The sequence below is a fragment of the Pungitius pungitius genome, chromosome 1, assembly GCF_949316345.1.
Source record: "Pungitius pungitius chromosome 1, fPunPun2.1, whole genome shotgun sequence".
Taxonomy (NCBI): domain Eukaryota; kingdom Metazoa; phylum Chordata; class Actinopteri; order Perciformes; family Gasterosteidae; genus Pungitius; species Pungitius pungitius.
The window spans coordinates 16,410,060-16,697,473 of NC_084900.1; the positions used below are offsets into that span (position 1 = coordinate 16,410,060).

At 48.2% G+C, this 287,414-nt stretch overlaps 7 protein-coding genes across 10 annotated transcripts; 4 read left to right on the forward strand and 3 right to left on the reverse strand.

The window, feature by feature from the left end:
- The first annotated feature begins 56,120 nt into the window (after positions 1-56,120).
- LOC119221964 (cadherin-4-like) lies at positions 56,121-215,733 on the forward strand. Its single transcript, XM_037478235.2, is given in 18 exon segments — positions 56,121-56,592; positions 57,661-57,772; positions 118,081-118,104; positions 172,272-172,501; positions 177,917-178,090; positions 178,092-178,109; positions 191,714-191,869; positions 194,502-194,646; positions 196,619-196,791; positions 198,752-198,889; positions 201,723-201,908; positions 204,268-204,524; positions 207,757-207,899; positions 211,490-211,729; positions 212,178-212,414; positions 213,320-213,459; positions 213,555-213,719; positions 214,940-215,733. Coding segments are annotated over 18 exon segments (2,799 nt in total). The 5' UTR covers positions 56,121-56,535; the 3' UTR covers positions 215,144-215,733.
- Positions 215,734-229,616: 13,883 nt separating this feature from the next.
- Positions 229,617-237,182, reverse strand: LOC119221967 (transcription initiation factor TFIID subunit 4-like). Its single transcript, XM_037478239.2, has 16 exons — positions 236,684-237,182; positions 235,950-236,504; positions 235,362-235,516; positions 234,792-234,911; positions 234,182-234,307; positions 233,937-234,059; positions 233,750-233,839; positions 233,406-233,624; positions 233,182-233,317; positions 232,748-232,859; positions 231,664-231,833; positions 231,432-231,562; positions 231,222-231,347; positions 231,076-231,132; positions 230,876-230,995; positions 229,617-230,785 (listed from the first exon to the last, which is right to left on the reverse strand). The coding sequence occupies exons 1-16, from the start codon at positions 236,949-236,951 to the stop codon at positions 230,633-230,635; spliced, it is 2,661 nt and encodes an 886-aa protein (XP_037334136.2). The 5' UTR covers positions 236,952-237,182; the 3' UTR covers positions 229,617-230,632.
- Positions 237,183-237,324: 142 nt separating this feature from the next.
- On the forward strand, positions 237,325-239,449 carry lsm14b (LSM family member 14B). Its single transcript, XM_037478337.2, has 8 exons — positions 237,325-237,586; positions 237,686-237,849; positions 237,927-238,056; positions 238,140-238,331; positions 238,424-238,528; positions 238,612-238,767; positions 238,848-238,983; positions 239,097-239,449. Exons 1-8 carry the CDS (start codon positions 237,466-237,468, stop codon positions 239,257-239,259), a joined length of 1,167 nt encoding a protein of 388 aa, XP_037334234.2. The 5' UTR covers positions 237,325-237,465; the 3' UTR covers positions 239,260-239,449.
- A 1,078-nt stretch (positions 239,450-240,527) lies between these two features.
- LOC119222023 (calcium-responsive transactivator-like) lies at positions 240,528-245,191 on the forward strand. Of its 2 annotated transcripts, XM_037478347.2 has the most exons (10): positions 240,528-240,691; positions 241,249-241,325; positions 241,409-241,493; positions 241,747-241,879; positions 242,222-242,422; positions 243,017-243,160; positions 244,070-244,162; positions 244,249-244,365; positions 244,461-244,588; positions 244,907-245,191. In XM_037478347.2, exons 1-10 carry the CDS (start codon positions 240,623-240,625, stop codon positions 244,931-244,933), a joined length of 1,074 nt encoding a protein of 357 aa, XP_037334244.2. In that variant the 5' UTR covers positions 240,528-240,622; the 3' UTR covers positions 244,934-245,191. The 2 variants fall into 2 exon arrangements, with proteins under 2 accessions (XP_037334244.2, XP_037334245.2); XM_037478348.2 differs by lacking the exon at positions 242,222-242,422 and having other exon boundaries at positions 240,529-240,691.
- A 5,988-nt stretch (positions 245,192-251,179) lies between these two features.
- mtg2 (mitochondrial ribosome-associated GTPase 2) lies at positions 251,180-258,130 on the forward strand. The gene is made up of 6 exons (XM_037478330.2): positions 251,180-253,207; positions 255,936-256,083; positions 256,702-256,817; positions 256,919-257,137; positions 257,233-257,371; positions 257,456-258,130. The coding sequence occupies exons 1-6, from the start codon at positions 252,998-253,000 to the stop codon at positions 257,836-257,838; spliced, it is 1,215 nt and encodes a 404-aa protein (XP_037334227.1). The 5' UTR covers positions 251,180-252,997; the 3' UTR covers positions 257,839-258,130.
- An 805-nt stretch (positions 258,131-258,935) lies between these two features.
- On the reverse strand, positions 258,936-264,373 carry LOC119222063 (cadherin-like protein 26). 3 transcript variants are annotated; one of them, XM_062562697.1, is made up of 18 exons: positions 264,233-264,373; positions 263,926-264,054; positions 263,690-263,836; positions 263,445-263,589; positions 263,178-263,347; positions 262,920-263,051; positions 262,663-262,845; positions 262,238-262,548; positions 262,008-262,150; positions 261,696-261,920; positions 261,380-261,607; positions 261,175-261,293; positions 260,918-260,956; positions 260,723-260,788; positions 259,919-260,011; positions 259,574-259,633; positions 259,395-259,487; positions 258,936-259,165 (listed from the first exon to the last, which is right to left on the reverse strand). In XM_062562697.1, exons 1-18 carry the CDS (start codon positions 264,266-264,268, stop codon positions 258,944-258,946), a joined length of 2,541 nt encoding a protein of 846 aa, XP_062418681.1. In that variant the 5' UTR covers positions 264,269-264,373; the 3' UTR covers positions 258,936-258,943. The 3 variants fall into 3 exon arrangements, with proteins under 3 accessions (XP_062418681.1, XP_062418682.1, XP_062418683.1); XM_062562698.1 differs by lacking the exon at positions 260,918-260,956; XM_062562699.1 differs by lacking the exons at positions 259,574-259,633; positions 259,919-260,011; positions 260,918-260,956.
- A 2,632-nt stretch (positions 264,374-267,005) lies between these two features.
- On the reverse strand, positions 267,006-277,975 carry LOC134133493 (cadherin-like protein 26). Its single transcript, XM_062566371.1, has 17 exons — positions 277,940-277,975; positions 277,633-277,761; positions 277,397-277,543; positions 277,164-277,308; positions 276,896-277,065; positions 276,649-276,780; positions 276,392-276,574; positions 275,967-276,277; positions 275,737-275,879; positions 275,425-275,649; positions 275,109-275,336; positions 274,920-275,038; positions 274,638-274,679; positions 274,458-274,523; positions 270,082-270,138; positions 267,322-267,414; positions 267,006-267,231 (listed from the first exon to the last, which is right to left on the reverse strand). Exons 1-17 carry the CDS (start codon positions 277,973-277,975, stop codon positions 267,010-267,012), a joined length of 2,448 nt encoding a protein of 815 aa, XP_062422355.1. The 3' UTR covers positions 267,006-267,009.
- Between the last annotated feature and the right edge of the window lie 9,439 nt (positions 277,976-287,414).

The window sequence follows — 287,414 nt, forward strand, 5'->3', positions numbered from 1 at the left end:
TTATCTTGTACTGGATTAAACAATAATTTTGCATAAAGTAGTTTAAACTACCACAGCTTCAACAGTAAAATCCTTGTATTGGTTTTAAGGATGATATATTATCTTACATCAGTCACAGGGGGCAGATTTTCTGCACAATAAGCACTTTTACTTTTAATACTTTAAGTACATTTAGCACATTATCCCTCTGAACTTAAATAGGATTAAAAGTGCAGGACCTTCAAAGAATATACGTTTCTGTCTCGGGAAGGTTCTTTTTTTTTTGGTTGTGAGCATTATTGAAGCATAGAAAGGTTGAGAGGTCCAGTGTAGACATGGATTCACGAGGACGCGAAGAACATGCCGTTGTCCTTTTAGAACAACCTCTCAGCAAGCACAATAGGGGGGGGGGGGGAAGCCCGCTTAAACACAGCAGAAGTCCTTGAATGGAGATTAGAAGCTAATAGAATTGCCCCTTCATGTCCTCATTATTTAGCGTGTTGGTTGGGAGGGACGCTTTGCAGTCGCTGCACAGCTGGTTTATAGGTGCCAGCAGGCGAGCAGCTGTTGGACCTGCGACCAGGGCCGCACACCGCGTCGCGTCAGACTCCATTGCCTTTAATGTTCCTCCACAAAAACATAAATCCGGACCCCTCCCTCCCTCCCTCCCACCCCCCACTCCCCACTCCCGTAACAAGAAGATCGATACGGGTAAATAAAGACGGAAGACCCCCATTGATGTCATTGCAGCTCGGGCATAACCAAAGCTGCACCTGTTCGGCGCGTCCATCCCGCTGTGAGAAAATAAAGCATCGGGTTAAACGGAGCCGCGTAGAAACGTGCATGATGCACCATTATTCGCGTGTCTCGTGAAATCCCCGGTGATCGCTTCTTCTTACATTCTCTACATACATCCATGCTCTCATTGTCGACCGAGGGGAACGCACACAAATGTGCGTTTACGAACAGATCAAGCGAAGAAGAAGCGTCGGTAATCTCCGGATCGGGATGCGGATCTTTGCAGAATAACGGGTGCAGCTTTTTCATGCCAGAGGAATTTCCCCAAGTGAATTATTGCAGCTGCTAAGACAAAGGAATGCAACAGTGGGAGAAGGATTAGACGCTTCAGGTCCTTCGACCTAACTACGTTTTTCAGTACAAAACATCTAAATTAAAAAGATGCAAGGGTTGACTTAGGGTCAGGACACTAGGCCCAGTCCCATCCACCCACCTCCACCTCCGGTTCAGTTGTTAAGGGTTAATTGATTGATGGATTCTCACCGGCTCAGATTAGAGCTGAGAACCGGCACTTTAACATCACAGTAATGGTCCACATCGATCTGACTGCGCCCGCTTAGATTTTCCACGTCAGGTGAAATGCTCTAAACAGAACTGTTAATTCATTAATCAGCGTTAGCTCAGTGGGGCTTTTAAAAGTCGTGTGTGTTGATGACTGAACACCCGGATCACGCCGAGCAGCAGCAGAGGGGAGACAAGACAAGACGAGACGAGGCAGAGGGAACCAAACGGAAGCACCGTCGAGCTTCTGAAAAGCACTTTGTCTCGTTCCTCTCGCTTTTTCCATCCGCTGTATAATTCTTTTTCCAGAGGAACACGAGATTCAGCAAACAACCGCTGTGAGCAAACAAAGCAAACAAATAGCACAGTCAGTCCTCATTGGGACTCAGCGGTGATGGATGACGCTGCGCTCGCAAAACACGCCAACAAACAGCTTCCGTTGTTGTGGGTGCTGTTCTCGCAAATAAGAGGGAAACGAACTGACACTCGAAATGAGCCGCAAGACCATTGGCGTCCACATCACATGCGCTTCATCATCTGCAGAGAACACAGCAGTTAAATTCATCGTCTGAATAGTCGTCCCCTTTCGATCTGAAGGGGGGGGAAGTGTTTAAAGCGTAGACACCTGTAGCTTCTATAGGCGTCGGTCAGAAAGTGGATCCATAACTCTGGTCAGTTCATTTTTTTCAGAACTGTAGGGGCGAAATGTGTGATCCAAAATAGTCCAGGGAGACATCTAGGGAAGTAAATCTGTGTCATCGTTTTAATGTTGAAAAATATTCAGGTACATAATTTCAATGCATAAATATTCAGTGCTAGAAATTCAATCACCTTTTTATTTCAACCCCCGATGGCACAGATTTACTTCCATAGACATCTGAGAAAATGAATTGAGCAATCCGACAGCTCCAGTTTTAAACAAAAGTCTCACGCCTTCCCCCAATCGATGGAGGCCTCCAACGCGCTTCGGACCGGCAGCACGTGGCTCGCCCCGGATTAAACACCCTCTGAAGTGCCTCAATTACCATCGATGCTATCGGGAGGCTAAGTAGAGGGGGGGTCGCGAGGCGTCCACTAAGTGGGCCTTTGTCGTGCAGCTTCGGGGGTTAACGCGGAGCGCGAGCTAATCCACTGGGCCACTCGATAGCTTTAACAGCGCGTGAGATCTCTTTTGTTAGTAAACCCGGTGCTTCGGGGCGTATCTGAAATTGATCCCCGGTCCCCCCCCCCCTCCCCTTCCCCCCTCGCCATGGTGCTTATCGACAGATGGCGGCGTGAAGGGAAACACAGAGCGATGGAGGCTGCTGGGAGCAGGACCACCACCGAGGGACCAAAGTGGGCCGCGATATCGCTCTGTTGTGGCCACTTCCCTTAAATTAGGGTTTGGTTTAGCTCACTGAGCAAACAAAACAAGCTGATTGAAAATGTGACCCTTTGCAAAGGACATTTTGCCACCATTTCTTGACATTTCATACATTTTAAATGAAAGGGCTACTGCGGAAATGTTTTACTGATACTGAGACAGGGTTAAAAAAGGAAATCATGAGATACTCTCTGATTTATTTCTCTTTAAAACAGCGGGGTCTCAAAGTCAAAGCAGAGTGCCCAAATACCGCTTGCCGGGGAAAGAGTCATTTTTACGTTTTCTTTTTTGTTTTTGTTTTACCCTCTAATCCACTTTGTGACACTAAACTGCTTTTCATTTGAAGAATTAATGAGGTGCCCCTTTAAATGAGGAAAATAATAGAAGCATTAGTTGCATCATAACCGTTACTTGCAGCGCTTCTCTTTATTATTCGTGCTTCCGTGGTACTCGACAACAACGCCTCATTAACATTTTATTGCAATGATACACAGGAGCCCAAAAAAAAGCAAGAGAGTTACAAACACGCGCCCTGCGGGTTGTAGCGAATACTGAGACAGATGTTAGTCTGCCTGTTTCCTGGATTATCCATAGTCTCCGTGCTGCTGACATACGCAGGATCTGGCATTCACAGTGTCCAAAACGTCCATCAGAAGCCGCTCAGCGCTCCAACTTCCTGCTTTCACTGTAATTGCTTCATCGCGGCGGCTGCCAAGATGTTAAAAAAGAAAAACATCCCATTTTTTATTCTATTTCTATCATAAACCCAGATTTCACGCATTCCCTTCACCTCTCGCTCGCGTAAAAAGTAAGATGTATTGTTTTAGGAGGAGAAAAACAGGTGCAGCGAAGGCCTGTTTGTTTGCAGCAGCGCGGCAGCACAGATGCCGGAGCCGGCATCGAGCACTCGGTCGCTCCGTGGGCAGCGAGGGTGTGGAATTCAATATGCTTTACCTTGCTGCAGCTAAAGTGGAAAATAACAGACGAATAGTTTTAAGAGCGAAAATGAGAAATGCAAATGTTGTGTATTCACAAGACCCAGGTGCAGCCATATTTAATAATCAACTCCTAATAAACACTTTTGCTCAGCTTTTTTTCTACTCAAGGACTTGGTGCTCCAAAGTAGTCCGGACATCTGTACGGCATTTTTAGAGTACGTCAAACCCATCTTGTGGGATGGAGAAAAAACAACAACAACACTTGCAATTATTTACACCCAGAAACCAACCATTACACCTGTCACGGCGCCATTGGTCCACATGTTTGAGGGAACCCTTTAAGTGCTTCGCCCGACCGCCGCATTCAACCTGTTGACATGTTTATGCCACGTGGCTCTGCGCCACTTTGATGACACGCTTTCTTCCCAGATCACAGCTTTTTGTCATTATTTTTTCGCTCTCTATTTGATATTTTGCCAGTGACTACGGAGGCAAATCCAACAGATGTTTCCAAGGCCACTGGAGTGAAACCAGCAAACACTCATTTGATTGTTTTGTGATTTATATATATATATTTTTTGGCAGCGATCGGGAGTTTGCCTGCCCAAAGTGCACCATGAGAAAACTTTTTTCCTCCCTAAGTGGGGAGGGGGGGGGGGAATAAAGCCCCCGGTGCTTTGTCGCATGCTGCCTGGTAAACCCTCTGCAGGAAATAAAATAATAACAAGTCAGCCATCCGTGAGCTTGAGTGACTGACAGCTGATGCGTCAGACTTAGATATGCCTCCGAAAGCCATTTCTGTGTCAACTCCAATCGGGCGTGTTTCTGCCAAAGATCATTCAGCATTAAGAGTCTACCCCCCCCCCCCCCCCCTACCCCCCTCCCCTACTTCAGCATCTTCTGATCAGCTCTACCTCAGCCTGTGACACATGACGAGTGCACGTTCAGCCGCCATGCGTTGTTTATCTTTTATTTTCTGAAACGAGTCATTAGCCGCGCTCCGCCTCCCTCCACAGTCTTTCTTCCTCGGGGGGGGGGGGGGGAGCTCGAGCTCTACCTGCTTTATTTATTTAGAGTCCTTTAATGAGCTGACCTCAACGAGCCGCTGACAGCGCGCCGCGGCGTCTGGGGGGGGGGCCTCCTCGTCACTGTCTCCGGGACGACCTCCTCCCCGGTGACGAACGCACGCGTCTAAATGGGGATGTGAGAGCGTGCTGGGCTATGTTTAACCGGCGGGGCCCCAGCAGAGACGGCCTCGACTGGGAGGTCGCCGTCACGTTTTGCAGTAAACCCGCCTCGCCATTGTTCTTTCTTTTTTTTTTTTTTTCTTTCTTCGGCGGCTGTGGAAAGACTCGGGGTGCGAGATGAAAGCCGCGCTGTCGAGCTGTCGATTTCTCTGCTTTGACGCACACTTGGAAGTTGAGTAGGTGCCATTGGAGGAGGGGGGGAGGAGGTCTTGTGATGTTACAGACGATTGCTCTGCTGCAATTCCCCCGCGTCATCCGTCCCGCTGATCACGAAGACGACCACGAACCTGCCTCCGCTTCCGGCGAGGGACGCGGGACTCGACGCCGCGTCGGCCTTCTGAGCCGACCAGTCGCTCTCGTTCTGTCGGGCCTGCGGCGGACCCGGCAACAGCGTATACGGACACCGCTTCTGTCAGGGGTTACCTTGGCGCAGGAATAATGACGCCTCCCGCCAGGATTAGACTGAAGAAACCATTAATTCTGTAAACACAAAAACGCATTGAACTTTTCAAATCCCTCAACAAACTGCGATGGCGAACACTAATGAACAATTTATCTGAGTGAATTAATTTGTTTCTCATTAGTCAGCACCACGCTCATTGTTTGGGTTTAGCGCGTTTCGTGCGCAGGTCTCTTCTCCCCCAGAGTGCTTACGGAAACATTTTCTCTCTCTGCTTTTATCTGCATTTGTGTTTGTCGAAGGCGAGCGCTGCTCAGCTCGGGCTCCAGATGACCAACAACGGCTGAGCTCCAGCAATTCAAACGCCTGGTTGACCTCGTTAGCGACCAAAGTGTTTTTGGAATGTTTAAAGCAGAGATTTTGACAGAAAAAGATGCACACTCTCAACCTTGAAACGTAATGCACAAAGAAATGTGATTTGAACTGAAATTTGTGAAAGTGAAACAGTCAGCTGCGTGAAAAAAAGGAGAAGGACTGGCGGCCATTTTAGTTTACAAACTAAACCTAGTCACGGCGTAGTGACATTACAAACTATAGGGAAAGTAAAGCAAAGGTGAACAACTTCACTTCCACACATTGTGTAACCAGATTTGGTCTAGCCAACACGCTGCTGGATTTCTTACAAATTCTGCCAAACGCTGAATTAAATAAGAACATTTATATAAATAGAGTTAGAGCTGCTTATCTTAAGATACAGCCCGCTATTTCCAAGAGTAATAAAAACCTTCAAACTATTAAACACACTAACCAATACATGATATCTAGTCAGGATATGTACACAAACACATATATATAAATACTACATATGGATTAAATGTATTTATAAATGTAAATGCTCTTAAACAAAACCACTAGTTCTCGATTAGTTCTCGTTAGTTTTAAACTGTCCGTGCGACTTTATTTCGTCGTTCATTTTTCAAGCAGTCGCGAGAACTAATTAAAGCTGCAACAATATTTAACATTTTAAGCCTTTCCTGTTGAGTGTGTCCTCCTGTTTCTGCAGCTCCAACAATCAGGGTGACGGGGTCTCTCAGGTGTTTCTTTTTCTTTTTTCTTGTTTTTACACCACCATCTGGTCACATCAGCAGAAGCTCGATAATACTGGCACTGTTTCTCTTTTCATCTCATCCAGATATAAAGGCACAACATTTTGATTCAACAGATGTTGACTATTGAGACAAAAACTCCCAGTGAAAAACTATTTCATTCTTCCTCTGTCTGCTCTCCCTGTGGCCCTTTTCAACGAGGTAAAATGACAAAATCTCCCATTTACATAACAAACAAACTGCTAATGACGGCGTACATGAAAAATAATTTGCAATAAAACCCGGAGATGAACGTTGAACATCTTCAGCTCCATGGCAACCGTCCATCCGCTGATGAAAGCTTCATCGTAACGCGGCCCAGTGCCGACCAGGAGGTCGGAGCGGGTTCACCGAGTGAACCTGTTGTTCCGATAGATCTTTTCTTGTCGGTAGACAGTTATTTCAAGCACAACGTCGGGTGGTAGCCGTGGCAACTGGTCATGGGTTCGGGCTCCACCCGTTAAAAGCTTTGCAACCAGTCGCAACGTTCTGAATCCAGACTGAGGTCTGCACATCTGGTGAAGAGACTTTTTTTAACCTAAATAATGATACAAAAAGTATTTTTTTTTTACTAAAAGGATGAATTGTGATCTCTCGTTCTAGCATGCAGTATAATAAACAGCTGAAGGCTTTAATGTTGAGTCAGCTAATTCATGCGATACCGACACAGTCCATCTGTTCGGTTCCTCATCTTTATTTGTAATGGGAGTTTTTTAGGGAAAAAACTGTGTGGGCTATTCATTTTTTCTTGAGCAGCAATACAAAAAGTTACAAAACATTTCAACACATAAGATAAGATATTAGGTCTAATTGACTAACCCGTTCTTATGAGATAATGTTAACTGCAAAGGATGAGGGTGCGCCGCTACTCGCCAAACATTCAAACCAACGGCATTTCTGCAGCTCCAAAGGGACGTTTCTCCCTGCGTGTTATGATAAATTGCTGTTCTTACCTCCCTCACTTGGGAGGGTTTTACTGCAATTGTGACAGCAGGAGTTGTCATAATCTAATGGAGTAAAATCTATCCACACGATGACTCTTTGTGTTGCACATCCCACAAATATATTCCTTGACATCAACACGGTTTTACTGGAACTGGAACGTACGTATGACACAGTGAAAGCTGTGTGTTTCTGAAGTGGTGGAAAGCGGCGCTTTGTAAAATAAACACACAGGTATTTGTTGAGGTTATTATTCCACACGTTGTGCTCTAGCTGGCATTTATTACCCGTTTCCCCTCTTCTGTCTGCAATAAAAAAGAAAGTCATAAGCCGTACAGAGCCAGTGCTTAACGAATGCTTACTTTTGTGTGTGATTAACTACTTGTCCAAAAATGCACAGAGAAGATGAACCATTTGCTGAGCAGGCGCTGCTTTTATGTCTGCACTTATCACAAAGTTCCTATGTGGATTAGTTTTAATCCCTTGCCACTATGGCTACAATGGTTTCATTAAATAACCCGACGTATTGTAACAAAAATGGGTTTGTTATAAAATGGACCCGCTGAGGATATTCCAGCAGGATGCAATGAAGAATACCCAAAATGAGAGTTGAACACTCGGCGTGGCTTACCCTAATAACACACTCAATAGGCTTGTTATGGCACAATATTATTATAGGAGGAGGCAGGGCTTTTATTCTGTATGGTGTTATTAAAGATTAATTCAAATAAAACAAAATAAAGTAATCCCGAAATAGCAGGCGCGCATAAAGCTTTATGGAGCTTTTACAGCCTTGATGTACCCAGACATTTTCCAGTTAATGTTGTATAGAGCATTTGCCGAAGTCATGGTTAACATTCTTCAGAGGCTTTAGGGCTAATATCTGTCTGTCATTAAAGGTGCATTCTGTAAATACATGCAATGAAATGAGACACTACCGGCATTCATTGCACGGAGGTCAAAAGCCGAACGTTTTGACATTTTCAGCAGGACAAATGAAGGTAGATTGAAAATCAAAAGGTTGCTTTTAAATGGTCACGTGTCCTTGACTGGGAAGGTAGAATGTTTATGATGACAGGGAATTTGGTAATTAAGGATAGTGAGGGGGCATTTTCCTTTATTGTGGCCCCTCTATGTTGCACTTACAGAAATGTGCTGAGCTGGTGAGCACTTGCCACAGTGTGAAAGGGAATATTGCTATTGTCATAGCATTCTCGAGAATGTGAGAATGTACAGAAAATGTGGACCAAAACATCTCAAAAATTAAACCTACCAAAAGATATCATAATAATAGTAACAACTGCCAGTCAGGGGCGGCCCTTCCTATAGGCGACCTAGGCGACTGCCTAGGGCGCCAAATTTGTGGGGGGACGCCCTCGAGGTTTGCCCGTAAGCATACATCTTTCTCTCAACAACATCTCATCTTCAACCGTTTATCGGGGGTCGGGTCCAGCAGGGGACCCCAAGCTTCCCTTTCCCTTTTACATCTACCAGCTCTGACTGGGGGATCCCCAGGCGTTCCCAGGCCAGTGTAGAGATATAATCTCTCCACCTAGTCCTGGGTCTTCCTCGGGGCCTCTTCCCAGCTGGACGTGCCTGGAACACCTCCCAAGGGAGGCGTCCAGGGGGCATCCTTACCAGATGCCCAAACCACCTCAACTGGCTCCTTTCAACGCAAAGGAGCAGCGGCTCTACTCCGAGCTCCTCGCGAATGGCTGAGCTTCTCACCCTATCTCTAAGGTGGATGTCAGCCACTCTCATGAGGAAACCCATTTCGGCCCCTTGTACCCGTGACCTAGTTCTTTCGGTCATGACCCATCCTTCATGACCATAGGTGTTTCATCTTATTGCTGCACTACTACTCTTCCGTCATGCACCAACCGCCAAGTCAAATTCCATGTATGTCTAACATATGATGGCAGTAAACATTTCCTGATTCCCGAATGAAGATTGACCGGTAGATCGAGAGCTTTGCCTTTTGGCAGTTTCTCAACAACATTGATTAACAAAATATAAATAAAAAAAAATCCTGGTGAAATAAAACATATTGATGCTCTTCTAAACATTCAAATCACTAATTTTAAGGTATCACATGGGTTTCAGGGTCGCTGACAGTAAAGCTGCTTCTCATTAACAAGGGAAAGGACTGAGTGTAAAGAGAAAAGATTTGCTATAGGGGTGTCAAACATCCGGCCCTGCCGGGGGGTCCAGTGCGGTCCACCGGATGAGTGGGAAAATGAATATAATGATATCTCAAAGAACCAATATCCGGGTGTAGCCCATGTAAAAAAACATGTAAACATCCAGAGTTGATAAACAGTTTATTAAAAGTTAACGTTAAAATTAGATATTTCATTTGTGTGATAAATATAGTGCTCATTGGTAAGACTGTTAAAAGTGCATTGGTGGGTTTTTTGATGTTTTCTGGCTGTAGAGACGTATGTGGTCACATGACTGGGCGGATGCGGGCGTGCGCGAGACGAGAGAGTGGATTCGGGATACGGGATAAGTACCTGCATCGTGCTTCGTCTGTTGGACTGCGTCAGCTCAGCAGACACTTGAATTTTAGTGCACGTTTATGCTGACAGTTACAGTATTGAGCAAGTAACCGGAATAAAAGCTATTTAATCAAATATTCGGGACAATGACTGAAATATGTGAGTTAGGGACCAGTCTGACTACTCTTGTACAGTAAATGCAATATTTTTACTGTACATTTTTAGAGATTTCTCCAAAGTAAAAGCCCTATAATTGCAAGTTTAAAAGCACCATTTCTCAAAGTTTGGACTGCAATAAAAAGAGATTTTGCAATAGTTCCAGGCAAAGACCAACGTACTTGTGTTAAGGACCTCCTAGACTACTACCATGATGAATATCAAGCATTTCTACTGTACAGATTTTAAAATATCTTTCAAAGTAAAAGTCATATTTTTCCTCGTTCAAAAACACCATGTACAGGATCGTATTGTTGCTGTAATGTTGTGAGTCAGGGAGAGTTGGCTGTCAAGTGTCAAAATCGAGATTAATATCAGTCAAAGTGGACTTTATTACGAAGTTGCCAAAGTTAAAAGTCCTGGGTCGGAGAATCTTTTCCCAGAAAGAGAAGTAGTTCAGTAAGGGTTGATTTTCAGATGGTGAGTGGACATCCACTAAGATGTCAATCAGACAGGCAGAGATCCGCGCTGTTCAAGACTGTCAATACGCGGGGTGCGAGGGCAAGGAGGGAGGACTCAGATGCGGAGTATTTGTTGAAAAATAAAATCAAAATCGCTCCAAACAAAAAAGGGGAGGAAGGAGGAGAAAACAAAACAGACAAAAAACAGGGACCTGGACATGAAACCACAAACGACTTACTTGACATGGTACAAATGATTTTCAATGTCATTCAAACACTGAGAAATTACCCTTTTAAAATTGCAAAAATAGGACTTCTACTTTGGATAATTCTCTGAATTAGTACAGTAAAAATGTTTAATTTTAGCGTACAGGAGAAGTCAGACAGTTTCTCAACCGATGTACATTGGTCTTTATGTGGAACTATTGAGGAATCAATTTTTATTGCAGCTCAAATCTGGAGAAATTATCTTTTTAAACATGTACTTATGGGACTTTTACTTTGGAGATATCTCCAAATTTGTGGAGTAAAAATAATTTATATTCCGCATTCTGGTAGTGAGAGAGTTCCTTAACACCCACACATTGGTCTTTGTCTGGAACTATTCCTGAATTTTCTTTTATTGCTGTTCAAGTATTGAGAAATTATCTTTTTGAATTTGCAAAAATTGGACTTTTAGCTTGCAGAAATCTCCAAATCGGTAAAGTAAAAATGCTTGATATTCATCATGGTAGTAGTCTAGGAAGTCCTTAACACAGGTACATTGGTCTTGTCCTGGAACTTTTGCTAAATCTGTTTTGATTGCAGTCCAAACTTTGAGAAATGGTGCTTTTGAAGTTGCACAAATAAAGACTTTTACTTTAAAGAAATCTCCAAATCTGTACAGTAGAAATGCTTGATATTCATCATGGTAGTAGTCTAGGAAGTCCTTAACACAGGTACATTGGTCTTGTCCTGGAACTATTGCTAAATCTGTTTTTATTGCAGTCCAAATGTGGAGAAATGGTGTTATCTATTCAAAGAGTAGACGGGCTACACCAATACACCATATAAAAAACATGTAGAACTATCCAATAGATGAAATGGTTCTTAAATTACACCTTTACAAAATAGAAATTGGGGAGGGAAAAAAGTCTGTACGTGTAATAGGTTGGCCGCCCTCTCCTTGAACTTGAATCAGTTGAAAGGTAGGCCTACGTGTAATATTCATGAGACGCTTCTCTACAGAGTCTTGCCATATGGGTCAGTGTATACATGCATACATTAATGTGTGTGTGTGTGTGTGTGTGACCCAGTCTGTTCCATGGAAATAATTCTGCATTTATTTTGTTACTGTAAGTCACCGCACTTCCCCAAAATTCTGCCCTTTTGAAATATGTTAATCCACCGAGCGAAAGCATCGTTCAGTCAGCGATACGAAGGCAGTCATGAAGACGAACGCCCATTGTAGCCTAAAGGGTGAAACCGCAGATGTTAAAGCGTGTAAAAACAAAGCTTTCTCCCATTTTTGTTTCTGAAAAAATCGAATGATTCATCCCTGGATGTTATTTACTGAGAAGGAATCAAAGATGTCGCGTATATCTACAGTGTGTGTATACACAATCGCTCTCTATGTCACGTGAGTGACCTCCCCGGACACGGATATCTCCAAATTTGTGCAGTAAAAATAATTTATATTCCGCATTCTGGTAGTCAGAGAGGTCCTTAACACCCACACATTGGTCTTTGTCTGGAACTATTCCTGAATTTTCTTTTATTTCTGTTCAAGTATGGAGAAATTACACGCAGCCCCCCGCTCTGTGCAAACGACGCCATTTTGAAACGCTGTTTTTTAGGCCTGTGTGGTCTGGAGCTCCGCGAATTACAAATAAAAGAAGCTAATTTCATAACCCAGTGCGTTATGGTGTAAATGGAAGGGAGGCAAGGAGTGATTCAGCGCAATCACTATGAGTTGTTTATCAGCTGGATTGGCTCCCAGTAGGACTGATGGGATCCCACGGTGCAACCACTAACACGGCATGGACCGGGCGTTTGTAACCAGGCGTTTTTCATCTTTAAAATGACCTTCCCGGACTGTGATCTTTCATTTGGAGATCCATTGAGCACGATACAATAGAATTCCGGGAGCGATTGGACAGGTTCCTTTTTTTTAACGGGAGAGACTTCCCAAAGTGTTCAGTGCGGTCTTGTGTCCTGGTGCTGCTGCTCGTTCTTTTCGCTTTTATTTTGAGGAAAAATCCTTTTTGATTTCCATTTTCAGCTTTGCCACATTGCCGGCTTAGGTCACTATGCCCTTTTTTTATTTCGTGGTGCTTTTTGTAGTGAGAACAAGAGGAAAAAACTGCGAAACTCACTTACAAAAAAGGGACACTGAGTGAGATATTTCATACAAAACAATCCACAATATATTTGAACTCAAAGTTTGCAACTAAATACTTTTCATCAGCCCAGTTCTGCACTCGCCAAAAGTGTATTACAAACATGTCCGTCCCTTTTGATAAATGTTGGTGGACTTCCGTTCCACAGATATGAAACTGGATTAGCAGAGTTTGGGTGGTAAACCCTCCATTACGGCCTTTTGTTGTTGTGTTTCTGCCCCAGCGATCCCATTCCTTCAGAGCTCATCTGTATGCAGCCTGCTGGCGCCGTGCATGGCCAGCTCTGCACTCAGTGTATCTGTTGCGATGCGCCGCGTAGCGTGACTGTTGCCTGTGTATCATCTATCAAGGGATAGCATAACCTCGCCTAAAAAAAAGAAGAAAAAAATCACATTCCACTGAATCAGAATTCAATTCCAGATTCCTCCAAGAAGATATCCTAGTAATACATCTCCCCTGGACTCCACTGTCGTAGTGCCTCTTGGATCATTCCCTGCACTGTAATATCTCAATAACATCTTTGACAGAAACACAATGAAACATTCCGACACATTTTATTGGCTAAGCTGGGAGGGGGGGGGGAGAAAGAAACCTCGGGATGGTGTAAATTTAGATGCATGAAATCTCAAGGTGCTTATTTTGTCAACGCACGTCATGCTCACAACTATGGAATGCCGTTTTAGTCAAAATTAAATAAATGACCAAATACACGGTAATGCATAATGACACAGCATTTCATGATAAATAAATGAATAAATACACGGTAATGCATAATGACACGTACTCGGTAATGCATAATGACACGTACTCGGTAATGCATAATGACACGGTACTCGGTAATGCATAATGACACGTACTCGGTAATGCATAATGACACAGCATTTCATTTCACGTTCTTATATGCAAATCAGGGGGCGTGGCTATCTATCACATTCAGAACAGACGACAGAGCCGTGTGCCGTCGACACCGCTAGCGAACGCGGAAGCACCCCCCCCCCCTAGCATGCTAGCATTAGCGGATCAAATCGATCAACATGGGTTATCTGCAGATACTATTTTGACACATATTGAGGGTTTTTTGGAAATACTAGGGCTTGCGGTTCCCACTTCGGCAGCTCTAGACTGCGGTCAACTCAGGCGACACTCGGATATCCGTGGTCAACTCAGCCGACACTTGAATTTTAGTGCACGTTTATGCTGACATTTACGGTACAATTTCTCAAAGTTTGGTCCGGTTACTTGCTCAATACCGTAAATGTCAGCATAAACGTGCACTAAAATTCAAGTGTCGGCTGAGTTGACCACGGATATCCGAGTGTCGCCTGAGTTGACCGCAGTCTAGAGCTGCCGAAGTGGGAACCGCAAGCCCTAGTATTTCCAAAAAACCCTCAATATGTGTCAAAATAGTATCTGCAGATAACCCATGTTGATCGATTTGATCCGCTAATGCTAGCATGCTAGGGGGAGGGGGGTGCTTCCGCGTTCGCTAGCGGTGTCGACGGCACACGGCTCTGTCGTCTGTTCTGAATGTGATAGATAGCCACGCCCCCTGATTTGCATATAAGAACGTGAAATGAAATGCTGTGTCATTATGCATTACCGAGTACGTGTCATTATGCATTACCGAGTACGTGTCATTATGCATTACCGAGTACGTGTCATTATGCATTACCGTGTATTTATTCATTTATTTATCATGAAATGCTGTGTCATTATGCATTACCGTGTATTTGGTCATTTATTTAATTTTGACTAAAACGGCATTCCATACACAACAACAACAACAATGTATGTTTGTCTTATTCCGGTAGTATTTATACATCAAATAACCCTGCGCTGCGTTGGAAACGAGCTTCAAAAATGCAAGCGATGCAGATTCACACTTCTCCCCGCGTCTTCGCTCTTGAATGCCGAACCGAGGTAATGAGATCGGAGCTGAACGACAATGACGGAATCCCACAATGGATTACGCCGCCGCACACAATGCCGCGGCTTCGCCGTTTCCCCCTCGATTAGCGGTGCAAATTTAACACTTGTTAGGCGCTCTGTAAACAGCGCTGAGGGGAGATTATTCGCCAGGCGTGTAGGGTTCCATCAAGGCCGTCGGGGGCCCGTGTGACGCGCGTGCGCGCCCCCCTCCCCAGTCACCGCCGCCCGTTTATCTGCCGATCACGTGCTTTGTTCTACGGTGACATGCTGAATTACACAGCACACAAACCCCAATTACATGACAAATGCACACTATGAAATGTGCGTCGAGGCGGAAAAAGACGTGTTTACATCGTTTTCCCTGTCTGTGTGTGTGTCAGGCGCTAATGTGACTGGGACATTACGCCAGAACAGACAACTCTAGCTACAAATTAAATATACTAATACATTTATTTGACTTTTGAAGGGATCTCCATGCTGTTTTGAGGAGATGGCCAATGGCTGTTCAAGGCTGAGCTTTGAGACCAGGGTTATTTAAGTTACTGAAGCACTTTATGACATCATAAACCTTCAACTTTTACTAAAGAAGTGAATGAGAGGGTTGCTCACACATCAGTGCTGTCAGGGGACGTGTGCTTCTGGTGGTGTCTAGAGTGGTGCCGTCAGACCGAGAAAATACTTTCTCTTTGCCAAACCTTGATTGCTATCTTTCAATAACCTGTAGGATTAGTTTGACATTTTGGGAATTATGTTTATTGGTTTTCTTTCCCAGGGATAGATGAAAAGATAACATACTTATTTAAATATCTCATACCTGTCCAGTAGAAAATAGGTTGCAGTCGCTTAGCATGAATGGATCTCCTATGAACCTCACAGTACGTCATTTTTGATGCCAACACGGAATAAAGCAACAAGACATCGGCCATCAAAGAGCTTTAGAGGTGTTGATAAGCCGCCATGTGTCAACTTTGGAATGAGCCAGGCACGGTTAATGCTATGCTAGGCCAACTGTTTTACACCTTGTTATGTTGTACGGAAATGTCATTTAGCCGACGCTTTTATCCAAAGCAATGTACATTGCATTATATCCCATGCTTTACATTTTGCCTGGGGAGCAATTAGGGGTTTGGGTGTCTTGCTCAGGGACACTTGCGGCTCCCACCGCATCACACTACTCCATGCGCCACCATCGCCCAATATGCATTAGTATTTACTAAATTAGGTGGGTATTGATCTTCTCATCTAACTAGTGAACATGTCCCGAGCTGCTCCTTTAAGCATTTTACGCGTAACACGTGCCTTTCAAGCGTTCAATCTGACGGCTACACAGTCTGTACGAACAGTGTTTGGTTGGCCTTTCGATGGATTTGGTATCTGTGTCCCTGGCGAACACGCAGGGAGCTCATCTGGAATGCGACTTGTTGGTGGTTTACACGCAGACCCCCCGAGGCCGGAAAAACAATCGATCAAAACCGGCATCTTGCTTGAACTGACCTTCCCTCCGCCCACCACCTCGGGTGATGTCATCCCGCTGACTTATTCAGTGTGGTTGGGGGGGGTCAGCCATCCATCGAGTCCGGTGCTCTGTTTGTCTTCTTTGAGCGGTAGCGCGCGGCGGTCCGCTCATTGGACGACGCTGTGTCTTGTCCGCGCCTCCTCGGTTCGATCGATGCCGTCACAGCAGCAGATTCAAAGAGCCTCTCTTTTGCCCCCTCACCCACCGTGTATTGATCCGCCGCGTGTGATGTGCGGCTCTGCTGCTTGACGACCCGGTGACATTTTGATTCAAACGGAGCTATTTTCCATCCCATGGCGGCGCATTTTGTGTGGAGGGCTTCGGGTCAGACCCGGGCCGAGGGTTGAAGGTCGAGGACGGGAGTGGTGAATGGGACGCGCTGGTTTTTAACGCAGAGTGATGAATACAAGTATTGTCACACCTGACATTTAATGGATTGTGTAAACTCGTGGACTTCACTGAACCAATTACAAAAGGCCAAAGACCAAAAGCAACGCGTGTTGATCCGTCTTGGAGAAAAACAACAACTTGAGAGGTGATTGTGTCACGATTACCCGCCTAACATTAGGTAGCTTAGGTAGTTTCTAAATCAATAAAAAGAAATCTTTATAAACATTTTTTATTCAAATAATCACTGTTAATAAATAAATGGTAGAATTTAGAAAATTATATTTTCATGATTGGGTCATCTAAAAAAGTTGCATCTTTGTTTTTCCCACTGATCGGATGTGGAGACTCAGACTCGTTCCATGCGACTAATCAAATAATCAGCTGAAACTATGGCCTGTGGCATGCACAACTTTAACAGGAGTAATTATATTTTTCCCACCTGAGTATACACGGTGTTGCCCTCGGATGATGCAACTGACCAATCACGACCTCGCTAATTAGCGGTGTTGGAAGTCCGCATGCCGCAGTTCTCTCGCGGAACAGATGGACGACCCGCCTCGATGTATTTTGAGACGTTTCCCGGTGGCCCTGCGAGGCAGATAAAGAGTTCAGCGCTACTATTCCACCACTGTGATCTTTAATGGCAAAAAAGCCGCGGGCAGCTTTGGTGCGCGTCCTCATTCGTCTGCCTTTTGCTTACGTCCGCTGATATTTTTAGAACACAGTCATGAAGTTTATTTCTGCGGCTGAAAAAAAAAAACATTCTTAATATTCAAAGGCTTTCATATATTTTCACCATGAGAGAATTTGATTTAAAGTTTGATGTTGGTCTGAGGTCATGTTTCTGCGGCTGCATGTACGATTCAGCCCACACTGAAATATACAATAACATGTCACTCTCCTTATGCCTTCCCTTGCAGGGCCACTCATACCGAAAAGCACAGGAAGGACACAACTGCATCCAACAGTATAGTGATTGACTCCTTTTAGTTGATTCAACTTTAGTGACTAAAAAAAACACATTTCGCTGAATCCCTGTCTGCAGAAAACCATTTTCTTGTTGCTTCATGGCAGTTTCATAATTTACCTTTTGGAAGGTGGTTTATCACCAGAGTAACCTTTCCAAAGCGATGATGCTGCCTGGAGCCGCTCTGGAACCAGGATTAGAAATGGACCTCGTTGACGACGCATGACCTCGTCCCATGAATCGAACGCACCCCAAAAATAAAAGAGCGGTTTCAAGCAGGCGGGTTTTCCCGAGAGACGCGCTCCAGTCGCTTGTGGCTTTAAGAGCGGGGAGCGCCGCTCTCTATCGACTGCGTTAATTTGATTTGTAACGTCCAAAATCCATACCAGCACGAACAAATCCGCCTTCAGCCTGTGCCTCTAACTGGCCTACCATTAGGGTGATTATTTTTTATAAATGAGCTGTCTGCTCTCGGCCTTGGAGATACGTCAAGATAAAATCGATCAACGCCGATGCTGAACATTGTTATCAACGAGGCTTCTCTGTCCCGCTAAAAAAAGAAGAATCCATCATAAGGGGGGGGGGGGGAGGAGGACGTGTCATAGTTAAACTCAAAGCCAACGTGAAGTACTTTTTGGTGGGGCCCTGCTTGCATGCTCAAAGGATGGGCTCCCAGCGGAATATGTACGTACAAAGTGGAGGTAAATAAATAATGAAAGGGATGAATGGAGGGCTAAGCAGACAGCTGATGAGGCTGATCATAGGAAGGGGGTGAGACTGCTCCTCTCTGACGCTGTCAGCAAGGTGGGGGGGTTACTGGTGATTAAACTGCTTTCCTCCGTCAGCCGACACACACACACACACTGCTATCTCTGTAAACTGACTCACAAATAAACAGCTTAATACTGTGATGTGCGAAACAGATGATATTTTCTGTTCTTTTTCTTCTTTTTTTTTTACTCTACACAGACGAGCCCATTTGAGTGGTGTGTTGACAACGTGATAAACGTGAAGGCTTCTGCGAAGGATGTGATGCAGTTATAGGAGCCAGTACTTAGAGTATGTCAAATAAAAATGGGGCCGGGGTTAAAAGACATTGAGGACATTGGAGTCCATCCAGGCCAATGCTAACCTGCTGTGTATAAAGGACACTTTCTGTAGCGTTGTTATTTCAAGGTGTATCAAAAAAGGGGAAAAGGGGGGTCTGCCGTTATCTGGGAGAAAAAAGCTGTGAATGATTAGTTTCATTCAGGTCATCAAGGAGGACGTTTACAGTTACACATTTAGGACAAAATGCCTAGTTCTCTCTGCCACTGAGGTCGATAAAGGGTTACAACTTCATAACATGTAGGATTCTGGTGCTGTGCACCTAGTTCCTTTCTTTGCCATGTCCGGTTTGGATTTATTCAGATGACTTCTGTAAATACTTCATTCATTTCTAATTATGTCTTTAGGGCTTTTGTGTCTTTCTGGAAATCCATCTTGGGGGTAATTGTACGCAGCCCATAATAAGGGAATATGCAACACTCCCGGTGTAAGGAGAATGACGGAATACGAGGAAATTAAAGATTTATGTTGAGATAGACCATCTTTTATTTCTAAAGAAATAAAGGAAGTCAGAACACTGCCGTTTGTATAACGTCCGCACGAGGGGAAAATATTGAAAGACATTTTCTCCCATAAAATGAACCCTTCGCGAACAGTTTCACGGGGACGCAATAACGCCACTTTATTAAGGCCCTCGTGCGCGTGTGCTTTGTATGATGCATAATTCCTCTTGAGTGGGCCTTGAGTGTCAAACGGACCCGGCTCCCCCCTGCGATGGGGCCGAAGCCAAAGAGGAGAGGTCACTGCGCCGCGGACCCGCTCCAAGGAAATCTACTCACAGGCCTAACGAGCTTAAAGTATGTTCGCCATTCTCGCCAGTGGCTGCGATTAGCTGCAGGCGTGCATGCCGGTGGGGTGGGGGGGGGGGGGAGGAGAATCTGGCTCGCCGGAGGAGCCTTTTCAGTGCCGGCCTTCTTAAGGATGTAAACGTGATTTATCGCCTCTGAAGTTTTTTTTTTCCTTCAATCGTAGTTCATCAAATAAGAGAGTAAATAAGTCATGCTGTAGCTACAGATGGCATCATTTTATATTTTGTTTGTGCAGGGAGGACTACAAAGTAATACTGTAATTGTGTTTGAGGGAGCAGCTGAAATAGCATTGTGGGTTTGTGAAAGCTCCGCCTGTGTTTTTACAACATCCAATTACATGCTCCTTAATGTAGACGGATGAAGTTGAACTCCGTGTGGCGAAGATGGAGTGCGAGACAAGGGAAGGAAAGGACACCGGTAATGGAGTGGAAGCGGGGAAACGCAGGTAATGAAAGGAGAAGAGCTCTGAGGCCGATGTCTAGATAAAGGTTCAGAGAAAGAGACAACAGAGGACAGTTGGTGGAGACAGGTCGCGAGACGAGAAGGGGGGGGGGGGGGGGGGGGGGGGTAAACTAAGATAACGAGCTTTGATCTGGGCTTCACGGGCCCCTTCCTCCTCCTCCTCCTCTTCGTTCTCCTCTCGTTACACTTCAAGTTGTTTTTCTTGCCGGACTGTCTCGTTCTAATCAGGGCGGCCGTGTTTTTAGTTTAGTTCGCAGCCTGCTTCGCTATCTGTGCTTTTTCTGAGTGGACTTTCTGGGACACTTTGGGAGACGAGTTCCACCGAGCGCAGAGAGCGCTGTAGCCGGCTGCGTGTCACCGTCCACTTCTTTGTGGCCCTTCCCTTCCCTGAATGTTAACTGAGCAGAAATAAAGAAAACGCCCCCCCTCCCTCTTTTATAGCTCTTGGTTGAATGAAATGAGGGACAATCCTGAGATTGACAAAATGCCAATAAGGACCAGATTTATGGTCTGGTAAAGACTCTGCTGCAAAACTTTGTGCCTCCGCAACAAACTGCAACCAAAGCGACAGCTCTACGTGTTTTATGCAAAGCACAGAATGGAAAAGCATCCACTTACCTTTTGAGTTTTACCCACACAGTTCACCTCATGTCCAACAGAGGAGGGCTGCTATATATTAATAAACATGCACATATGGCGGAGCACCACCTTCAGGGAAATGTGTACGTTTTCACTCAAAGAATTTAGCTCACGCTCTAATGAAATATTCACCGATCGATTTTTTTTTTTTTTCCCTTGCGGCTGCACCAAGCTTGACATATGGTCATTGTTCCTCCCATCTCCTCCTGCTGTACTGCTCCGCTCAAGCTCTAAATCCTCTCCAATGGTCTTAGGAGACACCGGGGGCTCCGGTGCATCTTGTGGTTATTTGTCTGGGCCTCTGTTGGCCATTTCTCTTCAGCCGGAGTCCAAGTGCGAGCCGTGAGAGCTCCCTGGAGCCCCACCAGCGCCCGTTCGCCGAGGTTTACAGACTCCACACACACACGCCTCGCCGAAGTGACATCGCCATCGCCGGCCATTCGGGCGGTTTCATTTTCTCCGCCGCGGTGATTTGAAGGAACCCCGTTACATAACCCGAGCAGTAAAAGGTGATCCCATCATCTCCAGACAGCTGACCCGCCCCGTAAATCAAACGCAATCGCTCATTTTCCCGCCTGTTTATGGTGCAATATCCATTAAAGCAACATCCAGAACACGAGACATGAATCACGCTGTTTACAGTGCTTAGCCGACGACAGCGCGGTGATGTACGGTACACCAACCAATTGCCCCTTAGGGCACTCTTCAAGCACCCCTCACACCCCCCCCCCCTCCCCACGATACAATCTGCTGAGCAGTATAGCAACATTCACGAAGATGGCGTCCGTGCAGGAAGTTCTGTGTGTCGATTAACTGGCCGTGTTCCCTTTCGTCTGGACCGACGGGCCACATCTGCGGCAGGGACCGGGTGGCTCCGAGCGGCGGCAGACCAGGTGTGAATATTTCCACAGCTATATGTGGAACATCTGGACCGTGGGCTCGGGCCCGGTTGAATCAATAAGAGGAGCAGTGTACGCGCACTCGACTGGTTCAGGCTTTTTTTTTTTTTTTTTACCCCTTTTTTAAAGTGTATCCGGTACGTGGTCCCTGTGGCAGTAAGTCGGCCAAATGCAACTCCTTCGTAGCACACGTGATGATTGACGGGCTCCTCGTCATACTAACAAGTGGAAAAGGTGCAAAGAGATCTAATTTTTAATTATTTTTTTTAAACACAAATGAAGGAAGGTGAATACCTCCGTCTTGTGATGGAACAATGTGGACGGACTCTTAATGGAGCTATTTTAAGCTGCGAGGCGACATTTTTCCACAAGCATAAAAGATTATATTTATTTATGTCCGCCATGTTGGTTTTTCAATTAAGCAGTTACCCTGAGTGTGTCTTGTCAGAACGATCACAGATCTGCCAGAGACGGAAATACGGTCAGAGGAAAGTGGAACCGGAATATTTCCCGCAGTTAGTCATCATTTAATTTCACCAGCAGAAACTGACCACAAAATCCGTAAAACATTTTAGCTTTTTTATTCTCAATCCAAATAACAATAGAATGGTTAAGAAAATGTTACTACACTACTATTGCAAATTCCCCTGCAGTGTGATCAATAAAGGAGTAAGTTATCTTTAGATAGTAGAGGTGTAAATCACAAGTCTTATTGATTCTTTGGCTGACCATACAATATTTCGCCGAGATACAATTTAGATAAAACCGGAGCTGCTGTTGATGTAGTAACTTCCGTAAATGGGGTAAGAGACAGGTGGGTATCTAAGAGTAACTAGTTACTCGTTCAGACCCAACAGCAGGTGCTGTTTTTAGCCGTAAGCTGTTAGACTTATTGATTGTTTCTACATATTGATCTGAGATGCTCATGTTGGTAATGCCCGCTTTAAAACGTAATAAACAATCTCGGCTATCAGGATAGCGGCCTTCTCAAAGATAGCAGACGTGATTTGTGATGTGTCACTTCAGATTAATGTGCAGAGATGGTAAGAGCCAGACAAGGTTCTCTCACTTTCTCCATTACCAACACATGCAGGGTGTATTCAAGGTATGCATCACATTCAACAAAAGGCTATTTATGAATGCCGTATTCATTTTGGACCGTAGCAGCACCTCTTCCTATCTTATCAAACCCCATTTGCAGTGCCGGGGTCTCTATGGATCTGCCTCGGGTTGTTTGAATAGCCAACCCAGTCTACAAAAATAACGTGAAATGGCCACGTTGGTCCACAACAATAAACGTAGTCTTGTTACGTTTCCCGATGTTGTTTCTTTTGGCCCATTCATTTACATTGCTTTGCAACTAGGTCACGTGACTATCAAGTTTCCCGTTAGCGAAAAAAGAAAAACATGGCGGACTGTCGGCATATTATCTGTGAAAAACACAATATTTTAAGAAAGCATCAGCATTTATTATGACTTATAATTTTTCCAGCAAACGGGGAGATAAGAGCTGCATTGCCCGCCCTGTGTGTGAAGTGACCGTGAGGCTTCCACTAAAGTCTCTTTATTTGTTCTGCTTTACTCAAGCAAAGTAAAACCTTTACAGATATACTGTCCACACACTAGGCTAACATAACAGAGACTTCCAGGCTTCGTCCTTTATGTTTTATGGGGATAAAGCCCCTGTAAGTAGTTTTTTCCCAAGCGAAACTGAGTATCTTCTTTTTTTTGTGTGTCCCATACAAATATCAAAATATATATACTGATTTTCACATCCAAAACACACTCACATATGTTCCCTTGTATCATGACAACAAGACATTTCAAGATAAACCCTTTGCTTTCATAAATATGACAGTTTTAGTGCGTAAATGCCCAGCAGTGTACGGTCCAGGGGCCCCTATCGGGCCACTTGTTAGATGGTTCGATTAGTCTATCACTACTATATTTCGATCTGACGACTAATTTGCACATCATGCTCGTACCGGCATGGCTTCGCCCTTCCCAGGCATAGTTCACCATCTTCCGGGGTCCTATAGCCAATGGTGGGCCCGATCCCGAAAGGGCCGGGATCGCACCTCACCCAGCACGCCTCGGCCTTCACTTTTAACGCACTACAGAGTTTTGTTGCAACCTGTGACTCGCTCGTTAGACTCCTTCGACTGCGTTTCAAGATGGGTTGGATGGGTCACCGACTAAAATGTATGCCCATACATAATAAGTGAAAGAAGTCAAACAAGCAATGTAGGTATTAAGAAAGTAGTTCATTTTGAGGACATTAACCACAAAAATATTAAACAAAGAAATGAAATGACCAATTTTTATTTGATTAAAGTAATAATGCCACATTAAGTATAATTTAATTAATGTACCAAACTTTACAGTTTAGGTACACTACGCCTTGTTGAAGCAGAAATCCTGGTATCATTATGCGCATAATAAGCGTGTTTAATGTTGTGATGTCTGGTAAACACCTCATCCACTTCATTACAAATCAATGATGTTGTACGAAGGCTTTGTTCATCTTCACTCGTGGTTTTATTTACACTCTCAAGTCCTTTGAACCCCCCCTTCACACAACCGGCCGTATAGTGTTGATGATTAGTTATTTCCTACAATAAGCCGTGCTGGTGTGCAGTTCGCAGTGGTTTGTAGGCCCCTGATTCCGTGATGAGTGGGTCCTTATGCATAAAAGCGGTCATTGTGTTCCCCCCTCGTCGCCTCCAGCTGCTCCAGAGAAACACTAACACAAAATGCCTAAACTATGCCCGCCTCCCTTCTCAGACGCTCGTTCATTAACAGAGATATCAAGGCAAAAACAAGCATGACCCCCAAGGAATCGAGGTGGGAAGGGGGGGGGGGGGTAAGAGACGATGAGGCGTTTAGTGGCCGTGTCCTCCTCGTCCTCTTTTCCCCGGTGGTCCTAATTACCTGGTGTCTGATGTCTCTCTCATCTCCCTGTCTGCAGCGTTGCCCCTCGATGGGGGGGGGCGCGCGAGGAAAGCTTCTCGACCCCCTTCCTCCCCCTGCATGCCGGCACGGCAGGGCTCATTAAAAGTCCTCATCTTCTGTCCAGTTCCTCTAGCAACACCTGCCCACACGCCCCATCCTTGAAACCTGGGGGGGGGGGGGGGGGGAGGGTGTGATGTAAGACGTCGGTACCTCACTTCCTGCCGGGGTTGTTTAGCTGGCTGCAGGGACCTGTTGCCTCCCCAGTTAATTTATTCTTTGTTTTTTTTTCTGTGTTTTGGTGCCCTACGTTGACCTATCCTCTTGGAGCTGTTTTCACTATTCATGTTGCCGGTTTCGGGAAGGTGAGCGATACGAGCCAGACGCCGGCGACCTGCTGAACATCATTTCACGATAACAAAAGTAGACGGCTTTCCACGAGGCAAAGCCACTCTTGATGCAGCATATCTATTTTTCCAAAATGGATTTTTTTTTTTCTTCATGGAAACATGATACGTCCCTTCTAGAGCTCTCAGGACAGGATTTACCACCGTTTCCCTCTGCTCGTACCACTTTATTCGACAGCTCCCGGGCCGTGACCTGTGGGCATCCAATTAGCCTAATTGGGGGAATAATTCCCTATCTGTCAAACCCAGCCCTCCTTCACCTGTGGGGTCACGTTGATGTTCACCCTCACCTTGGAAATAACGACTCAAGACGCCGCCCCGGCGGAATGCAAATGCGGAAAAGTTCCACGCCGTCTTCCCACCTTTTAATGTGCAATTGCACTACAGAGAAGTTTGTCCCGGAGGGGGAAAAAAACCTCCCCTTCTGAACTGTTTGGATGACACAACATTGAATTTTTTTTTTTCCTTTTCTTTTTTCTTGTGTTGTAACACATGGGCAGCCAATAACGTGGGTGTGCTTGGCCATGAATAATAGATCTGTTGTTGGCACCGGGTGTGTGGATATGAACTGTGCATGCCGGGGCCAGATAAGGGCCAGATTTATACCTTTAGCTGCCAGGCGCAGACTCGGCTAGCCGGCTCCCAAATTAAATGGAAATTGCGTTCGAGGGAGCTAATAAAACCGGCGCGGCCCCCGTGGTACCGCATGGGGTCCGCTCGGCATGCGGTGCATGCGTGGTGGAGAGACATGCCAAAGGACGCCGCAGTTTAGCGACCCCATGCGACGTGCCGCATGTGGTCCGAGGCAGTGCAAACCTTTTGTTTTGTGAATGTGAGTAGTCCTCTGTCAGCTCTCAAACTTGTTTGACTCTGTCCTGATCGCACAGAGAGCTCTGCTGCCTCACTCTCTCTCTCTTCGCCATGCGTGACCGGCGGATTTGGAAGGAGCGGATGATGTCAGCGCTGGCCCTTCGCGGCCCTGAAGAGGAGTCGGATTGTGTTTTTAGTCCATGTGAGAGTTATTAGGTTGCTATTTCTCCCCCCCGGTGGCATCGTGAATGAAACCTCTTTACATCGACAGCTGGAAGACATTTAAAGGAAGCATGAGGTAGTAGTCTGTAGTTCAGGCATTACATCATGCACTGACATGCTATTGATTTACATTGGGGGAAGGCATGCTATTCACAGATAACCATGTGATGACATTTGAGCATTTTCTTAATGCAAACATATTCATGCTCTCTAAAGGCTCTCTTGATTATTACATTATTGATGGTAGCAAAGCTTCACAATTGATTTGTGATGGATCATTTCACGTATATGTTCACAATGACATCCAGGCATTGTAAGAAAACATCTGTATACAACATCTGTAAATGAATGCTTAGCAAACCTGAAATGTTTCTTGTTTATTAAATACAATTGACTCATCGTAGAAATGTTACAATATAGAGATAAAGGTGCGGTGGAATCGTCCCCTCTTAAGACCTTATGAGGCCTTTCTGGTGTCTCCAGGATTCTTCCCTCTGGAGGTCTCCCTGCTCCACATAAGTCCGGCCCGGCCCTCCTTCGTCCTGGACACAGATCTGAGGAGGCACCGGGGCCCCCGGAGGTCTCAGCTCTGACTTTTTTGTTGTTGTTGTTAATTAATTACCTCCCTGAAGTCTGAGCGGGCAGCCTGTGCCGAAATACCACCCAATGCTGTGTTCTCGTTCCCCCCCCCTCTCCCTCTGCTCTCGCTTTGGCCTCTTTTCCATGCCAGGAGCACGTCTGGCCCGGAGACGAGCCTCCAGAGGACCGGGCCTCACCCGTTATTGAGTGTCATGGATAATGTATGGCACTGTGTCTTATTTATGCACGTATTAACATAATAAATTCCTTTTTGTTCTTTGGGAACACAAAAGCGCTACAATGATAATTAGGCAAAGATGAATCATGGTCTTCCTTGAATGTTACAGAATAGAGGAGAAGTAATCTGTGTGTTCATTTCTGATTTATTGATGATATTAAGCCAAATCCCAGGGGATCTTTAATCTCTTTAAGAATGCAAGCGTGAAGTTGACTGGAGATGTGACTTCAGCTGATTTAACAGAAATGGATGAAAAGGAGGCTTTTTAATCATCACTGGAGGTCCTGCTTCTGAAGCCCTACTTGGATTCAATCAATTCCAGAAGTCAACCCCGGTGATATGCCAACACAAAATGGCACTAAACGACTCAAAGCACGGTTGTGTGTTCGTTCTAAAAAGCAACAGGTAGTTTCCATTGGTCATTGGTCAAAATGGATGGACGGCTTTGAATGGAAATGCGTCAAAGTAGATTAGACACAAATGAGCTGATTTTGAATGGTTTGATGTCCATTTATATTGTAACTACATCAAACTTAAACACCCATGTTAAGTTTAATAAAGGTGAATTAACAGCTTGTACATTTCAGTGAGCGTTTTTACACTTCATTTAAATGTATTGCACTGACTTGTACGGTATATGAGGCAGAAATCCTCTAAATCATACATGCTCAATGTACTAATTCCTGCGGTCATGCTCATTTGACTCAGTGGTTTGAATGCATTTAAACATTATTTGGGGCGGAAAACATCCCAAACTAAATGAAAAATTGCTCACAAGCCCGCCTGGTTAGTTACTTAAATAAATTACTTTGCGTGTGACAGTTTTAACTGTTTAAACTTCCCTCCCTCTTGGGAAATGATCTAAATCACAGTGTCAGTAAAAGCAAACGGTTCCAGTTGAATACTGCGGGGTGGATGTTGGACGAAGGGCTTCCAGGCCTTAATATTTGTGTGTAATGACGGTCCACAGTGGGCCATCACGCCGTGCGTTTTTGTTATTCATCAGAACATCCTGCTGCCCAGGTAGAAGAGATCTGCTGCATGGCTGGCCATAACGGGATGAAGAAACACTTACAGGCAGTAATGTGCATCAGTCCAATGAGCCATTCACGGGCCCGCTGCCATCTCATTAGTCTTCCGTTGACACCAGTAAGAAGCATGCTTAACGTCCCATTGTCTGACAGCCCAGGGTAACGTGGAGAAAAGCCTGTCCGTACTCTCCTGCTTTCCCCCTATTTCTGTTCACTTGGCATACTCCCGTGGGATGCAATCTTTTAGAAAGCTGCTTTTTAAGAGCTCATTTCTGGTGACTTTTTAAAGCCGGGTCTCTAATGTTTGGATTCCATTAACATGATAATGGACTTTTAAGTTCAGGTTGTGACTATGAACCTTTATCCGGCCTTGTGTGAGGTGCCGACGCTTATGATTGTATGGGAGAATTGACTCCATTGTATAGTAACGGGCTTGCATATGCTCGTTATTTAATTCTACCGACAATATACAAGCTAAGTATATAGTCGCATTGTCCTTGTAACACAATGATGTGTCCTAGGGTTACCTCCAGATGTTGAACACTGTGCTGTTTCAGCACTTTGAGATATGAAGTTATTTGTTTTGGAGTTATATATTAATATGGAATTATATATATATATATATATATATGTGTATTCTTATTCCCAGGTACTTTGCAATCAAGGATGACCCCTGCCCTCCACTGTGTGGAAAGGGTTAATGGACTGTGTACTTTGTTATTCCCTCGACCTGAATGCGGCTTCACAAACTGCTTCAGAAAAAGCCCGGAATGACTCTTGGTGACACGCAGTAACAAGCAGCTCACCGGACTCCTTCAGAATATGTTTTTAACGCACGTCAGTTCCCGTTTAGCACAGATGAGCCCGTGGCTACCTGCACCTCCGCTGACTGAACGGCAGTAATGAGGTCAACTTGAGGTCAAAACCTACCGACTGCCGCTCTCGCCCTCTCGCTCAGCCTTACAACCCCCCCCACAGCTACCCACTGTCTCCTCACCTGCAGCGGAGTGATGACGTTCAGTACAGCAGTGTTTCTCCGTTATTAGGGATGAAACAATATCGAATGTCTGTCGGTTTTGTGGCGTTTGCGAGTCTGTGCTTGTTGGTCGTTCGGTTGTTCGGTCAGTCGGTCAGGTAGGGGGGAGGCGTAGGGTCAGGTCACACATTTGAACAAACAAAAAGATTTGACGCTGTCATTTCATCGTACGTTTGGCAAAGGCTTTTCTGTCGATGAAGCGGCGCGAACTCACTCAGTTCAGTCGGGCCACCAGCGTTTTAATGACGGCACCCTGAGAGAGGAGGGCCTTCCATTTATTCATATTCGAGAAATCTGTTGGATATTAAATTGCCGTACCTTCGGTTCAAGGCGCAGGGGCCTGCTTGGGATTTAAAAGCGGGTTTGTGATTGGCTGCAGTGGATAATAATGTCACGAAGGTTCGCTGGTGCAGGCGGAACAGGAAGTAGGACCCAGGCGCAGGATTCGTACAGAATGTTTTCTTTATTAAACACAACGGGAACAGGAACAGAGGCGTGCTCCAACGACGACTGACAAAGATAATGACGCGACAAGGGACAACAGGCGCACGGGGCTTAAATACACTAGGGAGGTGCAGGTGATTGGACACAGGTGGAAGCAATCAGGCAATCACAGGACAGGAAGTGAAGTTACCCAGAGACACGAGAGACAAGAAAACTACAAATAATAAATAAAATAAATAAGACAGGAAGAGGACACAAACCGTGACAGAACCCCCCCCTCAAGGACCGAATTCCAGACGGTCCTAAAGGGGACCTCTTCCTGTCTTATTTATTTTATTTATTATTTGTAGTTTTCTTGTCTCCCGTGTCTCTGGGTGAGCTTCACGTCCTGTCCTGTGATTGCCTGATTGCTTCCACCTGTGTCCAATCACCTGCACCTCCCTTATGTATTTAAGCCCCGTGCGCCTGTTGTCCCTTGTCGCGTCATTGTGTTTGTCAGTCGTCGTTGGAGCACGCCTCTGTTCCTGTTCCCGTTGTGTTTAATAAAGAACACATTCTGTACGAATCCTGCGCCTGGGTCCTACTTCCTGTTCCGCCTGCACCAGCGAACCTTCGTGACAAATAAAGCCCCATGTGTGCGATTGACAACCCCCCCGACTATAAAGTGCGTAGGAGGGTCAACATAATGAATAAGGAGCCTTGACACGGCCGTCACTGTGGTCACACGTCTGCTCTTCCTTTGCTCCTCGCTGCAGCCATTGATCTGTTGGGTCATGTGCTGCAGCACCGCGGCGGCGAGGAAGGCGAGGGTGTGGGAGGGAAATGGATTTGGGTTCGTTTAAGCGTCCACCAAACGGAATATGACCGAGTTGTTGCTGGCTCTGCGCGCTTCAACCCAGAAACGATCGGCCATTAGATAATGATTTTGATGAAAGCTGTTCTGTGGGCGGAGGACAGCGGCACAAAAGGCAAACCATTTGAACCGGGCGTTCCATTTAGTCCGTGCTCAAAGGCTAACGTTTAACCGATAATGTCATCCTCACCTTCATTATTCTATTTGGAGATGTTTCCGTCCCACTTTCGTTTGAAAGAAGTCGACATACTTTGAATCCAAAGCTGAAATTATTAACCGGTCTCATCTGAGGTATGTTTTATTATTTTAGGTTCTGACCTAGAAGAGTCTCAAAGGCAGCCCACCAGCCGCTGAGTCATCTGGTGTGGGAGGGACGGAGGACAGATAGTGGGGAACATCAGAAGAGGCTCAGCAGCCCCCTCCCCCACGCAGCAACAAGTGCTCAGCACTATTCCAGGCGTGTTGGCATCCACCTTCAACGTTATCATGGAAGACCACATGTGTACGAACGCACACTCACCAAAGAAGCACAGAAAAGAGGGGGGGGGTTGGGAGTACTGGACTGTGTGTTCGGCGTTGAGCCGATCATCACAACAACGACAAAGCCGAATGTCGTGTGCAACAGCGTGCCAGAAAGACATTATGTCTTCATTAAATAACTTGCGATTGGTGGGCATTAATAAGGAGACACCGCTGGGCAATTAATATCCCGATGGAGTGGGTGGCTATCGAGAGGGGTATCAAGGTGCTGTTACTGGCTCAGCCTCCAGCTGGCTTCACCGTTTAAGGAAAATAAGCGGCTTGATTCAAATCACGTCGAAATTCATTTCCCAAGGAAACACAATTAATTATCAGTCGGCGTGTAATTAGTGACGCCGACGACATCCGAGTTGTTTTACTGCACCAGATCACCGAAGGCTAGAACCTTCAAAGAGGCTAACGTGCTCACTCGAGCCGGTGATTGAAAAACAAAAGCAAAGGAGAAACAGACGAAACCCTCCAGCAAATCAACACGTTGATTCATACGTACGATTCATCGCATACTATAGTGATCTCTTGCCTGAATGTTTGTCTCCTTTGATTCGTCGACGCCTCCCCCCCCCTCGCTGTGATGGAAAAGTGACAACGCCGGCCGTGCCTCACTGCGCCGGGGAAACATTAACGGGTCCCGTTTTGAATGGTTGACTGTCGCTCAAACGGAAAAAAAACAGATGAGAAGTCACCGCGCGGAGCGAACTTGAGATGATGGTTACCCTGGCAACGCTTAGTCTCGCTTTTAGCCGTTATTTACCACAATCGAAGCAAATCACAGGCACCGATTCACCTGCAGCTGAGGTTCTCTGAGTGTGTGGTGGATCTGTGGTCGAAAGCTTTGTTGTACTCTATTCTGATTTCAGGTGCAATTTTACAACTTGTATTGTGTTATGCAACATGCAGTCGAGTGCATAACTACTCTCCCAGCCAAAAGTTTACTTTTGAAGTGCCAGATGTGGGTCTTTTGCGATTAACGACAGCAGATGGCCGCAGAAAAAAAACAAAATTAAATCAAAAAGAAATTGAGCTATTCTCGGTACCAAAGTCTGTTGGGCGGTTTCCTCTTTTTTTGGTTTCCGATTTTGCTGCACAGATTGAAAAAGTAAAAAAGTAAGATCGCAGCACCTGATAATCCGTTGGATGAATCCCTGTCCATTGGCCTTGACATTTTTGTTTTTTTAGCCATGAGCTATATTTAAGAAGCTTAACGACGAGTGAAGCCCTCTGGGGCACATTTGTAGTTTGTGATTTGGGGCTTTACAAAATAAATCAATACATCATTTTAAGAAAGTCAATTTGATCCAACATTAAACTTTGTTATGTTCTATCTGCTCTAGTTGTTAGCATACAAATAACAAATTAAGTGATTAAAGGTGGATGTTTTATTTTCTTTTGATTAAAAACAAGCGCGGCATCAAGTTAAAATGTTTTTTTTTTTTACATTATTAGTTAAACACATCATGATAGCAATATCATTTACTATCTACTTCAGCTGCGCCGGGAAGAAAACAATCCAAGTGTGTTATGATCGAAAGTCGACAATGCTTTTGTGATATCGAGCCTTTTTATTAAGTTTTTTTTAAATCAAATGTCAATGAAATGTTGTTCCTATCGCATCAGTTATTTTACCATAGTTGTCGATGTGAAACATCTGACCATAAGAGTAAAGATAAAGGCCGACTCAGTGCACATTGTTTTCAATCCAACGCGCACACTCTCTAAAAGCAGAACGACTTGGGCGATCGGGGCCCTTTGATGGGAAGCTTCTTCATTAATAACGAGATGAGAGGCGGGTCAGGGCCCCCTGGAGTGGAGACGCCAAAGGGGGGGGGGTTGGATTAAAGCCGGCAGGTGGTTGATTCAACCTTCGGTGGAATCTCCTTTAACTTCCTGCCGGTAATGATGGTGAGAAGAACGAAGTCTTGGAGACGCACTGGCGGAGCTGCAATCATACTTAGGGGGGAGACGTGTGATCCTTTCGGGATTCTCAAAGTCACTTTGTACACAGTTTGTGAACGAACGTTGTGAGAGAAAGTCCTTTTAGTTTTAACAAGGAAATGAACCCCACTGAGGATTGGGAGGCGTGGAGCTCTTCGTCTTGTTCCACTATACTCAACCTGGGAAAAAAAGACACCCGAAAAAAGACCTGATTTTATTTATTCTTTTGAGTATAAATCAGACAAGGAGACGTCCATAATGTACTTTGTTGTAATGGATTGCATTACATGCGCACATCACTACTCCCTCGCGGATTTACGCGTTTTTATTAAGGGCCGGTGACTTTTTGCATATTCAGCCTTCCCCCCCCCCGATATTTTTAAAGAAGCAAGTGTGTCCTAAGTGCCGGCGCTAAATCCTCTTGTTTAATGGCCCGCCGTTGCTTTTCACTTCCCTTAATCTCAGGTGTAAATATTGACTTGAAATCAAAGCTGGCAGGAAGCTGTTGCGTCCCTGATTCATTTGGCTGTTAAAACGTTTTTATCCTCCAGGCCAGAGGAGCAATACAACAGTGTTTGGACGCCGTCCAGCTATGGCGGCGTAGATATGGACGTGGCGTACACCGCCCACTGCAGCTTTAAATCAGCTTTTTCTTTCTTTCTTTTATTTTTTTGTCCAAGCCAACCCTATTTAAGCAAATAATCCATGAGGATGTGGAACACGTCGGAGCATTCCGGCATATTTTCAGTGTGTGACGCCTTAAAAGGCCGCTGTGGAGATTCAACACCGAAAGGAGGCCGTGAGGTTTGAGGGACCAGCACTTGAAGGTCACTCTAATTTAAACCGAGGTGACAAACATGCGCAGGAAGGGCTAACGAGAAGCGCGCCCAAAGGTTTATTGGAGAAAGTTAAATGTCAGAAGGAAGCGTTGGATCTCTTTTGATGGCACACGTCAAGCCGGGGCTCTTTGAGTTATGAGCTGTTAAGAATATGCAGATGTGACAGGGCTCCTCAAGAGGCCGGGCCCAAGCGGATCCTCCGCTGGTCGCTTCGGCCGGATCCATAAATAAATGAACACGCCAGTGAATGAGTGAAGGGAATATCAGAGGAGACGCGCTCCCTGATCGCAGAGCAAACCCCCCCCATCCCAAAAAAAACAATGACCTCAAACCGTATTATTTCTCCAGGCGTCCGTCCTCCGCTTGATTGTCTCGCAGCAGACGTTCCTCGTTGAACAATGTCAACCGGTACAGAATCGACTTGACAGCGGTCTTGTCCGCTGGAGACTGCCAACGTCGTGGTGATGAGTAGCCAATCAGACAGCGGCCCCCTGGATCGCGCGCGCGTGCGTGCGTGACCTCGTTCCCAATGAACCCCGTCTCCGTGACGGCGTCAGTGCCGTTCAAGGGCCTTACGTCGTGGATGAGGCTTATTAAACACTTTACTTGTAAATTTGGGACTCAAATGCATGTTTAGTTTAGTTTCTTTCTGAAAGGTGCAACGGTGGATTTTTTTCTCGCTTGCAGTGCACGTTGTGTAGTGACACTGCCTCCAGTTGTCGCCTTAGCAACCGCCCTTCTGGCTCGCCCTCAGGTGACCGCAGTGAGCGCGGTTAGCCGCGATCCAGTCGCTCGGCGTTCGCCACGTGGAGAAAGGATGTCCTTTCTTAAGCAAAATGTGGGAGAGACATATCAAAGACAGGACTTGTGAGCAGGGAGAGGGGGGGAGGCCCACAGGCTAGCTTATCGCCGTGGTTACCGCTGATCACGCCGTCCATTTTGGATTTAGTGCTTTCAAAGTCGCCGTGGAGAAAGGCTCGCCTGCGGAGGGGACACAGATTTACACACAGGCCCACGCAAAGACTCCCATCCGTTCGGAGGGACCAATAAATATCGATCGGATGCCCGTCGGTCGCTGCCTGACCCGATTTGGGGCGGCCCGCAGCCTGGTGCACTCTGGGAAAATGTAATCAACCGGAACATTCAGGGTGCTGCCTTTTAAACAATCCGTTTCATGCTGTAGGTGAAACTACATCTTTTGTGAGCAGGAAGCCGCTAAATGATTTTCACTCCACGTTCCCCTCCGTTTGAATCACAGCTATTCAACCTCCCTCTCGCTCACCTTTTTTTTTTTTTCTTCTTCTTCTTTCTTTTTTTTATAAACTTTGCAACCAAATGCAACCGCCTACGAGTAAAGAAGAGGCTGCCGCGTCGACCGGGAGCACTTCACCACAATGTGTGTGATTTTGGAAGAGATGCCAACGTAATTCCTTTTGCTCCGGCATTAATAGTCTGCCACCTCACCTTTCATCTCACGAGCCAGATACCTCTGTTTGTGTGTGTGGAAGTCAAAAAGATACGAGTTCAGCTTCAAAGCGAGTTCGTTTCGTGGTGTTATGCGAGAAGTTTAAAATCCTGGCCTCGGCCCGTAATGAACTATGAGCTGGAGCTGTTCGCGGTCGGAGCTGACAGAACAAAAAAGGGGAATAATTGGAGCTCAAGTACGTTGTACGCTCAATTAAGCTATCCTCAGATCTCTGTATGACTGTCAGAAGGGTGCGTGTGAGCAGTCAGAGAGATCTGGTTAGAAAATGTGCAACACGCCATACTTTACCCCCCCCCCTCCTCCTCCCAGGCTCGCTGGGTAAGAACGGGTTGATAAGGCTGTCACAGCCAAACACTTCTGCGGGAATATTCCTACGTGTCACAAAGAAGAAGCGCAACCAAAAAATATCATTCCGAGTGGTTGTTGAAAAATCCCTTCCGGGCTTATTTTGTATGTCGGGCCGGATTTCTTATTCACCCTAAAATTGTGGCCGGGCCCCTCATTAGGAGGCCGCTCCTCGACCCGTGACTTGAAGACGTTTCTCAGACCCATGCTGTTCGCCCTCTTCCTTTTGAAGGCGGGATATTGATACGCCTCTCAGCGGGTCCGTGGCGAGAGCCTCTCTTTTTTTTTTAGCTCCGATTCGTTTTCATTAACGCACTGTACACAGCGGTCGAAGCCGCTCCCCCCCAAAAAGGCCAGCTTTCCCCGACGTCCGAAGCTGCTACTAAATGAGTATTTAATGGCACTCGTCTATTCTGCCTTTTTTTCCTTTCTTTCCTCCTACTCTTTTGCTGGTGGTCGCTCTTATTTTAATGGGTTTTTTTTATTTTGCTTCTGTTCGGCGGTACCTACCCCCCCCCCCCCCACACCTGCAGATAAACAAAGGCTTGTTTGATCTTTTTTAGTTTTCTTTTCTCCAATATCTATTTCTATCTAATGGCCAGTTGCTTTCCTTCAGGCTTGATCTATCTCGATCCATCTTTTCGTCGCCTCTCTGGCACACTGCAGGTTTTTTTGTTCTTTTTTGTTGATCTGGATGAGTCATGGACTTTTTGACCATACAGGAAGTATCTTCCTGGCCCAATCTCTCTCTCTCTCTCTCTCTCTCTCTCTCCTTCCTTTCGGGGCGCCGCGCGGCACAAATCCGTTTGAACAAGCCCCAGGACAAGAGTCGTTGGAGCCGCTCGGCGCCCGGTAATCTCATCCCGGTTCTCCCGGACGATGCCGACGGCCTCGGTTTCCGTTCGAATGATATCGAGCTCCCCGGGGGAAAAGGGAATCTTCCACACGCCCCCTCCCCCCCCCCAATAATTTTAAAAGCATAGTCGTGATTATTCATTATAAGGGGTTTCTACTTTTTTCTGGTAAAGCTACACATTCCTGTTGGCTGATTTAAAAAAAAATGACAATCAAAGAAATAGTATAAAATTAGTCGCACATGACATTGTTCAGGTTATCTAATATTTCAATTCTCCCTGAGGAACGACATCTGTGGTTGAAAAACATCTTTAATCTCAAATGACTCGCTAAGTGGTTTGATTTTACTACTTGAGTCATTTGCGTTTCACTTTTCACTTCACTTTGGCCTCTCTACCCACCACTGATATACTTCAAATAAATTATAAAATATACATCCCACACTTCTGACTCCGTTCTCCTCTTTGCCTGCTGTGTTTCTGGAGTCGCCCTGAAGTCGCACCGCGGGGGCTCTCCGCCGACGTCGCTCGGATAAAATTGTGATGCCTCCGTCCATGCGAATGACAGCGGGGGAGGACTGGGGGGGTTCAACAAAAGAGGGAAGAATGCGAGGAAACGAGCTGCGGTTCAGTCTCACGTCGAGCTTTTGATTAGCCGCCGTTTTCCCTGATTGGGAGCGCGGCCGTTAACGAGGCGGGATGCACACCTGGGGGGAGTCTCACCCGGCATGTTCACAGGGGACATGACAGAACTTCCTCTCCTCTGTTCTCCCCTTCCAGTCCTTCGGATGAAATGGACTTAACAGGTGCAGGCGGATGGATGGCTCATTACGGGAGCCGTCCTCCGGCTTTCATTGGTAATACTCCACGGCGGTATTAATCTGGCGAGCGGAGCTAACGATTAAGGCGATCCTTTTGACTTTGCCGGCTGGGATCAGCGTAGCCGGCGTTGAGATCAAGGATTAGGAGCCCTGACTTCATAGATCTACATTCCAAGTGGAGATGAGAATTGGAAAAAGCAGATGGAATCGTTGCTTTTTTTTTTCTCGCTTGGAATTGTCACTCCGGCAGCAGCCTCAGTGAGGCCCAGATGAAATGTGGATATTTGTCCGTATCTGCCGGATATTTGAAGAAGCAACAGTTGGCAATCGACGATATGTTTGGGGACGTTCAAAGATGGGCAGCTACAACAACAAAAAAAAACATGATCTGAATCTCTCACAGATACATTTGTGTCGATCTGACCTTTGATCCTTCCCCTACGATTGAAACCATGACAACGCCTTTAACGTACGACGTGCTGGTGACGGCAGGAGGAATCTCTCTTTTTGCATCCCTTTTACTCACGGCGAGTGGCAGATTCCTCCGCAGATGCGGTTCGATCGACGCGCTGCCGCGTCGCCGGAGATGTACGAGCGTTTTTGTTCTTCTTCTTCTTCCTGTGCAGGTGTGTCAATCAGAGAGACGCCGTGGTGTCAGTGAGACGTCGCGCTCACCTGCTTGGTATTCACGCGCCGCCTCCTCCGCGCGGGGCGCTTCATCCGGGCGCTCAACATCACTCAAAAGGTGAAAGCCGTCAGCAACCCGCCGCACCTGCGTCTGGTTGTCTGCGCCATCGCTAGCAAGGGAAAACATTCCCGGCTAACAGCACTTACTTTGAGTGATTCTCTTTTTTTTTTTTTTACCTTCCCGTGCCGTTTTTAAACGGCTTCCATTTTCACTTGGCGCCGACTGTTGGACCACATTTTCTTTAAGCTGAGCTGACTGCGCCACAGCTCCCCGGTGCGAAGACGTAAATGTGTAATCTTTTGTTCAATCACCTGGGAGAGATTAGGAGGAGAGAGAGAGAACGAAAAAAGAGGCAGCAGCAGAAAAGCCCAAACAAAGCGAGGTGCTGCATAAGCCCTCCCTCCACCAACTGACCTGTCAGAGCATTAACACCATTGTTATGTCTCAAACAATCAAACAATCCACGCTGCGGTGGCGCCCCCCCCGTTTGTCATCAATTCCACAAAGTGCAGTCAGTTCCCGTTGAGCCTCTCGGGGCCCCAGCGGGCAAAAGGGCTCGGATGCACACGAGCATTGTTTTGGGTACGGCTAAATCTGTCTGAATGATGAAAAAAGACTATGTTAATTGGGAATCGGCGGAAAAGCAGCCAGCGGTGCGTACATACAAGTACTCGTCCGAAAGCACAGCACGTTCTCCTCGACCAGCGACAATCCCCCCCCTCCTGGGGTGAGCGCTTCAATGAGGCTACCTGGGCTCGAAATAGGACAGGACTTTGTGACTCGATACATCGCCATGACAACACCCGCGAGAGGTGGAGCAGCGTCCTGTGGCCCAGAGGTCTTCCTGGGAACACAGAGTCACACCCGGAGGCCGCGGCAAAATCCCGCGGTAATGGATGTGTCTGATTACGTCAGTGGGGGCCATGCTGGTTATGGGCGGACGGGAACGGTTGATGTGTCTCATGGCCCTGGCCTGCTTCCCTCCTGATTTCCTCTCAGATGCTTCGGTTCTCGCACTGCAGCAACGCCCCAATATCTACGTCCAAGGGCCCCCCCCACCCACCAACAGCACAGGTAGCGCGTCGCCGTGAGCCGAGCCCGAGGAGGTGCTGCGGTTCCAAACGGGCCGCTGTAACCTCCTTGCAAGGGGGGGGGGGGCTGCGCGCTGACTCTCAACAGACGCCCGCGTGGCCTTCATGTGTTCGCGCGCTCGCTATCATCAACGAGACATCTGCCGTCACAGAGTCTCGGGCCGCGTTCGCAGTAATCGGCGCGCTTCCTTTTTCCGCCTCTCTCTGGGCAACCTCGATAAGGGGAGGGAAAGAAGAAGAAGAAGAAGAAAAAATGCAGTGTCATATTTATTCATGACCAGCTTTTCAATTCTACATTTTTCTCGGGTCCTCCGCCGAGGCTGTGAATGTGGGGCCCCACTTCGCCGCCACCTTTTTAAAGGACACGTTCACATTTGATGGCTTTCGGGTTGTTCTCTGCCGAGAAAACACAAGTTCATCGTCTTGGTTGGAGAATGCGGCAATGAGATAACCTGCCGGTTTTTAGTTGTTGTTTTTTTTTACCTGTGTAATTAAGAAGATTTGGATCCACTCTGGACATGCAATTATATTCGCATCATAGCGGGAGAAGACGGAGGGACCGAAGTGGAGATGGGAAATTGAAAAATGCCAAAAACCGGAGAGGATATTAACAGAAAATAGAAGGATGGAATGAAAGGGATGAGTGGGAATTATAAATAAAGCTAATAATAGGAGAGGGCCTGGGAGAATCAATAAAAGATGAAAAAAGCAGGACATTAGAAAGAGACAGAAATGGAAATATATTTAGTTCTAGCTTAATCCAATATTTTAGATACACATTTGTATTGCTTATGACAGCGATGACTCTCAGATACAAAGAGTACTGCGGCAGCACGTTAATATTCATAAAGCAATATGTATTCCTCTGTTTTTCTTATTTTTAATGCATTGAGACCCACACGAGCAGCCCAACAAAGTATATTATCCTCTCTTTGTTTTGTTTTTTATTTAGCGGTGATCCGTGTGGTTAAGCAACCCCAAAAATGACACTCACACTCGCCACCAGCTCTGACCCGGAGACACTCTCTCTCCCCCCCCCCCCACCACCACCACCCTAACTGCTGAACTCCCAGCCAGAGGTCTGAAGGCCCAGTTAATGGTTCGTCATTTGCTTGTTACTTTCCTTCCATTCCAGTTTGGTCTATTTGTTACGTCCTGGTTGGTGTGTGTGAGCGAGCGTGTGAGACAGCGCGTGTGTGTGTGTGAGAGAGCGTGTGAGAGCGGCTTGAATAATGAATGCAAAACCGCTGTACTGCACTCAGGATGATTAGTGCAACGCGCTGAAACACAACTACTTACTTCCCTGTGTGATTATACGGGGTAAACAGCCTGATCTGCATACGAAGTAAACATTTGTTTATTTAAAAGGAACAAACTGCGAATAATTTATGAAAACATCAAGAGAGCCGTTATTGTGAAAACGCGCGGCTAATGGGCCTAAAAGTAGAAGAACTGCTCGTGTGTGTGTGTGTGTGTGTGTGCGCCCACAGGCCTGATGCACATTGTGCAGCATCGCCTTGGTCAGAGCCACCTCTCCCTCGTATAGGAAGTGGACGTTGTCATGGCGACGTCACCCGCCGGTTTTGCGGGCTGCCGCTTCGGCGATTTTTGCGTCGTCGCCATCTTGGCTTCTTGCAGCCGGTGAGCGGACCTGTCAATCACAGGAGGCACGCTGCCGCAGCACACCGCTGGTTCTGTGGTCTGTAAGCCGCCGGGCCGTCGACCCGTTGTCCTGCCCCCCCCCCAATTTATTTGCATCCCTGTGATTGCGCTCTGACGGGGAAGCGGGAACAACGTGACACCATCAGTTACTACGCCTCCGTTTGATGAATCTTTTAGTGCTGAGACGGTAATCTTGTCTATGTGCTTTTCTTTTTTTTACCCCTCTAATGGTTTTCTCCTGTGAAGGCTTAGAGAGAGGAGGGGGGGGGGGCAGGTAGGTGGTGTTAATTGCGACACATGCAGCGTCTCTTTCCGCCTCCGCTCCAGCAATAAAGCCGTCGCTCGTCACACAAATTGTGGTTCACCTGGAGGCACGCGCACGCCACTCCGACCACGTATTTTTTTATTTGTGCCAGTTTGACAACAGAGGAAATGTAATTCAAATGATGCCGCAAGTGGCATCGCATTATCATCTGAACAATGAGTGCTGTTTGTTCTCATCGACGGGGGGAGAGGGGGCCGGGGGGGGGGGCAGCGGCGAGTCCAAGTGTTTCGCTCGGCTCCTTTTAGTCATTAGCGCGGATCAGACTTGAGCAGGAGAACACTTTTAATGAGGATTAAGATGAGAGAGAAAATTTGACATGAAAGGGAGTACAATCGAGCAAAAGTGGAAGAGAAAATGCATTTTTTTTTTTTCTCCCTTTTTTGGAGGAATTTATCTTCTGGAGTCTGAATTGAACGTGCAGCATTTTTTTTTCCTTCTCTGGCCCACAGTTTAATTTCCTGTAACGTAATAAACAGGCAATTTATTACAGCCGGCAGAGGAGGGCTCCTCGCTTTATGCTCATTTCCCATCAGCCAGCAGGGGGGGGGGGGGGCACCGCCATCGTCGGGATCCTCTTACCACATGTTTATTTTGTCTGCCAACCGTAATAATCCAATAGAAATGAGTAAGATCACATCCTTGCTTCGCAAAGTGTGCAGACTTGGCAAATATAAAAAAAGAGCAATTTCTCCATGCTATTGCACTCAGCAGGAAAGTAGGCTTGCGGGTTTACGCTGTGCCTGGGGGGGGCAGCATGGGAAATGAGCAGGGCACCATTGCACACACAACGCATGAGTAAATGAAAAGTGCAAGTGTGCTGTCTGGCTCTCCTTTTAAGTACGGCTCAGCTTCTGCAGGCGGCAAACATCCGGTTCTGAAACGTGAAGCTAATGTGCTTTGAGCCTGCGTTTCTTTTAGTGGCCTTTAGGGGGCGCTTCCTCCAGTTTAAGAAAAGACGTCTGGTTGTGTACAAGTCTGAGATCATTATTCTACTATACGTTGAGTTCATCTACTCATGTATGACTTTCATTTGGTAAATTGCAGTTTAAAAAAGGAAAAGGGTTCCAAACAGCAATCCACAAACTGCGCTAGCTTTTTACATACTTTTTACATTTCAATGGATAAATCTATTATGCAACCCGGGTCTTTTAAGTATGCCTATTAGAAATGATTCAGCCATATTCAGCTCCACATCAAGGCCTAAAAGCTTGAGACGTTCCGTCTGCGAGAAACTCATCACAGGACATTTATTGACAAGGGCTGCTTCTTTATCTGGATGTATTCTTCAGTGAAATTACTTTCATCTGTGTTGATTTGTTTCTGCTGAATGATCACGACGAACCTGTGTTGTGCTGGAGGAGAGGAAGCTTTTTTTTTCCTAGCAGATTTTATTTGCCGGAGAGAGAGAAAGAAGGCACAGGGTTTTATTTTCGATTGAGCGGTTAAGTTACCTGTCCTTTTGTAATGGAAAGAAACTCAATGAAATGTGTTACATTATGTGTCTGTCATCCCTCCTCACAAAGAGTCTGCAGTCTTTAAAACATGTTAGAGAGGACTACAAGCTAGGAGACAGATGTCGTATCTTATGGGTGCTTTATTACAAATGTTACGTAGTTGTCAGTAATCTGTTCAAAGGGCCTCACTTCCACAATTTTTTGCTGTTTTAATTATATACACCAACACACTCGATTGGTGCAGTTCAAATAGTCGAATGGGTCACGTATCGCATGCTTATCGGGGGGGCTGCGGGACGGACACATCCTGTCTCAGTCTTACAGGACACGCCATTGACTGAGATCTCCAGCCAGGTGTTTCTATGACAACAACTGCTGTACCGTTTGATCGAATGGATACAACAAAATACCACCGCGTCTAGACGGCAGCCATCCTCTCTCAATCCATGCAGATGTCATCTCCACTGCGTCTCTCTCTCTCTCTCTCTCTCTGGTGCAGCTTCGCCGCCGAAAACAGAAGAACTGGACAAACTGTTTTTTAGTTTTTTTTTTCGCCGAGGGCCAATTGGGAGCGGTGCGTGAGCAGTCAGTCAACGGCGGTATTAGCCGCGCGCGTCAGCTGACCGACGGGAGGTCCTTCGAGCGCGCAGCTGCAGCACGCGATTGGCTGCCGCGTGGTCTCCTGGCAGAGACACAAAAGTACTCGGCAGTTCATTCCTGGCGTCCCCGGACGGTGGCTTTGCATGTCCAATGCGTCGCCATGTGGCAGGTTAAGTAAGCGTAGTCACTGCTCTTGCTTGTTAAACACAAGGCCACGGCCCTGAAGCCCTTCACTCATTCACTTATATTTATTCTCTGTTGGCCCCTCGATGACTATCCCCTTTGTTGCATTTATATCTGCTGCACATTGTTAATCAAATCTCATAATTGACCACAATGAACACAGGACATGTTTACTCAAAGCACATTGTGGCCCGTAGTGATTAAGCACGCGCTGCGGCATCTTTCTGTACCTCACTCGCTGTCACGTGTCGGATGGATTTGCTTTGGGGGGAATTTTTTTAATTTCATAAAACAAGCAGATTCCACTTTGACCTTTAACCCCTAGCTGTCCAATGGCTTACCCTGTAGGCGTTGGGTCTGTTTATTAAAAAGACACATAGGAGTAATAAAGCAGAGTATATTGAATTGAGCCATCTCTCATATTAAATTCAACTCGTGCAGATTTAACCCAAATAGTAACGTTGCTCTAGTAATACTCTGACTTAATCCATCGGGTGATTTTCAGCTCCCCCTCACATGTTGACGCTGTGATTCATGCAGGAGAGCAGCTTTAATGTTTGCTGGAGTTTGTACCCTCATGACCGTCTGCAACATGGAAATGCCAACTGTTTCCGATTATATGTGGATTATGTTTCAAGTATCCTGAAGTACAGTTCGTGCCTCACGCCTGCGGTGTCTTATATGACCTTCCAGAGACTGGAGTTCGGAGTAATATGGTCCAAAATCACTAAAAGGGATCATCTTGAAAAGTCAAGTGAAAGTCGTGAACCTGATGTGCAAAGTTAAAAAGTAAAAGGTTGAAACGTGAATAATAGAACAGGGGGATTACAAAAGAAAAAGCTTGCATTATTCCAACCTTCCATGTGAGAGGAGCAGCTTCCAGTCGACGGAGAATGAAAATTTAATGATCCCGACCGAGATGCAGTAATTACAGCGGGAACGGACTGTCACGCCGGAGCACTTTGTGCAGAACTCCCTGGCATCTCATGATTAGAGCTCTGTGCCATCCGCGTGGCCCAGATGTGACGCCGCTGTTTATTTTGGGTCATGGGAGGAGGGTAGGAAGGGCGGGGGGGGGGCACTTTAGAAATGTTTAAGTCAAGCTCGGCCCGGGTTCTGCGACTACGGGTCACCACGAGTGGCCCGGGAGCAGGTGGTCGCTCGCGTTCACCAAGCTCTCCATGAAGAATGGCACACGGGGCGAGGAGGCCATTCTCGCGGCTTCAGACAAGGAGGGAAGCCTTGGCGAGACACTTGATGAATGAATGCTATTTTACTGTGTGCTCATGAGGACGGTGACACATGAGTGTGGGTTGGATTCGTTGGCCTTGCGAACCTCGTATACATTCACCTGTGGGCTGTGGTGCATCTCTAAAGCGCAACCTCAAAGGGGTGGATGCAAATCACTTGGATGTATTTTCTTTGAGGCCATATTTCTCGTCCTCCTGGAGAAGCCAGTATAGTTAGAGTAAATATGTATATATTATATACATATATTTATATGTACATTCATTTGTATAGATATATATGTATATATATATATATATATATGTGTATATATATATATATTTCTTCCAGGCTTCCGACATTGATGATGTGGATTCTACATAAACTGAAGAAAGTAGTAAAGTAATACATTTTAAATTTCCTAACCAACCGTTAAAGTATTCGGTCGGAGTGTCGATCACGACTTTTATGGAATGCAGACTTGATGTATGAGGCAGAAAAGACGAGCGAAGGCTGCAGCAGACTGTTTAATTGAATTCATTCTTTGGTTCCCACTCATCCATCTTGCCGCTGGCAAACATACATTAAGGTTGTTTTGTAGAAGTCTCACTTAAGTAAAGAAGTCCTTCAACTATAAACAATAGGATGAAATATCCAGTCTTTGTGAATTCAGGTGTTGCTTTACATGAAAAGCTTTACTTCTGGTCTCCTTCCCATCGTCCCCAGAAATGTGCACTAAAGTGAAGTATTTTGTGTCCCGCCCCAGCACCGCTAAGTGATTTACTCCAGATATTTATTTCTGCATTTGCTCCGGGGATTTATTACGCTCAGCCAAACGTACCGAGCATTTCGCAGCACTTTTTAGAGGTGACACTGAAACTGGCTGCGACTGGAGCTGCGTGAGGCTCGGTGCACTGCTTCCTCCTTTGGGCCCCAAACAACAACAACGACGACAACAAACACCGGGCGGCAGCGACCCTTTCAACATGCAGAGCTCTCAGAAAACATGAAATGGAGGCAGTGTGGTTGTCAAAGAGACGCAAGCTTCTAGTTCTCAGGCCGCTCCCCAAGACTTCACTGCGCTGCTTTCATGCGGCCGGTGCATAAAGATGTCATCGCGAAGCCAACGCCATGCAACGGGCGACTCGTGATCTATTCGTGAGGGGTAGCACGTTTATAAAGCGGTGAGCAAACACCGGTGGGCCGCGGTTGAAGCCACGCACGCTAATAGGTGCCACCGAGTCCCAGGTGGGGGCCCCGAGGAGCCGCAGGGGGCCAGCTGGGGGGTTACGGTCCACGCCGGCGCCGATGACCCGAGTTCAGCCACAGACGCGGGGGCCAGACGGGCTAATCGCACCACAAGCACAACAAAGAGACGTGTGATCGACCTCGACCCCTCTGGTGGCGACGAACACGGATGACTGATTCGTCGTCTCGTGTGTGTGCGCGCGTGCGCGCGTGCATGCGTGGTGAACTCAGAGCGTCACACAGCATGTATCGGAGGGAGTGATCTATCTGGATGTCCCTTGAAGCTTCGCCATTGGCCCTTCGGTGCTTGAAGCCAACGTTTCATATTTGTTTTGCCATGGAAGCGTGTGCTGATTGGTGCATTAATTATCCTAATTACTGACTATTCATAGCGTGTTCGGTGTAATGGGGACAAGCAGCAGGCTCCAAGGGGGCCCTTGTGTGTCTCTCAGTGGAAAAACAAACATGGAATTGGTTTAAAGTTTTCCTTTGTGATGACAATAGGTCAGCCAAGTTTACGAGATTTCTTCTCGCTATATCTTTAAAAAAACAACAAAATTCTCACGTTGGGATGCAAAAGTGTGAGATTGAACTGACAGGAAAAAGCAACCAGGTCCTGAGGCTAAACCTCTCTTCGGCAACCCCCAAAAAGTGCAGCATCACTGACAGTGCCCCTAAAACCGCACAGCCGTTTGCATTATTCATGCGCGTGGATCTGCAGTATGTGTAAATACACCCCTGCACACACACACACACACACACGTGTACGTGAGCGGAGGGGGGCTTATGCTGGGGATGTATCAAATCCAACCCAGGGCCGGGTGCAGAAGTTTCTTTAATTCTATGCGAGTGTGTTATCAGCCAAAGGTTTGAGAGGGGGAAGAGCAGAGTCTCACCTTCGAGGTGTTCTAATCCCCAGTTCTTCTCGAGTGAGAATAAGACCTCAGGAATCTGACAAGAAAATAAATAAACCCTCTTTACTTTTCTTCTTTTTTTTTTTTACGAAGAATGGATCTGTAGATGTTTCAGTGTAGTACTGACATATACTGTACACTGGTTGTCAGACAGATTTGGTATTCTTTAAATGTCACTATTCATGCAATTTTTATGCAAAGCCCCGGGGGGGGGGGGGGGGGGGGGGGAGGGGAGGAGAAAGAGAGAATCAAAACAGACGGGAGATTACAGTGAGCAATATTACGTAGGGAAATGCAAATGTGGAAACAAGAATGCAGATTCTGTGGTCTCATCTTCTTAGTTTACACTCTTCATCATCTGCTTCATTTTGTATTTGACAGACAGTTTAATCATTCTTGCCTGCTTCCTGCACAACATGAGCTGAACAGTGCAAAAAGATCATCGAGGAACGGTGTATATAACGGTTTGTAGAGCCTTAAACAGACTTATTGAGTATATAGCACTGTGAATATAACTTTATATAGAACATTTATGTTGTTTTTCCAACACTGAATGCTGATCCCGATAGGAGGACGTTAACTTACAGGTATATATTTGGTCGACCCTCTGTAGCAGCGATCCCACTTTGGTTCATTTACAAGAGGGATTTCACATGCTGGTTTCCCACTTGCTGCGAAGACGCATCTTTCCTCCTCACCAGCGTCTGCAGGGCCGAGATCCTCACTCTGACGCAGCCATTCATTACATCACATTACACTACATGCCTTTTATCCAAAGCGACTTACAATAAGTGCATTTCAAACCGTAGGGAGACAAACCCAGAGGAGCAAGAAACAAGAAAGTGCAATTTCATCAAATAAGCCGATTTACAACTTGTTATTGATAAGAGCCGTTTACATTGCATTACATTTACAGTTCGTCAGGTTCACTCTTATATGGGGCCCAAAATGCACGAGTGGCACTTCTTGTGTGCGATTTACAAGGCGGTGGCTTCAGTGGGTTGTGACCCTTCCGTGCGTCCGGCTGTGCTTCTCTGCTGAGCCTGGTCGTGCTTGATTGATGCCGGAAAACATCTGCTTCCCGGGCTGGCACGCCATGGCGGGATTATCATCCGGCGTGATCACTGTGCGGTGACATCATTTCAAACGTGCTTTGGATGACCAAATATCGCCGGCCCTTTGTAAAGATGAAAAGCGGCTTGCGTGCAGTCACTTGCGTGTTGCGTTGTCACGCCCCCCCCTCAGCGCTAACGCGTCTCACTGAGCTGGTCGGGGTGTTGTTTTGAAGGTGTATCGCGGTTCTACTCGGCCGATGACATGCAAAGGGCACCAGAGGAGGAGAGATGCATCGTAAGAAAGACGCCTCGGTTTTCATTGATCTATAAATAAATATCGACGTACCCAACGGTGACCTTTTCTAAAACACTAAAGCATCTTTTTTTTACCGGATTTTATCTTCATGCATCGGGATGTCTCATCAATCGCTAACCCGAAACACCTGTGCAATCCTTGCGAAGCGTGGATCGACATTAACTCCCACGTCAGTCTTTGATGGCTCAGCTGATAAACACAACCAGCAACTCCGGCAGGAGACACTGGGATGAAAGTCAGAGTTGGGGAGCTGGGGAAATTGAATTAGACGCACGCTGTGATGTTGCTGCCCGAGTCTCAGTCAGCCAGCAGCAACACGAGGATTACCGGGCATTTTCTCTCCGTGAGCCTCATCACTTTCGTGGCGTTTACGTGTGACGGAGAATTTTTTTTTTTTAAGTCACTACGAGGGATGTTTGCGTGGGGGCCTGCGTTGAACTACACACGTTACGGCCATTGAATGGCAATAAAACGTTTCCAGTCAGTGGCTTAAAGAATACAGGTTTATGTCCTGCAAAAAGTATAAATGCTTTTTGGGGGTTTTTTGTACACAAAGGAACGGTATGAAACCTTTCGAGGCAAATCCCACGATAAAGCTATCGTAGAAACACCTCTTTGACTTGACGCGACGAATCACTAATCTAAGGAAAAAAAAAATGTTTTTGAGGGGGAGTTTTGAATAGATTTAAAATCTCCACTCTCACGTGAATCGATTTTATTTCCCTCACATTAGCATGCACCAGGATGCAGGCCGCTATCTCAGTGTTTACCACTCGACACTATAAAGCAGACGCCAGCATTGCTCTCCATCGCCCCAATTCTACCCAAGGGTGAAATTGCCTTTTTCATAATATCAATTATACTTGGTTTTTTGAAAAGCGGCTCTATGGAAGCTGTGTTGACATTGGGCAAGTTATTTTTCTTTCAAAGTGGGCCTCGTCGATGCGCTGCTTGACGGAATGTCTTGAGACCTCGCTTTCCCCCCCCCGAAACGCCGGTAACAGCGCTTTTGTGTGTCCGTTTCATGTTCAGGTGGAGCTTATACATGAAGGATGTCACTGTGCAGAGGCCTCGCTGGGAGACACGTGATCTGAAAGCTACCAAACGACGTCAAGCTTTCTCCAAAGCAGGTACAAAACAAACCATTGATGCTTCTGGAGGATTTAACTTCCGTGAATGCCGAGGGGTTTGAGGCCAGAGCGTCGCTCCAGGACGCCACTGAACTGCACTAACAGCCGGTAGCCAATCAAAGGAGGGGCTTGAGTTTAAAAAAACAACGAGGCGCATTGCCGCATCTCGCCAATAGCAATTAGTCTGTTGTGCTTTATTGATTTTTAGAATATTAAAATACAGCTCCTTCAAAGAAGCAATGATTTAAACGTACGTATTCAAACACAAATATTTCCAACATTATTCCCATGACACAACTCTTTAAATGTCGATTTCAGGACATCTAGTCCGGTGCGAACGCCACAATCTTTCCTTCCTTTTATAGGTGATTAACGGGGGTCGAAACTCCTCTCGCACCAAGAGCTTGAAGCCTTTTGAGACATCATTCTGCATGCGTGCCACGGTGTGTACTGGCAAGTCGTCCGTGCCCCTCCGGCACCGAGCGGCGGCTGTTTGGAGCGGAGTAGTACTCGCACATCGCGGTGCCGCCATATGACCAAGTTTTTGATTTGGAAACCTCCGGAGACAGCGTTCCAACGAGAGGAAAGCTCCGCTGTAGGTCCGACAGCTGAATCCATGCGAGGGTGGTGGGGGGGGGAATTGAGGTCACGTCAAAGTACGTACTAATGTGGTGCAGAACGATCGCTGCCAAACATTACGGCACACAGCGATGTGCTGAAATCACAAAAGCAAATATCTCATCTCCTTCTGTCCTGAGTTGAGGGTGAGCCTGAGCATATTTTTCATTGTTTCTGTCCTCTGGTTCTGGTTAGGCCGGGCCTGTTCAGCACGGGGAAAGGTTCTCAGCTGTGGAGCCAGTTATCATGTTCCTGTTGGGCGCCCTCCCCGCAGTGTTCCCACGCAGACAGGATTTTAAGTGGCTCGGCATGAACCCCTGTAAGTCCGCCTCCTTTAAAGGGGAACGCGGACACGTTGGCTGGCAAATAGTTAAATAATTTAACGTGGCCTTAAACTAATCTATTTCAAGCACCCAGATGGTATTTATATTGAGCAAATGCTCAGATAATTGAATGGAATAATTTACTCACTACTGTTGCTCAGTGTCGGGAGAATCCCCCACGCTGCACCGACCCTGGAAAAGATATGAAGCGAAACACCGGGAAAGTGTTGCCAGAAAATATCCATGTGGCCGGAAAATCAGAGCAACTGCAGCACGGAAATCTGCAACGGGCCTGTAGCCGCAACTCGTTATTTGGATTTACTGGCTCCCCCCGATTGCATCCGTGGCATTTATTAACTTATTTGTGTTGTCGTGTGTGGGGTGCGGCGGAAGCGGGAACCTCACGGCTACCTGGGGGGGGGGGGGGGGGCGCTCCAACCCTCCGGTCTGTGCACGTTTAGAGAGAGAGAGAGAATGGGGGGGGTTGGGATAGAGAAGGAGAGAATACAAAGAGATAGAGGGGGGGGGGGGGCTGCTGACTTTTACAGCCGTGCCCCCCCATCTCTGATCAAAGCGTCCCATCAGCCTTAAGGGAATCCTGTCGCAGAGCCCCCCCCCCCGTATAGCTGCTCAAAATTCTCCCCGCCTCGGAAGCGTTTTATCACCTTGCCTCCTCGTAGGCCCAAACATTTTTTTTTTGTCCATTTACGGGCGCACACATCATGAAAGGGCTCTTCGCATGTTTAAACCCCCCCGGAACAATAGATATGTGCGGTCGGTGGACTGGGCCTGTTTTCTTAAATCCTAAAGGTTGGCGTGCGATTTTGGCAGCCGTGCAAATGCCGGCCCACGCGAGGTGCGGCAAATAAAGCGACGCCATCTACGTCGGTTTCCCTCGTAACGGCACTTCAGTGTGGCGCCCGTGGGATAGTAGCAGTGCGGGAGCTGACTATAATGGAGCTTGAATTTTCGATTTCACACGTACAGTACTTCACACGCAGGGACCGGAAGGCTCTCAACGCACCACAGGATTCGCAGGACTTATGAGTTGAAAGTCTTTTAATGGCACAAAAAAGGCACATGCCGCCAGACCACTTTATTACCTCGCCATGCGAGGTTCACAGGCTGAGGGTCCCACTGCTTCCCATTGTTCGGCTGACCCTCCTGCAGCTGGCTTTGTGATGTCTGAATATCGTGCGGCTCCACGCCGCCGCTATGCCGGTGGGGATTTTCAGCTGTTTTTTTTTTTTTTTTCACTCTGTCCCTCCATCAAATATGGGAAATCAAACAATAGTATTCTCCGTTGTCCAGGGCCATAACATCCCACTCCTCCTTCCACCCCAGATCCCAGCCTGTGTCATTGTTCCGGAGCTGTCAGCGAGTCTTTGAATCCGTCATCAACCTTTTGAGGGCCTCGCCTCTTGAGTCAACCGTGGTCAATACCCCAGGACACTGGGGCCAGGACGAGGAAACCCCATAGGTTGCATAATCCAAAAGGAATGGATCGGGTCACATCCTCGTCGCACATAAGGACCCAATATTTTTCAAAAAAGACAAAGTAGTCGTTCTGACAAGCTAGTCCAGCGCCTGAAAAAAGAGGATGTCTTTTGTCTTGAGTGACTTTTCAGACAAAGTGGAAAGTCCCTGCTAGCACATGAAGACAGAATCCTTTAATAGTTTAAAGGTTGGCTCCATGGGTTCACTGTTTTACCTTTTACATCGCTTCATAATGTGCAATAATGGACTCAGACAGACGCGAGTACTGAAATACAAACCCAAGCTAAGACTCAAAATCACTTCCACGAGACAGGTCACTGTACACATTAGTGTATAGGACATGCCATACGGAAGGCTAATGATAAAGGTGGAGGAATATACAGCTTCAAGTCGTGCTGCTTCCTTTTAACTACCAACAGACCCGGGCTGTCTGGGCCGCTTACTACTCCCTAGTCTTCATATCATTTGACTTTCAATACACTATTTTTAATGAATACGAGATGACTGAGTTAATGACCCTTTACACAGCCCAGTGGGCCCCCATAGGTGGGCAAGTTGTGCCTTTAAAATTGGCTAATGGCTAATCATAAATAGGATTTTTGCTCTGAAAATGTGTCCAAATCTTTTGACTGATACTGTATCCACAGTATACACGCTAATAAAGATTAATTCCAGCCATTCGAGATTATAGCCGGTAAATACATTAAGTAAAAATACTTCCCTGTCCCTTTAACTGCATACGAGGAACGCAGTTTGGTAGCTTCGAAAAATCCAAAGCTACTCAAAGCTGGAAAAGATTCCTGCAACTCACCAGTTTTTTTCCTCAGTTTAGTTTCTTTTTTTTTTCTTTTTAAACAAGACAATTTATTAGCTGTCCAACAACTAACAGTTTTCCACATTATCACTTCATAATAGTTGTTTGGCTGACGCTCCCTGAGCAGCCGAACAATGAACAGTGTTTCTATGAAACTCTGCCAAACTTGAAAAAATGCCCCTACTTAACATCCCAGGCCGTCTGAAAGGTGCAGCAGGAAAGGTACTGATGCAGTCCTTCTTTGACCTGTCCAAAGCAAATACTGTCGTATAACTACTACTTTCCTATACTGGTAATGAAATCGGTACACAAGAAAATCAACTCAAACATCCTTTTCTGCTGACCAGTAGTGATGTGATACAAGACATCGGCTGTTGGGCGTCAATGAAAAAAGGAGCAGTGGCAGTTGAATCCTTTCAGGATATTTTTACCTTTAGTTGACAGTCAAGAACACGGCTTACAAAACCAACGAATCCGACTGCAATGGGTCTACTTCTCCATTGGCAAAATGTTTAAATAAATGAGATGAATGAATGAATAATGATTGCTGCGTTCCATTCTCAGATTCTTTGAACCTGGTACTGTGTGTGCTGGGTCGCTGGCAGAGACTTGAATGGAACCGGCACATCGTTCTAAATGTCACCTCCGCTGCTCCGCCTGCTGCTGCGTTGAGGTTTTCTTTTATTCTGCCGCACACACGGGCAGCAGTAGTTTGAAATGGGTCCAAAGGGAGCTTGTATCAAACCGCAGACCCAAGGGGACAGCTAACTACCGAGTGCAAATCTCATCTTCTAAGCTTACCACACTTTGCTAGTGTTGCTAACAGTAGCTAGCTAGTTTGTTAACTGCTTTATCTGACAGAAATACCTGCACAAAGATTTCTAATATTATCATATTGATATCTATGAAGGCAAATCAGGTTCTAATCAAAACATACATGAGCAAAAGTCGATCTTGGGAGCGCAAAAATCTATCTGTGCACTCGACAATGTGTTTTGTGCGCGCTCGCTGTTTTCGACACTAAGGGGGCGGACCCAGTCACCATGGTATCTCTACATCTAATTGGTTACAAACTCCCATCTTTGGATTTGGATTTTGAGTCGACCTATGCTTTGTTGCGCTCATCCATGAACAGACAGGTACTAATACTTACAGATAGCTGGGCGTAGACCGGGTTCCGGTAGAGAATGTCCGCTCTAGGGTCCAACATCGGCTACACTCTTTTTCGTAGGCTCAGGGTCTTTGGTGTCACCCAGAAAGTGTTGCCCCTCTCCTACCACGGCAAACTTGAGGGGCGTCCTGCGTTTGGCCTGGTTTTGGTAACCTTGGGGTACGGCTGAACGAACACCGATTTGGATTTTGACAGTTTGCTGATGATGTCTACGCCCAGGTGTCTGTGAGAGTCAACCTGTGCTGGCGAGCGGTCTCCAATGGATTTGGGGTTTCTGTTTTCTTGACATGGAGGATGAGGAAGGGTTTGTCGCACCACTGCACACGTGCCGAAAGACAGTAAGAGCTGTGAAAAAGTACTGCATGATAACTGTTGCAAATGGGTGAATGCTGATCTGTTAACCTTGTAAAACGGGCCTGTGTATTTCCCGAGCTCAACTGACCTGTGGATATATTCGGAATGAGTGATCCAAGCCAGTGACCACAGTAGTAAGCTGATGGAGGTCAGCGTGGGTGGCCGGTGCTTCTACTCACTCCGACTTTCACAGCTGAGACCAAAATTCAATTCTCATCTCGAAGCTGTTTTCCCAGGTGCTGTGCCCCTTTTCTCAGTCACCATGTCGACATGTCCTTGCAGGGTAAACACAGGTGTAATAGATGATGTGAATTATGGTCCCATTCCATTTAGTGTGTCACAGCCGTTCCAGTGAGCCGGCATGGACAATCCCAGAGCTCACCTAAAGTTAGTGTTATTAATGACACCCGTGTTTACCCTGCAAGGACTCGTCAAAAGGGCTGCTGGGAAAAGCAATGTCCCCTGCTGCTTGACGAAAACATCTTTGGTCACCTAAGAATGTCTTATTCAGAATTCAATTCGCATTTGGTTCCAAAAAACAGAAATGGTGACTTAGAAACGGTTGATTTAAAGCTTATAAACAATGTTGCCCAAACCAATGGGTGACGTCAGCAGAACCTATTGAGCAATGCTTTTACCTCAATACCGATTTGTCTGAAACAGCAATATATGGGCGTGTTGTAGGGCACCATGTGTTTCAGCGGATTTGTTCTATATATATCACAGGGGGGGAAAGAACAAGCGGAAACCGCCGTGGTGAGCTGCTGGATGAGTAGATGCAAATGACAGGCTGTGGTGTGCTGTGTGAATGGGCACATCTCCAACACGTCATCAAGGTAAACAATGCCTTTTACCTGCTAGCCTGTGTAAACCGTTCCGACTGTGCCAACACAGCTTGAATGCTCGCCGTTGATTCCGTCTCAGCATAGCGCAAATATCCCAAAACCATGCCACTTTATTTTCCATTAGTCAGTCGTAGGCGCTAACCTACACGATAGTTGCCATGTAAAGTCATTGCACGGATGCATCATTTGAAGAAAAAAAAAATCTAATTATATTTGTGGGTGCTTGTGGTTGTAGTGGAAGTCTATGAGAAAATGAACGTACTTCTCTCTGTTAAATCCTGCTCTGGGCCACACACACACACTCAGCCACACAGGGACAGACACCTGCCAATCTCAGTATTTAACAGGACAGAAATCTGAACCCTGTCACAAAGCCCATCAGCAATAAAAAAAAAAGTGGAGTGGAGAGAAGTGTTGAAGCTCATCCTTGGGACCGAGGGATAAGAATGAGAGAGGTGGTAAAATGCCTTGAAGTCATACAGAGGAAATTGGCTGAGCAGCTGCCCACTAATGCAGAGTCATACTCTTTTTGATAGGATTAAAGCCCATTGGTTCACTAGGCTATATATATATATATATAGAAGAGAGAGGGAGTGGGAGATCAGTCAGCCAATCAGAGGCAGGGGAATATACGGGTCATTAGCTGCTAAAGGGTCTAACAGGCCCACCTCCATATTGTATCTTTTATTTTTTTAAGGGAAAGGTTTCATGCAGCCACGAGATGCTGGTTCAGGCCCACAAACTGCTAATGGTCGAAGGTCGTTTTGATGATATAATACTCAAACATGGCCCTGTCAACCTCTTATTAGTTCATTATTAGTCAGACAACAATTCTTTTGGCAAAACGAAGGGCTCCCTTTTGAAAAGCTTTCACATTGACCTTTGTTCAGTTTGTCTTTTGATGAAATTTCCCTTTCATACTCTCAGACAGTGTTAAATGTGTAAGGCTGAGTATTGGTATCAAGCCGATGTCATAATCAAAATACCAACACGATTAACTTGGTCCCCGCACAAAATAAATAAAAAAGACAGTTGCAGTTGGCCCTGACTTGGTTGATGAAATAGCACACATTAGAAGCTCCCGAGGGTCACCATCGAGTTCTGTATTCCTACGAGCGCTTCGGTTTCACACACACACGCACCTTCTGCCCCCAGAAGAAAGTAAACGAATCACAAAACGCCACTCATGCATGTTGTGTTGCTTATTGTTGTGTGTTCGACATGTCGGCTGGTACTCAATACACTCAAGAACCCATCAACGTGATGACGCGCTTTGCTTTCCTAGCAGTACTAGTAAGTAAGTGGTCTGGCAGCGATCAAGATGGAGCTCAGAGGAGGGATGGAGTGGGGATTATAGCATGTTTTTTTTGTGCCCCCCCCCCCCCAACCTCCACCTGCAGGTCATGTGGTAGGTCTCGTTCTTTAATCAGAATAATGGAAAGCAGGTTACGAAGGCACGTCTGCCCGGTTGGTTAACTGTCAAAATCCATCAATGCACATATCAGATGTTGAGGGAACTTCCGCGGCTGGTTGTTAATGACTTTGCCAAACATACGGGCTCATGGAGACTCCTGTCGGGGGGTTAAAAGAGCCTTTTTATTCGCAGAGGCGCCACGGGGAGAGGAGGGAGATAGGTGGGGGGCGGATTTAAAACACACACATATATATTTATATATACCAGGGGGACCTCGGAAAGACATCAGGCAGGCGCGCTCATTTGACTCCAAAATAGGCTCCAACGAATGTTGCTTTAAGCGTCCGCCCGCCTGTGCGTTTACGCGCGCGCTTGTGTGTGTGTGTGTGTGTGGTTAGTTTTCCCGCACCGGGTGAAAGGAGGGGTTGGAGAGTGACGCTGGCTGCGCCTCGGTGCTGAGCGGAGCCCTTACCTGCAGATGAGAGAGCCGCGCAGGGGGAGGAGAACTCGGGGACGAGCCGCCGCAGCAGCAGCAGCAACAGCAACAGCGACGGGAAGCAGAGGAGAGAGACACGAGTAACGAGGAGGGGAATTAACTCGCGCCATACACCGGAGCGTCAGTACGCATCTACCCGTTCTTTTTTGGGGGGGGGGGGGGTGTTCCTCGTGCAGCAGGCAGCTCGCTCGCCCGCCACGATGAGAAGCCACTTCGCCGCGGTCCTGACTGCGGCGCTTCTGCTGGACTCGTTCTGGGTGAGATATCTTCTACTGACTCGGATGCTTTTGAAAAGCAAGTTGTGAGAGTGGAAGGGGCGCACGTTGGAGCGCATGGACCGGTGGTCGCGGGGAGGGGGGTCCGGTGTCGGTCCGGCGTGTGCTCGGTGCCGCAGCGGCGCGCCAGGAGCTGCGCCCCGGTCCACCGCAAGCGCGCTGACTGGTTCGCTCGCGGGCTTTGGACGTTCTGAAAAGTCCGGTCCGCCGTGATCCGGTTCGTTTCCGGACCCTGCAGCGGGTTCGTCAGACACAAGTTCTGATCGCCACTTGAGGTGACACCTACTCAGTGTGTCCATCACACAAATGGGCTCGTGAGGGTTATTTTAGCTTAAGCTCCCTCTACAACAAGTTAACCTTTTGAAAGTTGCTTTTCCAACCTCTTCTCGTCGTTTGATCGGTAACATGAGATTGATTCCGCGCCGGTCCTCGTAACGGAGAAACCCCGTTAAAACCCGTGAAACGCGCCTCTCTGCGGCTCTGCTGACCACAGCCTTTATTCTCACCGATTTTTAGGAGAACCACGCTAAGGTTACCCCCCCCACACTCTCCCCGTTATGCATTCTCCCCATAGGGAGGGGAGCAGTAGAGTGCGTTGTGCCTCCGCTCATCCCAGACTCCAGCCCTGGCATCCACGGGTGTGTGGGTCCGTGCGCGTGTGTTTGTGTGCTTTGGTGCGCACTTGTTTAGACGGCCAGACCAAGTCCACCAGCAGTGAATATTACACATGTCTCACACACATCTCTGGCCCACACATTGTGTGTGTCACTTAACCCTTGTTACAACACTTAAAGAATCTCCTCACGTCATTGGCTGGTTTCTTTATGTGCAGAGATTTTTTGATATTGTCCAAGTGAGGGTATCTAATGAGCTATGTGCCTTCTCCCCCCCCCACGGAGAATGCAGTCGATGGACTTGTTGAATATATTCCCCGCTACCCTCTGCACAATTCATCGCTTTCCTCTTAGGCTCAGGGCCAGAAAGAAGTCGCCGAATCAATGGGATCCGTGTTTATCCATGTCTTGCTTTGTGTTCTCTTCCTCCTTTCAGAGGAATAATGGCGAGCGTCCTTCCGAAGGTCCTTGCCGACCCGGCTTCTCTCAAAGCTTCTACTCCCTGCTGATTTCAAGGGATGTACTGCAAGGCCGGGACACACGCAAAGGTAAGAGCTCCCCTCACCGCTCGCAGGGGGACGGGGGGAAGGTGGGGGGGGGGACTTTGGGTCCATGTGGACGGACCCGATCGGTCAGCTGTTGCCGTGCCGCGGTTGTTCAAACTATTTCGTTCTCCGAGATGCTGCAATGTGTTTTCTTATTGCGCGGCCTTGTTCAATATCCTCGTCCTTATCGCCACAATCTTCCTCCATTTGTCACCACGTGGTTCCCTGCTGAAGCGCGCAGCGAGCCGACCGCGTCTGCAGGGCCCCAGCGGTGCAGGAAACAGGAATCGACATCCTGTGTCTGATCTGGCACTGCTGCTGCCAATGTAGGCTAATTGCAATTCTCTATTGATCCCAATGTTTTTTTTCTTTTTTTTTTTTCTTCTTCTCCTCCCTCACAGCTCAGCTCAGCTGTATTGTTTTGCCGTGGGCGCACAATAGCTCTTTTGTGGGTCGACGGTGTCTCCGGGCAGCGGCTCGATGTAAATGTCTCACTCTCCTTAGCAGTGAGCGACCTGGTGGGGAAAAGGCTGTCTCTCTCCCTCTCACAAACAGACGTACACCAAAGTTCAGTGTGTTATTGTCCGTGTTGTCCTTTTTTTGCCGGAGTGATGCACGTTCTCGTGGGGGGGAGGCGTCGGCTTGATTGCGGCGTTTCATTAACTTGAGTGCTGGAAGCGCGTGCGGGGCCAGTTCCGGGACGGCGTCGCCGGCAGTGGTGCCTTCCGCCCAGCAGGGGGTGTTAACGCAATCACAAACAATCACATAACGAGCCATCGCTGCTGCTCAGGAGCCGCGTGCTGCTCCACGGAGCCTTTCTCATCTTGCTCCGGTCGGATGTGTGGTGGTCGTTTTGAGGTCCGGCGGGGAACGTTTTTGGGCTGTTAGGAGTTGGGTTTACCACCAACCAGAGGTGGTTCTGCCGTGACGTTCCTACGCAATTCGGGCCGTTCTCCGCCGTCACACACTCACGGCTGCAATGTCATCTTCGTGTGCATCCGAGTGCACAGCTGCAGTGGCCAGACACACAAATACACACACACACACGCGCTGTACGAGTGATTTACAGGGCTCAGGCGGTTGATTTATAGTTGGTAGGAGTGTCAGTGGAGGGAGGAAGGAAGCTACTCTGGAAAGGCTTTAATAATAACGTTGCTTAACCCAAAACCATCAAGCGAGGCCAGGAGTAATGACTCCCCCGCATGCACACACACACACATGCATGTGCCACTGGGGGGGATAAGGGGAAGGACAGGACCAGGACCTTGGCCATGAAGGGGACGATGTTTTTGGGGTCTATACTGTTTATTTCATCCGTGTTTAACAAAACAGCGTCTCAATTTTATTCCTGCCTGTCACTTTCAGCCCTCCCACGAGACAGTTCTCTGCTTTGTTTCCGCTTTTAAACGTCCTTTCGTTGGCAGAGATTGCTCATTCGGATCACTTCCTCAAAGATTCCGGGTGTTTGGGCGGGCTGCGCCGTGGTCCAACGACACGCTGCATCGGTCTGTCGGTCTGTTCGTCCGGAAAAACCAAGTCGCCTTAGTTAATGACTGCGCTGTAAGATACGCCTCGCATATCTTAACTGGTACGGAGGAATTCGGGTCTCTCAGATGGAGTTGATTGGTGTCCGATTTGCAGGCGAAAGGTCAAGGTCACGGCAAAACTTTGCAAAACGTGTTCTCGTCCATATCTCATAATGAGTATGCTAATTGTCAGAACTTCACTCGAATGGACGAATGTTCGTACAGATTAAATGATGACATCTTGGGCAGTTACCCGAGTTGTGGAGTCAGTTAACATAATTTGAAGATTCTGTATTTGAAGGAATTAAAAAACGCGCTGCGGATTGTTCTGCCTCTCGCTGGCCAACTTGCTCGCAACTGGCCGCTAAGTTAGCCCGTTAGCGCGGTAGCATGTTGTGGCTTCTACTGTTGCCACCTGAGACTCGACAGACTTCGCAATAAATCGTTTTCTGATCTAACGTAACTTACGTCGGATTTTCCGAAACCAAAAACCTGTTGGTGCATCTCTGGTCTTGTTCCTCCTGTGACGCTTTTTTCCCTGTTTTCATGTAGCAACAGAGTTACTTCTTGTTTGTAAGCTGTACCCAGCATGCAGTTCGGCAGGGTCATTTCTATAAATGTACAAATTCTTTATGTGTCACAATAGTGTCGTGGTGTTTTACCCTGTTAAAGGGTGTAAGAACAAATTCTGCCGCCATAGCAACGTCAGTTATGGCGTAACACAGGTATGAACGGTATATGAAAAATCCATACCGTACGAACATCTTGGACCGTTATACCCTGCAGCCCTATGGGGGGGGATTCATAGAGCCGTTTGTTAAACTCCCCATGTGCTTCTTTTGGAAGCGTTGGTACCTGAGCTGTTAATTCCACAGTGCAGCTTCTCACATCTTTCAATGAATGGCCATGGACGTTTGTATTTTGGTGACCACATCTCTCCTTAACCCTCCTGGCCGGCATCAGGATTGCTACTGTACTCATTGATGCATTTACTCTCTCTCTCTTTCATCCCTACACACACTCAGCCTCTTACGCACACTCAATCAATGTCTATGACTGTGCCGTTCAGTACAGACGGCAATGCGGCGGATGGCATTTCCCTCTCTGACCCAGATCTAGCCTCCCTCCCTTTGGGTGCCACCTTGTTTCTGTATTCACAGCACGCCCGTCGCCCACCAGGAGGATAAACCAGAAGGAATGGATGAGAGAGCTTTGCATTCTGAATAAAACAAATTGTTCAGAGCTGTATTTTTTCCTGCAGGATGATATTCTCCCCCCACCCTCCCCCCTAAAGAAATCTCTGTCAGCGGGGACCCGGGAGGCCGCCGGGTGATGAGTCTGACTCGGTTCGAGAAGCTTTTCTGTGAGGAGATTTCCCCAAATATCCACTAGCCGGGCTGTTGCTTCAGTTTGCATTGTATTGGAAACTTAATTTTACAACTTGACGCGCAGAATTTGAATTCGAATCAGTGTCAATTTCCGTTCCCTAGATTTTCACAGAGAGTGCAATATAGCAAATAACCTCACAGGACCCTTTGCGTTCGATGTGAAGAATTCACCAAGAATCAGAGCAAAATTACCTCAGTTTTGCCCAGAATCACACACACACACACACTTCAGTGGCTCAGTGTTGCGGTGATGTGGGGACCAGAGTCCACCACAAAGGACCGACTCATAGGAGCCGGGAATAAAAGACGCCAGTTCTTTTCACCAGCTCCTTCGACAAAAACACAATACATCCATTTTCTCTTTCCCTTCACGCTTAAACAGAATTAGGTAGTTTTGATTTGCTTTTTACCTTTTAGCCCAAATCTCACAATAGGCAGCTTGCGATATTATCTGAGAGGATGAAATCTAACTTTGTTTGTTTCTCCTCGTTTATAAGCACCGGGATCCTGGTGCCTTACTTTACCACATTCAAAGCGCTTCCTCCTTTCCGTGGGACTGAGTCATTGTCTCGTGGCTGCTTAAACATCATCTCCTGAATGAATGCAAAATAACAGCAACAACCCTTCTCCTCCCTCTGGAGAGCTGTTTGAGCTGTTGAATGTGTGACGGATACGCCCCTGTTTTGGGGGGTTTTATTTTTCTGCTGCAAAGAGACGGTTGACACGTATTTACTTTTAACTCGTAAACCTCGAGCCCCCCGATCTGCGCGTGGATTTCCCGGAGAGGGTCGTAATAGATGCTTCGGTCACACGGCCCGGGGCGTCTGGGGGGGTCCAGGCCAGAGTGGTTTCTGAGATGATCAGGGTAAGGGTGGATGTTCCTTTTTAATTAACGTTGTGAGGCCGTAGGGACCCCACGCTGTGGGAACATTTAATGTGTGCCCACCTCGAGTGCTCCGAGGCAGTGGGCCGGCGCACCGGCAACGTTTTTTTTTATTTTTCCAAGCCGGTCATTAGAAAGGCAAGCAGGAGAGGATGAGGCGAGAGAGGAAGCAGGTGGAGGGCATTACTTTTAATGAGATTTTTGACATCTCGTCCCTTTTTGTTTTAAGAGGGGAGACGGGGAGCGAGGGAGGGAAGGGGGGGGGCGAATAAATGTGAGAGACTTCCTGCAGATTGAGTTGTGTGTGAGAGAGAGAAAAAATTCTGCATACATCTGCTCGGTGCATTAAGAGACCTCTTGCCTTGGTGTGATGGGTCTTCTGGGGTCCTACAAGGACCAAGGTTACGGCCCTTCTGAAGACATTAAACCCGTTTAAATAGTTTGCCTCTTTAATGCACAGATGGTCTGCATGGGTTGATGGCAAGGGGACGCTGTTGGCTCTCTCTCTCTCTCACACACACACACACACACCTACACAATTGCCCATTTTGTGTGAGGGTTAAGACTTTTTGTTGTTCTCGTTGCTGATGTCAGATTAGGACTCCACAGTGGCTACTGTGAGGTGCCCCTGCTGTCTTTTGGTAAAATAGTTTGTCAACAGGAGCAGCGGGCGAAGGCGCTCCCAGGGCTGTCCTTTCGCCGGGACGTGGTGGACAGGGGGGATTACACCAGCTGGATAACGATAAGCCTGCCAGGATGTTTTTCTTCTCTGCTCGAGAGTCACACTGACCATGTCCTTCAGCGAGGCTACTGTCGGAGGGAGGGTGAAATCGAGGGTGTTTGTGGAGTGGGAGAGAGAGAGAGAGTGGAAGTGGAGGCCGAAGATAAGGCTCTGTGTCCCCAAGCAGCCGGCGCAGCATCATATGTGCTCTGGTTGCGGTGACACGTCCACGCGAGCAAACACAACGGAACATAGGAAGCCATTATAGCTCTCCCAAGCAAAAAGGGGGTTCCAGATTCTAGAAGCTGTCGGGCTGCTGCCCTGGTTGGATGCTTTGGAGTCCAAGTCAACACACTTTTTTAAAAATTACGGCCCACTTGATTGGGTTAGAAATTAAAGCCGGGGGGAAGCAACCCGATACGGCGAGGATTCATCCATCACAACCACGTCACTTTATCGACGCGCCCGAGGAGAGGCAGACACACGGAAGACACCATTCTCATCTCCAAGGTTAATTTTCACCCACTATTTTTCACGCACAGAGCAAAATAAAAAAGCCCGCAGGAGCCCTCAATTAAACATCCATCCTGCCCAGAGATTCCCCGCACCAGATCGTTATAGTTAATTAAAAGACTTCTGTCCCTTTCTCACACTTTTCTAATCACAAGACGTCTATGATCTCTCCCAGAATGTGGGCGGGACAAATCCGAGAGCATTACAGCCTCATATGCTATTCCTATAGCTTGAAGATCCCTCGGCCCTGTGTTAAGGGAGGATGAAACGTGGGAGCCCCTCAGAAGACGCGGCTGTCTGCTAATCGCTAATTGTGTCCTGAACTCCTCGTGAACGTTCCCCGTCAGGGTCTTGAGTTCAGCGCACAGTGGAGTCGTGGACGCCACGTTGGGGACGGAGGGAGAAGGGGGGGGGGGAGGTCAACAAACAAAGAGTGGAAGTGATGTTAATTAATCAGAAGACAATGAAGAATCCAACAGTGTCCGGGCCCTTCTTAATAAGCCAGGCTAAAAGCTAACAAGGCGCTAACAGAGGAGCTCTGATCTCTGCAAACAGCGTCTGATGATTCGTGTGGAGATCCTGGGGTTGCATAGATTTCCCCGCTGGGGGCTGGGGGTCTTTACGTCGGCTTATAGTTTTTGGGCAGAGTGAGACGGAAAGTCAAGTGATTGTTGGTCTTTGCTCCAGAACGTATTCTGCAGAGTGCAGGTAACCCAGAAGCTGAGAATCTGTCAGCTGTGTTTTCCAATGGCAGCTCATCTTGCACGAGCCCAAACCATCATCTTCAATTGAACCCCAAACTACAATTTTCAAATATTAAACAGAATCAAATCCTAAACCGGCGAAAGATTGATTGATTGATAATTGTCCCTTTAAGACTACATGTCATGTTCAAAGTCAGCATTTGATGCATAAGGCATTCTGGGACATTCCCAAAAGTCCAACCAAGGTGCCAAGCACCAACATGGCTGCCGGGTCGTTGTTTCTGCACTACTGCTGCTAAAGGGAAGTCTGACGGTGAGTTAAAATGCACATATTAGAATATTCAACGCACGGTCTTGGCAGCGGTTGTCATGGAGTTTTAATAAGTTGCCCATTCTCATTTTACTCCGGTTAACATGTGTATTGAGCGATGGGTGTGCCGATGACTCTCTGTGGTTAAAACCCAGCCCCACGGTGTGCTTGTTTCCACCGCTGTGCTACGCAACGTTTTAAAAATACTGCAGCGTGTCGGGAAAAAGTCCAAAAGGAGCGTAAGCGGTAATCTGCCGCTGTGCTCACCGCGCTGTGGCTCGCTTCTTATAAGCAGCTCAAGAATCGGAGGCGTGCAGAATATTCATCACTTCGGTATCAAGGCGTCATGCCATTCGAGGCGGTGGGGGCCACCGCTGTGGAGAACTTCCATCCTACTTTGGCTGATGCTCCGTACGGCTCTGAAGCTCAGTGCCCACGACTGTGGGGCCTCGAAACACTATTGGTCAAAACCGCATGATTAAATGGAGGCTCTGCCGGCCGCCTCGAGCCTTTCGGGAGCGACGCGCTTTAAAAGAAGAAGAGCTCACCGGGCAGAAGTCCTTTCTTCCCCCGCTCGCTGTCGGCCTATTGTCTTTTCCTTCAGAGGAAGGCGGGTAATGAAACGGCCCGGCTCTCCTCCTCTGGGCCTCCGAGAGAATGTAGGGAAGCAGATAAGTTGTCTCGCTCCCAATCTGAAGAATGATCAAAAACCAAGTGAATCCCTTTTGCCGCGAGGGAGCAAGCTCCTGTGAGGGAGGGGGGGAGACAGAGGATGAGGAGGAAGAGGAAAACGGCGTTAGGGTCCGCAGACGGGACTACTCTCTCTGCTCCGAGGCGGGACGTGGCCGGATCGACTGGCCCTCATTGTCCAGTAGGGATGGCGGATGCTTTGTTGGCCTCCTGCGGACTCTGGGAGGGGTCAGTCTCACGACATTAGACACGCGTAGGCTTTTATACTGTACACGCAACCCCCCCCCCACAACCACACACACACACACACACACACACAGACAGAAGCCCGCACTTGGATCGCTGACAGTCCCCCGAACCAGGAGGCAGGGCCGAGATACAGAGATTAAAGGATTACAAAGCAATGGTGTAATCCAGCTGTCAATCACACCTCATTAGCAAACATAGGTTTTAGAACCGGCGACAGGTAGTGAGGCATGAGGGTGGGGTGTCGGGGGCGGGGGGAGGTCGGGGGGAGTGAGTAAAGGAGGTAGGGTATAAGGAATGGTATAAGGGAGCCGGGGAGGAGTGTAGGCAGCAGCCCCGCTTTTCCGCTCAGGTTGCTCCGCGGAGAGTTTTTATTAAGCTTTCATCCGCCTCTCGTCTCTTTACCTCCCTCGGCCCCCTAGCCCCCCCGCCCCCCCCCCCATCACCAGCAGCAGCAGCCCTGACAGAAGCAGATGCGGGGAGCCCCCGCATGTCAGTCACGTCTCAAATGCACGGTTCTGCTTGTAATTCCCCGATTAATTAAGAACAGTGATTTGTTAATTTAATTATAGGTGTTGGGTCGGGGGAGAGGGGGGGGGGGTTTCATAGCCCCTCTCTCTCTCGCTTTCTTCTGCTGCTCGCTCCCTCTCATCCTCTTCTAATTTGCCCTGCAGCTTTGAGGAGGGGAAATGAAAGGTACGGCAGAGGAAGCCTTCAGATGGTTTATTAAGAATTGATTTGTCACGGTGGCGGAGGGACAGACCCGTGGGGAGATACGGGGCTGAAGTGCCTCCCAGGCAGAGACACCCCCATGGGCTGTGTGAGAGGGGGGGGGGGGCAAGAGTAGGGAGTCAGAGAGAGGTCATGTTGTAGTACTGGCCGGCTAATTTCTGGTGGTAAATGAAAAGACGGCGTGTCACCAATCAACGAGCAGGATATTGATACTGACGTTTAGGCCCCTCGGGATACCGATACGGATTCATCAATGAGCCTCGCATAAGCAGAATGCAGCTTATCTTCAGCCTCTGCCCTCGCACTCACCTGTGTTCCTCGTGTCAGGTGAGTTTTTCTTCATATTTCTGAACTGGGCTGATTGGCCACCGCTGCGTCTCACATCCTCATCGTCAACAGCAGCGTGGCCTTTCGCACTAATCCCCTTCTCTTAATTCCTGCACAAGGTCCCCCGGCGTTGTGTTTTAAGGAATCGCGTTCCCTGTTTGTTGGTTTTCGTCAGAACAGTCGGCCTCTCATCCGGGCGAACGGGAGGAAATGGAAATGGAAAAGAAGCAGAATAAAGACACTTGGCAGGAGCCGGATTAAAAAGATCCGGCCTTTCATTCGGCGCTTCGTGAAAAAACAACAACAACGGTGTGGTGGATGAAAAAGGACTCACGGGAGGGGAGGCGGGCGCCGCCTTCTCAGCCAGGTGACAGGCGACACGTTTGAGCCTGAATTAGCTGCCAGTCAGAGGCGCTTTATATAACTTCACACGTCCTTTTCCTGCGATTTACAAACACACGGCGATGCAACCGCGGTACGCGCCCTGCCGTCAGCCGCCATAAAGGCGCCGGTGTCATTTGCTTTCAAATGAAGGCCGGCGTCCATGAGTCGACGGGGACTACAAAGGTTTTTTTCAAAAGCTTCTCGCCGGTTTCCGTTTACTTTGATCACAAAGTACTTGTGCTGCAACGCAATAACGGGGATTTAAACAAGCACCTCTGCGGTTTTTGGTTCCGACCCGCCGACCGGCGGCACGGGGGCCTCGGGGCTCTCTGCCTCGACTGGAAGCCCCAAAAGGGCCCCGGGAGCTCGTCTCCTCGGAGGAGAAAATGGAGACAAACGACGTTGCGTTCGAGCGCAGAAGTCTGTTCCACTGCATCCAAGAAGGTGGTATTTTTCTGCTCCTCTCGTCCGTTTCCCATCCCCCGCCCATGGGAGGAAAAAACGCCACGTCGCAATCCAATCCGTCGGAGCCAGCGTTGTTTATATCTCGTGTGGAGTTTCGCCACGGCGCCGCCTTCCGTACGTCAGCACACAAGCGATTCGTCCTGCAGAAGCGGACTAATGAATGAGGCGTCCTGCTATAGGGATGATATTAGCCTGGGTAGCAATTCCTTTGATGTGATTAGCTCCATGCACTGGCGTGACAAATTGGTCTGTCCTTACCTCACAGCTGAAACACTAATCTATGCCAAAAAACAAAGAAACTCCTTCCGCCTATCAGAGCACACACATGTGTGTGTGTGTTTAGGGTAGATTGATGAAGAGGGATGGAAAAGAATTGAGTTAATAGTTGAAACAAGAGTCCACAGCCACACTAGTGGCTCTGTGGGGACGTCTGGCATGATAATGTTTGCTGTTCCACGCCTCTGCTCACAGGGGATGTGACGAATAAATAACGTAAACCCGCTGGCGGCGTTTCCCGCATTCGGGACAATGGTTCAAGGAGATGTTCCAGTTGATTTGCTCGGCCCAGCGTGCAGGGTAAATTATTGTATCGTTTTAAAGAGGAGTTTGCTGGTTCACGAAAGGGTTTGAGTGATTTTGAGGAAAAACGGGCTTTTATTGTGAGAGCTTGGTCTGCTCTTCCTGATATACAATTTATCCTTTAATTACCCGTTATAACTTCCTCTTTTTTGTATGTTAGCCCGATATTCAGTTTTGTATTCACGTCTGGAAAGAAGGCTTGAAGGTGATGATCTTGGGCAATGAACCCATGCACGTTTCACCCCGCCGGAGGCTTAAGGGAGACTTTCTAAATATTGAACTTTAATTTGGAGGTAATTGTGCTGTGGAACTTGGTCTGAAACTTTTTCAAATATTGGAAGTCCGTCAGCTCAGCCACTTAGGATGGTGTTTAATGAACTCAGCCGGCTGTGGACGGGTGACCCGAAGACAAAGAGGTTGTATATATTACACCTATCTGATGGGGCGTCTTCAAACAGAGCGGAAAGTATTCTCGTGTCGTCATCGGGGGGGGAAAGGCATTCGCTTATCTCTGACTCAGAGGGTCTCCTCTCTGACGACAGTAATCGAGCCCACGTCGGCGCCGTTGGAAAAGGGTTCTTTCTCCGCGCTACGGGTGACAGCAAAAATCAAGATTTTGATAATGATTGGGACGACAGAAAAATTTAAATAAATGGACGATAATGTATAGAATGAATTGCAATATTGACGCAAGAGTAGATGAATAAATGCTCCCACATGACATGAGGAACAAGGCGAGTCAGACTGCAGCCTCTCCGCCCGCCACGTCCCTTTCAGTCAGCCTCCCCCCCCCCCCCATCCTCCACCTCCTCCGTCCTCCTCTCCTCAGTCCTTTACTGTGGCAAGTGGAGACTCTTATCATTGATTTTCTCTTTTCTCCCCTCTGTTCCCTCACTGCAGCGCTTCCCAACTTATCTCTTCTCCGAGGGAGCGATGCCGCAGTGGGAGGGCACTCAAGGACAGATTATTTTGGGGATTCTCATTCCTCATACTCTTTCCCCCCCCCCACAAAAAAAACCAACTTCCCTTCCTTCCTTCCTCGGCCTATGTGTTCCAGCTCTGTGATGTTGTTTATCCGCCTCTACCACCTGCACGCCGCAGCCACTCGAGGGCCCGCTCCGGCTCCTTGGCCCCCGAGGCGCGACTCCTGCCTCGTTCCTCGGGTGACTCTGTGCATCACAATGTGAAACGTTGTAACGGTAGACACGTGTGTGTGCGCCTTCGTTTTGCTTCTGTTCCTGCGGCGGCGCGGCGGCGCCTCCTCCGCCTGAGCCGCGGTAATCACTGTGCTTCGGCGCCTCCGTAGGAGTCAATGAAGCTGAACTCATTGTCTCTCTACATAGAAGTCAACAATTGTGTGAATTCCCTGGCGACGCCGCCGCTCAACCACCTTCCTGCATTTTTTATCAGTCCCCGATGTGTCTCTGTTTGTCCCCTTTTTTTGTGTCTCTCTTTTTCCCTTTCGCCGCCTGTGTGTTCATGTGTGTGGTTACTGTTTCCTCGTCCCAGTTCCATCGGGGGTAATTGGGCTTGAGAGTGTTGTGATTTAATTCCCACGTATGTATTTAATCTGAGTCATGGAGTCTATTTGGGGTTGCTAACAGCATCGTAATCTAATTTCCAAACAAAAACAGCTGAAAGGCATCTCGGTGAAATTCTTATTTATTTATTTTTTTCCCCCCAAATGGATTCAAGACATTTAAAGGGATATTTCTTTGCAGACTTCCAGTGCATTTAGTTACTGTTTATGCCCCACGCCTCCCCGACTCCCCCCATGCGCAGGAACTGTGTCGCTGCGCCACTTAAATGGAAAGAAAATGTTATCAATAACGGCGCGGGAGCTAAAAAAACAACAACAAAAAAACACCGCGACCACACTGGCAACCTGGCGGTCGTCCTCAATCCCCAACTCCCTCTGACAATGTTTGACCTTCACGCTGCACCGCAGAGCACATTAGACGGTGGATTGGTTCACCCAGGCAACCTCAATGGGGGTGGGGGGGTAATGGGACGGTAAACCAAAAGCCAGGGAGGGTTAGCTGATTGCTGGGTGGGACGCGTCTGGAGCGTTTGGATTGAAGTAGACTGACATTTTTTTTTTTTAAAGCTAAAACCCGTCATTTCTCGAATCGTCTTTTGCAAATAAGCACTTGATAATATATGCCTGTGTTGTTAAAGGCTAATAATAGACAAGACCTATAATAGACTGAGTCATTTGGGACTGATTTTGGAATTATGTGCCTTTAGCACATAATTCCAAAATATTTAGAGTGATAAAGAGCAGGGGCTTGGTTTAGGGGCGGGTCTATGCAAATGCTGTTAACAACAGGGTTTTATTGTCCGATTAATTGCGTCTACTTGGCCAACTGAAACAGCGCTCATGCAATTACTGGAGAGAGAGAGATAGCAGTCCCCCCCCCCCCCCCCTTTTGAGCGGCCTGTTAGACCCGGGGCAGGACTCTCTCGGTCAGCGACATTGAGAGCGGAGGAAGACAAGGAGACTTCTGGAAAGGAGAGATTAGCTTATCGTGTCGCGGAGGAAGGTGGAGAATTTTGTGTTGTCGCTCCATGCGGAGATGCTTTTTCTTTGCTTTGGCCTTTTTGCTCCTTTGGCCTTTGGCGAGGTGCACCTACTTGAAAAGGTGCACCTACTTGAAACCTAAAAGTTCGATCCTTTTTCCAAAATGATGCATTTGCATCTCCATCAGGACGCAAGGGAGACGAATGTTTGATGTAAAAGAACCCACAGAATATTGTTTTTTCTGCATCTGTTTGTATTTTTGCACGGTGGCTCTCGTGGGGGTCTCGGGGACAGAGGGGGGGGGGGGGTAGCCTGCTGTAACAGACCAGTGGAGACACTGACATTTAGACTCAAAGGCTAATGGGATGCCTGTGTCCGCCCCTGCACTGTCGGTGTGTTTTCAGATCAGACCGTCTGGAGCCCTGATGCACGCCCTCCCCTCTCCCCTCCATCCCCCACCCCGCCCATCTCTGTCAGAATGCGTCGGCTTCATTGTTCCGTCTCCACATGTGGATGCTAGGTCAGTCTGGCCCGTCTTGCGTGTCTCTGGTGGCTGCAGCTGGAGCCTCCACTCGTCTCACACTGAGAGGGAGAAAGAGGGGGGGGGGGGGGGCCCGAGGGGAGGCAACAAAAGAGAATATCGGTGTCGCCTCTAATGGAAGGACACGCCGAGCTCTGCCCTTACAGTGGTAAAGCGAGACCCCCGTCAGACACACTCATTTATTCTGTCTAAAGCCTGGTTTATTCTAACCCGAGGCTACGTTGGCTAAGAACATCTCTAATGATGATGGCTACACCCGGTGGGTTGAGACGTGCCGTCACCCGCGTCTCCGTGTGACCTTATTATTTGACCCTCCGGGCAAAAAGCCGCCTCTTGGAGCCAGAAGACTCATTTTTCCATAGCTCAAAGGCTGTCGACCCCCCCCCCCCCCCCGGTAAAGTCATATATCACCAGTGCACACCCTCAGAATACTATTACAACACAGCGCTTAAATAAGACATTTCATCCTTTCAGGGTAACGCCCCCCCCCCCCCTCCCCTCAGGACATCAGTAGCTCAGGATGGGGAAGCACACCTGTTACAGGTGCTGTAAATGTTACTTTTAAGTGCTTTCTGTGCTGATGGAACTGCTCTTCTCCGTTGAAAAAAAAAAAAAGCAGTAACATTTCAAATAACGGCGGGAAAGGTTTATTTTGCTCTTGGAAATATCAACTTAATTAGGAGGAGCGTATCATTGAAAAATCCAGCCTGACATTTAGGTCGCTGGCAGGTAATAACAGAGAATCCCATTTCACGGCTGTGATGAGAGGCGTGTCGTCCTGATTGAAGAGGGGGGCAATGCGTTCGGCACAGCACTTTCCCCCCCAGGCGTCCCAATCAGTCCTGAAGTAGCAGCTGTTGCGTGAGTCTCTGTCCGCGGTATCCGCTCGTGCACGTGTGTGTGTGCACGTGCTGCTCCGGTTCCTGCGCCAAAGTTCTCCTCTCAAATGGCTCTCGGAGGAGACATTTTACCGAGTTACAGTTGCTTGGGAGAATGTCGTCGAAATTCATTGCGCCCCGTAGAGACGAACCCTGCTGGCGACGGCGGCGACCCCCCCTGGGTGACGGGCTGAATTGCGAATTGAAATGTCACACATTTGTAGCTTTACTCAGAAATTGGGCAAACTGCTTCACGGACCCGCCTCCTGTGTGGGCCAATTCTCTGTGGCCCCAGCGAAGGATCAGACAGGACGCGCAGGAAAAGCCTATATTTTGTGCAGATAACATTTTGACCAATTGTATATTATTTATCTCCATGGAAACCATCCTTCAGGCGTCCCAAGAAAGTCTCGCGCTGCCGTTGAAGACGCACCACCTCGGCAAAATGTCACCGTTCGGCGTTTCTTCTCCTTCCAGGCCGTCTGTTCCATTTCAAGGCTCCGCTGGGGGGGGGGGGCCCCAAGTGGTGGCGAGCGAACAAACCTACGGCACAACCATCTGTTCGCATCGCCATGTCTTCGAGCCGGTTCGGCGGCAGATACGCGCACAGAAACGTCCCCCCCCGGAGCAGCCAGACGGAAAACGCAGGGCCGCTGCATCACTGGAAACTGCCTCTTAGAACAAGAGGCGGCGAAAAGGTGGATGTCAGCGGTCCGCTGCCTGGCGTTAAAGGACCAGCGCTGTAGACTGGTGCTCTGGGATTGAAGGGGAGGGGGGTGCTGAGTTCGGCCGGCGACACTTCCTCCACAAAGCAATGGACCTCTGTCGTGGTCTCCATGACGAATAAGCGCACCACCCTTTGGTCTGCGAGGGAATGACACACCTTAACCCACCATTACCTGTGGGCTTTGCAGCCGCTGATCGGGGTGGCAGCCCTCTTGTGGGCGTTGCTGCTGTGGCGGGTGTACTGTGCCCCCCACCCCCCTGCAGCGTGCACCTGATGGAGACCACGTTGTGATGGATGGCCCCGGATGCCCTTCGCTCTTGGTTTATCTCGGTATAAACCAATGTGAATAAGAGCTGCAGGGGATGATTTGTTTCCCCCGTTTCTAGCTGGGCAGGATGCTCCCTGATATCCATACGCCAAGAGTACTTGACTCATTTGAAGGAAAAAAAGAAAAAAAACAGCGACGGCTAAAATTGAGTTCACATACTCCTTTCGGGTGAACGGGATTGACAAATTCAGCGTTTTCTCAGACAGCGATGCTGAACACACTGCCAAGCTGTGAGAGGTAATTTCTGAGGAGGCAGCCTTATCTGTCTCCCCCACCCACCCCCTCCCTGCACCCCCTCCCTGCACCGCACCGCCCTCCCACTTCCACGGCAGTGGAGAAAGGGGGAGAGAGAAAGAGATGAGAGCCGTCTAGAGAGGAGGTAGATGCATGTAGTGCGATCTGAGCTAGCCGTTTGTTAGAAGCCTCTCACACACACACACACGGGGAAAAGAGCTGCCACCTTGAAATCGGTGACATGATGAGATTTCACAAGGCATCGTTTTGTTCAAATCACAAACCAACCACAAACATCGTCTCCCGTGACTCCACCCGCATGGCTTCTTCATTCTTCAAACGTGGGCGGAGGCCCAGCGCATTTTGCGACTAATGCCGGATAAAGAGGCGGGCGGGAGGCGGCGACCTGACGCAGCACCCACCGGGCAGTCGCGCCTCCTTTTAAGCTTTAGCCAAATGGAAAGGTGTCAGTTGGAGAAAACTAGCTTCACAGTTTAAGCCTTTGGCTTTTTGACACCAGGCTGCGTGCTCTATTTTGAATGATCGTGTACTGCTGAGGTCACAACTAAGTTTATTATCGCGTTGGGGGGAAAATACGCCATCAGTCACATCACCAGTTTGAGCGAAAAAAGTGCTCATCACAAATGTAAATGTGCATAACCTCCTCTCCACTGCAAGTTGGCGTTGAATGCACCTTCTACAGTACATTGATACGTGAGCTTAAAACTCCTACATTTGTTACGCGTTTGGCATGTTTGAATAAACGTACATACTTCTACACACAACTGCACAAATGTGCAGCTCTGATCTGCTTGAAAAAATGGAGAATAACTCAAATAAAATGAATAGCCAGCGGCCCACGAAGCAGCTCAAGCAAACATCTGTCACAGCTTGTTGCTAAATTGTTTGTGGAATCATTCCCACCTGATTTATGCATCTATTTGAAAAGGTTGTTTATGGGAACAATAAACAACATACGGGACACAGCGGAGCCTCCTTGTTTCGTTTAAGCGCGCGCGTGTGTGTGTGTGTGTGTGTGAGAGCGACCCGCTGCGTAACAAAGCCCTGAATACATCATTTGCCCCTCTTTTTTTTTCCTTTCCTCTCAAGCGCTCACAGAGACATTGGGGGAACTGCTGCAGGCGGTCGAGGAGGGGCCAGCGCGTCTGTGGGCTCGCATCCTCGGTTTGTAAAATGCTACGAGGGCGTCCGCGGAGGATCTGGGTGCATGGACGCAGACGCCTGTCCTGCATCAACACGGCGTAGGTGTGTGTGTGTGCGCGCGCATCGGTTTGACAAAATCCAATAAATGAAGTGCGTGACGCATTAAGGGGTGCGTTTAACTTTCCAAAGGAACAGCGGGGAGTAATGGCGTTACTTCACGTCTTTCTCCGCTGGAGAGAGATTGCTTTTATATTATCAGCTGCAGGCGCACAGCTCCAACAATTGGAAATCTTCCCTCTGTTTTCCCTTTCTTTCTCTTTTTAAAGATGACATTCTTTTCTTGTGTGTGTTTTTTGGATATCGACAAAAGGAGAGCTGACAGACGCCATGCAGCAAAAGGGGGGGGGGGGCCTCGGGTGCCTGCGGCGCTCCACGCGGGGAGCTGCTGGGTCTCCTAACGTTTCGGACCATGGATATTCTCGTGAAGCATTGCATGTCGGGGCTGCGCGGTTCTCGGTGCGTTTGGGCCTCGCCGGTGAGACTCGTGGTGGAACAGAGGGCCTCTCAGTGCTGGCGTGCCCGAGTGATTTTGGATGCCACTCATGCTCTTGGTGCTCAATCTGAGTGGAAAACAGAGGGAACTTTCATTTCTCCCTTCTTTTTTTGTCGGTTGATACCTGGGCTGCAATAATGGCCGGCGCGTTGTGCAGGTGCAGCCTGCGGCAGGTGCTGTTTTGATCAGCCTACCTGGTTAAATGGTCTGTATGAGCGAGTGCGGCGGTGCATGAAGATTCATCAAGAACACCAACAACACCAGCGGCTTCAGAAGTACTCATCTAAACGCTCATTTGATGGACTGTATTTTTCTAAATTACGGAAACGTCCCATCACTGTGTTCGTGTTGTTATTGAATTCATTTGGCGAACTAACACATTAGTTATATACACACACATACAATCAGAAGATCTCCGGTGTCGCTTGATAAAAATAAACAAAGAGAGCCAACGGATGCTCACTGTTTCTGAGACGCTGATAATCTTTTTAGTTGCAAGGAGAAGATCAAAAAGAATAAAAGTGCCGAGAGGTTATTGCGATCCATCCCTCTACCCATCCCTCTTTCTGAGGCTCTGCATATCCTCTGTGCCCCGCCTTCCCGCTTTCTGGCCGTTCATCTCATTCCTGTCTGCTTCGCTTTCTGAACGCTCCACTGCTCTTTTGTCCTCCAACCCCCCTCCCCCCCCCCACCATCTACTGTCTTATCTAACTGGATTTCCTTTATTCAGGATTTTGTTATTCCAAATCTTTATCTTTCTCACCCTCCGCTCCCCCTTTCTCCTAAACTGGCCGGGATGGACACCTCACTGGCGTCAGCAGGGGTCCAAGAGTCAGAGCCCCCCCCTCTCCCACGCAGGGTTAATCGCCATTTACAGGAGGGAAAAAAGGGCAACCAGTGAACCCAGTGGAGAACAAAACAACAAGACTTTTCTCCATACATGGATGAAAACTTGTGTGAGAGAGTTGCTTCGATAAACTGTACGGTTGTTTCCCCTGAGCGTCTCCTTCCCGCGGCTCCCTGTCGACCCCCCCACCCCCCCAAACACAGTTGGAGCGGAGAACGACGCAGGATGCCAGAGAGAGGGGAGAGGAAAAAAAAGAGCGTGGTCATTAATACTGGGAGGATTGATCGAGTCGGGGGCCACGCGGGTTAGCCTGTCCGCCGGTGATTGTAGTGAGCTCATTATCCATCTCTGCTCCAGGTGATTACCGGCTTGTTTTGATCGGAAAGCTTTTAATTAGCTGCTCATTAGCATTGTTTAATTAAACTCACCCCATGCCTCCTTATAACGCCCGAGCGCCGCTTCCCTTCTCGGGAGATAACGGCTGGTTTTGTTTACGCGGTAATTCAAGGCGCCGGGGTTGGATATTTCAGCGCGTATGTTCAAATGCCTTCGTGCTTGTGATTAAAGGGGGGGAGTGGATGGGGGGTCAGCGTAGGAGAGAGTAAACTAAGTGGGAGGAGGTGGACCATCAAGACACAGACAGCGAGAAGAAGGCCAAGAGCAACGTCCGATACCCGCCCTCTCTCACATACTCAATTCTTCAATTCTTTATCTGAGCTCATTTTATCTCTTCCGGTCTTCTGTCTATCTTTTCTTTTGCTTCCCCTCTCCCACCACGCAAAAGCTGACACAGTATTCTTCCAGCTGAGCAGTTCACAGAAGGAGGGGCACTGTGTGTGTGTGTGTGTGTGTGTATTTCAGGCCACACACTGGGTGGTGGTTTTGTTTTCTCAGCACGTCCTGGCGGAGTGTGACAGGGAACAAGGCGTCAGTGTGCGAGGCTCGCGGCTCTCACACCGTTTGGATGAAAGCTAAAGGGCCGCGCGCGTGGCTAAGCTAACGGGCTAAGCTAACGGGCTACGTAGCCTGTTGGGGAGCACAGTCACCTGTCCCCTCTTGGCTGAGCGTCATCGCTGGGGGGAGAGGAAGACACTCTTGGAGATTGAGACATGTTGGACCTCTTTGTAACCGGGAAAACACACACACGATGAAGCTTTAAAGGGCAAATGAATATTTGTATAGGTCCTGTCCTCCGAAGCTCATGATGTTCCACAGACTGTATGTGTTTGTCACAGCTTGTTGTTTTAGCTTTAACAAAAGATCAAAAAAGAGGCTTTGTATTCATCGAAGTCTGCTTATCTCTCCTTGTCACAAGGAATCAGCTTTTCGTGACCCCCGCAGCGGCAGCACACAAACAGCCCGCAGTGAGCCTTCTTAGGTTTGGAGGCTGTACATTCATACTAGGATAGTAAAACGTTGAATTATCTTGTATTATATCTACTCTTTTAGCCTGGAGATAGCTGTGGGGTCCCCCCCACGCAGCAGCTGCGTCTCCCTTCCTCATTCTTCTCCGTAGAGTGCATTTATATGCATTTATATACATTAAGCTGCCATCTCCTGCGAGGTGAATTAAATCTCTGTGCAATTCCACCACTCATTGCTCTCCACTGCTCCATCCTCCTGCAGCTCAGTTCCCAGCGGTGGTTACCGCTTCCGCAGCAGAGTTTGTCTGGGGGAGGAGGAGGTGGAAGGGGGGAGCGGGGAGGTAGGAGAGGGGGGAGAACCCGAGAACCCGAGAGCCTTCTGTGCCGCGAATGCTCCCAGAAAAGCTACGGGAGTGCAATTCTTTTCTTTTCCATTCGGCGACACTGCGGATTCGGGAAGTCTCATCCAGGAAGCGGAAGACCCACCGAGCCACCGGAGGCCACGTGGAAGTCGGTGATAATGAGAATGCTCGACGGACGGAGAGGAAAAGAGCAACATGCACGAGTGTGTAGAGCCACACACACACACACACACTGACATCAACGTGGGCACGCTGAGGTCGCCCTAGCTCATCTGCTGCCCCGCTGGCGTTGCTGGAGAGCCGAAACCCAGAGTCGAAAAATCGAATTCAATGGTTTTAGTCCGACTTTTAAAAGGCAAGTGCACGTGAGTCGCCGACCTTCACGCGCCCTCCCCCCCCCCCCGACGCCTTCCTCTCATGTGCAGCGCCGATAACCGAGTGACTCTCGGTGGAAGAAATGAACTCACTGATGCAATGCGCTAATTTTATTCAGCATTTATAGAAATCAGAGGAACAGGTCGTTGCCACGGGCGAGGAGGAGGAGGAGCAGGAGGAAGGGCCCAGTCAGCAGTTTTCTGTCGAACGGATTGAGGGAGAGATAAGCCGGGAGCTGTCAATTCATTACTCTGCATATTACTCATTCTCAACTCTCTACGTCACCTGACCCGCACCGGTCCACTGGCTGGTACCGTTGCGCGGGTTCAATCATTTGAACGGCCACGTGCACGCACGCGCGAGACTTCAGAGGGCCGCCGTCCGGACTCTTTCTCTTTCTGCAGCGTCAGCGTGGGCTTTGGCAGAGATGCTTCTCAGCGATTTCTGCAACACAAAGAGTTAAGACGGCTGTGCTCTTGACTCGGTGCTAATCCTATTACTTGAGAGTGCTGCTCTTAGAGGGCTCCAACCTCACTTTTATTGGAAATCCTTTTGCCGCCGTGAAGCCTTTTAGCCTTTGGCCGGGCGATTGCTCTCATAAATCTAGTTCCCGGCCTTTGGGCAGTTCCCTCATGTTTGTATCATTGGCGTGTCACTTATGGACACGCACGCGTGTGCTGACAGCGGTGCCGTGATTGGCTCGGCGTGATTTGCTTCCACCTTTTCTTCTTTTAATCAGTTCTACGGTTTCTTGAATGGCGGTCAAACGTCCCGCGGAGGGGTCGGGCCGGAGAAAAACGACCGCGGCTTTAATTTCCTCCTCAGCTGATCCCTAAATGTTTGCGCTCTGTCACTGCCACCACGCCGCCGGATGCACTTACTCTCTCACCTCCCTCCCTAATTTCATCTCATTTCCGCCGCCAGGCGGGGTTCAGCCCTCCCCCCCCCCCTACTCTCCCGCGTCTCGATTGTTGCCGGTGGCGGGGGAGGTCAATTGGAAGAAATTGCGTTGTGGGCCGCCGCGGAGTCGAGGCGAGTGGGAACAAACTGGGTATTAGCCCCGACCCGTGTAGGCTGCTGTGTTTACACCATGCACCCCCCCACCCCCACTGCACACAGGGTGAGCGCCGTCACACGTCAAACTCCAAATTTCTGCAAAGTTACCAGCCGTCGATGGGTGCAGGTCGTCCTGTTTTGGGGTGGATATCTCCAAACATTAATGTGTGAAACTACTTCATTCATATTATTTTGTTAAAGGTGAACCGCTCAAACCCATGAAAAAACGCACACCTCTCAGGGTGCTGCCTCTGGACCCAGTGCCTTGCCCAAAGGCACCCGAGACGCGCCACCCCCCACCCCCCCTCCGATCTGCACACACTAATGGAGGCTGGCATCCGCAATTTCCGGCGGAGACCTTTCTGTTTGTTGTGATGAGTAATTAACAATGGCCTACAAAGACGTCGCTGTGAATATTTAATCGCGACAAAGCGGTGGGAGTGAGCAGGCTACGGCTCGTGTATAATGCATGCTCCCTGACACTGATTGGACTACCCCCCCCCTCCCATTGCCCTTTACTATTTCACCACCCCCCCCCCCTCCCCATATCCCAGGGTACACCGGGCTCCCTCTTGTACAGAGGAGAATCCAATGTGGAGAGGCATATGGCGTTGGTGTAATTCTCCCTTCAACCCTTCCCCTTTTTCCATTACTCCGGTCTGACGTGCTGCTCTGTTATCTCTCTCTCTCTCTCTCTCTCTCTGTCCTCGCTCGCCCGCACAGTCCCTCGTTTGTAGAACCCTTCACCTCCCCACACGCACTTCTGCAGAGGGTTTTTATTTCTCCTTTTTGCGCACCCTAACTCCCTCACTGATACCATCACAAAGGCACAGCGGGCAGCACACACACACACACACACACACACACGGTTTCATACCTGCACACCTTTGTGTCTCTCACCCCCCCCCCCCCTTCCATTCATTCTCACGCTCTTTGCTTGACAGCATCACTGTGGACCACAGCCATTTTTACCCCGTTGTTTTGGGGGCTCTCAGCACGCAGCGTACAGTATGCAGCGTGGGGAGCAAGATGGATGGAGTGATTATAAGAGAACACACGGTTTGACATTTATTAGTTGCTTTTTTAGTTCAGATGTTTTCTCATTTCCTAGTAGCATTGGACAAGGTTTCTTTTTTTTTTTCTTTTTTTTTTTTATACAACTGAAATTGATTGCCTTGTTACTCAGCGTCTTTCTTTCACTTACACACACATATTCTCTCTCTCTCTCTCTTTCGCTCTTTTTTTTTTGTCCCCGGCCATTCGGAGGGAGTAAATAACTATTGATCTCAGGGCCGACTTCCTTTTAGTCTCTGCTGTTGCTGTGCACCACTCGCGCTTTAGTTTTTTTTTTTTATCAGTTAAAATAAATCAGTTCACCAAACCATGCGACTCGGTGCCTTCTGAAGAATGTTCGCCTGAGATCTGACGCGCTGTGAGATGACCCGGTTTCGCTCTCATCCCGCCAGACGCCGCCTCACCGCGACGACCCCCCCCCCCCACCCCCACCCGGTTAGCCACATGTGCTAACGCGCGCCCCCCCCCCGGAGATCCAATCTGTACGGAAGCTGTCAATGCCACAATGAGATTGTGAGGTGGATTGGGGAAACGTGTGTGTGTGTGTGTGTGTGTAGGGTTTTTAATGAAAGTTAGGGAGAGCGCTTCCACATTTGGCCTCTTTAACACACTGGGGAAATTTTGGTAGCCAGAGAGACGTCAGCTTCATTAGAGTTTTCACTTTATTTTTAATCAGGCGGTCTGGTGAGGTAAGAGCTAAAATAACAGTCATTAATAGAGACACACAATGTCCACCAGGATCTGAATGTCCTACAGCAGGGAGCAACACAATAAACACACACACATCACCAGAGCAATGATGTTTTTCTCCACAACTCTTCTCTCCAGTCATAACAAATTAACCCGCAGCTGCCAAATGCAAATGACTGATGTTTTTCTGCACAGCTTGAACATCTGAGTCATCCTCGCTATGGTGTCATCCCTGTCACCTTTGCTTTGGCGCAGGGCTAATACGTGTGTGTGTGTGTGTGTGTGCGTGACCCGGCGATGGCCTCCGCGAGAGACGCCAGCGATGGAGACGAGGGGACAATGGGATCAGCGCGACTAATGTTGGAAGGGAAGGCGTCATTAGAAACTGTGTCTGGCACACGTGTGTCCTCTTAGGGGCCCAAAGACCGGCAACCCAGGCCCAACGTTTTAAATACGCCCTGCCCTCCATCTCACCTCCGTCCTTCCACTCTCCCGCCCCGACGCTCGGCACGTAAACCCTGTGAGCAAAGTGTACGAGGGATAGACGGCCATGTGGCCTTCTGCGTGACTTCGGGCCTCGAAGCCTCGACAAGAGGGAGCAAGCTAATTGATGAGCATTGATGATCCATATTGGCAGACACAGATCCCTTTGTGGTCCGATTGTAGCTGCTGGTATACAAGGCTTAAGGCTATTCTTTAAACCTCAGAATGCTGCGTCTTTATTTATTATAAATACATCTTCACCTGATATGGAATGTTGGTTCATAATACATCCCATAATCCAACTTATCTCCACTTGCCTATAGTTGATGTGCCGTGCTGCCGGACACACGCGTGGCTTCAAAGACTTCTAGTCCAATAAATGACACAATCAGTTACATCCCTTTTTTTTTTTTCTAACCAAAAGCGTGGTGAACGAAGACTTGAAGGAGCACCTGGGCACCGAGTCCACGATTTACCAACAAGCCCATCCTCGGCGCCCCCTCACATCAACCCTATTAATGCACTCCAAATATTAGTTTTCTCCCTCATTACCAAGCTGGGCGCTCTCCGCCTGAACTCACAGCAGTCCTCGTGTGTGTGTGTGTGTGCGCGCGAGAATTGAGCCAATTACGCTACATTACTCCGTCTTCGCTGTTTGCTCTGAGAGAATATTTTTGCGGCCTTCTTATTTATTATATATATATATATATATATACAGTATATATAACAAGTCCCACGTGTAGTCGCGGAGAGGAGAGCTGTGCGTGGTGAAATCCCCATCTGCCCTAGGGTGGGGCGGCGACACTTTCAATCTGGTCCCCCCCACCCCCCCCTGTCTGACTTCCCGCGGGCCTCCCTGGTCTTCAGATGGTTGAAGCGACGGGCGAAGTTGCAAACCAATTGGTAAAAACAGTTTTTTTTTTTCGCCATGTTTATGAAGTGGGCACTTGAGATTGAAAGAGGACGGTTTCCTTTTAACGGTCAAAGGGCCACGTTATCTGTCTGTGAGAAAATACCCCGCCTCGTCTCGCTTGTGAAGCGACAGCAGCAGGTAAATTCATTCAATTATCAGCCTTTATGAGCTCGGTTAAGTCAAGAAAACCATTACGTTAGATCCAATCAGCGATAGATGGGAGATTGGCTGCTCTCAATGCGGTTCCTACACGTGCGTGGATAGAATTGCCCCTCGTGGAGATGGTCTTCTTCTTCGCGTTGTTTACCCAGAAAAGGATGTGTCCAATAGAAACATCAGCAGCATTACCTGCAATTCACGGTCATTTAATTGATTTCCCTGCGAATTAAAAGATGCCACTAGTTTAATTCATTTCATATCACACTTTATTAAATGTGGTCATGCATTGCCGTTACCGTAACAACCCGTAACAAGGGGTGGTTTTCAATGCTGTGAGTGGGTCGCCAGTAAATACATTTGATGTTTGTGTCTTTCTCTCTTGCTCTCTCTGTCTGTGGAACTATGCCACTATGTGGAAAATAAGAATTACGAGCAAAAAGTTAAATTAAAAACCCCAAAAAGAAAGCAGAAAATGGAGCGATAACACACACACACACACACACTGGTTAGTCGAGGGCTTTTCTGTGGCGCCGAGCGAGCGGGACCGGGTTGTTGGATATGAAGAATGAGGAACTGCGAAAGGAGCGCGAAAGACGGAGCGAGGGGTCACTAAAAGGGTCACGGCGGCTGGTCAGCAATGTACGACCAGCTTTCATTTTTCTCCTGCTTTATATCACAGTGTGCGTGTGCATGTGTGTGTGTGTGCGCGTGTGCGTGCGCCTGCTGCTTTCATCAGGGCAGCGGCGGGTAGGCACCCTTGTAGGAGGAGATGGTTTCTTTTCCCTGGTGCACGTGCATATCTCCCTATTGTCCGTTGGCGCACGTGTGCATGCGGCACATCCAACCATCCTCCTGCTGCTCCAAGGCTCGCTGGGCTTTCACACCTCCGGCTCAAAGTGCCCTCACAAATGAGAGATGGCAGGCTAGGTGGGGGGGGGGGGGGTTCTCGGAATCACGGAAAGCTTCAACACTGCAGCAGCGATGTGTTGCAGACACACAAAAGGAGGATGAAGAGCAAACTATTGCGAACTATTGCTCGTTATCGCAATTACTCTGCGGGTTTTCATCCGTGGGGGGGCAGCATTTAAAGTTTACTCCTCACTCTGCTCGGCGTCTCGCCCCTTTTTACCTGCCACTTTCTGCTGCATGTCGAAAAAAAAAAAAATGTCAAAGCCATTAGAGGCTGCACTCAACGGTTCCTGTTATTTAAGTCGGCCTGTCTGGTGCGCCCGCTCACTTTAGGCCACCGCGTGTGCGCGGCACGACGCTCTGGGGGCCAGCCTTCCCAAGACCCTTCTTTAACCTCCCCGCCCCACCCCATCCGTTACGTTCATGTCTGCCCATTCAGCTGACGGCACATGGTCATCGTTTATATACCTGCTTCATATGTGCTATAACATTAGGTCTATATGTGCTTTACACCTTCCTTGTATTATGCGGGTATCACCCGCGTCCACCATCACCCGTTGTAATGGGGGCGCGAGGCGAGGAAGCCTTTCCAGAGGAAGCCGGAGCCAGAAACGGGCTCCTCTCTCCTTCAGAGGGAGGGAGGACGTCGACAAGCTCCTCGTGCTCCTGCATCAGCAGCTGATGGAGTGGGGCGAACCAGAAAAGGCCCAAGAACAGAGACCACTTGACACGTCATTTGTTTGCTTGAAAATCCCTTGGAAAGAAATGCTTGCCCCCCCCCCGGTAGTTTACAAAGGGCATCCTCTTTTCATTTTGGCAGGACATGACTGAAAAAGAGACGATAATGCTGACCGCGCACTGTGCACCAGATTAATTTGTGCGAACACAAAGCCGCTGACGGCCCATCCGCCCGAGAGCGCCGTCGGGGAGTTGGGGGGCGGGGGGGGGAGCCAGAGACGAGAAAGCGCGTCTCGTTTGGCGGCGGACGCGTTTCCCCGAGTCGTCCCTCTACCCTCGTCTCGTTTTCTGTGCGAGTGGGGAAAGACGGGGGGAGCGGGGGAGGCGCATGGGAACGGGAGATGTGATTTCCCCGTCAGTCTGTCAGCCGCATGACAAGCGGCGCCCTGTGAGGAGAGATTGCGGTCCCCGGTGTGTGTGTGTGTGTGTGTGTGTCCACAGTACGTACCCGTCGGTGCGTGTTCCCGACGCGCCTCGGTGGATCCGGGGCTTCGCCGCGGTCTGTCGGCTGCAGCTGACTGCCGCGGGTTTTGACGTGTCCCTCTTTTTTCCGACCCCCGTGACCTTTTCATTCGAAGGGACGGATGCCGTTGGAGTTCAGCCTTCAGTCGCTTTCATTACCCTCAGGGACTGATCTCCACTGTAGCTTTATTACAACAGAATAAATGTATTAATGAGAGGTTAGAGGTGCGTATTTAAACAACCATGCACTCATCAACGCCCCCCCGTTTATTTTGCATCGGTTTGCACTGGCAGCGCGCTCCTTTCCTGCGTATTTCTGGACGGAGACGGCGGTTGGGAGCTTTAAGGAAAAGAAGCCTGCAGCTTTCTGCTCGGCTTCGTGCCAGACGGCGGGACAAATCCATCTCTAATGGGCACAAACATCCCGCTGAGGATGGGATGCCAACATCAAACAGCGCAACGCGCGAGTCCGGCCTCTCCTGAACTAGTCGGCAAAGCTGACGAGGTTTTTATTTGCTTACAGCGCCGACGGCGACGGCCCACTTCCTGTTTCAAAGGTTTTAAAACATCTTGGTATCGTTGTAAGCGTTCCTCTTTTGGTGCGAATAAAACCCTCCTTTCTGAAAGCACCTACGCCTCGGTCCGCCTCCAGCGGTGGCCTAACCATTGGAAAAGCGAGGGACGAGGTCAGTGAGGTGGGGGGCACGGGGGGGACGGTGTTGTGAGAGAGTGATGGAGACGAAAGGGGCGAAGGTGAAGGCGACGGGGGGGGTAGCCAGTGGCGCTGAGCGGGTGGAGGGCCTAAGCGATGCTGACGTGGACACGCTCGCTCCAGAGCTGTGGGATTGTGTTGTGTGAAATTGAACCGGCGGAGCATCGGGAGCAGTTATTTGCAATAAATCTCAACTGCTTCAACACTTTGAAGGTGCCCCCCCCCGCCACCCGCCATACAACTGCCTTGCTCACTACTCTTTCTCCATTTCTTTTTTTTACCTAATGCTCCCTCTCATCCTCATCCTCTTAGCATCGCACTGAGCAGTGAGGACACTGGTAAGTGCCGTTTTTACATCAGCGTCTAATGGAGTAGTTTTAACAATCAAGGGCAACTTTCTGTGTGAGCTGTCAATCTTGCGATCGTCCTGCCGGTGGGTTTGTAACGCAGGAAATGACAATGAGGTTCAGCTGCGCCAGCTCGTACGTGTCCTGTGATCCAGGAACAGGAGTCATTGCTTCTGACATTGTCCACACACACTAATGCTCAGATCTAACGAAAAAAACAAAACCAAGAGAAAGAAAAGAGGTTTGTAATTCCAGCCAAAAGTCTGAAACGGAGAATGTCCTCCTTCAGAGAGCCTCCTGAGAGCAAAATGGTGAGGGGTGGATTTCTGCAGGAGATGCAGCCGCCCAATGGGCATCACGATACATTTGAATGAGATGTAATGAATTAGATCTGTACGCACTCTGGGGGGGGCTCGTCTCACCACTTCCCTGCTCGGGGGCCCCGGCACTGAAGTGTGTGATGATTGCTCCCGACTGTAATCGCAGTAGAACAGGAGGTAAACTGCACGCGCAACCACACGTGTTACGACAATGATTCATTTACCTCGAGAGGGTTCGACTACAAGGGCCCCAAAAATAAAAACACCACGTCTCTCTTCATCACGCTGGAAGACGACTCAAGGATTTGAATCACAGACCAAAACACATATATATATATATACACACACACACACAGTGTATATATAGCGTTTATTGTCCATTTGTGAATGCACACGGGAGGTTTGTGCATCTTGTTTGGATGCATAAGAGTTTAAATGGGAAAGAACTCTTAACAGTGTGTGTGTGATGTAATTACTCCATGTTTCCAGCCCTGGGACCTCTCCATCGGCTCTGTGAGGCATGCTGGCTCCTGAGGGAAATGTTAACATGCAATATAAACTAGAATACGTTGCATTAATTATAGCAGACCACAGAAACACTCGTATCAGCAGCCATTTAAGTTGTGTTAATCCACGCTCCTGTTTTTGTATTAATATTGATGCGTTGATAAAAAATCAAACACGGCGGGCTCTGATTACTAGGACCTCCAGGCTTTTGACAAAGGGCTGTGGGGATTTCTGAAAAATGCATGAAACATAAAAGTATTATGAAAAGTTGATTAACTCTAAACATCTTACTGCACACTACATGCGGCTAATTAAAAAAAACACTTCTGCGTCCCCGCGGATCGCAGGACCCCCACAGCGCGCACCTGTGTGGAAAATATTCCTTTATTTTTAAAATAAATAAAGGAATAAGGAGCTGATACGTCAAGCAGACGAATGAATCAGCATGTTTAGGAGAGCTCCTCTTCAGTCACGCCGCTTTTTTTCATCTTTAACTTCTGACTTCACGGTGTCCTGACACAGCGATATGTGCGACACAAAGCGATTTGTGTTTGTTTGGTACTGCTCATGTCTGTTTGTGTGATTCCAGGTCAGAGAAATGATGGCACCTTTTCGAAAAGTCCTGGTGTTTTTCAGCTTTCCCCTGAGCTGCCTCACGCTTTTTTTCTTTCAGTTATTGTCCCCGACCCGGTCACCACGCTTTTATGGCGCCAGATGCCCGTTCACGTCCATGGCAATGGACAAGAGGACATACTGGAGTCATTCAGAACCATGTCGTATTTGCTCAGTACAAACATGAATGTATTGATTGCCATGTAGCAGGGACAAAGTTTCTGTTAAATGGCCAAAAGGCCTAGCTAACGCTAACGTTAATGCTAACGCTACCCCTGGGCTTGTGAGCCACTGGTGGAAACCACCAGCACCCATTATATTTTTTATATATTGCCATAGAATTGTATAAAGTGGGTGTTGGCATGTCATGGGAACGGAGCAAAGCGACAGGGAGCCCTTTTAGTAAAGCGGCCAGCTCGCGTGACATCGAAAGGACACAGGTGTGTTCACGCTGAATCGCCTCTCCGCCGTTATTTTCTGTGTAGAAAAAGAAAAGACAAGACATGACATGCAGGCCTTGCTGCGACCTCAACCTCCACGCCCCCCCCCCCCACACCCATCTCCTGTCACCGCGGCGGTGAGCGATGAGGTTCAGCGCTCGGGTTAAACGACAAGCCGTACTGTAGTGACCCGGTAACGGTTGCCGCGGGGAAGGAGGATGCGCTCGTGGTGTTTATCCCACACACACACACACACACACACAGGCGGAAATACAGAAATCTGTGTGGCGTCATCCCCGTGGACGCAGCGTCCCGACTCGCAGGAAGCAGATCCGTCCTTCCACCGGGGAGAAAGTGTGTCTGCGTGCATGTGTTTGCGTCTCGTGACTGTGTTTGCGTCCCCGCGTTGTCAGGAGGTGTATCGGTTTGGTCCGTAGCAGAGGGCGGCGTCGCTTCTAATCTGGGACAAAGCGGCGAATGAAAGGTCAACTCTGCAGCGAAACACGGAGAGACAGAGACACACACACACACACACACAAGATATAGCCAGAGACAAGCACCCATATAGACACATTGAAATCAAGCGCACAAAGGAAGATATTCATGGGATGCATGACTCGTGTGAGAAGGTTAAGATCCACACCGGGGATTCGCAGGTATACGCCACCTTATACGTGTGTAAATGGAGGTGCATATTACTGTGTGTGTGTGTCTGTGGGTGTGTGGCAGACAGTGGAAAGGATGAGAGGGCCTCTGGAACCTGGTGATATTCCTCCTGGGAAGCGAGAAGACAATGTAAGAGCGGAGCGAGAGGGAAGCAGAAAAGAGCGAATGGAAAGAAAGGAAGGGAGCCAGGAGAGTTGAGTGTGAATTTCCTTAAAGTGCTCCATTTGGTGAATCATTATTTTCACTAAAGCTGCAAAGAGCATTCGTTTCCCCAAAGGAGTCGCTGCTATACCCACTGCACCCTTCCGTTCCGACAGAAGGACATTTTAAGGGGTGACTTTCCCGCACTCTGGAGCTCAGGGGAATGTCTCTGATGATTTAGGATTATATTTCAGTGTGTGCTTAACGAATAGCACATCAAATTACCGCTGCACCGCTTTGTCTTTATTTAAATCACTCATTTAAATAAACATTTTACATTAAATCACTATAAAAACGTCACCAAAGAACGCAAAAACATGTGCAATAACCACTGTGGTATGTGCACATATATACATATATTTATTTAGTACTTTTATCATTATCATTACTGCTGCTCTTGTTATTTCCCATGCATCTTGTGTCCACTTTGCTGCGGCGTTCCTGTCCCCATTGTGGGGCTAATAAAGGAATACCTCATCTCATCCCGTTTGTCTTTCCCTGCGAAGGCTTCCGATGGATCTCGTTGCTTACTCACGCACATCTGTCGCTGGGGCGGCGAGCGCCTCCTCCCGTACGATCGGCTCAGCGTGATGAAGAGGGAACGAAGCCCGCCTGTCGCCACAAATAGACGTCATATGCACACACACACACACACACACACACGCAGGCCTCCGCCCAACGATTCAGTTGTTCAGAAGGTTACCATCTCGCTCCTGCGTTTTTATTTTTTCGATCTGCGGAGACAAAGCGCCCAGGCTCCCTACGGGGGGGGGGGGGCGATGAGCAGATTGGCCTCGCGGTCCGGGAGGAGACAAAAGCGGCTCGGTCCACACAAAGGGTTTGTGAAATGGCACGGCGGCGCTGCTGGAGAAGCTCACAGGAGCCTCCGTGGCTTACAGGCTTAATGCCAGGAAATGTCACTACCTCACATCAACCTTAAAGATATGCAGATCCCCCCCCACTCCCCCTCCCTCATTCCCCAGGTAGCCTGGCGGGGGAGGGGGGTTGGCCTTTGATCGAGGGTCACAGGCCAGTTCCTGTGTTGGGAACTGGCGCCTCCTCCTGTGCGCATTCAAAGCCACAGCGCTGTCACCTCCACCAACAAGACGCCTCCTTCTCTCCATCAGGACGACAAACATTTCATCTGTGGTTTGACTCGGTGCGCCGGCTGTGTTCGGCTCCCCTCGCCTCACCTCCCCTCATCTCCCCGGGTGGGATGGGCTCCAAATGCCAATCAGGATTGATCGAGACGGGCGTATTTACAAAAGGCAAAAAAGAAGAAGAAAAAGGGAATGTGGGGTGATTGCTGTCACAGCGCTCAGTGTGGGGCTGATTCGGAGCATCATAAATATTAATGTTGGACGCCCATCAAAGACGGCGGGACGCCGACAGTCCCGTGATTACCCGCTGAGCGCGGCAACCTGTGCGAGTCATTGGTTCGGACACACACACACACACACACACAGGGTGAGTGAGAGGCCTAATTGAAAATATAAACAGCGGCGGTGATGTGTGTGGTGACACAGTTGATTAGGCTGCACACGCTAACCTGGCAGAGCTTTATTAGGAGATCTAGAAGAAGACGTCCAGTCCGTCAGTGACACAGCTGGTGTGTGTGTGTTTAAATATCTAAATAACGTGATGTTTGTATGGAGCGATAATGTTTATTCAAATATCTTTAAAATAAAAATAATATGAAATGACCTTTTTTTATGTTGACCATCGGTGCTTTAACAAAACATAAGGATAACACATATATATTGATTCTCAAAGTCTCAGTCAACAAAGATTAGTAATAAGTCGTCTTTGATCCTTTTTCTATACTTTTATATCCAAGAAACGTATGAGCACACTTATGGCAAAAAATTCGATCAAGGACAACTCGACCCTTTCTCGAAGACACGCTAGTTGTTTTCTCAGACTTTAAAGCGGGGCCGAACAACCTCGACTGAAATGACCCCTGGACGCAATTCGGGCTCCCTGCTCCCCCCTCCTCCCCCCCCTGCCTTCCCTTTGAAGGGTGCCGTCGGGCCGAGCCAGGCACGTCCGTATCGATGCACATCGTTTGGCAGTCGGCGGGCGAGATCCACCGAACATCCAGGGTTGTTCCGATATCAAAATTCTGACTCTGATACTATACCTGGCAAAATATTTCGATACTCGATACTTTTCGATACGATACCACAAATAAGATACTGGAATATTTATCTATGATAGTAATAAATAAAACATCTGTAAGGTTCCCTTTTTAGCAGCCTGTTCCTGCCCAGCTTGTGTCACACTTAACAAATGTCATTCATATTAGTATTAACCCACAGCAAGATATTAATGAAAAGGACATGGTAAAACCTTAGCATTCATTATACACAGCTATGTAGACCTATTGTCCGAATCTATATGACTACATCGTTATTCCATAAGTATGAATTACATAATTTTACAGATGTATGTATGAGGTAGAAAAAAACTAAAGCTATGTGGTTTGGATATATCAAAGATGGACACGACATTGAAAATTGCATCTATTTTGTACAATGTTGTGTGCATTCTGACCTCATGATCACATAGGCCCACATGACTGAAATTGTAGGTCATTTTGCATGTTTATATTTCTGCTGACTATTCAGTAACTTATTTGCTGTCTTGCTTTGTGTTGTGTTGCACTTGCTTGATGTTTGACTGTTAGGAAAGTTGTTGTCAAACCAACAAACACAGCTACACGGCTGTCATCTCACACGGTTTCCCCGTGTGACGCATGTTTTCACGCGCACTCACGCCACACGTGGAATTTATTACACAAAAAAACAATCCGCGCTGGTTCATCTCCAACCTCGCCGACGGTAAATGGCGCATCTCTGACGCTAAACAGGTTTCACTAAGTTTAGCCGCTAGCAAGACATCTCGTTAGCGATGTTAGCAGCTGGTTATAACACGCTTGGACATTGATGCTAGCTTGACAACAACTTTCCTAACAGTCAAACATCAGCAAATGCAACACAAGACCAAGCAGTCGTCCTCTTTTACCCGGACATTTCCTCTTTTTGAAACCAAAAAAATGCGTAAAATAATAAATACTTCATATCTAAAGTATTTCCAGATCTCACTTCTGGAATATTTTCTTTTAACAAGCTGAGGACGGTCGGCAACAACTTCTGCACGATGTGACTATGAGTGACAGCTGCCTGTTGCGTGTGAGCTGGAAGCCCCGCCCACCCAGCCAATGCGTGCAGGCAGCCGGACAGGGAGCGGAACACTGAGTGCGCCTTTTTAATAAAGTACCGGTACTAAAAATAGTCAGAACCGTACCGCTTTAAATGTAAGGGTACCGCGGTACCTTTCTAGTACCGGTACACCGCCCAACCCTACCAGGACCACGGAGAAAATCGATGGTTACCCATCTGCGCTCGGCCCCAACGGATCGCTGTTCATTACCTCGTTAGCGGCCCCAATAATTCACCGAGGTGCCGCGTCATAATCCACGGCCTCTCTCCCGTCGCTTGACCTAATTCCGGCATTCGAGGGACGGAGGCCGCGTAAACCCTTTGGGTTTCACCTGCGAAGCAGGAGCAAAACACCCTGTGCTCTGCCCCGTGTGCCACGGGCCCGTGACCTCGTGACCCTCGCGTGAGCGTGCGCCCGCTGATCCGTTGCAGATCCGTACCGGCACTCCAAAGCAGCGGGTGTAAACAAGCCCTCCGTCGATGGTGCCGGCGATCTCTGATCCCCCCCGTTGGTGTTTGCGAGTGGCCCTGCAGCAGGCAGAGGACGTGTCTGCCTGTCAGCCTTCCCCCTCCCTCCCCCCCCGGGCTGTCAGCCGTGGACCTCTCTAACAAGGAGAGGTGAGGCTAATTGAATCCTAAACACTTCCTCCTTCTGCTTATCCTCGTCGCTCATTGCTGCCCCCCCCCCTCCGCTGCTCAGTGGTGACTGAAGGAGAAATCGAGTGAGGGGGGAAAGGGAAACGTACGAGCCCGGAAAGTAGGCTCTAGCGGGCCGCTAATGAGGCGGCGGGAGGGGGGGGGGGGTTCAATGTTGGCACAGCTCGGAGTGGCTTTCGGGGGCCAAAGAGTTCTCAGAAGTCAAACGATTTCCGACAAGATGAAGGCCCGTTTCCTCCCTGTAACTCTACCTGGGAGGAAAGTCTCTCTGAGTGAAAGCCCCCCCCCTCCCCCCCTCCACCATCCCCCCCTGCCTCCCTTCACCGTGTCCTCTGATGTTAATGGCCTCTGATGCTCTGATAGACAGAAACATGTCCGGAGATGAATCATTCCGAGGTCGTCGGCGAAGCTGCTGCCACTCATCCGCTCTGCGACCGACCTCCTGTCCGGTCCTCCTGCGGTTCCTCGTCTCATTGGGCCGTCTGTTCTTTTCCCTTCACGTTCCCCCCCCCAACCCCCTCTCTCTGTCTCTCTGTCTCTCTGCTCACCAGCAGTCCACTGTCCACTGTGCTGCTACGTCAGGCCTCCTGGGAGCATTTCATTTCATTAAAAACACCCGACGTCCACTATAGGGATTCATTATTAACAAACAACATCATGCTTGTTGCGGGCTGACTAGTACAAGCCGCCCCCCCCCCCCCCCCAAAAAAAGAAAAACAGACACATGCAACACGCACAATTCCGCAACAAACGCATCTTACAAAATGGATTTCCAGTAATTACTGCTGTTGTCGCATTTCCTCCTGGCTGCTGTGGGTTTAAGTGGCTGCTCCGTGGAACAAGACGAGCCGTGCCCCCCCTCCCCACACCCCCCCCCCCCTAATGAAATGTTAAATATTTGATGCCATCGGGTATCACAGCTGATAAGCGCTGCCTCCATTAGTCCGGAGAGTCGTGCTGCAGAGTGCGGATCACCAGCCCGTCCAGCTAATGGGGGTGGTGGGTGGGGGGGGGGGCGGCCCGGGGATCCGTCACGGCGGAAAGTAACGACGACAACGCGGTTCTGGGGTTTCACAATCACGGGTTATGAATTATTCACACGCTCTGTGCTTTATGGTGTTTTGGTGCGTGGCTGTTTGTGCCAGGGGACGTTTAAGAGATGTTTAGTTGGAGGAGTGCTATCGGTGATGGAATATTCCAGAGGTGTGAGACTACTGTGTGGGTGTGTGTGTGCGTGTGTACTTCAAGGAGAGACAAATGTAAGAGAGAGAGAGAGAAGGGAAAGCGGAGGGCTTGAGCTCTTGCAGTATTGATGCTGCCGACGTTCAGCTGTCAAAGCAACTTTTAAGAGAGAATAAATCTGACAAAGCGCGTCATACTGTACCTATACTCAAGGTTGAATTCAAGTCGACGCGTACCTGTATTTCTAACACGAAACTCTCCTCTTTTTTTCATGTCTCTCCACCCTGCTGTCGTCGTCTTGGTGGGGAAACAGGTAAGAATAAAACAATTACTTTATTCTTCGAAATGATTAGCCGCCTCCCCCCCCTCCTCTTCCTCCGCCTCCTCAAGAGACCAACGGCGTCCCAAAGTCAGTTGGTTCTGGACAAAGGGCAGGAGGGTTTGAGTGTAAGTTGGTTCGGGTGAGCCGAGGCCGAAGGGGACGGATGTAGTTTTGTCCCTCCGGAAGTCCCCCGCTTAGACATCACGTGTGTCACAGCGCCCCCCCCCCCCCCCGATGTCAAGCCAAGGCGTTCTCATAGAAGCAGAAGCCCTTTGCATCAAATCGGCCAGAAACCCTGGACGTGCAGGGGATATGCTTCTGGTCATGTGATGCAAGCTGCTTTTGGAGGCGATGCTGATCACATACGCCGAGGTAATGCAAAGTATTCCCCGCTAAGCAAGTGGCGCTCCCCCTCCAATTACATTTGGATTACAGAGTTGGAATTAGCTGGAGTTAGAGCTATTTTTTAGGGAGGACTAAAGGTTAGAAAGACTCCCCAGGAGTAGCCGCGTTGAGCAATAGTCATTAGCTCAGCGAGCGGGAGCACTGTAATGTACGTTTTATTTTCATTTCCCTTGTCTTTTGCACGAGGCGCTGTGTGACCCCCGCGGAAGCCGCCGCTGCAGAGTCATTAATGCGGCACTTGTGGTGCTTACGGCTCTCTGCCTCGAACGGGGAACGGTGGGTTACAAAGGCCAACACTTTGCACTCGTGTAGGAATGCAGACGAGGGCTGCTGGTGTTAAAGCCCAATGGGTCGCGTTCCCGATGTGTCTTCTTGTCGTCGTCGTCGTGGTGGTTGTGCGTTTGAAGGTGCGCCCGGCAGGTTGTTTACGCGTCGGCAGACAGCGCTGTGTGTGGCGGACCTTGAATTCTGGGGAAACGCGGCGCTCCCGGGATCCCGTTTTGTGCTCCAGTCAACAGTTTGTTCTTAAAATGAATAATAATAACAATCACACCACCAAGAAGGAAATAGTTTGAGGCCAAATTCATAATTAGACATGAAATTTGATTACTTGGTCAGCACTTCCCTGCTCCTTTTTTCGATTTGTGTTTGAAGTCCATAACGAAATCAGAGAAGAAATAAATAATTCAAATGTGTCAAGTGCTGAAACTGCTACCCAGTTACTTTTTTTTCGATCAACATTTTTTAATTACAAACGGAGGGTTACGCTCCCATTTATTAATTTGCTTGTTCTTATTGAGAGGAAAAAAATAAAAGCGTTCTGTGATGTGCGTTGTCCAAAATCGTCACCGCGGCGACCGTGACGCCCCGCCGGGAGGCCCACGAGGCTGATCCCGGCCGAGCTGTCATCAAGCCACAAGTGAGGCGGAGTGGGGCAGGGGGGGGGGTTAGCTCCGGAATGACTGCCAGACCCAGCAAGTGATTAATGATGATCATGTGACTTTATAGACGACACAAGGAGGGGGGGGGGTTAGTCATCACAGCAGATGTGCAGAGCCTCCCGCCGATCGCCTCTCCCTCAATGAAGCAGCGACAAGACAAGGACCGCCGAGAGTGAGGGGGGGGGGGGGGGACATCAGAGTGAAAGGATGCTTACAGCAGTGATTCTCAACTGATGGGTCGCGGACCTTTTTCAAATAAAAAATCATCCTATGATTTTATTTTGAAGGGACTTTTTTAATGCAGCGGACGTTTTTTTTGCCGACTCGTCCGTCCATGTTTTCAGCCGCGTGTGCCAGGTTGGGTCAAACCATTCTGATATGGGGGAGACATTGGGTTTTTAGGATAATTAAACATTCTGAATATAAAATTCAGCGTATGAACTTGGTTTTGAATAAATTTGAGATGTTGAGAATGTTCCTCGATTTGGATTGCGGCTTGTCATTAAAGGGTGATGGTGGGTCCCGGAGCCTTGAAATGAGATGCGATTCAGTTGGGGTGGGGGGGGCGGCGGCCTCCTCCCCCCCATCCTCCTGTCTTCGTTGGTTGGGGTCGCGCGGAGGCTGTCCTTCCTCACTCGCACTCAGTCCCATGACGTTATTGTTGCCCCCCCCCGACGTGAGCAGCTTCATCATCCAACATGTTTTACACCAACCGGTGGCTCCGGACTGATGAACCAGACGCGCCGTCAGGACGGTAAACGTCGTGATTTGTGGGGGCGATTTCTTCTAACGGCCCTTTATTCTGCTCATATATATATATATATATCTACATATATAATTTTCACGTAGACGCACATCATATCTGTACAGACGCGCCCGCCGTTAGAAAGGTGACATATCTGCTCTTTGGGTTTAATATTTAATTCCAGAGCTGGGCGCAGCCGAGCAGGTGACCGGGCAATAGATTATGTTAATGATGGAGGGAGGAGGGGGGAGAGAGAGCTGAGTCGGAAGAAGTAACCGAGGAAGGCCTCCTCCTTGCTACGGACAGACGTGGTGAGGGATCCCAGAATAGCTGCTCTCAGAGACTTGCATCAGCGGAGGGAAACGTTGAGAGCGAGTCCTCCATTTTCGGGGGTTTATTTATTGGAGGAACTCACTCACAGAATTAGATCGGGGTTTGGGGGGGGGGGGGGGGGGGGTGGTTTCTGGTCTGTGCATTAAAGCATTCAAACCGTCCAAGAGGCACACGTGCCAGCACGCGTGTGCGTGCGTCAGTAATCTTCTCGGCAGAACTTATCTGCGGCTCCCAGGAGATGACGGCGCCACATTTGTCGCCGACGCATCACTGCGCACATTATGGAATACAACGTTTTCTACTCATAAGGGACCAGGGAAAGGGGGAAAGGAGCGATGGAAGGAAGCAGGAGACACCTTCTCACGCCTCCTACCTGCTTGGAGGGACGAGGGAGCCCCTGATGGTAATTAAACAAACGTTGAGTTCAACTATTGAACTCTGATTAGCCGATATCGTCGTAATCATCGACTGGGTAGGACGCGGCAGATTGTCGGGCCGCGGGGAGGGAGGGGCCTATCGAGCTGCTCACATGTGACGCGCGTCTAGAGAGGCCTCCAAACTGCAGCGGCGGCGTGGCTTGACCCTCCGGGGGGGAGCGGCTCGCGGAGGTCACGATGTTTGTGTCCTTCCTGGTGACCCTTTTAGATTGGGTTGGAAACCGAAAACCAATCACCTGCGGGGAGGCTTTTAACAGAATGGCTCACGCGCTCATTGGATCGCAGTGGGCGGCGTTCCAGTGGAAGTGGACAAACACGTTCCGCGGCATTAAACGCAGTCTTTTGGGTCGCCGGCGCCACACGGGACGCTCACTTCGTCCGAACGAGAGGAGAGGAAACACGGGAGCTCAACATGTAATTAGTCAGAAAAAGCAAAGACAGCAGCTGTGAATAATTCAAGATGGCAGCTTATGCAAATGGCCCAAATCTGGGACGCAGTACAGGAGGTTTTTGTTGTTGTTGTTTGTTTCATGCGTTTTACTGCTGACGGGAAGAAACGGCGTCGAGTCTTCGTGCGTGATGTGCGCACAGTCCGAGCGCTTTCCGTCACTCCAAGACGCATCATGACGGGGGGGGGGGGGGCCTCGACTCGGCGCCGCGCTTTATGCTAACGGTGCGTTTAAAAAGGCAAAGACGGTGCCTTCCTCCCTGTGATCATCCCTAGCGTTTCATGACCCACTGTCACACTTTGAAACTCCCATCCAACCCGTCACGAGTCTTTTGGGCTTTTTTTTTATTGTCAGTGACGGCAGGCAGACAGATGGGGGGGGGGGGGGGGGGTCACTCCTCGGCAGTCTCCTCCCGGGTTCCCCTTGATGCCTGCGTGGTCTCTCTCTCTCTCTCTCTCGATTAAGAGCTTTGGAAGTCTTCTTGAAAACCGAGCACTCACCTCCAAGCGCAGCGACATTCAAAGCGAAGCTGTGATCTGAGAGCACCTTCCTCCCTTCCACCTTCAAGGGCCTCGTGGGGGGGGGGGCTCACTTTGCCCACAGAGACGGCAGGCTTTATCATCTGTCTAATTACACTCTAATTAGGTAATTTAAATATTGCGATATTCCTCCATCATCGAGCCTCTGTCGTGTAGGAAGCGGGGTTGACGGGCTGTTTTGAGCGGAGAGACGCGACGCGATTGGCTGGATGGGCTCAATAACTGTTGCCCTGTAGCGATCAGGCAGCACAGCGACAAGCACATCGATTTGCATGAATGCGGCATACGCGCCTCAGAAGCGGCTTCCTTCATCTGCTCGGTCAGCTTTTTTTAAATTCGTCACGGGTGTTTTACGTCTCCTGGTTTCCTCCGTATCAACCCCCCCCCCCCCCCCCCCCCCCCCCCCCCCCCCCCCCCCCCCCCCCCCCCCCCTAACGACACTGCGTGACGCTATCTGTGCTTTCTGAATGGTTTCCAAGGGGCGATGATGTTGGAATTTGTTCTTTGTTTTCCCTCGGCACGCCAGGGAGGGGGAGTAAAAAGGGTGACGACTAGAAAGGCCTAGAAGGCCCTCTTTCTATACGGCTGGGAGGGACTATTCGTTTGCTCCCCCACAAGAAGCTGAAGAAGGGAGAAAGTCACCCAAACAAATAGGGGGAGGGGCCAAGACGCGGGTTTGTTTCTTTTTTTTAATTTGGAGGGATTCAATATATTATATATATATATATATATATATACACTCACCGGCCACTTTATTAGGTACCCCATGCTAGTAACGGGTTGGACCCCCTTTTGCCTTCAGAACTGCCTCAATTCTTCGTGGCATAGATTCAACAAGGTGCTGGAAGCATTCCTCAGGGAGTTTGGTCCATATTGACATGATGGCATCACGGAGTTGCCGCAGAATTGTCGGCTGCACATCCATGATGCGAATCTCCCGTTCCACCACATCCCAAAGATGCTCTATTGGATTGAGATCTGGTGATTGTGGAGGCCATTTGAGTACAGCAAACTCATTGTCATGTTCAAGAAACCAGTCTGAGATGATTCCAGCTTTATGACATGGCGCATTATCCTGCTGAAAGTAGCCATCAGAAGTTGGGTACATTGTGGTCATAAAGGGATGGACATGGTCAGCAACAATACTCAGGTAGGCTGTGGCGTTGCAACGATGCTCAATTGGTACCAAGGGGCCCAAAGAGTGCCAAGAAAATATTCCCCACACCATGACACCACCACCACCAGCCTGAACCGTTGATACAAGGCAGGATGGATCCATGCTTTCATGTTGTAGACGCCAAATTCTGACCCTACCATCCGAATGTCGCAGCAGAAATCGAGACTCATCAGACCAGGCAACGTTTTTCCAATCTTCTATTGTCCAATTTCGATGAGCTTGTGCAAATTGTAGCCTCAGTTTCCTGTTCTTAGCTGAAAGGAGTGGCACCCGGTGTGGTCTTCTGCTGCTGTAGCCCATCTGCCTCAAAGTTCGACGTACTGTGCGTTCAGAGATGCTCTTATGCCCACCTTGGTTGTAACGGGTGGTTATTTGAGTCACTGTTGCCCTTCTATCAGCTCGAACCAGTCTGGCCATTCTCCTCTGACCTCTGGCATCAACAAGGCATTTCCGCCCACAGAACTGCCGCTCACTGGATGTTTTTTCTTTTTCGGACCATTCTCTGTAAACCCTAGAGATGGTTGTGCGTGAAAATCCCAGTAGATTAGCAGTTTCTGAAATACTCAGACTAGCCCTTCTGGCACCAACAATCATGCCACGTTCAAAGTCACTCAAATCACCTTTCTTCCCCATACTGATGCTCGGTTTGAACTGCAGGAGATTGTCTTGACAATGTCTACATGCCTAAATGCACTGAGTTGCCGCCATGTGATTGGCTGCTTAGAAATTAAGTGTTAACGAGCAGTTGGACAGGTGTACCTAATAAAGTGGCCGGTGAGTGTATATGTGTGTGTGTGTGTGTGGGCCTGGCTGCCAGTCGTTTGTTAACAAATCAACAACCATAGTATTAAATATTTACCAAAATGTTTTTGACAGAACTATTTGTAATCATCGTTCTCGGTGGTTCGGTTTGTGGCAGAGCTCATTTCACACTGATTCTTCTGAAAAGCTTCTCTATTTGTGTTTTGATGGATCCATTCTATTATTTATAATAAGTCATTTAGGGGATCTGAGCAATGGTCCTGGTTTGGGTTCCGAGAAGTTGGAAGAAACGACCTTTCTTGAAGAAGCCATGGCCGTATTTATCATCTGTGCTCGCTATTGTTAATGCACTCAGACTCTCAAGGACAAAAAAAAAAAAAAACGCTCTTGATGAAAAGATTCGCTGTTGCAGGGCTCCGGTCTTAATTTATTACACGTTTCATTTTAATTTACAACATTTCAGACACAATTGCTAATGGCCTATGTATTATGTTGTAGGCATCTGCTATGATCAGCCAGTGTGAGGATTTATGTAGAACGGCCTCAATGCATTAATGCAGCACTGAGCAAAACAAGTATGAACACGCACACACACACACGCCTGCGCGTTGACCCGCTCCACAGCGGGGCCTGGAGGGGGGGGGGGCGCGTAATGAGAAGCTACGGCCTCTGCAGTCCGATCAGGAAAGGGCCAACGCCGAAGAACGCGCCCTCGAACCCTTTGGGGTTTCTTTCTTCTTAAAGTCTCACTCGTCACGCTGTCTTCACCTGAGCGGCGAAAGATACGCGGACATGAAAGCTCTAGTCAGAAAAACAAAATTAAGTTTTAATCTATTGAATTAAGACACTCGCCACCCTTCACAGTACAAGTGCTGCTTCAAAGCTTCCACCCCAGGATTCAATAACTATGTGTGTATAGATATACACATATGTATATGTAATGATGGCATTACTGAGCTGGGCGCATACTGAGTCACGCGGGCCTGGTTTTCCACACTGGAGGAACGCAGAGGTGAGATGAACCGCTGAGGTGTAACTCATAAGCCATAATTGTATTTTCTCACTAAATTGCCCAGAGGACGGGAACAGTGGCTGGTTGGGGATTAATTCCGTCTAAACTGATTTAAGCGCAGTGCTTTTCAGCAGTTGATTAATCATCACCTATGAGCTCTTGATTTTATGTCTCCATTAGCTTTTAATATGATTGCCTTGTTTTAGAGACGTAACCTTTCCCGAGATTGCATTACTTATCGGAGGGCCGCATGTTCTGGAAAATGAGTTAAAAAAAAGGGGGCGAGTGGATACGAATACGGATACGGGGATGCGGGGGCTTTGCTTTGCCGGCGCAGTCGATTAAAAGGTGAAGCGGCAGAATCTGACGGTGTTAATATACCGCTTTATGTGCGACGGGGGGAGAATATTAAGTAGCTCGCACGAGGCAGGTCTCTTGCCTCAGAAACACTTTGCAGGCGTCTACCCCTGAGGTCGATTACATTCCTCGTCGTGGCGCCCACGTTAGCGCCCACGTTAGCGCCCACGTTAGCGCCCACGTTAGCGCCCACGTTAGCCTCCACGTTAGCCTCCACGGCTGTAAATGTGCGGGAGGAACGGAGCCGGTTTCACTGATCGAACTAGACCGCATTTAAAGGGCTCACAGTTAGGCATAATAATCATATTCTATCAAGGGTACTGGAATACCTTTAAGTTTGTTGGTCTGTTTTGCATAATACACATAGAGACTGCTACCAGAACAATGCTAATTTCCACTTTTGTGCTTGTGTGTGTACGTGCTGTGCCCTCACTGAAGGGGACAGGTTGCATGCTGGTTTGTGATAAATAATTTACAAAGAGGTTGAATTATTAAAGTAGAATTATGCTAGTATGCGAGCCACCCTTAATTAGCTGACCCCTCAGTCAACTGATTTGACCTCCATTAAGGGTTCACTGAACCACCTGAACTCTGACCTCCCTCTCCTCTCTTCTCCATCATCTTCCGTCATCTAGTTGTTTTTTGGGGGGAGAAGCATATTAGCTCATATCATCATATTAGCATAATGAAGCAGAGACAGCACAATTCATTTTAATGACTGATAAGCAGCTCTGAGATGTTGATATCTGCTGTAAATGTTAGTAAATTTAGGATTATCAGAAATTTCAAAGATTTGAAAACAAAATATTTGTACTCTTTGAGTTTGTTTTATGTCCTATTGAACTGAATATATTAGACTGACGAAAAAATACTTTCCAAGACATCACCTAAAACTCAATTCTCCGCTGTTCAGACCCCAGAAGCAACTCTTTTTTTATTTAGTTACTATGTTTTCATAAAACCATAAAGCAGCGCATTCTCACATATGAGCGTGGACATGTTTTTCGGTGTAATTAGGCCATTTAAATGTGGTCCAGGTTGCGTCAGATGTTCAGGCGGCTGTAGCTCACTTAAACCCTTTCGCAGCTTCACGTTGCCTCCAAATGCAAAATTGGCAAAATACCGAAGGCGCCCCTTAACGTATATAACTTCTGAAAAAGTTGCCTTCATACTGTACGTAAACCGCGGCTTAACTGCAGCCTTCACCTTCAAGCCCAAAGTGGATTTCACACACTGTGTCTCCTTTTATAAATGATTGCTTGGGGATCTTTACGCTCCTTTTACCAGCCTCCTCCTCCCGGCTGAACTTTAAGAAAGCTTCCATAGCGTGTCATTTGTGGTTAAGAGCTTTCACCCTGCGAGTAAATTAAGCATAAAAACATCATCTGAATGAGCCCGGAGAAGAAGTCTCAGATATTTAATGGAGCTCACTGAGACGTGTCAGACGTTTGAGCTGCGATTGACCCTAAAAAATAAAAAAAAGTCTAATGCGTCTATTTGTTCAAAAAAAGCTTCTGCTCTATGGATTGCAACCATGAACTGTAGATAAAAAGTGACATCAGGCCTTCAGATTTTCCCCTGTAGATGGTTTTCATTCATCACACTGATGGACTTTTAATTAGTCATCCAATGTTGTAAAATGAAAAAGAGGCTTTAATGGCGGACAGCTGTGATTGACAGATGATTAGTTGATTGACAGCTCATAATTTAACCTCAGCAATTTGCTGATGAATGTATTTACAGAGACATTGTGGTCCGCGTGTGTTCTCATGAGCACGTTTAACCAATTTACCCAATGTGACGTCCACATGCACTCCGGGTCAAAGGTCACATCCCCACAAAACCTATTTTTTTGGGAACTATCTCCTGGGTTTAAGTGTCAGGTCGCGGCCCTCCGTCCACTACACACTCCCCGCACTAAAGATGAAATGCGGGTTTAGGGGCCTCTTTGAGGACTGGTTGCTTTCGTTTTACACTTCAACACTCAACAAGCTAAGCCTTGTCTGACAACCTGCGACGTGATAATTGATCCTCACACACGCTGTGGTTCACACATACAACAAATGACTAATCTGCATGTTCTATTTCTTTTTTCTTTTTTTTCTCCCAATTAGCTCCACCTGCAGTGTGCAGTGCTCACTTTGGCCCCTGCTTTTCATTTTGGGCTGAGCCACGGTCGCACGGACCCTTTCCCCAGCCGCCATGCCCGACGTGTTGTTGTAATTTATTACGTAAATGATGGGCCTGTCCCTCTTGTGGGGGGGGGGTGGGGGGGGGACCTGTTGTTCTGCACTGAAATGCCTTTGCCACACCAAACGGAATACTTATTATCTGATCTATTTGCGTAGTTGTCATGCACCTGATGCGTGGATCATCTACCGGTTTAGTGGAGTATTGTTTTTTCTTAAATGTCTTGTTTTAATTCATGCTGTTGTGAACCGTGAAAGGATTCAACGGTGACCGATAACTATTTGGCAAAGCGACGGATGTTAATTGGACTTCTTTTAATGTCGCCAACCCGTTATTGTTGCAAATGACGGAAATCATTAACATTGATTTCGACACCCTGCTCACCGCGATACGCTTTGTCTCCCAGTGTGAGAATATCAGACAGTATGAACGGAGATTACAGCCAGTCAACGACTTACAATCCAAGTACCTCAGACCACGTCCATGGGTTCAGCTTCAGAGGTCGTTTGGATCAACGGAAGATCCTCGAATTGCTTCGTAATTTTTAGGTTGACTTCCCCTTCGCTTGGGAGAGATGCGTGCAGCACGAGCGGCTCGGGTCAGTTCACATCCTGCTTCAGATCCCTTTTAATTCAAAACATTTTGGGGCTTTACCTGGAATCTAAATATAAACAATCCGACGGGATTCGTTCTTCCCAATGTGATTTTAATGCATATCGGGCGGACTGTGTTTTTCACGACAAACCATGTGCTACATGACTAATGGAGGTAAGAGCTTGGCCACTCCCATTTCATTTGAATTATTGAATTATTTAAAGATGAGCTTCAACTGATCCCCGATTTAATCTTTTTGAGGATTCACCACAGATTCTCCTGCTTGAGGCCACAGAGGCGCGTCTCGTTTGGACCGCGGGAGCCTGCGCTTGGGAATTTGCACGTGCGCGTCCGAGTCGGGCGGTTGGCCTCATATATATATTTGTTTCATTTCCACGCCTGTCACTCATCCTCCCAGCGGCAGCATAAAAAGCCCGATCCGAATGCTATCGCGGCGTCGCGTCCCCGACTCTCGCCCCTTTCCGTCCCCCCGTGGAGAAGAGGCCTTACCCCGGGCAAACCGAATAATTCATTCTCTTTCCACCAAAGGAGGAACCCCGACATCAAGAGCTAAGGAGGGGAGCTCTGAAGGGAACACGTGTTAACGCCGTTTAAGGCCTCAACAGATGATGCGTTATGGGGCAAAAGAGCAGAGCGGAGAGCCGGGGACGTGGTTTGCATTGATTTCTCGCTGATGGCTACAAATAACACGGGAGGAACAGGATGGACTGTAAGGCCCCCCGAGGGCACGCTGGCGAGGCTCTTACATGCGCTGTTGCAGACGCCTTTTTAAAAACATATAACACACACACACACACCACGGCATTTGCCTGTACGCATTCAGGTCATCATCTTCTCCCATCCAGCCCAGATACAGACTAAATACACACTGGCATACAGACTGACAAAAACCACTCGGACACACACACTCACACACTCGGGCCGTTGTTGCTTCATCTCCTCCGTAGCTCTTAGTTTCCCCTGGGGTAGGGGGCAGGGTTTCAGTTTAGATGAAATGTCACTTTTAATGGAAATGGGGAATGGAATAACAAAACGCACGTTTCCTTGGATTGCATTCGAGGCCGAGGTGTTTCCGCTAGACGGCACAACCGCGTTGTGTGTGTGTGTGTGTGTGTGTGTGTGTGGTTGTGTAGTGCACGAGTTCCACCCAGGGAAGAGGATGTCCCTTCCGTAGCGGAGAGAGAGAGAGAGACCCTGCACTGCCTTTTGTTTTTTCTCCCCTGAGGTGGACTAAATTATGGAGGAATGTTGAAGTGTCTCCAGAAGAGAAAACACGTTGTACTGTACGAAGGGTTTGCCTCCGGCGGACCGATCCGCTTCCACGTGTTCACTTTTTAAACATTTTTTTTTTTTTATAGCATTTTTAAGATGACACCGAGACCAAGGCGCTTCATAGCCACCGACACTTGGAAGTGACGGATCGAAGGGCGGCGAGGCCGACGCGGGAGCGGGTGCGTCGGTCTTCATAGATACTGCCGGCGCTCATGTCTCAACCCCCCCTCCAAAACCGCGATAAGGGGCGGCGAGCTCCTCCGACGCGCCCGTTATCTCCGCGCCCGTCTCCTCAGCCGTCTGCTGGCAGATATCTGCGCATCTCCAGATACCCTCCTGCGCCGGGGAGGAGATCTCAGGGGACCCGACCTTATCGTTTCATTTTCAAAAGCCCCCCCCCCCCCCCCCCCCCCCCCTCTCTGCCCCACGATGGCGTTTCGCTGTGGCGAACGTTTGTGTGTTTTGGGCTTCGGCTCTTTTACTCAAGCCGACGTCACCAAAGCGACATCATAAAATGTTAGCATTAGTCTCATACTTCCTTCCATGCCCGACCTTTCTTTTGACCTTAGTCTTCCTCTTAGTGTCCTCATGATCACGACCCAACGCTGTGTGTGTGTCACTGTGCGACACCAACTCGCCTTTCTCTTTGTGCACCATTAACTCCCTCTTCTAGTCTTGAGCTTTGTTTGGATTGGTGTCATGTCCCTAACCCCCCCCCCCCCCTCCCTCGATTCCCCTCGGCTCTGTTCATTTCTTCTGCTTCTTTTAGTCCCATTGTCCAAATCCATCAATCAGTTTTCTTTTTCCACATGCAAAATATCCTGAAAGTTATTTGATTCATAATTCATTCAGAGTTTGACTTTTAGAAGAAATCAATTGTGTCTGCCCCCTCCACTCCTTCTGGAATTATTGTTTTTCTCTTTTGAGGAAGATATATTATTCCATTTAGTTTTTTTGTAATCCGTTCATTTGTTGTGGTTTTTTCGCCTTCTAATATTTACCCTTGTTGCGTCGGAAACAATCTTAAATCAAGGGGAGCCGCATTGGGAGCAGGTGGAGTTATCGCAGCCCGTTGGCCACGACGGCTTTGCTCCTCTTAATTAAACGAGGATTTACGACAGACTAAAGACGGCACGTGAGACTCCACGCGGGACGTTTCCTCTCCCTCCCTCAGTTCATCTCTTCTCTCCACTAACCTCCAGCGCCGCGGAGGGGGGGATGAGACTTAGAGACGGGGGACCGAGACCCTTCAATTGCCCCGACCCCCTGTTCCCCATCTAATGAAATCCTCTCTTCCTCCACCCCTTGGCCTTGGTGGTCCTTCTAAAACCTCTCCTTCCCTTCTTCCCCACCCCAGTAAGCCAGCTGGGTCGTCCCCCACCAGGACAGACACAGCACAAGGTTAGTCTACGTAGAGCCCCCCCCCCCCAGCAGATAAGACCTGCTCCGACTTAGAGACAGGCACATGACACACACCTGTCGTTTCCACCGTTGAGTCGACACCAAGGCCTCGGCTCCTTCCCTCGTCGGTTCCTTCCCTCCTCGGTTCATTCCCGTGCTTCCTGAGGCCTTCGTACGGACAGAGACGGGTCGGACGTGATTAACCCCCTGCCTTCATTTTGCTGACCATATTTTGATCTCCTTGATAAGGTCAGCACGGCTTGTAACAACCGGTTCATGGAATATCGATTTGCTATTGAGTCTGGTTGTTGCCAGACGGCGCCCAGCAGGTGGCCTCGAGGCGTAATCAAGTTATCGGCAACTTTAATCGACAAAGACCTCTGCAATGAAGACAGACGGCGTGTCCCCAGGTAATCCAATAGAGCCGTGGTCCGTGCGTGCGTGTGCCAGCTGCGTCTGTTTTGGTTTTTCTCTGTAGTGTCTTCTCATGGCTCTATTTTCGTGCAAAAGCCCAGCAGTGATAGTATCCGAGCGAGGGTCCCCAGCGATCCTCTCCAGCGTCTCTCTCTCTTTAGTCTTGTTTTTTTTTTTTTGTTCTTCTCCTTGTTTCATCCACCTTCACATATCTGGTTGTGTAGGTGAAGATGAGTTATGGTGGTCACAGCGATGCCGCTGATAGATGAAGGTTAGCCCGGGCCCTACGACAGAGAGACGGCAGAGGGCACGCAGGCTGCCATCCATCCTCCACGCCACCTACATACTACATACTGGAAACTTGGTGTACTTTAAGATACATTGTGAAAAGAAAGTCAGTAGGGTGTCACCTTTTTTGGTAAATCATGCATTTGCAAAATGCGACACGCTTTTCCACCTTGCCTCCAAACCTCCCGGCACACGTGACCTCAAAACAGCCGACCCCCGCCCCCCTCCTCCCTTCCAACGCTTGTCACCGACTGCCGTAATCAAAACCAGTGGCTCCTAACATGTGCCCGCCTCGGGTTTTCGGGGCAGTTCGTCCTGTCACGGTTTAATACCGGCGACCCACTTGGGCGCCACACCCGGCTCCTTTATCGGGCCACGTGACGGCGAGCGGCGGAGGGGGGCGGGCCCAGAGTCCCGCTTCCTTATCCTCGCGCGCCCAGGTGCCTTCCTCTCCCACACCCGCTATCGCCAAGGAAATTACACGCACCGTACAGCCCGTTACCACTTCAAAAGGAGCAGGGCCGTGGAAGCGGAGTGGAGTCTTCCCATTAGCGGTCGCTGTCAAGAATATAATTAATAATGGCAAATTCATTAGGGCTGGCAACAAACAGCATGCAGGTCATCCCGGGGTCTGCAGGTAAAAAAAGGTGCAGCGTGAAAATGTCAATATGTCTCTGCATTGAAAATCTCTCCGGTGTTTTTTTCAGTGGGAATTCTTCGCTTCGCTGGTAAAAGTTACAGATCGGCGTTATTCATTTGACTCATGTAGGCTCCATTTCCCTGCGGTTACGATGGCACACCAGACAGCCCGATGATTATACTCTGCCCTGTAAGTAGATACTTTACCAGTGGCTGACACTTCAGTGCGTAAGATGCATATCCATCTGTGGGAGACGTGTTTACCTGTAAACGAATGGATGTCTGGAACGAGGCAAAAGAGAGTCATCACCATGCCGTGGGCCGAGTCCGTTTGCATGCCATCGCGGCTGCTCCCTTAGTTCAGAATCCATCACCGCGGGGGGGGGGGGGGGGGAAATGTGCCGCAGTCGCTATGGAAACAGAAGCAGGAAGTAGAGACAGGGCTGCCCCAAAGTAGACAGAGTAGCGGTGAGGACACACATTAAATTGAAATGTCCTTTCAAGTGAAGAAAAGAAATAGAAAAAGAGATGGAAAGATACGCCTGGTTGGACAAGCTATGCGAGTCTTGACTGTAATGATGAAATTCTACCTGGCGGCCGAAGTGTGTGTGTGTGTGTGTGTGTGTATGTGGGTGTGCACGTAATGTGTGCGTGCGCATATGTTTCAGTGCTCCACTTGTGCGTGTGTATCTTGTGTGTCAGTGCAGAGGAGATGAAAGCATCCTTGGGTGTCATAACACATTACGGTCTTGTACTTATCTGGCTCTTATCTCTCCCTGTGTCCCAGCTTAACTCACTTGCCCATGTGCTACACCCATGCTCTGACCCACTAAACGACTATTAGGTCGTCTTTTTCGACGGGAAACTTGTGTGTCTTCCGCTGAGGACTTCTCGTTTCGCAAAGCGTGTTGAAATCTCCATCTGTAGCTAAAGAATGCAGCCAAACTCCTCCATCCTTCCTGATTGGTCAATGTGATTTGTAATCCCTTGAAAAAAAGCCATGCCCGTTGTATGTTAAATATAGTTTGGGTTTGTGAAAATGATCTGTTGGACCGCCGAGGGTTCTCTGAGAAGTTTGGACGCCCTTTTTGCTTCTTGTTGTCCGCTGGTTCTAAACTGCAGCTGTACTTGAAAGAGATGAAAAGGCCTTTGAGGCTGTGGATGTTTAATTAACGGGGTCACCGGGTTCAGACGCTGTGTACGGTCAACCAGGGGGAGCCCGCGGCTTTCATCAGGAGTAAGAATCGAGTCTGGGGTACTTTTTTGTTCGTCTGTGCTACGAACCGAGGGGACGGACAACGTGAGCGCCAACTGTCGGCGAGCCACACGCCGCGCGCGGTCCTTTTAGGGAAGATGTAACATGCAAACCAGTGTTGTCAGGCCACGACACTGATCGTTACAAACCAAGTCGCTGTAGCCCACAGTGCTGGAATTTCAACCAAAATTAAACTCTGACCGTCTGAACGCCCCTTCAATGCACCCTGCCACCAGCGCACTGGACCGAATAGAGCTGAAGAGCATTATTAATAACACCATAGTGTCTGCAGGACTGTTGTGCACGTTTCGTCCATCACGAATGATCACAGCGCGATACGGGAAAGGTACCCTTCTCTCCACTCCGATTGTGTACAGGTTACAATGCACCGGGCTGTACGCGGTAATCTTCACTGTAATCCGTGAAGCCCGTGTCTCGGGGGGGGATTACACGGTGGCGTTCCTCCATCCGTCTGCAGGAGCATTAGTGGAGGAGACAACAGCATTATCTCCAAAATAGCCCGAATGCCCTATTGGACATTTCCGTGAAAACACTGGATCCACATCCACAAGTCATTGCAGCTCAGTCCAATGTTCCCGCTGTGCTGATGTCCCAGCGTGTTCATCTGATGAGATGATCTCGATCTGTTAGGATTTCACCGAATCTTCCCACACCTCTGCTTCGGCTTTTTGGAAGCGGACCATCAGATCTCTTGATAAACTCACCCGCGTTTAATGGCGGGTCCGAGTCAGCCCGAGGTGATGGTTTGAATCATCATTTGCGCCTCCTCATTACCGCCCCCCCCTACCCCCCCGCCTGCTGCCGTGGTGCTCAGCTGGGATCCCGTCTGCGGTCGACTTCAAGAACAACGCACCTTCAAATACTCTCGTCGCTGTGCGCGGCAAAAAAGGCGCTCGCGGAAATGTGTCAAGAGGGACAAGCACATGGTTGATTGGTTAAAAATGTGGCTGTTTTTTCCAAAATAAATTTGTTTCTCTGGCAGTCAGTGGCTCTGTGGTTGCGGCCCACTGATGGAGAGGCATCAGTATTGAGCATTGAGTTGAGTTTAAATATCCTATAAAACAGTACCACTGTGTAAATGGTGATAAACATGTTTAGTGTTATTATATCTCGTCTCATGAGAGCTTTCTCTTCATTGCTGGTATTTAAAAGAAAACAACTTGCCATGCCTGAAGGAAGCTGCTGCAGTTTGTTAAATTAACACCGAAATGTAAAGCGCTGGGGTCAACGAGTCGTTACTTCTTGCGTTGCCGAAGGAACAAGAGTGTTGTGATTCACAATTAGCCCGGAGGAGCGGTTGGCTTCTCCACAACGAGTCGAGGAGTGACCTTGACAACGGGCGCGTCGGGGAGAGACAGCTGGTTCTTATCTCCGAGGAGACCCGCTGGAAGTCTGCTGTGCGACAGTGATGTCTATCATTCATTTAGCTGTGACCTCGTCCTCCTTCGACGCCGCCTCACAAAAGCCCTCCGATGGTTGAATATCATTAGACAACAGAAGAAGTTTTGCCCTTTGTGAAAGTCAAATGATGCTAGTTGCTCAGGAGTTCTGTGACATTGTGAGAAAATATCCGTCCGTCTGATTGTTTTAAAAAAAATTGCATTGAATTATTCTCTTTTCTGATGTCTGTAATTGTATGGACCAAGTAGCATGTGGCCAAGTATTAATCAATAGTTAAATGTTGAATGAATTGTAGAACCGAGGTTTTATGTCATATCTCTGTTGTCGGTGTAAACGTCCTATTTCCCCTGAGCTTTGTTCAGCCTCTCTATCATGACGTCTTTTTTTTATTGTTGTATTTTTCAAAGAGTGCTACATCCCTCTGTCTATTTTTCTCTGCTGGTATTTCTGCTTCACCCCTGTTCTTTTGCCGTGGGCAGCGCGAGGGGGCTAATTACATTTCCAGCAGCAACCTTGTTAATGACAATGTTGTAATGGCTTTCCGTTATTGTTGAATTTACTTTGAACATTTAAGTTTACACAACTGTTTTTTGCTTAAAAGCTTCGCCTCTGTACTTCCTGACAAGCCGGCGTGGTGCACTACGGGCATGTGATGAGGGGTTTAATGCTGTGAATTAAAGGAGCTTCCAGAAGACTCCATGGGGGGGGGGGGGGGGGGACCTTTCGAGTGTTTGACTCTGGTGCAGGGAGCATTACTTTATGAAGTGTGCAGATGTCACCGTTGTTTGTCATTTGATTCACTTCATCTAATTCAGGGAGGAAGGCTTGAAAGGATGCACAAAAGATCCATTAGGAGGTTGTTTGTGGTTATTTATTCACAGCTTTTTATATAAATCCTTTTGAAATGCAGCATCCCTTTTCCTGAATTCTTTTTCGACCTCGGCTTATGTCCGTCCTCTTCTCTGCAAACATGTTTAAAACCAGCCAGGTCTCAGCCAACTAGTTGGCCAATTTCTAAGGGAGCACTTTGGCTTTGTGTCACATAGACGGGCGTACATCGGATTTCTTTGTACCGTTTCTTTACTTTATCTCCTTTTTTTCCCACCTTTATGCATCTTTGTCTTCATTCCACTGGAGAAATATAACTTGCGGGTGGAAAGCGTTAGAATAAGAGCGAATCATTTGATTTTCAGAGCCTAAAAAAATAACTAACACAAAGAAACAGCGGGAGGCCACCGGCTTGCCAAGATGGCAATGTTGCGTTTGAGCTTGAATCGGACTCGCTCGCTTGATCTGTTGTTGTTGTTGAGCTGTTGGCTCTTTCCCTCCGGACTGAGTAGCTTTTATCTCCACTCACTGGGCCATTCATGAGCTGATGGGCCTCTGGTTTATCTATATATATATACATACACAGCGGGTGAAACACGTCACCATTTTTCTCAGTAAATATATTTCCAAAGGAGCTATTATCACCAGATGTTGGTAACAATACATACATACAAAGAAACGAAAACAAACGTTCAGAAAAGTACAGAAATAAAGTTATGTGTAATAATGGGAAATGACACATGGAAAAAGTATTAAACATGCTTACTGATATTTATTCAATACTTTGTACAAAGGCCTTTGTTGATAATTCAAGACGCCTCCTGGATGGAGAAACTAGTCGCATGCATTGCTCTGGTGGGATTTTCTTCTTCCACACAAACTGTCTTCAAATCTTGAAGGTTCCGTGGGCCTCTTCTATGAATCTTGATCTTCAGTTCTTTCCATAGATTTTCAATGGGATTTAAGTCAGGTGATTGGCTGGGCCATTCTAGCAGCTTTATTTTCTTTCTTTGAAACCAGTTGAGAGTTTCCTTGGCTTTCCTTGGCTATGTGTTTGGGATCATCGTCTTGCTAAAATGTCCACCCTCGTTTGAATTTGCCCAGTCTTTGGAAACACTGAAAACGTAAAAGTTGACTCGACCTCACCAGAGGCGTCTGACAGACTAAAATTCCTTAAATTCAGAAGTGGGAGGCTGTGATCATAAAATGTTAATAGCTTATATGAATTGCATACACATGGTGTGTGTTGATAAACACGTCGGATGAAGTAGTGTCGCAGTCATGAAATAACTTTGCTACTCGAGCTTTGCAAACGTGTGTTCACGCGTAAGACTAAAAGCGGCTCTTTAACGGGTGATTGGCGCTAATTTTCAGGATGACGCACTCCGACTCGGGGTGCCTGTCTTCGGGCTGCGTCTGCAATGGAAACCGCTTTGACCTTCACACCTCACCGGGCGTGCAGTTCAATTGGCTTTTCGTCGCACCTTATCAATAACAAGAAAAAGACCGTAAGACTGTATTCATGCTCAGGAGCGGTGCGCCTTTAATTCCACACAAAGGATGAGCTGGTGATGAGCTGCAGCTACGCACCGCGTGCTCCGACTCAACCATTAGGTTGGAGATGCACAACCATAGCCGGAGGCCCCCGATGTATGTCTCATCCCTGAACCTCCTCTTTATTATTACGGCTTCATGGAGAAGTGTAAAAATAAGAACATCTGTTATGAACATTTGTGTGCGCGTGTGTATATGAAATAGTGAGCAATAAAAAATGTAATTTTCCAAAAGGGCAACAATCTACCGTAATGTTTTCTCTCGGCATTTTTGTGGTAAATGCTTCAGACTCATGTTATTGCAAAGTATATTATTTACGGAGTAATTTATTGCATCTTTGGCTCCTGAAAAATGTAGATTACAAGATCACCAATAACGTGCCACAGCTGTTGAACCCTCAGAGTTCAGTGGTCCGTACCTCCATTCCCCCCCCCCGCTTGGTCCTTTCACTCCGGGTCGACTCGTCTGCCGCCTGCCGTGTCGTCAGCTCTGCCTTTCTTTGAAATAAATGAGTGCTTTGGTTGGGGGGGAAAAAAATAAATAAACCTTGATAAATGCTGATAAAAATGAAGGCTACGTGCAACGTGTTTGCTGCGGTGACAACAGTCAAAGCGCACTTTGTGGCCGCCGCCTACGCTCTGGTTAGCGTTAGTATGTGAGTCTTTGTGAGCCGGCACATTGTCACCTGCTAGATATCTTTTTTTTTTTTTTTTTTTTTTTTTTTTTATATACACAATACCTTTCTGATTGAGCTGATTTTTAGAGGATTAGGAGGAATTTGTACTCGCATACGGTAACTAGCTGTCGTCTCTCTTTGAAGTCTGAATTCAGACCGGCTGAAAGGACGCCTCGTTGTCTCATTTCCCCGTCTGCCCCTTGCTCCCCTAAAGACATATTTATACATACATATCACGGTGCATGTGTTGCTTCTGGCCTTCCTGCCAGCGGCGCCGAACCCGTAAAGAGGAGAAAGGTGGCACGTAGAGACGGGTCAAGGGTACAATAAGGAGAGAGAGAGACTATATATTTGACAAAGTGGACAGGAGATTGAAGAACCAAGAGGAGAGAAATCTCCCGTGGACAGCTGCGGGGGAGGTTACAAAAAAAACAGGTGGACCAAGGTGGGGGTGTGTTTGGGGGGGGGGGGGGCGCAGGGGGCCACTACTACTCACGCTGCGTTTGATCCGTGGGTGGCAGTGATGAGTGATGGAGGACCACTCAAACCGAAGGTCGTATCCGAGGGCCCCGCCATTTAGACTGCCACTGTTGCTGGGGGGCGGCGGGGGGGGGGGGGAATAAAGCTTTCACTCGTGTTTATTCACCCGCCTTCCTCTCTGTGGCTTCGTCTAAAGGAGGAATGGGGAATGGAAGATGGGATCGCCAGGAAATGAATGACTAAGTATAGGATTTATCTTATCGTTCTTATTTTCCACAAAAGACATATTCCAACACCCTCAGATTAATGTTAACGTTTGAATCCTCCCTTTCATCCTGTCACTCTACAGCACAACGACTTTCTCTTTGAATATTAGCTGTCCCACAAAAGGGACGGTGAGCTAAGCGCCATGAAAAGATGTCTTTTTCTCAATCCAGCTCAGTCGGATTTTGGGTGATCAGCGTGATTATTTCTGCACCAAGTGAGGGAACAGACGGCGACGAAAATGACAAAAACATTTGTCGTGGAGTCAGGGAAGGGGGAGGGGTAGGGGGGGATGGGGGGGGAGACTAATTCCTGGAGGAAAACAGGTTGCGATCGCAGACGGCGTGTTTCTGAGTTCGGTTCGGCCGGACTGTCACCAGACCGAAGGACAGCAGTCGATCACCGCGGTCTGGCCGGGACTCAGAGCCCTTTGTCTGGCGCGTGGAACCGGAGCCGGGCGCTCAGATGGGGCCGTTATCCCCCCCCCCAGGGTCCCTCAAGGCGGTGCCGGATTCTTTCGGCCAGACGACCTTCGCTGCCCAGACTCTAATATCTGATCAAGGACCATCTGGTGGGGGCTGCCAGAGCCCAAACGCCGCCCCAGACCTCTCCGAGAGGAGCCCGGTGGGAAATCAGGCTATTAGCGGGTAATCGGGATGATTGCGATGGCCGTCGGGGAGGGGGGGGGGTGGGGCAACGTGGCACCTCAAGATCACCGCAGGGAGGACGCTTTGGCTGCACTATGGATCACGCGATCTTCTATTTTGGGCTTCTTGATTTTTTTTCGGGTTGACACGTTTTCTTTCTGCAGCACAGGGATGCGCAACAAAATGAAGTTTGCCTTTCGAGGTTTTGCTTCATAAGAACAACGCACCTGAACGAGTCAAACGTGTGTACAAAGAAGCTGAGACCCCTCCAGGAAGTCGAGTAGCGGTCGGTTGAACACGTAATTTGCCGCACTGGAGCGATGCTGCACTCTGTTTTCATTTTGTTGCTGCAGTGCAGTAATTAATCCAAAGGAACCCTTTTGTGCTCACAAAATAAATGCTTTCCATTTTCATTAATAGACAACTCATTAGCGCATAATGGGCAAGAGTATGCGCCTCGCACGGCTAATTAAAAGCGAGCATTTCATTCCGTCTTGTTGTTTTCTTCTGTGGAAGCGCCATTCACATTTACAAAAACGAACCACAAGGTCTTCGCTCAAGGCAGTGAAAAGATGTCCTTAACTCACAGCCACTTCTCTGTTGCCTGCTCCAACTTTCCTCATCGGAAAGCACCTGTTGCACCCGCTAGAACACGATGGGTTCTGATTGAGTGCCGCTCAGGATTCTACGTCCCAAAGGACGAGAAATATAGCACAGCGGAGACATTTAACAAAAATTGTATAATTGTATCGTATATGATCCCTTTACAAAACCCTGGCCTTCAATGGCCAGGTCAAGGGTCACAGCTGACCCGCGTGTCACCATCCGCCGCGTGGACTGTTTGACTCTTGACTGATGAGCTGTCGCCCGGGCCTGCAGTGAGCGCGATTAAGAGGCCGCTTCAGCGTTGGAATTCATCCGGATTGCATCATAGAGACGAAACATCAACAGCGGCTAATCATCTGAGGACCGACCCTCTTGTTTTCCTCTGCGGTCTCCTTCACACAACTGTCCTCACACGCGAAGGGCTCCAACGCAGTACTCGCACAACGATGATTTCATCTTTTTCTTCATTGCATGCCCACTTTTCAGCGCCTTTCCGGTCGTGGTTTTGTAATCTGTGCAGATGAAGCGATGATTAGCCGCGAGGATTCCTCACTCCATGATGTGGGTAAAATCGAAACCCAATTGCTGGCTGTAATTAAAAACTGTTCCCCGAGTGGACCGCTGGAAGGCCACGGCCTCAGGAGGTCAATAGAAGACCGGTTTCCCAATAGCAGTCTAATTCAATCAGCGTGGGATGTGTAGTGTATGTTGAGGTCAACGCGCACAAAGGTCCTACCGGGCCCGGCTGCTCCTCAAACGGAGCATTTCAAAAGATCTAACCATGTGAGCGATGACGTCCGCCCCTCCGAAGCAGAGGCCGTGCGCTTATTTATGTGTTGGAAAAGAGACACATCTAAGATGTGAGAGACTTTCCCCTCATCATTAACCACACTTGCATCCCTCGCGGCTTCAATCGAGTCCCGCGGGGGGGGGGGCGATCCTTCATCGAGACACGCGAGATGGAGATGGAGATGGGGAGGGGGAGGGGTAGAACTAGCTCATTGGTCACAAACAGAGGGAGGATCGTCACTCAAGCTGAAGCTTTCCTCGCACGTCGTGTCCCGTGTTTTGATGCTCCCAAGTGACAGATGGCACGGAATGTGCCAAACTGTGCAGAAAAGTGCTGACGACGAAGCCGCCGCCGCCCGCCGCATGCGCGTCCCTCGACTTTTTCGCGAGGTGCTCGCTTTTAAAGCAGCACGGCAGCTTCTGTGTCGTTCGTTAAGTGAGGAAAAAAAATAAAAAATGCGACCGAGACCAGATGGGGAGTCAATTTGCACGCTGAAGAAGTGTGGCTTTCCCCTCAAAATGACCAGAGGCTCGATGTGGAAGCCGCTGAGGCAGGCAGAAGGACGTCTTCCCATTTCCCAGCTCCCCACTCAGCACCTCGACGGCAACCGCAGGATCTATTTTCATTTTATTCACCCAGAGCCAGAGATCTGGCGTCGAAAAGGCCGCCCTTACTTTGTGTATTCACGAATTCAACGTACCCGACTGCTTGCACACGAGCCTTTAGGGCCGTCGAAAGATTTTCATTTCAATCGCTTCTGCAAGCGAAACACACATTTGAATATTTCTTGTTTGCCTTTTGACTTTCTGTTTAAACGATGGACATCACATCGCAGCTAAAGCGTGAGGATGAGAGGGCACATGCCCCGGCTGAATCTGAATAAATGAATCACGCTAGAGTCAAGCTTCTTCATCATTCATACATCCGAGGGGCAGAAATAGCCCGAGATGCAAACATTTCTTAAAAAAGCGTAGCCGAACAGTCGGGGGATGTTTGCCTACTTGTTTTGTAAAGCGGTCCATGAAAACGCAGTCGTTGGGTGTTCTCTCGTGCGTGCTCATGGCCAATTCTTGACTTCCACACGCACCTCGCCGTATTGACGCGCTGCCTCCTTTACATCATTTTGCCCCCCCCCCCCCCCCCACCCCCTAGGGGCCGGCGCTGTGAGCGCGTGGGCATCATCAAAACACGCCTCGCGTCTCCGAATCCATACAAACCGCTGAAGAACTGCAGCAATCAATGACTGAGGTCCCCCCCCCCCCCCTAATCAGCACCTCTCTGCCTGGACGCGGGCCGAGGTGCTTCTTTTCGTTGTAAGTTATTATCGACGAACCGTCGCGCGCCACTAAAGCACTTTAAGCATCATCATCTTCTGATTTCCCCCCGCCCCCCACGCATCAATGACGACGCGTCTCGCACCAGCCGGTGGAACGAGACAATCCGCAATTGGCGTTACTTAACGAATGTGTGTTGGAGTGGGGCCCGAGTGGTCTCGCTCCGGCCCGGAACATCGTGATACTCATGTGGCGGGGTACTTGGAACTTGTTGATGTTGTATTGAGCATTTTCACTGTCACTAGGTGTGCTGGCTTACGCACACGGGCGTGTGGCGATTCTGCTGCTGTAGAAAAAAGGAGGCGAAGATGAGAAAAGATGGAAGAAAAGAATATACCCTTCCCCTATTTAGTCTGTGTACTAGTGTCGGTGAGGCATTAGAATGAAATATAATTTGAATTGATCACCATCTCATTTGATTTCAGATTCTTGTATTTACGTTGAATGTAAAGTAGGGAATTTGAATCACTTCAGGTCACATACGTCTGTCTCTTTTTGTGTGCGTTTTTTGGCTCAAGCCTTTCCAAGAATTCGTTTGCCAAATTCTAGTCCTTTTTTCACACGAGCCGGGCCAATATCTTATCGTCTGTGCGGCTCCCCCCGAAGAGTCCGTAAGCCTTTGAGAGTAGGAAGATTCCTACTTTCCAGTGATCAGCGTGACTGCGCTAACTCATTAATGGAAGCCTCCTCTCAGATTCCGGGTCAACGTGCAGGGCTTATGGACCGTCGCGGGCCGGACAATCAGACCACGTAATAGCCCGAGGGGGCGGGGGCTTTACACACTTTTTACAAACAAAAGTGTGTAAAGCCCTAATGCTCCGTCCAATCCCACGGCACAGTGCCTCCATAAACACCGCAGACGCCCCCACAATGGGCGCCATCTTCACTCCGGCAATTAGGCAGAGCTTTGGATTATCACTTCTTCAGCCCCAGCACACCACAAATCCATCCGGATTCAATTACCCCCAACCCCCACGCTGTGTCTGTGACCATTGGGGCTTTTTAGGCAACTGGCCAGTAGAGAAACATTCACCAAAGTTATTATAAGAAAAGAGCTTTTTATTCATTCCAAGTTTGACAAATCTATTAAATAAAAATGAAACCACGGGAGCTTACAAGCATTGTCCATGTAAATCTTTTATGGGGACCATAAGCCAGATTTACTGGAGTTGTCCTCGGCGTCAGCGTTGTGTAAAAAGAAACACTCCGCGTGTCCTCGCGGCGTCTCCGGTGGGCTCCGAGTAGAAAACTTAAAATGCTTACTCTCTCTCTCTCATCATTACCTTCTTTCTGGGTGCAAAGCCCGTCGCTCGGGGGGGGGGGAACGGTGGAAGAGATCGAGGGTCCTCAGGTGTCTGCTGGTGTTTGCTCGGTGATGAAGTGTGTGTGTGTGTGGGTGCCACTCGGCTGGCTGCTATCTGACACGTCTCCTCTTTCCCCCCGCAGATACCACGCTGCCGTCGCAGAAAGGTAAGGCCGCACTCGCTCAGTCGTCTGGTGTCTTTTTCCCCGACGCGGAGACTTACCGCCGTTTAGTTCAGACGTCCTCCGCACTTCCATGTGTGAGTTAATGTCAGGTTGGGGGGGGGGGCGCATAAAGGAGGGGGGCGTTGAGGACGTAGTAACATCAAATAACAGTCAAAAGTTTGGACACAGTATCTCATTTTATCGAATGAGGAAACGTGTCCATCTTCAGACTGGTTCTATACATTTCTTTCTTTCACCTGTCAAAGCTTCAGATGCTTGTAGATTCTGTGCCTTCGTGTAATCCGTCTGGGTGTGTTGTCAAGTTGCGCTTTGTGCGCCTCCTCCCTCACGCACGCACACACGACCGACGTGCGTGGTGACTGCGAGGTGGGCGGCGCTGTCAGACGGGCCCGTAAAGGTAAGTGATGCGTGTCGCGCTCTCTGATGGATGCTGAAGGGGAGCGGAGGCCGTCGTGGTGTACATCATCCCTCCACCCGTTGATGTTGAACTGGAGAGTCCAACGCCACAACTCACCCGTGTTAGACTGATCAAGAGGCTGGGGGGGGGGGGGGGGGGGGGGGCACGGAGGTTTCTCTTCTACTTCTCCGATATCATGATTAATAAAGGACCTTTTCGTAATGTGACCTCATCCTTTAGTTCACTCCTCCTGTGGAACATCCCCATCCCACCATCTCCCATGACATCCTTTATCCATTACCCCCCTCCTCCCCCCGTTTAACACTCTCCCTGCCTCCCCCTCCCCTTCTGCCAAATGAAGTGTATTTATGGCACCTGTGCTGGAAAAACAGTCTCCAGGAGACGTCCCCCTAATTTCATTTTCAAAATGCCAGCGATAAATTTATCAAATGGCGCTGGATCGAATCGGAGTCCCACGCGGTGCCATCCGTCACAGGCTGTCCCCTGTGGGGGGGGGGGGGGCGTGGGCGTACTTAAGCTGGCAGGAGGGGAGGGGAGGGGATCTTCTCGATTGGAGGAGAAACCAGACAAATGTGCTGGCGAAAAAAAACAACGGGCTCACCCCCCCCCTGTTCCCTCCTTCGTGTGGGAGTTTGAGGTCAACACTGAGTCCGGACACACCGGAGCCCGGCGGTGGGATCCTGGCTGTCGATGCGCTGATTGATTCACTGCGTTCACTGACTTTTTGGACCCGTTTGTGCATTTTGTAAATCCCTCTCGGGTTCAAACGCCGCTTTGAGCTTCCTCCCATCGCCTGCCTTTGAAAACGCCAGGTCACACGCCCTGCGCCCTCTTAATCCCCCTCTCCCTCCCTCACCTCCTCCTCCCCTGCACCTGACTCTGGCACCTCCTTTGCTGTAAATGGGTCGATCTGTTCCTGCACAGCACGCACACTTTTGGCAGTTGGAGGCGATGGGCGACTGTTGTTGCTTCTCTTCTGCATGTCCCTTCTGCACGTGTATGCAGGTGCACGCACTCGGCCGCAGTAGGCCCTTTCGCAACGTGCGCGGGTGCACAGACGTTGATTAACGACTCAAAGCGCGGCGTCGAGGGAATACGCGGCGAAGTGATGGGTAGAAAAAGCATTCGAGTGCCAGAGATTCAGAGAACAATCTGGCTATTGATTCCTGTCAGGTGGAGTGAGAGATTTAGCTCTGGCGTCCATGAGCAAGACGCGCGCCGCCATCCGCGCTTCTCCTCTCTGCCGAAAGGGAAAAAAAGAGAAGAGAATAAAACTCATAAATCGATCAATCAAGACAACGGCAACGTCTCCTGTCACCTGTTTGGGCATCTACTTCAGCTGGGATTTTTTCCAAGATAGATCTGATTATTGGTGCACGTTGTGTAGGCCTGTCAGCGGGGGGGGGTCAGTGTTTCGCCTGCTTCGTCGAATGAGCTGATGCACGGGTCAACGCGCTGCCTGAAAGGCGTGATGGGGGGGCCTTCAGGGCGCGGTTGCTTTTTGGCCCCATTAGCCGCACAAGCTAATTCACACCTATAGGCGATACCACAGTCTCTCTCTCTCTCTCTCTCTCTCTGCTCCCCTCCTCCCTAAATTCTGTCCTTCCTTCCATTTAGTTGGACCACTTCCTCCCAACCGCTACATTTGGTAATTTTTGTGTGAAATGACTCCTTTGGCTCCAGTTGAGGAATGCGGGGACACAATAATAGTGCGCATTGCTGCTTGAAAATATGGTTTCGCGAGGATTGAATCTTATTTTGAGCCAATGATCGACGTAAACGCTGTAATGGGGAGTGTGGGGCACCTGGCTCCTCCGGGCCAGAAGATCTGACCCCGATGAGCAGCTCTGTCCCCATCGCTGTGTGTGTGTGTGTGTGTGTGAAGAAGAGGCCAAATATCTGTCCGTTAAGGTAGACAAATGCTTTACACGTGCAGATCGTTGACCATTCCTCCACGTCGTGTTCTGCCCGGAGCAGTTTAGAGTTTTAAATCTATTAATAATTTACCGTCAACGTTTCCTCCCTCCTCTGGTGAGAGTTTAGTGATTTACCACTTAGCTGAAGGCTACTTCTGACAGCACAGCACACATTTACAAAGAACACATCCCATTTAGAAATAAGATTTTCAGGAAGGTCTACCATTGAAATATTATGGGAAATTTGGCACTCCAAAAAAAAAAAAAAACACAACTCTTTAACGTAGTAATTAGAGACGTTCACAGCTTAGCTCTCCCAATTGCTAACTGATAATCACCAGGCACTGGTCCTCATGTGATCTCAGCTATTAACAGCCTCTCAAATCCGTCTCCAAAAAGCCTCTCTGGCACCGCCAAGCGCGAGGAGACCCGACGGTAAACACCGAGTTGACGACTACCGCAGGGGCCTAAATGAGACCTCGTTAAAGGAAAAACAATGCAATTAAAAGCTCATCATGCCCACTCCATCCTGCCATTTTAGAGCCCATCCCTTAAACTCTAATGTTTATGGGTCCTTTAATTTTTGGTTAACTTGTACCTTGTTGTTACTGTTTTGACACAGCCGAGAGGCAGAATGTTGCAAAAATAATTATCCTGTTAACGCAAAAAGCTCCGAAATTTGGATTATTGTTTTCATTAATAGTAATATGTCTTTACAATGCATTATATAGTGAAACTGAAAGTAGCGAATAATGGTAAGTACAAGAATGCTGACTCTAAAAAAATACTGTGATTATTTGTTATAAGTAGTAAAGGAGACTTGAGCCACATATTTAAAATATATGCAATGTGTGGTTTCTATTCACATTCTTTCATATTACTTCCTTTGTTTCACACAGTTTTGTAGGATCTGTATCTAGACCTAACTATTCTCTTTATTTTATTTCCACTGCTGGTTAATTAACGGTAATTAGATGTTTTATATTGCTAATAGCAGGCTGGGTAATGAGGACAAAATGTACAAATTATAGGAATCCAATGCGCTTCGCAGTGTCAAATGACTTGAACACTTCGTTTCCTGGTGAAAACAGGACATTATGATGCGTCATTATATCAGCTGCAGTAATTCTTCTGGTGGTTTTCAGACATCTGAGTGTTTTCAAAGTGCTCGATCATCCAGGTGGTGCTTCGATGTACTTTTGTTTAAACCCCGTCTTTGCTGTTTGCAAGGCGAACATTTGAACAATGCCGGCGTCTCAACATCTCTTTCACTTTGCTCTGAAAGGGATGGAGCCCACGGACGCAATCGACCCCCGACCTCTCCTCTAGTAACATTCCTACAGTCCTTTAGTAATCGTAGGTCTGCGATGCCTGCAGGTTGGATCTTAATGAATCGTAATCACTTGATGACGGTTAATCTTGCGCCGTCGTCACCAGGTTTGTGTCTCCCCCAACAATTAGTTTAATCACTCAATCAGCCTTCCCTTGTGTGCTCTGTGCTGATTAGCTACGTTTAGCCGAAACCAAGTTGGCGAGCACGAAAACAGTTGCTTGACAATTGCTTGGCATACCTAACCTTCTTCTTCTTCTCCTCTTCCTCCTCCTCCCTCTGTGTCACAGCAGTGTGGCTGTAGTACGTTGCCTGAACACAAGCCCGTCCATGATGGATGAATTTGAATGACAACCCGCTGCACACAAATAGGCTTTTATGAAACTACTATCATGGAGCTGGGTGAAATTAAATGTAAAGTTGTGTGGCTGTGCCCACACAAAGAGAACACCAGCCTGCTTACTCTGATTTAATTCATTTCAGCCTCCATCAACCTTACTCCCACGTTCCTTTTTGGATGCAATTAAAAGCCGCGAGTGCGTCGCGGCAACAGTTGCTTTTTGGTCTTCCAAAGCACACGGCAACATATGCCTGTTCTCGCACACTTATTTATTCATTACCGCTACCAATAATACTAGATAGGTTTGTTTCTCACTTTATTTCCGGCTTGTGCAACTCTGGATCAAACCACTTACTTACTTTACTTTGACCTTAAAAGATGTGTTCTTTTTTCAAATTAAATATTGCGTGCTTTGCAGGAGAGACGGGTCGTTACGGGCCGGCGGCCGGCGAGGCCTTTTCTTTTAACAAACATTTTGATGAAGGTGAAAAGCAAACCACACAGAGTGCAGACCCACAGCCTGGGCGTTGAAGCATTGAGACGGGTGTACAAAAAGAACGGAGAGAGATGGAAGTGGGCGATGCGCTGGGTGACGCAAGGTTGCCGGCTCGAAACCCAGCTGCCCCATGTGCCATGTCGAAGTCTCCCTGAGCAAGACACCCAACCTCTAATTGCTCCCCGGTTAAATGACATGTAATGTAAAGTCACCTGATCACCACTTTTTCTTACAGAATCTCGTTCTTAAGCCTTAGCTGCCAATTTGATATAAGAGCCGTCTGTTCCCTGTTTGATATTCTGTATTTTTAACACCTTCCACACACAAGCCAAGTGGAATTGACCGATGTAGAGATGGACGGAGGCTTATCCTCACCGCTCTCTCTCTCTGGTGGAGTGGTTTCCGTTCAAAAGGCCCGTCGGCTCCGTGTCCGGCGGCGTGCGGCAGGTATCTTCGGCTTGGATTAGCTCAGCAGGGTGAGAGAACCCTTGGACGGCCACGTTCATCAACAACAGTCACGCACTGGCTTCTCTTGAAGCGGTCTCAACTTTTTAGATTCCTCCCGTTTGGTTTTTAATCATTTGGATGCCCGTAATGAGCCAGACGCGTCTCTTGACTCCACAGTCCCACTGATCGAGCAGAAGCGCGTCGCCACGGTAACGGCAGATGGGTATTTTAATGCCAAACATGATTAAGACAGTTGAATAGTTGGGGGGGGGGGCGTGTCTTTCTTCTTCGTTCGAGCTGGTTCGTTTCCGACCGACGGCTGGATGGCGTCCAAGAGTTTATTAAACCGAACTTCAGATGTAAAGTTTTCTAACACTGACGAGGGCCAAGAAAAATGGACCCGGGTCTGGACACATTGGCATCACTCGCAGTGGGCCCAGTGGGAGGACATTCTCCAATGAAGAAGTCACGTCTCGCTTTGCCTTCCTGCCCAGCACAGTTCAGACGGCCCCTGATAACTACTCTCGTCTTTATCGTTCACACACTTTAATCTGTTAAATGTATGTTTTTTTAAGAGGGCTATTTGTACACATTCGCTCCGTCCCAAAGCCGCAGAATTCCCACGCTCCCGTCGTTGCTTTGAAGGCGAACAAAGGAAAAGCTCCGTAGGTGTTCTCGTTCCGAGGCCGTTTGCAGGGACAGAAGGACGCCGCGGTGAATAAACAGAAATCCCATAATCAATAGAGGGAGCAGGGGGGAAGTGACTGGGTGAAAGAGTTCTGAGGAGGAACCCTTCAATAAATCTCATTATAATGAGTCACCTAAGGGAGGAGGAGAGGGTCTCTGAGGGAACGCTGCCCCCGCTCCCCTGATCGGATCAGGAAGAACTCGTTGGGGAATAAGAACAGCACAAATCAGCTCGCGGCCATCAATAATTCATGCGCGGGTCTTTGGGAAGTAAACACCGCTCAGGCCCATTAGCAGCACTGATTGGCGCCAACGCAGAACGCAACCTCACGCCCACATCTAGAGGCCCGCCCACATCCCGTGCAGGGAAATCCAAGGCTCATCAGAAGGGACCCCGGGGTGCATTGCGGCGTTGGCGTGGACTCTGTGCTAAAGATGAGAGGTGGATAGTGTGGGGGGGGTCTGTTAGAGGTGACAGGGAGCTTTCTGGTTGCTCGTGAGTGGTCAGTCCGTCGAATGCTCAGTAGATAAGGAGGAGGTTCCTCCACTGTTCCTCCGCCGACTGTGTTGCGGTCGGTCTGGTTGTTTCTCTCTTTCGCCTCATCTCGCAACGCTCTGGAGAACGTCCATTAGGCACAAACGGCACCTGTCCGCGAGAATAACAACGTCTATAATCCTTGCCCGGAGTGACAACGGTGGAGAACGGACTTTTTAGTCTTCTTCTTTTCTTTTGAACACTGTATGTATGTCTGGTCTGGTGTTATCAGTGATAACAACAGCATTAACTCCCGTACGATAATCCCTGTTTGCGTTTTTGACATGTTTTCCTCCCTGCGCCTTTTGAAACGCAGCTCATCAGTCCATCAGATGGGATTTCACGCAGGAGATCCAGTTGCCACGTTAGATAACCCCCCCCCCCCCCCCCCCCCCCTCCGAAACGTACGATAGCTGTAATATTGTTTTTGCCGCCTTCCCCTTCCACCCCTCCTCTGATATGGTCCCTGAACGCTACCCTTTAACATTCAGCAATCAAACAGCCAGCTGGTGGTGGGAGCTACTCGTCTCTGTGAAATCCTACGTGGCGGAGAAGCGTATTCACGCCGGGCCGGATTTTTTGTGAGAGGTTTTCAGGCCGATCGATTTGTGTCTGAATGCAGAGAGGAGGGAGACAGAAAGGAGCCGGCGGGGATCCCATGCGGAATGAATACAGTCTTTTTAAATCCGTGCAGCTGCGTGTGTGCAGCGAGCTCTGTGAGGGCGTGAAGGTGAGCGTGGGCCCACTCCTCTGTGTGTGTGTGTGTGTGTGTGCGGACACACTTCAGCGTACGTTCGTGTGGCAGCTCAGCTCCATTAGCTCCTTTCCTAGCCAGAGGAGGCCAATCAAAGCCGCCCGGGGGAACCGAGGGGGGGGGGTGCTCTGAGCCTGCGGAGATGGAGAACAGAGGGTTTGGACCAGCGTCATCCTCCACCGTCGGAGGAGGGGGGGGGCGTGCAACTAAACCTCACCGATGTGTTGAGGAATCCGTTTTTTTCACTCCTCTCTCATCAATCACGTTGTGCTGCGACCGTTTGCATCAGCGCGCCGCCGAGCAAAGATCGTTTCTAATAATTATCGTTATCGTCGTCTCGGCGGCCTCAGAGACGGGACGAGGCCGAGGCGTCCCACGGGCCGGAGGTCAGCCCGGTCGATTGCGGGGTCGGCGCAAGCAGCCGACTCTCAAGGGGCCGCTTCAGTCCAGCCTCAGGGCTGTGAGAGCATGTTCGGCATCGCGTCGGCAAGCGATCTGCCTTTTAAACAAATTAAAAGTGGATTACAGTTATTTAAAATGCGTCGACCTCTCTGCTATGAATCACAGGTTTTAATCCAGTAGAGAATTAATACAGATTTCACTTGCCCCCAGTGTTTATTAAAGGGAAATGACGCCCTACTTTAGTAACTCCAAACCCTCCATTTGACCTTATTTTCCTAAGAACCGACGAAAAATTTAGCTTTTTTTAATATATATATATATTTTTAAGTATAAAGAGACGCTTTCCACGCCGAGAGGATGCTGGAGGATTTTCGGGTGAGTTTAAAACGACGGCGTCCCCCCGGACGCAGAGAGACGCAGCAGAGCCCTCCCACTGGGTGTTGTTATTGTGCGAGCCCTCCACGCTGATGCGGCTCTCGCCAGCCGAGCCCGACGCCGCCTCGGGGGCTCTGCTGGGGCGCGGAGGCCGGAGATGTCGGACCCTGTTACATCCCCGCCCCCCCCCTCCTGCACACTCTCTTGCCCCCAGGATCAGGAGCGCAGAGTCTTCTCAGTAGGTAATAACTCCCCCGCTGAGGCTCCGATGAAGAGCTCCGTTCATTAGAGCGGCTGCTTTCCCTTCCCATACAAATGACATACACCCCCCCCCCCCCCCCTCCCTCCCTACTGAGAGAGCTGCAAGGTGGAAGCTGTCGGACCTGATTGCCTCCCTCCAGGCTCCCGGCTATTCTTCTTTTTTGGGGGGGATAACCTCCGCTACCCACACGATCTTCCTTCTGTTGGACTCTGTTCTTTTTCTTTTTCCTTCTTCTGTGTACACAAGCTCACTGCCTCTATTATCTCCATCGCCTTCACCTGCACAGCTCCACCCGCACCCCCACCCCTACCACCCCCCTCACTCTTTGATTTTCCCTCTCTCTCATCTCCATCATCGGCTCTCGGATGTTCCCCCCTCCCACCCCCACCCCCCTTCGTTCACCTCCTCCAATGCGCATCCTGCCCCGTATACCTATAGCGTGTGTCTTTGAGGTCCCTATGCACTGGAAGTCACTGGTGCTCATGGGTAATGTGTGGATCATTCATCCTCCGGACAGGTGTGTAATGGAGGCGTGGGGACGGAGGGGAGTAAGGGGGACGCTGGGAGATCTCTGGAGGCATGAGAATGCATTCCATCGGGACCCAGTGGAGCATAAAGGCTGAACTCATTCTCTCTTCGAGCTCCTCTCTCTCCCCCCCTCTCGCTCCACCATCCCATTGCTCTCTGACTGCTTGCACTGATCACAGTCGTTAGCAACGCGCTAGCCAAGAAACGGGATGAATCCCAACACAAATTAGAGCACAGCGGCCATTTATTTAAGTCAACTTGTTCTCTTGGTCCCAGTGAGGAAAAACTGCAGCCCAGAACTGCAGAATAAAGGAAAACTCGCTGTCTTTGCTTCCTTCCAACACACCTCAGCGGGCACGGTGGTGCATCAGAGCAAACAAAAAAGACTAAGAGAGAGAGAGAGAGGGAGAGAAGAATCCCACAGAGATTTCCCGCTACACTCGCTCTGAAAAGCAAGTGGAGAGTACCAGCGGTACCGTGCGGCCATGCTCCTCCAGTCACCTGTGAAATAGAGCCGCGGGTCGGAAACAGCCCCCGCGTGCACGCCCCGAAATCACGCGCATGCTAATGCCTTTTAATGGCACCAGCATGCAGCGCAGGCTCCACTCCATGAACCGAAATGAGCGACCCGATTGGCTGACGAGCACACGGCACCTGACCCGGGCACCACCGACGAGCAAAGCGGCTCATCCATCAGGCCCACGGACGCCGCTATGTCCCCGTGAATTGATTGTGGAATGATGAGGTGGAGTAAAACGCTGCGTCCGGCGCGTTTACAGCAGAGTGAACACTTTTTATTTATTTATTATTATTCTTTTTTTTTCATCACGGCCATAAAAGGGTTGGAGCCAGATGTTGATGTTCCTACACAATGCCTTCGATGGAGTGTCAGTACTGTGCATTATGTCAGATTTGTGTGTGTGTGTGTGTGTGTGTGTGTGTGTGTGTGTGTGTGTGTGTGTGTGTGTGTGTGTGTGTGTGTGTGTGTGTGTGTGTGTGTGAGTGAGTGAGTGAGTGAGTGAGTGAGTGAGTGAGTGAGTGAGTGAGTGAGTGAGTGAGTGAGTGAGAGAGAGAGGTGAAAGACACAGACAGCCTTTTGCAGAGTGGGCTTTCCACTCTAGTAGCACAGAAATGATGCATATCTCCACAGCGCACACTTTAATTGCCGCTATTAATATCAGTTAAAGTTTTAATACCTATTTATTAAAACTTTAACTTTTCCGGGACCTAATGTGAATAGCATTATGAATCTCGAGGGCTGTGCTCTATAAAAAGGCTCGGCCATAAATTATTTATGCGCTACCACTTCATCTGCAAGATCTCACTCTTACAGATTTGTTAAAAAGGAAATAGCCCAGAGGTTTTATATTAGGATGGATTTTCAACATGAAATACTCGACATGCCAGTTCCGTATTTCTGGAATAATTCACCTCCACGTTGCCTTTAACCTTCTCGTCGTTAGCTTGTGCAACACGACAGGACGTCTCCGGCCCAAATTGGTCATGTATAAAATCTAAACCGAGTGGGGGGGGGACAGAGAGCGTTCCCATTCCACACAGCAGCCCAATTGAGCTCCCCTGCGTCAGATAATGTGAAAAGCCCTCGCAGAAATGCTCCTTTTTTGAAGAAAAACGGCAAATATTAAACCGGGGGAAACATTTTTCCAACTTATTTTAAGTTAATTACAGTTGAAAGATAAGAAACTTCCTGCCCCGGCGCCGAGTTATCTGTCGTCTATAGTGTGACGTTTTTTTAAGAACATTCGACGGACGGCGGCGGCGGCAGCGTGAAATGCCTCGGTGACGCCAGAGGAGATAAAAGCAATGCATCCTGGGTGAGCGGTGTGTATTGCGCTGGCGTGGGGAGGGGAGGCGCAGTTATTGCACTGGACTGACATCATTCCAACACCATTCGGGGGAGTAACACATGCCTCATGTCTTATGGAGCACAAGTTATTATGTTGATAAAAAGGCTTCATTTTTCTGTGTAACTTCCTCTGATAAAGAGGCGGAGCTTTCATGGCGTCCGGAGCCGTCTCTTGGGATGGAGGTTTTCCATTTATAAGTATTTAATCGACTCGGCTACTGCCCGCCCCCACCCCCCCTCCCAGCACCACGTCTTCCCCTCTTGTTCTGTCTCGTCTCCTCGGCCCGACCCCTGGCTCGTCTATTTCATCAACTTCCCCCCCCCCCCCACAGTGGTCACCCCGCACCTCCACTTGCGGGTTTCAGCTGGAGAGTATGAAACGGAGCTCGTACCATTAAATATTAACGGCCTGCTGATGAGGGGATTGAGAGCGAGGGCGGGTTGGGGGGGGGGGAGAAGAACACCACTGAATCTTCTGCCCTACTTCTTACTGCTAATGTCCACTGGGAATTATTCATGTATCCGCTAACCTGCCCTGGCACCCAGGAAGGAACGGGGGGGGGGCAGCAGAGTGGCACTGAGTGAGCCAGGGTCAATCAACATTAATAGAAATTCAATTGGCGGAGGGGAGGATTTAACTGTGGGGTGGACGCAGGTTTTCATTAATTAATTAGCCCGCCTTTTCGTATATGGGTCTGTTGGGGGGCGGGGGGGTCTGCAGAGTAAAGTTTCGGCTAACTGTCAACGCGCACCAACCGAGCGCGTGGGCCAGTCTCCATTATTCCTCCCCTCCCGAGTCCCGGCGCCAGATGACTTTTTAAGAGGGCGCCCCATTTTTTAATCCACGAGCCATTATCGTGTTTGTCTTGGGCTGACTCGCGGCTTAACGCGCACTAATAGCAGAAGGAACCCCCCCCCCACCCCCCCCGAGGGACAATGCATGTTCCAGTTCTGGTGTTTGTGCAGGCATTAACATAAACAAGTCCTCTTAATCTCTCCAATTAGACTTGATTAAACCCGGGTTTATGCAGCATCCGAGAGACCAGATCTCTACAAACCGCTTCCTCGTTGGCTGTCTGTTAGGAGGACCCCCCCCCTCTGATGGCGCCACACCGAGCCGCATGGTTTTGTCTGCGACATGGTGGGGGGGTCGTAGTCTTTTAAAGTGCCCAAGGACAATGTCCCCTGCCTCAGCGAGACGTCCTCGTTCAAAGAGGAGGCTAGAGGAGCAATTGGAGCTCTCTGCAGCTCCCTCTGAAACTGGATCGGACCGTTTCTGGAACCCAAAGGGGAGGAACACCCACCGGCTTATCAACCCCCCCCCCCCACAGCCCCTCCATCCACTTGACTTCCGCTCGGATGTTTGTGGAACCGAGCTGGGGGAGTGGAAGTAGTGATTCTCGACTCGCTGCCCCTTGCTAATTACTATTTATCTAAGCAGGCAGTCACACACACACACACACACACACCTCAGCAGGATGCACGGCAAGCAATTAAACCTCCCTCTTCATCTTTTTTTTTTCCGGAAAGATCCACAAACTCACCTCTTAGTTGGAACTTGAAATAGCTGATGGAGGTCCTCCCGATGATTTCTGTCCCCCTTTGGAGGTTTTAAAATCCAAATGTGTTCATTGCCGGGCTTTCAGAGGCCTCCCAGCAGCTCACAGGAGCTATTCGGTGTCCTTAGTCCGAGCCGGAGAGCGAAAAACACATTAGCAGGGAGAGGGAAGAGAGGATGATTTCCCCTGCCACTACTCTGGCTTTTAAAGAGTAAACATAATAATTGTGCCCACCGTCAGGTGTCCGGGGTTCTCGGGGGGCGGGGGGGGCCCGGTCACACTCGGCATCACTCTTGGATGCACTGCTCAAAATATCTGCTCTGTTTTATTAACTCTCCAAGTCTCCCGTCACATCACTGCTAATGACGCCATTACTACGGCAATCGTGAATCATCGGCAGCATTGTTATTTTCCATCGCTATTTTTAAGCAACATAAATGACCGGATGGTGATGAAGATGAAGATTTAACGGCGTGGGGGGAAGTAGAGATCCCAAACCGTGATAATTTAAATGAAAAAAGGCAGTTCATGGACTATTAAGTAAAGATAATTACGTAAATGTTTGTTTTTAAAAATGGGCTTTAGAAGATGATTCTGACTGAGCCTGAAGTCATTGTTAAGTCGGTTCCAGAAACACCATCAAGGAACCAAATGCATCATATTTGTGTTCTTTTTTTAAAAATCTCTCGATGCCAGTGCTTTGTGTGGGATTAGCAGCGATATTGCTTGTTTGGTGTTGTTGATAATGTGATTCAGCTAATGACAGTGGTAATTGCAGTGGGAGAGAGAGAGAGAGAGAGAGGGAGGGGAGGGGGGGGACTGGCCTGTTTGTTGCTGAGCTTGTAAAAGAGTGGCTGAACATGCACCTGCCATCTCCAGAGATGCTCATTAAAGAGGAGAGAAGCTGAGGCCTAACGTCTCAGTTCCCCCTCGTACACACACACACACACACACACACACACACACACACAAAAGCACACTTTCTTTGTAATAAAAGTGGTGTTCATTCCTATCTGTCCACATTCCAATTCTAAAATTACAACCTAATACTTTGTATATATGTATATACACTCACCGGCCACTTTATTAGGTACACCTGTCCAACTGCTCATTAACACTTAATTTCTAAGCAGCCAATCACATGGCGGCAACTCAGTGCATTTAGGCATGTAGACATTGTCAAGACAATCTCCTGCAGTTCAAACCGAGCATCAGTATGGGGAAGAAAGGTGATTTGAGTGACTTTGAACGTGGCATGATTGTTGGTGCCAGAAGGGCTGGTCTGAGTATTTCAGAAACTGCTAATCTACTGGGATTTTCACGCACAACCATCTCTAGGGTTTACAGAGAATGGTCCGAAAAAGAAAAAACATCCAGTGAGTGGCAGTTCTGTGGGCGGAAATGCCTTGTTGATGCCAGAGGTCAGAGGAGAATGGCCAGACTGGTTCGAGCTGATAGAAGGGCAACAGTGACTCAAATAACCACCCGTTACAACCAAGGTGGGCATAAGAGCATCTCTGAACGCACAGTACGTCGAACTTTGAGGCAGATGGGCTACAGCAGCAGAAGACCACACCGGGTGCCACTCCTTTCAGCTAAGAACAGGAAACTGAGGCTACAATTTGCACAAGCTCATCGAAATTGGACAATAGAAGATTGGAAAAACGTTGCCTGGTCTGATGAGTCTCGATTTCTGCTGCGACATTCGGATGGTAGGGTCAGAATTTGGCGTCTACAACATGAAAGCATGGATCCATCCTGCCTTGTATCAACGGTTCAGGCTGGTGGTGGTGGTGTCATGGTGTGGGGAATATTTTCTTGGCACTCTTTGGGCCCCTTGGTACCAATTGAGCATCGTTGCAACGCCACAGCCTACCTGAGTATTGTTGCTGACCATGTCCATCCCTTTATGGTCACAATGTACCTAACTTCTGATGGCTACTTTCAGCAGGATAATGCGCCATGTCATAAAGCTGGAATCATCTCAGACTGGTTTCTTGAACATGACAATGAGTTCGCTGTACTCAAATGGCCTCCACAATCACCAGATCTCAATCCAATAGAGCATCTTTGGGATGTGGTGGAACGGGAGATTCGCATCATGGATGTGCAGCCGACAAATCTGCGGCAACTGTGTGATGCCATCATGTCAATGTGGACCAAACTCCCTGAGGAATGCTTCCAGCACCTTGTTGAATCTATGCCACGAAGAATTGAGGCAGTTCTGAAGGCAAAAGGGGGTCCAACCCGTTACTAGCATGGGGTACCTAATAAAGTGGCCGGTGAGTGTATATTAAACAACAGAGAAGTACAGAGGTCTGAGAGGATGACTATTTGAATTCTGTGGCATGTGGCACCTTTAAGTCGTGTTTAGTCACATGAATGTAGCAGCATGTAAGTGTAACTGGCTACAATCGAGCCCAATTCACCATGAATCCCTTGTATGTGAGCGTAACAAGCCTCCTAGAGGACGACAGTGCATCGATGTGTGCACATGTGTGTGTGTGGTTTTCATTCGAGCAGAAAGACCCCGAAGGCCCGAGCATGTGAATGGAAGGAGGACTTTGAACGTTAAACCGCTTCATCTAATTGGCTCTCCGGTTCCTTTGGCTCCCCGCTGCGTCTCTGCTGTTCCACCATGAGCCCCTTCTTCTCCCGGCGAAATAAAGAGTCTGCCGCCCCCCCCCCCCCCCCCCTCGCTCCCCTCGTCGCTCACCGTCAATCACCTCTCTCGCTGTTCTGCCCTCCTTCCTTTTTAACTTCTCTTTTTATCTTCGTCTTTTCAAAAAGCTGCTCGTGTCTTTGCCCTGCCCACCCCACCCCACCCCCCTGCCGCCCCTCCCGCCCCTCCCACCTGCGAATCATTTGTTCCACGCCTTTGATTTTCCCACTTGAAGCCCGGGGGAAGTAAAAAGGTTAAGCGCCGTGATTGTTAGTGGCGCGGCTCCTGTCAGGCGACCTCTTCAGAGGGTCGACAGGAAGAGCAGGAGGATGGAGGAGCAGAGGATGACACTGGTCTGTCCGAGACAAGTCGATCATTGCCACATTGAGTGTTTTTTTTATGCCACGCCCTCTCCCTTGGCAGCACGTTTTCTCCTTAACGTCTTCAAACGGAGGTAGAGGCGACGTATCCGAGTGCTCAGTAGTCGTCTTTAAATGCAGGGTTTTCGCTTTCTTCCGCACTTCTCAGAGGAAAGGAAACACCCAGGGATCTTTTTTTTTTGCTTTGCATTGTGGGTTTGCAGAGAACAGACTGATCGCAGTCGCTTTGTGTCTCCGTGCAGCCTGTGATCAAGGCAGAATAACACAAGAAGGAAGCGATGGGCCACAGACACGCTAGGCAGAGGTTAAGAATGTAAGGGATAAGGGAAACGTGTTGGGATTCATCATACAAGCTTTGTGTTTCAAAAGGTCCGTGGAATGTCTTTTATATCCACCGCGTGTTTCGTACGTACCTGGAACAGCGAGAAAGGTGGCAGCATTTCCTCTTTGAAACAAATCCCTGAAATGTACCAAATTCTCCTGACTGCTTTTCCACTCAACATGGATCACAGATAGATTGAGAGACAGGTGGAGGATCGCTTGGATGGATTGATGACGGATAGATGGACGACTGGGTGGATTCATTCATGGATTTATTTCTCTGCCTTCTCCTTCCTTCTCCCTGTCTTTTCTTTTGTTGTCTGCGGCATGCTTCGTTACTCTGATTTTACTGTGTCTCAGGTGGGCTTTGCACCCGGGGGGTGGAATGGGAACGCGGCGGCGGTGGTTGGGAGCACGCCGCCCCGCCGGGCAAATAGATTTCCCAAATAACATCACTAAATTGCCTCCTGTCAGTGGTCCTTTGACAGCAGACGGGTTGGAGGGGTCGCGCACAGAGACCCGGGCCGTCCACCATACGTCCACCTGGACGGCCCGGGGGTCAGACGTCCACACCGATCTACCTAGACACACTAATGATATCCTACAGCATGCCGCGTGCTTGGGGTGGACTCAAATACCTTCAACTCTCGCGCGGTATCTGTGGACGGTGAGGGCTTCAAACGGCCTCTCTGCAGACGACTGCAGCGCAATTACAGAGTTAGTTGAGCTCCGGTACCTTACCTTAGCTCTTATCTCGTCTATGGGGACATGATCCCCATGAATGGACCTCGTCCTTTTCCAGCAAGCACCAAGTCACGATCAGTAAGAGATATGCTCTCAGTCTGTGTCTCTATCTCGCTCTAACTCGCCCTCACCCTCCTCTCTCTACATATTTCTTTTTTTTGTGTGTTGCTATTGGTCATGTAGCAGTGCTGCTTGCGTTGACCCGTCACAGAAGACTTCCACAAACACAGGTGTCTGTAATGTAAAAATAACACGTCACGCTCTTGGCTCATCAAACCCCCGTTGGACCTTCCAAACAACAAGTCGGGGGGCATTTAACGGCGGCCCAAAAAAAGCACTATGATGTGACAGATTTTATTCTCACCTGAGCCTGAGCCACGAATTCTGAAAGTATTACTTTGTAAAAGGGACTGACTTCCCTGTCGACTGTGTGTGCGTGTTTGTGTGCATCTCACTGCGAGGTCTGTTTGTGCATTCAACAGGGACAAAAACACAAATGGACTGTGAATGTTGTGTGCACACGAAAAAGCCCTCGCTGCTGTTTTGCCTCCTCTCCTCTCTGCTGAGGACGGCTCTCGGCTCTCGGGCCGGCGGCTGTCACTTCGCCGAGACGGAGCCGGCTCAGCGCCTTCCTTTTGAAAGGCCTGTCGCTTTGACGAGGCGCTCCCTCGCCATCTGACTGCATCAAGCCTGTAGAACCCGTGTCACGCGAGAGCGCATTTTCGACTGTCTTTTCTTTTTTTTTTCGTCGCCTGCACCTCCTCACCTCAAAAGGACCGGCAAGACTCAAGGGGGCGCGTTACGACAGCGGGTTTAAGCGGCCAGGCGATACCATGACGACGCTTCCGACGCTCGCCCGGAATATGTATAACGGATGTGCTCTTTCCTGCACTCAGAGAACCGGCAGGTCAAACCCGCGACGTCTGACAGGCCTATCGGCTCCAATTGGGAGTCACAGGGTCAAGCGGCGCGCTCGTGTTTTCCCCTGTCACTCCGGCAGCTACCCGCTTTCCAACCCCTGCCCGTGGCGGGCGGGGGAGGGGGGAGAGGTTGGCAGGGGGGGAGGGAGCTGACGGTGCCTCGGAGAACGCGCGGAGACGCTTCCGGCTGTTGACCCGGATTCACTTGGTGTGTTTTCTTATTTTCCTCTTCCAAGCAATCAACCTGTGAGCGGACTTGCTGCCTCTGCGGATTGCTAATGGCCCGTCCTTGACTCTGAAAAGGTAGATGAAGAAAAAAGCAGAGTGCGCTTGCTGTTTTGCAGCGCAGGAAACCGTTAATTGAAACCAGGTAAAGGGGCGGGAGGCGACGCGTGCCGCACATATCGCTGTCTCTCCAGAAGCACTGTCAAACAAGCTTGTCATTCGGCCGATAATATAATAACACAGCTGAACAAAGCGTCCTCTTCAAAGGCGCGGCAGGAATAGGACGAGCCGCAGAGAGTTGCGTTGTTTTCATTTTACCTCGCCCTCCAGACTCGACGGTTTTGATCAACAGCGCTTTGACGCAGATATGAAAATCACGCTCAAGTTTCCAGCTCACCAGAGTTTTTCCAGGCGCTCTTTGCACCGCGTTGGTGTTTCTGGAGGACCGGTATCTTGAAGCTGGATAAGAGCAACTTTACACTAGAAAATGCATTTCCTGCTGAAAATGCGTTGGAATGCAAGCTGAAAATAATTTCTAAAAGTTGCTTAAAGTACAGAAATGAAACCAGCTGAAATTATTCTAAACATTGCTGAAAGAATAGAAAAAGCTGAAATACAGAAATGAGAAAAGCTGAAATGAACTTGAAACAATTGCAAAAAAACTGAAATGGGAGAAGCTTCTATGAATTTGAAATCACAGAAATAATAAAAGCTGAAATTAATTTCAAAAAGTTGCTTAAAATGCAACAAGCTGAAATTATTCAAAACATTGCTGAAAGAATAGAAAAAGGTGAAATACATTTAAAAATTGCTGAAAATACAGAAAGGAGAAAAGCTGAAATGAACTTGAAAGAATTGGAAAAAACAGAAATGGGGGAAGCTTCTATGAATTTGACAAAATACAGAACTAATAAAAGCTTAAATTACTTCTAAACATTGCTGAATCTTTTTCATTCAAACTAAATGAACTTGGTAAATGGACGTGTACACCGCTTTGCTAGTCTTCTGACTACTCAAAGCGCTTTAATACTAGATGACATCTCTCACCCATTAATACACTGATGACACAACCTACCATACACAGTGGCACCTGCCCATTTGCACAGAATAAACAAGACAGGAGAAGATCCTGGCAACAAGTCAAAATAAAATATAAAAATCTTTTTGCAAATAGTGTAGAAATTACCAAGAGCTTTGTGGCGGTCCCATCAAAAACGCCCCTGGATACTTCCGGATAAGTTAACAGTCATGTCTTGATGATGTCATAGAGATGCGCGGTTTTGTGAAATAAAGATGGACGCATACAGCGCCAATGACTAAAATAAGTACTAAGTGTTTCACTTGGACAATTAAATGTTAGTGGACACACACAAATACTACAGCCCCCATCTCGATTACAATTGTTCACTCCTCAGTGCGCAGTTTCGCCCACCAGCGGACCCCCTCCTCCCCCCCTAACCCCGGCTGGTCCACCGTAACTTTTGACTTGCTTATTAACTGACGGACCTTCTTGCGGTCCGATGAAGGTTATTAATAGTATATTAGGTTGACGCTTTGTTGCGTAAAATAAAGACCAAACGATCTCCTCTCATTCGCGTAAGAAAACAAACTCACGTGTCTGCAGCTCAATCACCGAAGGAACAATGTCACGCCACTCCCCGTAACTTTTGACGTGCTTATTAACCTACGGACCTTCTTGCGGTCCGCGAAAAGGTTATTAATAGTATCACTCGCGTAAAAAAATAAACTCACGTGCCTGCAGCTTAATGACAACACCGAAGGAACAACGTCACAACCACGGTTTAAGTCTCCAGCGGGGAGTAGCCTCGTTAGCAGTTTAGCTAGCTAGCAATCTAGTACTTATGGCTCTCACATGTCTCAAATATCTTATGGTCCAGCCTCCACATTACTTACGGTCTGCTCATCCCGGGTCTCCGTCCCAACTCACGACACGCACGTCCACACGTACCGTTATCTAACCACGGTTAAACCTGCACGTCCCTGAGCTGCGTCTTTATGGGCATCAATCAACAGCTGTTCGCTAATTAGCTCACGGCGAAGAGAGTGAAGAGATTTAGACAAAATCCACACCTCAAACAAATGCTTCCTGGAGCAAAACTATTTGGAGTAGCCAAAAAATAATGACATTTTGAGAGACACAAGACTCTACCGAACGTTTGAGTGTAGTTGTTATGTCTCTATGTGTTTTAAAACTGCTCAAACAGCCGTTTACAAACAGTGTACCGGCTGTGTTTTTTTTTTTTAAATGTCGGCAGATTTGTATGGAAGCGTATGGGGCTCGGGGCAGACTTTGTCTCACAATCAGGCTCCTCACGCAAAAAGTAAATAACTCTGACATTCCAAACTTATACGAGTCCAACCAGCACAAGCACCGCTAATGTTTTCTTTTTAAATGAAGGCTGAAAAGTGAATATTGTGGCCGTAAAGATAAAAGTGCCTCTTTTTTTTTTACTGAATCCTCACACGGCGCTCACTCTAAATCGCGGGACAATCCGGAAAACTCCACTCTAAATTCGAAAGAAACCCCAAAACTAATGAAACATAATTAGTGATTATGAAAAAACTAAAATAGATATCAACAAGCTGTTTTTTTTATGAAATTGTTAAGACTTGTGTCAACATTTTAAAGTTTAAATGGTGACTCTAGCTGAAAGTTTGGAAAAGCTGAAAAAGTTGAAAGTTGAACAAGTTTTGAGAGGATTTGAAAATTTAATCCATTGGAAACCATGTTAAAAAGTTTGATGTTTTTAATTTATATTAATTCAATTATAAGAGCTAAAAAGCTGAAAAGTCATAGCACCCCTCCCCTGAAGGAGCTGAACATTTTAATATTTGAATGGTCTTAATAGCTGAAAGTGTGAAGGAGTTGAAAGGTGCGGCGGAAGAAATAGAATAAAAACTAGAAAATGCATTTCCTGCTGAAAATGCGTTGGAATGCAAAAAGCTGAAGTTAATTTCAAAAAGTTGCTTAAAGTACAGAAATGAAACAAGCTGAAATTATTCTAAATATTGCTGAAAGAATAGAAAAAGCTGAAATACATTTTAAAATGGCTGAAAATACAGAAATGAGTAAAGCTGAAATGAACTTGAAACAATTGCAAAAAAACTGAAATGGGAGAAGCTTCTATGAATTTGAAATCACAGAAATAATAAAAGCTGGAATTAATTTCAAAAAGTTGCTTAAAATGCAACAAGCTGAAATTATTTTAAACATTGCTGAAAGAATAGAAAAAGCTGAAATACATGAATGAGAAAAGCTGAAATGAACTTGAAAGAATATCAAAAAAACAGAAATGGGAGAAGCTTCTATGAATTTGATATCACAGAAATAATAAAAGCTGAAATTATTCTAAACATTGCTGAAATAAAAAGGGCTGAAATACATTTAAAAATTGCTAAAAATACAGAAATGAGAAAAGCTGAAACGAACTTGAAAGAATTGGAAAAAACAGAAATGGGGGAAGCTTCTATGAATTTGACAAAATACAGAACTAATAAAAGCTTAAATTACTTCTAAACATTGCTGAATCTTTTTCATTCAAACTTAATGAACTTGTACACCGCTTTGCTAGTCTTCTGACAACTCAATGAACTTGTACACCGCTTTGCTAGTCTTCTGACAACTCAAAGAGCTTTAATACTAGATGACATCTCTCACCCATTAATACACTGATGACACAACCTACCATACACAGTGGCACCTGCCCATGTGCACAGAATAAACAAGACAGGAGAAGATCCTGGCAACAAGTCAAAATAAAATATAAAAACATTTTGCATGGTTGGTGAGTGCCTCAAAAGTTTGCAAATAGTGTAGAAATTACTGAAAGCTTCGTGGCGGTCCCATCAAAAACGCCCCTGGATACTTCCGGATAAGTTAACCGTCATGTCTTGATGATGTCATAAAGATGCGCGGTTTTGTTAAATAAACATGGACGCATACAGCGCCGATGACTAATATAAGTACTACGTGTTTCACTTGGACAATTAAATGTTAGTGGACACACACAAATACTACAGCCCCCATCTCGATTACAATTGTTCACTCCTCAGTGCGCAGTTTCGCCCACCAGCGAACCCCTTCCTCCCCCCTAACCCCGGCTGGTCCACCGTAACTTTTGACGTGCTTATTAACTGACGGACCTTCTTGCGGTCCGATGAAGGTTATTAATAGTATATTAAGTTGACGCTTTGTTGCGTAAAATAAAGACCAAACGATCTCCTGTCATTCGCGTAAGAAAACAAACTCACGTATCTGCAGCTCAATCCCCGAAGGAACAACGTCACGCCACTCCCCGTAACTTTTGACGTGCTTATTAACTGACGGACCTTCTTGCGGTCCGATGAAGGTTATTAATAGTATATTAAGTTGACGCTCTGTTGCGTAAAATAAAGACCAAACGATCTCCTGTCATTCGCGTAAGAAAACAAACTCACGTATCTGCAGCTCAATCCCCAAAGGAACAACGTCATGCCACTCCCCGTAACTTTTGACGTGCTTATTAACCTACGTCCGCGAAAAGGTTATTAATAGTATCACTCGCGTAAGAAAATAAACTCACGTGCCTGCAGCTTAATGACAACACCGAAGAAACAACGTCACACCCACGGTTTAAGTCTCCAGCGGGGAGTAGCCTTGTTAGCAGTATAGCTAGCTAGCAATCTAGTACTTATGGCTCTCACATGTCTCAAATATCTTACGGTCCAGCCTCCACATTACTTACGGTCTGCTCATCCCGGGTCTCCGTCCCAACTCACGACACGCACGTCCATACGTACCGTTATCTAACCACGGTTAAACCTGCACGTCCATACGTACCATTATCTAACCACGGTTAAACCTGCACGTCCCTGAGCTACGTCTTTATGGCCATAGATCAACAGCTGGTCGCTAATTAGCTCACGGCGAAGAGAGTGAAGAGATTTAGACAAAATCCACACCTCAAACAAATGCTTCCTGGAGCAAAACTATATGGGGTAGCCAAAAAATAATGACATTTTGAGAGACCCAAGACCCTACCAAACGCATGAGTGTAGTTTTTATGTCTCTATGTGTTTTAAAACTGCTCAAACAGCCGTTTACAAAAAGTGTACCGGCTGTGTTTTTTTTTTTTAAATGTCGCCAGATTTGTATGGAAGCTTATGGGGCTCGGGGCAGACTTTGTCTCACAATCAGGCTCCTCACGCAAAAAGTAAATAACTCTGAGATTCCAAACTTATACGAGTCCAACCAGCACAAGCACGGCTAATGTTTTCTTTTTAAATGAAGGCCGAAAAGTGAATATTGTGGCCGTAAAGATAAAAGTGCCTCTTTTTTTTTTACTGAATCCTGACACGGCGCTCACTCTAAATCGCGGGACCATCCGGAAAACTCCACTCTAAATTCGAAAGAAACCCCAAAACTACTGAAACATAATTAGTGATTATGAAAAAACTATAATAGATATCAACAAGCTGTTTTTTTAATGAAATTGTTAAGACTTGTGTCAACATTTTAAAGTTTAAATGGTGTCTCTAGCCGAAAGATTGGAAAAGCTGAAAAAGTTGAAAGTTGAACAAGTTTTGAGAGGATTTGAAAATTTAATCCATTGGAAACCATGTTAAAAAGTTTGATGTTTTTAATTTATATTAATTCAATTAAAAGAGCTAAAAAGCTGAAAAGTCATAGCACCCCTCTCCTGAAGGAGCTGAACATTTTAATATTTGAATGGTCTTAATAGCTGAAAGTGTGAAGGAGTTGAAAGGTGCGGCGGAAGAAATAGAATAATAAAAATAAAAACTAGAAAATGCATTTCCTGCTGAAAATGCGTTGGAATGCAGAAAGCTGAAATTAATTTCAAAAAGTTGCTTAAAGTACAGAAATGAAACAAGCTGAAATTATTCTTAACATTGCTGAATGAATAGAAAAAGCTGAAATACATTTAAAAATGGCTGAAAATACAGAAATGAGAAAAGCTGAAATCAACTTGAAAGAATTGCAAAAAAACAAAAATGGGAGAAGCTTCTATGAATTTGAAAACACAGAAATAATAAAAGCTGAATTTAATTTAAACGTTGCTGAAATAATAGAAATAGGAAAAGCTGAGAATTAAAAAATACATTCTCTGTAGTAATGTACGGTTTAGTTATATACTAGTTATAAAACTAAACTCTGTCCTCAAACAGACGTAACCGTGAACAACATCAGTCTCTGACACCACATTAAAACGTATGAAGACTCGTTATAGTATAGTTATGTAGCAGGTCGAACCAACCATATAGAAAGTTAAATTTCAAAGTATGATTTAATTAGAGAATTTTAGAACAATTATTTCATACTGAAACATTTCCCCTCGTTCATGACCATGCTTTAACAGGGAAACACCAGTCTTACTCAAGGGGGAGTTATTCTAACTGAAGGGGGCTCAGTAACCAGAACAAAACAAATAAATTCCCCGTAACAACGTACATTCATTCCACTGCGTGGTAATGTCATTAGCAACATATAGCCATAGATGCAGTAAACGACAGGCCAAGCTTAACACTGTACTGTAACACTGAATGCAGCAAACATGTAATCACAGCATTCAAAACTACCCATAACGTAGACGTAAAAAAAGGAGCCACGATCAGCTGATCACGTTGCTGTTCGTGGACAAGGTGGATTCACGTGTGGCAGGATATTACTCACGTCGGGTAGTGGCGTGGGAGAGGGAGGGAGAGATAGCATGCGTGCTGCTGGCACATCACGGGCTGTAGAGGTGAGGCGGCTGGCCGTCGTTATTCGCTGGCGCGGTGAAGCCTTCAGCGTTGGAGACGAGCTAATACAGTTCCTAAAGTCAGCTAAACACTTAACTAGCGGCTAACATCCTACCGTTGCGCTTCCTCAATCACAGGTGTACTTCCCGGGCTCCGCCAGCAGCTTAATAACAACACCGAAGGAACGTCACGCCCCCGGTTTAAGTCCAGCATACGGGGAGTAGCCTCGTTAGAAGTTTAGCTAGCTAGCGCTCATATCTCTCCCATGTTTGAAATACCTAACCGTCCTGCCTCCACATTACTTACGGTCCGCTCGTCCGGGGTCCCCCGTAACTTTCGACGTGCTTATTAACTATTGGAACTATGTGGAACTTCCGATTGACATCCCAAAGTAATCTCAGGGGCTGTATATAAAGATACATGTCCGTATTGTTATTTTTTTTCCATGACTGTACGAACCCTGGTTGAAAGAATAGCTGTGTCACGTGACGACACTAATCAGCCGTTATGGTTCAGCTGGGTGAGACCAACTGACAGAGTGGAGTATCCATGGCGACGGAGAAGCTGCTCACAGACAGGCAGTGATTTACAGAAAACCCACACCTCAAACAAATGCTTCCTGGAGCAAAACTATTTGGAGTAGCCAAAAAATAATGACATTTTGAGAGACACAAGACTCTACCGAACGTTTGAGTCTAGTTTTTATGTCTCTATGTGTTTTAAAACTGCTCTACCAGCAGTTTACAAAACATGGACCCTCTCTTGTCTTCCGACTTTGTCTGCACTCTAGCGCCCACTCTAAATTCAAAAAGGACCCCAAAACTAATGAAACATAATTAGTGATTATGAAAAAAGTATAATAGATATCAACAAGCTGTTTTTTTTAAATAATTGTTAAGACTTGTGTCACCATTTTAAAGTTTAAATGGTGTCTCTAGCTGAAAGATTGGAAGAGCTGAAAAAGTTGAAAGTTGAACAAGTTTTGAGAGGATTTGAAAATTTATTCCATTGGAAACCATGTTAAAAAAAGGTTGATGTTTTTAATTTATATTAATTCAATTATAAGAGCTAAAAAGCTGAAAAGTCATAGCACCCCTCTCCTGAAGGAGCTGAATATTTTAATATTTGAATGGTCTTAATAGCTGAAAGTGTGAAGGAGTTGAAACGTGCGGCGGAAGAAATAGAAGAATAAGTCGGAACTAGAAAATGCATTTCCTGCTGAAAATGCGTTGGAATGCAGAAAGCTGAAATTAATTTCAAAAAGTTGCTTAAAGTACAGAAATGAAACAAGCTGAAATTATTCTTAACATTGCTGAATGAATAGAAAAAGCTGAAATACATTTAAAAATGGCTGAAAATACAGAAATGAGAAAAGCTGAAATCAACTTGAAAGAATTGCAAAAAAACAAAAATGGGAGAAGCTTCTATGAATTTGAAAACACAGAAATAATAAAAGCTGAATTTAATTTAAACGTTGCTGAAATAATAGAAATAGGAAAAGCTGAGAATTAAAAAATACATTCTCTGTAGTAATGTACGGTTTAGTTATATACTAGTTATAAAACTAAACTCTGTCCTCAAACAGACGTAACCGTGAACAACATCAGTCTCTGACACCACATTAAAACGTATGAAGACTCGTTATAGTATAGTTATGTAGCAGGTCGAACCAACCATATAGAAAGTTAAATTTCAAAGTATGATTTAATTAGAGAATTTTAGAACAATTATTTCATACTGAAACATTTCCCCTCGTTCATGACCATGCTTTAACAGGGAAACACCAGTCTTACTCAAGGGGGAGTTATTCTAACTGAAGGGGGCTCAGTAACCAGAACAAAACAAATAAATTCCCCGTAACAACGTACATTCATTCCACTGCGTGGTAATGTCATTAGCAACATATAGCCATAGATGCAGTAAACGACAGGCCAAGCTTAACACTGTACTGTAACACTGAATGCAGCAAACATGTAATCACAGCATTCAAAACTACCCATAACGTAGACGTAAAAAAAGGAGCCACGATCAGCTGATCACGTTGCTGTTCGTGGACAAGGTGGATTCACGTGTGGCAGGATATTACTCACGTCGGGTAGTGGCGTGGGAGAGGGAGGGAGAGATAGCATGCGTGCTGCTGGCACATCACGGGCTGTAGAGGTGAGGCGGCTGGCCGTCGTTATTCGCTGGCGCGGTGAAGCCTTCAGCGTTGGAGACGAGCTAATACAGTTCCTAAAGTCAGCTAAACACTTAACTAGCGGCTAACATCCTACCGTTGCGCTTCCTCAATCACAGGTGTACTTCCCGGGCTCCGCCAGCAGCTTAATAACAACACCGAAGGAACGTCACGCCCCCGGTTTAAGTCCAGCATACGGGGAGTAGCCTCGTTAGAAGTTTAGCTAGATAGCGCTCATATCTCTCCCATGTTTGAAATACCTAACCGTCCTGCCTCCACATTACTTACGGTCCGCTCGTCCGGGGTCCCCCGTAACTTTCGACGTGCTTATTAACCGACGGACCTTCTTGCGGACCGTGAAAAGGTTATTAATAGTATCACTGGCGTAAGAAAATAAACTCACGTGCCTGCAGCTCAATCACCGAACAACGTCACGCCCCTCCCCCGTAACTTTTGACCTGCTTATTAACCTACGGACCTTCTTGCGGACCGTGAAAAGGTTATTAATAGTATCACTCGCGTAAGAAAATAAACTCACGTGCCTGCAGCTTAATGACAACACCGAAGGAACAACGTCACACCCCAGCAGAAGGGGAGTAGCCTCGTTAGCAGTATAACTAGCTAGTACTTATCGCTCTCCCATGTCCCAAATATCTAACCGTCCTGCCTCCACATTACTTACGGTCTGCTCATCCCGGGTCACCGTCCCCACTCACGACACGCACGTCCATGTCATTCTTCCTCGACACGGACCCTGAACTTAACTTGAAGCTAAACTTGCGATTAGCAGACGCATCTGCCATCGTATCCGCCATTGCTCATCGCTCTTAGTCTCTCCCTCGTCCCGCCCCCTCCGCTCTCTCCGTTCGCCTGCACACAACTTCCTGGTCAATGATTGGCCGGACCTATGGCCAAGTTCAGGGGCGCTATTAGGTGTGGAACTTCCGATTGACATCCCAAAGTAATCTCAGGGGCTGTATATAAAGATACATGTCCGTATTGTTATTTTTTTTCCATGACTGTACGAACCCTGGTTGAAAGAATAGCTGTGTCACGTGACGACACTAATCAGCCGTTATGGTTCAGCTGGGTGAGACCAACTGACAGAGTGGAGTATCCATGGCGACGGAGAAGCTGCTCACAGACAGGCAGTGATTTACAGAAAACCCACACCTCAAACAAATGCTTCCTGGAGCAAAACTATTTGGAGTAGCCAAAAAATAATGACATTTTGAGAGACACAAGACTCTACCGAACGTTTGAGTCTAGTTTTTATGTCTCTATGTGTTTTAAAACTGCTCTACCAGCAGTTTACAAAACATGGACCCTCTCTTGTCTTCCGACTTTGTCTGCACTCTAGCGCCCACTCTAAATTCAAAAAGGACCCCAAAACTAATGAAACATAATTAGTGATTATGAAAAAAGTATAATAGATATCAACAAGCTGTTTTTTTTAAATAATTGTTAAGACTTGTGTCACCATTTTAAAGTTTAAATGGTGTCTCTAGCTGAAAGATTGGAAGAGCTGAAAAAGTTGAAAGTTGAACAAGTTTTGAGAGGATTTGAAAATTTATTCCATTGGAAACCATGTTAAAAAAAGGTTGATGTTTTTAATTTATATTAATTCAATTATAAGAGCTAAAAAGCTGAAAAGTCATAGCACCCCTCTCCTGAAGGAGCTGAATATTTTAATATTTGAATGGTCTTAATAGCTGAAAGTGTGAAGGAGTTGAAACGTGCGGCGGAAGAAATAGAAGAATAAGTCGGAACTAGAAAATGCATTTCCTGCTGAAAATGCGTTGGAATGCAAAAAGCTGAAGTTAATTTCAAAAAGTTGCTTAAAGTACAGAAATGAAACAAGCTGAAATTATTCTAAATATTGCTGAAAGAATAGAAAAAGCTGAAATACATTTTAAAATGGCTGAAAATACAGAAATGAGTAAAGCTGAAATGAACTTGAAACAATTGCAAAAAAACTGAAATGGGAGAAGCTTCTATGAATTTGAAATCACAGAAATAATAAAAGCTGGAATTAATTTCAAAAAGTTGCTTAAAATGCAACAAGCTGAAATTATTCTAAACATTGCTGAAAGAATAGAAAAAGCTGAAATACATAAATGAGAAAAGCTGAAATGAACTTGAAAGAATATCAAAAAAACAGAAATGGGAGAAGCTTCTATGAATTTGATATCACAGAAATAATAAAAGCTGAAATTATTCTAAACATTGCTGAAATAAAAAAGGCTGAAATACATTTAAAAATTGCTAAAAATACAGAAATGAGAAAAGCTGAAACGAACTTGAAAGAATTGGAAAAAACAGAAATGGGGGAAGCTTCTATGAATTTGACAAAATACAGAACTAATAAAAGCTTAAATTACTTCTAAACATTGCTGAATCTTTTTCATTCAAACTTAATGAACTTGTACACCGCTTTGCTAGTCTTCTGACAACTCAAAGCGCTTTAATACTAGATGACATCTCTCACCCATTAATACACTGATGACACAACCTACCATACACAGTGGCACCTGCCCATGTGCACAGAATAAACAAGACAGGAGAAGATCCTGGCAACAAGTCAAAATAAAATATAAAAACATTTTGCATGGTTGGTGAGTGCCTCAAAAGTTTGCAAATAGTGTAGAAATTACTGAAAGCTTCGTGGCGGTGCCATCAAAAACGCTCCTGGATACTTCCGGATAAGTTAACCGTCATGTCTTGATGATGTCATAAAGATGCGCGGTTTTGTGAAATAAACATGGACGCATACAGCGCCAATGACTAATACAAGTACTACGTGTTTCACTTGGACAATTAAATGTTAGTGGACACACACAAATACTACAGCCCCCATCTCGATTACAATTGTTCACTCCTCAGTGCGCAGTTTCGCCCACCAGCGGACCCCCTCCTCCCCCCTAACCCCGGCTGGTCCACCGTAACTTTTGACGTGCTTATTAACTGACGGACCTTCTTGCGGTCCGATGAAGGTTATTAATAGTATATTAAGTTGACGCTTTGTTGCGTAAAATAAAGACCAAACGATCTCCTGTCATTCGCGTAAGAAAACAAACTCACGTATCTGCAGTTCAATCACCGAAGGAACAACGTCACGCCACTCCCCGTAACTTTTGACGTGCTTATTAACCTACGGACCTTCTTGCGGTCCGCGAAAAGGTTATTAATAGTATCACTCGCGTAAAAAAATAAACTCACGTGCCTGCAGCTTAATGACAACACCGAAGGAACAACGTCACAACCACGGTTTAAGTCTCCAGCGGGGAGTAGCCTCGTTAGCAGTTTAGCTAGCTAGCAATCTAGTACTTATGGCTCTCACATGTCTCAAATATCTTACGGTCCAGCCTCCACATTACTTACGGTCTGCTCATCCCGGGTCTCCGTCCCAACTCACGACACGCACGTCCACACGTACCGTTATCTAACCACGGTTAAACCTGCACGTCCCTGAGCTACGTCTTTATGGCCATAGATCAACAGCTGATCGCTAATTAGCTCACGGCGAAGAGAGTGAAGAGATTTAGACAAAATCCACACCTCAAACAAATGCTTCCTGGAGCAAAACTATTTGGAGTAGCCAAAAAATAATGACATTTTGAGAGACACAAGACTCTACCGAACGTTTGAGTGTAGTTTGTATGTCTCTATGTGTTTTAAAACTGCTCAAACAGCCGTTTACAAAAAGTGTACCGGCTGTGTTTTTTTTTTTTTAAATGTTGGCAGATTTGTATGGAAGCGTATGGGGCTCGGGGCAGACTTTGTCTCACAATCAGGCTCCTCACGCCAAAAGTAAATAACTCTGACATTCCAAACTTATACGAGTCCAACCAGCACAAGCACGGCTAATGTTTTCTTTTTAAATGAAGGCTGAAAAGTGAATATTGTGGCCGTAAAGATAAAAGTGCCTCTTTTTTTTTTACTGAATCCTCACACGGCGCTCACTCTAAATCGCGGGACAATCCGGAAAACTCCACTCTAAATTCGAAAGAAACCCCAAAAATAATGAAACATAATTAGTGTTTATGAAAAAACTATAATAGATATCAACAAGCTGTTTTTTTTATAAAATTGTTAAGACTTGTGTCAACATTTTAAAGTTTAAATGGTGTCTCTAGCTGAAAGATTGGAAAAGCTGAAGAAGTTGAAAGTTGAAGAAGTTTTGAAAGGATTTGAAAATTTAATCCATTAGGAAACCATGTTAAAAAGGTTGAAGATATTAATTTATATTAATTCAATTATAAGAGCTAAAAAGCTGAAAAGTCATAGCACCCCTCCCCTGAATGAGCTGAACATTTTAATATTTGAATGGTCTTAATAGCTGAAAGTGTGAAGGAGTTGAAAGGTGCGGCGGAAGAAATAGTAGAATAAGGCGGAATAAAGATTAGAAGAACAATACTTGGAATGCTTGAAGCATTCCAACTAACTAGAAAATGCATTTCCTGCTGAAAATGCGTTGGAATGCAGAAAGCTGAAATTAATTTCATAAAGTTGCTTAAAGTACAGAAATGAAACAAGCTGAAATTATTCTTAACATTGCTGAAAGAATGGAAAAAGCTGAAATACATTTAAAAATGGCTGAAAATACAGAAATGAGAAAAGCTGAAATCAACTTGAAACAATTGCAAAAAAACAAAAATGGGAGAAGCTTCTATGAATTTGAAAACACAGAAATAAAAGCTGAAATTAATTTAAACGTTGCTGAAATAATAGAAATAGGAAAAGCTGAGAATTAAAAAATACATTCTCTGTAGTAATATACGGTTTAGTTATATACTAGTTATAAAACTAAACTCTGTCCTCAAACAGACGTAACCGGTGAACAACATCAGTCTCTGACACCACATTAAAACGTATGAAGACTCGTTATAGTATAGTTATGTAGCAGGTCGAACCAACCATATAGAAAGTTAAATTTCAAAGTATGATTTAATTAGAGAATTTTAGAACAATTATTTCATACTGAAACATTTCCCCTTGTTCATGACCATGCTTTAACAGGGAAACACCAGTCTTACTCAAGGGGGAGTTATTCTAACTGAAGGGGGCTCAGTAACCAGAACAAAACAAATAAATTCCCCGTAACAACGTACATTAATTCCACTGCGTGGTAATGTCATTAGCAACATATAGCCATAGATGCAGTAAACGACAGGCCAAGCTTAACACTGTACTGTAACACTGAATGCAGCAAACAAGTAATCACAGCATTCAAAACTACCCATAACGTAGACGTAAAAAAAGGAGCCACGATCAGCTGATCACGTTGCTGTTCGTGGACAAGGTGGATTCACGTGTGGCAGGATATTACTCACGTCGGGTAGTGGCGTGGGAGAGGGAGGGAGAGAAAGCATGCGTGCTGCTGGCACATCACGGGCTGTAGAGGTGAGGCGGCTGGCCGTCGTTATTCGCTGGCGCGGTGAAGCCTTCAGCGTTGGAGACGAGCTAATAAAGTTCCTAAAGTCAGCTAAACACTTAACTAGCGGCTAACATCCTACCGTTGCGCTTCCTCAATCACAGGTGTACTTCCCGGGCTCCGCCAGCAGCTTAATAACAACACAGAAGGAACTTCACGCCCCCGGTTTAAGTCCAGCATACGGGGAGTAGCCTCGTTAGCAGTTTAGCTAGCTAGCGCTCATCTCTCTCCCATGTTTGAAATACCTAACCGTCCTGCCTCCACATTACTTAAGGTCCGCTCATCCGGGGTCCCCCGTAACTTTCGACGTGCTTATTAACCGACGGACCTTCTTGCGGTCCGCGAAAAGTTTATTAATAGTATCACACCACGTAAGAAAATAAACTCACGTGCCTGCAGCTCAATCACCAAAAGAACAACGTCACGCCCCTCCCCCGTAACTTTTGACGTGCTTATTAACCTACGGACCTTCTTGCGGACCGTGAAACGGTTATTAATAGTATCACTCGCGTAAGAAAATAAACTCACGTGCCTGCAGCTTAATGACAACACCGAAGGAACAACGTCACACCCCAGCAGAAGGGGAGTAGCCTCGTTAGCAGTATAACTAGCTAGTACTTATCGCTCTCCCATGTCCCAAATATCTAACCGTCCTGCCTCCACATTACTTACGGTCTGCTCATCCCGGGTCACCGTCCCCACTCACGACACGCACGTCCATGTCATTCTTCCTCGACACGGACCCTGAACTTAACTTGAAGCTAAACTTGCGATTAGCAGACGCATCTGCCATCGTATCCGCCATTGCTCATCGCTCTTAGTCTCTCCCTCGTCCCGCCCCCTCCGCTCTCTCCGTTCGCCTGCACACAACTTCCTGGTCAATGATTGGCCGGACCTATGGCCAAGTTCAGGGGCGCTATTGGGTGTGGAACTTCCGATTGACATCCCAAAGTAATCTCAGGGGCTGTATATAAAGATACATGTCCGTATTGTTATTTTTTTTCCATGACTGTACGAACCCTGGTTGAAAGAATAGCTGTGTCACGTGACGACACTAATCAGCCGTTATGGTTCAGCTGGGTGAGACCAACTGACAGAGTGGAGTATCCATGGCGACGGAGAAGCTGCTCACAGACAGGCAGTGATTTACAGAAAACCCACACCTCAAACAAATGCTTCCTGGAGCAAAACTATTTGGAGTAGCCAAAAAATAATGACATTTTGAGAGACACAAGACTCTACCGAACGTTTGAGTCTAGTTTTTATGTCTCTATGTGTTTTAAAACTGCTCTACCAGCAGTTTACAAAACATGGACCCTCTCTTGTCTTCCGACTTTGTCTGCACTCTAGCGCCCACTCTAAATTCAAAAAGGACCCCAAAACTAATGAAACATAATTAGTGATTATGAAAAAAGTATAATAGATATCAACAAGCTGTTTTTTTTAAATAATTGTTAAGACTTGTGTCACCATTTTAAAGTTTAAATGGTGTCTCTAGCTGAAAGATTGGAAGAGCTGAAAAAGTTGAAAGTTGAACAAGTTTTGAGAGGATTTGAAAATTTATTCCATTGGAAACCATGTTAAAAAAAGGTTGATGTTTTTAATTTATATTAATTCAATTATAAGAGCTAAAAAGCTGAAAAGTCATAGCACCCCTCTCCTGAAGGAGCTGAATATTTTAATATTTGAATGGTCTTAATAGCTGAAAGTGTGAAGGAGTTGAAACGTGCGGCGGAAGAAATAGAAGAATAAGTCGGAATAAAGAAAAGAAGAACAATACTTGGAATGCTTGAAGCATTCCAACTAATAAAGAAAAGAAGAACAATACTTGGAATGCTTGAAGCATTCCAACTAATAAAGAAAAGAAGAACAATACTTGGAATGCTTGAAGCATTCCAACTAATAAAAAAAAGGCGGAATAAAGAAAAGAAGAACAATACTTGGAATGCTTGAAGCATTCCAACTAAAAAGGCGGAATAAAGAAAAGAAGAACAATACTTGGAATGCTTGAAGCATTCCAACTAATAAGTCGGAATAAAGATTAGAAGAACAATACTTGGAATGCTTGAAGCATTCCAACTAAAAAGGCGGAATAAAGAAAAGAAGAACAATACTTGGAATGCTTGAAGCATTCCAACTAAAAAGGCGGAATAAAGAAAAGAAGAACAATACTTGGAATGCTTGAAGCATTCCAACTAAAAAGGCGGAATAAAGAAAAGAAGAACAATACTTGGAATGCTTGAAGCATTCCAACTAATTAGTCAGCTCTGGGGTCACAGTTGTTCCCCTGTGTTGAATTAATTGAACGATCAAAAGCCCATTGGTATTTTGATATATGATGCATATGATATTTTTACCAAATCAAATGCAGAAACAACATTGTTAATGCGATCAAATAAATTACCCCCCCAGTACCACGTGTGAAACCCGTGCACTGGATACAGCGGTGATGCACAATCTGTTCAAAACGAAGACTCTTAGTCATTGAACTTCCGAGGCTTTTAAACTCTTCCAAATGGAGTTGATCTTTCTGAGAGAGAGAGAGAGAGAGAGAGAGAGAGCAGAAGCTGGCTGGAGGCAGAACAGGGATTGGACTCTGTTGGACTTCAAAGAACTTTGCTCAGAGGTATAAATAGAGGAGTGTGTACATAAAAAATGCACACAGTATATGCAAATAGCTTTCAGCTGCTATTTCCAAACCCGCGTCCAATATGCAGGATTTCCTACAGCATATCTCCTTCAAAAGGGCAGCGCTTGCTATTCATGCCGTGTGAGCGGAGAGTGGATCGCGTAGTCCTGCTGGGACGGAGATCCATGGCCCGAACCGAACCTACAGCTGCGACGAAACCGCTCTAATGATTTAGGGTCGAGGGGGGGGGGGGCGCTTTGTGCTCCGGACTCGCCTGACTCAGAGTCACTCGGGGCCCCGCGGAGCCTTTCAGCGTCTCAGCGGCTTTCATTGCATCGGAGTTTGGAACAAAGAAAAGAAGATCAGATACTTGAAGAGATGCATGCACAATGATATGTCCCATGTATATTTTATACCACAACCGAATAGATCTGACTGGTATGGTGTTGAATGGTCAAATAAAGCATCTCCTATATGTATATGCCGCTCAACACACAAGGAGAAATACGTGCAGAAAGTCCATAAATTCTGACACACAGTGACGGACGCGCACACACATTCTGTTGCTGCACTTTAAATTCTAGAACCTCCTTCCCCTCTCTGGTCTAATCCCAAGGATCTAAATATTCACCCCTGTCTGCTCTAATCTCCCTGTAATTGCATTTCGGCGCCACGCAGGAAAACAGACCAACGCAGGCATCGCAAACCTCCGCACAAATCACAGCACCCGCCCTGAGAATGGCCTGCGTGGATCACGGCGTGCGCGCTGTGCCCACAGGCAACCCGAGGACGGAGGGTACGCTACGTAGCCTGGATACCCGAGACCCTGGACTTGAACCACCGAAACACCAACAGAGCAATCCCTCGATAGATCAGAGCAGCCCTCCAGGTCCCCCCCCGCGCACACGCACACAGATACACGCCTTACACACACAAACGCCAGTCCATCACAAGGGTGTCATGTTACTGGCCGTCAGCGATTTTCGGGCCGGGGTCCAGACGGAGGAGTCCACGGAGGCCTTTCAGCACAGCAGGGTCGGTTGGCATTGATTTCCTGCAGTGCGTAAAGCCAACGGCCGGGATGCGGACCAGACGCTTTCAAGACTCAACACTCAAGTGAAATGTTTGTTGTAAAATGTACTTTTACTTAGTTTTTCATTACTTGCACATTTAGGCATCTGGAGGGACTGCCACCCGACACTGTGTGTATATATATATGTTTTCAGTTAATTAAATGCTTGTTAAATCTAATATCTATAATTACTTTAGCAGTATTCCTCTCATCGAGAGCCTACGGTATTAAGTTGATTCAAATACGAATCAAAATACCATAAATCAGTTTTTGTGTCTCTGTGGGCAAAATCAGCTTTTATCGATGCTTAAAGGGTCTCTGAACTCAGCGCGGAGAGTTTTATTTTGTGTGCGTGAGAGAGAGAGAGAAAGAGATCCTGCTGAGGATGCATTTGTCAGGTAAATGGTGACACACATGCGATAAAATGGAGATACTAATGGTCATGAAGGCAATAAACGAGTGTGTGGAGCAGCCTTCGCAGCAGACTCGGAGGTTGAGGTGCTACTGAGACTTTCGGAACGGTTATGGCTGTCATTACAACGCCTCTGCATCTCTAACAAGGATTATTGTACGGAAAAGGACGAGGCAGGGGACTCTTAAATCATCTTGTTGTTGCGTGTGTGTGTGTGTGTGTGTGTACACAGTGTCTGTACATGGGACCAAGCGCCCCTGTGTGTGTGTGTGTATGTGTGTGTGCATGTGTGTGTGTGTGTGTGTGTTTTATGTGCGTCTGTGGTTCAGCGAGCGCTCCCAGTAGTGTGTTTAAAAAGCGACAGCTGAGGCGGGAGAGCCCGGGAGCGACGTGTGCTAAAAGTACGTGTCATTTTCAATAAAAGATGACAGAGTTCACAGGTCTGCCGCCGCATCCTGTTCCCCGTGCAGCTGCAGGCTGCGACGACGCGGTTCTCTCTCTCCACGAACGCCGCCGATGTCGGGGATGAAATTATAATGTGGTGCAAACTGTGTTTACTTTGCCAGATGTCTGTTGTGGGGGGGGGGGGGGGGCTTCCAAATGTTTCGCCTTCACGCTCTCACATTTGCAATTGTGTCAATTTGCATGTAGTCCCGTTCTTTTGTGAGACTTCTGCGCGTGTTGTTTTGTCAGACACGTGGCTTTGTGCACATTAATCACCTGAAGCCGAGCACACGTCGACGCGCTGACAGACTGCGTCGGGCACAGAGACAAAGAGACGGAGGCTCACGCCGCATCGTGTCCCCGCCATTACCTCACGGCATTATGCATGCACGGAATTTCTCTTTTGTGCTCCCATTCAAAGGAAGAGTTGTCAGCATTTTGTTTTGCGCCAAGAGAACATAGAGAGAAACAGTGTACTGTGCATGAAGCCTGTGTGTGCACTGTAAGTGCTCACACACACACACACCCGCAGAGAGGGGGACGTTTGTGCAAACAAATATGCAGCTGCACAATTTCCTTCTGCATGTATTGTTTTGTTTCTTTTTGCACTTGCAGACTCACACCAGAAAAATGCCACAGCTTGCTCACATAGTCGTCACTCGAAGGACAAGCTCATCAGCGCTGATCTCTTCTGGAGACTTCTCCATTTTAGAAGACATGTAGCCAATTGAAAATGGGCAGATGGATGTAAGCAAGAGACGGTAGCTGGGGGGGGTGTGATTCACTTGAGGTCCTGGGGGCCTGCGGTGCTATCTGCTGCTCCGATAGCATCTGGACAGCAGGCTGACTTAATTGTTCTGGTGTAGCTCTGGTCTAGTTCTGGTAATTCTTTTGGCTCCGCGGGTCTGATGCAAAGACGACTCCGAGGAGAAAGGATCCTCAATGAGTCTCGGTTCATGAGCCCCGGCTGCTCACTTGTCTTTGAAGACGTCAAGTGGATGGGCAGATATCGGTTTCATGTCTTTAAACATGTTTATATAATGTATATACCTGCTGGAGTGAGCGTGTGTTTACTCTGGGTTCTCTGGTTTCCATCCACCACCAACACATGAACTCTCTACTCCCCCCCAGGCAAATAAGATGCTGCAAGGTCTGTAGGCAATCAAAAGTGCGGATAATAAACTGAGATTTCCATATCCAGGTTGGATTGGATCAGTTTTGTTGTGTAAACTGCAGATGTAGTGAGCTAACCCCCCATTTAAATTGTGACTTCACAGATATGTGCATGAAACAAAGAGGGGAATCAATTGTTTAATCGGTCATTTTGACCATTATCGTTTATTATGCAAAGGAATGGAAATGTGCATCATTCCTGTTTTTATTTGGAAACTTTAAAAATGCAGCAGTGGTTCCATTTGGTGGAACATTAAGACAAAGGCTCCAATGATCTCTTAGAATCCAAGACTCTTCAATCTGTCCTTAAAACGGTCGTGAGAAGAGAGTCGCTGAGAGGTTGCATGATATACATCCAGTCGTGCATGGACACCACACACACACACACACACACACACACACACACGTGCACACATGCCAATGAGCTCACTCGACCTCCTGCCACGTTCTGATTTAAGAGTAAATGCGGCTTCGTGTTCCCCATGGCGATAGTGATGGGGAGCGCTGCGCTGGAGGTGGAGGACGTAGGGGGGGGTGGAGCCTCCATCATCCAGCCTCCCACTCTGAATAACGATCGCTGCTTCCCTCTGATCCCACACAGTGACCCACTGGCAGGCCGCACCCCCCCCCCCCCCCCCAAACCCCCCATAGAGATGTATTTAAACCCCTCGTGAGGGTATGTACCCGGACTCAGGTAGACTATCATATTGCTGCGGTTTGGGAGAAAACTTTTGGTCGCTGAATAAACGGAGAAAATTGTGTTTCACCGTGATGGATTAATTATTAAACATGATTGAATTTATAGTTTTATTTTTAAATTAAACTGCAGCAAACTTTAAAACTGTCAGTGAATTCTAAAAAGAATAAATTTAAACCCCTGTTCAAACATTAGTTGAGTTCTTGCTCTAAACCTAGATTAAATATAATTTTCTTGCACTAATATTTAAACTCACATTTATAACGTGATCCAATATTAGCTTTAAACGTACTCTGGAGGTTTCATTTTTGAAATTTTGGCCTTTTTAGAGCTACCTCCCACTTACTAATCTCATTATAACTCACTATAAAATGATATGAATCCTTGTTTGTGCAACCCAGCCAATGTGGTACCTGCATATTGAGCAACAAAGTGAGAAAAAACTCCGGCCTTCTCCTCATGAAATGTATTGTACTTTCAAGTGATCCATCTGGATACTTTGAGTCTCTTCCCCAGCGATGCAACCCTTACACCCTCATCCCTTACACCCTCATCCCTTATCCCTTATACCTTATCCCTTATACCCTCATCCCTTATACCCTCATCCCTTACACTCTCATCCCTTATCCTTTATACCTTACCTCCTTTATACCATCCCTTATACTCTCATCCCCCATACTCTCATCCCTTATACTCTCATCCCTTATACTCTCGTCCCTTACACCCTCATCCCTCATACTCTCATCCCTCATACTCTCATCCCTTATACTCTCATCTCTTATACCCTCATGCCTTACACTCTCATCCCTCATACTCCCATCCCTTAAACTCCCATCCCTTATACCCTCATCCTTTATACCCTCATCCCTTATACTCCCATCCTTTATACTCTCGTCCCTCATACTCTCATCCCTCATAGACTAATCCAATACGCCCTTATCCTTTACACTCTCATGCAGTATCACAAGAGGGGGCCTTTCTGAGCCTTTGTGTGCTCTCATTCTTTATTAATCAGCCGCTGTGTGTGTGAGTGACAGGGATCTGAGTCAGATTCTGTTCCCGATGTGCACTAGTGTCCTGCAGCTTTCTCGGTGACAGCTCTATTCTGAGTTCCTTGGAGCAAATCCTGACTGTCTTCCCCCCCTGCGGGAGCCGTAGCAGAGTCCCACCCCTGTTCCATCAGGGCAATGACAACCGACTAATGGCTGGTTCCCTCCCCAGATCCCTTTTTTTGTTGTGTTTGTGGGAATAGGCGAGTTTTCACTCCAAGAGAAGTGGCCGCTGGGACCGTCTTCACATTTCCCAGTAATTGGTACTTAAGCTTGGAGGGCTGTCGAGCCGTCGCATTATGTTGCATGTGGATAATGACCCGGATATCAGGTTTTTTCTTTCTCTCGTATGTTCGTCCTCGGACAACTTTTTAATTAACGTATGATCTGTTTATCGTTATAGCTTTGAGACCCTAAGTGATCATGCCCGTGTTAGAGCAGTACATAGCTGCAGGGTTTCATTTCCATGTGTATTCTTCGAGGTTCTTTATTTAGCCTAAAATGTGAAAACCATCCGGTGAGAATATAGAAACCTCCTTGGCAATAGTTAGGTAAGTCACCTTTGTTACTGCATATGCATGAAGGAATCAACTTCAGAGATCACAAATAAGTGTTATTTCTAGTTTCCCAGTCCTCGCTCGATCTTAAACTCTAGCATACATCCATCTTCAAGCATCCGCACGCTATATTCTAACATTGTCATCCCGTCTCAGCAGCATAGTCGCAATGCTTCTCCTACAGCCGCCGCGGTGGGAGGATCGTTTGAACCCCGCGAGGCAGAGTGAATGAAGGTTTTTCCTGCGAGGTGACTGCGCTGCGTGCCAATTATAGTCTACCAAGAGCGCCTCATGAGAAGAACAGCATCAGCCAAATAAAAGCACGGTGATTCACTAGATCTCCATTTTGGTAATTGAGCCCCCTCGCTAATCCTGTTTTCAGCCATATCAATTACATTTAGCTTCTCACCTCATTTTCCCTCCAGCACTTCCATTTAGTGGCGCGGGCCTGTTGTGTCCCATCCCACACACGAGCACCCCGACACCACAACAACAACAACAACAAAAAAGCCATTTGGCTGATGTGGCCACACAAGCTCGACATTTACGGCGGCATAAAATAAAGTGCTGTTTTCTCCTTCAGCAGCTGAGTGGACAGATCGATGATCGTAGGAAAGCTCCTGGTGTGTGTGTGTGTGTGTGTGTGTTTCTGTCCATGTCTTTATGCTCGCGTTTTGGTGGCTTCTCACCCTTGGGTGTTTTTCTTTTTCTACGGCACAAAGGTGCCTCTAAGTGTGCGTCGCTGCTCAAACGCACTGTGAAGGGAAAAAAGCAGATTAAGCAAGCGGAATACACAAAAAAACAAATGAGCACACAAAATAGGCTTTGGCGGCTCTTTTATTCTGTTTTTTAATATTACCATTTAAGTGTGAAAACCCAATTCAATGTGGCTGGAGACTTTTCATCTCATCTTTGAAGCGAGGGTTGAAGCCACTGACTGCTGCCCACAATTAAAATAAATTCTAAAAATGGTTCATTACTCATTTTCTCTGCTTTAAAAGGCCCAGTTTAGGTATCGTAAACGAGGATGTATGCATGTTTGTATCTGTTATGCCCCCCCCCCCCCCCCCCCCAGTCGGGAAAATGTTTCAGCTTCAAGTATACACTCTTTGTACAATGTTCCTGCCGCGTTTACTTTGCCAACTGTTTACGACGGGGAAACGAAGACATCAAGTATCACATATTTATTGTCTAACCAAAGCCACCGGACCCAATTAAACCAAATGTTTGCCTGGTACACGCAGCGGCTGCCGCTCTGCCTTGATGACTTAGACGAGTCTGCGTTGTTGTGTGACTTTGGGCCTTTCCGTGCGGTGACCACGTCTCTGCATGTCGTCTGCTCTTGGACTCGTATTGATTATTTCCGTGCAGTCGTTGTGGCTGAAGTCAGTTCTTCTGATGCTTCGTCCACTGCTGTGCTGCTGTTTTCACTCACCGTAAAACTCGTTTCCTCCAAATTGCTCCAAAGTGTCCACTGGACCTCCAAGTTGATGATTCTTAGGAGTCCTAACTGTTTCTCTCCATCTACTATCTTCTATTTATTTGATGTGATGGCCACATTTAGATTTGAACCTGCCTGCCATATATTGGTGGATTATTTTGACTCATCTCCTTGTCCAATTGATACTGATTCTGGAATTAGTTTCAGTGTTTTTGTTGCCTTTTTTAAAAACTTTTATTCAGAAAAAAACAGACTAATTGAGCGGAGAACGAAGCACCTCGAATGTAGATGTTTCCACAGAGGGCAGCAGGGGTAATTAAAATATTGGAGGATGGAATTCATGTGAATGATATTCTGAAGACTTTGTAGATAACTCAATAAGAGGTGGGTGAATTAGTGGTTGGAGCCGGATGCAGAAGCTCCTTTTCACTGTGGCTTGATACATCAGCGCACTCTTCCACGGAGGCAAAAGGCCCGGTGAAAGGTCGAACTGTGCGGTTCAGTCTCGTACTGGCGAGAGCCTGCAAGCAAGGGTCATGTGACCTCGCGAAAGGAAGGAATTCACATCATCGAGACAAAGCAAAGTTCTATGTTCGAGGAGGAGGAGGGGGGGGGGGGGGGGGGCAGGAGGAGGTTAGACGCTCAGACAGCGCCCGAGGCCGCCCTGACCCCGTGGGTGGGGGGGGTCGGGTTGTTGGGTCCAAACCAGTCGGGGAACATGTAATGGAACTAATAACGACGTATCCCGCTGACCCCGAGCCCGCAGCGAGAGAGAGAGACACAGAGAGAGAGAGAGAGAGAGAGAGAGACGGCTTCGCCTCCGATGGCCGGTCACGGAGACGGTCACTGAAGGCACGGCCAGCTTCCTTTAACGAGGGGCCCTGACGAGGCCCCCGGCGGGGCTCCTGTCCCTCGCTGTTGTTCAGTCGGCACGAGAAGGATCGGAAGAAAAAACCCCAGAAAAGGCCGGATTATTGAGCGACGGGCTTCTCTCTCCGTCTTGGCTCTTCGGGGGCCGCCGCATTGTGCGTCTCCCCCCACTCCCCCCCGCTGACACTGTTATTGTCTGTTGTCACGGATCTAATCATCGACTTCATGATTTTCCTCTGAACACTCTTCTTTTTTTTTTTTTTTTTTGTGCCCCCGGTCCTCCCCACAGCAGCGTGACTGTACCATTAAGTGTTGTCTTTACTGGTTCACTCGTAAATAAGCATCTGCCGCGTATCTGATGCGCAGCACGGCAGCTCGCAGCCACAAATCAAGTTGCAGCAGGACTTTAAAATAAATGAGGCTCCCTCTAACCCGTGGAGAGCACATTTAGCACTTGCAGGGTGTTTTGTTTGTTTGATGTTAAACAGCAGTGATAATTAGAACCAATCCTTGCTTTGATGGCTTCGCTCGCTTGACTTTTTGGCAGTTTGAATCGCAGCCTGATAACCAAACAGCGGGTCTCCTCCTTGTTTTCCCCGTCGCGGGCGAGGCCCGGTTAACAGAAGAGTTCAACTCTTCTAAGCAGAATTCCCTCACACCTCGAACGCTTCTCGGGAGGGGGACTCTCACCCCCCCCCCCCCCCCCCTTCAACCGTAATTGCTGGACGCGGATGGAGAGTGGCGGGTGAGGTTTGTGACCGCTGACACCCTTTTGACGCGGCGTGAAAGCGCCGTTAGCCCGTTAGCCGCGTTTGTAGCAACTATGGACGACTCGAGCTTCGAGGAGCTGCTGGCTCACGTCCTCCATCACACCGGCCGGTCCCCTCCCCCTCCTCCTCCTCCTCCTCCTCTAACATGTGCCAAGAGACGAAGCCGTGGGGCCCCCGGGGCTGACAGGGAGCGCCGTCGTCATCGTCGTCTCAGAGCTGACGCCCGCCCACGCGCTGCCTCGCATTCGTTTTGCAGATAGCCTCTCACGCTAGCCCCTGGCGGGGGGGGGGCGGATGGCGTGGGCGGGGAAAGAGGGTCCGCTCCGAGGGAGAGGTCTCTCTTCGTCCCCCTCGTCCTCCTCACCCCCCCCTCGGTCGCTCCTTCGCGGTTTACCCAAATGCCTGATGGCATTATCTGGACTCCCGCTGGCATTGACGGGGGGGGCGGGGACGTTTCAATAGAGAAAGGAGGTAGAAGGTAGAAAAGCGAGACGCGCAGGCCTTTCAAACTAATGCGGCGCACTTCACATCTCAAGGTTCCTTTTTATTCGGAGGCACTCAAGCAGGTGCGTAAGCGCAGACCTCCAAAGCACAAACACACTCTGAGGACGCTCACAAAAGGCCGGACGGGACCGAGAGAGCACGTGGGGGCGCGACCCCCCCCCCCCCCCGCCTTTGTCTTCTTTTTTTTTGAAAGAATCCAGCGGTGAAGTGTGACTCATTTGCTGTTTAATGGCAATCATAACTCATGGCGCCTGCTGTAATGTGCTCCGCATTAACAGTGTGGGAGCCGGCCGGGGCTCATCTGAGCCTAATGCGCTATAGCTGCAGGCTGAGAGCGCCCATCAAACACTGTTCAACCATCGCTCCCTCCTCTTAAAGTCATTTTGTTTACTTTGTCCTCTCCTCACGCCCACGCTGCCGGGGGGGGGAAACTTTCGAAATAGGCCCAAGACGCCTTTCGCATTGTCTCTCTCTCTCTCTCTCTCTCTCTCTCTCTCTCTCCCTTGAGGCCATGGTTACCTATATTTAGCCTTTAGAGGTTATATTTGCTCATTATTTCATGAGAGCAGTGCAGTGAAGTCTTACTTGTCAGGGAGCAGAGCACCCTCTGATGCTAATGAGGTGATCCTGTGGCCGCGTCCATAGGCCACATCCCGGGAAAGTGTCAGTCCCGCTGCGAGCCCACCGGAGCCCTCCCACGTCCAGGAATAGAAGGCGGCACAGGTGAGGCTTGGCGAGCCCGGCAGGCAGAGCTGAGAATGAGGAGTGATGGATAGTGATGAGTGTGTCTGGATGCAGATGCTGACGCGCACAGGCTCAGACAAATCAATGAAGCTCTGCCAACAGATTGAATACGGCTGTTGTCAGTACTGCTTTACAAGTACAGCCACGTGAAACTGTGACGGCTGGAAGGCTCCACGAAAAGGAAAAGTAGGGGACGCGATACGTTAAATACAGCCGGCATCCGCACGTTGACAAAGGCACGACATCGATTCTTTCCAAGAACCAGCACAAAGCCAACGCACCTCCCGGCGGAACCTCCTTTGATTTGCAGTTGGGCCGCTTGCATGCTTGTGATTTAAAGAAAAACGGATCGGCTGCGGCCCACCCCGACCCTTCTGCCGTCAGCCGGTCTTCCTCCCCCCCCCCGGGGTTAGAAGAACCGCCCGCCTCCACCCCGCTCCACGCTTTTTTGCCCAAAGGCGTGCGAGGATTAGCTAAAGCGATTATCACAAGCTTTCGCAGTTTTGTGGAGATGAATCTCGGGTAATGCCACGCGGCGAAGCGCCTCACGCATTTCTAAACCCCCCCGCTCCTCGGTTTGTGATTTTTACAAACTCGCGAGCAGCCAGTTGGCGTCGCCTCACTAAGCCAGGTGCAGATGAGTCAACTCTGGCCAAATTGGCAACTTATCTCGAGAGAGTGTGTGTGTGTGTGTGTGTGCAGCACGGATGGATCTGCACACACATTGTCGGGCAACGCGCACCGCAACACAGTTCGTGCATGGCAGGTCTCGCAGTATCCTTTTGCGATCCAGACTTTTCGTGACAACATTGCGCCTTTTGTCGTCTGGTGTTTGAGTCTGTTTCCCCTCGTGTGGAGCTGTCACGCGTCCTTCGGGGACAACACGGCCGTGGGCGCTTTGGTGACACCGCTACAATGCTGTGCATCACATCAACGCCTTGTTCGCCTACGGGCTCTCGGATTTCCACGCGGCAAATTATGTTTAAATATTATGGGCCCGTAGCTTAAATGGAAAATATGGTTTCCGTTCACTCTTATTTGTCTCTTTCGTCTTTTCTTTGGCAAAGTCATTTCTCCTCATCACTGTTGCACCTCTCGAGGTTCCATCGCACCGTCAGCCATCTCCCGCAGATGGTCCGGTCTAATTGTGCCGGCTTTTTTGCTGTTTCCGCAGCCTCCCTCCTTCCACTCATCCTCCCCCCCCCCCACACACACACACCCTCCCCTGGCTGAACAGATGATCGCGGCCTCTGGTTTGTCTCCGCGGCCCGAGAGGCTCTCGGAGGACGTTCTCATTAACAGGAGTTGTCAGAGCAACCTGCTAGCGCCGCTAATTTATCCCCCCCCCCGACGCGCTGAACTCACACCGATGCGGCCTTCTACGCTCAGCGCCGCGGGGGGTGGGGGTGGGGGGCCTTCTCCTGCTAGGTCGCACAACAATTAGCTGCCATAGAAGTTTCAGCCGCATCTGACTGCCTCACAAACGATACATGTGCAATTGTTTGCAAAGCATGTGCGTTTGTTTGTGTGTATAACGGGTGGATGTCGGGGGGGGGGGGGGGGGGTGTGGGCTGTTAGGCTGCTGTCTTCGTTTGTGCCCCTGGGAGCCCTTCTCTGCCAGCCTCCTTCAGCTCCTGTGATGATTCTCTCCCCAAGCTGTGTGTGTGTGTGAGAGGCTTAAGGGTGTTTGCCAGTGTATAGGTGTTACCTGACAGGCCCGTCATATCAGTGTGCACCTTATCAGCGGTTGCAGCAAAGCGGTCCTATTTTTCACACTTTCACCCACGGGAGAGATATTTGGACTCATCAACCTGGGTGTCGGTATGTGCCGGTGTGTGTGTGTGTGCACGTGAAAAAGCATTCACGGGGACACACAAACATACTAAAACCCCTCACCTGTGCCACCCTGTTGGCTGTGTGGTCTGCGACTGCCCTTAGGCCTCAGGACCCATCGAGCTGACAGTTCAAACATGTCATCCTCACACACGTAATGATGCGGACCCCCTCGGGAAGATGTTGCTAGTAATCATCAGTGACTAATGTTTCTCCTTCTGCTTTCTGCGATGACACCACACACTAGCGAGTGGGTATCTTAGACACATCCCCCCCCCCCCATCCTCTGGTTCTTACCTCTCGTCGCATTGAATCACAGTTTTTTTCGCCATGATTAGAGCCGTAAATCCAGGTCAGCGCCGCTGGTTTTTCCTCATCCGAGTGTGTTTAGCTCACGGAGGGGATAACAACGAAAAATACAAAACTGTCGCCCGCCAACAGGCCTTATGGGTAATGTAGCCTCCATGTATTTGTGATGTGAAGAATACCAACATGCTCTTTGGTCATCAGCAGTGTTCGATGACAGCACATTTTTGCCCACCGTTTTATTGTTATTTTTTTTGGAAGGAGCAAAGTCGTCTTTGATCCCGTTCGATGGGGGAATCGACACAAAGGGGTGAAACGTCTTTGCGTCGTTCACTCCACGGTGTCCTCGTCCGGCGATCTCTATTGACGCCCACTGCTCGGCTGTGTCTCTGCGCCCCCCCACGCCCTCTCCTTCTTGGAGTCGTCCTCGATTTGGCCGTCTGTTGAACTTTCTGCTCATTTGCCATCTCAGTCTAACTTCAGACCCACTAATTGCGCGGTTCAGCCAACGTAGTGCTCCATCAGCCTCCGGGCTTCGGGTATCACAGCCTGATGGCCATCATTCAAGGTGGCGATACAACCTCCTACTACTAAAAACACGTTCCATGTCCTCCACGCAGACGGCGTACTTGTGTTTTTTTTTCACCGTTTTAAAGGCTAGAGGGAATTTTCTGCTTTATCCTCTGACCCCGACAATTGGAAAAACAGAACCTTTCTCCTAAGGTTTTGATGGAGAGATGTTGATTAGATTCGAGAAATACTCTCTGTATTTCCTCCAGCAGTTGGGGAAAGCAATTTTGTGCAGTTTGCTACCTTAGGGAAGCAAGAGAAAACAATATGAAAATGATTTATTTTTCTTTACAACTCGCATATTTGGTGCTTGCAGGCAAAGAGTGAAATAAAAGGCAAAGTTGCAGCCTTTGTTTGTGGTGTTTCTGTACAAAGCTGCCTTTTTATACTACTGTATCTTTATTCAGCCTCATGTTTCCCAGTGCGACATAAAGAATATAAAGTGATGCAGTTGTTAGAGTAGCGGATAAAGACTGGCTTTCCTGGGGGGATTAGTACGCCTTCTTTCACACCAAACGGGAAGCAAATTTTCCCTTTGTATTTTTCCCGGGGATTTTTGTTGCAGGACCTTCAGTGGTTATTCGTGTCGGTCGCTTCGTTCGCGCCAGGAGGAGTGGCTCTTCTCCGTGGAAGCCGTTATCAACCCAGCCATAAATGTCTGGCAAACTAAACAGCGTCTCGTCGGGATTTATGACATCATACGTGTGAACTTTGGTTTGCTGCAGCTTTATGAACCTCTCCCCCTCCCCCCCCCCCCCTCCCCGCAAAGAAAATGAATGATCCAGCTGTGATTTTATTGCAATGAAGGGACAAAAAAACGGATGCCAGGATATTCTTGCAACCCATGCCAATTGGTGAGCAGCTGGCAGCAGCTCCATCAGCACTCAAAACAGCGTAAATACGGCCGCGTCTTCATCATTGTTTGTGCCGCACAGTTGACACACGCGTACATTTTTACACTTCCCTGATAACACGAGAGCTCCGAGCACACGGAATCAGGAGAGAATATATTCATTCTCCCTGTGGTGCGGCCCGGGACCGGTCCGCCGGCCGGGGGTTGGGGACCCCTGCGTTAGGGTGAAATTAGAATGCATGGAAGCGAAGCCGGCTTAATGTAAATTGCTGACGGCAGCAGAGTAAACTGAGCACCGTCAGAGACTAGACGCCCCCCCCCCCTTCTCCATCCTCAGTCTGTATCCATCCTATATCAACACCCCCCCCCGCCAACATCTTCTCTCATACCTCACCAACCACGAGCAGTCCTGCAGACGCCAGAGCGCGTTACGCAAACACACACGCACGCACGCACGCACGCACGCACGCACACACACACACACGCCAAACTCAGACTGGGAGGATCCCCTGTTGCAGGGTTGTAGGCCGTTGCGCAATTTGCCGCAGCAGTGATCCAAAATCTGAGCCGAGGCCTGAGACGTAGTGTTTGTTTCAAATATGTCATTTGATTTGTATCGATCCGGAAAACTCTCAGAACCGCAACCACAAGAGCGTTTTAGAGTTGCTGTTTTTTCCCCCTGTAGCCACGGACAAAGAGGAAGGGTAAAAGGCCAATTGACTGCTGGGAGGGCATGCTGGGTAAAATATCTTTTGACTGCGTTAACCTTGTGTGTGATTTTGTGTGTGTGTGTGTGTGTGTGAGCTCCACAGCCACTCAACTCGCCAGACAGACTTCAGCTTTGTGGAAAAGTTGGAGAAGTTTGTGCTTACTTTCTTACTGCTTTTATTTCTCCATGTTTTTCCAACAAAGGGGCTTTTCTCTTCCTGGGAGAGGCTTTATTCTGCCTGATTCCTCTCTCTGTCTCTCCCTCTCCCTCCCTGCCTTCTCCCCTAATCACCACTAAAGCCAGCCCTAATTGCCCAAAGACATGATTTGCTCTCCTTCTCCCGTTCTTCTTTTATGTCTCACCACAAACACATAATGCAGAAGAAAGAAAGTGGTGTGGAGTTTCTAGTTGGTAAAAATATCCCACAACGAATCACACCAGAGTGGATTTGATTAAGCTGAAGCTCATGGTGTGAGGACGTCTCGCACGTATTGCGATGGATGGGTCGGATGTAGAACTTGCAGTTGGAATAGTCGGCAAATTTCATGTTGGTTTGAAAAGTCACTTTTCACGAAAGTGATATTTTCATCACGGTCAAATGATCTGAGGCTCTGAGAGGAGGCAACACACTGATTGTTTGCAGAACCCGACGTTCCACAGTACAGACCTGGAGAATTGATAAAGGCCAACCAAGCTCCTCCGTGCTCGTTTGGAGGAATACGAATCAGTCGTTAGAAAGATGCCTTTGTGGTCGTTGTTTGGTCTCTGCCGATACGTGTCCTTGTGCCTCGTAATGTCAATGCACTGTTGACATATCGCCCCGCCCCCAATGAACACACAATGAATCTCTGTGTGTTTCCCTCATAGCCTTTAAAACACACAATTTATCACGTACATGACGATTGAGGAGTAGAACCATCTGGGTTTATTGTCCGGCCGTTTTGATCCTGCCTCCCGTTACTCCTGTTGGCCTTAATTCGTGAGAGAGCTCCTTCCTTCTTACTGTAATGAGGATTTGGAAGAAAAAAACACCCACGGATCCTGTCGCCTTGAGATGTGAAAACTAGATGCACAAGATCCATTTTCTTGCCAAAACTGCTCCCCTCAACCGAGCCCCGGTGTGGATTTCTCCGATCCACTGAGCAGCGACCTTCGGGTCTGAAAGCTGAGCACAAAGTGCATGCAAGCCAGGTCTCCAGCAGCTCCGACATCAGCAGGCCTGTTAGCACCGGTCACCCCCCCCCCCCCCCTCCAAGGCCGCTCGACCGGAGTGGCAGCATCAGCCCCCTCGATTAGCCACCCAACAGCGCCTCCGCTTCCAGCGCGGCCAATCGCAATGCTCGCCCAGGATAATTCATTTGTTTTTACATGAATTGGATTCTCTGCCAAGAGAGGTTTTTGATCGGGGGGGGGGTTAAAGACGCTTTATGCTAGTCTTCTGGAGAGAAAGCGAAGCAGCGAAGTGTTCCCCATCAAAGCACAGGGTCGAGCTGCTTCGTTTGACATGAGGCTCCACATGGCGGTCCCCCCCCCCCACTCACCAGTGGTGCACTGCACGGGACGGATTAGTTGCGCGAGCAACGCCGGACTCGTTTTTAGAGGAAATCAGTGCAGGAATGATTGAAATTTAAAACGACCTTTTCGTGGGTGGAATGAAAGCATTCTTTTTTTTTTAATTTAATGAGATTGTGCCTTTTCTTTTTCAAGCTCTCCCTCTCTCTCACCCCCTCTCTCTCCCCCTCTCTCTCCCCGCTGAGGCAGAGAAACAACAAAGTTGTGCTTAACATTAGCCGTCACGTCACCTCATTATTTTCTTTTTAATTCGCTCGTGGCTTTGTTGTCAGACAGCGGCTCATTCAGTGTAGTATAAACCGAGTAAAAACATAAAACAGTCCGATAATTGAATCGCTCGGCGCTGGTTTGAACAGCTCTTTGATGCACGTTTAAGTCATAAGCACTCGGTGTGTGGGTTCTTTTTTCAGCCTGTGTGTGTGTGTGTGTTTGCATGAAACAGGCCTTAAAGCCCATAGTGGGTTTGATGTGTCGTCTCCACACTCCTTTGCCCAGACGGTCACACTGAGTTCGGATCTCGTCATCGCCGCCATCGCCGAGCGTTTTTCATGAAAGGATCGGAGGGGCGAGACCACTCCCCGGGACCGGCTTCAATGGGCCGCTACACAACCCCCCACTCCCCCAATCCACCCCCCCCCCCCGCTTCTGATCCGCGGCCGCACTCGCCTCTCGCCATCCGCCCCGCTTCCATCTCTCCGGCTCCCCCGTCGCTCTCTCTCTTTGTCTCGCTCTCTTTCCCCTCCCCTCCCTATTCTACCCATCTACCCATCTGTCCCCCCATCTCTCTCAGGGGGAGGGGGGGTGGGGTGGCCCAATTAACCTGTTTAAACAGGCATCTGAGGGTCGCCATCCATCGCAACGTGGCCGTGCGAGAGGAAGAGGGAGAGAGAGAGAGCCGGCATCCCCCCGTCACCTTCCCCCTCGCCTTTGTACTTCCCCTGTCCTCAATGGGCCTGATTGTAGGAGGAGGTGGGAGGGGGGGCGCTCCCTGCACTTTCCTGCGCAGTGTGACATGTGACATGCGTCCATTGCACCCTACTTTAAACCATCCCAACAGCTTCCTCAGCGACGGCAACCCGCCTTTTTTCACTTTCCTGATTGCCCCCCCCCGCGCCCCACACACACAGCCACACTCTCCACGGTTTCATCAATCTCTCTGCCCTTCCCTTCTCCCCCTTCTCTTCTCACCTCCCCCCCCCCTCCCCACCTCTTTCTCTCTCCCCAGACTGCATCCTCCCTTCCCTTTCAACACTTGTCACTTCCTGTCAGGTTGTCCGGCGGACGGTGCTGGAAGGTCACCGCTGTTTTCACCGTCGCTCTCCTCCTCGTCCTTGTCTCCTCGAAAAAGGGGGGCGGGGAAAGAAAAGTTTAATCGGGAAAAGAAGAAGATTTTCGGATGTCGCCCGAGGGGGAACACTCAAAGCGCCATGTCACCGAGCGCCGGGTGCATTTGTTTCGATGGTTTCCGGGGGTGTGACTGCTCGCATTGTCCAGACGGGGGGGGGGGGGGGGGCACACTGCGGCGCCTGTGTGCTTTTGCCAGATCAATGTGCAACCTGGTTCAGACGACTTGTTAATGTGCAGCGCTGTGGCGTTGGGCTCGGTCGCTCTGCTGTCGGCCCGTTTTCTAATCTCTGTTACAGCAGTATCGACCCGACTGTGAGGGGAAGAATTTGTGTGTGTGTGTGTTTGTTTTTGTGTTGACTGAGGGGTAAAATTGGAACTGCTTTCCTCCCTTTTTTTCACGTAATTGGAGCCAGGACAAGGACCCTGCGGGTGCCCGTCGATCCACCCAGGGTACCGGTGCAGTGAGTCCGGCCCGTCCACAGGGACTCAGCGCATTCCGACGCCGTGCACTACCGCTTACCCCGTTTTTTTGGGCTCAACCCGTTTGGGCTTTTTAAGATTTTCTTTCCCCACTCAAAGGACCCTTTCGCATGTTGCGCTTAACAAGCGGCGGGCCGTGCCGCGTCGTCCTTTCCTTCATCCGAGGCGGTGGCGAGGTCGTTACTGAAGCCCCCCCCCAGCGGTAAGCTCCGCCGCTCCACTTTCCTGTTGCCGGTTGGTCTGACCTTTCCACCGGTTGCTGCGTTCTCCTCGGGACGGAAAGGGCAGAGCGAGGGAAATGTCCTCGTGCAGCGGCGGGTGGGCCTGCGCCGAGATGATTAACTTCTCCGCATGTATTTACCCTTCACTGATGGAAGAAGGAAAAAAACACAACCCGGTCACATTTGCCTGGTCACCTGACTTGAGCTGCGCTATGCAGCGTTGCCAAACCGAATTTTCTGCGTCTCGCGGGCCTGAAAAGAAGAAGAAAAAAAACGCACTCCTGGCCCGTGACCGGACGCCGCGAGGTCCCAGCGGCTGCAGCTCCTTTCCACCCTTTTGTGCCAATCGGGTTCCTCGAGACGGACAACAAGCCTCTCGCCTCGTGTTGTGTTTCTGTCCACTGACACTAAGCCCGAGGTTTGGATTTTCTTATTGTCATTAGAATCAGGCAGCGTGTTTGTTGCCCCACCTTCCAGATCTAACCAGAAAGAAATGGCGATGAAGGGAACGGATTGGGATCAGACGAAAGGGGCGAGCAGACTTCTTCTTCAGCGGTTTGTTTGGGTCGGAAATGTTCGGCTTCGCAACAGAGAGGAACGACTTGATCAGCAGCGACGGCTTCTCCGTTCCTCGAATTGATCTAATCCGTCCCGTCTCCTCACTCCCCCCCCCACCCCCCCCGCCCCCTCACTCCCCCCCCCCCCCCGCCCCCAGTCTGATCGTCTTGCTTTCGAGAGAGAGAGGAGCACCGGCTCGAGCGCGGGGCACATCGGGCGCCAGAAGGAAAAAAAAAAAAAAAGTTCTCCTCCCGGATGCCGCCACGCACACGTGGAAAGAGGATGGAGCCGACAGTGGGCCGCAACCCAACGACGTGCCATCTAGACGGTGTAATCCCTCCCCGGGAGGAAAGGGAGGGCGGGAGGAGGCGACGGCGGGGGGGTGTGGGTTACGCTTGGCCGTGACCTGTCTTCTCTGGAACTATGAAACACATTTTAGACACGATCCGGTTCCCCCTTAATGTGGTGGAAAGTCTCTCCTGCCTTCACCTCCTTTGCGATTACTCCCACGGTTCTGTCTCCTTGAAAAGCTTCTTCTTATCGTGCTTTACGCCCCGTTGTGAAGGAGGTTTCCAGCTCATTTGCTGCATGTTAGCCACCGTTAGTTTGTGTTTGGCGCTTTAGTTTTATCCCTCATTTTAATCCAGATATTGAAATGAATCAAAACAACCTTGTTGTTAGCACAAAATGTCTTGATGTTATATGTGAATATTACGGTGAAACATTCATTCACACTTTCTGTGGGGCGTCTTTTTCTGTGTCAGTTGTGAAAGTGGATTTATTTTTATGGTTCTATAAACAAAATTGACCTGATGCTCTACAGATATCCCTTCTGTGTTTAGAAATAAGATTCCTTGCAGAGTTTTGTTTGTTTAGTGTGACTGTAAAAATCCCTCAAGCACATTTACAAGCTGTTTTTGGCCTAAGTATTTATTCCAAAGCGAGACAGTGAAGTGACATGCCGAGTGTTTATGGCTTTCATATGTCTCATCTCAGCCGAAGGTTGAGACAGAAGAGGACGGGACGCACCGGACCAACAAGTGCAGCAATTTGGCCTTTGGATTAGAAGCTAAAAGCAGTGTTTTGTCACTCAGGGGGAGAAAAAAAAACATAGTTCAATTGAGACAAGTGGAATCACCATATAATCGACTGAAGGGTTTTATTCATGGTTATAAACGTACTGTTTATGCAGAAGAGGTATTTCCTTTAAACCTCTCTTCAAATGTAAACCAGACCTTCTGCCTGGTGCTTCTACAAATATCCAGACCAACTCTAAAGCGTCACGTCGCTGTTTGTTCTCTTCCAAAATGCAGTCGGAGAGAACGATCCTGGTGACGTTTTTTACTTTGAACTAATGGAGAATAGAGTTGAGATTTACCGGCGTTGAACGAGGCACGATACAAGATACAATCTTTCTATCCAGGGGCGTAAAATAGAGACTGTGCAGCCGGTGAAGTTCCACCTCCAATGTGTGAAGGGAAGTGAACCCAGACATGTTGAAGAAGAAATCCCATTTAAATGGCATTGGTGGCCTTTCATAATGTGTTGCCGTACTCTGAGGCATAATCTGCTTCATGGTCTATTTAACTCTAAAAGCGTCCTTGGTTTACACAAGGAACATCATGCTGTATTGAAGGAGACTTGAAACTAAAGATTGAGAACATTAACTCATGTTTACAATGTTCACTGAGGGAGAAGATGTCATTTTAATCAGCCTTCTGTGCAAATTGACTTCCGTCTTTCTTTTCTCCTTAAACCCCTCCTCCCCCACGTTTAACCTTTGCCCTCCTCTCGCCCGCAGTGGAGTTTGACGACTGCGCGGGGAACCGAGCCGTGGTGTTCCGGAGCAGCGACCCGGACTTCGGCGCGCGGCCGGACGGCTCCATCTTCGCCCGGGGGGGAGGCGGGGCCCGCCTGGACGAGCCGGTCCGGTTCACGCTGAGAGCGAGCGGCCCGCGCGCCCAGGCCTGGGAGACCGTGGTCCGGCTGGCCCCGGTTGACCCGCCGTCGCCTCTGCGACATGGAAACGAGGTGAGCTTCAGCTGCGACTGGGTGGGGGGGGGGGCGAACGCCATGCTTCAAAATTCCAATTACTGTGCCAGAGTTTCTCGGCGATGCCCTTTCTCCAGTGGTCTGGTGATAGCAGCCGCCAAGAATCAGGTCAGAACTCCTCAGGGCTTCAGAGAGAGAGAGGGAGAGAGCATTGTAGCAGTGGCACATGGCTCAAAGTGAATGGAATCACACAGGGGGGAAGAGTATGATTCCCCTCCGCCATAAGCTGTTATTGGAAAACATCCGTCGGGGGGGGGGGGGGGGGGGTCAGCCGAGGGCCGAGCGGCCGGAGATCAGCCCCCCCGCTCCGTCATTACAACGTGCTGATCAAGTTCCAGATTGGACGGCAAAACCCACCCCCCGTGGTCACTGACGCGCTCTCCTCGGTGTCGCCATGCGGGGGGAAGATCGAGTCTCGGGAGAACTTTTTGCAAACGGAACGGACGTCAGCGCTTTGTGGCGCCCCAAATCTGTAAAAAACACAGTTAGTTCAAAAAGGCCCCATCGTGCAGAAGGGACCTCGCGTGCGTGTCGTGTTTCGGAGACAGATGTAGCTGCCTCTTGTCATTACAGGAGGTGAAAATGAACAGAGAAACCGCGGGACTTAATTCCACTTTGCATTTGCCCTTTACTGCAGCGCTAAGCCGAACGGAGAGTCAAACACCCTGGCGCTCATGAATCAGATATGTAAACAAAGATCTTCACATGAGAATCTAACTCCTAATAAGCCCTGAACTTTTGTGTTTGTGTGTGTGTGTGTGTGTGTGTGTGTGTGTGTGTGTGTGTGTGTGTGTGTGTGTGTGTGTGTGTGTGTGTGTGTGTGTGGTGTAAGCAGATGAAAATAGAATCAACTAAAAGCCTCTCTGACTGCAGACAGGTGATTTTAATGAATAGTTTCACTCTTGACTGGAGCAGATTTATTTTTTTCTTTTTTAAAAAGCCAGAAGCTTCCAGCCGGGTTTTCTTTGTCGCGGGGCCAAAACGAACGGAAGCGGCGGCTCGCGGTCGCCCGTCGTCGCACAAACGGGACGTCGTCCAGCAGAGGACGTTCCATCCAGGTTGAGGAGGTTGGCCTCTGCTCCCACGCTTTGGTTTTCGGGAAGCCCCCCCTCCGGATGAGTGCGTGGTCGGTGTGGTGATGGGTTCAAGGTCCAAGCGGGTCGACCGACGCTGAGGATCTAGGCGAGGCCCGGAGGTCCGAGGTCGGAGGTCGAAACGGGGGCCGCCGCCTTTGAACAAACAAAATGTGACGTCTCTTGATGGAAACGGCGCTTTGTGGCGTGCCCCGTTGAATGGTAGATTCCAGACGTTTGGGTAGCTGGGGGGCGGGCTAATATCAAAGCGTGCAGGGGTTTTGGGGCAGGCAGTGGCATGGAGGTTACAGAGGGGGGGGGGCGATCCAGGCCTGCGTGGCGGTGGTGTCTTTGTCTTGAGCGTAACGCCTCCTGTGATTGGAGCCCATCCTTTATCGTCCTCTGGAATGTGAAAACTTCAGCCCCCCCCCCCCCCCCCCCACACACACACACACCTCTGACTCTCTCTCCGTCTGCTTCTCTGTTGTTGTTTATTTTCATTGCGCGCTCTCCTCTGGGAACTCACTAGTACCTGTAGGTAAAAGGATTTGGAGCATGACTTATTTAGGCAAGGGGGAGGGGATGGGGTAGCCACATCTGTTTCTGTCACCCCCCCCCCCCCTCACACCCTCTCACCCGCTCCCAAACATGTCCCGCCCCCCTCCTCCGCACTGGCCGGATGTGGGGCAGCCATCCCCTGCAGTAAACCACACCGAGCCGTCCTCTTTCTGGAGGAAAAGAAGACACCGGCTCGCATCTGTCTCACCCCCGCTCGGCTGACGAGCCCTGTTTGTGCACACGGCACATGTTGCGTTGGGCACAGGTCGCCCCTCCCCCACACCCGAATATAGCCGGAATGTCTGGGTGAACTCGTCACACAGTGCAGCGGACAGAGGACACGAGGAGGAGGAGGCCTCTGAGAGCAGGGGGAGAGTGATCTAGTTTCGAGGGGCTTTAGCTCCCCTAGTGGCCAAAATAAATAGAATTTGAACATGCTGTACTCTGTTCATGTTTTGCAAATAACACGTTTTTTGTTTAAGCTCGCAAATGTTTGTATTCTGATTAAATCATATTTGAATACAGCATTTTCCCAAGCTGTTGGTTACACCTTTAAATAGTAGACGATCAAACAAGCTCAGCGCCACGGCCGAACAGACCGGGTGTCTCTGCCCGACGTGTGAGAAGACGACTCATCCGTTCGCTCGTTTTTCCCGTCATCTTAATGCCACAAAGGCGTCTCCCTGCCTACACGTTTAGAGTTCAATCCCCGTTTAGTTGTAGTATCAGAATCGGCCGCTTGTCCCCCAGGAGGACGATACCGACGTGGACGCATTGGCCACATATCATCGTTAAATGTGTGTTTCATCTAAACGGAGAGTTCCATTTATTGGCCCCCTGCCTCCATGGGCTCCTCCAGCTCCCTTACTCTAAGTGCCCTGGATTCCACAGTACACGACTTCTAAAATGTAGCGTCTGGTTGATGAAACCAAACATGACAACTCAGCCCATGTACACCCCCCCCCTCTATCCCGCCCACTCACCCACACAAACACAAAACACACCACATGCCGGGTTACCTGACACATTTTGCCTCTTTCCTCTTGGGCGTCCATCCAGCCAATTGAGCCCTGTGAAAGCCTCGTTCCTGCCGGCGGATAACGAGCCCGAAACCCTGCGAGAACAGAGGCAGGTGAAGGGAGAACACTTTTCGTCGGCGCCATCGAGCTAAAACTTTCAACGTGTGCCAGAAGCCGCCGGCGTCTCCCAACGCCGCACAGCCTGCGTCGCGCTTTATTCCTCTCCACAAAATGTCAGCCGCTGGGGAGGAGCCGCGAGGCCACGCGCACTGCAAAGAGTGTGAGGCGAAGAATCGGCGGTGCTGTTAAAAAAAAAAAAAAAAATACCACTGCTATTATGTAAATGTGTGGTGATTGGACCTCTTTCTCTTATGCTCACAAATACACGAGACTGGATTTCTTTTGTAACCTTCTGACATGAAAACCCTTCCACCCACACACACACTAGATATTCAGTTCATCTTAACCGTAATCAAACTGAACCACCTCTTCTCTTGTAAAACAGTACCCGGAACCAGCTTCTCGTCATCAACTGTTTAATCTTTATCTACAATATGGATCTATCACGGGACCACTTGACCCGGCAGATGCACAGGCAGACACGTGGCTAAACACAAGAGGAAAGGATGCCTCAAGGCCGATGCCTTAATATTCTGCATATATATATAAATACACACATACTTCCCTGTATGTACAGCACCAGTCAAGAGAAGAAACCTAGAGGAGTGACATGCATCTCCCGCTTGGTGTTGCAAGGCTCTCGGGGGGGGGGGGGGGGGGCGAGGCTCCGTGCTGCCGTTTCACTGTCGGCCAAACTGGAGGAATCACTGCTATTGAGACGAGCTGTCGAGACCCGCTGACTGGGAGGAGAGAGTCGGGGGGGGAAAAAATAACGCTGTAAAAGAAGGGCGTGAGGGGGCGGGGGGGAGGGAGAGGGGGGGCGTAGGTGGTCTCAGGGGATCTCGATGCAGACAGAGAGTGCAACCGATGCACGGCTTCAGCAGTCGGCGTGTTTTTAACTGGCTCGTAAAGCCTGAGACCTGTCGGGAGCCTCCTCAACGGCTCTCCAGATTGCCAATTTACTGCAACCTTTTATGTCGCTTGTACACAGCACGTCTCCCGTGCCCCCCCCCCCCCCCCCCCCACCACCACCACTTCCCCAGGGACTTGCGTGGTAGTTAAAAAGCAGGCGTGGATATGTACTTGGATTAAGAAGCAGATCGATAACGAACCCTGGAGGACACGCTTCCCACCCGCTTCGCCGGCGTCCTTAAGGGAGGGCGATGCAGTTCGGTCGCAGCGTGTTGTGCAGCACGAGGTCATTCATTCAGGTGGCTGATATCTAAGATCGCTGCCCCCCCCCCCCCCCGACTCATGGGTGAGTTAATGTTCACGAGGAGGCAGAAAATTGGCTCCTTTCAAAGCTCCTTATTTGAGCATCTTTCAAAACGACAGGTTTGTGGTGGTCGTTGCTCTCCGGCTGCAGGGACGCTTTTTGAGGGGGGGGGGGGGGGTGTATGACGGGAGAATGCTGTACGAGATAATAGGCTTTTTATGCGCGCCGTTGACAAAATCCATACTTTATGGTCTCATCCACGCACGCACACACACAGACGCAGGCTTCACAGAGGCTTCACGTGTAGACAGACAAAGAACCCACACAAATCGCACAAGTCATTTCCCTTCAAGCTTTTGTGAATATCGCCGTTAACTAATGATCGGGCCACAGGCAGCGTGATATATACAGGGGGGGGGGCTTGCTGGCTTGCTGTGACACGTGTGCGATTTACCTTTTCTCAGCGTGATGAGTTCTTTAATTGCTTTGTAGCTTCACCAAAATGGTAAAAGACATTACACCTCAACATCAATTATAAAGCTTTGCTTCGGCGCCTGGCCATCTCCGATTTAGCTTCACGATAAACACTCTATTAAATATGGATACAGTATATATAATGTATATTCTTCTTTTTGATATTCATGGCATTTTTAACACAGCTTCATTCGACTGAATGAATCAGTATATGATGCAATCTCCTCTTTCCCCCCCGTGATGTTTCGCAGGTTGTTCAAAAGCGCTCGGAAGTATGACGCATCAAGGTGGCGTGACGCAACATTTGGCAAACTTAACTCCCGTTTGTTTTTTTTACAAAGAACTCCCACATTTAATGATGCCAGTGTCCCGTGCAGAGCCGTCACGGGCCCCTGCCGCCTATTTCGGGAACCCTTTCAGTACCTCTAAGGCACCTGCCACATCTTTGAGGCGACAGCGCGCCGCGGTGCGACGCCGTCCTTCGCCGGCGTCGCACTGGACCGTGACGGCGTTTGAGCGATCCTCGTTCTCGTTACCAAGCTCCTTGATAACCAATTAACAGAGAGACTAACCCTCCCTCGGTCGAGCGAAGTGAGTCATCCAGCCCGGCGAAGTGAGTGAAATGGTGAATTGGGTGGAAGCCGGAGTGCTCTGTTTCCATGGCAACGTCCCATGCGTCGCTACAGTGGTGACAGAATTACTGTTTGGTTGAAAGGAACAAACGAGAGATGCCGCACAACGGGAGTGGGTGGGGGGAAAAGCACTCGGAGGAATTAAAAGGTCTGGAAGTATTTCAAATATATTTATCGGTTTCCCCTGATGTGTTTCTGACGCCCTGCTTCACGACAGAAGGCCCCCGGGGGCCTCGTCACTGACTGTTATCATTAACACCATGTCCCGCCTTCTAAACAAAGCCTCGTGCCGTCCCCCGTAGGTCACGGAGGGGGAGGTCGCAGCGAGGGAGCAGCAGAAGGAGGCGCCCCAGGCCCCGCCCCCGGTCATCACCTTCTCGGGCTCCAGGCCGGGCGGCTCCGGGGCCCTGCGGAGGCAGAAGAGGGACTGGGTGATCCCGCCCATCAACGTGGCCGAGAACTCGCGAGGGCCGTTCCCCCCAGATGCTCGTCAGCGTGAGTGACTCATTTGTCTTTTAAATGTAGTATAATTATTTAGCTTTGCCTTTGTGTCACTACACCCACAAACCAGTAGGGTATAAAGAACCCTCTTTGGCCCTGTGTAGTGTTCCCATCAGGCACGAGGCAGCTAGCTAAGCGCCTGAGCAGCTCAGCTCTCCCACAGTGTAACGTCCGTCATGGGGGGGGGGGGTGTTTATATTCCTGTATTTTCACCTTCCGCTGGGCTATTTCACAGAGGTCGCCCGAAGTTCAGTGGCTGTTTTTCACGGCTCCTTTGCAACAATCCGATTTGTCACAGAATCCTCGCTGTGGGACTGTGACTCTGGGCCTCCTGCGTGTGAAAAGCCGGTACTATGCCCCCCCCCCCCCCCCCCCCCCACCAAAGCCCTCGTTAAGGATGTGAGGCGGTAATGAATCAGAGGTCAGAACATGGACAATGAACTTGAGCCAACGTCTCAATAACCCAGTATATACAGATATTAGCAGCTCGGCTCATTATTCAAGTCCTCGTTGTGCATTCGAGGTTTCAACAAACCAGCGCCGCATATTAGATTCCTGCAGAACAGCTCGTTTTGATAAGTGCAACAAAAAAATAAACATGCCGAGGGTCGGAGGTCGGGCCTGTGTAAGCCGCTCCAAAGAAGAAGGAACTCTAATAAACGTGTTGTTGTGCGAAAGGAAATTTGCATGTGTGTGTGTGTGTGTGTGCAGTTATTCATCAAGAAGCATCATTCCAGGAGACCAGGGCTTTCGCTCGCCGCACCTTCACCCGGGACATCGAGCCATCAGCTCTGTCCTCGCCGCTTACAGAACCCGCCGCCGTTCATCTCTTTTGGGTCTTAAATTGGGTCTTAAATTGTGCAAAAAGAAGCCATTTTTTGTTTGTGTTCTTTGCTTTTCCACTGCGTTTCATCCGGTCCCCGGGGGAAAGGCTCGCAGAGTTGCCTGCAGATACTTTCCATGATCCTTTTCTTTACAGTGAAACCAAACCATTTAAAGAGCGGCGAGTTCTAGCGAGCGCTTTGCTTTGTTCGCAGCGCGGGCGTCAGAGCGTGGCCCCGACTCACCTCCACCCGCCAGCCCTCCGAGTGGGGCTACGTCACCAAGCGTTCAGAGGGGAGGGCGGGAAGATTTCAAAGTACCGTGTGCATCCAAAACGCAATCCCACTCTGTGCAGTAAATGAGTCCGTGTGGGGCTAGTGGGCGGCGGTGGGGGGCTTCTCAGGCTCCCATCTTTCTCGTTAGTGATGACTGGAGGGCATGCGCCGCCTCACGGAGGACTGGAGGTTTTAACAAGGAGACTGCTTGGGGGGGGTGGTTTGATGGCATGAGAATGGTCTTTCCTTCACTTATGGTTTGTGCTGTGACCTCCCCGGCCCTCTGTTGCTCTGCTGGAGGTTTCATCTCAGCCAAAATAACAAAAAAGAAGCACTCCAACGGATGGACATTTTTCACCCTCCTGACATTAAGTGTTAATGGCCATTTCAACGGAGCTCGTGGGCGGGGGCGGGGGCGAGGGCCCGGGGGGGGGTTCTATCTCCGGTGTCCTCCCCTGTCTCGCTCCGGCGGCGCCATTACCCGGTGCTCCTCCGCGTGCAGCGCTTGTGTGACGCCTCCCCTAATGGCCTGTGAAGTCGCTCCCTTTTTCCTTAATGGGCTGTTCTGTCAGCCAACGCTGAGTGACACGCACCTACCGGACCTACTCCCCCCCACCTCCACCCCCCCGCCGTCCTCTCGCCGCTCTTCTCCCCCCCCGACCAAGTCGGCCGTCACCGGGGTGACAGCGGCCCTCACCTGCGTCTCCGGGCACAGGATCGGGCAGGTGTCAGGACTGAGGGGCGCCCATGGGCTCGCGGCCTGATGGCCCGAGGGAAAAGTTGACTGCTTAGGTAAGGGTAAGTCGTCCCCCCCCCCCCCCCCCCCATGCCCTCCTCACGTTACGTTATCGACTGCTTCTTTATTAATAGCTGCTCTGAAACAACTGCCCCAGACTCCTCAGCTGGTGACGCTCACCGGCCTCCGGCGGCCGAGAGGTGTTCGGCGCGTTGCTCGTCATTAGCTCCACGGACGTCGCATTGTTTGGTCCGTCCTCCCCCGGGGTGACAGACAGCACTGCTGCGCTGGGAAAAAGGGAAGAAAAAAAAAACAAGGTTGCGAGAGAGCAAGTGGCACATGCCCGGCATCGGCAGAGCAGCAGGCTCTTGACACAACGTGCATAAATGCATGAGACAGACAACTTACCACACAGGGACGTGAGTGGTGCACAACTTTTAACAAAAAGGAATTCTTGCTCTAATGCGGAGGGAGGCGGCTTCCTAGGAAGTAGAGAGGAAGGGATGCAGAAAGACTAAAAACAAAGCACGGGGGGGAGTCATTTTCCACAATAAAGAGGTGTTCTTTGTCGCTATCTTCCGCAGCCAAACAGCCATCAATAGCATGTAAGGGACATTGATTTTTCACAGAGGCTTTTTGAAACCTCCCATTGATTCGCACACTTCTCCTACGGCAGAGGGGCATCGATTTCTTCTGCTCGGGTAAATAAAGACTCAACGTAGCCCCCCCCCCACCACCACGACCACCCCCTGCCTCAGCACCAGCCAACTCCCTGAACCCTCCATTAGAGCAGCAGTCAGCAGAAAGAATGGAGGGGCGGGACGAGCTACTCCTTAATGTCGGCCCAGCGAAATGCCTTCTTCGTTCTGCGGTAGCATTAGTGGAACATCTGTAATTATTCATTGTTTATTGGGATGCTTTTGGGAAACTGTATCAGTCATATGATCATACATCATATGAGGCTACAGCCAAAGGAGACAAAAAAGGTTTAGTGGAGACTTAGAAAAATGTTTTATTAGGGAGAATCTTGTTTTATATGCACGGAGTATTTCTTTTACAGGTGCAGTTTCCTTCTACCGCTTGTTTTTAATGTCACCGTTAGTAGCAGGAGTAAAATCAACTTATGGCTGGGTTGCTAAGTAACAAATGGAAGGTTAGTTGCAACCATTTGTTTGAATAATACAATACATTCAATGCACCTCTGTCCGTACGGAGGCGATCGATCCATTTATCATCCCGTCCGTTCGTGGGCTTATCATCAACGGCGTGTGGATGGATGGAGAATACACACACGATATCGACAGGAGGCAAACGATGACAAATGCCCCGGTGCTCACGCGCTAGACGGCGGCCATCAGCGGTCGGCGCTGCAGGTACTCGCTCCCCTCCGGGGAGGTTGTTGTGTTATTCTGACAACAGAAAGTTGTTTTTAGATTTCATCCGTTTTTGAACACAGCCGCGTCGCTATTAACCCCCCCCCCCCCCCCCCCCCCCTCGGCGGCGTGGGGCACGCCTTCCAAAACAAGGCTTTGCTTCAGGCCCGCGACAAAGTCACTAAGACGATACAAGCTTACAAACACCTCGGAATCGGATACAGAAGTGTCCTCATATTGGCTGGAAGCGCCGGTTCCCCCCGCTTCCTTCAATGCCGATACTTTTGGGTGCTGGAAAAAAGGGGGGGGGGGTTGAAAATGCTTATTTTGTGTGTGTTTTCTTTCACATCCATCTTCTTTGTCCACCAGCTGTCGTTGAGACAGAGTTGTTGCTGCGTCCCTCGCAGGACATTCGTTGACCGAAGCACCAGATGAATGGGTGCTTATCTAAAGCCCCTCGTTGACTGACAAAGAGTCAAAGAGGTCCATTATATATCCTGCAATTTTTTTTTACACCAATCATTTGTTGTGGGCAATTTCTTTCCCTCTTTGCGGTTGCTTTAGAAATCGTGTCCTAACAAAACGGAGTCTGAATGTTAAAAAAAAAAAAAAAAACTGCGCCTCGCCGTCGCACCTGCGCTCCGGTTCCCACACAGTCTGTGCGCGTGCGTACGTTTGCCCGGCGTTTAAAGGCCGCTGCGCTTCTCCCGACAACGGAGACAACGCGCAAAAAAGCGGAACCCAAAGAAATCCAAAAGGAAAAAGGGCAGGGACAACGGGCAGCGTGCTGTACAGGGCGGATCGGAAAGGATTTGGAGAAACCACGCGAGAGAGCAACAGAAAAGAAAGTAAAAGCAGCTGGGGAGGGGCTTGTGATTGGGTCGCCGCTCCCTCCTGCTGAGACTCACTCCATCACGACCAAGCACACACACACACACACACACACGCATGAGCAAAGCACGTGTTGCTTTTATATATGTTCATTGTTTTTGGGGGTTTGTTTATTCACATGTCTGCCTCATCCAGGAAGAAAGAAGAAAACGTATTTTTTTTCTCCAGCTAGTCCACGATCCAGACATTGAAGAATCACAGTCCGATCCGTTGTGTGGAACGCTTGGCCAGTGAAATAACTGAGCAGAAGTCATTTTCTGGGCTTCATGTTTATTTTAGCTTCGTTCTCCCCTCGGTGGAGAACTCGCACCGAGGGGAGGTGTTTCCTCACTCAACCCCCCCCAGGGCGGCCAGAAGGCAACTTTTGGGGGGGATTTCAGAGTAACTTTCACCTCGGTGTCTGAGCCAAAGTCCAGCCAATGCTTTGGGTTAAATAAAATGCAGAAGGAGTGGAGCTGAGATAAACAAGCCGAGGCCACATCGGAGATGTATTTCATGATGTGGATTACCTCAAACCCCAGATTAGATCGTTATCCCAAGATTAGAGCTGATATGAATTCGCGGATTATGTTCAGGGAACGTTGAAGTGTTTGAACTTCATTCAATCTGTGATTTAACTTAATTGCTTCAAACATGTTAAAGTGAGAAGTTCCTCTCTGTTCACATCTCGTCTATTGGCTGGATTGTTTTGATTGATTTTGAAAGTGGACATTTGGTATATTCCTATTAATGCACAAGCCCCACCCCCCCTGGAGTGTGCAAGCGTAACATACTGAATTGAAATACCCTGTTTGTGTATTTAAAAAAATAAAGGTCCGCTGTAGTGTCGGCTGGGGGGGGGGGGGGGGGGGGGGTTGAAGCCCGTCCTGACTTTTTGATTTTCGGGAGTAAAACCCGGGAGGAAGCGGAGAGTGCTTCCCATTGTCTCTCCGGCTAATGGAGTCCTTGTGGCGGAGGAACACGCTCGCATCCGTCCCCCCTTTGACGGACTCGGATCATTAATGAAACATTCCAGCATAAAAGCATTTAGACCTTCTTTCTGCATATAGCGTGTCACCGCAGCCCTTACGAGGAGAGGTGAGCGCGTGCAGCGCTAGATGCACGCGAGGAGGTGACGGTGGGAGGCGGCGAGGACGGATCGGCGTCCTCGGGACTTCTTTGTCCCCGATCCTCTTCCCTCAGCTCCCCATTCGTTAGACAGTTACCGTCCTGGCCATAACAAATACCGTATAAACTCAATTTCCTTTCCTCCAATGGAATTAGTGGGATCAATGCAATTACATTCGTCTGCCCGAGGAGATGGCGTCTCCTACCATCTCCTGGTAATGACAAGAAGAACAAATTGTCCCTTCATTTATAGATTTGTCAGGAGCGTTTGCCCCTTTGTTTTCCTGTTTGTGTTCAGGGAAGTGAGACTGAAATGTAATTTTCACTGTTTAATATCTCATTATTTTTAAATTAGTGGCGTGAAGTCCCGGGTAAACATGTTCATCAAGCTTTTAACCGCTACGTTTAAAAAAATGCAAACATATTAAGCCTTGTAGCCTTGTCGCGCATGCTGCGACTTCCAAATCTACACAACAACTACACAACATAAACAAAAAATATCACTTTTGCTCAGCCACCCACCACTCGCTGACACAGGCACAGATGTGCACAAATGTGCACGCACACATGTTCACAGATCCCTCCTCCCAAGGCGTTCCCGCGTGATGTGACATCAGGCGGCCTCTCCCTCGTGGGTTCAGCCGGTGTAAAATTAAACAGTAAATCATCTCAACAAAAGACGCCAGAGTTATGAGTGAGTCAAGGGCAACACTTCTGGGCTCTTTAATAGGAGATGAGGGGGACTTTATGAAGGAGATAAATAACAGCTTAACAAACAGCCCGCGCCGGGTCCCCTGGAGGTCGGCCTCGGCGACCCTGTGGCTCGGCGCGATGGAGGCGAGCCAAGAGTCTCTTCTCCCTCGCAAAGACGTTGGAAAAAAAAAACAATGCGCGGTGAAATTGGAAGAACGTGAGAGGCGAGGGACCTTTTTGGGGGACGGGGGGGGGGGGGGGGGGGGACGGGGTGTGCCAGAAGGTCGGTCAGAAGAGGAAGGACACGTCGCCGGCGGTTCGCACAGAGCGGCCGCCGAGGAGCGGATGGAGAGAAGAAGAAACGAGACAACGTCCAATCGGGTGAGAGCTCCCCCGCCTACCTGTGTGTGAGAGAGTGAGACCCAACGAATGGATTCTGATTGAAAACAAAAGCCTCAGACTTTAAGGCAACTGGGAGTCCTCGGGCGTACGGCTGAATTGAATCGAAAGCGCTTTTTGGATGTCGCGCGATGTCAAATTGTAATCTGCTCTAACGTGCTGGTGTTTTTTCCAATTCCAACTCTCTCCGGCGCTTTCTTTCCTAGAGGTAAAAATCTAAATCGAAGCCTGCACCAGAATAATCTGATCCTATTTACTTTGTCATTTAAAATGAAAGGCCTCAGTCACAATCTTTTCATGCGAGTATAATGAAAACCGTCATGGGGGGGTTCATGTTTTTGCACACACACACACAGACAAACACACATTAACAAGCCAGCATACATTACCAGTGTTCTCTTGTGGAATGAAATGCTTCCCAGAGCAATGTATTGCTTCACAGCCTCCCGAGATGAAACCGCTCTGGATGAAAAGTCGCCGTTATTTTATGACCCGTTCTTAATCTTCTCATTGGGTCTGAGCATTTTTGGACCGATGCTGTTTGCACATTTTCATTTGCTCTTCTTTTTTTAGGGAGGAAAAGCACATTTCCTCCCAGCTTTAACACGCCGCATTGTCCATAAAAGCGGCACGGCGCCAGGCACGCCGCTTCCTCACACGGCGCCGGTTGGTTCTAAAGCTGTCGCGTCTCTAAGGAGGGGAGGGAGGGGCTCCGCTCTCACGGAAACTCACCTCAGCCGTCTCTGATCCGTTCTCTGATCTCTATCAATCAATGGACGACATGCCAGCTGCTTTTGGAAAGAAGAAACAACAAGAAAGAATGAAAAAAAAACTTGCACACCAGCCATCTGCGTGAGTGTCACCCTGGGAGTGTTCACAGGAGTGAATCCACACACACACAAACACACACACGCACACCTTCCCTCTTCCAAGGTCCATTTGTCAACATGACAGCTGGACTCTTGCTGCGGTGGAGTTCGCCAAGCAGAATCTCTCGCTCGGCTGGTGGGAGCCAGAACATCCTGGGAAGCCCTCTGACACACACTTAGAGGAATGCTGTGTGTGTGTGTGTAAATGTGCAGCTATTGAAAACCCCCAGCATGCAACAGCGTGACGGGGGAGCGGCCCAACGCCTTGTCGGGACAACGTGGACGCTGGTCCCGCCCTCCACCTGCACACCGTCCCTCCTCCAGCTTCCCGCTCACATCCGGGTGCTCAGCTCAGGCGTGCGTCCACCTGGCGACTCCCACTTCGCGGGGTTGTGGACGTGTCCACTGAGTGAATATGTGTGGCCCTTTGGTTTTCCTTGGGATCCCGGGACGGTCACATGTCTTCTCCTCCTCACAATTATGGATTGATGTCCTGTCGAAGGAGTCCAGGCGACTCCTCTAAACTCCCCGGGCCCCTTCTCTGCCACGGAGTTTTGCTGATGCGGTCAATTCACAGCCACTTTCATCACCCCCCCCCCCCCCCCCCCCCCGCCACCCTGCTCAGTCTTTCTTCCCTCCATTTTCCCTCTCGTCTGCATTTCTTCCTTTCACTGGGGCCTGATGGATTTAGAAAGTGAGAGGGAGGAAAAAGAAGGACGAGGAGAAAAGGGGAGTCTGAAAAGTGAACGGTACTGAAGTGTGTGGGTATTGGCTTTTGGGGAGGGAGAGTGGGAGGAGGGGGGGGGGGGTAAATGGCTGGGAAAAGCCGCAGCAGATAGCAGCAGATTCTGTACCACTGTCCGCCCCCCCCCCCCCCCCTCCCACTCTCTGGTACGAGTCGCCGACACTCTTTCCTCTAATTACCCAGATTGTGTTTCCCGCGCATGAAGGCGTGATGGAGAGAAAAGGGAGTAACGGGGGGTCCTTGATATCGTCCTTGTCAAAGCTGGGGGGGGGGGGGGGGGCGAAGACTGAGAACGCACATTCATGCGCCCCCATCACAGGCACGATTTAAAAATGTAATCAATCCTCTAATGAGAGAGTGACGGAGAGAGAGAGAGAGAGAGAGGTAGCAGCCCTGACACTCTAACCCTGCGAAGCCGGAGCTGAGGGGTGCGGCCGCTCTTTGTCTGACACCACAAGGGCCGCCTTATTTTCATTCTCCCTGGCCTCCGGAAGAGGGGGCTGGGGGGGTGAGGCCGGCGAGTGGCTCCATTGTTAAGTCCAGGGAGAATAGCACCTCTAATTTGCCATAAGCCGGCACTATTAAAGAGCGGCCTCCTTTCACACTGCAATAATTGTAAAAGTCAGTCACTGCTTAACTTTCCATTACGCCGTGTTATTTTCTGCTAATGCGGAGGAAGGTCTCTCGATCATCTCACCTGCGTCCGTTTTAGCAATCACTCAAATAGACACAAAGGCCCGCTATCTCTCCATTAGGTTCACCCAACGAAGACGTGAAGGCGGCATCTTGGATGTGCGAGTCCACGTGTGTGGGAGCTGGGAGCTGTGATCATTCTGAAATGTCCATACAGTCGAAGGCGTAGTACTGTACATCACGACTTTGGCCACATTGAAACACAACAAGGGAGTGAAGACGCGCAACTCCATGATCACCAACCTAGTTTACAGCTACACACCAGCCTTTGTAAATGACCATTAAAGACAAAATGAGGCTAATAAGACAAATGGCCCAGCCTGGGGAACAAATGTGCATTTTTTTTCTCACGCGTTGAACAGGTGTCTCTTTCATCACCACGTAGAACGTCTGTTGGTGTGATCCTCCCCCAGCTTCTGTTTCATGTTTAAGTTAGTTAGTGGGTTTTCTTTAAAGACCGAGGTAGCGAACATCAATCCTGCGCTGCCTTTTGAAGAGATACAATGCTCCACATCAAAGGAAAAGCCTTTAATTCAGACACTCTGCTGACTCACAGCAAAAACCCGACAAGTTGTCTGTTTTATTTTTGCGTTTGACAGACAGGGGGTTCGCCCCCCCCCCCCCCCCCCCCAAAGCCTCTCTTGTAGGGAGACATTTGGCTCGTGGCATGTAGGCCGGGTTCTGCAGGCCCACTGTGTTCTTTCATCAGAATGCTGAATATAGATATATACGCTCTTAATTAACTTCTCACCTTTTTGTTCTCTGAGTAAAGTAAACAGCAAAATCGTCTCTTCCTTCACTTCATCTTCTATTTCTAAACGGAAGCCGCCTCCTGGTCGCTTGAAGCTGTCGGAAAGATTTAATTCACAAAGCTGCGAGATGATTCAAGTTGAAGGAACACTCTCTTTTAAACGCCTTTGAGGTGTAATGTCTGATGAGCCGCATGTGATTTACGGGCTGTCCCGTGTCATTTGTTTCCGGTGAAATAGAAGCGCGTGTGAGGTGTTTGTCAGGGCGCACGACAGCGAATGAGCAATTAACCACAGAAAAACAACAACATATAGCAGAGCGTTTTCTCTGTTATTGAAAGGGGACGTTATTAGGGAAGTAAGATGCGCCTACGTGGTGGGTTTTAACGAGCGCGCACTCTGCTCGTTAAGCACACAGCGAGCCCGCGGAGGCGTTGGCACAAACGCGGCCGCTTCCCTGACGGCACAGAAACAGCTTGTGTTTGCCGTTTGTCCAATTTGCTGCACCTGCCTTTTTTTAGGTAACGGGAGATGACTCGATCAATTCATCTCACGCCCCGAAAAACGAATCATTGAGAGTTTAAAAAACTCGCGCTTTGCATAGCTAGTCACTTCCTTTGCTCGTGTGTCTGTCGGCCCACAGAAAAGTTGATCACATCTAGAATGCAGACAATTGGATTGGAGATCACAGCCTTTTTTTAAATTTATTTATTTGAACCTCAAGGTCAACAAAGCGATGCACTTACTGCGTTTTATTGAAGTCCTTCGCAATGTTCACCTCACTTCGTCGTGTTTTTGTGTAAAAACTGCAACACGACTGCACCGCTGAGAGGGATCCCAACCCGGGGCGATGATTCAAGTTATCGGCTTGATCCGGAATCATTGCTTTCACGGCGCCGCCGCCCTGCTCCTAAACGAGGAGCGCGCCGGCGCCTCTGAAAAAAACGCAAACTTGTTATTTGAAATGGAAAGTGCTGAAACCTTAAGCTTCCTGCTCTTGGAACGCTTTAGACGAGGCAGGGTACTATCAGATGTTTAAATTATGTTTTCTTTTCTTGCGAAAGTGGATGAATAGTGGCATGAAATTGGTCCACGTGCGACACAGCAACCTTTATTTTGGAATCTGTGGCTATTCCTGCTTGTATGAATGTGCAGCTTTCACTTTCCTTTTTAAGCTCTGCTTTGGTCTCCACCACCTCCTGGCAGTCCGCTGCAGCTAAATGCACAGCTACGATCTCCAGCTACTGGTTAAATTTGGCCGACAAGTGTTTATTTGTATATCTGATGGCTCAATGTAAACAGCTTATTCAAATGTAAAATCATCCTTTAAACTACGGCATGCAGATCAGTCACATGTCAAGGGACTAGCAGCCTGAAACGAGCGTCGTTTCACATGCATTCATAAAGGATGAAGTCCTCTGCACAGCAGTAGCCGCGGTGGTGCCGCGGCGCCTCGGTGTTATTCACTCCACCGCGCTTCATCTCCTGTTCTCAGTTTTCCCCAAAGACCCGGTGCCTAGATAATTTCTCATTTGATTCAGTTTTGCCTGGCAGAAGGGAGCTAAGCTCACTGATAAGATCTCCTTAAGAAGCAGACAAGTTGTCAGTAATGAAGGGAATTGCTTTGATCCGTCGACAAATAGGTCATTTAGGCCGCGTCTGGTTTCCGATGCCATGGCTCTCTCTCTCTCTCTCGCTCTCTCTTGCACACCATCCATCTCTCATAGCTGAGCGCTTCTCCTCCACTTTCTCACGATGGACACACAAACACACGACAGGAGAAGGGCAATTAGGGGGAAGGAAAAACAACACAAATTGAATAATTCCCCCTATTGGCTTCTGTGTTCAAATAAAAACTAATAACGCGGCTATTAGCTGCTTGGTGCTAATCTCGTGCCGGGCTGTTTTTCTCCTTTTATAAAAGGCCGAATGGCGGAATGATAACGAGAGCCGCTCACTATGGAAACGACAACCTCCTCCGTCAGAATGTTCTGTGGCAAAAGGAGGAAAGTGATCGTACGCAGCAGCAGCCTCCATCACAGCACCCGTCGATGCAAAAGCATGCCGTGGGATTTTTTTTTTCTTCTTTACATGAATTGTTAATCAGAAGCCAGAGAAAACTTTGTGCATGCTTTAATGTGCACACCGCTATGTTCCACCCACAAACGTTAGTAGAAGCAGACGAGGACGCCGGCATCGTCCCTTAACAATTTCGAAAGCGTTTACAACGTGAACGTTGTGGGAGGGAAAGCTAATTGCCCCCCCTCCCCCTCGCCCCCCCACACACACCTCAACCACAACTTGGAAATGGGTAGGAAATCAAGGGTGGGGGCGAGGAAAACCCAAATGGAATTATGGAGAGCTATCACTTGCTAACTGGTGAGGATTCATACGCCACGGCCGAGGCCAGCGGATGGAAGTAATTTAATTTTTCATGCACGGCTTCTGTCCCCTCCGCAGAGAAGAGAGAGAGTGAGAGAGAGAGAGAGAACGGGGAGGAGTGAAGATCAGAGCGAGGGGAGGGCAGGGGCCAAGGGGGGAGGCGAGTGAGAGGTGGGACGTGTAAATCGTGGCTTGTGTTTCCTAATGCGACAGGAGGGCTCGGATGGAGTCCGCGCTCCGCCCGCAGCGTGACGGAGTTCAGCGCCGCCGCCGCCGCCTGGACGTCGCTCGAGTTTGTTGGTGTCTTAGTGGGGCCGAGGGCTCCTTTGAAATGTGATTGCCTGCAGGCTCGTTAATTATCATGGCTGTCGGCACCAATTGGCCGAGATGTGTGCAGAGCATCCTGACGCTTCTCCTCCCGATTACCCGCGACGAAAACGCACACACACACACACACACACACACACACAGATTGCATTAGTGGGCTGCTGTGACAGCTCTTCTTGTGCTCTTACAGGGGAAGTTGTCCATAGCTGATCACATTTGTTGGAAGGTGACATACCTCCAGCTGTAAAGGGGAGTCCATGAGAGCACCGCGGCTGGTGAAGAGGAGGAGGAGGAGGAGGAGGAGGGGAAGTGGTGACAACAGCACCGTCGGTGATGATGACGGGCTCCACCGGCAGGAAGAGTCTGCGTGACACCTGTCTCACACTCTACGGCCGTACCTCGTCCTCGTTAGGATCTCGAGTGTGGCTCTCTTTTTTTTCCTCTCAGCGGGGACGAATTCCCAGTGGCTAAATTGGTTCCTGAGTGGTGAAGGATGGAGACAAATGTGGACAGGCTCACTCTGCTGGTGCACTCCACGGAAATAGTCATTGGTTAAAAAAGGGTTGGCCAAGGTGTTTGCCTGTGTGTGTGCCTGTGTGTGTGCCTGTGTGTGTGCGTGTAGTCCGCAGAGCACAGCGTGTGCCCACATGCTGCAGTAAGTGTATGATTGAGTCATTTTGATACAGCGGCGGATGTTCAAAGGTTGTCACGTCGTTAACGGACGGAGATGGCGCGCTCGGCGCGGCCCGACTGTGTAAAGCGGAAAAAGAAAAAAAAAACTCTCCCAATTTCGCAGCACTTGAGTCCCAAATCACAGGCCCGAGCTACTTAATGCACCTGTTAGAGCTCTGTCCTTGGAGCAAGGCAAAGAACATCCTGCTTCAAGTCTCACGCTTCCATTCAACGATTCTCGGCCGGTCGGCATCCTCCGGATCTGTTGTTTTCTTCCGGGCCCCGTTCTGGAGAACGTGTTGCTGCGATGATGCCAGTTGTTGCTTTCCTAATTAAACAAACAATTACAGCCTCGCTCTCCAGTCTAATTGTCGTTTTTTTTTTGTTCACAACCTCTCTGCGCTCCCTGCAGAGCTCAATAAATCTCTACTTGACTGTCAGTTAACAGTAAATATGTGTTCAATTTCATTTCTCCCCAAATATATTGAATTCAAATGAATCTTTGAAGAAGTGCAATTCTGCAGCAGCACAATTAGAACCCTTGAGTACGCGCTAGCTGGAAAGGCCAAACTGTGACCAATATGTGTGTGTGTTCATGTGTATGTGTGTGTGTTTGCAGTGAATAATGCAATATCAGATTTCAGAGAGACAAAATTACACTCGGGAGGGGGGGGGGGGGCGTGTATTCTCGTCCAGGAGTATTACAGCAGACACGCGTGTGTGTGTGTGTGTGTGTGTGTGTGTGTGTGTGTGTGTGTGTGTGTGTGTGTGTGTGTGTGTGTGTGTGTGTGTGTGTGTGAGTGTGAGACTGATTGATTGATCGATCGATTGATCGACTGTTCCCCTGTGTTTTGTTGCGATGCAGATCCGTTCCGACCAGGACAAGGACATCTCGATCAGATACAGCATCACCGGGGTGGGGGCGGACCAGCCGCCCAACGAGGTGTTCAACATCGACCCCGTGCTCGGAAAGATGTTCGTCACCAAACCTCTGGATCGAGAGCATCGCTCTTCCTACCATGTAGGTGTCTCTCTCTCCCTCTCTCTCTCTCTCTCTCTCTCTCTCTCTCTCTCTCTTACTCACACACACCCGACAGCCGTGACCTTGTGACCTCTATGAAATGCAGAAACATTATTATACGGCCAGTCGACCCTTTAACACATTCATTTTAATTAGCTCTATAGTATAAAAAGACCCACTAGGATGAATAATTTACATCTGAATAACTGAGCTTACGTCTTTTTTGAGTTTTGTACTGAATGAAATTTTTTTACATTTATTCATTTTTTTTTTTTTTTTTTCAATTATGAAAAAGTAAATCCGGTTCAGAAATCACTTATTCAAAGCCTTTAATACACATAACGCAACAATATTGCATTACAGTAATAAAGAGTAGCGAGGCGTTAACAGTAAACACGGCGTAACGTCCGTGTTTGTGTGTTTGATCACTGGAACAAATTAATGCACAGCGAGGATGAACGGAATGATGTGCGAAAGCATCTGGATGGAGTGAAGTCCAATTCAAAGAATGTCTTCATTACTCATGAGAGTCACGACGTAAATATCAACACAGCACTTAAATGTGTCAATATGAAGTATTGTGAATGAGGAAAAAACAACTGAGTGTTGAAGTCTTTACATCCAACAGCGGAAGACTGAAAGGTCAAAATAAACAAACCAACTAACACACTGTGGAGACATATTACAATTATTTATTTAGGGAGCAACATCATCCAGTCGAGCTGCAGCAGGCAGAGTTAGAATGCGACCTTTTTTTTGTTTACATTGTACTTTATGCAAGGAACAGAGTATTCTTCTAGTTTTTCCTTTTTTTTGGTCTTTTCAAAACCAGCCAGGCATCATTTTTCCTTCTTTGAACAACTCCTTTGGTGAATTAGGGCGAGGGCAGCGTGTGGATAGCAGGGGCAGGACAGAGTAGACTTGGCAGGGGGGGAAGGGGGGGGCAGACCAATCAACCCTTGAGTAGAGGTGCAGAGAGTAAAGGGGGAGTTTGGGGGCGGGGGGGGGGGGGGGGGTTGCAATTGGCATCCATGGACAGGATCCTCACCTCCCCGAGGAGAGGCATTCTGCAGAGAGGGCTTTTTATTCTATTTTTCTACCGCAACAAGCTTCCGTGGCTATTTTCACTCTGGCGCTGCTGCAGCTTTCCCCTCGCGAGCTTGGATGCACCGAGCACGTCAATCCTCCGTATATGACGGGGAAAAAAACAAAAAACACGCTTCATGTTGCTTCCTTTTAAAAAAATATCTGTTCCTAAGATGTTTTTTTGTATTCTCCAGCCGCTTCCAATTGCACCACCCTTTACTTTGGAGGAATATCCCTAACATCTAAGGTGGAGGGGGCTGGAATTGATTGCGTGCATTTTTAACTGAATCAATATTTACCTGCATGCGCTGTTAGGAGCGGGATGTAGATAGTATCCCCCCCCCCCCCCCCCCCCCTGTACGATATCAAGTAAACATCCCCAGGGCTTTCAGCAGACAGGGTATATCGCTGAATAAGTCATGTTCAGGGATATAAACATTCCCAGGTAAGCAGAAAAGGATCAAAAGAGCTTAAGAGCTCCATGCAGTTCACTTTGAAATGCCTCTCCAGTCTGTCAGTTTGACCTCTAGGTACGGAGCCCAAATACCAACCACAGGTATTTCCAAATCAGCATTTTCAGCTGATAATTCCGTAATACTTTCTCCGCTTTGTTGTTTTATTTCCTCCCCGAGACGCCGATGAGAGTGAGAGAGAGAGAGAAAGCGGTCGGGAGACATTTTACAGCGTGTATCGATTCCAGTACAAGCTTTGAGCGAAATCCTCCTCGGTGATTCCATTGATCCGAGCACAGCTGAGTTGAATCTGAGATGGGCCTGTTTGTGGCTTCAGAGGGAAGGGGAGAGATTTCACAACTCCCTTTCAAACAAAAGCAGACAGAATGTTGGCCGGGGCTCCTGCAGCAGACACCTCGCCTTTGCAACACAGCCAACTTCCACGAAAGAAAGAATAGAGATGTTTCTCTTTTTCTTCTTTTTTTTTTGGGCTTCTATGAGATAAAAACTTCTGGGTTCCAAGTGTAAACGAGATAAGAAGCCTCGAAAAATATTCTATTTCAGAGATTTAATGTTGTGTAACCTTTTATACTTTATAATTCAATAATGCAGATTCTATCAGCCTGTGTACTCACAGCTGAATTGAAATGCAGAAAACATCGCAGAGGTGTTTTTTTTCTTTGTTTGCTTTTAGACGTTTTCTTAGAAGGCAAAAGAAGTCACCTTGAAGCACAAGAGGACTTTCGGTTAGTTGGTGTTTTATTCATGTGGCTTCACTCTCTCTCTTTTGTCCACTCCTCTGCTGAGAGGATGAGGGCGTCGATCCCAGGAGCGACGCAAGAAGAAGCGATATTTAAGCACTATTAAAAGATGTAATAAATGAAGCACAGGAAAAAGCTCAAACTGAACTAAAGTAGTCTGAAACAAGATCTCAAATAAATACTTGTGATGATGTTCCACTCTGGTGTCTTACGCTTAGCGTCCGTGCAGATTGGATCCTCTCTGTTAATAAACTCATGGCACGCTCGTTGTACATTGTCTATCCGTTCATCATAATCTAACCTCGCATGTCGGGTCTTCCCTCCGTCTCCCAGCTGCGAGCCCACGCCGTGGACATGAATGGGAACCAGGTGGAGAACCCCATCGATCTGTACATCTTCGTCATCGACATGAACGACAACAGGCCCGAGTTCAAAAACCAGGTCTACAACGGCTCCGTGGACGAAGGCTCAAAACCAGGTGACGAAGGGCGGCTGGGTGGACGGAGGAGACGGGGAGGAGGAGACGAGGAGGAGGAGACGAGGAGGGACTCATTGTGAACGAGTGTGAAGAGCAGGTCATCCATTGGCCTGTAAACCAAAGAGGGAGCCCATGTCCATCCTCAGACGGGGACAATCTAGGAGATGAGCTCTCTGTGTGCCGTGTGTGTGTGTGTGTGTGTGTGTGTGTGTGTGTGTGTGGTGTGTGTGTGTGTGTGTGTGTGTGTGTGTGTGTGTGTGTGTGTGTGTGTGAGAGAGAGAGCCTGAGTGTGGGCAGATTTTATTACTCGTTCCCAGGAGGCCTTCAGGTTCTCGTTCTCTCCCTTTTGTCTTTTTACTGTTTTTTTGTGCTCTCTGCTGCCGTCCCGTCCCCCCGCGGTGTCGCCCCACACAGCAAGTCTCTGCGGCGTTCATGACATTCAGCTGAACAATAATCATTAAAAAAAAAAATTTAAAAGCAGAGAGCTTTAGAGTTGAGAGCTCCAGTGGTTTCAATGGAAGGCCAATTACAGACTTGAATTAGTTTGCAAATTAAAAGAGTCATTATGGGGACCTAATCCTGTCAGGCACAGCTTAGGACGCCCGTACAAAGGGCCCACATTAAACCCCCGAAGAGTGCAGCTTAATGAAATAACCCCGGCGATGTATGACACATTGTGATTCTTCATCTCCTTCGCTCTATCCCGCCATCTCCAGAATGGATGGATGACCTCGAGTCACTCCACTTGGAATCAAACCAAATATGGAGCCCGTCCTCTATTTCTCGCCCCCCCCCCCCCCTCCGTATCGCTGAGAGACCGTTCGAGTGCTCCCCGTGGCCGAGTCATTGACAAATGTTGCTTTGAAATGTAATGAAGTTTGAAATGGGAGCTGCGGTTACAATTATCCTCGGACAGGGGCCTGTCACTGGCGTGATATCACTATCTCTGGCAATTAGGATCGGCTGCGAGAGAGGAGCGGGGGGAGGAGGGGGGGGAGAGATGGGGAGATCGGGTGACAGGCGGCGATCCCACAGAGTGTGTGAAGGCAACGAACAAAGTGGTGCATTCAGGGGCTCCTTTCACTCCAGGCGGAACCCAACCCCCCTAATGCTAAACGACCGCGCTCACCTGTGGTTGGAGTTGGATTAATTATCATTTTTAAAAGGGGGATCGAATGTCTGCGCAGTGAGTCGCATTGTTCTGATGACGATCCCTATCTCTGTGTCTACTTAAAAGATGCCATTTGCATCAGTCGAGAGGAAACAGCATCACGAAATGCTGTGTGCTGTTCCGTGGTCATAAATTCTGCTCACGCGTGCATATTATAGATACAACGCTTGTGTGCTTGTGTGAGTCTTCATTGTTCACAAGAACAGGTGTGCAGCGTCTCCCTGCTGACACCGAGCGGTAAAGATGCACTCACGTTATAGCAGGTGTTAAACGGACTGCTGAGGAGCACCCAGGTGGTTTATTATCATCCGGACGTGAATATCAGTGTGATTATTATCAACGCGGTGTTTGTCGTTAACATCTGTTAGTGGGGCGGTTGGTTAAGCGCAACGGTGAATTGAACATTTCGCGGCGTTTTACCTCTTTTGTTTCTGTTTAAGCTCTCCAATAAAAGACATTAGCTCAAAATAATGCAAAGCGACTCATTTATTTAGAGAAAAACTATGTTCTGTGCTGCAGACGATGGGAAATATTTTAATTCGGAGGACTAAAACCATTGAAATGTTGAAATGTATCAAAGTATTAAAAGGTAGAAGTGAGTCAGCAATCAGCTAATGGTTAGCAATGTGTTAGCTAGCCTTAGCTTAGCTTAGCTATCACACCGTAAGCTACCGGCCTGCAGGTGTGCACACTAGTATTATCTAAAAAGGGGGGGATTGCGTTGCTCAATCTCTTAAAAAGTGTCTTGCTTTTCATCCTGCTCGGACGCAACATGTTGACGGCGATGATTCCCCTCTGCAGGAACGTACGTGATGCACGTGTCGGCGTTCGACGGCGACGACAACACCACGGCCAACGGGATGGTGCGCTACCGAATCCTCTCCCAGATGCCGCACAGCCCCATCCCCAACATGTTCACTATCAACAGCGAGACGGGGGACATCGTCACCGTGGCGCCGGGGCTCGATCGAGAGGTCGGTCGTCCCCGCTGAGTGAATGACTCTCATCACTCACCACATTCGCAAATGATGTTTGGCCATTTGTCACCAGACACACACACACACACGTTGACGAAGGCAATTGCCTTTGTCTGCAATCACCGTGTTTATGGGGCTGCAAAAGTTGTGACAAGTTCCAAATGTGTTTATTCTGGCGACGTGGACGTGTCGGGGACAACTCTCTGAGACGGATCGTCCCCCCAAACAGTCAGCGGTGACAGACCTATTAACAACACATCACACTGCAATGGCCTGCCAACGTCGTGCGCGCGTGTGTGTGTGTGTGTACAGTATGAGCTTGTGTGGTAAAGATAAAGTGGAAATATCTGAGCTGGAATGCCCTTGACACCTGTCAGAGAAACACAGAAGTCCATATAATCACATCTCGACTCGATAGAACAACGGAAACTGAGTGTGTGGGGGCAGAGAACTGGAGTGAGCGATAGAACTAGGTGTATTTCGGAGATGAAATTAACCTTGTTCATCAACGCCGCAGCATGTAAGGACCAAGCTGTTCTGTTGTTGTTTTTTACAGCACATCATTTTAAGTTGAATGTGCCCAGCGTGTCATGGTAGCCAGAGGGGTGAGCGTGAGGCCAATGTAAGGTAGTCCGTTCATCTCTCATTGGGGCAAAGGAAGAAGTCGAGCCCACTCGAATGGATCCAAAGACAGACATGCACACATTGACCAGTGCATGCATCTATTTCTCTGCACCATGCGGTCTCGCACGCCCGATTGTTTGTTCGTCGTATGAATACCTTCATGGCTGCACACCTCAACGCGGTTCATAGCATTCAGCTACATGCATTCGTTTTCCTGCAGTAGATTAGAAGCCTTACACCTCGTGCATTGCACACAAACGTCACACAGAGACGCTACGGACGTGCTCTCTGGTCCACTTTGAGAACGGCTCTTTGGCCCTTTTGAAACTTTGAAAGTTTCCGCTTTGCCCTTCCCTTCTTGGGCCGAGGGTGTTGGAGGCGTTAGGTGCTTACAAAAAAAAAAATACCCAGGCATCTATTTTCGGCCCTCCTCCTCCCTCGCGCATTCGCCGCATCCCTCGCTGTCTTTTATCCTCTAATGTTTTCTTCCCTTCCTTTATAAACTCCCACACTGCTTCCCTTTCAAAAAGGTTTCCACTGGTCTGCAGTGGAATTTTAAGGGCTTGTTGACAGTAACAGACCTCCGTCCTCCAGAGGAAGCCGTGTGCGCCGCCGTGTTGCAACGCTGAGAGGTTCAGAGCAGCTCCACATAATTACTCCCTTGTCTAATTAGTGTTGTGTACACGCTGTACACTGGCTGATGGAGCAGTCAGCCAAGCGCTGCCTCTGAACATTAAATGGAGAGGTGTGTGTGTGTACAAGGTTGGAGTTCAGCATCTTGTCTAGCATCGAGATGAGAGGAGCTGTCTAATCCTACTGATGTGGCATCTTGGCCTAATTGGGATATTTACTCGGTAATTAGCAGGTGAGAGAGACACTGGGAATGTAATTGGGAATCTCAGTGAAGAGACCTATTACCCAGGCTGTCGGCTCCCGCGCTCCGTCCTTCCCGCAGCCCCATTAACGGCACCGCGGGGACCGAAGACGAGCCGGGATGCAGAAGCGCCGTATTTCGGCTCCTGGTGAAGTGACACGGAAGAGATGGCATTCATCATTCCCTCCTGGTAATGGTCTGTTAATCTCTGTCGGTTGGATCATCGTCCTCACATCCGTCCATCAGTGGCACCGAATGAGTCGCGAGTGGAAGGCTCCCCCCTTGTGATTCTGTGTTTCAAACAAGAGCACGGACAGCTACTGTAAAACAGACCCCCCCCCCCAACCCCCCCTCCTGAGAATCACTCTCTGTGCATGTTGCTTCAGACTGACGGAAGAGACAGCCTTTCGCAGGTGAATAACTGCACGTTGTGTTTTTTTCTTTTTTTCTTTTCCACAGAAAGTCTCGCAGTACACCATCATCGTGCAGGCCACCGACATGGAGGGCAACCTGAACTTTGGCCTCTCCAACACGGCCACGGCCATCATCACTGTCACGGACATCAACGACAACCCGCCCATGCTGACCTCCAGAACCGTGAGTCGCTGTGATAAAGGGAGCGGGGGGGGAGGGGAGAGGGCGTCGATTCGGTGGGAATGATTAGTGTGTTTGAGAAAAGGGAATGGGGGAGGCGGGGGAGGGGGGGCTAAAGGGTGACAGATTGTACTTTAGAGAAGAGAGGAATGGAGGAAGAGATGTAGAGGAGAGTGGAGAAGGAGGGAGGGATAGAGACAACACTTATGTCGTTACAAAGGAAGATTTACACAAGGGCAGTGAAGGAGGGTTGCGTAGTGCAAGGGTGGCTTCACACACACACACACACACACACGCACACATGCCCACTAAGGAAAAAGGAATCCATATCATTGACTTTCATCAGCAGGGGAACTACAGCCAGCAAATTGTTAATGATTGTTGTCACGACAGCGGCATTCAAAGCGATGATCACGTCACACAAGGTCACTACGGAGAGCATGTAAAAAGGAAAAGCCCCAAGTAAGGTAGAGTATGACATGTGAAGTTAAGGAGTTGGACCTTCCTGTCCTCCGCTCTCTCAGTGCAGCGGACACAATTCTGAGCCAATATTCGCATGTTTCTAAACCAAATTCTGATCTTTGTTTCTTCAACTTCTGTTTCATTTGCTCACAAGAGGTAATGACCTGATCTCTAGGTGTCGGTTGGGCTTCAGGTGTCAATGTGCGCTTGGTGTGTTGTGTCGGTACAGCGATAGCCGGCGCTAACGCGGCGCTAGCAGAGGAGCTAGCATTAGCATACGCCCTGGGGGGCTATTGAGACCCTTTCGTGGTGATTAGCTAGTTACTGGCGGTAGGACTGTGCTCATCAGAGAACATCACACACAACAGGAAGGAAGAAGACGGACCCAAAGGAGACGGGAGAAGAATCAGAGGGGGGGGTTGGTTGTGGAGGGGGACCGGGGTTGATGAGCGGACCTCCCTGCAGCCTCCAAGACAGAAAGTGATGAGGGAGCGATGGGGAGGGGAGGAGCAATGAGGGATCGTTTCGGTCACAGGAGCTGGTTTTCTGTTCAGACGCGCCCCCGCTGTAAATCAAAGGCCCTCCCTGATCCCCCCCCCCTCCTGATAGAAGATTCTCCACTCACGCTGCCTTATTGATAATGCGGCTAGCTATAGATTGATATTCCCTAACTGTATTCCACCATGTTTGAGTGCACTTCCATCATCGCCGCGGAGGGGAGTTAATACGATCATGGATATTGATGATCAGCTTTAGTGGAGACACAGCTCCCTTAATAAATCACCCGTTTTAGTTGTAGGGTAAAGTTAGAGCTATTTTGTTGAGAATGCAGGTCATTATGCAAATATTTTATGTTTGCAATACCCCCCCCCCCCCCCCCTCCTCCATGGATCTTTCAAAGTGTCCCAGAAATATAAAGTTTGGGGAATTTGTCTTTGAGTGTTGATGATTAATATTTCATTTCATATGTTTTTGGTGCATGTGGACGTGTGTGAAGGCTTCGGATGGACACCCGCTGCGCATCGCTTCTCTGATGCAGATAAACGTCCCTTCTGTCGGCTAAACGCATGCGCTGCTGCAACGCGGCTGCGGCTCACGTGGGACGTTTCCGCAGAGGGGTCCCGCACTCACTCATATGGGGGGGGGGGGGCTCAAGGCAGGACTCACATTCCCCTCTCAACTCGACACGGGGGTGGAGAGGGTCGACGAGAGGGCACTCCGGGCCAATCGTCAAAGCTTCTCCCCACCCCAGTGGTTGAGGACGAGATACGGTACGACGGGAAGGAAAAGTAGACACCGAGCCATGCGTCAATCTGCTGTCAATCGGATGCAGGAGCTGACTCCTTATTCGTTTGAAAGATAACTCTGAAATACAGAACCATAGATCATTTCAGTTACCTGAGGGTTCGTACTGTAGTGTTGGTTAAGTCTTCACTACTTGCGGCCAACGGAAATTCAACGCCTTGTAACTCCACCCGACAAAGAGCTAATGAGAGGAGAAACCATACGAGGGACCTCCACCATGATCGGTTAACTCCTCCTCCGGTACTGTGAGGCAGAGAGACGCTCGAGGTCTTAAGAATGTCACAGAGTCTCCGGGGGCTCCCCCCACCCCGGTAATCTGCCCACTGTCGTCGGCTGTTTGCTGTGCGATGCGCGGGTTGCCAGGCGGGGTATTATGGTCTGTCGGAGTGTTTGGTCTGGGGCTTTGCGCTTTGATATCCTACACTCACACAAGTGGCTCAGCGGCTCTCCGGTTGGCCCGCGTTGGCGCGGCGACCGGCGCGTGGTGCCAGCCTCTCCTCGCTGCGGGGTCACCTGATTCGTTGGGGGGGGGGGCGGCGTTGCATTGGAAGCTGGGTTTGTCTCTTGCTCGGCTTCATCCCCTGAGCCGTGCAGCTTTGATCAATCCCCCCCCACAGCAGACATATGACAGACAGCGGCTCACTCCCTATCAGGCTTATCGGGACAGAGCACATGTGTTTGCACAGCTACGAGGACGACCGAGAGCCCCTCACCAACACTCAAACAGCTGTTTTTAACCCGGCTCCCTCCTGCTGAGTCTTTCTCTCCTCCTTTTATCACTGCGGCTTTTGAAGGAATTAAATAGTATTGCTCAAGTGAGCCCCTGGGAGCGGCGGGGAAGAAAAAAAAACCCGCCGAAATAACACCAAAAGTGGAACGATGCCCTTGTGTGCGTGTGCTTACTGGTGTAAGTCAGTAAAAAAGCCAAGTCATTAAACTCCACCTGAAAGAAGAATCTTTTATTCCGTTTTTCTGTAAAAATTGCTGCACTCAAACGGCTTAATGGATCCCACGAGGACCTCGGCAGCGGTCTCAACCACGGCCTTTGTTCTCTTCCCGCCTGGCGCAGTTTTCCGGCGAGGTCCCGGAGAACCGGGTGGATCTGGTGGTGGCCAACCTGACGGTGGTGGACGGCGACCAGCCGCACTCGCCCAACTGGAACGCCGTCTACCGGATCATCAGCGGGGACCCGTCGGGGCACTTCGCCATCCGCACCGACCCGGTCAGCAACGACGGCATGGTCACCGTGGTGAAGGTAAGAGGCCGCTTCCCCCGCCGCCGCCGCCGCCCCCCCCCCCTCTGGGAGTCGAATGTGGAGCAGGCTGCAGTCTTTTGCCTTTCGTTTTGCCCCCTTACGTCCGAATGAGGGATCGGAGGCAGCTGCACTCACACACAGACTTAAACACAATGGCCCGGTGAAACCACTGTGGCAAATGAGGTATTGATTTCTCAATTACAAAGGCGACGCCATCCACTCATAATGTTCCCGCCGCTGTGGCAAATGACAGCGACAAAAAAAAAAGCCGTGTCTTGTAACAACCTGCTGCGCCCGTGTTCCACCTCTCAGACGCAGATTGTCCCGAGGGGCTCGATCCCATCCGGAGAATAACAATAGCAATAGACCAGCTATTCAGCTTTAGCTCTGTGTGTGTGTGCATGTAGATGTGTAGCTGTACGCTGCGTGCGATGGGCTCGTCTCGCCATAAAATATGTTGGCTCGACCCCGCCGACCCAGAGAGCGTTCTCCTTGTCGTCCTCGAGGCCCCCGCAGATCGCATTCCCGCATCCCTACGATGCCGTTAGAATAAAAAAGAAAAAAAAACAGCAATAACGACGCGTCGTGAGTCCCCGCGGCGCCCTGAGCGACGTGGCGTCGCCATTTTGCTGCTCTTCATTATCTCCAGATGACTGCCTTCAATAATCCATTCCTCTCGCTCCCCGATGTAAACGCCAGCAGGCGGCCGAGCGGCCGCGAGCTTCCGCGGGGACCCGAGGGAGGTTATCAGGAAATCAGGAAATAAAGAGACAGGACACCCCCCAGGGAGGAGAAACAGACCGCCTCAACGAGTAAACAGAGTGGCTGAGGCGGGACATGGAGGAAAGAGTGGGTTGTTGGAGGTGAGAAGAGCAAATTAGGTGAGAAGGGAAAAGGAAATACGGAGAAAGTGCAAAGCTCACGGGGCTAAAGATGGAAGCCGCGTTGTTGACCCCTCACCCCCCGGGTGTGCGTGCATGCGTGTGTTGGTTGGCCCTCGGCTACACTCCACACCGCTCCTGTGCTGTGGACACCGCTGGCTGCAGACCAATGAGCCCTGACCATGGTTCCACCTTCATATGGGTTTCACACACACACACACACACGCGCGCACACACACAGGCGCACACACCTTTGTGCTTCCTTTCACTCCACTAACTATAAGGCCAACGAGCGCACGCACAGACGCATCTCGCCCCCCTCCCCCCCGGTGTCCTCGTGGACCCAAACCGCCTGAATAGGAAAGCCTTTTTCTTCATGTCAGAGTTGTAGATGTGCTGAAAATCATTAACGTCACCATCAGACGCGAGGCGTGCAGCGGTGATAATCACCCCCCCCGCCCCCCCCGTTTAGGAAGTGTGCCAGCAGGACCTGCAAGCACCGTATTTGTTCCCTTTCTTTTTTTCTCGTGCTTGTTGTTGTTGTCATTTGAACCTGATCGTGTACTCTTCATTAGAGAAGCTCGAAACTGTCACTTTGGTTTAGGCTCAGCGGGTAAAAAACCCCTGTAGAGCACACACACACACACACACACACACGCTCAAAAGCCTGAGCCATGACAGCACCCTATGAATAGTCTAAGCCCCACTGCCTTGGCTCAAGATGTGTGTGTGTGTGTTGGTTTGTACTTTAGAGGAGAATGTGGGTCTATTTCATCAGGGGAGCACTTGACACGGCATCTGTTCGTTTATCACGTCCTTCATCAGCAAGGTTCATCGCATATTCCCCAGTCAGAGAGATATTGAGAGGGGATTTTAACACACAGTCGTACCATGCTTAAATTAATAGTGATAATAATACTACCAATAGTGGTAATAATTGAGAAGAAAGGGATTTTCTATTTTTATTACTACCATCCATCGTAAAGAAAGTAGTTTAAAGCTTCTTTTTTTCTGGAAAAATCTAAATCTCTCACACTAAAAAAGCCAGTTACATTTATATACATAATAGAGAACATGACGCATACAGTCGGAATCGATGCAATAAATACCATTAATTTTCTCACAGAGGTGGATTGTGATGCATTTCTCCATTATATTGTGTCTATCCTGTAGAATTTAACGTTAAATTCATACATAAAATTCAATAAAAGTATTCCTGTGTTATTATTGCTGATCTACATAGATAAGTATATAGATAGATCTAGATTCTGGAGGTAAAGATACAAGGGAGAAGTCGCAGTCCCACGGTGTCTCACCAACGAGCCGAAAGCCCGCCTTTGCCGCGTTGACAGCCAATCCAAACGCTCCCAACCGCCGCATGGCGCACCTTTAGGGATCTAACGCCGTTAAAACTGCTAAAATTCCGTTTCCTTCCCTCCGCTCACACGCTGTCCCCCCCACCCTTTCTCCCCCTCCAGCCGGTCGACTTTGAGATGAACCGTGCCTTCATGCTGACGGTGGTGGTGTCCAACCAGGCGCACCTAGCCAGCGGCATCCAGTCGGCGCTCCAGTCCACCGCCGGCGTCACCATATCCGTCCAGGACGTCAACGAACCCCCTTACTTCCCCACCAACCCCAAACACATCCGTTTCGAGGAGGGCGTCCCCGCCGGCACCAGCCTGACCACCTTCTCGGCCTCCGACCCCGACCGACTGCAGATGCAGCAGACCATCAGGTGCGTGGTGGCCGCAGTGCGGCGCGCTTTTAACGGCATGCCGTAGGTTCGAAATCCTCAAAACGTTGGTTAAGATTCTCATTGGGAGGACGGCGCCGTCCGATTGAGGTGTGGCCTGCTGCATTGTGAGCGCAATACTGGCCAAGGATGCCTCCGTATGCACTACCAGCAGGCTAAAAAGACTCTTGGATGGGTTCCATGTCAGTAGATAGGGGTCAAGGGTCGCCGAGGGGACTGCATTCTGGCACCGCCGATCTCTCAAAGTCTGACTGCGGGAAGTTTATTAGCCACCAGAGAACCGTGAGTAGGGAGGGAAAGGTTAATGGGGAGCACGCGCCTCTGGGGTAATCAGACGCGGGTGCATTCTGTAGACTGCATGCGCGCATAACATGCAGGTGCACACACACACACACACACACGAGTCGAAAGAGCGAGAGAACGGGAGGGAAAGAGGGGGGGGAAAGGGTGGGGGGTGGGGGGGAAGAATAACGAGAGCAGCTGGCTGGAGACCAAACGCCTGACACAGCGTTACGTCCACCGGCGTTCCTTCTCTGCCCTCCGTCTCTCTACCAACCTCTAAAGGAGCACCTCCACTCCCCCCCCCCCCTTCCCTGTGCAGAATGGAGTCCTTGTATGCATTGGTGGGAGGGCTGGCGGCGTCGATGCCACCTCACTGCAGGCCTCACACTCACTCTGGCAGCCACTTTGCTCCCGTTCACTCTGGGGAAAAGATCTGAACAAATTTCCGAGCTAATTCCGCTGCAAATGAGAGTAAATTGGGTGTGTGTTATAATTTAGGAAGGCGGCAAAGTCTCTCTCTCTCTCTCTCTCTTCTACTCTGTGGACTCACTTTGACCTCATTGGTTGCCCCATCCTGGAGCGCACCTCTGGTCATCTTGGCAACAAGTCAACATTTAGGGGGGGGGGGTCGCGTCGCTGCCAATCAGGTTATTTCATGTCAGTGTGCAAAGATCACACACACGACATGAGGGTGAGGAGGGGGGAGAGTGAGGCGTCACGCAATCGCCTGTCAGGACACCCCCCCCCCCCCCCCCCCCCCCCCCCCCAGACCAGTGGGGTCCAGCCACAGGGCCTGCAGACGCCGGCGTAAATGATTACCCGAACCTCCTTGGCTAAGCTGGCGACATGCATTTTTTATGCTCAGGGTCAGGAGGGGGGGGGGGTTTGAAAAATAAATGTCACACCTCTCCCCGCTGCTCGGTCAGATCGCCGACCTGCCACAGCTAATCATACATCCCGTACACTGGCGCAGCAAGAGGGGAGAAACCTTCAGGTGGCGGGCGGCTCGGGGAAAGCAATCGGAACGAGCCGCAGGAAGCAATAATTCAACTTTCACGCGGCGCATGAGAGTTAAAGCAGATTTGACTTGATTCAGGAATGGCCCTAAAGTAAATTTGGACTGTTTGCCTTTCTGCGAAGACACAAAATTGGCCGAGCATTTCATTAAAAGTTAGCGAAGGGGACTGGCAACTGTCCACAGTTGCTTTATTGACAGCTCGGACTTGTCAACAAAGGCGCCGGGACTGTTTGCTCGATCCACTTTATGACGGCCGGGTCCAACCCGAAAAAAGGGGAAGGGAGAGAAAATGACTTTTCTGGAGTTCAACAGAGCCAATGACAGTGAGCTGGAAAACCAACTCTGCTGCAAACACCGTTCATTCAGGAGTTAATTTGCTTCATAACGGCTTATTACATCCGCGCCGAGGCCTGTTTAGGAAAACCTCATCAGAGCCGAGCCCTCTGCTCTGTGGACTCAGCTTTTATCATTAGAACACACTGTGGTTATTTCCCCCTCTTTCACTCACACACAAGTTCTAAAACATGGCCGATATCTTAGCGGACGGAATCCACTCTCGTGTCTGTTTATTAAATATGATAAAGCAGACAATTAGCTTAGCTTAGACCGGCTCTATCACGGAATAAATGCTACTGCTAATTGCAACCTTCAAAATGTCCCTGTTGGCTGGCTATTTCCAGCGCTTTACCCTTTAATTGCCGTTTGCCCGGTAAAAGTTGCAGCAGCTTGTCTGCCCTCCATTGCAGAGAGAAAAATACAATTTCATATATATATATATATATATATTCAGCCTTGACAGAGAGTGCTAGTTAGGCACAGCGAGCAGACACAGACTAGCAGCAGGTATGGAGTGCGTCCTAATGGGGTTTATAAAACCATCATCACACAGGCACGCTGCTTCCTCTCCTGTCTCCTGTCCCGTCTCCCCCCCACCCATCAACCATCATAATCCTCACTCTTTTATTACCCCCCCCCCCCCCCCCACTGCGTTGGGCTCCCTGTATTCAGCCCTGGCGGGGGTTTCGCTGTCCGCATGGTCCGCGTGACGCCCTTCAGAGTGTGGGAACGCCATCTCCGTGATCCCCCCCCCCCCCACACACACATCTGCATGGGGCTCATTTCCAACCACCTGCTGGGAAAATCCCACCTCCCTCGCTGCAGGGGAGAGATTGTACTCTCCTCCCCCAGTATTTAATCAAACGCACCCCGAGTGAGTGCGACTAAAAGCCCGGTTGAGGTCCATTCGAAATGAGGTGGATTTAGCGCGTGACCTCGGACTCTTTGTGGAAAACCTTGGTTACGGGAGGCCAGGGCGCCGCCTGATGAACTCGGGGGAAGAAGCCCAGGATGAGAAGATACGGACGGATACGAAAATGTATGAATACGAAAGCGAAGCCGAGACGAGGCGGCGGTGAGATCTGATTGAGAGTGAGGAACAAACGTTCCGAGAAACAAGAACAGTGAGATCAGAGTGAGATTGCGGGTTCAATCCCGGCGATGATCCCCTGTTCCTCTCCGTGCCCTTTATCCCGAGGGATGTTCGCCACCTGCCACCGCATCCCGTTTCCTGCCTGACGATCAGAAACCGAGATCCTATCGCCCCCCCCGACCACCTTCCCCCTACACACACACACACACACACACACACACACACAAACTGTGACATTTGCAAACCTGCACACTCTCCACAACAGGCGTGTGCATGGACCTGCAGGAGAGCTCAGAGCGCGCACATGCACTGCTTAACCAGGGAGGCGATTGACTCCGACGGCCCGGCACGCGGGGGGGGGGCGTGAAGAACGAGCTCGCAGTCGGCTGCGGGAGGAGAAGTCGAGGGGGGGGGGGGGGATTAAAGCCGAAGGTAAAGCACGAAGGTCACGCTGATTTCGGCGATCTGTCGCTGTGTGTCTTTAGGTATTCGAAGCTGAGCGACCTCGCCGACTGGCTGTCCATCAACAGGACCAATGGTCAGATCGTAACCACGGCGATGCTCGACCGGGAGTCCGTCTATGTCAAGAACAACGTGTACGAAGCCACGTTCCTGGCAACGGACAACGGTAAGAGGCCATTGTTTTACTTCGTTGAGTAAACATATTTACCTCTGTGGTACTAAAAGGCACCGTGAAATTAACCCTCAACCCTCATTTCGAAGCATTTTCACCTCCAAAAACCTTGTGCACTTGACATACTCTTATCTTTTTTTCTTTTTTTTACTGTTGGGGTTTGTTGAAATGGAAAACGGGTTGTGTGGATTCAGAGGGGAGCTCCGCAGCGTTCATGCGCTGTGCGTCTCGGGGGTCGAGTTTAGAGAAAATCCTGGACTCACACAACCTGGTCACACTCCTGCCGCTCCTCTCTTGGCCTCCTTATCTGCCGCCCACGGCTGCCCCCCCCCACCCCACCCGGACATGTGCCATGTGTGTTTGTTCTGCTTCAGAGTTGAAGCTGGAGTTTAGCTGAGCACAAACTCAATCACAGCAAACAAATCATTTGCCCCCCTCTTTTTTTCAAGTGGAAGCGGAAGTGGTTTTTCATGTTTTCTTTTTCCCTATTCCCCGAACTGCCTTATCAGTGATGTGCAGTGTACTTGTGTTTTTACTCGAAGAGCTGGCTCTGGAACATCGCTGTATTTATACGAGTGAGCTTGTGTGAAGAATTATCTAATTCGGAGCGCATTAAGGTGAGTCTGTGTGTGCGTGTGTGTGTGTGTCGCCGGTGATTGACAGGAGCAGACAACGGATGGGCAGGAGGAGGCGGGAGGATCAGAGGTTGACTCGCTGGGCCCAACTTCACAAACATCTCATTTCTGTGTTTTTTTGTAGGACTTTATTTATTTATTTTTACCTCAATCCTTGACAAATTCCTTCATGTGACCTCTGTTAAGTGCACTTTTTTAGAGGAATAAAGGAAGTTGGGAATCCAGCACAGTGTGTGTGTGTGTGTGTGTCATTGTTGCATCGGTCTGTGTGGGTGTGAGTGCCAGCTGTCTCCACGTGAGAGGGATTATGTTAAGAAGAAACTCTGACACAGTCGGGAGAGGAGGTCAGGACGTGGTGACAGCGCCCCCCCTGCCCCCCAACCCTCACTCACCTGGTTCTGTTTTTTATTTTTATTTTCCCGTGCTCTTCATAGAAAATACGCTCGGCTCTCTTTGAGTGTCTGAGCCGCCATCAACAACCCAAAAAAAAAAAGGAAGTTAATACAAATCCTTTTGAGGACTTTACCGCCACACATAATTATTTATTTAGCTGGTTAAAACCCACATAATGCTCCTATCGGCCGTGGCAAGCTGCTTCCACATGTCCCCCCATACGGGACTGGGATTAACGGAAAGCCTCCGGATGTGTGCGTGCGTCTGTGAGCCACACATGTCAACGCGTCTCCGTGTACCTTTTTGAAAATACGGTACATTAAAGGGCCTTTCTGGGGTCTAAGTGACCACTTTTAAAATGTGGAAGTGGACTTCCTGTCAAGGGTCGAGAAAATGGATCCGAGACTCTCTTCCCAACTCTTTGCTCACAGATTTACCTACAGTTACGCTTGCTGACGTTGCAGGACTAGCGGAGGAAATGAAATAAAGGGTACACATTTTTCCATGAGGAATTTGTCCCATCAGTCTGAAGGAAACTGAGAGATCAGGCTAACTGTCAGCTACTGAACTAACGTAGAATGACAAATCATTAGCGTTTACACTTAGACTTAATGTATGTAGAGTATAGAGGGTAAAGAATACCTCACTAAAGCATTATAGTCTGCTTTTAAAGAAGCATCGTGGTATCAGCTTGTTCTGTATGGTTGTCCAAGTGAACGTCTTGTGTGTAGCCACAATAAACGCAGACGTCAACAGCTGCCGCTCAAACACAGGCTCCCTTTTTCATTTAGGGGTGAAGGAAGGAAAAGGTCAAAGGGTCAGCCTCTGGTTTCAGGCGGCAAACAGCGATCCCTAAAACGTAGCCGTCTCTCTGCTGCAGACGTTAGTGCTCCGGCCTTAAGAAGATCACCACGCCGATTGCGTATTTCCGGCAAGAAATACGGAAGTTGTGTGAAAGTTGTGCAACGCCGTGACCCGGAGGACGGCTCAACGCAACGTTAGATAAAACTCAGCCACATTATAGTGCGAACACACAGCCGACAGTCTAAAATCTAGTCTCTAAGATCAGTGGAACTTTACATTAGCAGTGGCGCAGTCGGGCCGAGGTGCCGCGTCCTGCTCTGCTGCCGTGTGTAATTGGCAGATCTGCCGGCTTTGCATAAATGTCATAAATGCCCCCCCGGGGGGGGTGTCGCCCGATTCCACCCGATGGCTCGGGCTAGTGGGGCACGGCGGGGCGGGGGGGGGGGGGAGACGACTCGTAATTGGAGGCAGCCGAGGGTCGTTGCCCCCCTGACACCCACTCGATAAACGGATCAGAGACTCGTGCGGCTAAGCGCTCCGCGTACCCCCCTCCGCCCCACTCACACTACTCTACTACCTCGCTCTGATTCTTTCAAGTGTCTGTTCTCTGCTCCCAGTTCACTGTGAAGGCCGTGGCTGGTGGCCTGTTGCTCCGCTCAATCCACGCAAAGGGCTCCAGGACGGCGTCTGCGGATGAGCTGCGTGTCTGTGTGCACCGGCGCATGTTATTACAGTAGCGATGCAGCACCCGCAACGCCGCAATCACTTCCACCACTATGTGGATGGTGCAACAATTTCACAGGTTCAATAGCAGCCCGAAAGACCAACATCTGCATGCGTAGTGGAGCCTTTCCAGTGCTGAAGCAACTGTGTGTTCAACAGGTTCCTAAAGTGAGTCAGTTCCCCTTACGGGATAATTTGATCACATTTAGTTCCCCATTAAACTATTAATTAAAGCCGGCGAGTCCACTAACTTTAAATCACAGATGAGCTGAATCGGAGACTCTGCCGCAGCATCGCGCACCTAATGAATGCACGCTGCCTCTGTTGAATAAACAAAATACATCATGCGATGCGCTGTTAAAGTCTGCAGCGGTCTCAATGGTCTCCGCTGCCTTCACGCCAAGCAGTTCATTCATTACCAGGAGCGATGTGGGAGCAGGAAGCCGTTTTTTATACGTGCAAGCGTGCGGCGCGAGGAATGCTTCCTGCGCGCGTGCACGTTGGCCCACAGGATGCGCACGCACGAGGTGCATTTAGGTGAATTAGTTGCATTGAGGGAGGGGGACGGGGGGGGGGGGGGGGGAGGGGGGACGGGGGGGTGCAGGACCGCAGGCGGGCCGAGACGTGCGTTGGTGACGCGGCGGGCAGAATCCCGGATGTCTCCCTCTCTGGTTTTTGTGCAAACACGGAGCGACAAGGACTCGTTTGATTGCGTTAGAGTCATCGTTATTGTACCGCGGCCGTCTCCAGGCGCCTGCATCTGGCTCCGGGTGGGGGGGGGGGGCAAATGAAGCACAGCCGTCAAGAGTCCTCCCCGTCAAGTGCAGATGTTGTCCTCTGGTTCTACAGCATCCGTCCCTCTTGACATCACGTGGACAGAGCTCCCTTCACCTCTCCTCTCCTTCCCTTTGACTTATTTTCTTTGTTGTATGACCTCACAGGCCTCTCTCCTCCCACCCTCAGCGGTCCCTTTCGCTGCACACATCATCCCTAACTACGTTTGCCCCCCCCCCTTCCCGTCCCTCCCAGGCTCTCCTCCAGCCAGCGGGACGGGCACGCTGCAGATCTACCTGATAGACATTAATGACAACCCCCCGGCGCTCATACCCAGGGAGTCCCAGATCTGCGAGCGGGTGAACAAGAACGTGCACGGCGTCAACATCACGGCGGCCGACGCCGACACGGACCCCAACGCCGGCCCCTTCGTCTTCGAGCTGCCCAACTTTCCGAGCAGCATCCGACGCAACTGGACCATCTCTCGCATCAGCGGTGAGGATCAGATGGAAGTTGATTGCTGCACGGAGGGGTTTGAGAGGGATGCTGTATGCAGTGCAGTAGTTTTTCTGCTTTCTTATCAGTCTTAATGACCAAAAATCTGATTAGATGCTCATTAGAAGGCTCAATATATATATATATATATATATATATAAATAAAATATATGATACAATATTGGAGGTGGTACATGTTTAATATAAGATTTTTCATATATATTTATTAATTATTATTTTTCAACATGATTTTAGTGGGTTTATTACAAAAACTACTGTCATTTAAAACCAACAAAATCCATGTTGGACTCTTAATTGTTAATAAATAATAAGGAGATTTGTTTGTGTAAATGAACAATGAAAAAAACCATCATTTTAAGCAAATGAAGTGATTTCTGTATTCTGTGTTGTCATCTGGAGCAATAAATGAAGGTTGTCTCGTCTCCAGGGGACTTTGCTCGCCTGGGGCTGCGGTACCAGATATACTTGGAGCCGGGCGTGTACGAGGTCCCCGTGATCGTCTCCGACTCGGGGAACCCGCCTCTGTCCAACAGGTCGGTCATCAAAGTCAAGGTGTGTCCCTGCGACGACCACGGAGACTGCACCGCCCTCGGGGCGGTGGCGGCCGCCGGCCTGGGGACCGGAGCCATCATCTCCATCCTCATCTGCATCATCACCCTCCTCAGTGAGTGCCAGCTGCCTTCAGACACACTCGGCCTTTCTTTTTCTTTTGTCTTTTTTTTTATGCAGCCGTTAAAACATTCAGCAGACTGCAGCGCAACAGCAGGCGCAATAGTTTGTATTATGCATTATTGCCTCGTCCGATTGGCATCCTCTCGACGGCGAGGTTTCTGTCTCCTTATTCTGCTCGGGTAAATATCTGCTGATATCTGTTCTGCCAGTGATTCGTGCCGTCGGCTGTAAGGTTTTTCCTGCATATTTTAGCGCGTTGGCTGCTCCGCTGTGTGTGTGTGTGTGTGTGTGTGTGTGTGTGTGTGCGAGGCATTCTCTCATAATGATTCCTACCAGTCTGGGGAACTAACTCGCATGTAGTCCTTTATTTATTTCCATGCGTTTGATCAAGTGTTGCACATTAGCTTTTGCTATTTCTCCCTCACGGAGGAAAAAATAACACGGAGAGAAGACCCCGCGCATAACGACAATACCGTTAATTATGTTGATGAGGAGGGAGAGGAAGCCGCTGCATGTCGACCAGCTTTTGCAAACTGAACCGAGCGGGTTGACTCGTGGAAACGTGGCGGCGAGGGTTAAAAAGAAGGAAGAAAAGTGACTCTGGGTCGCAAAGGACTCGCGGACACGGGCCTGACACGGGTCCCCTGGCCTCTCCTCTGCGACACGTGCCCGCCGGCATCATGTTTTTTTGGGGATGAAGCACTCCCGTTTGTGTTTGGTTCCACCCGCCCCGATCAAAGTGAGAGTAAGAAATGTTCTCCCCCCACTGCGTCTACGGCTGATGACATTTTGGACCGAATGGATGCGGACTGCATGGAGCACTGATGCAGAATATTACAGCGTGCCCTGAAGGTTTATCATGCTCGTGCGTGTGTGTGTGTGTGTGTGTCCGTGCAGGCATGGTGCTGTTGTTCGTGGTGTGGATGAAGCGCAGGGAGAAGGAGAGGCACACCAAGCAGCTGCTCATCGACCCCGAAGACGATGTCAGAGACAACATCCTCAAATACGACGAGGAGGGAGGAGGAGAGGAAGACCAGGTGAGACCCGGAGAGACACGCGCACGCACTCTAAGACACACACACACACACACACACAGCTGACCGCGCACGCGTCCGCCTGTGCGTCTGCGCAGGACTACGACCTGAGCCAGCTGCAGCAGCCCGACTCCTTGGAGCACATCATCAGCAAGCCGCCCGGCGTCCGCAGGGTGGACGAGCGTCCCGTCATCCCCGAGTCGCAGTACCCCATCAGGCCCGTGGTGCCGCACCCCGGGGACATCGGGGACTTCATCCACGAGGTAAATGTGTCTGGATGTGCAAACCGGTGGGAGGGGCGCCGAGTTTGGTTTAACTGTAGCTTTATATTGACACACACACACACACACACACATATCCAGCGGTGCAGGGGAACGCTGATTGACAGACTCGACGACAGCGGCGTTCACACACCAGAGGCGTCGGCAGCTGTTCAGCTTTGATCCATCCAGCCTCTCTCTCTCTCTCTCTCTCTCTCTCTCTCTCACACGCGTGTGCTCACCTGATCTCGCTCCAGCAGTCTGGTAAAACACAAACACGGATAACACATGGTGCGCCCCCCCCCCCCCCCCCCCCCCCCCTTCCTCCTCCCCCAAAGGGGTTTGGGTCTTTTTAGTGGCGTCCCTCTGTGTTCCAGTAAGTGGGAGGACGTCTGTTCTCTTAGTAGTTTGTGGACAGACGTCACGGCGGCGTCCTAAAGGCAGGGTTTCTGATCGTTTTGTGGGAATTCTGTATGATATAATAATCGCATTTTGATCATTGTGCACCAGTCAGTAACGATTATAAACCTGGTTTTTAGCAGTAACAACATACACATGAATAGGGTGGCCAATGCATCCCCTGTTTTTCTACACAATGAACTCACTGAGATGTGTGGACACGCTACATTTCATGTGTGTTTATATGGGGACAGATATTGCATGATGCACTTTCATTAGATTCAACTTTTTCGTACTACATGTACCCAGAACATAAAATCCAGAGTGAGTACAACAAATAAATAGAATGCACAATGCAGTGGATCCCAGTTCAACTATTTATTTTTTAGAATTTGTGATATTGAACAAAGGTTTTTGCACTAAGAATAGATGAAAAGCAATAACCGAAATCACATTTCTGAGCTGGTATTTCATACCTTTACTATTGTTTAGAGTGCTACATTAACTTATAGTTACTAGTATAGATACAAATATACAAATATCAGTTTATAAAATGGTATACATTGTCATATATTAAATTACAATGTGCTACAAGCCGATCATTCACAATAAAACAACGTTGTAAAAGTCGGCTCTGAGTGACATCACAGCCGTGTCCTCGTGATTCTCCCCGGAGAGGAACCCCTGCTTTCTGTTGCATCATGGGAAAACGTCACTCTCACAGGACACCTCAACTGCCTGTTAATTTAAATTTCTTAGCTTTTTATTTTCATTTTATTTTTGAGGGACCTAATACCTCCCCCCCCCTCCTCGTCCCCTTTCAGGGTCTGCGGGCAGCAGACAACGACCCCACGGCGCCCCCCTACGACTCGCTGCTGGTGTTCGACTACGAGGGCAGCGGCTCCACCGCCGGCTCCGTCAGCTCCCTCAACTCCTCCAGCACGGGGGACCAGGACTACGACTACCTCAACGACTGGGGCCCCCGCTTCAAGAAGCTGGCTGACATGTACGGAGGAGGGGATGATTAGCTCCGCCCACTCACTCACACACACACACATACACACACACAAGCGCCCCCGTCCCGTCAGCTGGCCTGCCATGCTCCGTCCCCGACACACACACACACACACACCAGTACGCCCTTATTGACCCCCAGTTAACAACACCATGTTCGCACCGACCCACCGACCGACCGACCAATCAGACAAGTTTTTTTTTTTTTTTTCCCGGGTGCTGTCCCCCCCCCCGCCGTCTCCTGCTGAGGGACGGACACGGAAGATCTGAATCGCAGGCGTCTCATCGTTGGGTCTATAGTTTTCTGTCGCCTGGTTTCGTTTCTTCTTTGAACAGAAGCACGCAAGTTGTTTAGAAAAAAAGTGCCTTCAGTGGTGCGCGTTACAGCAGACTCCCGCTGACTCAGGATCGGTTGCCATTTTCTGGGCTTACGGCCCCCCTTCCCTGACCCTTTGACTCAGACCTGATTTTTGTATCGTCCTGCAGGGCCGGGGCAGCTGCGGGAGACGCCAGTGGCGGTTTGAGAGGAGCGCTGACCGGCCCGCGGGGACGCTTTGTGTAGACGGACCGCGGAGTGTGTGGACGAGTCCATTCACTCCTCTCCCCCACCCCCCAACCCCCAACCCCCCCCCCCCCCCCCCCCCCCCCCCCCCCCTGCACGCAACTGCCCCACATCACAGAAAAACAAAAACCCACACATTGCGAGACCGTCTTTGTTCACCGCGGCGTCCGTAGCAGCCGTGTTTGTTTCGGAGCTGTCAGACACCTGCTTGCGGGGCTGGATTTAAAGGCAGCTTTCTGATGTCGTGACGCGCATGCAGGGCGTTTGAGGGTTATTGGAGGGGATGTGGCACTCGGAGACCATTTTCAAACGTTTAGGGCGCGTTTAGCAGACGACTGGCAAGGCGTCTGTGAGGACGACATCAACTGTACAAACACCAGGGGAAAGAAAACGCTGCAAAACGCTGCGACGGCACCACGCGCAAAGCCGAGTCCCCTTAATGTACCCGCTTTGGTGCCGTCTCCCCCCCCCCCCCCACCCCCAGTCACAGGAAGCTGTGGTAATTGAGCCTCAGCAATCTGCCTCTCTTCAGCCAGCGCCGCGCTCATCTGAAATGTCCTGCCGGAATGTTTTGGCTGTTGAGGAGATTTCGGGGGGGGGGGGGCGGAGAAAGTCTGTTTACGAAGTTGTGTATTTTATGGAAGGAGACTCGGCGAACTAAAAGCTTCGGTCGCAGCGCCGTGAGAGGCGGGGCGGCTACGTTGTGTCTCCATGGAAGACAAAAAGAGAGAAATGTGCAGAAAACATTTCAAAGGGAGGGAGCCCAGTCGTGGCTTATCTGCTGCCCCCCCCCCCCCCCGACATGGCACGTTTCCGCCGGACGTGGATGGAATAGAGCCGATCTTCTATTGATTAGGACATCTGCTGAGCGCTTGTAGGGACCCCCCCCCCCCTCATTCTCAATGGTTTTGTCACCTGCTGGCGAGTATTTAGCCGTGTGAGTAGAGTTCAACAATCATAGTGTCATTAATGAGGTGATTTGAACCCACAGAGTAAACACAGCTGTTTCTTCTGACACATCGTCCTACAGAACCTTTTCACACACGATTTCATCCGTTTGCGCGTCGCACTTTTTTTTAAACCCCCACTTTTTGTCGGCGAGGTGTGTTTCACCACAAGAAGATTCTCTGACAAGTGACGGCCGCTGGAGGTTCGCGGGGGAGTCGGGGGGGGGGGGGTCGTGGGGGGGGGCAAAGGCCTCGCCCCCCCCCCCCCCCCCCCCCCTCCCCCGAAACGAGCTTGTACAGTCCACACTAGCACACACTCACTCCTCTAGGCCTTACTGTACATACCCGAGTGCTCCGTGATACACGAGGCCTCTGCAGCGCTGCAACGTGGCGGCCATTCAGCGCTCATGGGCGACTCCTCGGACCCACACACACACACACACACACACACACTTTACACACAATGCCATTATGAAACTGAATGTTCTAAGCGACTCGCAGTGACACGTGACGGCTGATTCGCGGCTGTGGTCCCGCTACTGTCTTCTGTCTTCTGTCTCTGCCCCGGTGTTAGTTAAAGGACACGCACACACACACACACACACACACACACACACACACAAAGACAGACAGACGGCAGCTTCTTACGAGTTCTCCGCTCACGTCCAAGTGTACATAACTTAGTATTTGCTTGAAGCTGTTAGGCAGACTGTACCTGTACAATTGGAGCTTTTTTTGCATGTGTCTTTTTATAACGGACAGATGAGTTCTATTAACGTGACCCATGCAGCGCTTTCAACCCGCGTGTCGCAGCCGGCATGACCGAGGTTGCCCTCCGGAAGGGGTGGTGGTGGTGGTGGTGGTGGTGGTGTACGATACTGACGTGGTTTCAAATGGAGGAGGAAAAAAAAAAAAAAAAAAAAGCTGAAAAAAAGGATTGCACAGTTATCGAGTCGTCAAGACGTTTTTTTGTAAATTGTCAACAGCACAAATATTTTGTATTGTTGTTTGTACCATTTTGTAAGAAAATTAGGAAAGAGAAAGAAGAAGAAGAAAAAGAAGAAAAAAAAAAGGGAAAGAACCTGTTGTTTCCAGCGTGTGTTTATAGTGCCACTGCAACCTTGGTTTCCAAATAGCGTACCGTTAATGCGCCGCCTCGCACAGCAGCCGTGTAATATAGACGCTGAGCCCGGAGCCCCCCTCCCCCCCCGTCGGCTCCATGTGTTATAAATAAAGATGTACCCCCCCAACCCCCCCTTATAAGAACACTGCCTCCTGTCTTCACTTCCTCACATCCGGGTCAACCAATTCACTCACTTAGATAAAAATCTGGTATTGGTTTCAGTGTGACAGCACTGCGTCATTTTAATATCACCCAAACCCTGCATTTACACCTCAATCAACTGTACTCTATATCATATAGAACAACATTGTAAACATGAATAAACAACATCAAATGTTTGCTGTACTATACTGTGACGTTTTTATCATGTTGTGACACACTATACGACTGGTTTATGACATTTTTATTAAAATATGACTATTTTAGTGATGTCAAGACAAAATATTTGACCTTTAATTGATCTTCAGGAAATACTATACTATAACATTTGAGAGACCATTGCTATGGCCTAAAAGAAGAAAGATAAGATAAAGGATAAGGCAGCTGGAACCGTAATGGAATCCTTCGTCTTGACAATGTAATGATTCATGAAAGATAAACCAACAGAAAATGGATGTTTCTAGAGAATAAGAAGTCCAACAGGCCACAGAAACGTGGTCCCACTGAGGTCCTCAACCAACCCGGGCTGCTTCCTGCTCACCTCAGGGTCCACCTGTTCTCCGAGGAGCTCCAAGGCGACTTCACATATTCAAGGACAAAGTTTTGTTAGGAACATATTCTGAAATTTCTTGAAATACTTTTTTTCATGCACCCTATTTGGACTTTTTAATGATAACATCACTTTTACGTTGGAGCTTTTGTTCTACTGCGCATGGGTCGCATCCCGGAGGAGAACCTTCTGCTTGGTAAGATCAAAGGCATTCAAAAGCATTCTAAAGAACCATGTATAACATGTTAACCAGCTTGTGTGTACCCACATGTGTGTAAACCAAACCGATTGATCCGCTCGTAGTTTAGCTCTTCTGTGTGTTGAAGTGTGACAACATGAAAGGAAATAGTGGAAGCTCTGTTTCCAGCATTCTTCATTCACTTCACTCTAACGTACTATTGTTTGAATTTTTTATTACTTATCTAAAATCATTTTCATGGCGTATTAGACTGACTGACAATTTTTGTTAAAATATTATGGCTTTTTCAAAATTCTATCCTATGTTTTTTTGGCATAATACATCATAAATAGTTAATGGCACACTATTCTATGACACATGTATGGCATGCTATACTTTGTATAAACTTCTTATGCTACAGCCTCCTACAACACGGCTTTTTATGACAAATCTAAATCATTAACCACAAAAACAATAAAATAGTGCTGCATGTACAAAAGTGGCAAAAATCTGAAATGACAGTAACATTTAGTAATGCAGCTAATGCAGCATTTACAACAACATCAAATGAAATGGATAACTGCAACAGATTTTAACGCGAGATGGTTTTCTTTCTGCCTGAACGGTCCTTGGTCACTAGGTTGCAGGTACCATTCATCACATACACCCCCCCCCCAGCCAAACTTCATTATTGACCTTCCCGCTCTGTTGGAACCCCGTAATACAGCGACGGGCAGCGTGCAAACAGAGCAGGTGCAAGGGGAGCTAATCAGGCCGCCTGAGAACAGCCTCCTCTGAGCCCAGCGGGTCGATGAACCAGCGAGGGCCCCCCCTCCTCGTCGATTGACCCGTCGGGAGCGCATCAAGGAGCGCGTCGCTACCCGCATCTGGAGACTGACCCGTCTCCTCCCACTACATGCAAAGGGCAACACGACCTCTGCTGCGGCCTCCCAGCGGCCGTCCGTGGTCGACAGGAACACGTCAACGTGGATTCGCTCGGTCAGTGGTCATGTGTTTATTGATACTGCCCCGTGCTGAGTGGGATCAAGTTGGTGGTTTACAACGGACATTGAGCCCTTCTTTGTGAGGAGTATCAACTTAATCATCCCACTCTTATATAGAAATAAATAGAAAAGGCTCATTGCCATAAAACATCTTGGTTCTGTAACTTAGCTCCAGGGATAAAGCAGACAAACAAACACTTAAATAAAAGCACAAATATAACTTTTCAGTTGACAATATTGTCGCATAAAGGCAGAGTCTGGAGATTAAGTGCTGTATTTTCTCCCTTTTGGCACTTTGCCCACCGACATGACTAACTGCTTTTTGCAAAAGGTAATTTTATGTTCTCAGAACCAAAGGGTCAACATTAACAAAACTGTGGACTACAAAAAACTCTCATTTTCCATTTTAGCGAGGAAGGCTGAATTTGTTATTAAACTACGTTCCCAAAGGTAATCTGAATTAATTCACATGTTCTTGTTTGGCAAAATACTGACTGATTCCCTCCTGAGAACTGATGGTTAACTGCTCTGTGTTATATCTTGAAGATATATATATATATATATATATATATATATATATATATATTAGGGCTGTCAAATGATTAAACATTTTAATCAAATTAATCAGAATTTTAAGTGGATTAATCATGATTAATCACTATTTGCAATTACACCTGAATCCTAACCATTTTTTCTTTCTGAAATGCATACTAAAACATAATTATCATTATTATTATCATCATTATTATTTTTTACATAAATACATGTTATTGATATTTGACTTTTTAATTAATTCCAGAAAATAATCAAATCAATGTTTTTTGATAAGTTACAGACTGATTTCCCTGCAGAGGCTCTAGAAGGGTCTCGAGTCTCTGCAGTTTATCCCACTCTGCTGCGGTCGGCAAAACGAGTTTGTGCTCCTGATGGTCCAGGGCTGCGTTGACCAGACATGTCAACCCTCCCGGAAAGACTCCCGAATTTCAAAGCCCCTCCCGAAAATCTCCCGGACCGACCTTTCTCCCGAATTTCTCCCGGTTTCCACCCGAACAACAATATTGCTCCACCATCCGTCACTGGGCGCGCCGTTTCAGACAGAACAATAATAAAAGTTACACCTTGAAGTCGAGCGCGGCGATTAGAACGGAAAAAGGTGAGACTGGCGCTGCAAAGAAAACCGCTAGCACCCCCCCCCCCAGTTGACCGCTAGCACCCGCATCCCCCCCGGTCCACAACATTCAGCGTGGACTGGCGCAAACGACTTGCTGAACCTGCAGTAATGTGTTGTAAAGGATGAAGTGCATTCCCTAGAGGAAGAGGTACTTTCTGGACCTGAATAATTTGTCACACTGCGCATGGGTGAAATGTGTTAAAAAAATTGACTTTTTTAAATTTTAAATTAACAACAAACAACTAATTAACGTCGTTAACGCGCTATTTTTGACAGCCCTAATATATACATATGTGTCAGGGTCGGGTGCTGGTGCAGGCTGCAGGGAGGACCCAAACGCAGAGTTTTCCAAACCAAGTGCTCTTTATTCCAAACGAACTCGAGACATGCTCCAACAACGAGTGACATTAGACAATGACGCGACAAGGGACAACAGGCACACGGGGCTTAAATACACAAGGGAGGTGCGGGTGATTGGACACAGGTGGAAACACTCAGGCAATCACAGGACAAGGCAGGAAGTGAAGTTAACCCAGGACCACAAGGAACATGAAACTTCAAACTAAAACAGGAAGAGAGACCAAACCGTGACACATATGTATATATGCTAAGCAGGGGTGAAAGTATTTTCTTATTATTATTTCTTGGTGGTACTATGATACGTCATGATACGTCACGTGTGACGTCACTGACGTGACATTAAGCCTCTTCTGGGTCCAAGCGCTCCGCTCGTCCAAATCTAATAACAATGGCGGAACATGTTCATTTATTTACGATCACGTCCTGTTAGTGATGCACCCTTGCCGGTCAAAAAGGTTTTAAGCTTAGTTTAGTCAATTTAGTAGTATGATCTGACATGGCCCGGGCTAGCAACAGTACAGAAGTATTGTTATGATAAACATCCCTGGCTGCAATGTGTTTTAGAAGTGTTCAGGGTGAGGGTTAAATTGTTTTCAATACAGGTGCACGTTGAGGGTCAGGCAGTCAGGTGCAGCACATGGAGTGCCCAATCGGCAGAGTGCCATCATATGGCAGCTTTGTTGATTTGGGCAGAAAATAATGTGTCCCGCAGCCCGCTCCCACTAGAATGACAGTTGAATGTCACTTGTTTTTTTAAACTCTGATCTATTTAAACAACACGGGACACAGCACTGCGTCAAGTTAAAACTAAGTCTCTGTCTAACGGACTAACATAAACATATTTTTGCTTGCCTACCTGCTGCAAAATTACACGAAGACAAATAGAGCTATTTTATCCAGTGTAATTTATCACTTACCACTATCTTGTTTTTTTATTATCCTCCTGTTCCTTTCTCTTCTTCCTTTTCTGGCTCCCTGAAGCATAATTCCGCTTCATGATGACTGCCGACCGACGAGGTTTTGTTTCTTGCTCATGAGCGGGGCCCCTTGAGGGGGATCCCGATAACAGTGTCATTGCACTTTACTGCATTGACTATCAAAGGGGCGCTCACACAGTTTGTCGTTGCATTTTATTCTTAACCAGTCGTTGTCTTGGAGCCCCAAGCCAGCTCGGCGCCCCAAGCAGTTGCTTGTTTTGCTTGCCTTGTCGCGACGGGCCTGTGCGTGTGTCTTACCGGTGCGGCGTACCGGCCAGTACCGGCTTACTTTCACCACTGATGCTAAGGGGATCTCTTCCCTCTGTAGACATAGTCAGACCAGTCATCCATCCATCTACACCATTTTCTCATATTCTCCATCAGTGACTTTCATCTCCTCTACGAATCTATGACGGCCCGAGGACGTGGGGACGGAGGAGGATGAAGGTCCCATTAGATATCTATCTAATGGTTGCTTTAGTGGACTGCTGGACCGCCTGTGGACCCAGACAGAGAGACACGCGTGGAGGGAAGAGGAGATGCCCTCCGAGTAATGCGTTTATGCTGCGAAGTGTAGTGAGAGCCGCACCGCGTTGGCTTCAATGTCTCGCATCAGCGTTGAAGGAGAGCTCCAAAGAGGCGCGAGAGAGGGGTTCAAACAGTCAAGAGACCCATAGAAAAAGACCCCCCCCCACTGATCACATCGCCGACAGATATTAGATCCACGCACAGCTTTCTAAGAGGAACCACAGTTTGGACGGCAGCGTGTTGCGACGCCACGGGAGCCGTTTCCAAAGAGGCAACAAAAAAAGAAAGAGCCTCTAAGAGCCGGCATTGGAGGCGCTAATGTTTCCTCCCGGGTCGGCGGGGACCGCGCCCTCGCAGCCGACCACATTACGGCCGGCGAGGGACGGGGGGGGGGGGGGGGGGGAAGATAAAGGAGTGAAGCTCTGGGCCCATAGTACTGCCTGAAATCACATTTGGATTCCATTCTCGCATCCAAAATCGCATTATGTCCAACGGCTATTCACAGGGAAGCGATCTATCACTCAGCCGGGTCAACACGAGCCGACCATCTGCCGGTGCTCACCTACACACGGAGCCCTGGGATGTGGGCCCCAGCCCCACCCCCACCCGATCCCCGATGCAGCCGCTGCGTGAGGTGCAGACATCTAAATGATCGCATCCACCACATGAAGCGACGGGATTGGGATTTGGAGAAGAGGAAGAGCTCAGGAGGCCCTTGCCAGAGTCCATTGTTTTGCTTGGTGGGACATTTTTCCTACACTGACATCCCCTCGGCGCTCTCCTGCCGGCTTCTAAACCTTCCACTTCCTTCATTTCCACGAGTCAGCGTCTCAAGAGGCGCCCCCCCCCCCCCCCCATACGAGGGCCTCCACTAATTGGGTCTCCATCTTGCTTTGGCTGGCTTCATGTTACTGGTGAGCTCCTCGGGATCTCATGATGGTTCGTGTAATCACCGCAGCCTCCAGGACGGCGAGGATCTGTTCCAGGCACAAACCAGACAATCTGCAGCTGACCTCTCGCGGAAGATGCACGGATCAGCTGCCCCCCCCCCCCCCCACACACACCACCACCACCACGCGCACACACACACCCCCACACTTTGTGTTTATGATTGCTAAAGGTCAGCTGTTGATTGGTGCACTGCACCACATAATCAAGGACAGGATGAACTGAGACGCCTCTAACATGAGATGGAAATTGGCTCGCTACATAACGTGCTAACGGGGGGGGGGGGCTTAATACGCCAAAGATGTAAAGGTTCCCCTCATTTGTTCCCAAGGAAACAATGAGCGTTAGCTCGGATGATAAGTGAACATATTAAAACATACACAAGCATACAGTTATGAATTAAAAATCAATTTCTTCCCGGTGGTGCTCTATAAATTTCCCTTTACAACAATAAAAACACTCAAGCAGATTATGTGAGTTTTATGTAAGAATTATTTTTCCACATCTGTAAAGGTTTATTTTCTTTTATTTCTTTCTTTCTGTGTGTGTGTGAATAAAAGCTTTATATGTAAGTGCAGTCGATTCTGCTTTTGTATTTTTTTACAGCATTTCCGAGGACGAGGCTCTGTTTCAGAGGGAAAGAGTTGTGCTAGTCTCCACGTTGCACATCGATAACATCAATACAAAGTCTTGTTATTCTCTTCCCCTCCAAGTGTACACACGCTGCGTAATGCTTTGAATATTAACTATTTTAAAACGGGGCCTCGGGGTGATCCACGCCCTCCACTTGTTTATTACACCTTCAGATAAAGCAGTGTGTAATTTCCACCTTTTCGGGGGACGCTGAGGTTCAAAACTTCCTCATCAGGTCAGTTGCGCTCGCTACTTTAAGGCAATTAACCTGCACAGCTATACTTTTATAGCCACTTAGCGCCCACCCAAGAATGCTTCAACTTTTTAAATGGCCACCATTGCCCACGGGTTTCATTCTTGAACTCGCTCGGCTTGATTAGCGCGAGGAGCAATGTCACGGCTCGTGTTCCCGCTCGCCTCTGAGTGGCGGGAGGAGGTTGAACCAACGATGAAAACCTTGCCATGAGGTCCATTCCCTGCTATAATAATTACACTCCTCTAGTCTTGTTTAAAAAAAAACAGAACAGAAAAGAAAAAGTGAAACAGCATTAGGAGAAAAGACCTTTCTCCTGAAGTGGCAATCTTGAAGAAATGATTTAAATGTCATTATCAATTGCTGTAGGAGGGGGGGGGGGGGGTAGTCTATAGAGTCGCTTATGGACACATCGCAATACTGATGCACCTGCAGCATTGTAACTTTAACTGCTGTGTAACTTTGTCCCAACATTGCAGACACGCATTAGTAGTAAGTTCATACTCCAGACTGCTGAACTCTGAAACCAATTCTATGGTTTCTCCCTGAAATGGAAAGTCTTAATCAACCAAGACTTAAATCTTAAGGATTTCCACTTTAAAAGAAAGTGCTTCGACAAACTCTGAGCGGCCGAGTGGACCGGACACCAGTCGACCGGGGCTGTAATTTATGGACACTTAGCATGCCGTGTGCGCCATGGCGATTTGTAGAATCCATAAAGAGAGATGTTGAGGTAATTACATCTGTCGTGATGTATTGAAAGCGGGGAATCGCAGAGAGAGAGAGTGAGAGAGCGAGAGAGAGAGAGAGCTAATCAGAATGGCCGACAGCTGTGGCATGCAGATGCTTCTCAGACCCCTCGTCCACGGCGGTAAAATGAAAGCGGGTCATTTTAACAGGTAGCAGCTGTTCATCGCTAATTTGTTCAATTATGCGCAGAGGATGCCGGCGGAGGTTGTTCCGTGCCCCCCCCCCCACCTCCCCGAGGGGCCTCTTCTCTTCTGTCCCTCTGCTTTCAAAATGAGGGCCGTAGTGAAAATCCATACCCCCCCCCCCCCAAGCAGGAAACGCTTATGTGATGATGATGCAGGTGGGAGGGGCTTCGTTTCAACAGAGGACAGGTGCTGAAAACAGAAAAGTCTGTGAGTGATCATCGGCCTCTTCGTGGCGACAGCAGCGGTCCTCGTGGACGGCCGGCCACCAGAGCGGCGTGGGAATGTTCGGGGGGTGAAATGCATCGTGGGACGATGGGCCATCGCTCACAATTGTGACGTCGCTGTTGGCGACGAAAAGGTCGTCGGTCGCCGCCGGGTTCTCTCTGCGGCACGTGGTCGGATCAATGGGATTTAGGGAGGCGCCTCCTGCGAGGCCCCTTTGCTGCAATTGGGGGCCAGTGAAACCATTTCAACCAGTCACCATGTGACCCTCACACGTGGAAACGTATCAATGTAGTGAACGTGTTGCAGATCATTTAGAACGTTGAATACAATATTTGCTAGATTTGATTATTGGGATTTTTGTTCCTTTGAACTTTTTTTTCCAACATCGCTTTGCTTCAAACACGCACGGCTGGGGGAAAAGTAGTATTTAAAAGCCTAAATGTTTCTCGCATTAATCCCAAAGCAAACCTTTCGCGTTTGACAGCTACAGAATGTCAAGGCGGCCTTTTTTTTCTCGTTCCGATTTATTCACTCGGAAATAAAACAGCCATTTCTGATCCAGTGAGATAAAGTATAATCTTGACACCCATCTTTTCATTTTCAATTTATCAACCTGCGAATCCAATTTCAGATTGGATGCTTCTGTGACAAACACAGTGAAACTTTACAGTGTTACAACTTGGTCACCTGGTCGGGTATTTTTTTTGGATTGTGTTGTGTAAAACTTTTGTTCATTGTACTTTGCAGCATTTATGAACCTCTTCTCTTCCATCGCTTTAAGGCAGAACCTCCTCCGCCCCCTGAAACCCTCCGATGGAGAAATGTCAGAAAGGAAAAATGCTGAGGCCCAAATGATTTTTTCGAACTCATGCTGAGTCGTGCATGCCTTTATAATCTGGACCCGTAAGTCCAGGTCGAGAGCTGCCAACGAGGTCTCCTCTTATTTTGTTCCGTTAAAACGGTGCCGAGGGAAGGGTCGAAAGCGTTATCGCTTCCAAACTGTGACGGTGATGAGGACAGAAGGCCAAAAGCTTCGCTAAAAGACAAATCAAATCATCATCATCATCATCAATGTGTAGCAGCGGGGCTCCGAGGATGGAAATTATGTCAGTTCATGGTCCCCAGAGGATGTTTAATGGGGACGTATCACATGACATCAGAGGCTGTAAGTCAAACGTCTCAACAATCGGCTGGATCGCACACGTTGACCACCGCGTGACTTTTAATGAGGCGCCGTTATTTCATTGGGGTTTTTTATTCTGTTGCTTCTGTAGCTCCTTAAATAAAAGATATTTTTAAGCCAGTTTAAATATAGGCGTATATTTTCTAATACATCTAGTTTGGCTGGTGATCTTCTCATAGCGGGTGGCTAATGTTCACTTCATTGCTGGTAAACAATAATGTTTTAATGTTCTTCAACATTCCTTTTCTAAATGGTAGGGAGCTTACTTATGAATATTCCAACCCCGTGCAAGCCTGTGCGAAGGGACATCGGGACTCAGTGAAGTCTCTCTTGCAACATGTGTGAAATGTATTCGCTCATCTTCATAGCTGTCACTCAGGGACATTATCCGGTGAGCAGGCAGCAGCGGCTCATTATGCAAAATCAAACAAGACGGTGGAATTGAGTTTGGTGTCCCAGAGTAACATAAGTAAATATGGCCTGACAGCTCATATCGGAGACGACTCGGAAGACTTCCTGTGCTTGGATATTGAAGACAACGGTTTTTCGTGCAGCCACAGGCTTCGGGGCACCTTGCCTGCAGCGGGACAAACAACCTCCCTAAGCCCTCAAATCCGACAAATCTGGAAGAATGCGAGACGCCGGTTCGATCCCCGGCGGAGGCGGCCATCTGCGCGCGCAGTGCCCGCGTCACTTCCCCTCAAACTACGCCTCAAACCTAAAGAAAGGCGAAACTCCTCAGACGTGGAGGTGCTTTACCAGTTCTACCGTGTGGTGATGGAAGAGACTGGGGGGGGGATGTCTAGACTGGGGCGACAGCGTCCCCCTGTGGAGACTCGAAGCGCTGACCTGAGGCCCGCAGAGTGGGAGGATGATCACAGATCATCAGATCAGCTTCTTGAAATACGTACCCCCCCCCTATGAAAGGTGCCCTATAAATATTGTTCATTATTCAGGTATCAAATGAATGTGGTGGAGCAACACAAAGGATGAGAAGTATACAGTGGAACATAATGGAAATAAGTATTTCAGTGTAAAGTGTGTGTGTATATCTACACACACACACACACACACACACACACACACACACACACACACACACACACACACACACACACACACACACACACACACACACACACACACACACACACACACACACACACACACACACACACACACACACACACAGCCTGCTGCGTAACCTCACTAGAAGCAACCAGACCGTTGAGGAGGGCGAGCTCTGAGGTGGAGATGCGGTTGCCCCGGTGACTGGCGGTCTTTCAGGAGCAGTAACGTCCTCTTTGGAGCCCAGCTGGCACTTCCTAATGGGACTTTTACGCTTTAAAAGGGACGGCACTAGTAGGAGTAAATAATGTTTAAAAAAAAAAAAAAAAACGTTGTCAGGTGAAACAATGTTTCAGGAGGAAGTCGCCTTTGGGTCCACGTGTGACTCGTAGGGGTCCCAGAGGAGCTCAAACAGGCCAGTGGATCACTTTAAAATATTCCATATCCATCAAATGTTACACCAGAAGGTGAGTAATTTATGCAGAACAGCTTATTTCAATCAATCCCCAAACACATAAATATGACTATATAATATGAATATAATAGCTTGAAGACATCGTTTGTGAACATAACGTGGTGGGTTAGGCACGAAGGACTACGCTTCAGTGAGGACGGGATCGAAGTATCCTGTCGATTCTAATGGATAAAGTTATATTATGAAATAATTAGGGCCGGGACTCGATTAAAAACATTAATCTAATTAATTAGAGGCTTTGTAATTAATTAATTGAAATTAATTGCATTTTAATTGCATAAATATTTGACCTGAGAACAGTGAGAAGTAATTTTTTTCACATGGATTTTTATTTTTGTTCAACCAATTCCAGCAGACAAGTGTAGAAATAGCATATTTAGAAATATAGTACTTTCAGAAATTCAGGTAGCCTGTAAGGTAGTAGTAAGTAGACCTTCTGTAAACTATGTTTTTTTAAGTAGTTTCAAGTACATCCTTAAACCAGTCAGCTGGTGCAGTGTGGGTTGGGTGTGGGTCCTTGTACTCGGAGTCGGGCTAACGTCCACGCTAGCTGCTAATTGTTTTGCGTTGAGGTGATACTTGAGGCTCGATGTGAATTCCTTGTTGCACAGCTTGCACACAACCATGCTCTTATCGACGCTTCCATCCGTGTGTTTATTATAATAAAATTTCCCATTCACGGGGCCACTCGACACGGTCTCGTCAGCTTCTTCGTTCATGTTCACTGTGGTTTGTTGTTGTCTGAAGTCATGAACGCTAGTTGGTGCTCCAGTATAATCGGTCCTCCGAAACTCATCCAGTGAGAAACATTCCGCGGTGCAAAAAAGAAGTGTAAAAATGCGTAAAAAATGTTTAATGCGTTATTTTTGGTGTAATTAATTAATCTTAGTTCACATTGTAATTAATTAATCGTAATTAACGCGCTAAAGTCCCGGCCCTAAAAATAATGATGAAAAATCATCACATGGATGAATTATTTTAGAATTAAATAAAACTCCAGCACGAGTAAAAACAGAAAAAAGCTTTTGTTTGGTTTTGGACGCTTCTCTTAAAAAAGGATCAATCCTGATAATCCGTTTTTCTGCTTCTACATGCAGCCGTTTAAACACTCATTCTATTTATATTCTGGGTTTGTTGATACAAATACTGCTGACGGTTTGAAGACAAAATGTGACGTCTGAAAGCTTCACAAAGTGAACAAACCTTCCACAATAACAAAGACAGTTAAGATGTAGATGCTCTTTTGCTGTGTCTTTTTAATAGAGATCATTCTCTTTCAGTCCATTATAAAATAGCAATTAAAAACTTTTTTTAAATTCAGATATTTACATATAAACAAGTGTCTGTGCAAAATGTACAAGATATTGGCAAAAAATATGCTGTTTGTTTTATTTGTAATTTCTCCGGTTTGGAAAAGAAGACGAATCGCCAACTGATAAACCTACAAAAAGCAAACTTGGTATATACAGTAATAAAATATGATAATAAACATTCTCTCATAAAATAAGCAACGTTTTTAAAGACAAATATTAGTATGTGCGCTAATATTAAAAGTTCATTTCGAAATGTGATCATCCTGCATTGTTCATAAATATAAAAACAGGGACATAAAACTTTCAGGAAAATATGTTTCAGGCTTAAAATGACGTATCAACACCATTATTGGGATTCCTTTCCCAAACCTAAAAATAATTCTAATTCACATCCCGGCCTGGTTGCTCTACAATTTTAACAACCACTACCTCCCCCGACTTTCAGCCATGCAGAATGGAGCGAGCATGAGCGAGAATTTAACTCCTCCTTAAAAAGGTCTGCTGCTCTTTGGGTGCATTTCATCAAATAGAAAGGAAATCCAAAGTGATTGTTTTTACAATTTGAATCTTTCGCTATTCTTTTTGCAGCAGATAATCTGCAGGCTTCAGAAAGTCATTTGTGCAGTGGAATCACCTCGGAGCAGTTGTTCCCTGCCGTGTAGGGAATTTTATCGTCATTAAGGAGACGAATGAAAAACACAGCGTCTTTGTAGTGAACGTGCTACAATACGAATCAGAGTACTGTGTTTACAGTGAAAACCATCAGAGCGGCGAGCGGTCAAGAACCCATCGAGAACATAAAAGCAACACTTTCCGTTTCCACGAGACAAACCTCTGAAGTCCTGCAAAAGTTCGCGAGAACCGACGCGTCCCGGCTCGACCTGTTGAGGAGGCAGGAAGTGGACTGCAGGCTATTTGAGGAAGCCCTTGTAGAGCAGGTGTGAGCGGCGGGTTCCTCTCTCGTTCTCCAGGCAGAAGAGCAGGTCCCGGAGGTTCACCCTGGTGATGCGCTGCCGCCCGAACTGTCTGGAGCCCCCCGGCTGACAGGGGCCCGGCCCCGAGCCCTGGAGGGGGGGGGGGGGGAGCCACTGATTGGAAACGACTCAAAGCAAAAACACAAGCCCCCCGATGCCAAACGGTGCCGTGTCGCTCACCTCGGCGCCAGCGCCCCGGACCGGGGACTCCATTTTGCGCTTCTTCCTCGGGCCGATGGCCGCCAGCGCCGTTAGGTTGGCCTCCCTCTGCCGGATCTGAGCGAGCTCCTGCTGCTGCATCTGGAACACGAGCAACAACACGCGGCTCAGACCAAGGCGCCCACAGGGGCCCACGGAGGAGAGCTGTGAGGTGTACTCGCCTCTTTGGCCTTCTGTTTCAGACGGAGCTGCTCGGGGTCTTCTTGCCGTGACCGGGACTGAGGTGGGATTAAATAAGGACATTTTAATATTTGACCATGGATTATGTTCAATTCATTGAAAGTGGTGATTTATTCAGTATCCTCACCTTGGCGGCCTTCAAGAGGATCTCTCTCTCCTGATCCTCCTTCCTTTGCTTCTCCATCTGATCCAGCTGTTCGAAGAACCTCAGCTGGGCCCGCGCGTCGTTGACCTGCTCGCACTGCTCGTCCTCCTGAACGAGGGGAGGGGGCAAGGCGTCGCGTGAGGCTACGAGTCCCACCGGCTACCAGGTTACCGCGATAAGAGCAATGATCACCTTGAAGGCGGCGTTCCTCTGCTGCGCCGCTAGAGACACCCTTTCCAGCAGGTGGCGTAGCCGCTGCTGCGTGGCGTGGGAGATGAAGTTGGCGGCGTCGGTGCCCAGCTCGCCAACACCAAACTTCCTCCCTGTCACAGCAAGGGGGGGGGGGGGGGGGGGGGGGGAGGGGGGGGAGGTTTAGACGGGACAGATGTTTTTTTTTTTTAAATCTACGGTTCAGGGGGCTCACCGATCTCCAGAGCTCTCCGGGCGAGGAGAGGCGTGGAGAGGAAGGCCTCGTCTTTACAGGAGCGAGTCACCGCGCCGACGAGCTCAGAGTTGGTCGCCAAGATACGATCGCTCTCCTCTGACAGGTTGACCCCGGCCATGGAGGCCACATCATTGATGTCGTCATCTTCCCTGGATGAAACACAAGGCGACAAGTCAGACACAATTTTACACCCCCCCCCCCCGCTGTAAGTCATGCCTTTGTGTGTTGCTCTTGGTGATCAGTTAGACCAGCACGGTCTGATACAATAGCCCTGTAATAAATCCCATCTGTATCCGCAGTCATTATTTTCGACAGCTGTCTGCCAGACAAACGTAGCCCTCGGTCACATTTAAGATTTACTCTTTGTAAATGCGGATAAATGTTCGCTTTCTGTCGACTGGGACAGAAGAGCGGTGACTACCGTGATATATCACCCCGCAAACCGTTACCATTATGAGGCAATTAATCACAGCATTAATTAGATCAAAGTGTGTGTGCGTGGTGATCATCAGCTGGAAGATGAACAGAAGCCAGGACACGTCAACAAGAGGACGTCTTACAAAGAGAAACCGTTGAGAGAGAATTATTCACAAAAAGTGTCATTCTTAACACGCGTGTGAGTGAATGTGTGAAGTAATGTCACCCTGAACACGCTACATGTTTAGTTGTGTCAGTTTAACCTCCTCCAAGTTTCCAATTGAATTGGCTACATTCTGCCTGTTTGTCTGATCACTGCAGGGCTTTCCCCTCGTGAATAATGCACAATGACTACGGGGCCTTTGTCATATCTCTGCATCTTAGTAAAAAGAAGACAGAAAAAAGGAGTCTTTCCACATTCAGAAACAAACACCATCTTTTGTTTAAGAAACACAAATAACTTTTGCCTCATACAACGAAAGGCTGAAACGTTTGCCGTTATACGAATAAAAAGTTATTTAGCAACGGCTGCGGTGTTTCCAAGATAAAATAGAGCAATAATAGAACTGCCTTTGGGGATGTGAGATATTAAAACCAGGGACCTGTGATACTCCTCGAATGATGTTTCTCTGAATGCGTCACAGACCTGAAGGTTCCTCCTGCTGCTTCCTTCAGCTTGTTCCTCTGCGCAGCAATGAGGGAGGACTGACTGACCACTTGCACCCCTTTTGCCCCCAGAGCCAACGTTTGCTTCATTGCTGGATGGATCACAGACGCACAGAAAGGGAAGTCTTTATCAATGATTACCCCTGAAAACTATTTGTAATTTTAATTACATCAAAAAGTGCATGATAGGGGAATCTAAATGATTTTCTTTTTCAAATTCAATTTGGTATTGTTCAGTTTAGTATTCTGCAATTAGGCAAGACATCCACAAGGTGGCAGCACTTCTCTACTGTAAACCGTAAGTGGGTGAGAGATGAAATATGGACTCAGAAGGAACCAACTGCTTATTAAGTTCACCTCACAGAGAAGGCAAAAGGGAAATAAAAGCGGGGCAGGTGACTTTCAAACACACACCTGTCGGCTGCTGCTTGACCACCTGCGGGTGGCTCACAATGATGCGGCTGTGAGGTTGTCCTCTGAGGGTTGCCATGGGAGACCGAGCCAGCGTCACCTGTGGCCTCACTAGCGTCCCGTGTTGCTGGGCAACCATCTGTGCACAGTCACGGGCAAAAGAATGAGAAGAAGAACCAGGAGCAAAGACGGGACAGGACGGCACGGGGGGGGGGGGGCGGTCGTACCAGTGCGGGTTTGCTGGTAGGTGTCTGCGTGAGGCTGACGACGGTGGTCTTGGTTGCGGTGGGGCCGGTGGAGGCCGTGGGGGGGGCAGGTCGCAGCATCACGGCGGTGAGGGCCGCGGAGGTGGCTGCAGCGGGATGAGGGCCGGGCAGAGGCAGCAGGCTCTGCTGGATGAAGGACTCGGGGTCCGGGGTCATCTGACGCAGCGCTGGGAGACTCCTCTGCAGGCAGACGGAGCCACGTTGTTTAGTCCCACCATAGTAACCGCATCGTAAGAGACAGTTTAAACCCTGCTTAAGGGCAGAGTGGAGGGTGTACCCAGAATATGCCGCTCTGCTGGTCTCACCTTCAGGAAAGGCACAAGGTACGGCTGCGGCGAGGAGCTGAGCTCACGGTACAACCTACTGGTAAAATCTTCTGGCTCGATCTTCGCTTCCTGTTGTGCAATAAACACAGAGGTCCCTCCCGAAGGTTAAGAAAACAACACAAAGGAATGACAGAAAAGACGTTTTTAAGATGTGGGAGAAACGTACCAGCAGATTCTTGACGAGCTCCTTGACGTTGGCCGTGGTCTCGGAGGACTGCTTTCCGCTGGACGCCAGCTTGATCAACGTGGACAGAAAGTTCCGGCATTTTTTCACATTCTCCAGCGTCTCCTGCAAGCACACGAACGCCGTTCTTCCTTAAATGTACAAGTCAGGCATTCAGCAGCAACAGAGTTTTAGTCTGACGAGTTGAGAAAAGACAAAATTATCCGAGGGTAGTACTTCTCTCTTACAGCTGTGACAGCTGTTGGAGTGACAGGGGTCCCCGTGGCCCTCTGTGCGGACGCAGGAGCCGGCTGCACCGGGGTGGGCGTTGCCAGCGGCTGCCCGGGGGCCGTCCCTCCCAGCACGATGGTGTTCTGTGTCAGTGAATAGGCGGTGACAGGATGAGAGTCAGGGGAGGGACACGGTCACGATAACAGTTAGGACATGTCTCTCGTCCCGGCACCTCTTCGTTATCTCCTCTGACATACTGATCAGTGACAGATGATGTAGTTGACATTATTCAGAGTTGTGGCTAACATATTTAGCAAAAATAAACCAGGGGAATAGCTTGAATGGTTAGGTTTGGATGAGGTCACGGAGGCGCAATTCATGTCTACCGCTACGTGGGCAACGTAGATGCCAATGATGTCATCGGGCTCTGGAGGTCACAGGCAGTGCAGAAGTTGCAGGTGAAAATGTGCATATCCTATAGAGATGAAGTTGACCTATTCACCTGCTGATGCAGCTGGTGAGAAGAAGTCTCAGACCCACTGAATCGTCTTTTAGGTCAATTGCTCCAAGTGAAACTTGTGTGTGTGTGAGTGTGTGTGTGTTTGTGTTTGTGTTTGTTGGAGTCACCTGCAGCACAGGGGGCCTCTGCAAGGTGGTGGTGGGCGTCGCGGTGGCCTGGACAGCGGACCCTTGTTTGATGATGGTGGTGGGGGCGACGGGACGAGCCAGCGGTGACGCCCCCGGAGCCTTCAGAGCAGCAGTGGATATCAGAAGAGCCGTTACACACTGACAGTAAAGGAATAATTAAGGCTGCTCATTGTTTTCTCCAATGAACATGCTGGAAATTACTACAATTTACTGCCGAGGGTTTATTTGATTGTTATATGAAACGAGCAGCCAAGATGTAATTCAAGCCAATGCAATAAAAATGGATCCGATCCACTTTGAAGAAGCGAGTTTCCGACAGTAACATAGCAATTATCATAACATGTATAACAATACTTCACTCATGACTCGTGTGTTACTTTTCATCACGTGCCATACAGTGGTGAGTTACAGTACATAAGTAACAAGGAAAGAATATTAAGGCGCAGTCACATCTGTGTGTCAAACAAGGTCCATTATTCACATGAACCCTGACCCAGTAAATCAGTTTGTTGTGTACGTGTCACATATTCTGTGCGCGAGCCCCGTTACCTGCAGAGACGCGATCTGGACAGGTGGAGTGCTGGTGGGGGCTGCCGGTCGGGGTGTCATGGCGCTTTGGGACTGCGACTGTGCCTGCATCTGAGCCAGGGTCTGCTGGTGAATCACCAGAAGCTGCCCGCTCTCACTCCGCACCAAGACCATGCCTGCAACAGGCAAAGGACACCAAAAGATCAGGGCTCTTCTGTCCTGGTCAGTCTCGCCAACATCCTGTTTGTGTGTGTGTGTGTGTGTTGACCTTTGACAAGGTAGGCAAGAATGAGCACAGCAACAAAGTAGAAGGTCTTCTTCTTTCTTAACAGCTGATACTTTATTGTAGGCTTGTATATTATTATGCACTGCCGACTACTGTTAACAATTCACGCTTCCTTCCTGCCAAAGAAAACCTCATTCACGGCCGAGGGTAAAAGTCTAAACGTGGGTTTATGACACAGGTCTAAAAATACGCCTCTGCAAACAATTTGAACGCTGCCGTTGATATGGTAATAAGAATAAACAAGACACATAATAAAGGCTAGTTTGATGTACAAGCCTTAAGGCGTTCCAGAGAGAGAGAGAGAGAGAGAGACACTCAGTTACCTGGAGGGAGCTGGATGTTCTGGATGTTCGGGGCGCCCTGCTGAGGCTGCGCGAGTCGAGGAGCGAACACCTGCGGGGCGATGGCTCGTATTCCGCCGGGGGGAGCTACCGGCGTCCTCGGGCTCTGCAGCACGGACGGGCTCCTCGCGGCGCTCTGCATCGCGCCTTTCGCCGGCTCCAACTTGTTGACGCCGACCGCCGGTGACGTCAGCGCCGCGTCGTCAGTTTGCAAAGGGGGCCTCGCCAGCGTGACGGTGGGCACGGTCGCCGGGGAAGTTTTAATAATGGCACTCGGCACCGTTGCGCTTCCTTTGCTCACAGATACAGGTCCGTTGCTGACGAGGGTGGCGGCCGGCTGGGAGGAGGAGGAGGAGTGGTTGTTGTTGTTGTTGTTGCCGGTGATGTGACAGGTCATCACAACGGCACTTCCATTCAAAGTCCCCGGCTTGGACGGGCTGTGAGCGGCTGTCACGCTCGACGTGGTCTCGGCCGCGGCGTCCGCGCTCGGACCGCGGGACCCCGCGCTGCTAATGACACCTCCTTGCACTCCTGCCCCTACGGCGGCGGAAACACACGATGACAACAGCGGGTGAGGAGGTGTTGTCGAACCAACTCGACGTTTCGCATTAGTTTCGGGTGACCAACGCAAGTGGATAAAAGTTAGCTAAAAAGAACCTGTTGGTCAACAACAATTAGCGGGTGTTAGCGAGCCAGAGGGAGCAGCTATAGATTACCTGATTTAGCGCGCTCTTGTTGTGAAAGTCCCATTTTGCTTCCCTCAACATCGGAATTGCGACCTACAGCGGAATTTCCGGCGTGATTTGACGTCACCTGAACGCTGGCCTCTGCGTTGACTCGCCTCTCTCGAGTCAGCTCGGACTCCAGAGATCCGACAACATCATTAACTACTTTTTCGTCCACCTTCGTGTTGAAGAACACATCATCCAGCAAATCGGAGGGCGCCGCCATCTTTGCCCCGCTGCGCTCGCCCGTGAGACGCATGCGCCGATTGGGTGCGCTCTCCGATGACGCGGTCCCGCCGGGCGCTTTGATTGGTCCTCCGAGTAAGATAAAACTGTTGCGTTCGGTGATCAATATTCACCACTTTAAATAGTTGTTTTGCCCCTTTCATCGTTTAACCGTTGGCTTCTTGTAAAATGAACATAAGGAGACCACATATGGCACCTTCTTTGACTTTGAGAAATATGATCAAAACATTTTCCATAACACACAGACCAGCCCCCACGTGCACAACACACGATCCAAATAAATCTGATTACAAATCAGTCATGCCAAATATGACGTCATGAGTTTAATGAAAAGATCCTCAGCGAAGGGGTTGACAATAAATGACGTAAGTAGTCAGGTGCGACTGAACCGCAATCAGTGGGCGGGGTTTAACGTCAGCCGTGGGAGCCTATAAAGTGTTTCCGGTCGCTGCACGGCTTGAACGCTGCTTCATGAGTTCCTGCTGATATTTGCCAACGATTGTCACGAACCCCCCCCTCATCCAGCCATGAGTTCATCAAAACCGTACATTGGCTGTAAAATAGGGTTGATTTCCAAAGCTCAAAATCGCTATGAAGGGATTTTGTACACAATTGACAAGGTGAACTCCACAGTAGTGCTGGCAAAAGGTGAGTGAGGGCCTATGAGCACGTGAAGAATTAGCACCTTGCTTTGTAGACTCTTTAAGATGGCTGGGAGGATTGAAACAAATTAATTTCTTTAACAAGTCAGCTGTTTTGGGACGGAGCGACGACCCACTGACCGACCAACACCGCCCAAAGACGACGTCTATGAGTACATCACTTTCCGGGGAAGTGATATTAAGGACATCACGCTGTGTGAACCTCCGAGGGCGCACCACGGCCTGCCCCACGATCCTGCAATAGTACAGGTGACCAAAAGCTGCGTGCACAAAGTATATGACAAGGAAAGCATCCAGGTGATTGTTATAAATTTCTTTTGTTTCAGTCAGCCAGTGTAGGTTCGCAAGGTGTGTACTCAACCTTTGGGCCATTTAGCCCCCTGAGGATGCCTGCCTACAACCAGCTCGCTGCCAACTCGCTGCTCAACCAGCAGTATGCTGCAGCCCTCGGCCTCGGTAAGCCAAGGAACACGGACGTATTGTTGGTCAACCCTAAACCTATTTGTGAAGTACTTTTTTTTTTTTTTTCATCCATGCAGGGTCAGTGGTTCCTGGTTTACCAGTCAGAAGGGCCCCAATGGTGGAAAAGGCGAGTCAAACTCTGCATGCGGACAGACTGCGGCAGAGCGGCGCCTTTTCTGCGTCCCAGGAGCCGCTGCAGCAGTGGGAGAGGAGGCCCCAGAGGCCCAGACGAGAGAGTCCCCAGTACAGAAGGGGCACCAGAGCCAACCGTAAGCATGCTCACAATTACCCTGACGAAAGGCCAAAATGAAATGCAGTGATTCCTAATATTTTGAAAAGAGTAACGGTTTAATCCCTTTAGGAAATGTCCTGCTATTTCAAGTGACGTCCGGCCCCGGTGCACCCATTGCTCAGCAGGACACTCGGCCGCAGCATTTTGACAACAGGCCCCCACCGAGAAGACAAGGTAATTGTGAAAAGCGTTAACTTGGGGTTTTCTGAAACCCTTAAAGTCCTCATTAACCAATGCATCTGGAACCCGAAACGCAGGGGCTCGGCGAAACAGAAACCGCAGCCAAGGTCAGCTGATGGTGGCTCAGGTTCCATCTGCCGTCCTCAAGTTTGACACGGACTTTGATTTTGATTCTTCGAATGCCCAGTTTATCAAAGAGGAGCTGGAGAGGGAGGTGCAGGACAGGATTAAAGGTATAGGTTTAAAATGCATGGTCATTAGCGCAGTAAGAGTTTTATATTCCAGTTGACTTGCTTTGCGTGACCGTCTGCAGATGGAAACCCAGAAGTGGACGAGAAGGAAAAGGAGGAATTGCACTCTACCCCAAAAGAGAATAACTTTGGCCCCAAATGCTACTACGACAAAGCAAAGTCATTCTTTGACAACATCTCGTCCGATAACAAGTTCAGGTATACATAGTGGCCTTTATTTCTCCTCACACATGTAGCCCCCCCCCCCCCCCTCCCCCCCAATTTTATGCATGTTGCTCATGGTTGTGCCTCTTTCTGACCAACCGTTCCAGACTAACGTGGGCAGAGGAGCGGAAGCGCAACCTGGAGACTTTCGGGGTCCCGGGCCGGTTCCTGAGGGGCCAAGGCTTCAGAGGGGGCTATGCAGGGCGCAGAGGACGCGGTGCTGCTCGGACGGACTCTCCTCACAGAACCAGGGGGGCCGTGGAGGTCTGAGGTGGAGAGGCTCACATGATGGTTGCTGTACCTGATGGGCCTGATGCAGTTAATGATCAGTACAAGCCGTCCTTTGTCACTTATGTTGCTTTTTTGTTGTTTGTTTTCCTTCCCTGAGGCAGTTTTCCTGCCCCATATTGCCGGGATTGTATTTTTTGTTATTCAGCCCAGTTTTAAATATGGATGCCCGCCTCACTAATTGGTCTCTCCAATGTCTGCCGGAAGATTTTTTTTGTTTTTGTTAAATTAAGTTTCCCATTTAATTGAAAGATTAATTTTTTTTTTCTCTGCAACTTGGAAGAATTTCACTCCCAAACGTCTATTCGTGTAATGTTAAAAAGAAAAGGAACCGGCTTTGCCCCCAGAGTACATTTATACAATTGTTGTAAAGTATGAATATTAACCTAAAAGTTGAATGTAATTTAAAAGCTCAAACTTGTGCTTTTGACTTGTGTTGTCATATTGAAGCAACGAGAGAATAATGTAAATAAACGGGTAATTGGTGATGTGCTTGTCTTATGCTCTGAGGATTCATCACATGATATCATTACTTGTACATGCAAGCTTTGAACATGTTGGCAGTTTGATTAAATGTAACTAAATCAAGTTGCCTATTGGCGGTATTATGCTTCTTTCCACATTTGTTCCTGTTCCTTATTGGTTGAGATGTTTTAAAGCTTCTATTTGACTCTCAACGGGAATCTCTTTTCATGCTGCTGTTTTTCGCAAAGTGGTCTTACGTCACCACTAATATATATATATATATATATATATATATATAAAAAATGATTCTCGAGCGCCCTTGTCTTGAATTATAAACAGTTATTGTTCCTATATTGTGGGCATAGGTTATCGCGATCGAAAATAATTTAGTTCCTTCGATACTAAATGTGCAGAAGTATCCAGATTAATAAACGGACGGATATTTGATCAAATACGATCATCGTGGGGCAGTCACACATTTCCGAAGGTGTGAAAAAATCAATTTGTGGGCGACAATGTGGACTGATTGGCTTCCATGAATCGAAGGACAGTGGTATAGGCTACTCACCGTCCGGGTTGTACCAAAAACTGAGGGGGGTGGTTCCTGTCGCGTAACCAGTCTTCATATACTTCATTCTCATGCACGGCAATAAACTAAGCAGACGCACATGTTAAATTACATCCGGTTAAATCCAGTATTTTATTATTTGTCCCTTTTTCTCGTGACCAGGGATATTTCACCTTAACCACCCCCCTCCCCTCCCCTCTCCTCCTCCCCCCGTTTCCCGGTGATGGACAAACTGTGTAGCCAAATAGAGCGCTGCGATCGGAATGATAAACATTAGAATAAAAGGAGCGCGTTTGGTTCCCACATGACAAAATGTCCGTGGCATTTACACCCGCGCGCCCCAGGACTAAAGGGGAGGTGACACAGCAAGCGATCCAAAAGGTAAGCAGCGCTTAGTGGTGTGCTCTCACGCGCGCGTTCCAGCCCCGGATAAGGGGGGGGGCGTGCGCCGCTGCGCCGCCCGCGCGCCCCAAAGTAGCCAAAGACGTACACGGCAACCGGCACTGGCGACGTGACGGTGTCCCTGGAGGTGCGAACCAAACAAAGCCTCCACCACGGCGATGAAGGCTTTCCAGAAGCACGAAGCTCGTTCCCGTCGTGCTCATACGCGGGATGAATACATGTCAGGATGTCAACAATTTATACGCGCGACAATTGAACTTCTCATTTTTGGTTTTATATATACATGTAAGCTGGCCAGCTCCGTGTCACACGTGATTAACCGGTTATTATGGACACAAATAAAAAAAAGCACAACGCAAATAGCGTAGCCTAAATCAGCCTATATGTGTGATGGAGGGATTACGGAGACTGCTGCTTCTGGGAAAAAATGCAATAACTGACCTAGAAAGGGGGGTTTGAAGATCCGTGAAAAAATCCAGGACGACACTGCACATCGTTTTCCATGCACTGATCTGAACTTTTGGTGTCTCCCCAAGATGCTGGATGAAAATAATCATCTAATTCAATGTATTATGGATTGCCAAAGCAAAGGAAAGACTGCTGAATGCACACAGTGAGTACTTCCTTTTTTTTATTCTCCACTGCTGTTTTGTAAAAGTGAGTACATAAACTGTTTAATTTTCCCATTTTCAACAGGTATCAGCAGATCCTGCACAGAAATCTTGTGTACTTGGCCACAATAGCAGATTCGAATCAGAACATGCAGTCACTACTACCTGCAGTGAGTCCTTCATGAGGTTTCAGTAACACATAAAAGATTCCTTCTTGTCTTTGTTAGTTGCACTTTGACCTGATCCCTGACTCTCAAAATTAGATTTTCTTACTACATATAACTTGAGAACACATTTTTTGAGTCGACAAACAGACTTCATATACAGCAATTTGTCCACTGATTGAAATCCATACGGTTATTAAAGGAGGACGGCTATTAGGACAGTCTTAACTGTTTGGCTGTTTTTTAAAAACTTTTGTAGCCTCCCACTCCCAACATGGCAATGGGTCCTGGAGGGATGGGCCAGAGTGGGGGGCACGCTCCAAACAACCTCAATGACGCCCTGGCACCAGGACTGCCCCCCACGTCCATGATGCAGAGCCAAATGAGCAACGGTGAGAAGCTGCTTTGCTCAAACTTCATCTCCTCCGTCTCGAGTGCTCTTCTGATCCTGACTCAGCTGCTGTTTGTCTGTCTATAGCGTCTCCATCGCTTGCCAGCGATGTGATTAACCCACGTCGAGCTGATTTTGCTGATTTGTTTGCAGCCGTTGCAACTTCTTCCCTTTTTTCCCCCGAGTTCTTTCCTCTTTCTTTTTTTTTTGACACTCATCCCTCCGCCCTTGTACAACCATGCTAGCTTCCTGTAGAGATGAACTGAATGTGGGCCCGCGATTGATATGCTACGGCCCCCCGCGCCGGGACCCGGCCGCTCTGACTGTGCGTGTGTGTCGTCAGGCTCTAGCCACGCCCCCATGCAGCAGCAGCACGCCGCTCAGGTGCAGGCGGCCATTCCCCCCGCGGGCGGCTACGGCAGCTCGGCCTCGGCGTCCGGCTACGGCCGCGCCGCGCCTTCCTCTCGGGGCAACGGGCCCGGTTATGGCTCTTCCTCCTCCTCTTCCTCCACCCGCGGCAACCTCAACATGCAATCCAACCAAGGTGAGCCAGGTGCAGAGGAGCCTAATCGCTGGGTTTATTTTCTATTGTAAGGAGTCATCAGGCGTATGATTTCAACACGCCATAAAACACACAGGGCTTGATTTTTTTATAAAAAGATTTGCAAGATTTCACATGTTTTTTCCCCCCAGCTACCATGCAAGTCTCGGGACTTAAGGGGATGGGAGTGTTGAAAGTAAATGACCTTTAAGCGTTTAAAAGCCAGTCAAAGAGTTGCCTTGCCATGTATTCATGTCCCCCGGTGGCTGCACTCATTAGCCTGTAAATTCCCTCCAAATGGAAATAATCAAACATATTCAGTTCATCAAAGAGGCTTCGACCCTGGGATGCAGCCCCCCCCCCCTTCTCCCCCCGGGTGTGTGGCTATCTGTGCACACACTGACTTCACTGGCTTCTTTTTGCATCTTGAAAGCATTTTTTATTTTTTTGACTTTAAGAGACCCCTGTGTGATACGCACCCCCCCCCAAGCCACGTGGACCTCACCCTACAGTTGCTCATTTGCTTAGCGCAAGCTGTTGAACGCCACGTGGCATGCAGCGTGTCGGTGCATATTAACGCACAAGATCTCTTCCCAGTCTCCATGATGCACCAACAGTCCGCTTCGCCGCACTACTCCTCGGCCCAGCTGGGGGGTCAGCACTACCAGGGGCAGCAGGCCATGATGGGGAACGGCATGATGCCTCAGAGACCCCCGGGATCCTACCGCTCCGCACAGCCAGGTGGGTGGCGAGCCTTCTTCCTGCCCGGGCTGGCGCGGGCCACCTGGATGTGTCATGGCTGCCCTGAAAGTGCGTGCGTGTTTTTTTCAGTTTTCGCACCACAAAAAATGTCGACGCGAACGAGGCCACCCCGCTCACCTTAGTGCGACATGCGGGCCAAAGAGAAGATGCCTCACTCGCGCCACGGCTGGTTTTGCGTCTCCTCTGTAAATCACTTAACTTGTGCGGCGTCAGCTTGGGCCTAATAATAGCTCCACCCGGTTAAGTCCATTAAAGGGTGGAGACTGTGACGGTGTATGGGGGTTTGGTTTCCAAGGCAACGCGCCATGATCGCATGTCCCCGTTTGCCCTGCCACATTTAAACAATCAATCAGACTGTGACAGAATCTGACATTGTGCGTCTCTTCCAGAGAGTTGTTGTTCTTTATGGATTTATGGGTTTGTTAGAAAGGGACCTATTTGAACCTTCTGCTTGTTACTTTTTGGTCGGCGCCCAATTGCTTCCTCCACAATATATAATTTCAGCACATAGAAAACCATCACCAGTGAAAAATTACATGTATGTAATGATGTTTAAAAGAACATTGATCTATAATATTAGAAACAGCTCTATATATATAGATAATGACTTCCAAGAGTAAGCCGTGTATAACAATCATCCTTAATAATATCATTATTCTGAAACACACACATGCAAACACACCCTCAGGTACCCTGACTCGTCATATGTCCTGGCACAGGAGCACAGCGTGGTCTGTGTCCACACTGTCCCCCTGCGGTGTACCCACATTCCAGTGTGTTGAGGAGAGAGCGGACGCTTCCTCCTGGGTGTTCCTTGGTGCCTTGGGACTCGCTAGGGATGCTAATCTCTCTTGTGACTGTGACTGTGTCTGTTTAACGGTCCCACAGGTCACGGCGAGTACTCGTATCAGCAGTCTCCGTACGGCGAGCAAGGCTACGACAGATCCTTCGACGACTCCTCGCAGCATTACTACGAAGGAGGTAGCCGTCGGCCATTTTTGCATTTGGGTATATTCCTCCCTGCATGGTCGCAGCGCCGCCCCTTTATCATTTGGATGTACCTCCAGGCAACTCCCAGTACAGTCAGCAGCAGGCCCAGTACCAGCAGGGATCCGGCCAGCAGCCTTTCACCCAGCAGCAGTATTCCTCTCAGCAAGGCTACGGGGGACAGCCACAAGGATACGGTCAGAGCAAACTTCTTTTCCGTGCCGGCGCGCGTGAAACGAGAGGACGCATTCGCTGAACGTGACCCCCCCCCCCCCCCCCCCCTCTGCTGCAGGTGCAGGCCAGGCTGGATCCTCTCAGTATCCTCAGTACCAGCCGGGTCAGGGCGGACAGTACGGATCGTACCGCTCCTCTCAGGGAGGCTCCGGGGCGCCGACGCAAAGGCCCTACGCGTACGAAACGGTACGTGGCCGTAGGGCGGAGGTCCGATCCTCTGCAATAAAGACGGAAACTGGTTCAACAGAGTGTGTATAATCCATATGATTCATCTGTTCCTCTTTTATTACTACATTTGAAAACATTAATAAGAACTGTGACATAGGCCACCGTTTAAGTAGTTTGGGGCATGAACGTCACGCTGTTTTTTTGGTGCCTGTATTTTCAAATGGAGGATGAAACATTAAGTAAGTGGATGGGTGTAGAACTTGAGTTTTGCCTGTTTGACTTCACAATGTACAAAATGCAATCTAATTTCTCGGTTTAAATATTTTTCCTTTGCAGGGTCAGTATGGGAATTATCAGCAATAAAGCAGCAGGAAGGGAACGGAGAGAAGAACGATACGCCCGCTGCCTCTCGTTAATCACCAGTAGGATACACACTCAAATCCGATGCTTTCCACGTTTGCTTTGCTCACTGCAGGGATGGGGTTGTTCAGCACTGAACAGTCAGGGGGCTTTAATGGAATAAAAGGAGTTCCCGATGGATTAAATAGGCTCCTAAAAAGGGAGCACTTGATTCAATGAGCCTGAACAAATTGCCTGTATTCTTCTTTTTTTTTTTCTTTCTGTCTTTGCCCTTCACTTGTTTTTATCCCACCACTGGCTTCTAACAACCTAATTCATCAAGTCTCTGTCTTTTGTTGTTTTTCGTGGTTGCGTGGAGCAGGCTTCGGGGTCTGTAGGGCTGAGGCTATAAAAAGCCAATCAGCCTCAAAGGAAACGTTCCTCGATACTCATCTTATGGGTCTGCAGCTCTTGCTGTAACGTCAAGCCGAGGCGCTGTTTTGTCTCACGAAGGTGACGCGGTCGGCCCCTTGAGCCTGAAACTGATCGTTGGTCTGTGGGAGTCAAACGTTGTGATGTGTTGCTGTGTGGTGTAACACAAGGTGCTTTCATTGTCTACGTGTGTCTTTATGGGGTGATTTGAAGTCGTTGTCCATGAGTATTGCAGTATGCAGGGTTGTGGTAGTTCTGACGTATGGTTTTCGGCGGTACCGCACTGCACCGACGCGTCATTGGGTTGGAAGAGGTGCGCGCCTCTCAGACGCCAATCACTAAAAAGGTCTTTTACATGAAAAACAAATCGTCACTTTGTCTGCACTTAATTTTTTTTTTTTTCTAGTGCCATTTGGGCCGTTTTTAACAAACCATCTTCTTAATACCAAAGTAACTCGTGTCCGGCACCTCTTAGTGTAATTAGTGCAATACACTCACGTTGAGATGAGTTTGATCTGTATATCATTATTAGGGCTGGTTTGTCTAATGGGATTAAATATCATGTTGCAGGTTTCAACTGATATGAAAATGATGGTCTGTATTCATGTGACTTATGGACAGATTAAGTAAATTCTTTCAGAGCACACATAAAGGTTAGCGTTTCAATATTATTTTTTTTCAGTGATCAGGTTTATCAACTGTCGTTTGTATTAGAAAAAAGTGATGTTTACGATTGGACAAGTGGTGAAAGGGTTGTAGATGGTCATTTTCTTAGTTTGAGGAGTAATGGGGATTATTATTGTGGTTGCAAGGTTCCAGTTATGCAGTTTATTCTCACAAAGGTATGATAATCATCATAATAGTTCAAGGGTTATAATTAGGGCTGTCAAAATGAACGTGTTAATCCATGCAATTAATGTGGCCGAGATTAATGCGATAAAATATTTTAACTTAAGTAGCATTACAATATATCTCTTCTCTCTTGTTGAAGTTAAATGTGTTTGTAGGGGTGGGTCGGTAGGGCTCCGGACACAGACACACGATGACAGGGTGGTCGGTTTAAATATATTTATTTTACTTCCGCTCGCAGGAACGCCGCTCGCTCGGTCGGTCTTCCCCCCCCTCGCTCGCCCCTGCCTCACTGCTATAAAGGGGAGAGCACACACACACATGTCATTATCCCCAGGTGATTGTTATTATTTTCACCTGGCACTGTTCCCCGAGCCACTCCCCCTCTCTCCCACCTGCAGCCGGGCTGAAACCACACCCGCCACCACATACCCCCACCGCCCGACTTAGGCCGGGGAGCCGTCCGGCCTAGCTTACTCCCCCCCCCCTCCCTCCAGCGGGCGGGAGAGGAAGTCCGCCACGACCATCTGCGTCCCCGGCCTATGGACCACCTTGAAGTTAAAAGGCTGCATGGCCAGATACCACCGAGTGATCCGGGCGTTAGTATCCTTCATGCGGTGGAGCCATTGGAGCGGGGCGTGGTCCGAACAGAGGGTGAATGAGCGTCCCAGGAGGTAGTAGCGCAGGGAGCCCACCGCCCACCGGATGGCCAGGCACTCCTTCTCCACCGTGCTGTACCTGGCCTCCCTCTCCGACAGTTTCCGGCTGATGTAGACCACCGGGCGGTCGACCCCCCCGACCTCCTGGGACAAAACGGCCCCCAGCCCTCTGTCCGACGCGTCGGTCTGCAGCACAAACGGGAGAGAAAAGTTAGGTGTGTGGAGGAGCGTCTCCCCACAGAGAGTCTGTTTTACCTTCTCAAACGCCCGCTGACACTGCTCCGACCACTGGACCGGATCTGACGCACCTTTCCGGGTCAGGTCGGTCAAGGGGCTGGTGAGGTCCGCAAACCCGGCGATGAACCGTCTGTAGTAACCTGCCAGCCCCAAAAACCGCCTCACCTCCTTTTTCGTCTTGGGGCGCGGGCAGGCTGCAATTGCCGCTGTCTTGTCCACCTGGGGACGCACCTGCCCCCCCCCCAAGTGGTACCCCAAATACCGTACCTCCCTCCGTCCAACTGCACACTTCCCCGGGTTGGCGGTGAGCCCGGCCCGCCTCAACGACTCCAGCACCGCGTCCACCCGCCGCACATGCTCCGCCCAGGTGGTGCTGTGGATAATGACATCATCCAGGTAGGCGGCTGCATATGCGGCGTGCGGACGCAGCACCCTGTCCATGAGGCGCTGGAACGTGGCCGGAGCACCGAACAATCCGAAGGGAAGCATGGTAAATTGGTACAAACCATACGGAGTGGAGAAAGCCGTTTTCTCTCTGGACTCTGGGGACAGGGGAATCTGCCAGTAGCCCTTAGTTAAATCCAGGGTCGTAAAAAAACGTGCAGTGCCCAGCCGGTCCAGGAGTTCGTCGACCCGGGGCATTGGGTAAGCATCGAATCGTGACACGTCGTTCACCTTGCGGTAGTCCACGCAGAACCGCACAGTCCCATCCTTCTTGGCCACCAGAACGATGGGGCTGCACCAGGCGCTGTTGGACTCTTCTATTACCCCCATCTCCAACATAGCCGCCAATTCCTCCCGAACCACTTTTCTTTTGTGTTCGGGTAGTCTGTAGGGTCGTGACCTCACCGTCACCCCCGGGGGTGTCTCGATTCGGTGCGCTATCAGGTCGGTGCGGCCTGGCCGGGGGGAGAACACATCAGCAAACCGCTCCTGCAACTGGGCAATGTCTGCTCTCTGGTCCTCAGAGAGATGACCCTCACACGGGAGCGGGGTGGGATTGGCCGCTTTTGGCACCTCCGGCCCCAGGTCCTCTCTTTCCGATACTGTGGAAATCAGAGAAACAGACTCCGCCTCCCTCCAGGGTTTCAGGAGGTTGAGGTGGTATATTTGTGTAGCCCCGCCCCTGTCAGACCGCACCACCTCATAATCAACATCCCCCACCCGGCGTGTGACCTCGAAGGGCCCTTGCCACTTAGCCAGGAGTTTTGAGTTGGAAGAAGGAAGTAATACAAGTACCTTTTCTCCCGGTGTGAATTCTCGCAGCTTGGCTCCTCTGTTGTACAGCCGCTGTTGTCGTTCCTGGGCCTGGAGCAAATTCTCTCGTGACATCCTACCCAGTGTGTGGAGCTTTGCTCGTAGGTCCAGGACGTACTGGATCTCGTTTTTCCCGGGGCTCGGACCTTCCTCCCAGCTTTCTTTAATAAGATCCAGCACCCCTCTTGGTGATCTGCCAAACAGAAGCTCAAAGGGGGAAAACCCGGTGGAGGCCTGGGGGACCTCCCGGACTGCAAACAACAGAGGGTCAAGCCATTTATCCCAATTACGTTCATCGTCGCTAATAAATTTACGAATCATGGACTTCAGCGTCCTATTCATCCGCTCCACCAACCCGTCAGTCTGGGGATGATAAACGCTGGTGCGGACGGACTTAATGCCCAGTAACCCGTAAAGTTCTCCCAGTGTGCGCGACATGAACGAGGTGCCCTGGTCTGTTAGAATCTCTTTCGGGATTCCAACCCGGGAGATGACCTGAAACAGTGCTTGCGCGACGCTCTTTGCAGAGATATTGCGCAATGGCACCGCCTCCGGATACCGGGTTGCATAATCCATGAGGACTAACACAAAGCGGTATCCGCGTGCGCTCCGGTGGAATGGCCCGATTAGATCCATGCCGATGCGCTCGAACGGGACCTCCACCAGCGGTAGAGGCCGCAGCGGGGCACGCGGGATGGCTGGTGAATTGACTAGCTGACACTCCGGGCAGGACGCACACCAGCGGCGCGCGTCCGCCCGGATGCCTGGCCAATAAAATCGGGCCATTATCCGGTCTAGTGTTTTCCCGTATCCCATGTGACCCGCCATCGGATTATAATGAGCCGCCTGGAAAATCATTTCCCGGCGGCTTTTCGGCACCAGCAACTGGGTGTTTTCCTGCCCCGTTCGAGTGTCACGACTCACTCTGTACAACCTGTCCCTAATCAATGAGAAGTGCGGGTACGACAGTGCTACGTCAGGGCGCACCAAATGACCATCAATTTTTATCACCTGGTCGTAGGCTGAGCGTAGAGTATCGTCACGAGACTGCTCGAGTGGAAAATCTTCCATGGCGCGGAACTCGGGAACCGCCGGAGTCTCCTCGGGAGGCTCCGCCGGTTCCCCCCCTCCCCCGGCGGCGTCGGACGACCTCGCGTCACCGCTGAGCACAGCACAAATACCGCATGTCCCTGTCGGTCGTGAACGCACCCCCGCAGCCTCTCCCATTAGCGTGTTAAATCCCTCCCAATCCGTCCCCAAAATTACGGAGTGCGTCAGGTGGGAGCTAACCGCGACCTTTATTCTATATTTTCTCCCCTTGAACCTAAGTTCGACGGACACTATGGGATACTCATGAATGTCCCCGTGCACACACCTAATTTTCACCCGCGACGCTTCTACCAATGCCCCTGGCCGAACCAGGCTCTGATGTATCATGGACTGCGAGCAGCCCGAATCCACCATCGCCTGGCGTGTACCCCCCTGGATTCTTACCGGAACGCGGTACGTCGCTCCCGGGCCGGGGGAGGGTGATGGAGCGCCGGCGACCCGGATCACCTGCCCCACCTCCATCAGCGGGCACTCCCTCCGCAGGTGGCCGAGCCGCCCGCACTTCCAGCACTCCTGCCCTGGCGTTTGAGAACCTCCCGTTGGGTCAGGAAGGGTGCCGGGGTTTGCTGCGGTCGGGGGGTCCCGGTGTACAGCTGCCGGCGGCCGACGTGGGGCCGGTGTGGGCCGCTCCGTGGTCCGCTGCGGGCTCCCTCCGGCTGGCGCTGCTGCCGGTTGCGTCGCAGGCAGCGCTCCCTCCCGGCCGCCCCGTCCGCTGCGGTGCACCGCCAGGTGGTCCTCGGCCAGGGTGGTGGCCGCCTCCAGCGTCGGTGGCCGGTGGTACCGGACCCACGCCGCCGTCCGGGCCGGGAGCCCCTCCACGAACTGCTCCAGTACCACCGCCTCCAGGACTTCTGCCGCTGTCTCCACCCCCGTCGGCCGGAGCCACCTGGCGGCGGCGTCCCGGAGCCGCCGCCCGTAGGTGAACGGCCGATCCTCTGGCCCCTGCCTGGCCCCCCGGAATCGCCGCCGGTGGTCCTCGGGCAGCAGCCCCAGCCGGTCGACCACGGCCTTCCGCACGGCCGCATAGTCTCTCCGAGCCGCCGGGGGGAGCCCCATGGCCGCCGTCTGCGCCTCCCCGGTCAGGAGGGGCACCAGCCTGACCGGCCACTCTTCCTCCGGCCAGCAGCATGCCTCCGCCGTCGCCTCGAAGGCCTCCAGGAAGGACTGGGCGTCGTCCTCTGCCGTCATCCGGTGGAGGGTCAGGCCCGCCATCGCCGTCGGGCCCGGTGGTGGTAGCGGGGGTCCCGACCGCGACACCAATAGCTCCAGCGCCTGGGCCTGCCTCCCCACCTGGGCCTGGAGCGCATCCAGGAACTGCCGGTTAGCCTCGGCCTGGTCCCTCTGGATCGCCGCCAGCTCCCCAATCATCTGGCCCAGTGCCAGCGCAGGTTGGGCCGGCATCGCCTGCTGTCCCTCATCCGCCATGCCCCACGTTGGGTGCCACTGTAGGGGTGGGTCGGTAGGGCTCCGGACACAGACACACGATGACAGGGTGGTCGGTTTAAATATATTTATTTTACTTCCGCTCGCAGGAACGCCGCTCGCTCGGTCGGTCTTCCCCCCCCTCGCTCGCCCCTGCCTCACTGCTATAAAGGGGAGAGCACACACACACATGTCATTATCCCCAGGTGATTGTTATTATTTTCACCTGGCACTGTTCCCCGAGCCACTCCCCCTCTCTCCCACCTGCAGCCGGGCTGAAACCACACCCGCCACCACAGTGTTGTTTAGTTGTTGTTGTTTTTATATTATATATTATATTATACTGGATGAAGAAGAATAAGACGGAGACACGCCACAAAGTTCTTGAATTCCAACATAACTGGTTACGACCCGTTTTTTGAGGAATGCATAGGCCTAAGAGCTACAAGGACAATGGTTCATTTGAAGTGTGATTAGTTTATTTGAAGATTCATTTTCATGTTGTTTTTATATGTTTTGTATTTTTTTTTGTTTACAATTTTTAACATATATACCCTGTTTCCTGACAGTCTCTGCGTCTCATTCTATTCTTCTTGTGTTCCCAAATCAAATAAATAGCACAGCGTCTGCATGTATAAATGTATATTTTTCATCTCATCCATTTCCTTCTTCGGCTAATGCGAGGCTGCAGATGAAGATGAGGGGAGTTCTGTATCTGTGCATGTAACCTGGACCGGGTCATCTGGCCGGTGTTTGGATGAACTACCACGGCTGGTTTGATGGTTTGAATCAATGGTAACAACATGTGATCGTAGTCCAACAGTTTCATTCAGCCGTTTATTGGAAAAACGGTTCTCGGTTTTATTTTTTTACGCTTTCAAGTTATATAGCATGTAAGGTCGACACATACAGTATGTCCTCTATAGTTTCAGTGATGCCATGCTAATATTACCAACATATTATCATACTTAACATTTCTAATACCATAGAAGATAATATAGGACTAAGATAACAGTATCATACTTCATAGTTTTAATTTCATATAACAACGTATAACATCGTATAACTAATATATCAAACATGCCATCATACTTCGTATTTCTTATATTTTATAACATAATATCCTCTGCGCGCCCCAACACCAATGCCCCCCCTCCGGTACGTCCGCCCCCCAAAGTTGGAAACCTAGGGGAAACACTGATAAGACATAATACAGTAGAAATAATATATCAGACATGGCTTTAAACTTTATATTTCTAATATCATAGAACTAATACGAATGATATATTTCATATCTCCAATATAATTTAATAAAATATGGAACTAATATAAATATAGCATCAGACTTCATATTTATAATATACTGTATAACATAATATCTTAATACAATGTCATGAACATAACAGATGGTATATTTCTCCACTAGCCATGCCTTTAATACTTGGACAAACTATAGAGGGGAACATATGTGTCTTCCTTGCATGTTGTATAACTTTTAAAATTAAGCTGAGAACCAAACTTTCCAGTAATGGTTTAATGAGACTGTTGGACTACGTTCTCATGTTGGTCCCATTGATTTGTCAAACCAGCCATGGTAGTTCATCCCGGGTCCAGGGTACATGGGGAAAATACAGAAATCCCCTCTTCTTCATCTGCAGCCTCCCATTATCCGAAATATGGACATGGATGGGATGAAAAAGATGCTGTGCTGTGCTACTTTCCAGTTGCTTTGATCTGCCAATTTGTAATGAAGTTGTAATAAAACACTTGGAGCACAGGGAATAAAAGTTACCCACATCACGGTACAAATGAATGAGGAGGAGGAAAGTTATTTATGGCCTGGACGTGGCTCCATTCTGTCCGCACCTCCAGATCCCGAATCATCGTTTAGATCTTTTAAGACTCCAGGACAGACGGTGGCGGTAGAGGACCAGATCACACTTTCCCCCCGCCCTTATTAACAATCGCATATTCAAAATGTCCCTCCACGGACACCGTAGTCGCGGTGCCTGCTGGTCCTCTGTGTAGGAAGTGAAATGTGAACATATGTTCACAGTAGGATGACAACTCTTCCAAAACATGTATCAATGTTAAATGTAGCAATGCTGAAACAAAAGTCGCGATGTTAGCCTCGTTGTTGAGACTCAAAAGAGCCCGACTGCTCTCCCCGGAAGTGCTTTTAGGAGCCGAGGAGGTGAGGAGCTGCCCTTCCACGCCGGCGGCGTGGAGGCGCAGGGTCACCGTGGCCGTCAGAGACGTCGCCACCTACGCTCCGCTGTGCGCCAAAGTCCGCGCAAACGCGCAGAAGAGGGAGCTGTCCGAGAAAAAGCTGGTGGGTGTCTGAGCTGAGCTCAAATGTTGCGTTGTTGTTGTTGTTGTTTTAGGAATCACGAATCAGGAAACGTTTATTGCCATCATATGTTAGACATACATGGAAATTGACTTGGCGGTTAGTGCAGGACGGAAGACGGTACAGTAATGACAACTTAGTCCAGCAATAAGATAAAAATAGAAGTATAATAAAATAGATGCTATGGGTTAGTAAGTAAGAAGAAATAAAGATAAAATTAAAATTAAGATTGGACAGGTCCTTGCACGTTGGTGCACTGGCCAGATGCTTAGAAATGCGGTAGAGGTCGCCTGTGGCGTTCGCAAGTCAGTGGTGTTAGTTCATGTTTCCACCAGGCTTGGATTATAATATGGATTTATAGAGGGTAAGGATGTCATGAGAACTGAGAAATATGGAGCAGTTTAGATGAAATATGTCTCGAGTTGAAACCACTTCCATTTGTTCTCTTTTCTTCTTTGCCACGATTTCAGTTTTGATTTAGTTTATCATGAACAGGAGTTTAACACCAGTCATGTGGGACACACTGCAAACATGTGGAAGAAGGTGCTATGGTCAGATGTGACCAAAATGGACCCTGAACCCCAAACCGCCCATCATCTTGAGAACCCCATTGAGCACATGATCCCAACATGGAATTATTGAGGTGCTGGCATCATTTCACTTTTTATATTGGACCTATTCAATGAAAGAGATATATATATATATATATATAACTAGAAAATGTGGCTTCCTGTTACCAGTAGATGGCTCTGCGGCTGTAAATAGTAGGAACAGTAATTCCATTTCAGGTAGAGAGTACACATCCCCAGGGTGTGACTTGGTGATAACCAAGACATTCTGATGTACCAGTCCAAATTTAAAGGCTCTCAAAATACCATACAATAGCCATTTTCCTTCAATATCTCAATCACCAGACTACATTTTGTCATTTTCAGATTAGATTTAAAAGAAAACAATCAATACTGTTATGACCATTCCACTTCAGGTTGATAGTACACATGCCCAAGGTGACACTTATGGATAACTAGGACATTCTGATGTTCCATCCTAAAATAAAAGCCTCTCAAAATACCATACATGACCCAACTTCCTTCGAAATCTTTTAAAAGGTGTTTTTTTTTAAATCTGCGCCCTACGCACATAGTTTAATATTTCTTCCGGCAAAATGCAACTTTTAGAGGCCAAGGTCTCAAGAGCACACTGCATGGATTTGAAAAGAATCTGGTTTAATCCCTGGGAGGAGTTCGGTCTTTTACAACTGTAAGAAATTTTGAAAATATGCCAAAAAGGTACATCTTTAGTGATTAAATGCAGCACCCCCTAATCTTCAATAATTCTGAAAAAAATAGCGTGTGTTCGGGGGTTCAATGTTTACACATTCTGCAATTTTGGTGAGGGCAGGCCAAGTTATAAATCTTGCCAGATTAAGCCACATCCCTTGCAAAGTTCATTAACCGTAATATCTTCTTAAAACCATACAACAGGTTAGAAATGATCATATGGATGTTTAAAGGGTAAGAAGTTCATGCTATATGAGAAATATGGAGCAGATTAGATTAAGTATGGTCGAGTTAAAACAACTTCAACGTTCGTGGCGAATGGTGGTTTTTTAAAAACGCTCCCTACACACAGTTTGGAAATTCTTCTGGCAAAATGTAATTTTTAGAGCCGAAGGTCTCAGGATCACACTGCACGATTTTGAAAAGAATCTGGTTTAATCCCTGGGAGGAGTTCGGTCTTTTACAACTGTAAGAAATCATGAAAAAAGGCCAAAAACAGGCCAAAAAGGCAGATTTTCAACCATTAATTACAGCGCCCCCTATTCTTCTAAAATTATGAAAATTTTAGTGTGTGTTTAGGGCTTCAATGTTCACACATGCTATAATTTTGGTTAGGGCAGGCGAAGTCATTTGGAAGTTAAAAATCTGACAGATTAAGCCACACCCCATGCAAAGTTAATTAGCCCATATCTCATCAAAACAATGAGTTATCAGCACCATTCTGATACACCAAGGGCACATTGACCCAATAATGATCCACCGACGGTTTCGTGACAATCAAACTCAGCGTTTAGGAGAAATTGCCAAAAATATAAATTAAATTCAAAATGGCGGAAAATCTAGTTAGGCGCATTTGCATACCATGATTGACGTTTTTGTAGCGCATGCAGAAGAGGACCTGTGTGCCACAAGTTGATCGGACATCAGGGGCAGAAACTGGCCTAGTGTGGTCTTTTTTAAATTTCTAGAGGGCGCTATAGAGACATTTCTTTATACCCAAACGTGAGACCCAAAAATTATCAATTTTTTTTAACAGTCCGGATATCCATGCCAAATTAAACAACTTTTAAATATGATAAAGGCCCCAAAAAGGCCCGCGGTTTGTGAGAATAATAATAATTCCTTGAAATACAATAGGTTACTCTATGACTAGTTGTAGCGAGGACCCTAATTAGAAATAAAGATAAAGTGCACCAGCTAAACAAAGTGACAAGTAACAAGTGAAAGTGACAAAGTGAATGTACATGGGAGTGAGAGTCAGTCAAGGGGGGCCCCGGGCTCTGTTGATGAGCCCGACTGCCGAAGGGAAGAAACCGTGTGGCAGGAGGTCTTAGTCCTGATGGACCTCAGCCTCCTGCCGGAGGGAAGGGGCACAAACAGGTCATGTTCGGGGGTGAGACCTCGTTTATTTCTCTTGATTTGCCCCGCAGACCCGTCACTTTGTGGACCATCGCCGCGTGAAGCTGCAGGCCGGGTCCGGCGGCAGAGGGGCGTCCAGCTTCCACAGCGAGCCACGCAAAGAATGGGGAGGACCCGACGGGGGGAATGGAGGAGACGGAGGAAGCATCCTCTTCAAAGGTAAGCCAGTCCGGATTCTGCAAATCGATCCGTTTCTGTCTTTTTAGAATGCGAAGTGCATTGCCTAAATAATAATCACACACACATTGTTAACAAATGGAAAGAAATTGAAAATACATAAGACATAACGAGACCGATCCCTTGACAGGGTTTGTAAAAGAACACATATTTTACATATTTTCTGCCCTACCCCAAAGAATGCTTACGGCCGTGCTCACGCCACACTAACAGTTTCTTCCCATCGGCAGTCAGGCTCGTCAACACTGACTGTCTCTGACGTCCCCTTCTCCACCCGTCACTCCCTGCACACTCCACACGCACCTGGCACCTGTCACCTGTCACCTACACTCACAACACGGTCATGTAGAGTATTGTTCTGTTTGCTAGAGTACAATTATTTATAATTTAAATTCCTTATCACTTAAAAAAACAAAATTATATTCCCCCCTGGACCATAGTATTTTATTTTATACACGCAGACTTAATCTGTAAATTTGGCAATTGAACAAAATCCTTATAGGTCTAACATACATATTTTGGCAATAAAGTTCCTGATTGAGACTTTGCCGGAGCATCAGGTCAAATCGTGCTCATTCACTCATTTTTATTGGTTTTCAGCAAACAAGTTTGTCAAGTCGTTGGCGCAGCTGGTTCCTGTTTACAAGGGAGAAAACGGTCAGCCGGGGGGAAACAAGAACTGTTACGGCAAGAACGGCGTCCCCACTTCTATTTCTGTGAGTCCATGAATTGGTTGTGAGGGTAATTCGGGAGAGTCATGGGCGCGTTTGTACCGTAAACCTGCTGCCTGACGCCGATGTTTGTTCTCTCCGTAAAGGTTCCTCTGGGCACTGTTGTGAAGGAACACGGGGAGACCGTAGTGGACCTTTCTGAGCACGGCCAGGAATATCTGGCCGTGTTCGGCGGTGCCGGTGGGAAGGGCAATCGCTTCTTCCTTTCCAACGAGAACCGCGCCCCGATGACGGCGACCCCGGGAGCGGCGGGCCAGGAGAGGGTCCTCCAGCTGGAGCTCCGCACCATGGCCCACGCCGGACTGGTGGGAAGCGCGCGCTCGGCACGCGGCTCGTCCAACGCCTGCCCATGGAATGACCTTATTTGAGTTTTCTTTTCTCCTCCACTCCTTATCATCAGGTGGGGTTCCCTAATGCCGGCAAGTCGTCGTTGTTGAGAGCCATCTCCAACGCTCGGCCCGCTGTGGCTGCCTACCCTTTCACCACGCTCAATCCGCATGTGGGGATCGTGAACTACAGGGACCACGAGCAGATCGCAGGTCGGCCATTTCATCATTAGTGTTAGACACGTTTTTTTACACGAGTTATACTAATGTTCCGCTTTGTCCCTCTGCTGCGCGTAGTGGCCGACATCCCGGGCATCATCCGCGGGGCCCACCTCAATCGAGGCCTCGGCATCTCCTTTCTGCGGCACATAGAGCGCTGTCCTTTCCTCCTCTACGTCCTGGACCTTTCCACCCCGGAGCCCTGGACCCAGCTGGAGCACCTGCGGTATGAACTGGACCAGTACGAGCCGGGCCTTTCCCAGCGGCCCCAGGCCATCGTAGCCAACAAAATGGACCTACCCGAGGCCCGGGAGAAGGTGGAGACTCTAAAGAGCCTGGTCAGCGAGCGCGTCATCCCCGTGTCGGCCCTCACGGGACAGAACGTGGAGGAGCTCATCCTCCACCTCAGGGAGCTTTATGACAGCTACCTTTGTGGAGAAGGCCGACCCTCCCGGTGGTAGTGGAGGCTAGCTCCACTCGCTCAACTGATGGTTTTATTGTATATATTTATGCTGCTCAATAAATACTCAAACTAGTACACTGATAACAGGTTACACATGTGTTAAGAATTGAGATTGACAAATGCCCTTTTAGGTTATTGCAAAATGAATAAGTCAATGGAAGGATGTTTGTGTGCTTGAAGATGGTTTTTGAGGAAAATTGTGACGATTGCAGTGGGTGCCTAAATGTAAACATTTATTGTTTTCCAGAAAGCCACATATAACCAAATAATAACAACCTGGGATCTTCACAGAAAAAAAAAGTCAGGAAAATAAATAATATCACTTAATTAAATAAATAATAACCAAATAATCTTCTCTGGGATCTTTACAGAAAAAAAAATGAAATAAATAATAACCGCCACCGCGTCTTGACAGATGAGAGCATTGAACAAATAATCGTTTGACCGCTGCAGGTTAAATACTCTGCGTTCTGAATCAACCTTTTCTCCATTATTCTGTTCTATTTCACAAAAAATCACAATGCCCCTCTGGTATTGTTCAGGGGGCCGGGCCAAATGTGGAGGCGGGCCGTATCCGGCCCGCGGGCCTTAGTTTGTGGACAACTGTTGTACAGACACACAAACAGAAACTGGCTCGACAAGCTCTGGCCTCGGCTGACTGCCTTTAACGTGGAAATATGATAAAGCTCTTTATCATCAGTCTTCATCGCTCGTTCTTCCTTGGAAGTGCTGACACACCCTCATACTGCAATACAACCCCTCCCCCAACCCCCACACACACGCAGTTTCATATCCGTTGCAAATGTTAGTCATGTGCTATATACTGCAGAGAAAAGACAGGTGCAGGGTGAAATGTTTCTGTTTGCTGTGTAACAGTCCGACTGAACAACAAGCAAATGTTTGCTTTTCATGCGACACAACTATTGGAGAACAATTTTTTTCTTTAAAAAATTATCCCTTTGAAAGACATCGTTGGAATATAGAAAACCTACACAAGATGAATCCATTAACGGTACTTTAGAGTGTATTCAACAGTTAGGACTGATAACTTGACCACAATTAGATCACAATGGAGTGTCCAAGGATTCACATCTCGGGGTCAGTCACGCGTGGTTGGGAAGGAGGTTGCATCTCTTCAAGCAGATTGAGGCCAGGTCATTGAACTTGGAGTCCAGGTCCACGTCCAAGTCCGGCCCGGGTGAAGTGTCACAGATGGAGATGGCGTCGAGCTGGGAGTGGGTGCCTGCGTCGCTTCCCTCCTCGGCGTAGACGCGAGGAGCGTAATCACCCAGCTCCTCTCCTGGTTCCTGGAGGGCGGAGAGCCTCTTTACGATGCACAGGGAGAGAGAAGAGGATGAGTTTCAGCAAAGTATCGTCCTGCAGGTCTGGAGGATTGATTCGACTCTCCTGGTTACTAACCCTAACACACAGGTTAAATCTTTGGGTGGAATTCCCAAGGTGGCGTTGCGAGAACCTGAGTATTATATTCTACGTGAATACCCCCCTCCACTGTCACAATTAAAATGAAGGCAAAATAATTGCTTGAATAGTTACCTGCTTTAGTTTTACACTCAGCACTATGTTGTTGATCCCAACAAAATCCTGATCTGCAGAATATCCTTTGCCTCCGCCCCAAGTCTGGTAATTCTGAAGCAGATACAGATCCAACATCGAGTGTCACAGGTGATGTGAATAAGTGAAGCAATAGAAATGGTTTGTAGCAGTGTGCATACCCAACGGATATCTGGGTTTCTGTGCAGATTGTTGTTCATGGATGATGATGCCTCGCTTCCCTGCAAAATCAGATACGGTTAAATTAAAAGAACTGAAAATGTAACAGCTCATTAGCATTTTTGGAAATATGCATCTTTGAACTAACGTTAAGTCACGTTAAAGTGTCCTTTTGTCATCATATGAAATAAACATGTTTGCAATTTATTCCAGATGTTTGTAGCTAGCAACAAATCTAACGAAAAGACCAAATCCACAGGTTCATTAATTCCTAAAAACTGTTGGAAACCTTTACAATTATTATCATTTAATTAAAATGAAAGCAAAATAATTGCTTAAATAGTTACCTGATTTAGTTTTCCACTCAGCACTAGGTTGTTGATCTGGATATAATCCTGATCTGCAGAATATCCTTTGCATCCGCCCGAAGTCTGGTAATTCTGAAGCAGATACAGATCCAACATCGAGTGTCACAGGTGATGTGGAGAAGTGAAGCAACAGGGTTCGTAGCAGTGTACATACGGACACAACGGATATCTGGGTTTCTGTTCATGGATGATGATGCTCTGCTTCCCTACAAAATCACATACGGTTGAATTGAAGGAACTGCAAAGGTCACAGCTCATTAGCATTTTTCTGAAATCTGCATCTTTGAACTTGTCATCGATATTATTATCTTTAACATGTCAACAACAATAATTTCTTTACACATTGAGCAGAGTTTAAAGCTTAAGATTGTTTCCTGTGGTGTGTTTATTGGCAAATGAACAACACGTCACTTTTAAAGTCATGTTAAAGTGTCCTTTTTTATCATATCAAATAAACATAACGTTTGCAATTTATTCCAGATTTTTCTAGCTAGCAACAAATCTAACGAAAAGAAAAAAACAAGTTAATTCATTCCTACAAACTGTTGTAAACCTTTACAATTATTATCTTTTCATTTAAAAGAAGGAAATTAATTGCTGTAATAAATAGATATTAGATATTAAAGACAACCATAATCATTTAAAGATTTGGTCTGTTGGAGTGTTTACAACCTGCAGGACGGTGTCTGTGAGATCAACTCAAAGTAAACTAGAGAACTCATGTTCATTGGTTTTAGGGAACATGTCACCTAATGTGATAAAAAATTAAACTTATTCACATACCCAATCGTAATGCTGCTTTGTTGAAGAGCCGTTTTGGTGTATTTCTTCCCACATCCCCGCATTTGGCTTTGTTGGAACACATTGTAAAAAAGCAAGTTTTAAATCAAGAGCACAGATTAGTCATTAAAAAAATAATAAAAATCAGTATTTCAATATGTCATATGTTTAAATGAAGGAAGATTTCCCATCACTTACAGGGTCTTGCTGGATTTTGCCCAAATTTGGCCATGCAACCTGTTAAATAATGAATGCCTTATGATTTGATAAAATTATAATTTTAAGTTCATTCATACGAAAAATGTACAGACATAAAGAAAATACACTGTAAATGAATGTAAAAACTAACCATTCAATACGTAACAGTACATTTGAATTTATAGTGGAAATATGTGTTTATGAGTGTGTATTTTCTATCACATAATTAGAGCTATAAGAGCAATAGAAGTATTTACCGTGCAGTCGGACCCCGGTTTCTCAGTGTTACTCCGCATCAGAATTTGTTCTGCTGTGTCATCCGGGAAAAGAAAGCTCTTTTTCTCACATGACACCAGCAAAGCCAAAAGCAGCACACCTGGGACACAAAAACAGTTTGGGAAAAAAATTAACTTAAAAAACAACTCTCACTGGATATTTCCCAATCACGGAGACCGGCCCTACCTGCAAGCAGCACTATTCCGAAAAAGACCACCGCAAGGGCCCCCACTCCAACTGAAACGGTGGCGGCTGGGCGCTGGTGACAGTTGGGGCTCGTTGCGTCCTCGCAGGTGCACACGGTAACCGACACGTTGTGTGAAGCCTTCACACCCTGAAGGTCGAACACGTCCAGCAGCAACTCGTATTCTCCCGAAGGAACCGTGGGCTCCTTCACCAGGTTGACCGAGTACCCTGTCCATGAGGAACACGCCATCGTCAGTTCTCGGATTGCGAGGATCTTGGTCTCGCTTGTGAACAACGGCCGGAGGCGGAGTCTCACCTTGCGTGGCGTCGAGCTTCCACCCGGCCGCCTCTGTCCCCTTCAGCTGGAAGGTGAACGGTCCACCGTAGGGCGTTGCGTCCGGGTCCAAACCTGTGATGTTGGCCCGTGAGCGTCCCTCCGACTGGCACATGTCCATGGCGCTCACAGCCAAGGACGGGGCGTTGTCGTTTTCGTCCACAACTTGGATGATCAGGGTCGCGGTGCCCGTCATTGGAGGCTGACCTGGTGACCGAAAACACACGTTTTGCGTACAGTGACGTGAAGAGGAGGTTGTGCTGAGTACACTGTGTAAACACTCGCAGTTCTTACCATTGTCGATAGCATACAGTGTGACAGTGTACACACTGTCTTTCACAAAGGCCGACTCGCGGTCAATGACCTTGGTAGTGGTGATTTTCCCAGTCTCGGGGTCCACTATGACCCAATCAGCCGGGTCGTCTCCCTTTTTGTAACTGAAACACACTCTTGCAGCGTTAGACATTTTCTAAAAGTTTTCTACTATTGTAGAACATTGTTTTGTTTCTGTGCACGTGACTCACACAATTGTGCTGCCACTGGCGACGTCAGGGTCCACGGCTGTGAAGGTCTCCAGGTGCTTCCCGGCTTCGGCGTTCTCGACCAACGCCACTTCTTTTTGAGGCGGTTTGAAAGCTGGCGGCTCGTTGACGTCCTCCACGATCACTGTCACGAGGCCAACGGATGCACCGAGGGTCTCCGGCGCGAGGTCCCCTGTGGTCACCCTCCAGAGGCCGGTGGTGCTGCGCCCGACCACCTTGCACGTGGCATAGGGGATCTCGTTCTCCACGCTGATGGTCAAGTTCTTCACACCACCGTCTTCGTAGTCCAGGGGCTGACGCAGATAGAGTTGAAGGGGGGATGAAGGGGAATTCACAAAGTTCATCACCCTTGTGCCTCAGTTGGTGTGGGGTTTTGTGTATTCTACCAAAACAATTGGACAAAATACCTTTTCCACAAACAGAAGCCCTTCGTTTGTTTCGGGATCGGTAGAGATTCTGAAGTGGTTGTTTGCGTCTCCTTGAATCCGGTACTTGGCTCTCCAGGCCTGCGTGCCTCGGGTGTCGGAGTCTCTAACTTGCAGACGTTTAATGAGAACATTTTCTTCTCCTTCTCTCACCCTATCTAGACCCTGGAATAAAAAACTTAATAATGAACCAGCCCAAGTCTAATCATTGCCTTGCTTCTTAATAAGTACTCGCTCACTGTTTGTCCAGTCATCACAGGGAGATGGTTATTTCCATCTTCTACATGGATTACGACGGTGGAAGAGCTGGAGAGCTGCGGTCCCTCTCCTTGCCCTCTGGCCTCAACTATAATGGTGTATTTCTCCGCTTTCTGTTTGGGGAGAAAAAAGAAAATACAATCAAATGCGTTAGACTTTTTTTTCATATTGAAGGAGAAATTCTGAGATGAACAGATTTGATACTTTTGGTTAGAGAATTGTAAGATGTGTTGTCTCACCTCATGGTCCAGACACCCTTTAAATGAAATTATTCCATTTTGACGCCTCCTAATTATGTAGAACTCCAGATCAGATGGTTCAGGATGGACTGAGACTATTTTTAAATCAAATGACCGATACGCCTCACTTTTGTCCTTGTCAGTTACCCTGAGGGTGACCAGTTCTGTGCCTGTTGGTGTCAGGAGGGAGAAGTTGTTTTACCTGTTTCCAATCATTCCATCACATTTGCCGTAAAGATTAGCGTTAGAAAAGAAAAAGCAGACTACCTTGCAACGTGGCCTCCTTTGTGCTGATCTCGTACCGGTTGCGGTCAAACATAGGAGGGTTGTCATTGGCGTCGATAATCTGAATCTCAACGCCCAGCTGCGTGTCTATGAGGTGGCTTTTTCTGTCAAAAGCTTTTAACTCCACCTGTAAGGAAGACGTGAGGGCTGTGAAATGATTGAAACTGTTCTTCACACACACACACACACACACACACACACACACACACAAGGAAAGTGATAACAACCATTAAAACTGGGAACCGCTCAAAGTCGACGGGGCCGTGGACTGTTATCACGCCTGTGTTTTCGTTGATCGTCAACACGTCCAAGGGTTCTTCATCAACGCCTGGACCGTTTATCTCGAAATAGATCAAGTCCTTGTCAATTTTGATCTGTAAGGAGCCAAAAGATAAAATCAGCGGATTGAATAACCATCTGTCTGCATCTGGTCACACGAGGCCTCCTGCAGAGGAATACTCACTTTTCCCAGCTCGTATGGAAACATCCCTTTGTAGCCTTCATCGATTTTATAGGAATCGATGATCCACCTTCTTTTTTGCCGCTTCAAAATTCCTGAAGATGAACTTTTCAGAAAGTCGACTCCTAAACACTGCGGAAACACACGAGCCACGCCCGATTGGGTACATTCGGAATTCTTTTACTTGTGTATTTATTTACAAATACACCTGAAAACCCTTGGCTTTTAAACTCAATTCACTTCGCATGACGACTCAATAAAAGTATATTATCTAAAATCTATAATGTTGATGGATGGCGTGAATTCTTACCAGCACCAGCAAAAGACCCAGGTGTATTGTCGACATAGTTACTCCAGGTTGTGTGTTTTTATGGGTGCTAGTTTCCTTGTTGATAGAGTTGTCCTTGGATGCACCTCAATGCAAGTCCAACTGCAGGCTGCAGCGTACCTGTGGGTGGAAGTGCTTGTGTCCTCATAATCCATCTCACTGCAACCTTTATAGGTCTAACCTGGAGCAGCTGGGTGTGAACCAACCACTGTGTGGGTGGACGTGTGAATAGTTTCACTTCATGCTGACAGAATGCAATGACAAAAAGAATATTCTTGTGAACCATTTTATTCCATAATGCAAACCCTCAGTTAGCCTCACGTTGTCTTTGTGAAAATAAACTTTTAATATTTCAAATACTGTTTGGTGTTTTAGCTGTCCTTTAGTTACATTAATTTGCATGGAATTTAGATGACGCTTTTATCCAAAGCGACTTACAATAAGTGCATTTCAACCATAGTTTTACCGTACTACTGTACTTTTGTCGACAAGTAGATTCTGAGTGTCTTTTCATTATTTCACATCATGAACCGTAATATGTTGGACCTCATTTCCAGTTCATCAACACAACCCAAAAACAACAGATCATAGTTCACTTCTTCAGAATCATAAACACTTCCGTGTCGTTGTGCTCGTCTATAAACTTTTATTTTGATCCCAGCTACGGAGTGATTTTGCGCATCATGACACTGTAACGTTGCTGATCTACAGACGGACATATAAACACCAGGCAAAGTGCTGCAAACCCTTTTGGTAGGAAACACTACAGTCGGCGTCTCCAGATTAGCATTTATAAGAAAACGAGAGCCACACACCTACATGCCACTTGCTGGCATTAAGGCTGGCCATTTAACATTTTAACTAATATGGAATATATAGAATTTCTTAAAAGTTGAACTTCGATCATGTACACACACGCACAGACACACAGACAGAACGAAACAGGCTCTGGTCTTGGCTGACTGCCAAAAACGATAAGGTTCTTTATAATCAGTGCTCATTGTTGTTCCTTCCTTGGAAGTGTGCTATTTACCCGCTGACACGCCCACATACTGTAAATACCCAATAGAAAGATTACTTTAACTGCACCTCGGAGCGTATTCATTCAACATTTAGGGCTGATAACCTGACCACAATTACCCCTCTATGGCAGACTGTTGCCTTCAGGCAACGCGACCCTTTTTTAATTAAAAACAATGTATATAATGTCAGCAGACATGTCTGTGTCCAATCAAATGAGGGCCCAAAGTGGGTGCGACCTTCTCTCTTGGGGGGAAGCATTCTTTTATGGCTGCCAAGTGCCACAAATCGGTAAGACAAATCAACTTTTTAACCTGTTTAAAGTGAGCTTGAAAGGAGTCAGGAAGATAGGATCTGCGGGGGGCGACTATTTCCGTGTGTGTTTGTGTGGGGGGTGGGAGCGGCGAGGCGGGCTTGCGGAAGGGTTCCGTGGGGCGGGACGATTTGTTCCGTGTCCGCGCGGGTGTGAGCGTTGTTGTGTATGGGGCGCCGTTTGTAAATGTTGCACGTTCTAAAATCATGTGCAGTTTTGGTACATTTAGCATTATTATTATTATTATTATTAGCCTAGTTGTCGTTGGTCTGTGGGTGTGGGCCAGTCTCTCACTGCCTGCACTTTCTCTTCTAGTGTGCTGATGCCATCTTCCCAGCCTGTGACCCAAAAACTCCACCTCTTTCCTCATGAAGCGGCACTTTTGTGGGTGTAATTTCAGACCCGCCGCAGACACTCTCTGCAGCACCAGCCTCAGCGACTCCAAGGCCGTTTTGAAGGAGCTCCCGTGGGCCAGGATGTCGTCCAAATAATGTAATTTTAATGTAATTAAAATGTGTTTTTATACATTTATCTACTATTTATTATTTCCATTACTTTTGGGAAGACAAAACGTAAGTTAACCAATTTCGAGCACCAAAACAGCGCTTATACCACCAGGTGACAGTGTACATGTAATTAAAAACATTAGTTGTTATCTGTACCCCTAATACAAGAAAGATAAATCTAATGAGGGGTTGACAGCTGAAGGACTGTAAGTGTAGCTCGTTGGGGATGTGTGACCCCAATGGTGCATCAATCAGAAACGAGCAAATGATATTCCAATCTTCTCATCTCTTTATTGATTGTGTGAATGTACAGTAATTATGAGTTTGTGTGGTTCCACAAGAAAGCAGTCACAAAGAAATATCAGCGCACTGCTAATACCCAACAGGAGAAATAAGCAGTAACTACAGCTAACTATGGGTAGCCGCGGCTCTCCCAGCCTCTTGAGTGGATGCTCAATATTCTTAGCAAACCCAAGTGATTATTTGAAAAACAAAACCCCACTCAGGTCAGTAAAAAATTACTGCAAATTACGGCATTTTGGGGACGGCTAACAGGTTTCCACAAAGGCCACTGAGTTGCCACAAAGGCCAAATAGTTGCCACAAAGGCCACTAACGTGCCACAAAGGCCACGGAGTTGCCACAGAGTCCACAGCCCCCGCATCGCCGTTCCCACCCGCGAACCCCCCCCACACACAAACACACACGGAACATGCCGACCCCCCCCGCAAAACCACCCCCGCCTGCCCCCATACCCTGCTCTAAGAAAACGAAGCCTCACTTGTCTCAAATAAAAAGAAAATAATAAAAAAACGTATTAACGTCACCTGACTTGCCCCCAAATATGGGCTAAATTTGAAGGTCATATCATAGAGGGTTAGATCACAATGGAGTGTCCAAGGATTCACATCTCTGGGTCAGTCACGCGTGGTTGGGAAGGAGGTTGCATCTCTTCAAGCAGATTGAGGCCAGGTCATTGAACTTGGAGTCCAGGTCCACGTCCAAGTCCGGCCCGGGTGAAGTGTCACAGATGGAGATGGCGTCGAGCTGGGAGTGGGTGCCTGCGTTGCTTCCCTCCTCGGCGTAGACGCAAGGAGCGTAATCACCCAGCTCCTCTCCTGGTTCCTGGAGGGCGGAGAGCCTCTTTACGATGCACAGGGAGAGAGAAGAGGATGAGTTTCAGCAAAGTATCGTCCTGCAGGTCTGGAGGATTGATTCGACTCTCCTGGTTACCTGCTTTAGTTTTCCACTCAGCACTATGTTGTTGATCCCAACAAAATCCTGATCTGCAGAATATCCTTTGCCTCCGCCCCAAGTCTGGTAATTCTGAAGCAGATACAGTCGAATTGAAAGAACTGAAAATGTCACAGCTCATTAGCATTTTTGGAAATATGCATCTTTAAGTTAAGTCATGTTAAAGTGTCCTTTTGTCATCATATGAAATTGTCAGGTGGGTCGAGGGTGCAGGTTGAAGACAGGCAGGCAGGCAGGACTCAAATGCAGGATACAAGTTTACAAATGCGCTCTCTATTCAACACAAATCTGACGGAACGTGCACCAACGAGGACTGACATGGACAATGACGCGACAGGGGACAACAGGCACACGGGGCTTAAATACACAAGGGAGGTGCAGGTGATTGGACACAGGTGGAAACACTCAGGCAATCACAGGACAAGGCAGGAAGTGAAGTTAACCCAAGACCACAAGGAACATGAAACTTCAAACTAAAACAGGAAGAGAGACCAAACCGTGACAGAAATAAACATAATGTTTGCAATTTATTCCAAATGTTTGTAGCTAGCAACAATCTAACGAAAAGACCAAATCCACAGGTTCATTAATTCCTAAAAACTGTTGGAAACCTTTACAATTATTATCTTTTAATTAAAATGAAAGCAAAATAATTGCTTAAATAGTTACCTGTTTTAGTTTTCCACTCAGCACTAGGTTGTTGATCTGGATATAATCCTGATCTGCAGAATATCCTTTGCATCCGCCCCAAGTACAAAAAAGTCAATTATGGTATGCAAATGCACACCGTTTTTTTCCGCCATTTTGAATTTTGTGAAAAACACGTTTTTGCGAACCCCTCCCAGACGTTTGGTCCGATTCTTATGAATGCCACCAAAAGATATTAAAAGAATGTTGATATCTAATTTTTCATTAAAGGGGTGTCAAACTCATTTGAGGTTACCGCCAGATATGGCTGCGGGGCACATATGAACGGAACGAACAGCTGACTGGGGGAGGGAGACGCGGGACGCTGGCGGTAGGCCACAGGTCGCGAGTTCGACATATCTAACCTAACACGGACAGTTCAATATAATTACATCTATGGATTTAAATACACATATTCTGCCATAGCGGAGCCACAGCCGCGCTCGTAGTCTCGCGTGACTTTATGTTGTTATCAACGAGAGTTCGCCAGCTCTTAATGTATTTCTGTCCAAAGTAACCTCTATTCAGGTTTTGCCCTTAGAACATCGCCCCAACTTAGATAAGACTCCTGATGTGACTTAAATTGTGTTTATTGAATAATGCTGCGAAAAATAGTCCCCACGGATCACACTCACTGCCCTGACGCAATGTGGGTGAGTCCACTTCTTTAGGTCACGTTTTGATTGTGCAATCACAGTAGAGCCCGTGGCTGCGATGGATAGCCACAGGTCTTTCAATTTTTGTGACTCAAGTTCGCTTCCCGAAAGAGCCATAGTGGGGGTTTTTTCTTCTTTTTTTTAACTGCGTGTTCAGCCGATCTAACGAACAAAGAGATTCAGTTTACTTTCCTTGGTGAGGTGAATGTAATTCGTATCGTTTGTATTATTATCTTCATCAACTTGTTTATTTGTTGTGTGGTTTGTACACAGAAATATTTGTTTCGTTTTTTGGGGTAGGAACTATGTTTACGTGGTTAGTTTCGGGGGGACATGTTTTAGTGTCACACAGCCACCAAATATGTGAAGGCCGTTTCTCAATACCTAAGACGGCGAGAACGGACTCGCGTTCCCGCGAGAATAGACTCGGGAGACAGACTCGGGAGTCCTGACTCGCAGGTTCGGGAGAACGGAGAACGGTCATTTCCGCAATTGGAACAGCAGCTGACTTGATGACGTCACCACGTCAGCTGGTCTTGCTAATACGTTTTGTATTTTAGTTTTTGACTTAAATATTTTACTATTCAGTCAGAAAATTACATTACGTTACTTTAAAAAAGTAGTATTTATAAACTTCGACATAAAGTTGTGTTTATTTTCCTCTGTCGTTGTTGCCTGTTGCTGAGGTGAAATGCATTCTGGGATATTTGGCTCTCACAAGAACAGACGAGCCTGCTCCGATGCATGCCCGGTAAAATGGGCGGGGCGAGTCACATCCTTGGATGTGTGCAGCCAGTGAGGTACGTTTGTTTAAGGTCTTGTTATATCTGTTCGATACGTTCTCATGATGTTCGCTAAAAGCCGGTGTTACGTGCCTACTGGTTTTTGAACCTACTGGTTTGGCTACGCGTGCGTGTTTGTTTTCCCCCGACAGCGGCAGATGTTGTCTGCCCCGGTCACCTGATTCGTCACACATTCGCAAACATATTGCTAAAAATGTTTAAAATGCATCCCATATCCAATGCAGCGATTATGATTGTATGAGTGAGCACTACATCACTGCCACGTATAAATAAATAAATAAATAAAAGAACATAAATTTATTAAAAGATCGCCACAACCTGGATTCGAACCCATGCAGTCGAGCAAAACAGCAGCACCTACGAACTTCCGGTTTAGCGGCTACGCTTCGTATTTGAGTTTGACACATGTGCTTTAGATTTTCACTAATATCTAACTAAGGCTCTTAGTTTTGATCCGGACAAAATCCTGATCTGCAGAATATCCTTTGCATCCGCCCCAAGTCTGGTAATTCTGAAGCAGATACAGATCCAACAACAAGTGTCACAGGTGATGTGTAGAAGTGAAGCAACAGGGTTCGTAGCAGTGTACATACCCAACGGATATCTGGGTTTCTGTGCCGGCTGTTCATGAATGATGATGCTCTGCTTCCCTACAAAATCATATACGGTTGTATTGAAGGAACTGCAAATGTCTCAGCACTTTTCTAAAATCTGGATCTTTGAACATGGCATGTTAAAGATAATATCGATGACAACAATTATTTCTTTCAATTGAGCAGAGTTTAAAAGCTAAAGTTTGTTTTCCTGTGTTGTGTTCCTGGGCAAATGGGGAAAAACCAGCATGTTAAGCAGAGACAACACGTCACTTAAAGTCACGTTAAAGTGTCCTTTATTCATCATATGAAATAAACATGTTTGCAATTTATTCCAGATTTTTCTAGCTAGCAACAAAACTAATGAAAAGACCAAAACAAGTTCATTCATTCCTAAAAACAGTTGTAAACATTTAAACATTTTCTCTCTTCATTAAAAAGAAGGCAAATTAATTGCAAACGCTAATAATTGAATAAATAGTAGAAATTGAAGACAACCATAACCATTAAATGTTTTGGTGTGTTGGAGTGTTTACAACCTGCAGGAAGGTGTCTTTAAGATCAACTCAAAGCAAACTAGAGAACTCATGTTCCCTATCAGGGAACTCGAGCTGCGTAAAACGCTGTGGGAACGCCCCTGCGTGACCGCGTCATGAAGCACGTGTGAGAATTAACCAATGGCGAGCTGGTACGTCAAGCGGGGACGCCGGACCAGGGTGCTATAAAGGGACCCGAAGGGCAGGGACCATTCATCTCTGTGCCTTCATCTAGTGTGTGTGAAGTTTTTCCACTTAGATAGAAATGGCTGAGCGGTTTGTCCAGTGTGTTCCCCCTTGCACCCGATTTATTACAGGCAGAGACTCACACGACCTGTGTGTTGTCTGCTTAGGCATGGAGCACGCCCAGCTAGCCCTTGAGGGGGCTAGCTGTGCAGACTGTGAGCATTTGCTGTGGCAATCTCGCGTCTCTCGTCGAGCTCTCTTCAATGAGGACGGCTCGACGAGGCGTGCTCCCCGCGGCTCCGCTTCGGCTTCGGGGTAGAGCCCCGGTTGCCTTCCTGGGGATCACAAATGGATCTCACGGAGGATTCCGGGACGGCTGACGCCTTTTCCCGGCCCTTCACCATGGGATCCAGGTGCTCGTTTCCAGGGGCGGAGGCACGCTCCGCGGCTTCCTCCACCCCGGACGAGACGCCGCTCACGTGGTGAGCGTAGAGGCAGCGGAGGCTGACGCCGAGGCGACTCATTCCCCCGCTACCGCAAAAGAATTGCTGGAGGTCCTCACCCGAACCGCTGACAGATTACATATCAGCTGGCCGGCGGGTGAGCAGCAGCCGTCTGCTCCCGGTAGACTGCAGGAGCGGTTTTTACCTTCCCGCAGAGTGCCTCCACGCCAGTGTCTGCCGTTCTTCCCAGACGTCCACACTGAGGTGTCGGCGTCCTGGAGTAGGCCAGTGTCTGCTCGCGTGTACAGGACGGCCGCCGCGGAGAGGACTTCGTCCAATAGGCCCTGACAGCATAGGGGTCAGGGCCCCTCCGCCGCTTCGGGGCACGGCCGGGTCCAGCGAGCGTGAGCCCGAGGGCCGTTCGTCCCCTCTAAGGAGGGTGCCGGCTCTACTACATCAGTGCTTCCCTGCCAGTACGCTGTTACAGGGCGCAGTGTCTGTAGACCCGGGACTTCCAGAGACCGGCCCCGAGGGGCCGGAGCCCCTGAGAAACATTTTGGGTGAGTGGCGAGCCCTCCCCAACGTATCTCAGTGGGTCCTGCACACAATCGATGTCGGCTACGCCATCCAGTTTAGGTGGCGGCCGCCTCGATTTCGGGGCGTACTACCCACGGTGGTAGACCCCCAGCAGGCTCTGGTGTTGGAACAAGAAGTACAGACCCTGCTGCGGAAGGGAGCCGTAGAACGAGTTCTCGCCCCAGACAGAGAGTCAGGCTATTATACCCGGTACTTCATCGTTCCAAAGAAGGATGAGGGTTTGCGTCCGATTCTGGATCTCCGCCGTTTGAACCCCGCTGTTGCGAAGTTGAGCTTCAAAATGCTCACTCTCAAACAGATCGCGGCACAAATCAGGTCTGAGGACTGGTTTGTCACGGTGGATCTCCAGGACGCTTACTTTCATATTCCCATCCTCCCTCGACACAGGAAGTTCCTGAGGTTCGTTTTTGGGGATAAAGCTTACCAATACAAGGTCCTTCCTTTTGGCCTAGCCCTCTCGCCCCGTATGTTCACAAAATGCGTGAATGCAGCTCTGGCGCCATTGCGTATCCAGGGCATCCGTATTTTGAACTACTTGGACGACTGGTTGATTTTAGCGCCCTCCGAGCGCCTGGTGGCCCAACACCGTGATGTTGTGCTCGCTTATATCAACCGTCTGGGGATGAGACTCAACACCAGGAAAAGCGTGCTGTCCCCAGCACGTAGGACCACTTTCCTGGGCGTAATTTGGGATTTGACCACGATGCGGGCACACCTGTCTCCCGCTCGGGTAGTTTCGATCCTCTCTGCTGTTCAGCAGGCTAGGCTAGGCCAGCCACTCACTGTGAAACAGTTTCAAAGACTGTTAGGTCTCCTGGCAGCGGCATCCAATGTGATCCCTCGCGGCCTGTTACACTTGAGGCCGTTGCAGTGGTGGCTCAAGACCAAGGGATTCTCCCCAAGGGGAAACCAGCACCGCCTGATCAAAGTCACTCGGCGCTGCCTGAGGGCCTTGGTCATATGGAGGCACCCTGGGTTTCTAGCCCAAGGGCCCGTTTTAAGGGGCGATCTGTCGCCGGGTCATCCTCACGACAGACGCTTCCCTCACGGGCTGGGGTGCGATCATGAGTGGTCACTCAGCCTCGGGGCTGTGGCAGCATCATATCCGGTCCTGGCACATAAACCATCTGGAGATGCTGGCGGTGTTTCAGGCGCTGAAACACTTCTGCCCAGCCCTGACGGACCAGCATGTGCTTGTCCGGACAGACAACACATCAGTGGTTTTTTATATCAACCATCAGGGAGGTCTGCGCTCTCGGCCACTGAACAAGCTAGCCCGCCAGATCCTCCTGTGGTCCGTGGGGAAGCTCCGCTCGTTAAGAGCGGCTTTTATCCCGGGCGTCTTGAACCAAGGAGCAGACACCCTGTCGAGGCAGGGGCCGAGGCCCGGGGACTGGAGACTCCACCCAGAGGCGGTGGAGTTCCTTTGGGGTCACTTCGGCCGCGCCGATGTGGACCTATTTGCCTCCGCAGAGACAACTCATTGTCCTCGGTGGATCTCCCTCACGCACCCCGCCCCTCTCGGCTTGGATGCTTTGGGACAGGCATGGCCAAAAAGCATGCGCCTGTACGCTTTCCCCCCGGTTGCTCTGCTCCCAGGGGTTCTGGATAGGGTCCGTCAGGACGGAGTCAGCCTACTGTTAGTAGCCACGTTCTGGCCGGCCCGCGTATGGTTTGCGGACCTAATATCGCTTCTCGCGGGCCCCCTGGTGGAGATCCCCATCAGGTCGGACCTGCTGTCTCAGGCGTCGGGGTCCATAGTTCACCCCCGCCCGGAGCTTTGGAAGCTATGGGCGTGGCCCTTGAGGGGGCCCGTCCTTTAAGGTCCGGTCTCTTGACTGAGGTCGTAGAGACCACCTCCTACTCCAGAGCCTCGCCACTAGGAGGGTGTATGCCGGTAGATGGTGCCACCTGCTGTAGGAACAACTGCGGACCCAGTTAACTGCCCGGTCGGTTCAGTACTGGAGGTCCTGCTATGTTTTCCACAGGTCTTCCCGTCTGCCTTTGGGGCATCTCTCTTCCTTTGTGGCACCCTGTCCTCCGTTCTTGACGTCAGACCAGGCGTATAACAGAGCTGCAGCGAGTGAATGGTTATTACCATGACACTTGCTTATGAATTGGCCGGTCAGCCCGCATCTCGGCTGTCCGGGCCCATTCTATCGGGGTATGGCGGCTGCAGAAGCCCTCCTGTAGGGAACTGACCCTCGCCTACAGCACGGGTGCTCTCGTCGAGTGTGCGTTTTTTTTAAAACTTCACACCGCGGTCACCTGCTCGTATGGTGAGTGGGTATAAGTGTTCCCACAGCGTTTTACGTCACAACGTCTCTCGGTTACGTATGTAACCTTCGTTCCCTGAAGGGAACGAGACGCTGTGTAAGCATTCTGCCATACTCCCGGCCTGCCCGTGGCACTCGATTCGGCCTTTTCAGAGATGACTGGTCCTGCCCTTCGGGTCCCTTTATAGCGCCCTGGTCCGGCGTCCCCGCTATGACGTACCAGCTCGCCATTGGTTAATTTTCACACGTGCTTCATGACGAGTAACGTAACCGAGAGACGTTCATTGGTTTTAGGGAGCATGTCACCTAATGCGATAAAAAATTACTTATTCACATACCCAATCGTAATGCTGCTTTGTTGAAGAGACGGATTGGTGTATTTCTTCCCACATCCCAGCATTTGGCTTTGTTGGAACACATTGTAAAAAAGCAAGGACAGATTAGTCATTGAAAACATAATAAAATTAGTATTTCAATATATCATATGTTTAAATGAATGCAGATTTTCCATCACTTACAGGCTCTTTCTCTGGGATTTTGCCAAAATTTGGCCATGCAACCTGTTAAATAATGAATGCCTTATGATTTACAAGTCACACAAGTCACACACGTTTATTATTGAAAAAATTGTAAGTACATTTATAGGAAAACTTCTAAAGATATAAATACACTGTAAATGAATGTAAATACTAATCATTTATTACGTAATAGTACATTTGAATTTATAGTGGAAATATGTGTTTCAGTGTGTGTATTTTCTATCACATGATTAGAGCTCTAAGAGCAATAGAAGTATTTACCGTGCAGTCGGACCCCGGTTTCTCACTGTTACTCTGCATCAGATTTTGTTCTGCTCTGTAATCCGGGAATAGAAAGATCTTTTTCTCACATGACACCAGCAAAGCCAAAAGCAGCACACCTGGGATACAAAAACAGTTTGGGAAAAAAAATCTCACTGGATACTTCCCAATCACGGAGACCGGCCCTACCTGCAAGCAGCACTATTCCGAAAAAGACCACCGCAAGGGCCCCCACTCCAACTGAAACGGTGGCGGCTGGGCGCTGGTGACAGTTGGGGCTCGTTGCGTCCTCGCAGGTGCACACGGTAACCGACACGTTGTGTGAAGCCTTCATACCCTGAAGGTCGAACACGTCCAGCAGCAACTCGTATTCTCCCGAAGGAACCGTGGGCTCCTTCACCAGGTTGACCGAGTACCCTGTCCATGAGGAACACGCCATCGTCAGTTCTCGGATTGCGAGGATCTCGGTCTCGCTTGTGAACAACGGCCGGAGGCGGAGTCTCACCTTGCGTGGCGTCGAGCTTCCACCCGGCCGCCTCTGTCCCCTTCAGCTGGAAGGTGAACGGTCCACCGTAGGGCGTTGCGTCCGGGTCCAAACCTGTGATGTTGGCCCGTGAGCGTCCGTCCGACTGGCACATGTCGATGGCGCTCACAGCCAAGGACGGGGCGTTGTCGTTTTCGTCCACAACTTGGATGATCAGGGTCGCGGTGCCCGTCATTGGAGGCTGACCTGGTGACCGAAAACACACGTTTTGCGTACAGTGACGTGAAGAGGAGGTTGTGCTGAGTACACTGTGTAAACACTCGCAGTTCTTACCATTGTCGATAGCATACAGTGTGACAGTGTACACACTGTCTTTCACAAAGGCCGACTCGCGGTCAATGACCTTGGTAGTGGTGATTTTCCCAGTCTCGGGGTCCACTTTGACCCAATCAGCCGGGTCGTTTCCCTTTTTGTAACTGAAACACACTCTTGCAGCGTTAGACATTTTCTAAAAGTTTTCTACTATTGTAGAACATTGTTTTGTTTCTGTGCACGTGACTCACACAATTGTGCTGCCACTGGCGACGTCAGGGTCAACGGCTGTGAAGGTCTCCAGGTGCTTCCCGGCTTCGGCGTTCTCGACCAACGCCACTTCTTTTTGAGGCGGTTTGAAAGCTGGCGGCTCGTTGACGTCCTCCACGATCACTGTCACGAGGCCCACGGACGCGCCGAGGGTCTCCGGCGCGAGGTCCCCTGTGGTCACCCTCCAGAGGCCGGTGGTGCTGCGCCCGACCACCTTGCACGTGGCATAGGGGATCTCGTTCTCCACGCTGATGGTCAAGTTCTTCACACCACCGTCTTCGTAGTCCAGGGGCTGACGCAGATAGAGTTGAAGGGGGGATGAAGGGGAATTCACAAAGTTCATCACCCTTGTGCCTCAGTTGGTGTGGGGTTTTGTGTATTCTACCAAAACAATTGGACAAAATACCTTTTCCACAAACAGAAGCCCTTCGTTTGTTTCGGGATCGGTAGAGATTCTGAAGTGGTTGTTTGCGTCTCCTTGAATCCGGTACTTGGCTCTCCAGGCCTGCGTGCCTTGGGTGTCGGAGTCTCTAACTTGCAGACGTTTAATGAGAACATTTTCTTCTCCTTCTCTCACCCTATCTAGACCCTGGAATAAAAAACTTAATAATGAACCAGCCCAAGTCTAATCATTGCCTTGCTTCTTAATAAGTACTCGCTCACTGTTTGTCCAGTCATCACAGGGAGATGGTTATTTCCATCTTCTACATGGATTACGACGGTGGAAGAGCTGGAGAGCTGCGGTCCCTCTCCTTGCCCTCTGGCCTCAACTATAATGGTGTATTTCTCCGCTTTCTGTTTGGGGAGAAAAAAGAAAATACAATCAATTTTTTTTCATATTGAAGGAGAAATTCTGAGATGAACAGATTTGATGCATTTGGTTAGAGAATCGTGCGATGTGTTGTCTCACCTCATGGTCCAGACACCCTTTAAATGAAATTATTCCATTTTGACGCCTCCTGATTATGTAAAACTCCAGATCAGATGGTTCAGGATGGACTGAGACTATTTTTAAATCAAATGACCGATACGCCTCACTTTTGTCCTTGTCAGTTACCGTGAGGGTGACCAGTTCTGTGCCTGTTGGCGTCAGGAGGGAGGAGTTGTTTCACGTGTTTCTCATCATTCCATCACATTTTTTGTAAAGATTAGCGTTAGAAAAAGAAAAAGCAGGTAACCTTGTGACGTGGCCTCCTTTGTGCTGATCTCGTACCGGTCGCGGTCAAACATGGGAGGGTTGTCATTGGCGTCGATAATCTGAATCTCAATGCCCAGCTCTGTGTCTATGAGGTGGCTTTCACTGTCGAGAGCCTGGAACCCCACCTGTAAGGAAGACGTGCGGGCTGTGGAATGATTGAAACTGTTCTTCACACACACACACAAGCGCACACACCGGTGAAGTGATAATAACCTTTAAAACTTGAAAATGCTCAAAGTCAACGGGGCGGTGTACTGTAATCACGCCTGTGTTTTCGTTGATCTTCAACACGTCCAAGGGTTCTTCATCAATGCCTGGACCGCTTATCTCAAAATAGATCAAGTCCGATTCAATTTCGATCTGTAAGGAGCCAAATGATAAATTCAGCGGATTGAATAACAATCTGTCTCCATTTGGTCACGAGTGGTCTACTGGAGAAGAATACTCACTTTTCCCAGCTTGTATGGGAACGTCCCTTTGTAACCTTCATCGATTTCAAAGGATTCGATGATCCACCTTCTTTTTTGCCGCTTCAAAATTCCCGAAGATGAACTTTTCAGAAAGTCGACTCCCAAACACTGCGGAAACACACGAGCCACGCCCGATTGGGTACTTTTGGGATTCTTTTACTTGTGTATTTATTTACAAATACACCTGAAAACCCTTGGCTTTTAAACTCAAGTCACTCTGCATGACATCTCAGTAAAAATATATTATCTAAAATCTATAATGTTGATGGATGGCGTGAATTCTTACCAGCACCAGGAAAAGACCCAGGTGTATTGTCGACATAGTTACTCCAGGTTGTGTGTTTTTATGGGTGCTAGTTTCCTTGTTGATAGAGTTGTCCTTGGATGCACCTCAATGCAAGTCCAACTGCAGGCTGCAGCGTACCTGTGGGTGGAAGTGCTTGTGTCCTCATTGTTCATCTCACTGCAACCTTTATAGGTCTAACCTGGAGCAGCTGGGTGTGAACCAACCACTGTGTGGGTGGACGTGTGAATAGTTTCACTTCATGCTGACAGAATGCAATGACAAAAAGAATATTCTTGTGAACCATTTTATTCCATAATGCAAACCCTCAGTTAGCCTCACGTTGTCTTTGTGAAAATAAACTTTTAATATTTCAAATACTGTTTGGTGTTTTAGCTGTCCTTTAGTTACATTAATTTGCATGGAATTTAGATGACGCTTTTATCCAAAGCGACTTACAATAAGTGCATTTCAACCATAGTTTTACCGTACTACTGTACTTTTGTCGACAAGTAGATTCTGAGTGTCTTTTCATTATTTCACATCATGAACCGTAATATGTTGGACCTCATTTCCAGTTCATCAACACAACCCCAAAACAACAGATCATAGTTCACTTCTTCAGAATCATAAACACTTCCGCGTCGTTGTGCTTGTCTATAAACCTTTATTTTGATCCCAGCTACGGAGTGATTTTTTCGCATCATGACACTGTAACGTTGCTGATCTACAGACGGACATATAAACACCAGACAAAGTGTTGCAAACTCTTTTGGTAGGAAACACTACAGTCTGTGTCTCCAAAACAGTATTAATAAGAAAACGAGAGCCACCCACCTACACACACATTAAACAATGCACCTGCTGGCATTAAGGCCAACCATTAAACCTTTTAACTAATATAGAATATATAGAATTTCTTAAAAGTTGAACTTCGATTATGTACACACACGAAAAGACACACAGACAGAAAGAAACTGGCTCTGGACTCGGTTGACTGCCAAAAACGATACGGTTCTTTATAATTATAATAATCAGCTCGGAGAGAAGACAAAGCAAAACAGAAGAGAGAGGGTTGACACTCTGCGAAGCACTTTCAGTGAGTTGGGAGAGCAGTGATCAAGGTTTTCGGAGCTTCAGATCTTCATGGATTACATTAATATGAATATGAAAACAGTGAACGATTTGATGATGGTTAAGTGTATTTACAAAAACATTTTTTTGTAATATCACATTAATTGTGCATTAATGTAAAGCACAATTAATGGCCTCGTTTGCCACCTCCTCAACTGCTGCTGAACTGCTGCTGAACTAGGTAATCTCTGAAATCCCTTCCTTTTAGGACAGCATTTTATAAGAGCTATCTGGCAGAAGTTCTTAAATCTTGTAGGTGGAAACTAAAGATTTTTTGAAAAGTTTGGGACTGTTCCTGAACCAGAGTTTGTTGGGCCAAGACCTAAGACAAAATGACTGGTGGGAAGGGGAACAAAGATAAAGTGGAAAAAGACAATGATCAAAGTGTATCAATGCTACAAGTGCAAGAACTTCTAGAACAGCAAAAAGCTTTTTACAGCAGCAAGAAAGCAATTTCAAAGCATTTGTCTGCACTATTATGGATACATCCAGTAAAAGAATTAGTAAACTGCTTAAAGATCTGCAAGACCTAAGAACAAGTCTGAAATTCACGCAAAAGGAGGTGGATGAAGTGAAATCTACATGTAAAGGAAATCAATCTGCAAATCACAAGAATCAGATATTGAGCGACTGGCAGAATCCATGCTGATACTGGATGCTAAATCTGACTCCCTGGACAGTCAGGCAAGGAGAGCCAACTTAATTATGGGTGGCATTCCTGAGGAAGAAAAGGAAAACAACTTAGTCTCAGAGGAAAGAGTTCTTAAAATTTTCGAAGAGAAACTCAACCTGGACCCAAAGATAATTGGAGTGGAAAAGGCAATGCGTGCCGGAAAGGTAAACATCTCCAGTGATGGCACTCAAGGCAGACCACGTCCAGTCATTGTGAGATTCCATAGAATAAAGAACAGACACACAGTGCTAAGGAATGCAAGAAAACTGAAGGGGACGAGTATTTTCATAAATGAGGACTATCCAGAGACTGAGACAGAAAAGGAAGGAACTTTTGCCTAAAATGAAAGAAGCCAGAGAGAGGGGGGACTATGCCTTTCTGAGGTACGACAAACTCATCATTCGGCATGGCGAGATTTTTTTTTTTACAGTTCAATAATTGGACATGCAATGGTAAAACATCAAATAGTGACATTATCTTTTCTACTAATAATGGATGTTGTGTTTTTGTGGAGATTTTGTCCCCTGCAGTGGTCTTCTATCTGGTGTTGCATTTGCTATAGGTTTCATTTCTGCTTTTTTCGCACACACTTTTCTGTGGTTATGGGGACAAAACCAGACTGTGAGGCTCGTAGGCGTGAGTTTTGGATTTGGTCTAAGAGTGACTGTGTGAAGGGTGTGTGACTGAGGGTGAGTGTTGTTATGACATATTAGTGATACCAGATGTGGCAAGAAAAGGGTGTGTAAGCATACAACTGATAATATCGATGTGGGTGAATGGAGGGATGACAGTGTGTAAGACGGAAAGGGAGTGTTCATATGACATTTGGGAAGTTACAGTAAACAATGGTGCAAGACTTCAACTGACACTATGTCTGACTTAGATTCAGAAACAGATCCAGAGAGTAACTCCTTCAACAATGGGAGAATTTGTGACTACTAGACGGAAAATCAGTTCAACGAAAGTTTGGGTCAAAACACAATATAAAGATCATACACTTCAATAGTAGAAGCCTTTACGCTCATTTTTACAAGATTAAAGACTACTTAGACCAGTTCACCCCAACGTTCAGCATAATCGCCATCTCGGAGACCTGGATTAGTCTGGAGAAAGGGGTGGATTTTGAGTTGGATGGTTATAATCTGAATTATGTGAACAGAGGCAACAAAAGGGGAGGGGGAGTTGCACTTTATGTTGATAGAAGACTTAAGTACAAAATTGTTGAAAGTATGACGGCTGCAATTAATGAGATATGTGAATGTATTACCATCGGAATTGATATGGGGAAATGGAAGAACATCATTGTCAGCATACCGGGCATACAATAGCATAGAGAAGTTAAAAAAGGTGATGGAGAGTATGGCTACAAACACCGAGCAAAAGGTAACTTTTCTATGTGGCGATTACAACATAGATTTTCTGAATCCTAACAAACTAACACCGATAGAGAAATTCATTGATGTACAATGTACAGCAGAAGCTTATATCCTATTATTACTAAACCTAGTCAAATTACATCTCACTCTGCAACACTTATAGATAATATTTTACTAATATAGAAAGTGGATTATTATTAAATGATATTAGTGACCATCTGCCGGTGTTTGCAATCTACAGCGATGCACTTAGGATGGCTGAAAGGAATGAAATGATAGAAAGGAGATTAAGAACGGTTGACACTCTGAACAAGTTCAGAAATGAATTAAGTGCACAAAACTGGAGAAATGTTTATGAGGCAAAGGAGGTTTATTATGCTTATGATTCCTTCCTGCTAACTTTTTTGATGTTAAATGACAGATGCTGTCCAATTCAGCAAAGCAGAAAACGAGCTAAAGGGTCTGTTGAATGCTTGTAAAAAGAAGAACATCTTATATAAAAAGTTTATCAAGAAAAATGTATCATAGGAATAAGGACAAAGAAATTAAGTTTAAAAGATATAAAAACAATTAACTGATATTATGCGAAATTGTAAAAAAGATTATTGTAAACTACTAGATAAAAAGAAAAATTATATAAAGGAAACATGGAAGATCTTAAATTCAATTATAAGAAATAAATCGACCAGCTCTGGCTTGCCAGAAGAATTTCAAGATAATGAAAAGATTATTAATGACAAAAAGGAGAAGGTAGATGCCTTCAATAAATTCTTTGTAAATGTGGGCCCTAAACTAGCAGAGCAGATAAACCTTCCGCAAGGGGGATGTGTAGCACATTATTTTGGCAAGAGGAACCCAGATACTGGACACAGATAAAAATGAAATTATTGCTATAGTTAATACGTTTCAAAATAAAACATCAAGAGACTGCAATGGTATTGATATGAATTTAAAAAATGGCGGCAATTAGAACGCGAAAGCACCCCCCCCGTCGACACCGCTAGCGCGACCCCCCCGTGATGGTGGGTCCCGGAGCCAGACCAGTTGAGAACCACTGCCTTAGCACATATCCGTAACCAACCAACCAAAATGAAAACTGCTAAGGTAATTCCGATTTTCAAAGAAGGTGAAAACCTTTACAATAACTACAGACCAGTCTCCCTGCTCTGCCAATTATCCAAAATTTTGGAAAAACTATTTGCTACTAGGATGGACAGTTTCATAGATAAACATGAATTACTCATATATAGTCAATATTGTTTTAGGACAAACCGATCAACATCATTGGCACTCAATGACTTAGTAGAAGAACAGGTCCACCTTAAGGACTATTACCTGTGGTGTGCCGCAAGGGTCAATACTGGGTCCAAAACTGTTTATTATTTATAGAAATGTAAGTAATGCTTCCATGATCCTGAAAATTTTTATTTTTGCTGATGACATAAATGTATTCTGTAAAGGAGGGAACCTCAACAGTTGTTGGAGGCTGTCTCGACTGAGTTAACCAAGTTGAAATTGTAGTTTGATATAAATAGATTATCACTCAATGTAAAGAAAACCAAATTTATGGTCTTTGGCAAAAGTAACACACAAGCAAACACACACATTGAACTAAAGATTGATAATATAAAAATCGAAAGAGTGTTTGAATACTCCTTTCTAGGTGTAATGATAGACCACAAGCTCTGCTGGAGACCACAGGTCACTCGTGTACACTCAAAATTGGCACGATGTATAGGGATACTAGTCAAAGTCAGACATATATATTGAATATAAAATCATTGCATACACTGTACTGTACACTGTACAGGCAATGGGCACAATTAAAGAAAAAGCAATAAGGATAGTTAATAATGTGGGGTACTGTCACGGAACCCCCGACAACGCAAGCAACAGTCTACTTCCAGGAAACATTCAAACATTGTTTAGCGACAGACTAGGAGATTATAATTTAAGAGGGAGACTGAAACTGAGGCAACCAAAGGTACACTCTACACTCAAAAGCTGGTGCATATCCGTCTGTGGGGTGAAGTTGTGGAACAACTTACCAGATAAGATCAAAAATTGTAAACATATTGCACAGTTTACATCTTAAATTATACACATTAGCCAAATATGAGATGCGTGAAAATATTCAGTGATGCAAATGACAGGTAGTTTACCATCTTAAATTGTACTTATTTTTTATCGGTGTATGTATGTATGTATGATGAACAGAGGAGTGATTTTAATCTTAAACGTAATATATACTAATTGTGAATATAAATAAACGTAGGAGGTATGTCTGCCAAATGTGCAAGTAAAATAAAAAAAGGTTTGTGAACATAAATAGGAAATAGCCTAACGTTGATCATGTAAAAGATTCATTTAACTGAAAGATAGGGGTAGGGACCTATTTGCTTTTGCTTGACTCTACTCCTTTGTTTGAACAAAAGGTGACTTTTTCATTTTATGGTCTATGTCTGTTGATTTTTAAATATCTTATTTGTTAATGTCTACACGTTCAAGAAATAAATGTTTTGATCAATTCAATTTGGAAGCGCTTAAGTCAGCAGTCTGTGCCTTTGTGGTGGGACAGGTCATACTGTAAACTAAATCCATAGTTGTTTGAAAATACATTGTTGTAATGATAATTTGTCATTGTGAAACATGTTCATTGTGTAAATAACGATTGGTGGTTCCACAAGAAAGCAGTCACAAAGAAATATCAGCGCACTGCTAATACCCAACAGGAGAAATGAGCAGTAACTACAGCTAACTATGGGTAGCCGCGGCTCTCCCAGCCTCTTGAGTGGATGCTCAATATTCTTTGCAAACCCAAGTGATTTTTTTGAAAGATTATTTGAAAAACAAAACCCCACTCAGGTCAGTAAAAAAACGGATCGATTGGCATTTTGGGGACAGCTAACAGGTTGCCACAAAGGCCACTGAGTTGTCACAAAGGCCACTAATGTGCCACAAAGGCCACTGAGTTGTCACAAAGGCCACTAATGTGCCACAAAGGCCACAGAGTTGCCACTGAGTCCACAGGCCCCCCCACACGGAACCCCCCCGCAACCCCGCCTCGCCGCTCCTACCCGCGCGGACACGGAACAACTTTTTTTTGCCACTGCATGCCACGAGGTGCCACCTCGTTGCTTGCCAGTGCCACAAGAAGGATCTCGCTGTTTCTCGGGGGTGGGCACACTTTTTTTGTGGATGTTGTACAGTGTCAGGAAGCCCAAAGCCCCCCCCAAATATTAGCTAAATTTAAAGGCCATGCCATAGAGGGTTAGATTGAGATGGAGTGTCCAAGGATTCCCATCTCTGGGTCAGTCACGCGTGGTTGGGAAGGAGGTTGCATCTCTTCAAGCAGATTGAGGCCAGGTCATTGAACTTGGAGTCCAGGTCCACGTCCAAGTCCGGCCCGGGTGAAGTGTCACAGATGGAGATGGCGTCGAGCTGGGAGTGGGTGCCTGCGTCGCTTCCCTCCTCGGCGTAGACGCAAGGAGCGTAATCACCCAGCTCCTCTCCTGGTTCCTGGAGGGCGGAGAGCCTCTTTACGATGCACAGGGAGAGAGAAGAGGATGAGTTTCATCAAAGTATCGTCCTGCAGGTCTGGAGGATTGATTCGACTCTCCTGGTTACCTGATTTAGTTTTCCACTCAGCACTATGTTGTTGATCCCAACAAAATCCTGATCTGCAGAATATCCTTTGCATCCGCCCCAAGTCTGGTAATTCTGAAGCAGATACAGATCCAACATCGAGTGTCACAGGTGATGTGGAGAAGTGAAGCAACAGGGTTCGTAGCAGTGTACATACACAACGGATATCTGGGTTTCTGTTCATGAATTATGATGCTCTGCTTCCCTACAAAATCACATACGGTTGAACTGAAGGAACTGCAAAGGTCACAGCTCATTAGCATTTTTCTGAAATCTGCATCTTTGAACTTGGCATGTTAGAATAATATCGATGACAACAACAATAATTTCTTTACTCATTGAGCAGAGTTTAAAAGCTTAAGTTTGTTTTCCTGTGTTGTGTTTATTGGCAAATGAACAACACATCACTTTTAAAGTCACGTTAAAGTGTCTGAGATCAACTCAAAGTAAACTAGAGAACTCATGTTCATTGGTTTTAGGGAGCATGTCACCTAATGCGATAAAAAATTAAACTTATTCACATACCCAATCATAATGCTGCTTTGTTGAAGAGCCGGTTTGGTGTATTTCTTCCCACATCCCAGCATTTGGCTTTGTTGGAACACATTGTAAAAAAGCAAGCACAGATTAGTCATTGAAAAAATAATAAAATTAGTATTTCAATATGTCATATGTTTAAATGAATGCAGATTTTCATTACATTACATTACATTACATGTCATTTAGCTGACGCTTTTATCCAAAGCGACGTACAATAACTGCATTTCCACATAGATACAAACTCAGAAAACAAGTATCAAGAAAGTACATTTTTCATCAAATAAGCAGTTACAAAACATGTTATCGAAAAGTGCCATTATAAGTACAATTTAAGTGCTATCATTTGTTTGTCACTTAGGTTTATTATTGAAAAAATTGTAAGTACATTTAAAGGAAAACTTCTAAAGATATAAAGAAAAATACACTGTAAATGAAGGTAAATACTAATTATTTATTACGTAATACTACATTTGAATTTATAGTGGAAATATGTGTTTCAGTGTGTGTATTTTCTATCACATGATTAGAGCTCTAAGAGCAATAGAAGTATTTACCGTGCAGTCGGACCCCGGTTTCTCACTGTTACTCTGCATCAGATTTTGTTCTGTTCTGTTATCCGGGAATAGAAAGATCTTTTTCTCACATGACACCAGCAAAGCCAAAAGCAGCACACCTGGGATACAAAAACAGTTTGGGAAAAAAACTGAACTTAAACAACAAATCTCACAGGATCTCACTTCCCAATCACGGCGACCGGCCCAAGCAGCACTATTCCGAAAAAAAAGTCTGCGTGTGCCCCCACTCCAACTGAAACGGTGGCGGCTCTGCGCTTGACAGTTGGGGCTCGTTGCGTCCTCGCAGGTGCACACGGTAACCGACACGTTGTGTGAAGCCTTCACACCCTGAAGGTCGAACACGTCCAGCAGCAACACGTATTCTCCCGAAGGAACCGTGGGCTCCTTCACCAGGTTGACCGAGTACCCTGTCCATGAGGAACACGCCATCGTCAGTTCTCGGGTTGTGGGGATCTCGGTCTCGCTTGTGAACAACGGCTGGAGGCGGAGTCTCACCTTGCGTGGCGTCGAGCTTCCACCCGGCCGCCTCTGTCCCCTTCAGCTGGAAGGTGAACGGTCCACCGTAGGGCGTTGCGTCCGGGTCCAAACCTGTGATGTTGGCCCGTGAGCGTCCCTCCGACTGGCACATGTCCATGGCGCTCACAGCCAAGGACGGGGCGTTGTCGTTTTGGTCCACAACTTGGATGATCAGGGTCGCGGTGCCCGTCGTTGGAGGCTGACCTGGTGACCGAAAACACGTTTTGCGTACAGTGACGTGAAGAGGAGGTTGTGCTGAGTACACTGTGTAAACACTCGCAGTTCTTACCATTGTCGATAGCATACAGTGTGACAGTGTACACACTGTCTTTCACAAAGGCCGACTCGCGGTCAATGACCTTGGTAGTGGTGATTTTCCCAGTCTCGGGGTCCACTTTGACCCAATCAGCCGGGTCGTTTCCCTTTTTGTAACTGAAACACACTCTTGCAGCGTTAGACATTTTCTAAAAGTTTTCTACTATTGTAGAACATTGTTTTGTTTCTGTGCACGTGACTCACACAATTGTGCTGCCACTGGCGACGTCAGGGTCCACGGCTGTGAAGGTCTCCAGGTGCTTCCCGGCTTCGGCGTTCTCGACCAACGCCACTTCTTTTTGAGGCGGTTTGAAAGCTGGCGGCTCGTTGACGTCCTCCACGATCACTGTCACGAGGCCGACAGATGCGCTGAGGGTCTCCGGCGCGAGGTCCCCTGTGGTCACCCTCCAGAGGCCGGTGGTGCTGCGCCAGACCACCTTGCACGTGGCATAGGGGATCTCGTTCTCCACGCTGATGGTCAAGTTCTTCACACCGCCGTCTTCGAAGTCCAGGGGCTGACGCAGAGAGAGTTGAAGGAGGGATGAAGGGGAAGTCACAAAGTTCATCACCCTTGTGCCTCAGTTGCTGTGGGGTTTTGTGTATTCTACCAAAAAAATTGGACAAAATACCTTTTCCACAAACAGAAGCCCTTTGTTTGTTTTGGGATCAGTAGAGATGAAGTGGTTGTTTGAGTCTCCTTGAAT

Excerpts from the sequence above, each read along its gene's own strand:
- lsm14b (XM_037478337.2), top strand. The coding sequence starts at position 237,466 with ATGAGTTCATCAAAACCGTACATTGGCTGTAAAATAGGGTTGATTTCC. Across the intron at positions 238,057-238,139 it reads TGCTGCAGCCCTCGGCCTCG|GGTCAGTGGTTCCTGGTTTA; the intron begins GTAAGCCAAGGA and ends TCATCCATGCAG. Across the intron at positions 238,768-238,847 it reads GGTGCAGGACAGGATTAAAG|ATGGAAACCCAGAAGTGGAC; the intron begins GTATAGGTTTAA and ends GACCGTCTGCAG.
- LOC134133493 (XM_062566371.1), bottom strand. The coding sequence starts at position 277,975 with ATGTCGACAATACACCTGGGTCTTTTCCTGGTGCTG. Across the intron at positions 275,650-275,736 it reads ACTGTATGCTATCGACAATG|GTCAGCCTCCAATGACGGGC; the intron begins GTAAGAACTGCG and ends TTCGGTCACCAG. Across the intron at positions 275,337-275,424 it reads GAAGCTCGACGCCACGCAAG|GGTACTCGGTCAACCTGGTG; the intron begins GTGAGACTCCGC and ends CCTCATGGACAG.
- mtg2 (XM_037478330.2), top strand. The coding sequence starts at position 252,998 with ATGTTAGCCTCGTTGTTGAGACTCAAAAGAGCCCGACTGCTCTCCCCG. Across the intron at positions 253,208-255,935 it reads AGCTGTCCGAGAAAAAGCTG|ACCCGTCACTTTGTGGACCA; the intron begins GTGGGTGTCTGA and ends TTTGCCCCGCAG. Across the intron at positions 256,818-256,918 it reads GCGTCCCCACTTCTATTTCT|GTTCCTCTGGGCACTGTTGT; the intron begins GTGAGTCCATGA and ends CTCTCCGTAAAG.
- LOC119222023 (XM_037478347.2), top strand. The coding sequence starts at position 240,623 with ATGTCCGTGGCATTTACACCCGCGCGCCCCAGGACTAAAGGGGAGGTG. Across the intron at positions 241,880-242,221 it reads GCAGAGCCAAATGAGCAACG|GCTCTAGCCACGCCCCCATG; the intron begins GTGAGAAGCTGC and ends GTGTGTCGTCAG. Across the intron at positions 244,163-244,248 it reads GCAGCATTACTACGAAGGAG|GCAACTCCCAGTACAGTCAG; the intron begins GTAGCCGTCGGC and ends ATGTACCTCCAG.
- LOC119221967 (XM_037478239.2), bottom strand. The coding sequence starts at position 236,951 with ATGCGTCTCACGGGCGAGCGCAGCGGGGCAAAGATGGCGGCGCCCTCC. Across the intron at positions 236,505-236,683 it reads ACAAGAGCGCGCTAAATCAG|GGGCAGGAGTGCAAGGAGGT; the intron begins GTAATCTATAGC and ends CCGCCGCCGTAG. Across the intron at positions 235,517-235,949 it reads GAACATCCAGCTCCCTCCAG|GCATGGTCTTGGTGCGGAGT; the intron begins GTAACTGAGTGT and ends TGCCTGTTGCAG.
- LOC119222063 (XM_062562697.1), bottom strand. The coding sequence starts at position 264,268 with ATGTCGACAATACACCTGGGTCTTTTGCTGGTGCTG. Across the intron at positions 262,549-262,662 it reads GGCTTCTGTTTGTGGAAAAG|CCCCTGGACTACGAAGACGG; the intron begins GTATTTTGTCCA and ends TATCTGCGTCAG. Across the intron at positions 259,166-259,394 it reads TGAGTGTAAAACTAAAGCAG|AGGCTCTCCGCCCTCCAGGA; the intron begins GTAACTATTCAA and ends TGCATCGTAAAG.